The 248,227-nt window shown below is 54.4% G+C and overlaps 14 protein-coding genes and 1 long non-coding RNA gene across 32 annotated transcripts; 9 read left to right on the forward strand and 6 right to left on the reverse strand.

Annotated features, from left to right (window-relative positions):
- Positions 1-312: 312 nt before the first annotated feature.
- On the forward strand, positions 313-14,827 carry GNAI2 (G protein subunit alpha i2). Its single transcript, XM_027727746.2, has 9 exons — positions 313-478; positions 8,593-8,635; positions 8,805-8,946; positions 9,326-9,486; positions 11,915-12,043; positions 13,199-13,328; positions 13,543-13,696; positions 14,096-14,302; positions 14,444-14,827. The coding sequence occupies exons 1-8, from the start codon at positions 361-363 to the stop codon at positions 14,284-14,286; spliced, it is 1,068 nt and encodes a 355-aa protein (XP_027583547.1). The 5' UTR covers positions 313-360; the 3' UTR covers positions 14,287-14,302; positions 14,444-14,827.
- A 1,489-nt stretch (positions 14,828-16,316) lies between these two features.
- Positions 16,317-19,534, reverse strand: GNAT1 (G protein subunit alpha transducin 1). The gene is made up of 8 exons (XM_027727768.2): positions 19,315-19,534; positions 17,960-18,002; positions 17,624-17,765; positions 17,395-17,552; positions 17,180-17,308; positions 16,967-17,096; positions 16,727-16,880; positions 16,317-16,514 (listed from the first exon to the last, which is right to left on the reverse strand). Exons 1-8 carry the CDS (start codon positions 19,418-19,420, stop codon positions 16,324-16,326), a joined length of 1,053 nt encoding a protein of 350 aa, XP_027583569.1. The 5' UTR covers positions 19,421-19,534; the 3' UTR covers positions 16,317-16,323.
- LOC120322689 lies at positions 16,473-17,729 on the forward strand. The gene is made up of 3 exons (XR_005562529.1): positions 16,473-16,500; positions 16,779-16,856; positions 16,988-17,729. It is a non-coding gene; the product is annotated as an uncharacterized LOC120322689 (long non-coding RNA).
- A 2,946-nt stretch (positions 19,535-22,480) lies between the features above and the next one.
- Positions 22,481-44,539, reverse strand: SEMA3F (semaphorin 3F). Of its 3 annotated transcripts, none has more exons than XM_039378845.1 (19): positions 44,474-44,539; positions 41,053-41,216; positions 32,542-32,702; positions 32,292-32,354; positions 31,711-31,830; positions 30,289-30,369; positions 28,151-28,244; positions 27,641-27,760; positions 26,552-26,691; positions 26,344-26,458; positions 26,090-26,159; positions 25,843-25,987; positions 25,526-25,748; positions 24,620-24,708; positions 24,284-24,325; positions 23,963-24,120; positions 23,816-23,883; positions 23,070-23,203; positions 22,481-22,985 (listed from the first exon to the last, which is right to left on the reverse strand). In XM_039378845.1, the coding sequence occupies exons 2-19, from the start codon at positions 41,162-41,164 to the stop codon at positions 22,575-22,577; spliced, it is 2,346 nt and encodes a 781-aa protein (XP_039234779.1). In that variant the 5' UTR covers positions 41,165-41,216; positions 44,474-44,539; the 3' UTR covers positions 22,481-22,574. The 3 variants fall into 3 exon arrangements, with proteins under 3 accessions (XP_039234779.1, XP_027583522.1, XP_027583533.1); XM_027727721.2 differs by lacking the exon at positions 44,474-44,539 and adding an exon at positions 44,188-44,222; XM_027727732.2 differs by lacking the exons at positions 30,289-30,369; positions 44,474-44,539 and adding an exon at positions 44,188-44,222.
- Positions 44,540-63,204: 18,665 nt separating this feature from the next.
- RBM5 (RNA binding motif protein 5) lies at positions 63,205-78,494 on the reverse strand. The gene is made up of 24 exons (XM_027727707.2): positions 78,355-78,494; positions 77,793-78,237; positions 77,411-77,566; positions 75,472-75,541; positions 74,888-74,961; positions 72,491-72,574; positions 71,735-71,795; positions 71,513-71,578; positions 71,176-71,336; positions 70,141-70,238; positions 69,564-69,651; positions 69,293-69,370; positions 69,135-69,204; positions 68,537-68,622; positions 68,126-68,204; positions 67,767-67,858; positions 67,059-67,223; positions 66,439-66,585; positions 66,286-66,357; positions 65,368-65,547; positions 65,099-65,173; positions 64,578-64,675; positions 64,371-64,500; positions 63,205-63,859 (listed from the first exon to the last, which is right to left on the reverse strand). The coding sequence occupies exons 1-24, from the start codon at positions 78,369-78,371 to the stop codon at positions 63,734-63,736; spliced, it is 2,718 nt and encodes a 905-aa protein (XP_027583508.1). The 5' UTR covers positions 78,372-78,494; the 3' UTR covers positions 63,205-63,733.
- Positions 78,495-79,620: 1,126 nt separating this feature from the next.
- PARP3 (poly(ADP-ribose) polymerase family member 3) lies at positions 79,621-84,233 on the forward strand. Of its 5 annotated transcripts, none has more exons than XM_039378852.1 (11): positions 79,621-79,702; positions 80,325-80,551; positions 80,757-80,882; positions 81,298-81,489; positions 81,780-81,987; positions 82,229-82,455; positions 82,612-82,758; positions 82,910-82,987; positions 83,229-83,406; positions 83,636-83,782; positions 83,898-84,233. In XM_039378852.1, exons 2-11 carry the CDS (start codon positions 80,375-80,377, stop codon positions 84,065-84,067), a joined length of 1,650 nt encoding a protein of 549 aa, XP_039234786.1. In that variant the 5' UTR covers positions 79,621-79,702; positions 80,325-80,374; the 3' UTR covers positions 84,068-84,233. The 5 variants fall into 5 exon arrangements, with proteins under 5 accessions (XP_039234786.1, XP_027583379.1, XP_027583395.1 ...); XM_027727578.2 differs by having other exon boundaries at positions 81,852-81,987; XM_027727594.2 differs by lacking the exon at positions 81,298-81,489 and having other exon boundaries at positions 81,852-81,987.
- An 82-nt stretch (positions 84,234-84,315) lies between these two features.
- On the forward strand, positions 84,316-88,023 carry LOC113991385 (probable G-protein coupled receptor). 2 transcript variants are annotated; one of them, XM_027727659.2, is made up of 2 exons: positions 84,316-85,072; positions 85,412-88,023. In XM_027727659.2, the coding sequence occupies exon 2, from the start codon at positions 85,522-85,524 to the stop codon at positions 86,755-86,757; it is 1,236 nt and encodes a 411-aa protein (XP_027583460.1). In that variant the 5' UTR covers positions 84,316-85,072; positions 85,412-85,521; the 3' UTR covers positions 86,758-88,023. The 2 variants fall into 2 exon arrangements, with proteins under 2 accessions (XP_027583460.1, XP_027583469.1); XM_027727668.2 differs by lacking the exon at positions 84,316-85,072 and having other exon boundaries at positions 85,549-85,599; positions 85,695-88,023.
- PCBP4 (poly(rC) binding protein 4) lies at positions 87,979-97,896 on the reverse strand. 5 transcript variants are annotated; one of them, XM_039378874.1, is made up of 13 exons: positions 97,739-97,896; positions 92,425-92,540; positions 92,111-92,134; positions 92,001-92,033; positions 91,628-91,744; positions 91,414-91,542; positions 91,034-91,162; positions 90,707-90,781; positions 90,507-90,551; positions 90,250-90,325; positions 89,814-89,866; positions 89,222-89,391; positions 87,979-88,916 (listed from the first exon to the last, which is right to left on the reverse strand). In XM_039378874.1, the coding sequence occupies exons 2-13, from the start codon at positions 92,518-92,520 to the stop codon at positions 88,601-88,603; spliced, it is 1,263 nt and encodes a 420-aa protein (XP_039234808.1). In that variant the 5' UTR covers positions 92,521-92,540; positions 97,739-97,896; the 3' UTR covers positions 87,979-88,600. The 5 variants fall into 5 exon arrangements, with proteins under 5 accessions (XP_039234808.1, XP_039234810.1, XP_027583423.1 ...); XM_039378876.1 differs by lacking the exon at positions 97,739-97,896 and adding an exon at positions 96,843-96,880; XM_027727622.2 differs by lacking the exon at positions 97,739-97,896 and adding an exon at positions 95,095-95,252.
- On the reverse strand, positions 95,357-96,890 carry LOC113991404 (protein ABHD14B-like). Its single transcript, XM_027727693.2, has 4 exons — positions 96,843-96,890; positions 96,434-96,643; positions 96,023-96,264; positions 95,357-95,702 (listed from the first exon to the last, which is right to left on the reverse strand). The coding sequence occupies exons 2-4, from the start codon at positions 96,639-96,641 to the stop codon at positions 95,520-95,522; spliced, it is 633 nt and encodes a 210-aa protein (XP_027583494.1). The 5' UTR covers positions 96,642-96,643; positions 96,843-96,890; the 3' UTR covers positions 95,357-95,519.
- ABHD14A (abhydrolase domain containing 14A) lies at positions 97,187-99,251 on the forward strand. Its single transcript, XM_027727682.2, has 4 exons — positions 97,187-97,912; positions 98,002-98,117; positions 98,417-98,652; positions 98,872-99,251. Exons 1-4 carry the CDS (start codon positions 97,686-97,688, stop codon positions 99,052-99,054), a joined length of 762 nt encoding a protein of 253 aa, XP_027583483.1. The 5' UTR covers positions 97,187-97,685; the 3' UTR covers positions 99,055-99,251.
- Positions 99,252-99,464: 213 nt separating this feature from the next.
- On the forward strand, positions 99,465-105,268 carry LOC113991360 (aminoacylase-1-like). 2 transcript variants are annotated; one of them, XM_027727641.2, is made up of 15 exons: positions 99,465-99,531; positions 100,671-100,803; positions 101,431-101,495; positions 102,051-102,155; positions 102,270-102,364; positions 102,555-102,631; positions 102,868-102,957; positions 103,180-103,236; positions 103,346-103,419; positions 103,523-103,572; positions 103,753-103,897; positions 103,981-104,049; positions 104,144-104,223; positions 104,509-104,569; positions 104,695-105,268. In XM_027727641.2, the coding sequence occupies exons 2-15, from the start codon at positions 100,695-100,697 to the stop codon at positions 104,857-104,859; spliced, it is 1,242 nt and encodes a 413-aa protein (XP_027583442.1). In that variant the 5' UTR covers positions 99,465-99,531; positions 100,671-100,694; the 3' UTR covers positions 104,860-105,268. The 2 variants fall into 2 exon arrangements, with proteins under 2 accessions (XP_027583442.1, XP_027583449.1); XM_027727648.2 differs by having other exon boundaries at positions 99,510-99,574.
- A 1,400-nt stretch (positions 105,269-106,668) lies between these two features.
- On the forward strand, positions 106,669-118,217 carry SEMA3G (semaphorin 3G). Its single transcript, XM_027729574.2, has 15 exons — positions 106,669-106,762; positions 110,185-110,345; positions 111,143-111,205; positions 112,569-112,688; positions 113,356-113,644; positions 113,880-114,022; positions 114,102-114,216; positions 114,320-114,389; positions 114,580-114,724; positions 114,966-115,197; positions 115,306-115,397; positions 115,660-115,701; positions 115,862-116,087; positions 116,390-116,529; positions 116,623-118,217. The coding sequence occupies exons 1-15, from the start codon at positions 106,669-106,671 to the stop codon at positions 117,085-117,087; spliced, it is 2,397 nt and encodes a 798-aa protein (XP_027585375.2). The 3' UTR covers positions 117,088-118,217.
- A 2,217-nt stretch (positions 118,218-120,434) lies between these two features.
- Positions 120,435-132,955, forward strand: BAP1 (BRCA1 associated protein 1). 4 transcript variants are annotated; one of them, XM_027727526.2, is made up of 17 exons: positions 120,435-120,536; positions 123,502-123,531; positions 123,630-123,684; positions 124,369-124,501; positions 124,868-124,987; positions 125,407-125,468; positions 125,546-125,688; positions 126,366-126,444; positions 127,123-127,246; positions 127,572-127,689; positions 127,873-128,060; positions 128,333-128,466; positions 129,055-129,527; positions 129,648-129,817; positions 130,498-130,590; positions 131,115-131,187; positions 131,458-132,955. In XM_027727526.2, the coding sequence occupies exons 1-17, from the start codon at positions 120,500-120,502 to the stop codon at positions 131,589-131,591; spliced, it is 2,166 nt and encodes a 721-aa protein (XP_027583327.1). In that variant the 5' UTR covers positions 120,435-120,499; the 3' UTR covers positions 131,592-132,955. The 4 variants fall into 4 exon arrangements, with proteins under 4 accessions (XP_027583327.1, XP_027583347.1, XP_027583336.1 ...); XM_027727546.2 differs by having other exon boundaries at positions 129,648-129,763; XM_027727535.2 differs by having other exon boundaries at positions 129,654-129,817.
- A 106-nt stretch (positions 132,956-133,061) lies between these two features.
- On the reverse strand, positions 133,062-206,732 carry DNAH1 (dynein axonemal heavy chain 1). Of its 3 annotated transcripts, none has more exons than XM_027727513.2 (79): positions 206,665-206,732; positions 202,146-202,392; positions 201,496-201,568; positions 198,799-198,973; positions 198,132-198,288; positions 197,473-197,605; positions 195,945-196,106; positions 195,155-195,407; positions 193,749-193,906; positions 192,706-192,917; positions 191,174-191,463; positions 190,024-190,174; positions 189,262-189,455; positions 188,220-188,265; positions 187,278-187,397; positions 186,405-186,487; positions 184,861-185,002; positions 183,606-183,761; positions 182,440-182,638; positions 180,304-180,557; positions 179,193-179,405; positions 177,389-177,553; positions 176,568-176,689; positions 175,890-175,995; positions 174,605-174,784; positions 173,603-173,743; positions 172,817-172,980; positions 172,268-172,381; positions 171,463-171,651; positions 170,303-170,408; positions 169,132-169,245; positions 168,670-168,819; positions 168,087-168,173; positions 167,807-167,993; positions 167,602-167,693; positions 166,968-167,122; positions 165,152-165,329; positions 164,842-165,036; positions 164,049-164,168; positions 163,268-163,426; positions 162,865-162,969; positions 161,582-161,722; positions 160,948-161,108; positions 160,094-160,251; positions 159,787-159,960; positions 159,382-159,420; positions 158,134-158,312; positions 157,110-157,340; positions 155,574-155,770; positions 155,059-155,194; positions 153,692-153,900; positions 152,723-152,894; positions 152,175-152,366; positions 151,541-151,651; positions 150,283-150,468; positions 145,276-145,467; positions 144,656-144,823; positions 143,829-144,020; positions 143,292-143,423; positions 142,953-143,078; positions 142,333-142,452; positions 141,415-141,564; positions 140,869-141,029; positions 140,535-140,760; positions 140,255-140,450; positions 139,637-139,788; positions 138,955-139,151; positions 138,409-138,553; positions 137,802-137,960; positions 137,227-137,358; positions 136,871-137,041; positions 136,252-136,431; positions 135,996-136,172; positions 135,648-135,818; positions 135,335-135,465; positions 134,825-134,969; positions 134,373-134,579; positions 133,720-133,954; positions 133,062-133,350 (listed from the first exon to the last, which is right to left on the reverse strand). In XM_027727513.2, exons 2-79 carry the CDS (start codon positions 202,350-202,352, stop codon positions 133,229-133,231), a joined length of 12,480 nt encoding a protein of 4,159 aa, XP_027583314.2. In that variant the 5' UTR covers positions 202,353-202,392; positions 206,665-206,732; the 3' UTR covers positions 133,062-133,228. The 3 variants fall into 3 exon arrangements, with proteins under 3 accessions (XP_027583314.2, XP_027583267.2, XP_027583296.1); XM_027727466.2 differs by having other exon boundaries at positions 188,040-188,265; XM_027727495.2 differs by lacking the exon at positions 206,665-206,732 and adding an exon at positions 206,479-206,501 and having other exon boundaries at positions 188,040-188,265.
- On the forward strand, positions 145,955-149,352 carry LOC120322759 (HAUS augmin-like complex subunit 3). The gene is made up of 4 exons (XM_039378926.1): positions 145,955-147,208; positions 147,384-147,826; positions 148,471-148,687; positions 149,098-149,352. The coding sequence occupies exons 1-4, from the start codon at positions 145,991-145,993 to the stop codon at positions 149,350-149,352; spliced, it is 2,133 nt and encodes a 710-aa protein (XP_039234860.1). The 5' UTR covers positions 145,955-145,990.
- Positions 206,733-248,227: the final 41,495 nt, after the last annotated feature.

A 248,227-nucleotide genomic window follows, 5' to 3' on the forward strand; every position in this document is an offset into this window, starting at 1 on the left:
CAAAATGCAGCACCCAGACTCCATCACCCCCGCCACGTCTGTCCCGTCGCACGCCGTGGCCGGTGCCCGCCTGTCCCTTCACACACCGTGTCCTGCCCCACTCCTGTCCCTTCACACGCCGTGTCCCTCCTCAATTCCCGTCCCCATGTCCCCCCCGCGCCGTTTCCCGCCATTGCCACGCGGGGGCCCGCGCTCCGGCGGGCAAGAGGCCCCGCCCCCTCGGGCCCGCCCCACCAGCGCCCCGCCCTACTGGCCCCGCCCCCGGCCCCGCCCCGCGGGCGCGCGCAGGGGCGGGGCCTGTCGGGGCGGGCCGGGCCGGCAGAGCCGCGGGCGCGCGCAGCAGCCGCCGCCGCCGCCGCCATGGGCTGCACCGTGAGCGCCGAGGACAAGGCGGCCGCCGAGCGCTCCCGCATGATCGACAAGAACCTGCGGGAGGACGGCGAGAAGGCGGCGCGGGAGGTGAAGCTGCTGCTGCTCGGTGAGACCCCCCCCACCCCGGGGCCCGCCCCCCCGGAGCCCCCCACCTCCCCACTTGGCTTCCCCGCCCGGCCTGGCCCGGCCCGGTCCTGCCGGAACCGAGCGGATCCGCCGCCTCCGCCCCGCGTTGGCCCGGAGCGTTGCCCTGGGTACCAGCGCCGGGGGTGCCCGCCCCGCCCCGCCCCGGGGATCCCCCATGAGTGGGATGCTGGCCCCAGCCCAGGCTGCGGGGTCCCCGCTCAGTGGGCTGTCGGCTTCCTCTCGGGCCCCGGGGATCCCCCAGGGAGCGGGGGACCTGCCCCGCCCCAGGCTTCCGGGTCACCGCCCCCCCCGAGTGGGGTGCTGGCCCCGCAGCAGGCCTTGGGGATCTCCCCCAGGAGTGCGGTGCTGACCCCACAGCAGACCCTGGGGATCCCCTCTGCGGTGGGATGCCTTCCCCACCCCTCTGTAAACAAGATGCCAGCCCCACTTCAGACTTTGGGGATCTCCCTGGGAGTGGAGTGCTTGCCATACAGCAAGCCTTGGGTGTCCCTTGGGAGTGGGTGCTACCCCACCCTGGGCTGGGGGGTTCCCCCCAGAAGTGGCTGCCTCTCCAGTACTGTACTGTTCCCCCAGCCCAGTCCAGCCTGGGCACAACCCTTTGGGACACAGGCAGGGGCATCCTCACCCTCCTGTTGGATGGACTTCCCCCAGCAAAGGCCCTGCAAGCCCAGGCACCCTGTCCTGCCTGCCCAGGACCCCCAGTTGCCCAGCTGTGCTGGGGAGTTCCTCTGTGGGCTCCTCTCACCCTGGCCTCGGGTTAGCTGTGGTGGAGGTAATGGGGTCGACAGGTTGCCCTGTGCTTCCCCCCTCTGGGGCACTGGGAAAGGCCTGAGCCTCTCCATCACCTCCCCTTTCTGTGGGTAGCGGGAGGCTCAAGCCACTGCCTGTGGTGGGCAGGACCCCCACAGCCCAGGGGCTCTCTGCCCCACGGACACTCGATTTTGGTGCTGATAACGGGCCGCTTGCGTTCTTCAAAGCAGCCCAGCGATGCTCTCGTGGGCGTTCACAGCCCTGCCCTGTGCCTGCGGGCAAGGCAGCCACTTCGTTATTTTAATTTATTATTTCTTCTAATGACTCCCAGTTGGGCTGTTTATTCCCTTTACAAAATTCCCAGGGAGAGCCCCGCTCCAGGTGTGAGGTGGGAGCGCGCGGGGCTCCCACGGCACTGTGGGGCTGTGGGATGGGCAGAGGGATCCCTGGCAGAAAACGTCTTTTGGGTTCATCGCCGTCGGCAGAGGAAGCTGCCGGCAGCAGGAAGTCACGCCGAAATCCGGCAGCCCTTTATTTGCTCAGCCCCTGCCTGCCTTGAGAAATACGTAATTAACACCTCGAAACGCTCCTTTATCAGAACGCCTCGCGTGTTTTCGTTTTGTTTAATTCTGATTTTGTTTTTGCCTTGGTGTGAGCTGTGCTGGTAGCAGGACCTGTTGTGGGGGTTTTTGGTGGGGGTCTGTGCTGTTGGGGGGCTCACTGGTTAGGCACACTCTCCGCCCCACTTCTTTTTGGGTGGGGGGGAAGAGTGAGGGGAGTGAAACCCCCCGTGGGGTTTGCGGAATGGTGGGGAAACACGTGGTCCCCCTTTGCCGTGAGCTGCTCCCGTGCTGGCCTCGCTGCTGGCTTGGCTCCTCTCGGACTGCTGCCTGGTGGGGAGTAATGGGGATTGTAGCTGGCCAGGGGGTTTGGAACCTCCTATGGGAGGCTCCTGGGACCGTCTGGGATGGAAAGCATCACTCCAGTGGCACTGAGCGTCACCGAGGGGTGGTTAGGGGCTTGCCAGAGAGCAGGGATCATGGTCTGGGCTGACTGGCTGATGTCCTTTCCTGGGTCTCGATCTGTCCTGAAGGGGAGGCGGGAGGAGAAGGAGGATGTCCACACTCCCTTCTGCTGGGGCCGGCATTTACGAGCGGCATTTCTGAACTCAGTTGGTTTCTAAAGCCAAAAATAGAGCTCAGTGGCTCTTTCTGTACATTTTCTAAGGTTTTTTTTCCCTTCCCCTTGAAGCTGTTGAGGTGTCAATAGCATCAGAGCCTTGGGTCATCAGTGCCCATTTCTGAACCCAACCACAGCTGGTCAGGGAGTGGCTGGGGAGGTGTGGCCAGCACTGCCCTCCCACCCGGGGGGCTGCTGCTTGTAACATACCCCACTTCTGCAAGAACCCCTTTGGTGAGACCACAGTGCCAGGGGGTGCTCTCACTACCCTGCTGCTCACCCTTCCTATGGCTTATTTTTTTCCCCTATGGTCAGGGGTAGCTTTGAGGAGACCCAAGGCCTCACATGAGGCCAGGTGGGCAATTTTTGGTCAACCCCACAGCTCCTGGTTGCATTCAGCAAGGCAGAGCTCCACAGTCCTCCCTGGGGGCTGCAGCCCTCCTGCCTCCTTCAGGAAAAGGGAGGGGCAAAAGCTAAGGAGAAAAACAGCTTTACCCTTTGTGCCGCATCAACCTGCGGCGTGAGGAGGAGATGCCTCTTCCAAGCATGGCATGTTTTTTGCTGGCAACCTGTGCTGTCCCACAACCAAAGCTTGGAGCTGGGACACCGCTGCCGGCAGGACGTGGTGTGAGCAGAGGGTGACGGTCTCGGTGTGCGGCAGTGGCATCGCGACTGTAGGACCATGGAGGGCTTGGGGCTGACTGGTGCAGCTGCCTTGGCTCTGTGCCATGCCCTGTGTGTGGTGAGCCTGCTTCTGCCTTTCCTGTGCTGTGGCAGTGAGCTGGAGAGGGATGGACACACTGTCAGTGCAGGACCCCTCGCAATGGAGTGCGGCTCCGCAGGCGTGGACGCAGCACCATTCCTGCCGTGCCACCTCTCGATGTCTGCAGGTTTTCCTCTGCTGGCAAATCCACTGTGCGCTGGAAAGTTTGAAGCTCCAGTGTCTGACAGGAAGACCCAGACAAAGCGATCCTCCCCAGATGAAGCAATTCCCCACAAACAAAGCAATGTCCCCCTCCCTGCCACTGGAAACCTGCAGTCTCCCAAGGTTTTGGTGCTGGGAGAGGCCAGGAGCCACCACCGACAACTGAAAAGCACCTGGAGCATCTACCTCGTGCAGCAGCATTTCTAGCACCTCCTGGTACCACTGTTGGCTCCTGGGCATCACCAGGACTCAAACCCCTGAAGCCACAACCTCCTTCTGGAGGCTGTGTTCTGACCATCCCACCTCCCTGCCTGTGGGATGCTCTGGGCGGGATGCAGGATTGGCAGCAGGCAAGCGATCACCGTGTTCAAACTCCCTTATCCCTTATCTTAGGAGCATTAGGAAAGCAAAAGGATTTCTCAGCTGCACTAGAGATGGGGAAGGTGCTGGTGGGTTGGTCATGTCGATCCCCAGAGGTTTGCAGTGCTGCAGGTGCAGACCCCAGGACGAGGACGCTGCCCTCGCACCCCCCTGGCGCGGTGGCACCGGAGGACGTCACGCAGGAGCTGCCTGTTCCAGCCGTGGCCAGGGCAAGGGCGGTCAGGGCAGGGCTCGGAAGCCACTTTGTTGGGTTTTTTTTTTTTAGGCTTGCATAAAAATAGAGGAAGGGAGGGACCAGCTGTGACTTTCAGAGGCTGTGTGGCCCCGGCACTGCCCTGAGTTCCGTATGAGCCGCCTGGTTTGTTGTGCTTCATCCTGTCTTGGGGAGTTGTTTCTGTCCTTCCTCCTGCCCCAACCCTGGGTGATGGGCTGTGTTGCCTTCACTGTGACCACGGACCACGAGGTGTCATGGTGAACAGGGAAGAACTCAGTGCTGTTAGATCCAGAGAGGACCCCACATCCAACCCCCTGGAGCTGGTGTATGGACTTGGGATGGGTTAGGGGGGGATGGGATGGGAGGAAGGACCCCAGCACCCAAGCCCTGGGATGAGTCACTCTCATGCCCCCACTGGTGAAATCCCAGAGGCAGGCAGCTGCCCTCTGCTCCAAGATGAGCACTTACGCTTCGCCCAGGGGAAGCAGCAGGCTTATGTGTATATATTTTACATATATTTTCACATACTCATTAGAAATATATTTTCTATTTTAAAATATATATAAATTGCATTTTGTGTATATATATGTATACACACATTGCTCTTTTGTATGGAGCAATATATACATTGATTTATGTATATCAAAAAGTGTATATATATATATATTGCTTTGCCTATATATATATAGCTTTATGGAAGAAGATCTCCCATGGTCTGAGCCCACCCAGGGCTGTGGGTGCCAGTGAGTGCTGTGGGATCACGGTGTCCCCAAGCACTGTTTATAGCCAGGGCTGGCCTGGCCTTTCCGCAGCCACCGGGTTTCCTGCTCCAGGCCCGGAGCGTGGGTTTCCGGGCTGGAGACTGGTTGAATCACCAGAGCGGGGGGAGCTGAGTAATCCTCCATCCCATTGGTGGAAAACTCAGGTGGGGGGATTTGGGTGCCAGCGTGTGAGCCCCCATCCCGTCAGGGCAGCGTGGAGGGGATGGCATGGCTGGCACCCAGGCCTGGGGGCACTCAGCGGAGGGGGAGAGGGACCACTCTGGCTGTGGCAGGGTCAGAAACTGAGCAGCAGAGTTCCAGGATTCCTGGAAAAAGCCCGGCACAAGGGTAGTTTTGTCCAGCTTGCGAACACCGGCAGGCCTTGTTGGCATTTTCCATGCTCCCCCTGGGAAACCATACCCAGCCCACCTCCTCCCTGTGTGCTCCGAGCATCCTTCCTGCTGCCAGTTTATTTCTATTTTATTTACTTTTGTTGGGTTTTTTTTCTGCATCTCCATCGGCTGCCTTGGACAGGGGAGTCTGTGCCTCCCTAGTGCCCCCCAGTTTTTTGAGGTCCTGCCTGGGGACGTGGCATCCACCAGCTGTTGATGCACAGGCTCCTTCTGGGAAGCAGCCAGCCCTGTGCTGGAATGGGACGGCCCTTGGGAAAAACGCCCTATGTCACCGTGGGGTTTTAAAAAAATGTGATTATTTTTACAGCAATTTTCCATCTATTTTGGGTAGGAAGGAAAATGTTGAGGGGAATCTCTTTTTATTGTTAGTTTTTGAGTCTTTAGGGTAACTCTGCTTCTAAGACACCCCTTTGACAGCCCCATTTGATGATGGGGACCCCACAGGTGCTGAGGGGGGGTGGGCTCTGCAGCCATCCCTCTGTTCAGCCATCTGTCTGTCCTGCAGGGAAAGGAATTGGTGTGTTTGTCCAGAACTAAAACCTATCAGTAAATCCATGCTCAAATAATAGCTGCTGCTTGCCAGGCTGGGAAAACTTGCTGGGACAGTGTCTGGGGATGGGGCTTCAGCTGCTGGGGATGGAGATGGCTCTGGACCCACTGGTGGATTGAATTCCAGTTTTTCCCCCGTAATAAGGCAAATTTTCCAGCTGTGCATCGCTTCCATCCATGCCTGGATATTTGAAGGCATAGAACGTGATGGTGCCGTGTGGAAAAATGGAAAATCCGCTCTTGGTGATGCGGGATGAGGTGGATCCTGAAACCTGTGGCCAGCTCCTAAAATATAGGGATTACATATGTGCTGCCCAGAACTATGTGCGTATATTGCATTAAATATCTACTGCCCAGAAAGCGTCATAAATCGTGGGCTGCAAAATATATATGTTGGCTCAATAAACTTTTTGCCAGTCGATCAGCAGGGTGTTCTGGAGCTGGGCAGCTGCTTGCTTATTTTAAGTTTTGAAGATTATTTTTAACAAAAAAAGGAGGAAATGAGCTCTAGAGAGAGCTCTCCTCCTGTTTTGCCAGGCACTGCCCTGGGAACTGCCTGCTCCTGGCAGAGAGGCAGGGCTGGAGAGAGCACAGCTGTGGGGTCAGCCCATGGTGGTAGGGAGGGTCTCTCTGTCCCCCCTGATGCTGCCAGGGGGGTCTGGAGGAGGCAAAGCCCCTCCAGACAGCGCCTCGTCCTGCCTGGGCTGGGCTTGAGGGTGGAAGCCGGCTGTTGGCTTCCGGCCCAGGAATTGTTTTGGGGCTGAATGGGCGGCAGCTGGGGTTTTCCGGGGATTGGAAACCCTTCCCCTCTGCCGCCCTCACCGGGGGGGCCGGGGAGGGTTCCCCACACAGGAGGGAGGGTCTTAATTAAGACCCAAATTCCTGCTCAATGCAAGTACACAGCCTCTTGGGCTAGGTGAGCTCCTGGTGGCAGGCAGAAGTGCTGACTTGAAACAGGGGGAAACAGCATGGCCACCTTCCACATGGAGCAGGGAAGAAGCTGGGAGACGCTGGGGAAGTTTGCGAGGAAATGGTCAGCCTTGGTGATGGTCACCCTGTGACTGTCACTCCTGCAGGCAGGAGGTCCCAGGGGGATTGTTCCCTCCTGGCAGGGAGCAAATGTCAGGATAAGGCAGAGCAGGAGAATGGGAAACAGCTGTCTGGCTGTCTGGCACCTCTCCCCAGGGATGCTGATAAGCAGGGTCCTTGCTTGCCACGTGCCTCAGTTTCCCTGTCCAGGCACCCGTCAGGGAAGGGCAGGGTGAGTGCAGCTGGCTCTAGCTGCCCGACCCAGCCGTACACGGTGTCAGAAACCAGAGGTATTTAATGGAAAAAATGAAGGGATATGCTGAGTCCTTCCCCCCTGCTCCCAGCTCCGGGCAGGAGTTGCCAGCACTGACCACGAGCGCTGGCTGGACTCTGCTGGGTGCCGCGTCAGCATCCTGAGGGCGCCAGAGGAGGATCGGTCGGCAGTGCCGGAGAGCCCCTGCAGTGCCGAATGGTGACCTCTGAGCTGAGCAGAGCCTCTCCCTCGACACATATGGCACGGGAACCATGGAGCAGGGTGCTCATGGCAATGAATACAGGATCTGCATAGCCTCAGTGTGGCCCCGGCATCAGGGTGCTCTGTACCCTGAGCAGTGCTGCCGTGGTGTCCCTGGGGGCGTATGCCCATCACCTGGGTGGCATTCAGGCCGGGGACATGTGCAGAAGGAGTTTACTCCCTGTGCCATGTCCCAGCTGGCATGACGGGCCCTGTTATTGCCAGTTAATTTTAGCATAATCTCCTTTTTTTTTTTTCTAATTTTTTTTTTAACCTCCTTGTAATCTCTCTGCCCCCTCTGCGGCTGTGCTGGCGCAGCCCTTGGGGCCCCCCGTAAGGGCAGCTCCGTGGCCGAGGGCAGTGTTGGGGAGACAGGAATGGACTGAAAATGGACAGGAAGAGGACACAGGAATGGACTTGGCTTGGGGAGATCCCCTGGGACCTGCACCCAGAGGCAAGGACCACACTGGTCCTCAGCCAAAGAGGCTGGTGAGGGTCTCAGGGTGAGACAAGACAGGCACTCATCCATCTCGTGGGGACAAGGGACATGCACCGCCCCTTTCAGCTTCCCCTTTCAGCTTCCCCTTTCTTGCAACCGGGGTGACTTTGCTCCTTCCCTGCTTGCAGCCTGGGGAGAGAGGGCTGGGCCAGGCTGCACGTTGCCTGCGTAGGGATGACATCCCTAAGGGGGACAGGGTGGAGGAGGGGGAACCTTGGGCACCCTGGCTGTCCCTCTGAACTTCTGGAACCCTGCGTTTGGATGCTGAAAAACAGAATGACCCCAAAAGCCATCGACTTTCCCTGCTGGCAGCTGCCTCTGCCGTGAGCTGGGACACAGGACCCGGCAGGTTGGGAAGTGTGTGCTATTTAAGAACCAACCCGGGGGCGGCTGGTCCCGCTGGGATCGCTCGAGCTGGCTGGTGGAGGTGGCAACTTCTTCCTGAGTTCCCTGCCCATACCTGGTGACATGAGCATCCCTGCATCCTGGCCTCTGCCAGCTCCAGCCGTGGGCACGCAGTGAGCATACCCCAAAGCTGGGGTATCCAGTTGACTGTGGTGTGCTGGGATCATGGGGAAATGTTAGTGTGTTGATGCCAATTTCCTGGCCCAGAACAGGTGTCATTTCTCCCCTCAGGAACTATTGCAAGGTCCCCCACAGGTTCCCCTTTTCCTCCCTCTTTCTTGGTCCTGATATTCCTGGTGCCCATCCAAACATCCACTCTCACCAATGCTGGGAGCTCTTCTCTGATGGCTGAGGCACCTGCCGTGTTCCCTCCCTGGGCTGGAGGGGTGTCCCAGTTGGGTGGGGGTCCCTGGCTTTGAGCAGGACCTAATCTTCCCTTCTTATTTCTCCGCAGGTGCCGGCGAGTCTGGGAAGAGCACCATTGTCAAACAGATGAAGTGAGTGGTCCCTGCACTGTCGCTGTGGCCAACACCACTCAGACCTCATACCTTTCCCCTCGTTTGGGGAAGGCTCCCCATCGGTGTTGCCACAGAGCATGGGTGGGGAGCAGCACCCTGCAGTGCCCCCCAAAGGGCTGACCTTGTCTGTGTCTCTCCCCTGCCTCAGGATCATCCACGAGGATGGCTACTCAGAGGAGGAGTGCCGGCAGTACAAAGCTGTGGTCTACAGCAACACCATCCAGTCCATCATGGCCATCATCAAGGCCATGGGGAACCTGCAGATTGACTTTGGAGACTCCTCCAGAGCGGTGGGTACCCTCCTGCTCTCACCACGCCTGGCAGGGATGAGGGTTCTTGGGGGCTAAAGCAGATGTGCCCAAAGCTGGACCAGGATTAAGAGTGGCCCTGCCCAAGCCCTGCTGTTCCCTGGATGACTGTGTCCTCCTGTCTCTGGCACTGAAGATGGGAGGACCCAAAGCATAACCCATGAGTAGCTGCACTGGCACAGCCCCTGATGGGTGCAGGAGTGGGGTTCCTGCTGCTTCCATTGGGTCTCATCCCCATCCACCACAGGAGCTTCCACTGTGCTGTCTGTGTGGGATCCGTTGGGCTGCAGTCAGGTCCTCTGGAGCAGAGTGAACTTTGCTGATCCGGTGCCGGTGCTCAAGCTCTGTTTTTTCCCTGCAGGATGATGCTCGGCAGCTGTTTGCGCTCTCCTGCACCGCTGAGGAGCAGGGCATCATGCCGGAGGACTTGGCCAATGTCATCCGGAGGCTGTGGGCTGACAACGGGGTCCAGGCCTGTTTCAACCGCTCCAGAGAGTACCAGCTGAACGACTCTGCTGCCTAGTGAGTACCCCTGCTCCTCTGCCCCAGCTTGGCTGATCTGGGCCCTGTGGACCGCGGCGCTTTTATCGAGCAGCAGAAAATCCCTCTGGGGGCCTCTGTTCTCCATTGCCAGGCTTGGGGCTGGTGCTGCCACTTCCCACGCGATGCTGGGGCTGAGCTGGAGCAGAACTGGGAAGGCGGATGTTTCGAAAGCAGTTTCCTCCTCTAGTGGGGTGCTGTGTCCCCTGGGAGGGGGGGCACCGGGGCATCTCCCTCCTTCCACTGCTCGGTGCCCACTACCCTTCCCCGGGGGGTGCTTCTCAGTGGCTCCCCCATATGAACACATCTGGGATCCTGCCCACCCTCCTCACTCTTCATGGGCCATGAAGGCAAGAAAAAACCCCAAGGAAAGCACTGGGGACACTTAGGTCTGAAGAGGATGAGTAGAACGTTCAAGAGGCTTTTCTTTTTCTTTTTAGCTGATTTTATATGGAAAGACTCAGCTTTAAACTGGCACATTATCCAGCAAACCAGTGTTTAGGTAGATAAATTGATGCATCTGGTCGGGTTTATCCTTGAAGAGATTAATAAATAAGTTAATCTGCCTAATGTACCGTTGCTGGAGAGGGCAACACAGATGAATCTGCATTTAGCTTGCACAGTGCCCTCATGGTAAAGTGTGGCAGGGGAGCTCATGGTGTGCCAGGAACACCCCGCCAAGCCTGGCTCCACCAGCATGCTTGGGACTCACTGCCAGCCTAGAGCTGTCCAACCCCCAGCTGTCCCCTCCTGCGTGGCACTGCTGGGTCCCTCTTCTGTACTGAGGTTGTTGTGGGGAAGAGGTTGCAGGAAAGCTCCTGGCAAGTGCCAACTCTGGAGAAGCTCCTGGCAGTGCTTTCCCCCAACACCCATGGGTTTCACTTCCTCCTGACCGGCACACACCCGCCCTCCCTGGCTCCTGTCTGCTCAGCCCCATCACTGAGGCATTTCCCCAGCAGTGGGTGAAGGTTTGGGGGCAGGGGACACCTGGCAGGTACCTGGCAGCTCACACACAAAGTTGGAGCAACTGTATTTGCACAGTGTCTAGGAATTGTGTATTGCTGTTAGAGCTGTTATGGAGCATGGCGGGGGCTGGACAACCATTAATTAGGAGTGCCCTCAAGCTGTTGCTCCAGCCCATTTCCAGCCCTGTAGAGATGCTAGTGTGGTGCTTGATGCCCTGCCCATCCCGTGGGAATGATGTTGTGCTCACTGTGCTGCTGGCAGAGAGCAGCCCGGGGATAAGGAGCCCTGTGCTGTGCCTGGCACGCAGCCCACCTGTGCCCCAGCCCTCTGCAGCAGCTGCAGCCTCCTCCTTCACAGTGCCTTAGGATCCCAGGAGCTTGGGGTGCCAGGGTGGTGCTCACCAGCACCCTGGGGCTTGGCGCAAGGTCCGAGAGCCGCTGGCGCAGCGCAGGGCCCTGCCGCGGTGTTTCCTGTTTTTTTGTCAGCCGGAGGCTGTCTGTGTTTCCGGCTGTTTTTGAGCTGCTCTGCAGCGACAACGTGCCGACCCCCTGCCCTCACACACACGGCAGGGTCCTGGTGCACCTCCAGCCCGGCCTTGCCCCAGCATGCTGCAGGGTTTCCCAGGAGCTGGCGAGCGGCCGTGCTGCCGCCAGAGCCAAGGATCCCTATGGCCTTGCGGGCTGTAATCTGGCTTTCACCAGATTATGACTCTGCAAATACCCTAATTAAGACAAGCCTAATTTGCTTAAAGGAGCCCGTTTGCAGTAACCCAATTAAAGCAATGTGAGCTGGAAAAATCAAAACCCGCCTTGATCCCCCCCGGCAGTTCTTGGTTGTCACGGTCACGGTGGGCGCTGCGCCTTGGGGACCCGGCCACCGCCGCTGCTGGGAGCCTGTGTGGGCAGCAGGGCAGGCGATGGCCGGGGATGGCCACAGTTCCCCGCTGTGCTGCTCCCTGTCTCTCCGGCCGCCCGCCTCCCGCTTCCTCCCAGGACGCCGTCCCTTTGTGTTTTTGACTATAAATGGCACGGCGCCATCGATTGTTTCCGCCGGTGCTGCGGCTGGTTGCCATAGCGCTGAATATTTTCCCCTTGCCATTTCCCCCCTGTGCAAACGGCTGGGGGAACAGGGTGAGCCCCTCTGCTCTGGCTGCATCCTCTGCCTGGCTCCCAGCACCAGCACACTGCCCCCCAGTCCCTCGGTCCTGTGTGTCCCGTGCCACTCCTGGTGTCCTGCCCTGCCTGTGTCTGGCAGGGACACGGGGTGACCCCAGGGTGCAGATGGGGCCCCCACTGTGCTGCCCAGCTCGGCACTGCTCACCCTGAATGGACAATACTGGGAGATGACCAGGGGATGTCTGGGATGGTGTGGGGATATCCTGTGGGATTTGGTAGGTTTTGCCCCACAGTCCAGCTCCCACAGCACCTTTCCTCTTACTCCCCAGCTACCTGAACGACCTGGAGAGGATAGCCCGTGCCGATTACATCCCCACCCAGCAGGATGTGCTGCGCACCAGGGTGAAGACCACTGGCATTGTAGAGACCCACTTCACCTTCAAGGACCTGCACTTCAAGTATGTCCAACCCTTTCCCTTTTGCCTTTCCCATGGCAAAAAAAAAACCCCTTCCTCCCCATGCCGGGATGGATCCTGGTTGCATGCTGCATACACCGAGTTCCCCTGCCCCGGGTTTGCTCATGGTGGGAACTGCTGCCTCAGAGAGAGCGGAAACCGCTGAAAGAGCTGGAACAGCCTCAAAAACGCATCGCAGGGCTCAGCCCAGGGGCGGATCCAGGCTCTGGCACGGAGGGGAAGGGGAAAGACATTCATCCTCCGGGTGCAGTGACGCTGCTTCCGTTGTGGGAAGGGCATTGGGGAGGAGCTGGGGTCTTGGGGTCAGGCACTGGCACTGCTGCCTGCTGGCACCCCGTGGTTGCTTTCCACTGAAACCCACGGAAAATAGTCAGGGCTCCAGTTTCTGAGGCAAAAAGCTGGCATTGCGCACATCCCAGGGGATTTAGTCCCATGGCAACAGAGCTGATGTCAGAAGGATCTGCTGGGGTCCTCTCTGAAGGCAGGAGGCTCTCAGGGACCCCTGTGCCACCCTGGTGGGATGGAGATGCTTGGTCACACGTCACCAGGGCAGTGCTTTGGAGGTGGCAGTGATGGGGGTCTTGGGGGGGGCGGGATGCAGCGAGTCCCAGTGGGAAAGCCTTCCTGCCAGCCCCAGTGAACGTGACCATGGTGCTGCTGCTGTGCTTTTCCCTGTGGAGGCAGGGCGTCCTCTGCTGCCTGTGGCAGGAGAGGCACACAGTGCACTGGGGTCATCCTTGAGCCCTTGTGCTCCTGCAGTCCTGCTGAGCCTGCAGCCACTTGGCTTCCCTTGGTCCAAGGTCTCTGGCAAAGCCCAGCAGTGCCCACTCTGGAACAGGTCCCTGGGAAGCATCACAGTGACACCTCCTGGGAAAGGTGGCCTGATCCTGCCCTGGCTCACATCAGGAATCTGCTCCAGTTGGGAAAAGAGCCTGGAGACTGCCCTGTCCCTGAGATAGGCAGCAGGTGCCAGGGCAGATCTTCGGCACTGGCAAAACCCTTGGGCAGAGGCACTGTGCTGTGCCCATGCCTGTGCTGCTCCTGCTCTGGGCAGCTGGGGACACTGAGTCAGGGCATGGGGCAAGGGCTGTGGGGCCAGGAGCTGCTGCCCATCCCCACATCACCTCTCTGCTGCAGGATGTTCGACGTGGGTGGCCAGCGCTCGGAGCGGAAGAAGTGGATCCACTGCTTCGAGGGGGTGACTGCTATCATTTTCTGCGTGGCCCTGAGCGCCTATGACCTGGTCCTGGCTGAAGATGAGGAGATGGTGAGTCACAGAGATGGAATCAGCGCTGTGAGCCATTCCCTCCTTGAGGGACTGGGGGAGCACCCCCTCCTCTGCAGGCTGCCAGTGTGGTCCAAGCCTTGCAGGCCCATTGGCCTGGGCAGGCAGGAACATGGGAGGTGGCAGGGTGGGGAGCAGTGGGGTAGGTGCTGCTTGGGGTTCCCTGTCCAGCTCACACTGCCATCTCCCCTGCCAGAACCGGATGCATGAGAGCATGAAGCTGTTTGACAGCATCTGCAATAACAAGTGGTTCACAGACACGTCCATCATCCTTTTCCTCAACAAGAAGGACCTCTTCGAGGAGAAGATCGTGCACAGCTCCCTCACCATCTGCTTCCCTGAGTACACAGGTACCACTGGGACCTGCAGTACCCCCCTGTTCTCGTCGCCCAACGCAACGGCTAGACCTGTTCTCCTCGCAGGGGTATTGGGCCGAGTAGTAGGAGGTGTTGGGGATGGAGATGGCTCTCCTGTTGAGGAGCAGTGTGTTGGGGCAGCAAGTGGGGTGTGGTGGTGTTTGGAGTGTCCCAGGGGATGGGGGAAGATGTGGGAGGACACAACACGAGGGGCAGCAGCCCTAGGGCATTAGGTGAGGCTCACTCTGCCTTTGGAACATCAGTTTGGCATTGGGGCAGTGGCTGTGGCAGCACGGGGAGCCAAGCCAGGCCCAAAACTCTTTGGTGCCAGTGGCAGTGGGTGCCGGTGGCCGTGGGCGACTGTGGGGCAGCCCAGTGTCTCCTCCTCCCCAGGGGCCAACAAGTATGACGAGGCAGCCAGCTACATCCAGAGCAAGTTTGAGGACCTGAACAAGCGGAAGGACACCAAGGAGATCTACACCCACTTCACCTGCGCCACCGACACCAAGAACGTGCAGTTCGTCTTTGACGCCGTCACCGACGTCATCATCAAAAACAACCTGAAGGACTGTGGGCTCTTCTGAGTGTGGCGCTGCCCAGGTGGGTGATGATCCCAGTGGTGGCCCCCCCAAAATAGTGTGGTCACGAAGCATCCTCTGGGGATGGGCTGGGCACTGCCTGCCACCCGCAGGCTGCCCCCTGTCCCCAGACCCTCCCCTGCTCACCTCTACTCTCTCCTAGGACCCCCAAAGGAAGGACCACGCCACTCCCCACTCCTGCTTCTCTTTGGATTCATCCCTCCGTCCCCACCCCATAAAGAGACTTTTTGGGTGCCAGCACGGTGGCAGGGCTCATGTCCCTCCTGCCACCCGTGCTTGCCCCCCACCATTGTCCTCCTCCTCCTCCTCGCCAGCGTCGCCCTTCCCAGGGAAGACAAGGTTTTAATCTTGGTTTGTAACCCCTGAACCGCTCCAGCCCCCACTTCATTCACTCTGAGCCCTGGTGCTCTTCTCACTGTTTACATTGCAAGTGTTGCTGGCATGGGGGGCACAGGGTCCCCTCGGGGATGCCCACCTGGCCACAAACACGACCGATGACATTCCTTTTAGTAAACCAGAAAAGAAAGAAGAAGAAGAAAAAAAAAAAAAAGGAAAAGAAAAAACAACCCAAACCCAAAACCATGCAAAAAAACCCACACCACACCGGTTGGGGCCAGGTTGCTTTTTAAAGAAACCTTTTTACCAAACTATTTAAAAGCATCAAGTGCTACGTGGTGGCGGCGTCCTCCGTGGCCAGCCCACCCCCCAACCGTGTGCCTTGGGGGGGAGGGTCTGCACCCCACCCCGCCTCACTGCCCCCATCCCAACGGGCAGCCCAGGCAGGAGGGTGGGCAGGGGGTGCTGCCCGCTGCCTCTATTCCCCCCCCCTCTTTCTAAGCCTAGTTTTTAGGTCTAGCCGTTGTGTTGGGCGAGGAGAGCCCGCTGTACAGAGCGGCCCCCGCTGTCCCCCCCAGCCCAAGGGGGACCCTTCAGCCGGTGCCTGCGGCCTCGCTTTTCCCACAGGATGTTTTTCCGAATTGTTCACACGGTTTGAAATAATAAAATGTAGAAAGGAAAAAAAAAAAAAAAGAAAAAGACATGTACTGAAACTGCCTTTGTGACACGGGGGTGGGCAGGGGGGCTTCATCTCTGTGGGTGGAATGGGGGGGGGCCCTGGGGTGGGAGAGGGACACGAGGTGGGCTGGTATCCCACCAGGATCAGCAGAAGCCCCTGGGTATATGGGAGGTGGGAGCAGGGGTGGGGCCCTCGGGGATGGAGCTGGGATGCTGCTTCAGGGCTGAGCCCCACCCTGAGGGGGCTGCAGGGTGGGGACGGACACATGACCACCCCCTGGCTCTGCAGCTAGAGGATGGTGGCAACCAGGAGGCCCTGGTATCACACAGTCCTTGGGGACACTCAGTGCCCTGGAGAACCCAGTGACCTGTAGCCCAGAGGGAGATGTAGCACCCTTTGCACCTAGCAGCCTGCAAGGACCCCCAGATCCAGGGAGCACCCATGGGCACCCCACACCCAAGGGGGTCCCAGCTCCAAGGGGTTCCTGGAGACTTCCAGCATCCCCCAGCTCCGCGGTGCACTCATGGACACCCAGAAACACCCAAGGGACCCCCCCAGCAACCCCCAGCTCCAAAGGATATCTAGGACACCCCAGCACTCAAGGGAACCCCTAGCACCCCTCAGCTGCAAAGGGGTACCAGGGATTCCCAGTACCAAGGGGCACCTGAAGTCCCCCAGTCTCCCCAGTGCCAAGGGTCATCTGGAGACCCCTAGCACCCCTCAGCTCCAAAGGGAACCCAGGGACCCACAGCACCCATGAGTCTCCAGCACCGTGTAGCACCCAGGATCACCCAGGGACCCCCAGTGGCACTGGGTGCCCCACAGTGCTGGCTGGTGGGGGGACTGGTGGGAAGGGGGAGTGAGTTTGTGGCCCCAGCCCAAGAGTGTCTCTGGGGTCACATCCTGAGGCAAATGGAGATGATTGTGGAGGTGGGGTGAGGGTAGCAACAGTGCTGGGTCTCAGAGGAGGGGGAGACTGGACTGGGGACGGGGCACTGGTCTGGGGCTCAGAAGAGCCCGCAGTCCTTGAGGTTCTCCTTGATGATGATGTCAGTGACGGCGTCGAAGACGAACTTGACGTTCTCGGTATCGGTGGCACAGGTCATGTGGGAGTAGATCTCCTTCACATCCCGCCGCATGTTCAGCTCCAGGAACTGCACCTTGATGTAGTTGCCCGCATCGTCGTAAGTGTTGGGACCTGGTGGCATGGCAGTGAGTGGGTTCCCCTCCTGGGCTGGTGTCCCCCTAAGGGTGCTGGCCCAGCATCATCCAACACTCCCTCGGGTGGGCAAGGCTCGTGTGGCATCACTTACACGGGGTACTGAGGACACCTGGTGGGGGACTGCGGCGGGGTGGTGGCACCCAACCCTCCACCAGCACCACACCACCACCAGCTGCTGCTGCACTCACCGTCATAGTCAGGGAAGCAGATGCTGAGATGGGCCTTCTTGATCTTCTCCAGGAAGACATCCTTCTTGTTGAGGAAGAGGACGATGGAGGTGGTGGCGAAGTAGCGGTGGTTGCAGATGCTGTTGAAGAGGTGCAGGCTCTCGTGCATGCGATTCTGTGGAGGGACACAGCCCCATGGTGACCCCCCATGTCATGATGGGGACACAGGAGAGGGGGTGTGATGTGGTAAGCCTTCCTCACCACTTCGTCATCCTCCACCAGGACCATGTCGTAGGCGCTGAGGGCCGCGATGAAGATGATGCAGGTCACCCCCTCGAAGCAGTGGATCCACTTCTTCCGCTCTGAGCGCTGTCCGCCCACATCGAACATCCTGGGCAGGACAAGGAAGAGTCAGTGTCCCCCATCCCCCTGTCCACCCCTGGCACCAGCCTTCATTGGAAGCTTGGCCCCCACCTGAAGTTGAGGTCTTTGAAGGAGAACTGGGTCTCGATGATGCCGGTTGTCTTGACCCGGGAACGCAGCACATCCTGCTCTGTGGGGACGTAGCCGGGGGTCACCAGGCGCTCCAGGTCTGACAGATAGCTGGCCGGGCACGTGGTGGGCATGAGACACAGGTTGGAACCCCCTGCCTGACCCCTCCCCCTGCCCACACCCCCCACCCCACATACTAGCCCGCAGAGTCATTGAGCTGGTACTCGGAGGCACGGTCAAAGCAGGCTTGGATGCCTGAGTCCTTCCAGAGCCGCCCGATGATTTCTGACATCTCCTTGGGCATGGTGCCCTCCTCAATGGTGTCTGAGAGGTGCAGGAGCTTGCGGGCATCATCCTACGAGGGAGAAGGGTTCAGTGGGGCCAGGGGGCTGCAGGGACCCTCTGCCAGCATGGGATGCTCCTCACCTGGCGAGCTGTGTCCCCGTACTGGATGCTGAGGGTGGTCATGGCCCTCACGATGGCCAGCATGGACTGGAGTGTGTTGCTGTAGATGATGGCAATGAACTCCAGGCATTCCTCCAGCGAGTAACCATCCTGGTGGATGATCCTGGCCAGAGAGGGAGGCATGGGGCTGAGCTGGGTGCAATGGGGCTGAGCCACACACTAGGGGGTGGGCACACCCCATGGCTGTGGCATGGGGCAGAGCCAGCCATGGTGGGACAGGGGCACCCTGTGGCTGTGTTGTGGGACAGGCACATGGCACTGTGGGGCATGGCCGAGTGACCCCTCCTTGGCACTTACTTCATTTGCTTGACAATGGTGCTCTTTCCCGACTCTCCTGCTCCTGAAGGGACAGAACACAGGTCATGGCAGTGCCCATGCCATGGACCCCTCAAACTGTGCCTCACGCTGTCCCACTGGGACCCCTGGAGTCTGACACGGCTCGGGGCCCTGTTGGCTGTGCCAGGTCCATGGCTCAGGGCGTGCAGAGGGATTACAGCAGGTGCCAGTGGCATTAAGACTGGGCTGAGCTGCTGTGGCTAATGGGATCTGCAGCAGCTCAGCCGGGAATGCACTCGGGGACCCAAGGGAGGGGTTGGGGACATGGTGGCATGGCAACCCCACCACCCACCACTCAATGCCCCAAGCCTGTTGGCAGGGCAGAGGGGCATGTCCTGGGCCAGGCCATGATTGCAGCCATGGCCTCACCAAATACAAGACATCCCAGTCCTCAGGCACCACCAGGAGGGACTGGGAAGGATCTGCAGTACAAGGGGGCTGCATGGGGATCCTTAGGAGGAGGGGGGGCTGATGGGATGGGGTGCTGTTAGGTGCTTCTGCTGAAGGCTCTTGGGATGGATTGGTTGGGGTTGGGGGGCCTGGGAGTGGGGGGATATTGGGGTAGCTGGTTGGGTTTAGGGGTGTTGACAGGGAGAGGAAAACACTGTGGGGTTTTGGGGTTGGCTGGTTGTGTTTAGTGGTGCTGAGGGTGAGGGAAACGGGAGGTTGTTGGCAAGGGCTGGTTGGGTCTAGGGGTGCTGAGGGTGTGAGGGAAACATGAGGTAGGCTGTTAGGGTGTGCTGGTTGCTTTTAGGGGTGCCAAGCAAGTCAGGGGACTGTTAGGGTGGGCTGGATGGGTTTAGGGTGCTTAGGAGCAGGGGCTGTTGTGTGGACTGTTGGACTGGTTGGGTTTAGCAGGCAGTCAGAGAAACTTTAGTTTGGTTATAGGGGAGGGGTTGGTTGGTTTTAGGTGTGTCTGGGAGTGGGAGGTTGTTAGGGACACTCTTGGGCTGTGCTGGTCTGGTTTAGGGATGCTGGAGGCATCAGGGAAACATTGGATGGGCTGTTGAGATGGGGAGGTTGGGTTTAGGGCTGGCTGGAAATGGGAGTGCTGTTAGAGTGGGCTGCTTGTTTTTAGGAGTGCTGGGGAAGTCAGGGGAATGTTAAGTGAGCTGTGAGGGTGGGTTACGTGGTTTTAGGGGATCCATCTGGGGGCCACGAGAACATTCGGTGGGCTAGTTGGGTTTGGGGGGGGCTGTGGGATGTGCTGGTTGGGTTGAGGGGTGTTGGTAGGTGCTAGAGGAACATTGGGTGGGCTCTTAGGGTGGGATGCACAAAGGATAGGTATGTCCCCCAGGGTGTCGTCTCCCCCTTACCCAGCAGCAGAAGCTTGACAGTCCTGGCATCCTTCTCAGCGTCTTCCTTGAGCTTCTTCTCCAGCTCCCGGGAATGCTTCTCCTCGGCACTGGCCCCGGCGCCCATCCTCGGCCCCGCGGCCCTGCGGCTCACCACCCGCTCCTTGGAGGTCAGCACCAGGATGGGCAACGAGCTCCAGCCCCCCGCCGCCTCCAGCGCTCTCTCCCTGTGCCCGCCGCTGCCGCCGCTGCCCACCCGATGTGGGACAAGGACGGGGCCAAGGTCCCGGGGGGCCGCCTGCAGGGGGCTGTGCTCAGCACCCGGGGCTTAAGCCAGGCCCCCCCGATAAACCCCCTTCAATCTGCAGCAGGCTGAGCTCAGCAATCCTGTAGCTCCCAGTGTCAGCGCTTCTGCCGGGGGGGCAGACCAACCAGCCCCCTGTTTTGCTCCCACCCTGGGGCTGGAGCAGTGATCTGGCCACCCTGGGGGATGTGGGACCCCCACCCAGATGCAGCTCTGCTGTGGATCCCAGGAGTTTGGAACTGGGGGAATGAGAGTGTGTGTCTGCTGGTGTCTAGTCACAGTGTGTGGAAATGTCCCCATTGTCCCCATCTCACCTGGTCATACCCCCGCTCTGGACGAGTGCCCAGAGCCCCTCCCCAGCAAGCCATCCCAGTGTCCCTGGTCCTCTGTGCCCGGTGACTCCAGGGTTACTCTCCCTAGTGATTGAATGGCAGCCCCAGTCACCCCACCCTGGGTCCCCAGGGCCCTTCCAGGACCCTCCACCAATGTGCCCATGACACTGGGTGCCCTCCTTAGCGTCCCCAGCCACCCACCAGCACACTCCCAGTGCCACCAGGTCAACTCAGCATCAACTCCATAGTGTCCCCAGGCCCTCCAGCAACACTTACACAAGTGTCCTCAGGGATGCCCGTGTACCCTCCCCAGGATCTCCAAGGTCCTCTCCAATAACACGTCCCAGTAATCCAAGAAGAAATCTCAGTGTCCCCAAACAATTCCAGTTCCCTGTGTGGTGACCACCCAAAAAAAGTACCCCGCCCAACGTCCACGGGCACCCCAGTGCCACACCTATGATACCCCACAGTGAGTCCCCACAATGTCCTTAGGTTCTTCACTGTCCCTTCCCAGTGCCCACCTCCTGTGTCCCCAGAGCCTCCCATTGCCATCGTGGTCGCCACAGTAATATTGAGTGTTCCCAGAAACACCTCAGTAACTCCCCAGTGTCCCCTCACCTCCGGTGACCCCAGGTCCTGCCAGGATTCCCCCAGTGACCCCAGTACAACCCAGTGCCCCCGTGTCCCCCAAGCTGTTCCCGGCGCTTCCCCGTTCCCAAAGCGGGGGGTTCCTGCAGTGCCGCGTTCGGCTGCCAGAGGGCGGAAGCTCCCAGCGCAGCTCCCAGTGCAGCCCAGCGCCCCCAGTACGGCCCTGCACGCCCCTAGTACAGCCCAGCGCCCCTGCATCACCCCCGGTACAGCCCTGCACCACTCCTAGTACAGCCCAGTGCCCCAGTACAAGCCCTGCACCCAGTCACTGTGCCCAGTACTGCCCCCAGCAGAGCCCCAGCCCCCTCCAGCACTCACACCAAGGCTGCCCAGAGGAGCCCAGTACTGCCTCCATTGCCCCAGTACTGAACAGTGCCCTACTATGGCCCAGTATCACCCACTACAGCCCCCAGTGACCCCTATACAGCCCACTACCACTGCCCAAACAGTGCTCGCAGTACCACCAAGCACCAGTTCCCAGTGCCAAATCCTAATGCCCCAGTATTTCTCCTGGTGCTCCCATTACTGACTCTGAGTGTCCCTAGTGCTTCCAGTATCAGCTTCCAGTGTCCACGTTACTATCCCCAGTACAGCCCAGGACCCTCCAGCACTGACCCCAGTGGCTCCTGGCACAGCTCAGAGGAGCCTGGTACCACCCCAATTGCCTGTCCATACTGATCAAAGTGCTCCCAGTACAGTCCAGTGTCACCAACTACCACCCCCACAATCCTGCAAAGTCTCCATCCTGCCCCATGGCCCCATGACCACCAAATACCAGCTCCCATTACAAAATCCTAAGGCTCCAGTACTTTCCCCAGTGCTCCCAGTAGTAACTCTGAGTGCTCCCAGTGCCTTCAGCAAGACCCAGTACTGGTGCCAGCCAACAGCCCAGCCCAGTGTACCCCAACACCCAGAAGTACTGCCCAGTACTGCCACCTCTCAGTGACCCCTGTGCTGCCCCCTGGCACTCAGTGCCCCAGTGCTCCCCCAGGGAGCTGCAGCCCAGCCCTCTGCACCCCAGCAGGGCTCAGGGGATTACGTGGCGGGGGCCAGGCCCGTCCCCAACAGAGCACATGGAGGCGCCCACGTCTGTCCCAAAGCCACTGTTTATTTGGGGGTGCTCCCAGCTGCAGCACAGGGCACTTGCTCACCCTTGGCTGCCCCTGTGCTTCCCATGTACAACTATTTACAACTCCCCACACCCACTGGGATGCCCCAAGGGGGTGGCTAATGGGCCAGGTGCCCCAAACACTTCTGGGTGCCACTGTCACTGAGCGCCAGTAACTCGAGGTTTTACCCCAGCACGCCCCCTTCTCCTTCCCCTCTCTACCCAATGACCCTGGCAAGCCCCCACCATGGCCTGAACTCCTCAGTCTTGTCTTGAGGGTCCCATCTTCTCCCTGCCAAGCCCCCAAGGAGGGGACAGGGTCCAGTACCCTTCTCCCACAGCCCCCTTCTCCTCAGTTTGCCTGGTGATCTGCAGCATCCCCATGGAAAGCATTTGTTTCTATGTGGGGAAACTGAGGCACAAAGCTACAACAGCCATGTGCAGGTTGCGCTGGGCAGACCTTGTCTGGGCTGCCTCTCCTCCTGCCTCACCTTCCTTGGCTGTGATTTGTCCCCCCTCCCACACCTGGACCTCCATCCCCCAGCACAGTGCTGTGCCCCAGCTGCAGGGAGACAGTGGTTGTGATGACCAGTGGTCCCTGCACAAGAACAGGGGTACTGGGCAGGGGGAAAGGCAGCAATGCTGGCTGTGGGCACCTCAGGGGTCCCTGCTCCTCCCTGGGGCCAGGAGGCAGGGGTCTCATTGCCCCAGTGAGTATGTACAACCTACAAATAAATACCACCTCCCGTGGGAGGGGGGAGTGCATGTGTCTGTGCGTGTGTGTGTGCGTGGATGTATATATATATATATTTATTTATTTATAGATATTTTTAATATTAAAAGGGGGGAAAAATAGACCACTGTGCTAGCAAAGTCCCTGATGATGGTTTCATGTATGCCCATAGGCCTCTGGCTGGTGATTCCGGCGGTTTCGAGGCTTCTTCTGGTCCTGCTGCTCCTTGGCTTTGAGGCCAGCCAGCGGCTGCGGGGGGCTGGCAGCCGTGTGCCGCCAGTAGCCCTGGCAGTACTGGTCCAGGAGTCCCATTTCGGGTTGGGTGAGGAGCTGCAGCAGATCCTGGTAGCGGGGAGTGGGGGCACCCGGCAGGCCAGGAGGGGTCTCCGCCTGGACCAGCACGGCGTGGACGGCGCGGCTGCTGAGGACGCGGAGCTGCACCTTGGTCACCGTGTGCTTGAAGTTGTTCTCGGTGGCGGTGCAGGAGTAGAGGCCGCTGTCACCGAGCTGGAGGGCGCGCAGCAGCAAGCCCTGCTCCGTCCGCAGCACCCGGCCCTCCACCCGCAGCTGGGGGACAGAGGGCACGGCTCAGCTGGCTGGCACATGGCACCCCCTGCACCCCTGCACCCCCGGAGCAGTGCCCTGTCCTACCTCTTTCCGCCGGTCGCTGTTGTCCTTCTGCAGTAGCCACTTGACGCTGGCCTGGGGCGAGCGGGGCTGGCACTCCAGGAAGGCAGTGCTGCCCTCCACCCCGTACTGCACGGCCTCCACCGCATTCTTGTTGGCTGCAGGGGGCAGCCAGGTCATGCATCTCCAGACCCACACCACTCTACACTCCTGCCCTGCCCACTGATCCTCCAAGGGAGAGCTCCCATCCACCTCCAGCCACACACCTGCTGGGTGTCTGTCCATCCATCCATCCATCCCCCCTCATGTTCATCTTCCTCTGAAGTATCCATATACACCCACGCATTCATTTATGCACCCATCATTTGCAGTCATCCTTCTCTCCACTGTATCCATTCATCCATCCATCCACCCATTCAAATCTGTTCAATCTGCTCCCCAGCATATCCATCTATCCATCCATGTTCCACCCCCAATGTATTAATTTATCCATCTATGTTCATTCTACTCCCTAATGTATCCCATCCATCCATCCATCCACCAACACCATCTGTGTTCATCCTCATCCCAATGTATCCCATGTTTGTCTTCCTCCCCAGCATATCTATCCATTCATCCACCCACCCACACAACCATCCATGTATCTTCCCACATATCCACCCACAAAATCATCAACCCACCCCTGTATCCCCTGCCTCCCGCCCTCTGCCCTCAGCCTCCCCTCCCAGCTGCCCCTCATGCCGTGGGGCCATGCCCCACACCTCCCTCACCGTTGGAGTTGTAGCCACGGCACTGCCGGATGGGGTTGCCGTGCCTGATGTCCTGCCGCCGGCTCCGCCTGTGGGGAGGCAGGAAGTGAGAGGGGGAGCCTGGGGCTGGGGGGTCCCTCCCTGCTGCTGCCCCCCGGCCCCCCGTACCTCTTGGAGGAGGCGGAGTAGCGGGTGCAGGCGCTGCCGTCCCAGGCGCAGTAGGGGTCCCGCGCCAGGCAGCAGTCGGCACAGGCCTCCCCGTACACGTCGCAGCGGTGCAGGGCCAGGTGGGTCACGCCTACGGCCGAGGACACATACAGCTGTTGCTGTTGGGGACAGAGAGCACAGAGTGAGATGCTACCTCATCCCCACCCTGCAAGGACCCCTGTGAGTCTCCTGCTCCAGCACAGTGGTGATGCTGGGCAGTGCTGTGGCTGGGCCCGTGATGGGATCTGCCCACCCGGCCCCCTGCCATGTGCTGTGACTCACCCTCTTGGAGGAGATGGTCATCGTCTTGATGGGTGCTGGCACCTGGACAGGGCGGGAGTGAAGAAGATGGAGGGGTGACAGCTTGGACTGAAGCTGCAGCCCTGGGGTGGGTACCTCAGACCCACCACAGGCAGCTGGAGCAGGGGCAGGCAGGAGGAGATGTGAGGGGGCAGCAGGCTGGAGGGCCAATGCTTGGAGTCCCTCCAGAGCTGGCCAAGGGGTGGTTGGTGTCCCATGGGGCTTACTGATGTCCCAGAGGGCTGGCTGGTGTCCCAAGGGGCTGGTTGGCTGGGTCAAAAACACTCATCAGAGGGTGCAGGACAGGTAAGCCCTTACCTTGAACACCTCAATCTCTTCCAGCATTAGCTCCTCTGTCTCCATGTCATCCCGGGGGAGCACGATGACCTTCTGCACGGTGCCCCGATCTGCAAGACACCATGGTGCCCAGGGCCTCAGTGCCACCTCTGGGCACCTGTGCCCTCCCTGCCTGGGAGGGGGGTCCCTGCTGAGACTGGGGGTGGGAAGGATCCCCCAAGCCCATCCCCATCTCTCTCCTGCTGTGGCAGGTGACTGTGCCTGGGGTGCAGTGTACCAGCTCAGGTCACCACCTGTGGCTAGGGACTGCCACCACCCAGGGCAGCATGGGGACAGCAGCCAGGGAAGGACCACGATGGATCATGGGGGCTCTGGGATATGAGTTAAGAGAGGGGGAAGCACTGGGTTGAATGATGATGTGCCCAGGATGGGCACTAGGGTCTGGGAAGGACAGGGCTGGATGCCAGTGCTTCTAGGAGGGGCAAGTGGGCAGGGGAGGCACAAGGTTGGATGATGGTGGGCTTAGCATGGGCAACAGGAAGCATGTAGGATAGATGCTAGGATCAGGAATAGGGTGAGGCTGGATGATGAGGCCCCTCCCTGGGATGGGCACCAGGGCAGGCAGAGGATCAGGTTGGATCCCTAGAATGGGAGATATGCTGGATCGTTGACTTCAAAGATGGGAACTGGGCTAAAGGAAGGACCAAGTTGGGTGGTTCGGTCCATAGGATGGGCACTGGGGCAGGGGAAGGACCAGGCCGGAGCCTTGAGGAGGGGCAGGGATCTCGGGGGGGAGGGTGGTCTCAGCCCCTCACCCCACTCTATCGTGGTGCAGGGCACCGTGCTCTGGCCAGCCCTGGTGGTGCCCGTGCCCTCCGGGGCCGCGCCGGAGCATGCTGCGTTCCCCGCGGTGCGCGGCGTGGGTACCTGTGCCCAGGAAAAGCACCTCATAGCGCCCGTCTGCCGCGTCCACCTGGTCCACGGCCACGGTGGTGAAGCGGTAGTTGACGTTGGTGCGGACCACCAGCGGCTGGCGGTGCGTGGGGTACACGGCGTGGTACATCAGCGGGTGTGAGCGCATGAAGTTGATCACTTCATCAGGGTAGTCCTTGGTCGACTTCATGGATGGGGTGAAGGTCCCCCCAGGGCACTGTGGCACAACCATATTCAGGTACGGGTCCGAGGGTTCCAGCTGCCTGTCAGGCGCCAGCTCACCTCCCCATGGGTGCCCAGGGAGTACTTACGGTGCCCGGACGGGGATAGGGCATTTTGCCTGTGTAGGGCATCCACTGGTAGTTGGGTCCCTCCTTGTGTGCAAAGGGCCCGTTGAAGACCATGCGGATGTCGGCCATGGAGTAGACACACACGGCAGAGCCCTTGAAGACTGACCTGGGAGGAAGGATCTGCTGCCACCCTTTGGCTTGGTGCTGCCTGCCCACCCAGCTGGGACCCCTTCCTCTGCTGCACTGTGCCAGGAGGGTCAGCACTCACCCCGAAGCAGAGAACACGGCGTAGATAACAGGGTTCTTGGTGTCCTGAGTCTGCTGGATGAAGACGTCCTCTTGGGACAGAAAGATGGAGGTGTCACCATGGGGAAGGTGGGCAGGGGCGCCAGGGCATAGGGAGAGCGGCTACCCATGGGAAAATACGGTGAGGGGCAGCAAGGGTGTCCCCAGCCCTCCCCACGGTGATCCCCAAGCCTGCAGGGTTAGAGATGACTCCTGTCTCCCTTCTCGCCCACTCACGGAGCTCGTCGAAGTGCGTTTCAATTCCATCGGGTCCCGGCACGGAGCAGACAAGCCGGGCCTTCAGGAAGGTGCTCCACTTGTTCACAAGGCAGCAGTGGCCCCCATCGTCATTCTGCAACAGCGACACCCCTGCGGTCAGCCCTGTGCATTCCCCTTCCCCCTTCCCTGCCTGCTCCCCTGCCTGCCTGTTGCTTGCTCCACCTACCAGGCAGATGCGCCCAATGCGGGAATAGACCCCAGGGCTCAGCGGGGCATCGGCTGACTTCTCTCGGAAGAAGAAGTAGAGCTTGTCATCGTTCCTCTCGCTGCTGTCAGGGATGAGCTGGGCACGAACGAAGGCTGGGTCTGGAAAGGCACGACACAACATCAACCCAGCAGCACTCCTGCACCATACCATGGCAGGATGTTGAGCCTCGCTCTTCTCCAGCATCATCCTGCTCCTGGCAAAGCACTGTTGTGGTCACAGGGTGAGAGATGAAGAACTGGGTCTCTCTGGTGATCATCAGTGCACCAGGAGGGGCTCGGAGCATCCCTGAGGACCTGGGAGCATTCCCAAGGAACACAGGTTGAAGAGATCCATCAGCTCTACGAGCAGGGTGGTGGGAACCAGTCTTCCCCCCAGAAGGAAACACACAGCATGGAAGCTTCTCAGGAAGCTTCTCCCTGCCATCCATCAGCCAGTGCCCAGCCTGTGCTGACAGCTCCCCTTCTTCGGGTTACCGCCCCGCCGGCTCCCCGGCCTGGCAGGATCATCCCATCTGCTCTGCTCTGTTTACTCAGCTGCCGTCCTGCGGGCAGGGGTGCTCCGAGAGGGGCAGGATGAGCGTTCGGGGTCACCGACTGCAGGCAACATGGTTGACATCTCAGCCCTGCAGAAATCCCTGCACGGACACCGGCAGAGCCAGCCCCACCGGCTGCTACCCAGCAAAGCTCCAGGCATGTCTGTCATTGCCCCACACAGCTATCCCTCTGCTCTTTTGCATCCCTCCATCCATCCATCCATCCATCCACCATCCATTTATCCATCATCCATCCATCATCATCCACCCATCCATCATCCACCCATACATCTTCTGTCCATCCATCCGTCCACCTATCCATCAGTCATCAACTGTCAACCATCCACCCATCCACCCATCCACCCATCCACCCATCCACCCACCCATCCACCTGCCCATGCTGGTTGCTGTCTCTGTCTTGGCAGAAGGATGCAGTATGACACGACAGGTGTCATCTCTAGGGCTGGAGCCATGGGGTCCCCAGGGCACCTAGGTCAGCTGACACCTGAACTCACCGTTGAGCCAGCGGGAATTGTACTGGTCTGTCCTCATGGCCGTCTGCTTGCCCATGGTGCGGAAGATGGCTGCGTCCGTGCCCATGAAGTCAATGTACACACCAGCATAGAGCTCTTCATCTGCAGAGGGCAGAGATCAGCCAGGAATGCCCCCCAGTCCCATCCACCCACCTTCTCCAACTGCCCCAGGCTTCATCCAGCCCCAGACCCAGCTGGTAGTCACTGGGCAACCAAGAGCCACTGCCTGTGGCCATCCCAGAGAGCTCTGGAGGTTGGTACTGGCCTGTAACCAGGAACCCCACCTCTGCTGGGCCAAGTGCCCAAGGACTGGGCATCCTGGGTGCCCAGCCATCACTGCTGGGGCAGTAAGGGGTGGCAGGGGCAGGAATCTGACTTCTGGAGGATATTTGGACAATGCAGAAAGATGGTGGAAGCAGCTGTTCCATCTTGCCTGCATGTTCCCTCTGCCCAGTGCTGGCAGCACTGGCCCCAGGGAGCCACAGGACTCACTTATTAACGCAGAGACGGTGTCTACTTTGGGGTCGTAGGAACACTTCCCCTTGCCTGACTCCAGCCTGTCTGGCTCCAGGTAGAAGATATAATCCTGGAGAGGTAAGCAAATAGAGGAGCTGATTAGACTTTCACCCCTCCATCCCCGTGGCACCTTCCAAAGCCCACCAGGAGAGGCAGCCTCCTCTGGGATAGTGCCTAGCAGTGAGGATGGATGTGGATGGACCACAGAAGGGGTCTGCAGGTCTCCCGGGAAGCTGAAGCCCCTGTGAGCGACTCCTCCAACAATGCTGGGTGCTTCTCCATGCCCTCCGCCACTTGGAGACTTGGTTGAGCCACCAGGCTGAAATAGGACATCCATTCCCCAGATTCGGAAAAACATCCCCCTTTGGCTGCCTCTTCACTCCAGCTGGCTGTGCCGCACATCACTGCTTGGTCAGATCCAGGTCACACAGTTCCAACAGCTTCAGCAAGCAGGGTTTGGCCTGTGGCATAGCTCAGCTGCCAGACCCACCATGCTCCTCTTGCCAGGACCCATTTTCCAGCGGTTTTCTTCACAGGGTGAGATGCTGTGTCTGCTCCATGAGATGTCTCCCCACTGTCACCTCTGCCATGGCCAGCCCTGGCACCATCACACATCCACAGCCAGGGGTGAGACTGACGCTGTCCCCAGAGACCCACACAGAATCCTCCGCCGGTGCCACCTGGGGGCAGGCAGGGCCAGGTTGGCCAGCCAGGTCACCCCTCACCCTGGCATAGGGACCACCTTAAGCTGAGATGAAGCAGCATCACAGGAGCATCCATGGGAAGCCTGGGCCTGGGGGGGGACCTTCAGCAACCAAATCGGGCTGGTGGAGCTGCCTGCTGGCCCTGTGCCCTGACTCTGGTGCAGGGCTGATGGACATGGTGACAGCTGCCCTCCATCGAGAGGCCAGCAGGGTTCTGCAGAGCCCCAGCTCTGGGAAGGGCAGGAGGGGGTGAGGAGCCAGGATCTCACCATGAGCATCTCCCACTGCTCACACCAGCTCCTCCTCCTGGGACACCCAGCCCTGGAGATGGACACAGCCATGTTTCTGCCATCCCCATCGCTGCATTGTGCAGGCTGTGCCACTGTCACCATCACAAATGCCTCTACCCAGTGCTGGCCCTGGTCCTGAGCTGGGCAACCCCCTCACAGGGACAACCTGTCTCTCTCCAGTGCAGCCCTTGCCATGGCTGCACCATGTCACCCTCCCAGTTGGGCAACCCATGAGCCATCATGGTGCCAGCCCTGCTGTTTGGCTTAACATGTCTTGAAATGCACTGGAGTTGCTGGGAAGGTGCCAGCAGCCCCCAGGGAGCTCCTGCTGGGGCACACACCCTGTCCCCAGCATGGAGGGAGGAACTGTGGGGACCCGAGGGGACTGAAATGGCAACGGTGCTTCCCCAAGCTGGCAGCAGGAGCTGCCAGGCAGATGCTCACTGCCAACATCATCCTGTGCCCCCCCAGTCACCCCAGGGGCAGGGGAGCCCCAGGTTGCTGTGGGGTGCCCATGCCCCATGTGCTCCCTGGCCCATGCACTGCCCCATGTTAGTCCGGAGGGGAGAGGCTTGGGGGTGACACTGTCAGGGTGGGCTGGACACTGGGGTGTTCCCAAAAGCCAGGATGCTGTCACCTCCCTGAGCCCACTTGCCTGTGAGGATGACATGAGTCCCTCACAGGGCAAGACAAAGCAGTTGTGATGTTTCTGTAGACCCTACCCAAACACCTTCTCCACATCACATTGGCATCCTCCCCTGAATCATCCTGAGCCCAGTGGCTCTGCCAACACATGGTCCCACTTCTAAGGGACATAGCAAGCTGGAAGCTGGGCAAAACTGGTGGTGGGCAGAGAGCCACCATCCCTGACAGTGTCCCCCGTGGAGGGGATCCTACATGGACTGGGAGAAAGGAGTTAGTGAGAGAAGGAGAGCCGACGCCAGGCCGGTGGCCGGGAGATGCTGTGCTGAGAGGGAAGGGGATGGCAGGGCTGCCCATGGCACAGGGCACCTGGACCGGGGGTTGGAAGCATGCCAGTGGGATGAAGGAGCCCGCGGCTCTGGCGTGCCCCTGGGGACAGGTGGGCACGGCTGCGGCGGGCTCCCAGACCGGTTCCCACCTTGCTTTGTGCTGGTCTCGGGCTGAGGGGGCTGTCGGTGGATCTGCTTTCCCGGCCTCCCGGCTGGCTCGGCGGAAACCCCTGGGGAAAAGGAGCAGGGCAGACAGTTAGCGCTGGCAGGGGGAAGGACCCCCCAGGGCAGGGGCGAGCGAGGGACCCCAAGAGCCGGGGTGATGGATACCCATGGAGCAGCAGCACTGCAGTCCCCCTGGGTGATGCTTGTGGGGGTCCCTGAATGCTTCAGGCTGGGGTGGCCTCTGCTCTCTCCTGCAGAACTGGGGTGCCCTGGCATGGGGCAGGAGAGAGAGGAGAGGCAACTGCCCACAGGCAGCCAGACTGGGCTCACACCTGGGGATGCAAAAATGGCACCTGCCACCCAGTTGGCAGCACCCTGTACCAAGGAGCAATACCCCAGTACCAAAGGTACTGGCACCATGGGGTCACTGGAACCCCCAGTCCTTGCCACACTGCCGCTGGTTCTGCTGAAGGGACACATGCACCAGCACCCTTGGTCCTCCTCAAATGCTGCCACTGCCCAGCCTGGTCCCAGTCCAGTCCCAGTCCAATACCAATTTGGAGTGGCCTGAGCAACATCCACCTCTCTCAGTGCCCATGCCAGGCTTGGGAGCACTGAGGCAGACATCCATCCTTCACATCCAGCGCCGTGATCCTCCCTCGGCTTGGGCTAGTGGCCCTCTCTCCAACCACAGGAAAGGACACAGCCTGAGACCTACCACCCCAGCACAGAGGTGACAGATACCTCACAGGGCTTGGGACTCCTAGAACACCTGTGTTGCTACTTGCAGAGACTGGCTCCCTCCTGGGGCTGAACTGAAAGTGCTCCTCTGTCTGCCGTGCATCCGGTCTGGTGGCATGCAGCTTCAATGCCACCCTCTCACTGCATGTTGTGGTCCTTGGGGCTGGATGACATCCATCAAGGACAACCCTGATATGGCCACATGTGCTGGCACAGCCCCTGCCATGGTTCTTCCTGTACAATGCCAGTGTTGTGGTGTCGGGCATCCTTGGAATCTGCGGTGAGGGGCTCAGCAGCCTGGTAGTGGGTGGCACAGTGGGTTGACATGTTCCTCGTCCTGGTGGAGATTCAGCAGCGGCTTCAGCCAGCAGGGTGGGAGGGCATGTCACGTGGAAGCTGCCATTAGGTTCCAGACAGGGGGGTACAGTTCCAGTGCGAAGAGAAGTCCTCAGTCTGCAGAGATGGCTCGGCCCCACTCAGCAGCACAACACCGTTAGCCACGGTCACTCCCAGCCTGCCACTGCCCACCCAAGCCTCTGCCCCCCTCACCCCAGCACCAGCCGGCAGAGCTGAGCCCTCATGCACCCTGCTGCAGGCCCATGGTGGCTGTGCCAGCACCACCCTGCCCAGCACCAGCTCAGCACCCCATCCCTCCCACCCCTCACCTGGGCTTTGCGCCCGCGGTTGACAAAGGCGCAGATGGGGTTGTAGGCACCAGTGCCACACACGTAGAGGTGTGTTCGGTTCCAGGGCTGGATCAGGCGGATGAAGTTGCCACACTCCCCCTGAGAAGCAGAGTAGAGGGTATCAACCCCAGCAAGGGGCCACAGGTCGGGGTGGGGCCATGGTTGGTGTGGGCATGTGATGGTGTGATGTGGGCCATGGGATGGAATGTCATTGGATGGCATGTGACATGGGACAGCGTGGATCAAGGGTTAGCATGGGCCACAAGGTGTCAAACCAGAGAGCCCAGCCCTGGCTGGAGGGAGGAAGCAGCATGGGGAGCTCAGCCTCCTACTCTCCCGGGAAGCTCTCCTTTACTTGCATGGCTGGGACAGAGGGGGTGGCAGGACACTGTGACACTCTGGAGTGCCAACCCATTCCAGCACAGTTGCAGATGCTGTCACGCTACAGGGGACTCAGGGGATGGCTTTTCCAGGGTAGGACACAAGGACATGAATTTCCCTCCAGTGCCCTCCACCAGCCCTCCTCAGCTACCAGAAGGGGGTTCATGGTGGCCACTCACGTTGCTGTTTTTGCCTGACAGGATGCACTCCTCAATCCTCTGCTGGGACGCAGGCCAGTGGATCTGCAGAGACACCAACTCAGGGGAGACCAGGGCTCCCACCCAGCCCCATCAGCACCCACCACTTCCCCATCAGCACCAGTTGAGCCCATCATGCCCATCAAGCTCTTGCCCTGGCATCGAAAACGCCCCTCAGATGCCTGATTGTCCTTCTTCCACCTGCCCCCCCCGCTCTGTGACAGCAGCTTACGATGAGGGGCTCGCGGTTGATGTCGTGCAGGTCCAGCGACAGGACGTAGTCCTTGCTGCCCACGTACATGCGGTCGTGGTCCTCGTCCTTCAGCAGGATGCGGTAGTCGCTGGAGTTGAGGAGGAAGTTGAAGAAGTGGGCTGTGCCCGTCGCCTTCAGCTCTAGAAGGGGAAAGCACCCCAGGGTCAGCACCCCAGGGACTCCCATCCTCCCCAGTGCCATTCCTGCCCCTGAGTCCAAGCCTGGTCCCAGCTACAGGAGGGTGAGTCTTGTGACAAGAAGTGCCCACCTCCCAGGCCATGGTGCCCACCTTCCAGTCTCATAGTGCCTTCTTTCCCCTCCGTGAGCACCATGATGCTGTCACCTCTGTGCAGGACATGGGACAATGACAGAGATGCTCATGGCCACTTGGGACAACCAAGACTGGCCAGGAGAGAGGGCAGCAGGACCTGGGCTCAGGAGACCCAGCGCACCACAGCAGGGAGTGGAGTTCACCATTAAGATAGGGCAAGAGGTGGGGGCTCCCTGACATGTCAGCCCAGGGACTAAAACCTCTGGCATCATCCTTCTGCCCTGTGACCCCATGCCCAAGCCAAGCCTCTGGCTCTTAGGATGGGGGAGTTGGGACCCCAGGGAGCCAGCTCCTGGGGAGGGGATGAGCCTCTCCCCTACCCTGCACACCCCACCCCCCTTGGAAAGTTATTTTTAGCCTGAGTGTGGGAGCAAGGAGTGAAAGAGGATAATGAGGGTCATGAATATTCACAAGTGCAGTGAGGCAGCCAGATGGAAGGCAGAAGTGCTGCAGATGATGTGGGCCAGTGCCAAGAACCATGAGGCAGGGGCCGGGACACAAGTGAGACAGAGCACGCTACCCTGACAGGACACTACCTGCCCTTGATGCCACTTTTTGGAGGTGTCACCCCCTTTTGATGCTACACCCAGATATCAGATGCCACCTCCATGGGATGACATCTGCTCTGGATGCCTCTCCCTTTGGAGGTGCCATCCCTTTAGATGCCACCAACAACCATCAGATGCCACTCCAAGCCATCAGATGCCATCCCCATAGGACATCATCTTACCCATATGCTTCCCTTTGGAGGTGCCACTCTCTTTAGATTATACCAACAGCCATTGGATGCCACCTCCTTGTGTTGCCATCTCCCTCTGAAGGCAACCCCTCTGGAAATGCCACTCTTTTTGGAGGTATAACCCCCTTTGGATGCCACCTACAGCCATCAGATGACATTCCCATAGTACACTGGTCCAATGAGTATCCTCACCCAGTGGAGTTTGTCCCTTTGTGCAGGCACTGGGAGCTGGGAGCAGCCCTGGGGACCCCCCTTCCTGGGGAGGAACAGAGAAGGTCCTGCAGGTCAGAGTCAGGAAGGAGCCTGCTGGCTTCCAGGCAGGGCTGGGCAGGGCTCCAGTGGCCAGCTGCCATTCCCAGTGGGAGGCCAAGTGCCTGCAGATCTCCCTGACCTCCCAGCCTCGCAGAGGACTGGCAACATCCCACCAGTGTCCCCAGGGTCCCTTCTCATCCTGGGCACCCACTCTGTCCCACGGCTGGCAGTGGTGCTCCCCAGTCCCATGGTGGAGCCCACTCAGCGCCGCTCAGCTGTGGTGGTGAGGCCAATGCACTCCAGGCACCACGGGGTGGGAATGTCCTGGAGCAGGCTGCAGGAAACTGCATCATGGGACAGAAGATCAACCTTCCCCAACCTGAGGGTCTGCCCTTCTGCCAGGGCTGGATGGACAGGACAAGCACAGTGGGTATGAGGAGGGGCTGGCAGTTTGGGCTGCAGGCGGGGGGTCCACGGCAGAGGTGGGATGGAACAGTGCCAAGGATGGAGGGCTGGGGAGCTGCTCAGCCACCCACGGCATGCTCCTCCTCCTGCCTGTCCCATCTGGGCTCCAGATGCTCCCTGTGGCGGGTGCTGGCTCGCCTGCCACCCATGGTGTCCCTGGTCTGTCCTGTAGCCTTCCCTGCCTGTTCCACAGTGTCCCTGCCTGTCCCATGGCACATTGGGTCTGGTGCCTGCCTGTCCCATGTCCTGCAGCTGCCCCACTGTGTGTGTACATGTGTGTGCCCCACAATATGTGTGCGCGCGCGCGCTGGTGCTTCCCCTGGTGGGACACTGATGTTGGTGGGGACTGGAGTTTGGGAGCCAGGAAAGGGCAGGGCAGCTCCAGCAGCGGGTGAGGCAGAGCAGAACAGCTCATCCCCAGCTGCCGATGATGTAACTGCATGCCCAGCTATCCCAGTCAGGACAGAGACACCTGGAGCAGGCAGACAGGAATGGCAGTTAAACAGGGAAGGAGCCCCCATGACAGGACAGACCCCCATCCTCACTGCCTGGCCTGGGGATGCCAAGTTCAACCTCCCAGGAGACATGCTCCCATCCTCGCCCTCCTGGCCAGGACCCTGGGGCTGAGCCAGGCAGCACCAGGACACTGGTGGCAGAGGGTCCCATGACAGTGACAACTGCAAATATCTGACAGCCACTAGGATGGGCGTCCCCAGGACTTGGCAGGTGACAAGGCCAGCAGCACAAAAGGCCCTGGCCCCCCGCCGGGGGCTCCATTCAGCCCCCCACGGCCCAGCGATCAGAGGGGGCACTCCCTAGGCAGGGTGGTGACAGATCCACTGCCCCGTAACGCCCTCTCTAAAGGCGATGGAGGGGCAGGCGAGCCCCTGCCCCAACCTCTGACCTTCCAAACCTCCATCCCCCTGCCCTCCCTGCCTAATCCCCTATCGACACTGTGCTCCCAAACCTGCCCCCAGCAGCTGCGGGGTGTCCTGGGGCTGGAGAAGGGGCACCCCCGGGCTGGAGAAGCCGGCTCATTAGCTGATGCGCCCCGATGAGCATACGCTCTCCTGCACCCCCATTGCCAATCCCGGCACCAGCAGAGCTTCCCTGGCTGGCCGGGAGCCTAATCCCATTTTAATTGCCCAGCACCGGAGCCAGGAGCTGCTCAGGCATCACAGCCAGGGTGGCCTCCCTGGGGATCGTCCCCTCGCAGCATTCCGTGGAGCCCCCAGGCACTCACCTCCCCCAGAATCATTCTGTGGCCTTGGGCGTGGAGATTTAATTACCCTGCACCCTCAAGCAATGCCAGTGGCCAGGAGCCCGAGGGCTGGCAACAACGGAAATGCTTTTCTTTGCCGATGGCACCACCGCCCCACTGCACGATCTGCGAAGCCAAATTCCCCCTGCAATGCCAAACTCGGGCTGCATTCCCAGCCCTGGCAGCTGCCCATGCTGCCATCCTTGCTGGCTGCCACCACTGGCCTGCACGGGCAGGGGTGAGCAGTCCCTACCCATCACCCATTGGCATGGAGACCCAAAGCAAAGGGGAGATTTGGGGAATTCCCAGTAAACCAAACACCCCCAAGGGCTTCTCACCCCACCCTAGCCCTCCAAATCCCCCTCGACCCCCTCCCAGACATCACAAGGGCACCAGCATGAAGAGTTAAATGCCATTAGGACCTGAGCGGGGCACCTCCCCAGGTGCACCATCACTGCATTCCCCAAAACCAATTACAGGCGCTCTCACCTAATTAGATTCTAATTATGGGCTTGTAGCGCATTCAACATAATTAGCATGTAAATTACACGGCGTGTTTATATTCAATAACTGCTCTCCCCCCCCGCGGCTGGCGGAGCCAGCGCCTTTCGGGAGCCCTTTCTTTGCATGAGGGAGAATGAATTCACTCTAAATGCCGATGGAGAAGCCCAGCATTGATCCCAAGGGAGCCTGGCACAGCAGGGATAAATCCCATCTCCATCCTGCAGCGTTTTATCCCACAAATTTAGAAGCATGTCCCAAATTTTGATGATGTTCCCTGCTAATTTTTTCCCTACTTGAAATTTGGGATGTAGTAGATGATGCAGTCAGAGAGGCAGGATAGGGAGCAATGCCAGGAGAGGGATGGGGGGCTGAACATGTCCCCTCGCGTGGTTAAAGCATTTGTTGTTATTGGGGCTGATCAAAGAGCTGGGTGGGTCGTCCGATGAAAGCAGAATTGCTTATTTGTTTGAGCGTCACTCCGCTACCCCTTGATGGGTTATTTATGATGTAATTAAGCTAATTACATGTAATAAGAGAGTTTCCGTGGCCCCCAGCCAAGCTCTTTTCCCATTTAACCGATTCACAGGTGGGAGGAAACCGAAGCTGCCTTGCAGGGGCTTGGGAGATGAAATGACTCTGGCTCCCGCTCGCTGCCTTCCACTCCCGATCATCTCCAGCCTCCCCGGAGCACCACCCCATGCCGGCACTCGTGGCAGGGGACAGGTGCTGCGGCCGCCCGGGTCAAATCCCTTGGGATGAAAGCGGTGCCGGCCGGGTGCTCCGTGCAGCCATCGCCGCCCGGCCGGTTGGGTGCAAGCCAAAAAAAAAAAAAAAAAAAAAAAAAAAAAAAAAAAACCAGATTTTTTCAGCCGAAACCGCTGATTCATCCCCCGGCCAGCCTGCCCCAAGCGCTGGTGGGTGGATGTGCCCCAGCGAGCAGTGCTGGCAGTGGGGAACCCCATCCCTACTGAGCATCACTCCGCAGTGGTTACCCCGAATCCCTGCTGGGAGCTGGGTCAGGGGATGCTCCAGCAGCAAGAAAACCCCTTCAGGAAAGAGCTTGGCTTCAGAAAAAAAGACTTTAATCCCCCCAAAAGCAAAGAGCTGAGCCGAGGTGTCCCCACCCGCCGGCTTTTAGGCTTTTTTTGTTTAACTTTTGGACATTATTTCCTTCCGCAGCCCCTGAGGGCAGGGCACAGTGCCGGGCGGAAAGCGCTGCTGCTCCGGGCCCTCTGCTCTGTGCCCAAGCAGCACCAGAGTAGGGGGAACACCCGTGCCAGGACCCCAAGAAGGGCCATGCTGCTCCATAAGCAGCATTGTTAATTTGAGGGATAACTAGCTTATTAGATACAGGCTTGGGGGGGATGAAATCACACCGGGTTTTTTTTTGGGGGAGGAGGGTTTAAGGAGCTTATGGAGCTTCGCAGCCGGAGCCAGGGAGCTCAGCCCCAGCAGCAGCCGGTCCCAGCGGGTGGGGGAGCCCTGCCACAGCCCCCCACTGTCCCAGCCAAGGAAATCCTCTTAGGGGTCAAAGAGTTCAGCCCCATGTCCCCGCCTCCAGGGCGCGGGAAAGGGGACTGCGACATCCCCCTGACCTTTGTGGGGTCTGAGGAGCAGTGTGGGGATCCAGCACACCCCCAAACTCACGCCAGGGTGGGGACCAACAGTGCCAGCACTGCCTGGCACGTTCCCAGGACTGGCTGTCCCCAAGCCCTTGGCCCTTCCTGCACCCCCGTGCCCCCCCATGTTTATTCCATCCTGCTGTCGCCAAGTGGTGCCCACAGCTGCGGCAGCTTAGGAGGGCGCCTGGGCGGCCCAGGGACACAGTCCCCTGTCCGGGCTCCTCTCCAGCCATCTGCCACCCCCTGGCCTGGATCAAGAATGCTGATATCCCCTGGCCACCGGCAGAGATGCCAGCAGGGTGAGGGGGGAAACTGAGGCACGAGGCAGGCAGGAGAGAGGGCACACAGGCGGCTGGCAGCGAAGCCAAGAGGGGACTCCATGCTTGATTTATTCTTTCTAAAGTGATTTTTTTCCCCTTGCAGGAACTGCCCTGCCTCTCACCCAGCCCCTCCCTGCCAGGGCTGCCCCTGCTGGACGTGGGCCACAGATTTTCCGAGAGGTGCCAGCACGGCTGTTCCCCTCACCGTGGGGAGCGGCTCCTGTTTTGAAGCCCCACGGACAGTCCTGACCTCGACGGCTTCCCACAGCGATGCGGGGTGAGAGCCCACCCTTCCTTCCCGCACGCTTTTCCCACGCCGGACAGGGAGCAGGACATGGAGGGATGAATCACCATCATCATCACCTCCTGCATCCTCGTGGGGAACGGGCCAGCCTCTCCGGTGCCTGAGCCCCCGGCCCGGAGGAAGGCCCAGAGGAGAGGGGGCCGCAGGATGTGTACGGGAATGGGGGGGGGAATTTCTAGCAAGGAGATGATTAAAAATATCCACCCTATTTCTGGCCAGCACTGGGCTGGGATCTGGGAAGAGCTGTTGGCAAAAGGGAGCTGTGCCGGAGCCGCTCCCAGCACTGTTCTTTCCATGCCGGTCACCTTCCTCCTGCCGACACACGGACAGGAAAGCCTTGAGAGGAGGACAGACGTAAGGACAGCATGGGGGTGACGGGATGGGGGGAGGACCGGGGGATGACCCTGCCCAGCCCATCAGGGCACAGGAGCTTGGCTCCCACCCCTTCCCTATCGCTTTGGTATTTTATGTATGTATTTTTTTTAACACACTCGGAGACGCCGGGGCTCCGTGGAGGATGACGCAGGCCCCGGGGAGCTGCGACAAACCTCTGGCGCGCGATAACAAGCAAAGGCAAACAAACCCAGAGACGCTCTCGGGGCTGGCAGGGCTCCAGGCAGCGTGGCTGCTGAGGCACGGCACTGGGGGACACACACGGGGACATGGCGGCCCCTTCCCCAGCACTCTGCCGTGCTTATGGCCACCTTGACCCCACAGCGCAGTGCCTTGGCACAGGGATGCTTTAGCCAAAGGGATGTTGGTGGTGGGGACACTGCACCCCAAACCCAGCAGCATCCCTTCAGCTGTGCCCACACCAATGGCCTCCAGGTTCTCTGTGGCACCACGGCCATGTCCCTGATGGCAAAGTCCAGTCCAGCTCATCACAGCAGTGTCCCCCAGCCCAGACCCATCACAGCCAGCCCCACTGCCTGCATCTGTCCTGGGGGATTTGGGGCCAGGGATATGGGTACCAGCCCTGGCTCCCCAGGCAAGAGGAGGGGCTGGACCCTCCAGGATGTGCCACTGCCATCCCACATCTCATGGTCCCATGACTTTGGGGAGGCTGCGGACAGATTATTAACTCGGGATGCTGCTCACTAACAGTTCAGTGTGTGGAGTCCAGCTGGCCCTTGAGGAAGACCCCAGGATAATTCTCTGCTGCCACCACCGCTGCAAGAATGCAGGCAGGGAAGAGGTGAGTGGCATCCCTTCCCAATTCTGATGTGCTTGGATCCAGCATGCCACTGGCATTTCTTCTCTGTGTGTCAGTGCAAACCAGTCCTTCTCCCACTGCAAATCCCCTCTCTGGGCAGCAAGGGCAAGGGGAGCTTTGCCAGACCTCCTAAGACAGGAAGGAGTGGAGAACCTGACACAGGCACTTGGGTGATGCTCCCAGGTCCCCTGAGTGCAGCCAGGGGCCCTTGCTCCAGCCAACCGGGACGAAAAAATACCAAGTCCAAACCAGCCCCCAACATGCAGCTTAACCATGTCTATCTGGAATTCAGCTTCCTCCTGGGACACACCATGGCAGTGGGCACCAGGTCCAACTGGGGCTTCACTGGAGCCTCCCCTCCCCACAACACAGCTGTGAGGAAGAGATGCTCTGAGCCAGGGTGGGGAGGCATCCCTACAGCAGCCAAAGTGCCCCAGCAGCCCCCAAAATCCTCAGAAAACACCTTTCTGAGAGGAAAACTCTGCCTGCCTCTGGGGAGGAACTGCTCACTGCTTTCCAGCCTGGACTTGTCCCCAGACTCTTCATACCAGCCCTTTTTCCTGCCGAGACCAGCCCGTAACACCCTTGACTAGCCCTGCCCTGCCGTGTTTGCCGCCAGCCCCCCGGCCCCTCCTGCCCTGTGCTCATCCTCGGTTCTGCCACCACATCCTGGGCTCGCCGGTTCGGTTCCTGACTGGAGGGCAAAGGCACGGTGGGACAGCACAGCAGGGGCACAGGCAGCAAAAGCAGCACAGCCCCAGCTCTCCCAAGGACTCGAAGGGGAGGCAGACACGAGACTCCTCGTGTCTGTCACCTCCTGACTCGCATGCAAGCAGACAAACCCCCAGCAGGGACAATTTCCATTCCGCTCCTCGAGGTTTGCAGCCCCCGGACTTGTCTCATCGGCCCCAGCCCACCCCACTCAGCATCCACAAAGCAGGAGCTCACGATAAACCCCTTCACCAATTTGCACCCCAAAGCTGACCTAGGGGTCCCCCCACAGTTCCTGGAGTTTGTGGGTGGGCTGAGCAGCCCCGGCATCAAAGGGTTAAACACCTTCCCCCCACCCGGCACCCTCCCCTCCTGCCTCTCCCGGCTCCCTGCCAGCTCCCAGGCATTAATACCAGCTGGGGGGGTCGGGGCGGCGTCAAGCTGCTGTCTGGAATCGGGGTGCCGCTGGGGGGGGCTTCCTGCACCTCAGCATCCACTTTTGCCAGATGGAGAGAGCTACCCACTCACTAGGGAAAGCATGTTGGGGGAATCAGGCAGGCTACCAGCCCTCCCAGACTGTGTGTGCTGGGGCAGACTGGGAGCTCAGCCACACCTGAATATGGATTCCCATGGAGATTTCTGGGGATGCAGCTTGCTGATGCCCCCCGAGTGAGAAGAGGAGGAGGAGCAGCCTGCACTGGACTGCCCCTGGTTTCCTTCATCTTGGTGTCCCACCCTACCCCCCGACTCCCACCGCCAGGCTCTTACCTTTGAAGGAGAGCTGGACCCTGGGAGTGGCCAAGCTGTGGTCCTTAGGGTGGGCAGCCCGCCAGCCCAGAGTCAGCAGGGTGGCCCAGAGGAGGACGCCGACCACGGGCATGGTGGGCACGCGCCTGGGCGCTGAGATCGAGGGGAGTCCGGGGGGGCTGAGCCTGCCAAGGACGGCACATGGGGGAGGGATGTCAGTTCACTGCACCCACTATCCCCCGGGGGGTACAAGCCCCACATCTCCCCATCCCGCTCTCCATCATCTGCTGGCAGGCAGCATCCTCTGGGGAGGGCTGGAAGTCAGCCCGGGGGGCTGAACTCCACTCTGCAGGCTGGAGGGGTGGGGGGGCAGGAATTGGGAAGGGGGGAGGCCCAGCCTCACCTCCTTGGGTGCCCAGCCAAGCACACAGGGCGAGGCGAGCGCAGCCAGAACTGCTGCAGCACGCTCCTCCACCCAAGCCAGTGAGCCTTGCCCAGGTGAGGAGCATCCCTCCATCCCTCCTCACACCCCCACTCAGCTGCAGCATCCCCCTCCCCAGAGGGGTCCCACTCCTAGCCCTCCCCACCTCTCCTCCCAGCCCCCAGCAAAGCTACAGCAAGCAGAGCTGGGATCAAATCTTTCCAACATGAAGGAAATCTGGACTTCATTATTCCAAGAACGTACAAACAAAAAAAAAAGGGGATTTTTTTTTTTCATAAATAAAAGAGGAAGAAAAAGAAGAGGAAAAAAAAGCCCTGCCTGTGTGCCAGGCAGCTGGACTCCCTGGGGCTCCAGCACTGAGTGGAGTCCGCCAAGCTGCCTCCAGCAAGCCACACATGCACCCCGGCACGGCACGGTGCGCAGTGCCCCCCGCGCACCCCGCTGCCCCTCCTAGAGGGACCATCCCCTAGGCCAGCCCCCTCACCCGAGGCAGTACCTTCCTGGGGGTCCACAGGATGCCCAGGGCAGGATTTGAGAGGAGGCCTGCGGTGGGAAGCCCCCCGTGTCCCCAGGTAGCTGCACGCTTGGGTGGGATGTGCTGTGCCACAGTACCGGGTGGGCTCGGGCATGCGAGGAATGTCCGGCCAGCCCAGCCAAAGGGGCTCTGCGCTGTGGCGATGGGGGGGTCCCCACCACACCACTCCCACAGGGCCATGCCCTCCGGGGATCTGTCACTGCACAGCGCCACGGGGGACAGGCACACCCAAAGCCAGGCGGATGGCTGGGAACCCTCCGGGGCACCCCGGAGAGGGATGCTGGGCTGCAAGAGAGGCAATCCCGCACCCCACCCGGGTGGTCTGGCCGGTGTCTCCTGGAGTGCACAGCACCCGTGCCGCCAGCCAAGAGTGGGACAAGGGCAGAAGCACTGTCACCAGCGGCAGGGCAAGACCCTGAGCGCGGTGGCACTGCCGTTCCCTGGGGCTTCATATTTTTTTTTCTCCTTTTTGCTTTTGGGGTAAGTAAATATTTCAATTTGCTCCTCTGCCCCTGAGCACACCCAGCTCTGTTCCATTGTACTGGCATTCGATTCCCTTTCAGGCTGCCTTCCCCCTTCTCCCACCCATTCCCGGGCTCTGCCCTTCCCATCAGCGCCGGGCTGGGACAGCCTGCACCCCCAGTTCCTCCACCAGCCAAAACTCCAGTTGGTTGCAGTTAAATAACCCCCCTCCATCCAAACCTCCCCCCTCTCCCCGGCAGCTTTAGGAAATAATTCTGGCAAATCCCACTATTGCATTTGGATGGAGCGGCGTACGCGTCAGAGACAGGGAGCGAGATGGCAAACAAAGGAAAAGAGGGAGAGGAGGGGAGCGCAGCAAGCGCAGGGCGAGGAGGGGGGAAAAGGCCGGCGGCGACTGGGGGGCACCCAGGCCCGGCCGGGAAAGGCAAATTCCAAGGAAGCAAAAAGGGAAACGGGCCATTGGAGTGCACCTTGGCCAGGAAATCTCCATTTCCAGGGTCATCTGCACTCCGGGGAAACTGAGAACTCCAGGGGAGAGCGGCCACATTCCTGCCCCCCAGCCCCCGGGCTGTCTGGGCTTGGAGGGGTTTTTTTGGCAATTAAAGTTTGGCCATTGCTGGTGCCGCCGCAGGAAGATCAAAATCCTTCTCGGCTTTATCCCCCCTCCCCAGGCTGGTCAATGCAGCGCCGCCGAGCCCAGGCAATTAGGGAAAGGTTTTCTCGGCTGGAATAGGGGCTCCTTTGGGGGATCGAACCCCCAAAGAGGGCTGAGGGGATGCCTCGGGAATGCCTTCGGGGTGCCCGGGGGGGGGGCTGAGGGGTAGGGCTGCCTGCACGCCTGGTCCCCGCGGGCTCGGGAGAGAGCAGGAAACATTTTGGGAGGGAAAAGCAATAGAGGCAGGATAGGCAGCGGGAGGGGAGCCTGGCCCACCTCCGGCCGCGGCGAGCGATGCCACAAGCGGGAAGGGGGAAAAAATAGATAATAAAACAACGGAATACAGTATAATAACGCTAAATGTCCAGCGCGGCCCCGCGCACCCGGGAAATAACTTTGCTCAACTTCGCGCTCCGGCACGACTGGCCTGTCCTGTTCCCAGGGAGCGCCGACTGTCCCCTGCGCCCCTCGCCCGGGCGCCCTCCGCGCACCCCCAGCCCGCCGGGGCGCGGAGTCCCGCCGGGGCTCGGCGTTCCACCTCGGCGGGCTCCGGCAGCCTGCTCGCCCGTGCCGGCCGTTCTCCGGGGGGTGTGTGTGTCCCGGCACCCCCTCCCGGGCACCCCTCGCCGCCGAGCCCTGCCGCAGCCCCCCTGCCCCGGGGGCTCCCTGCCAGCCCCCATCCTCTTGGACAGTCCCCCCGCTCCGAGCGGGACAGGGGCGCGCTGCCCAGCCGCGGCTGCCGGGAGCGGGGGTACCGGCACGGATCCCCCACCCCGGTACTACCCCTCTGCGAGGTGGGCAGCGCGGGGGCTCCACAGCGCCCGGTGCCGCCGCCAGCGCGGGGCTGGGGTCCCAGCACCACACCGCGGGCACCAGCCCGCGCCCCACCTGCCCACTTCACCGGCAAGTTGCGGCGTGGGGTGGTGGTGGTGGTGGGGTGAGAGACCGACCCACACACGCGCGAGTTCCAAGCGGAGGAAAGTTTCTCCCGGGGCGCCCCCCGCGCCGGGCACCCGCCCCGCCGCCCGGCGAGGCTCTTACCTCCGCGGGGGTCCCGGCGGCGGCTGCGGGGGTGCGGAGGGCGGCGGGGCTCAGCGCCGCGCCGGGGTCCCGCGGCCCCCCGCCATCTCTCGGCCGCGACTGCCGCCGCGGCCCCGGCCCGTGAGCGGCGGGCGGGGCGGGGCGGGCACCGGGCGGGGCTCGGCCCCCACTGGGCCCCGTTGCGGGGCGCCGCGGGGGGCGTCCTTTGCATGGACACGCCCTCCAGTAACGCCCCTCCCTGCCCCGGGCCGCAGGTTCGAGCCCCGGCGCCGCCCCCACCTCTCACCTCTGGCTCCGGCCCTTTGTTGCGGGGTGCAGGCGGTGCCCCCGGTGCCGTGCCAGCCCGCCGGCGGATCGCTGTTACCTCCGCGGCACACCGCCCTCCCGCCGGTCCCGGGAAGGAGGCGGATAAATAAGTGCCGTCCCTCCTTTGTCTGCCGCGGCGGGGGGCGGCCCGGGGCTGCGGGGAGCCGAGCCCCGGCGAGTCGGCGGCTTTGTGAGAGCTCCGGCGAGAAACCGTCTCTCACACACGGTATCTCCAAAGGCTGTGAGTGGGGCGCCGTCCCTGGCCCCACCTTGCTCGTTCTGCTAGCCCGCACTCCGGGTACCCCCACCGGTGACACCCGTCCCACTCTGGTTCCTTGGGTCACAGGCAGGTGACGCCTTCCCTGCTCTGGTCCTCCGGCATCCCACCGCCTCGGGATCTGCTGGCACCTGGGTGATCCCAGCTGTACCCTGGCATCCCTCTACTCCAGGATCTGCTGGCCTCTGGGGTATTCTTCCATGGGACCATTCTCCCCCTGCACTGGCTGATCCCTGCCCAGCACCATTCTCCCTGCACACCACTGTACGCTCCCCTCCAAGGCATCAACTGGCAGATGTCGTGCAGCTAAGCCCCGTAGCTCTGCTCTGTTCTTTCCTGCCCGAGCTGGCCACCTTGGAGCCCCTTGGAGCCCCTAAAATGCCAGACACATGACTCAGTTACCCTGCTCTGCTTCTGCCAGGCTGGGGGCCTCCCCCAGACGGGAGCACAACCCCTGCAAGCACCACAAAGCTTGGCCCAATACCCTCATCTCAGCAGGACCTTCCCCCTTGGCCTCAGAGGTCCCACACACAGGTTTGCTGCCTCTCCTTCTGCTCCCCTGCTCCTAGGTGGGGTAATGAGGTGTTAAGGATGCTTAAAAAGCAGAAAAAGGGGTGCTGGAGGGGAAAGTGCCCTGATCTTAGACTCATCACTTGCCTCTGAGCCAGGCTCCCTGGATAGGAGCAGGGCAGAGGGGAGCCAGGACATCCTGGAACAAGGACCAGGGAACGGAGAGCAGAAGTCACTCAGAAGCAGGAATTGATGCTGGAGCAATTCCTCCCCTGAGTGCAGCTTCCTGCCCTGTCCTGGTGTCCCTCCATCCCCCCCATTTACCCCACAGGAAGAGGGGACAGTCTGGGGGGTAGGATCTCCAGCCAGGCAGGGCCACCTTGTCACCCAAGTACTGTTGGGGATTGAGGAAGGGGCCGAGGGGGTGTCTGCTCCCCACTGCAATCTGACCCTGCTGCCACCTCCTTTCCCAGGGTTGACTCCTCCAAAATAATCTGGCGCCGTCCTTCACCCTCACACATCTCCTCTGTCTTCCTCTGAAAAATGAGGAGTTTGTCGCCGGATTCTCACCACCAGCCACTCTGTGTGCGGGAGGGCAGCCGCAATGGCCCCAGTCAGCAGCACAAATAAATGGCCCGAAACACGATACGCGGGAGCTCCCTGGGATAAAAGAATTTCTAAGGAGAGGTTTTATTTTCCCCTCAGAGCCCCAGTCTCTCGTGATCTGGTCTGAACACAAAGACTGTCCTGAATTTCCAGTCTCACTTTCTCTCCTGGCAGCTGGTGAGCTGGGTGATGCTTTGAGGCACCCTCTCCCTTGTGCTGGTTCCTGTGGTGGTGGCAGGTCATCTGACCCGCCCACAACCCCAGGGCCATCGGGCTCTGGTGCAGCCTCCTGGTTGCAGTTCTGGGGGTGGTGACACACATTTGGCAGCAAATTAAACTGGGGCAGCCACAGCCGGAGGCTGCTCTCAGCCCCCCTTCTCCACTACCTCCCTGGTGCTTGAGGGGGCTGCGGGTGCTCCCTCAGGCTGTGGTGTGTGGACGCCAGGCAGGAGAAGGGGTGTCCAGCCCCGCCCTGGGCCACTTTCCTGGGACTTGGCCCCCAGAAGGGGTGTGGATGTCCCAGAGACCTGCAAAGGAGCAGCTGGCTCCCCACCATCCTTTCCCATCCCCAAGATCCCTGGCTCACTGGCACGGAAAGGGTCCTGGACCTCCCGGTGTATCATTAACCCAGAACTGAGCCATTAACTCTCCCAAGTCCCCATCGTTATAAATCAGCCTTCCTGTAACTTCCTTCTCCCCTGCTGCAGTTTGAGCCTGTGGCTTCCTGTCCTAATTAGCCAGTGAAGTTAATTGGCCCCCAGCCTCTTTACACTTCCAAGCCTTTCTGAGGAGTGGGTCACTGCATCCCCTGTTCGTGCACTGACCCTCGGACCCTTTCCCTCACCATGAGCTCTTCCCCCAGCATCAGGGATGGGAAGTGCTGACGTGACCACATCCATGCCATGGCTGAGGGTGTCTGCCTGCCTGTTCCAGCTCCTGCTAGCCGCCTGCCCCAAGCCTGGGTGGATACTCACCGCCTATCTGGCACCCTACCCGTCTTCATCTCTGTTCCTGTCCCAATTTCCATCCCTATTCCCATCCCCGTCTCTGTCTCCATCCCTACCCCCATTCACATACCTATTCCTATCCCCATTGCTGTTTCTGTCCCTTTTCCTGTCTTCATCACCATTTCTGCCCCCGTTCCCATCCCTGTTCCTCCCCGTAATCAATCCAGCTCCTGTCCCCATTCCCATCAATATCCTTGTCCTCATCCCTGTTTCTGTACCCATTCCTCCCATTCCCAATCTGTCCCCTCTCCTTCCTGGCCCTGCTGTGTGGCAGTGCCAGGGGCCCCTGGCAGCTCCTGGATGCCTTGGCTCAGCCTGTACCAGCTCCATGCTCCGGCCATCTGTCCCCCACCTGCCTGTCGTCTCACGCCTCCTCCTTGGGGCCAGGGGTCTCCGTCTTGCCTGTCCCAGCCTGGGGATGCCAGAGGGACCACAGTGGGTGTCCCCAGGGAGGAGAAGGCAGTCAGTGGGTGTCCCCAGGAAGTACGATGATGCCAAGAGGGAGCTGGGCAATGCTGACAGAAGAGCAGTGCAGGTTTGGTGGCCCATCTGTGCCAGTCTGGGGACCAGCCCACTGCTACCCACCCCAGGGAGCCTGCAAGGACCCCAGGACCTGCTCAGCCCTTTGGGTCATGCCCATGTCCTAAAGTGTCCCCCCAGATGCCCTCAGTGCCAGCTCCTGGGCAGTGCTGCCATCCCCTGCTGGGCTGGCAGGCATTGCCTGCCATGTCCTGCTGCTGGGGAAGCATTCCTTCTTTTTGTAGCCCTGCTGAGGCTCCCCAGCTGTCAGCCCCCTCCAGTCTGTCTGCCCTCCTGCCTGCCTGCTGCCTGCACTACCTTCCTGCCCATCCTGCCTGCTGCCTGCCTGCCCGGGCATGGCCGGGGAGGGGGCGGGGGGGGCCGGGGGCTGCAGGGCCCGTCGGACCTGCACAGCTGCATAGCTTGTCTCCAGCTATTAAACAAACTCCTCCATCTCCCCCCTCCTCCCGGTCCCCTTCCCGCCGCCAGACGCTGCTTAACCCTCTGCTGTCCCGCTCCTCGTCCCGCAGCAGCGGGAAGTGGCGTCTGCCTCTCGCTACCCGCCGCATGTTTGACTCCCAGAAGAGACCCCACCGCACTGCCAGTGCCCCCCGACCTGGCTGGGCAGCGGGAGTGGCCATCCTGATTTTCGGAGGTGCCCGCGGCCTGGCACCATCCTGGGTACTCACCCTGCAGGCAGGGCAGGAGAGCTGGCAGCTGAGGCTGTGAAGGGCAGGGGGATGGAGGGAAGGGGGATGCATGATCTGGGGATGCAAGATCAGGGGAATTTAGGCACGGTGTTGCAGGGAGTGGTGGATGAGGAGAGAGAGGAGTGGTGGGGGAGAGAGAGGAGCTGCAGTGCAGGGCAGGGGGGGTACATGAGCTGGAGGAGAGGCAGAGGGATGCGGCGTGAGGGACTGGACCTCTCCTGACCCATCCCAACCCTCTGCCATTCCCACCCCACAGTAGGAAGTGATGCTGGGGGGTGCCCCAGCCCCCAGGAGAGCTCCAGCTGCAGAACTTCCCTGAAGGGCCAGTAAAGGAGGCAGGAGGGCACAGGGGCCCCTGGGGTTCTCCCCAGGGTGGCTGCTGAGATCTGCACACCTCAGTTTGCAGTGCCACAGATTCCACTTCCAGCCCAGCTTGGCCTGGCAATGCCAGGAGAACAGCTTCCATTCCTCCAGTCCCCACCAGCTGCCTGCCCCCCCCCCACCTCTCACCCCCCTGCAGCTCTCAGAGACACCAGCTTCACACGGAAACCTGAGCAGCTCCCAGCTCAGAAATCGCTGCAGGGGATGGGATGCAAGGAAGGAGCAGAATTTGCCCCTCCAGGCTGAGTTGAGCCTCCGGAAGGGTTGACGTGGTGATGCCACGCTCTGCTGCCACCATCCTAGGACACTGTGGAGAGGACAGACACTGCCCGGCCCCTCCAGGACCTCCCTGATTGCCCTCTGCCTCCCACGCTCCCTCCCACGCTCCCTCCCCCAGATGTTTGGGATATCTGGTCCTTTCCCGCTCCAGCCCAGTGACGAATGCTTGCCTGAGCAGGGTTTATTATTCTAAGAGCCTGGAGTTGCCTCTGGCCAACTTTCTGCCTGGGGCTAAGCCAGCAGCTGCAGGGCACCCTTCGGCACAGCCACCCCAGGGACCAGCTGTCCTCACCCCGGGCACCCTCTGTGTGCCAAGGGGTTGGGGACCGACCCCCTGACGTTGCCCAGCATCCCGTGGGTGTGAGGGGCCCAGGGCAACCCCCCAGCCCCAGGCAGCGGATGAGGGTGAATGCACCCTTCACCCGGCAGCGCTGGGAGAGGGGTGGGGAGGTTTGCCGAGATCCCCTCCGAACTCCCTGATGTTTCTCCCCTGTTCCTCTCCCCGGCTGGGCTGTCGTGGGCTGGAGCGCAGCGGGCTCGGTGATCGATGGCTGAGGCGTGGGCTTGCCAAGCCCTGCGTGTTTGGAAGGCTCCGTGTTTGTCTTGGCAGGAGCAGGGATGTCATCTCCTCTGCCTTGCACCATGACAAGCTGGGAAAGCCAACGGGGGGTTGTGCAGAGCGGGTGCCCAAGTGGGTGCCCTGGCAGCAGCAGAGGGGTCTGCCCCAGATGGGCAGAGTGAGGTGCCAGTGAGGCGAGAGGACAAGCAGAGGCACCCAGTGGGTGCAGCAAGAGTGACGTGGGGACAAACTGAGCCTGTTTCCCCCTGACAGAGCAGGTTGGGCCATCCAGGTGCACCCTGCCCCTGGTAGAGCTGCCCCCAGCCCAGCCTCTGTGCCGGTGTTGCCCCTGGCGTCACCGAGCCTGCACTCTGCTGGAGGGGAAACTGAGGCAGGAGGGCAGCACCAGCTGGCAGGGGGCTGAGGGGTTGGGAGTAGGACAGGCACCAGGCAGAGCAGTCTCTTGAGCAGGGAACAGCCCAGCTGCAGCTCTTCCAGGAAGGGGGTGCAGTGGGGACATAGAAGGTGGTGACGGATCGATGTTCAGCCCAGCACCGACGGCAAAGGCATTTGAAGAGCAGCTCCTGCTACTGATGGTGAGGCGCTTGGCAGATCGATAGTAGCCTGCAAAGGCGAGGTTAGATCCTTCTGGGGGTCCCCAGGCAGAGCAGAAGCTCATGAGGGAGGGGAGATGAGTGCCCTGGTAGTGTCTGCAGTGTGACGTACTGGCAGGCATGGGGCTGAGGAGAGGTCGAGTCTCCTGGAATGGGAATTGCTGGAGTCAGTGCTGCCCCTGGGACTGAGGCATTTCACTTCTCAGCTGCGTTCCAGGAGGCTTGGTGTCACTGTGCCAGCACAAAACCCCTGCCCAGCATCATGGGCAAGGGATAGCTGGTGCTGCCTGCACTGAATCTGACTGGGATTCATCCTGCTCTGCCCCTGTGCTGGTTTCTGAGCCAGGGGGACAAGTAGGATGCCCACCCCTTGCTGCAGTTTGATTGGCAGTGCTGAGGTCCTCCATCCTTGCAGCTCACTACACTCCAGAGAAAGGATCCGTCACCTACCCTTGCATGGGCACAGCCCCATCTTGTCCATCCTTCTCCCTGGACCGCCAAGCTCATCCCCAGGCTCTGCAGCAGTGGGGGCATCCGAGTGGTGTGTCTGACTGGGACTGAGCATTCTTGGTGCCCTCTGGCTCACATGCATGTGGGACTGTGGCCTGGTGTGGGACCACATCTGTTTCACCCCACATGTTGCCATGGAAATGGGCAGAAGCTGTGCTGATGGAACACAGACCTGGGCTGGTGGCCTCAGCTCCCAGTGAGCCAGTCCCAGCACCCCCCACTTTGCCATGGGGTGCTTTGGGCTCCCCATGCAGCTCCCTGTGCCTGAGGAGCTGGTGTAGAGGGACACTGGGGCACAGGGATGTGCACAGGGTGGTAAGAATGTGTCATAGAATGCAGCTATGCCACAGGGTTGGGCTGTGTCCCCTCCAGCGTATCCCCATGCACACCAGATTTAGGAATACCAGTATTTTGGGGGACTACAAGATCCTTTTTCTGTTCTAGGGGGAGGCTGGGGTCATGGCTTGGACTGTGGCTGCAGTGGCCATTCAGGAGGTGGAACCAGGAGCCAAGCCACCAGGCCAGGAGAATTATCAGGGCAAAGGCGGCAATGGTCAATGTCCAGAATCTCTGGGCTGCCCTTCACTGCTGCCTGGAGCCATTTCCAGCCCTCACTAACGCAGGGAGATACCTGATGTTGGCTGTGGGAGAAGGACAATTCAGAGTAACTCAGAAGTTTTAAGATAACTTCCCAATTTTCTGAGGTGCCTAAGGGCTTCCAAGACCTGGGAAGGCAATATGGGCAGAGGGTGGGGGCCAGCAGCTCTGCGGCCCGGCCCTGCCGTGCCGGTGTGCCATGTAAGTGGGTCAGTGGTACAGCCGTGGGCATTGGCGGGCACGGAGGAGCTGGAGAGGACAGAACGGTGGCAGCTGGAATGGCTCAAGGGCTGAAAGAAACTGGGACATCTCCATGCATGTGGGTCTTCCCAAAGAAGTTGGTCTGGGAGCTGGATCAGCACACAGGGATAAAAGAGCACCAGGCAATCGGAGAGGATGTTTGGCTGTGGGACTCGGAGATCACTCAGCTCCAAGGTCCCTCAATGGGATGTGTCCAGGCGTGGCTGCCTCATCCTGGCAAGGACAGATGGATGCTGGTCACAGGCTGGCATGGCCCAGCCAACCCCAGCATCCTTCTGGGGAGGAAGAAGGATGGTTAATCCAGTATGTATCTGGAACCCAGACTGGGTTTGTGGTGGGAATACTAGTGGAAGGGTCCTCCATGGAGACTGGGGGAACTGAGAGAGCCCTGATCCCCCTCCCCTCTCCCAGAAACACAACCTGCCTCTCTCTTTTCCGGCAAAATCCTGTGGAAATGATGCTCCTGCTCCTGGGTCGCCGTGGCAACAGCAAGCGCAACAAGGAGGGGGTGCAGGATCCAAATTCCATCTCTCCCTCCAACCCAGGACCACTGCCCGGCACTTCCACATCTCCATCACCCCAGGGCTGGCTCCATGCTGAAGAGCTGCCCCCTCCCCAAGGCCAGGCTTCAGCCAAGGGGTGAGGGAGGCCCAGGCAGCCGATGCCGACTCGATGCCGGCACGTGCCTCGTGGGAAGCTGTCTCCCTGCCTTGCCCTTCACCATCATCCCTCCCCAGCTGCTGCCTGAACTTCAAAGCCTCCAATGGCCTGGAGCATCTTCTCCGCATCACTTCCAGGGAGGAGAAGATGCTTTGAAACCTCCTGGCCCTTTTCCCCTCCTCTGCAGGGTAATTTCCATTTTTTTCAAAACCCCACAAAAAAAGGAGCCTTTTTCCTCTTTGTTTCTCTTCTCTCTCTCTCTCTCTTTTTTTTTTTCCCCTTGTCTTTGTCAGCTAAAAATATGCAACCCACCAGGGAGGGCGGGTGAGGGGTAGCTGCCACTGTGTTGAAGTTTAACACCAAGCTGGGCTTGAAAAGCCACTCGTGGGGAATGCAGGTGCTCCTCACACTGTTTGGGAGGGGTCCTGCCCCAGAAGAACCCCTATTGCTCAGGCTGGGGGTCAGGGCTTAGCCCCTGACGTCCTGAGGGCGTGCGTGGGAGGCAGCGAAGTTTGGAGGCAGAGCCTGCTCGAGACATGGTGTGACATGACACTCGGTGAAGGGGCCAGACACAGATCCATCTGTGCCGGTTGTTTCCCAGGGAGCTGGGAGATGCCCAGGGATGCCCATCAGCTGTAGTCGGGATGTCCAGGCACCCCGTGGGGGGATGACCCCGCAGGGCAGGGATCAAAGCAGCCGGGGGCAGACAGGCAGCTCCAGGCTGGAGCGTGGGAGGGAGGTGGGCGGCCGTGGCGGAGGAAGGATGTGATTTATCTAATATCCCGCTCCAACCACAGAACGGATGGAGGAGAAAAACAACCCGGGGGCTCGATGTCTTGGGGAGACGCTGACAGGGGCTGAAAGGCACCAAGCGGTGCCAAAGCCAGCTGGGAAATTAAATTGGGATGAATCACCCAGAGCTGGGAGTGTTCACCTGAGCCATAAACCCGCCACGCATCTAGAGAAGACACATTTCCCAGCTCCAAGGTTTGCAATCTTAAGCCTCATCCAACTTTGCAGAAAGGTGACAGACTTCAAAATTGGCTTATTTTTCCTTCCCCCCCTCCCCCTCATCCCCCACCCCACAAGGGCGGGAATGTTGCAGCAGGATGTCTCTGCGTGGAGGTAAATGACCAGCCACAGGCTCCCCTCCGGAGATGGTGACCTGGCAGCGGGATGCTGGAGCCAGGACTCCCAGGCAGGACTGAGCCTTGAGCATCCTGCAGGGCTAAGAGCGGGCTCTGAGAGGGGGTGAGACAGGCAGGAGATGGGCTTGGATGCTGCAGCGTGGCAGGATGAGACTCTGAGAACCAGGGGAATCCACTGTAGAGTCAAACTTGTTGGGAAGGCAGGAGACAGACAGTAGGAAAAAAATCCCAGGGCAGCTGTGTGTCAGGGGATTTACTGGCGCCCTGGGATGGAGGTGTGAGGAGCAGGGAGGTGACAGAGCTGCTGCTGCTGCTGCTAAAGTGGGGAGACCGACACAGGGGGCACCAGATAGTGCTGCTTGAGCTGGGGGTGTTGGCCACCTCCCCATAGTGGCCATCGTGGCTAAGAGGAATACCTTGGCTACTTGAAACAAGCTGGCAGCCCCCAGACCCGCAGTGCAGCTCGGTGGGAGGGGGGAGGGCGGGATTTATGGAGCAGGGAGGAGGAGGCGGCGGCAGCGGGGCACACATGGCAGGCGCTGACAGAGGGGAAAGGGCTGCCGAAGCAGGACGGGGGTGAGTCCCAGGTGGCCAGGCTAGAAATTCCTCAGCCTTCCCCAGAGCTCGGATTTAGCCTCCCGGCGATGGAGATGGCCCCACAGGGCAGTGTGGGGGCTTGGGACATGTCTGCTGTCAGGGAAGCATCCTGGTGCTCAGCTGCAGGGAGAGAGCAGGGTATGTCCCAGGTGGGGGACTGGCAGGACAGATCTCCACCTTCCTCCCATGGCCCAGGTATCCAACCCTCCTTCTCAGAGGAGACATCTGGGAGGAGAGGCATTTGGCAGAGGGTAAACTGAGGCACGGTGGGGGTTGACTCTTCCTGTGTCATGAGCCAGGACTTGGCAGCTATGGGATTCCCAACCACAGCTCAATCTGGGGCCCCAGGAGCTGGTGGACCAGCTCCTCCGCTGCCTGATGGGCACTGAGTGTTTGGAGAGCCCTCACCACCTCTGCCGGATGGCGATCTGCCCGTGGGAGCAAGGACATCCCGGATCCTGCCCACGCACCAGGGCAGGTGGCATCGGGTGTCCGCAGCTGCGAGCCGCCTTTCATCCGCTTCCAGCCCGGGGCTCGCTTTCCGTCACCTGCTGCCCTCCCGGCCCGAGGCCAAGAGCCCGCCGGCAGGGCCGATGTGCGAGACGTGGCTGCTCTGCCCGCACGTCCTCTGGCTGCAGGGGGGGCAGCGACACGTCTGGGGCGGGCCACGGGTGCCAAGGCAGCATCCTGCCCCATGCACCCCACTACCAGATCCCTGGCTCAGGGTGGGCTTGGCTGGGATGGGGCCTGGCAAAGCCCCAGTCCAAAGACAGCAGACATTCCCTGCAAAACTTTCCTCTGCCTTCAGCTTCTGCAATAGGCAGAAAGAGCAGGAGCTGGGGAGCAGGCGGGGATGTGCGTGTGGGTGTTGCTGGAACACATGTGGTCAGCAGTGTGTGCGTGTCTGGGCACACGTGTGTGTGTGTCAGCAACGTGTGTGCTCAGGAGTGAGTGCATCTGTGGGGAGATACACAGACATACAGATCTCCCTGTGCATCTCTAGCGGGTGTTGCACGCCTGTGAGACTGCAGCATCCCTTTGCTGCGGTGTTTCTCAGCGTGTGCAGCCTAATGAGCTGGCACAGCGGAGTTAATTGAAGGGACAGATGAGCAGAGCTTGTCATTAAGGAAAGCGCTGCAGCAGGTACCAGTGACAAGATGCTGCCTGTCCCCCCAGGCTGATGGCAGCCCCCGCAGGGGACAGTGACAAGCCTGAGTCCCAAGGAAAGATGGCTGAAGATGAGCGTCCCACCTGCTGCAGCCCTCACCCAGGGCCAGCTCCATTAGCAAAAGCAGCCAGGGAGCGTGAATTGCTCCTGTCTGCGTGGAGGAATGAATCTGCCAGACCCGTCAGGATGGGCCTGGCAGCAGGTACCAAGCCCTGGACCTGGTGGCTTGTCTACAGCCCTGGCTGCATCCTGCCTGGAGCCCCACTTGCACCTTCCACCAGGAATGTGTCCCTGCTGATGCAACTTGCACAGTGTGAGGATGCCCTGGCTGCCAAAGCTGCCCCCTCAGCTCCCACCATTAGGTTCTAGAGTGAACATGCAGCAGAGGGGACAGAACAGCCGGCTCCCAGCAGCATGGTGAGCCTGTGCCAACAGCCCACAAGGACGGGGAGCCTTGCTCAGGGCTGTCAGATTCTCGCTAGAGAAGCTCAGAGAGCTGGAAAGGAGCCTTCACCGCCTCCGTAGCCAGGAGCTCCCACTCTCCGACTCCCTCCTCTGCTCCCTTGCTGGCCATGCCTCTCCCTGGGAGGCCATGTCCTCACAAGACGTGTCCGAAGTTCCCCCCTTGGAACCTGGCTGTTGCTATGGGCATCCCCATCCCGAGGGCTGGGAAAGTCTTGTTCTATCACTTCCAGTAAGTGTTCACTCTGAAACCTAATGGTGGGGCAAGAGCCTGTCCTGAAGGGAGGAATGGATCCTGCTGGAGCAGAACCCCCCCCTCTGCCTTCTGCCTCCTCCTTGCCTTCTGTCACTGCAGCCCTGCACCCCCTGCCCCAGCCACCAGTGCTGCAGGTGGAATAAAACCTTCCGGAGTGAGAATCCCCCTGGCTGGATTCGCTCTGCTCCCTGACGAGAGGCTCAGTCAGGAGCTGCTGGGCTCCTGTCAGAGGGACCTGAGTGTTTATGAGTTGAGAACCTTATCACAGACACATCCCTAATTAAGCTTGTTAGCTCTTTATGATAAACAACATATGGGCTGGGGCTGGGGGCTCCGTGGGGCCATGCGCTCTTCAACAGCCCATGGGGCAGTGCAGACAGGATAACAAGCAGCCCTGTGTTTGTGCCTGACTCTCCCTTCCCTTCCCTTCCCAAAATGGACCTTCAACCCTGTGGCTTCACTGACCCTCCAACCCTAATATGAGTCCTGGCTTTCTCCTCTGAACTGGGGTGGGCAGGAAGGGGTTTGGATTGGACAAGGCTGCCAAGGCTTTGTTGGTGTTACAGGACCCCTTCCTACTCCTGCAGGGTCTAGGGCAGTACAAGAGAGATCTATAGTGTCTCAAGGGCCAGGAGATGAAGGAATGCTGGAGAACAGCAGTTCTGTACTCTTCATGGAGAGAAATGAAGGGACAGCAGCTCAATCTGCTCTTGAGTGTGTGACCCTCAGGAATTACAAAGGGCCTGCAACCCATCCCAGGACAGCTTCTTCATCCATCAACTGGTTAGTAGCTGGAGTTATCCATCTGTACACCCACACATCCAACTCACCCAGGCATCCATGCCACCATCCATCCCTTCTTCATTCCTTCTTCTCCCCCATCTATCCACCAGACATCATCCCTTGCCTTCACCCCTGCTTCTGCCCCATTAACCCACCTCATCATCCACCCTTGCCTTCATTCCTCTTCCTGCTCCTGTCTTGCTCTTCCCAGGCTCAGGGTGCTGCTCATCACCTTTCCCCCCCACCGTGCTCATTAATTACCAGCCCACGTCTCCGAGGCCAGACCTGCTGTTGGGTTGCAGGGAGGGCACCCGCTCACTCCCCCTTCTCACAGCTCCGCGCTTCTTATCTCCGAGATCCCACCTTGCTGGCGGAGGAGCAAGGCAGGATGACGCTTCCCTGGGGAATGGCAAGCCAAGCGATAACGAAATCGTAGCGTGAGGAGAAATTACCTTGCCTGAATTTTAAAAACTTCTCGTCAAGGTTGCCGTGGTAACTGAAAGGTGCATCACGTTGCTCTGACAACCCTGAAACAGCCAGGTTTTGCCTGGCGGGATCTGAAGCGGCAGGTTTTGGGGAGGGAGGAGCCCAGTAAAGCGGGGAGCCGGGATGTTCAGCCCCGGGCACTCCCCAAGACAGGGACATCTTTCTCTCCATAGCCACCAGCTGCATGACCACTCCACCATTTCCAACCTCTGCCCATCCATCTCTCCTGGGAAGCACTGGAGGAAGAGGACTGACGGGCTTCAAGCCCAACCATGCAGTCCTCTGAGAAGGTGTCAGAGAGGTGGGATGGCCTCCAGATTGGTCCACCCTGCAGTGGGCATCCCTGGTACTGCAGGAGTTGCTGAGAGCCCCAGCAGGCAGCCTGAGGACCCTCTTTGCACCCTGCTCAGGGGGTGGGCTGTGCACCCAGCATGGCTTTGGGCTCCAAGCCCCCAGGCAAGTGCCAAAAGCATTGTCCCAGTCCGTGTAAATCACTGACACGGAAATAGCCCCAGTGGGGTCGAAAAATAGCAGGTGACTCACGCAGAGCAAAGGGTCCAAAATAGCCCCTCCGGAGCACTCCTAAAATTAGTCTCCCTCCTGGGAGGTCCCGACCACTGTGTCCTTGCCAGGGCACAGCCGTGGTGTTGAGCCTGCCTGGCTGCTGCCATCATGGCTGCTTCCCTGTGGGGTGGGGGTTGCGGGGCTCCCTTTTCTGCTCCTACCCCTCCAGTATCTCCTGAAAACCCACCCCTGTGTGTGGCTGAACCGTGCATCTCAGAGTCTCCAGCAGATCCATGTGACTCCTGTGGCTGCAGGCTGCTCTTTGGGGGTTCCCACACGCAACATCCCTGGCCCCCAGCAAGACCCGGGCATCAAAAGCACAGCCTTGAAAGCCATAAACTATCAGGATGCCAAGGGCTTGGCCCTCATCCTGCTCCCTTTGCTTGGATTTCAGTGGAAGAGTTGGCAAGGCAGCAGATCGGGTGTTTTCCAGTGATAGTGAGTCCCCCAGAGATTCGGGTTTCCCTGCTCGCCCACCTCGCCATTCCACCCTGACAGGGCAGCACCAGCCTGCTGCTCCCACCCGCTGCTGGTGCTGGAAGGCAGGCGGGGCTGGGGGGGGATACACGGAGGGGCCCCGGGAGCAGCATCCGCTCTGCTGGCATGGCCGGGAGCGCTCCCCGTGCCGGGCCATCGCTCCTGCGCGGGTGAGCAGTACCCAGTTAATTAGAGGAAGGGATGAATAATTCCTTTTTATAATGCAACGTCGCACGGCAGATGCCGTCTGCCTCGTCTCGGCGCGCCGCGCGCGGGAGCCCGCGTTATTCTGCTCTCAGCAGAGTTATTTATACACTGGGACATTTTTCAAAGCGCCGCTTTGATGGTCTTCCACCAGCTCGGAAAAAAAAGTAGTCCATCCCAAAATAACCCGAGTGAAAGTCACAGCTCTTCATTACGAGCAGCTTCAACCGGGGGGCTCGGAGAACAAAAACCCGTCACATTCCTCCCATCAAATCCGCCCTTTTCAAGTGCATTTCAAATGGGTTCAAGCAGCCGCGGCGGTGACTAGACGAGCGCTAATGATGTTGCGGGCACATCCCGCCGAGGAGAGGGATGGACCTGGGGGGGAGGTGGGTTTCAAGCAGCTTCCAGAGCCCACAGATATTTTGGGGTGCCCAGGACAGGGTCAACATTTCAGCGACCACAGTGGAATAAGCAGGGAGAAACACAGCCCCTTTCTTGCCCGGTTTTTCCTGCTGCAGGAAGCAGTTTCTCTCCCCAAACCAGGCTTCGGAGGAGGGGAACAAGCACCAAATAAATTTTTCTTAGGAACTGTAGCAAAAAGGCCCCAGTCCCCATTTCCCCATCACACCTGCATGCACGCACCCCTCAGGTCTGGTTGCCGCTAAAAGGGAAAAAAAAAAGGGTGGAGGTAAAGTGATTTTTGTAAGTGGTGACAAATTCCTGTGAAAGCGTTTTTGACATGAAATCGTCTCCCATCCAAGTTCCCTCCCGGCAGAGACGGTGAGCGGGCCCCCTGCTCCCACACCTGGCGAAGGATCCGAGCTGCTCACCCCCCTCTCTGCCTTGACACGACCTTGCCCAGCTGCCCGCGGCCCCTCGGTCCCGCCGGCCAGCCCCCCTCGCCCTCTCCCCCCGGGGCTCGCCTCCACTGCCTGCGGCTCTGTACAGCATCCACCCAGCACTCCGCGGCTCCAGGGCTGCCTGGCTGGTGATCGACGGCTCACTGCCCGAGGCAGGGAAGAGTCTCTGCTGGGAAAACCATTTCTTCACCCTCTAAATCAGCCTGTTTCAGCATTTCTGCAAGGCTGGAGCATCTCTCCTGAGAGAGCCAGGCGTTGGAAGGTGTCCAAGTGCCCAGGACGGCGCGAGCTGCCTGGACAAGGGACAACCATGCTGGATGCAGCCGCAGGTCCCAGGCCCCGGGATCCCAGCCCCCATCTGGTTTTGGTTTCTTCCAACAGCAACAGAGCCCCCCCACTCCAACCCCCAAGGCTGCAAACTGTGTCCGTGTTGCTGCAGATGGCGAGTCAATTAAAACCATCTTTTTTCACTCCCCAGCAGGGAAACCTGGACAGTGTAGTCCCCAAGCCAGAACCGGGCTCTTGGTCAAAATAGCCGAGGGATGAGGGACGCATCTTTTTTTCCTCACCCACCCTGGTACTGTGGGACTGTGCAGAGAAGTTGGCCAGGGTGACATGGCCACTTGTCCAGGGCCACAGGGACTCTGTGCCAAGGGGCAGGAGGGGGTGCTGGCACCGTTTGGAGCAGGGTGCCAGCACTCCCCTCAGGGAAGGAGCTGCCTTTTTACCTTTTCACTCTTCCCCTCAGCTGCTCTCTTCTTGTCCTTGGAGCATCCCCCCAGCAAACAGGTGGGCTGCAGGGGGACCACAGCAGTACCCATGATGCGCTGGCAGGATGCCACACTGTGGGCCTGCCCATCCTCCCACCACAGCCCCACAGCTCAGGCCAGAGCCAGATGGTCATGGGACATTTGGGTAAAATAGGAAAAGCTATTCCAGGACAATTTCAAAGTAGTTCAGACACATCTAGTAGCTCAGGAGAGGATGGACTGCCATGAAGGGGAAGGGGAAGCAGCCGTGTTAAATCCCCCATGGCAGGTGGGGAAAGGCACTGGAGGGAAGCATGAGCACATGTGTGCACAGGTGCATAAACACACACACGTGTGTGTGCCTGTGCCCCCCACCTCAGGCTCTCCCATGGCAGCAAACACCACCTCCTGTTCCAGATCATCTTTTGGCATCAGGATACAAACCCCATGGAGCTGTGGGTGCCTGGCTTTGGCTGGCACTTGGCACACAGACAGCCAAGGTGGTCCTGGGTCACAGCTCTCTCCATGCCTGTCCTGCTGGGCACCAGAGGCTTTTTGGCAGAGGGGAAACACACGAGAGCCAACCCAAATTGCACCAACCCCTGAGGCCCAGCCAAGCCCCTGTGAGCACCCCAAGCATGCGTTGCTGCAGTGGGGGCTCCAGACTGGTCACCTGCACCCCGGGTCTCTGGCAGCCCCGACCAGCAGTGCAGGGATGTTTTCCTGTCTGCCAGCAGCATTTCAGTGATTGTGCAAGCGAGCAAGGCAAGCCTGGGGCTGGCCATGCAGAGTGCTGAGCTCTGCCATGGGTTGGTAACTCCAGCAGTTAAGGATTGCTCAGGAGAGAAGCTGTTCACACTAACAATTTGGCCAGTTTCCTTGCCTCAATTAGCACGCAGGAGCTCACAATGCTCCCAAGGCCTCCTGGAAAGCCAGGGCATATCAGGCTCAGGAGTTTTATTATTAATAATGCTGAAAGCCAGCCAGAAAAATCCCAAACCTTAAAACCACACCAACAGGGACCTTGGATTCTGCATATTGTAGTTGCAGTCCTGCTGGAGCCGAGGCCCTGGAAGTCACTCTGCAGCTGCCCCGTGCCTGGAAGGAGCCCCAGGCTGCAATTCTGCTCTCATGTGCCTATTGCCCCTTGCAAAGGGCACAGGGTTCCTTTGGGTGTCCCCAGCTAGTCTGGGGTCTCAGCCTGCTCTGGGGCTTGGTGCCTTTACTCTCCCACTGTCAGCCACAGAGAAGAGACTTTCTGGCTGCTCAGCAATAGGGAAACTGAGGCACAGGAGTGCAACACAGCTCTGCCCAGCCAGGGACTGCTCTGTATCTCCTCCTACCACTGCCCGGCTGCAAAAGCCTTTCTCCAGCACACTATGACCCTCTGCATTCCTAGTGGGACCAGCTTTAGACGCCTGGCATTTCGGCCATGGCACCCTGCATCAGGATCAGGTTTGGCTGCTCAGCCCTGGTGGGAGGCTGTGCCTGAGGGAGCTCCCCTCTGCTCTGGAGGGGATCCTGCCTCCTCACTGTACACTTCTGGGGCTGGCTTCTCCTCCCACCCCCAGAGGTCGGTCCCCAGGGAGGCAGGGACACCACGTCCCTCTGAAGGCAGTGGGCCATGGCACATTCAGTCACGAACAGCCGCGCTGTGCTGCCTAAATTGGAGTGCGGGTGCTGGCAGGCGGCAGTGTCTCCATGCCCTGCTCCAGTGCCTGGCATGGGGCTGCGGAGCATGTCTGGGAGTAGGGGAGTTGCACATCCCCACAGCTTCTCCTGTTCCCTCAGTGCCCAGCAGCAACACCTTCCACCAAGTTAAACCATCCACCAAGTGGGGTCGGCTGTGAGCCCAGGACCCCATTAAAGCCTTGCCCCAGGCAGGGGCCCTGCTTTGGGCACCCTGTTCTAGCAGTTATCCCCAGAGCAGGAAGTGGGGTCCCTGTGCCCCCATGGCACGCTCCTGGCTCCCCACTGCAACTGTTCTGCTGGAGATACTGGCTGGGGCTGGCTCAGCTTCTGGCCCTGGGGCAGCACTTTGCTGCAGCAAAGAGGGAGAGCCTGGCAGGAGCCAGACAGAGCCAGGACAAAGCTGTGCTATATCCACTGCAGGCCCTCTCCTCCCTGTGCCCAGGGTATCACCCCTCATCAGGATGATGTGCTGGGAAGGGGATCGATGGGCTGGCAAGAAGCTGAGCTACATAAATGCACTTTATCGACCCACGGAGCCCACCTGCTGGGAAACAGACTGCCCCATTTACAGCTCAGAGCAGCAAAGCACTCCATCGCTTTGCCAGCCGGGGCATAGAGATGAGAGAGCTGCCACAGCCGTCCTCATTGCAGTGCATCAGGTCTGCCTTCCCTCCCGTGATCCTGGGGGGAAGCTGAGGCAGGGAGCTGGCATTTTGGTTTAAAGCCACCCGGCTTCCTCCGCAGAGCAGAAGGGGGGATGTCGAACGCTGGGACGCAGCCCAGCTGCAATCCCCTGCCCTGGAGCCTCGGCGATGCTTGGCTGCCCTGCACGGAGGGACCGTGCCACGACAGGGCTGTCACAGCCTGGCTGTCACAGCCGGGCCACGCCTGCCACCTGGTGGCACGGCCCAGGCACTCGGGCAGGGACCACAACCGCTCGGGTCCCGGTCCTAAGGCAAGGGTGGAGGGATTCCCAACCTCGGATCACCCCAAGACACCCATCAAAGATCAGGCAGCAGCCTGACAGTGCCACAAGGTGCAGAGGCAGCTGCAGCAGCCGGCAAACCAGGATTCCCATCTCAAACAGCAGCCCCGGGGAGCTGGGCTCAACACACAGAAAGGCCTTGCACCAAGAGCGAGTGCTGAAGCTGCTCCTGCTTCATCCTAACCTGTTCCTGTGCCCATATGGACAGTAGGAAAGACCCCCCCCAGCTTCTGTGTGGAGGCTGAGCAAGACCCACAGCCAACGGCATCGGTAAAGGCAGAGCTCAGGGCTGAGCCTTGCCCTGCTTATCTTGGTTCTTGGGAAGAGGACAGGATGGACAAGGCAGGCACAACACAGGCAGAGGAAGAGGAAGGCAGTAACTGAACAGCTGCAGGACACCTCAGGAAGGACAAGGTTCACTGTCACCCAGCCTGCAGCAGCTCCCCACGCTGTGTCCAGGGAGGCCAGAGGAAGCTGAGGTGGAGCACAGGAACCTCCCCACAGGTGCCACACATTCTGGACCCCCAGCAGAGGCTCCTGGGCAGGACCACAAGCTGCAGACACTGCTGCTGGTTCTCTCCTGCTCCTACAGCTCTGACAGGAAGGGCTACACAGAGATCTGACACTCCACCAGCCACCATCCATGCTGGAGCTGTGAGAAAGACACTGGTAAACAAGGCACAGTGCAGGGATAAAAGGAGGGAGGCGAGCTGAGTGCCATGTGGAGCAGACTCCAGGATGAAGTCTTGTCAAGGAAGAAGTAGAATGACAGAAAGGACAAGCAGCATTGGCAACTTAATTCTTCATTCACCCACCAACAAACAGAAATAGGATAATTTCTGGATGTATTTCTTTTGGAAATGAGCCAAACTGGCAACTAGAATCAAAGTCTTCAAAAAGTCTATACAAAGATGTATCATACAAAATGTACAGGAAAATTTTCCAAAAAAAACAAAGACAGACAATACAACAAAAGGAAAGCAGAGACTGTTTGAAACCACAGCTAACAGGTCCTGCTGCTGCTCCAGAGGGCAGGAGCAGCAGCTGGACAGCACACTAAAACACAGAATACATTACACTATATACACGTACAAAGATCAGTGTCCCCCTTGGTCTAACGAGGAGCTCTCCAGCATGAAGTTGGGTCAGTTCAAACAATCTGCTCATGGAAGTGTTACATGCCGAGCAGGGAACAACGTCCAAGGGAATGAAATGGTCAGCTCTAAACCAAAACCAGAATATAGCCAGGTCACCAAGGCTACAGAGATTAACAGTCAGTTCCTGCTAACAAGGAAGTGCTTCGCAGGCCAGAGGCGTTACTCCATCTCTGTGAAGCGGGCGAACATGGCTTTCCGCACAGCATCTTTGTATGAATCCGCAGTGGAGACGCCGTAGGAACTGCCCTTGGCTCCCAAGCCAGCTCCTCTCATTCGTACTTGGGCCTGCAGGGGAAGAGAGACATGTTTCAGCTCTGCAGTGAGTGGCCACACCACCATGAGGGCACTGCCAAAAAACTCATCAGTTCAGCCAACCTTCCCAAGTTCCCATGTGGATCCCCACAGCCATAAACACAGACACAGGAGACCAGAGTACACACACCACCTCATGTTCACTGCCTTCACGCTACTCTGACCCCACCCCAACAGGAGCAGGAATGAAACTGCACAGAACAGTTCCTAACAGCGTATGCAAGGCCAGGAAAGGCAACAGGACGAAGCCCATTCTGGGGTACCACTGTCACAGACCCTCAGGAGTGAAGTGCCGAAGGAAGGAAGCACAGCCCTGCCTCTGCTTTAGCACCTGATGGGACAAACGGGCGCAAGAGCCAACGTGAACAGCGGCAGCTTTACTGTGAATGGCAGAGCTTATTCCTCCAGAGATCTTGAGCAGCAACTGCTTCTGGTTAAAAAGAAAGAAAAGCACCAAACCTCCTCAAGGAGACATCCCTCTTACCTCAATGGGTGCTGTGATGCCCTGACATTTCCTTCCCAAGCCTGAACCTTCCCTCCAGCCCATGGCCTGCAGCATCTTGTTGCCAATATTACTGTTGTCGAGGCCATCTTTGGTGGGCTGCTCGTAATTCCTGCAGGAAGAAGAGATGAGTAAACCCAACTGCTCACCGTGCACTGAAGCCATGGGTGAGCAGCTTTGGATACATACACTGTGCCAGCGTCATAGACCTTCTTGCGCTTGGGCTCCGGGGGCTCTGGGATGCCGTACTTCTCCCGCCTCTCAGCCGCTCTGTCTCTGTATTTCATCTGCATAAAGCAAACACAGTTACCATGGATTCCAAGACACTTCTGTTCATCTTTGGGCTATGGGAGTCAGCTAAATGCCTGCTGCTGCAGAAAGCTATATATTGTAGCCCACTAAAATTAAAACCACAGGCAGCAGGACCCCAGACCCAAGTCCCTGGACACTGAGGTACGAAGAGGCTCGAAAGTTTTTGGTCCCAGTCTGGCAGCCCTGAGCTGGAGGTGGAATGACCCTTCCCTGCTAAGCAGTAGCTGTGGTTTATGGGACATTTTTTTCCATGTAACAGGGCAGCTCTGAACCTTGACCAGAGAAGGGGTTGGCTTACGAGGATTATTTCGAGTGACGTGTGTCAGGATAAGGAGAGCTCAACAGATCACCTATGCAGGTTTTCCATTAGCTACTCATCTGCTCATCTCAACACTGACCTCTCTCTCACGCAGCTCCAAGGCTTCAAGTTCTTGCTCAGAAAGCTTTGATCTTCTATAGATATCCATGTTTTGCTGAAACAAGAAGAGATTCACTTTAACAACATGAAGTGCACAACAGTTTTTTTAAAGTAGCTGAATTCTGGGAGAGCAACAATCCACTTGCACCTATTTTTAATAGTTTTCCAAACAGCAATATGCATCATGGCTTCGGTTTACACACTGAATTATGGCAACCAAGTACCTTCCTGACCACATAGTGTAAATACCTTGTGCAAGTCAGATAGCTGCTGATGCCTAATCAGAGCATCTTTGTTTGGGAACTGCCTTCTACACAACAGACAAGCCATCTTCTTCCAGTCAGTCAGCTTCTCTTCCTCATTCTCCATTCTTTCCAGTAAGTCCTCATCGTTATCGCTGTCACCGCTGTAGGCAGCCACGAGGCCACGCTGGAAAGGAAGGACAGCATTAAGGGCAGTGCCAACAGCTGGCAGCAGATGTGTGTTTATCACAGGAGGAGCACTGCTCTCCCATAGCTAAGGATGAAATCACAGAACGTGTAAGTTTGGAAGAGACCACTGGAGGCCATCTAGAACAACCTCCCTGCTCAAGCAGGGGTCCCCCAGCACATACTGCTCAGGAGTGTGTTCTGACAATCTTTAAGTATCTCCAGGGAAGGAGACTCCACAAAACCTGTTCCAGTGCTCAGTCACCCTCACAGTGATAGTTCTTGTGTTCTCCTGGGGCAGATTCCAAAGGGCTGGCCGTGGCAGTGAAGACTGAAGCAAAGATAGTGTTCAGTATTTCAGACTTCCCTGCCACCTCTGTTGCAAGGGTCCGTGTTCTATTCAGTAATGGCCCACATTTTTATAGTACTGCAGCTCAAAAGAACCACATGCTACATGGCTGTTAGACTTATTTTCCATTAGCCAAACAATACTTTTAAGTACACCATATTTAGAAACCTCAAAACCTCAGCTGAGTTCTTGAGGCTAGAAGGAATCACAGCCTTTCTCAGCGTATCTCAGTCACTCACCCTATTGCACTTGCACCGTCATCACTGCAACCACCACTTTTTACAGGTGATATCATGGACATGCAGGCTGGAAAGCAAGTATCTGCTAGAGCTCCTCTCCAGTGCTTTACCAGTAACCTTTGGTAACACCTCTGCCAGGTATCACACTCACCTTCAGCGGATTTTCATCATCCCCGTTTTTCAACACCTCTGGCAAGATCTGCTGTCGCTCAGACAGAGCTCCCTGGATGAGACAAGACCATCATGAGAACTGAGCTCTCTGCCACACCACCCCACTGCCACACACCACTGCCAGCACCTTCACCTTTTTCTCAAAGAGTGCAAAGCCTGCATCTGCAGCTGCTGACTCCTTCCGCTCCTCCTCCCTGGTGCTCAGTGGCTGGAAGCTGTTCTTGAAGTTCTCTTTCTGCTTGTTCAAACTCTTTGCCCAGCGCTCCATGTCTTTAGCAATCTGAAATGCCGAGTGGTTTGCTCACACAACTTCCCTCACAGCTATCAATCTCTCATGACACACATTCAATCTCACATGCAGTTTCAGAAGAAGTCAACCCACTACCTTTTATTTTTAAATCCCGGCACACTGGATGTAGTGCAGCTGTTTCCCTGTATACAGTGTTCAAAGATACCGCAGCTTGCTGCTTTTACTGTACAAACCCTTCTTATCAAGCTAATCCTCTAAGTGACGGCTCAGTTATACTCCCACTGGTCCTGGCAGGATTCCATAAGCACTCCTCCTATGCAGAGCTTATTTCTGCACTGAAGCCTTGCCAACTCCACCTCTCCTCAGCCCCCTACAATGCCTACAAATTGCAGGCATGCACCCCCATTTAATAACCTAGGATTTCCTTTGCCATGAAAAAGGAGAACTATTATCACATTCCACAGAACACTTCATCCCCGTTGTGATCCCATTCTGTCGTTTACCTGTTGAGCTGTTTTACTTTTAGGCTTCTCTTTCTTCTCCTTCACTTCTTTGGTAGTGGTTGTGGTAGCTGTCTGTTGGTACGTGACACCTTCTGCAGCAGGCATGTACGTCTCCTTCTCGCCATCCCAGTACAGGTACTGCTGGGTTAAGGCATTGTAGTAATACTGCCAGAGGGAAGGAGAGGTAGACAGTTAAAACAACTCACATGAGCTCGGTGTCCACGGGAGAACCCAAGCAAGCTGATTCAGACTACTGCATCACACAGGAAGGCGTTTTGTAGAGTCCAAACAAGTTCTGCAGACTCCACAGAGGAGTCAAAAGACAGGAAGTGGCTGAAGCCTCTGTCCCCAAACACAGGCGGTGCTGCCCAACAGCACTACGGAGAACCTTTTGCTTCTCCCAAGAGACGACCCACCAGAGCCCAGAGCTGGGTGCACTTTGCTGGGCACTCCGCAACGACATAGCTCAGTTACAGTGGCTGTGACAAGTGCTAATCCTATATGGGCCAAATTTGGAGGAAAATTAAGGAAAGGAAAGAAAAATGAAGGGCTATACCAGGGGGAAGTCAAGTCCCAGCTCTACACACACTGCCGAGAGTTATCTGCAACATTTGGTATGTTGTGCACTTCAAATGTCACTCATATGATGAGAGATAGGAAACTAATGGACCTTAACAGTTAAGACATGTGGGAAGAACTTGTGTTTACCTGGGAATTAGGATCATAGTAGAGCCCTGTTATAGGATCATAATAATATCCTGAAGATTCATCATATTGGTAGGTGGAAGTGTCAGGGACAGCTGTAAAAAAATTAAAGTGTGGGACATGGTCGTTCCAGACGAATTCAGACAGGTATCTTTCTACATTTCAGGTAAAATTCGGAGATTATTTAGCAGCCACGACGGCAGACACGTCTGTAAAGGGCTCTTAAACAACCGTGCAGCGAACGCGTTCCAGGGGCAGCTTCACCACGACACACGGTGACAGAGCACTCGGCCAGAGCCGAGTCCCTCTCTTGCTACACAGTGACAGAAACCTGTCCCCACGAGCAGCTCCCGAGCACTTACCGTACTTGGTTCCAGGCACGACGCCAGTCGGGGGAGCCGCCTGTGCCTGCGCACTAGTGGTAGGTGGTGCTGATTGTGTCTGAAAAAAAACCCCAAGCCGGCAACCTCCATTAGAAAATCTGTCACCAAGGCGCAAGAAAACAAGGACAGCGAGCCAAGGCATGAGTAGCCCACCCCACGCTGCAACAGCCAACTCCTCACCAGGACACCTGGCACTCACCTTCAGCAAAGAGCAAAACGATCACAGAAAACAAATGGCAGGTGACTTGCAAACACAAGCACTGTGACTAACCCATGGACACTCAGCCACTTTCTGTACCACCCACTTTAAAAAAAGCAAAGGCTACAGCTGAGCCTATATCCCACATAACCCTGGCTTTGACAGCAAGGACTCATCAGTGCTGTAATTACCGGAGAGTCAGGTGAGTTTGTCTGCTGATTATACAGCTGAGGACTCTGGGACACAACTGCAGCTGTGGTGGTAGTGACCGGAGCTCCTGCCAACAGAGAGCAGTAATGCGTAAGCCCGCTAATTTGTAAAACAAGACTGCATCCTAGGGCTAAAATTACTTTGTTTATAGTTTCAGCTCCTAATTCCAGTTTGAGCAGCCAAACAAGGCAATAAGCATTCAAAAGGAGACAGTACACAGTGAGTATTTTCTACACAGACAAGGAATAGTTTCCTTTTCGGGAGGAAATATTCTGTTCCCAAAGTCAGCAATTCCTGGCCTCTGACAACGCTAGTGCTGAACACTTGCTAGAGCTGCTCACATTGTTCTCATGAGTTCAAGGCCTTTGCCAACAGTTTGAAACAGAGGTTTCTCTCTCATCTTGCACAAGCAGTTGCATTTCAACATATCTGTTACAGTTCTCTATCAACACAACCTCAGACGCAAAATCGAAAGCAAAATAAGCCAAGTCTCCTTTTACACAGCAAAATAACATAAAGGCTGAGGCAAAATACTATCACTATTTCAAAATTAGCATTACAATTACATATCAGCACTACCTGATATGGTAGCTGTGTCTGTGTCCAACACTCCTTGATTTTGGTAGTACTGCTGATAATCCTGGGAATACTAAAAAGGGAAATGAATGACAACACAAGGTGAGTGGATACTCAACTTACAACAACCTACTGGTTACAGCACAACCTCCACTACTAACCTGAGCATACTGTGAGTAGCCATCCTGTCCTGACTGGAGGTAGCTGTAGTCAAGGGTGCTGCCCTCTCCAGTCTGTGGCTGAAATTCAAGCAAGGTGATTTTTGTCAGGAACAGGTAAGTTACTGCATTTAAGAATTTCAACACTGCTTAGGCTCCAAACTGACTGTCAGAGCAGATGTGTCATAGCCAGATCTGCCACTGGTCAATTCAATCAGGCAAGTGGCCAGCAGGGAAATTATGTGGTCTATGAGCAACAGCCCCCAAGTCATACCTGAGTGGACGACCACTGAGCTGCAGCGATGGCTGTACTTGCCACAGAGAAGGCGCTGACTCTGTTACCGTCTGGGAGAAGCAGGTCTCTGCAATCACAAAAATCAGCCATCTCAGTAAAAGTTGTTTTCGTTCTGAAGTGCCTCCCTTTGCAAGGAGGTCGTCTGCCCCTACACGTGGATTTCTTGGCAGTTATAAAACATTTTGAATGTAATGAATGAGCCAAAGCACTGCTTGGCAAGCAAAGGAACTTCAGGTTCATTGTTGTACAGTCAGTAATAAGTCAGTGGGTCTCCAAGGAAACAAGTGTGCTTTGCACACAAGCAGTTATGCTGTTATCTTCAGAGGACTGGAAAAAGGGGAGGTGGGAAATACTGCTTTCACTCTCCTCGTACACAGTGAAAAGCAGGATGCATGCAACACAAGATACATAAGAGAAACAAAACTCTGGAGTTAAAATAATTTAGAATAATCTTAATAAAAGCCTGGGTGACAACAATAAACCTCCAATATAAATGGGGGGGGGGGAAGTGTGAATAAAAAACCAAAAACCATAATCGACTGCTATTGCAACTCACTTTCTGGCACTCTTTGCAAAGTCAACACCAATTGTTTTGCCGTCAATTTTTAACGGTGGCTGAAGACTTTGTAAAATCTGCAGCAGTTGAGAAGCATCCTACAATGAGAAATACTCATTATTATGAAAGGCAGGTTACTGAGGGGGATTCAGAAGTTCCCAAAGCTCCACCTTTTCATATGCAGCTGCTGAAAAGAGCTAAAGTCATAAGAACACCTCCATCTCTTCATGCTATACACATGCACAGTGCAACCGATCATATACTGAGCTTTTCCATGGGTTGTTCAGTATGAAAAACATTCCAAAATCTTAGCTTTATAAAGCCCCAAATTACTCCAAACGGGAGGCCAGCAAGATTGAGATCAGGCACCCATTTAAGTCCAACAACCTGCTCCACTTTGACTGAAGAAGATCCAAACAGACCATACTGCTGATCAAGTTTGGTATATAGACTCATTATTTAGGTTGGAAAGGACCTTGAAGATCATCGAGTCCAACTGTTAATCCAGCACTGCCAAGTCCACCACTAAACCACATCCCTCAGTGCCACATGTACCTCTAGGAACACAGACTCCAGCACTCTTCAGGGACCCCATGCCAGTACCTAACCTCCCTGAAACTTAAGAGGTTTTCCTTGTACCTCACTGCAATTTCCCATGTTTCAATTTATGACTGTTCCCCATTGTCCTATCTATGTATACTCAACAATATATGTCTGCTGTCCCCACAACCTCCCACTGGATGCTGCAGAGAAGAGCAACATCTGCCTCCTCCTCCTTTCTCAAGGTGGAAGAAGCCTAATTCCATGCACCTTCTCCCACATGATATGCCCCAGATCTTAATTTTTGTGAACAAAAAATCCCAGACCATCTTCGTTCAAACTGCAGCTACTGATGAACAGCTCTGACACACTGAATGTCCATTAACCCTCAGAGATCTGGGGCAGTCCTTCAGACAGCTCAAGACCTCTAAATGCTGCAGCTAGAAAAGCAGGTTAACCTGCTGTTTCTCTTGAGCACATGAGTAAGGCCCTCACCATGGCAGACGACAGCTGCACAAACGCAAAGCCTCTGTTCTGCTGGGTCTGCTTGTCTTTGATAAGACGAATATTGTTGACGGCCAGGGATGCGTACGGAGACAAGGCAGTCATGATGGATTCCACTACCGTGTGAGGAGCAATGTTTCGGAGAATGATGGCTGGGGAGAAGAGGTACAACATCAGTGCACACATTAAGGCTCAGCAGAGTATTTCACGTCCTTCAGCGGGCAGGCTGAGGTATGGGAAGGACTTTTAGTACATTTCACGTTCTACAATACATTTTATATTCACATGTATACATTTCATATTCTACAATAAGTCAAAGATAACTTACTATCACAATAATAATCCACAGACTGAACGGCTTCTGCTGCTCCAGGTGGTACCTCCTGTTCTGAATCTTTGTAAGAAGAGAAAATATTTTAGTCAGGACATGGCTCATTCAGTCAAGCTCGAATTTCACAAGCCAGTCTAGGACCTACAATAAACTTTGCTTCCTACACAGGTCAGGATTTCCCACAAAATCGAACACAATAAAGAGATCGAGGTAACATACCAAATTTGTCCGCTCCACAGCGGAAGCATTTTAGTCTCCTTCTGAAGTTGTAGAGGCAGCACTATGATGAACAAGAGAAGACCAGTAAGAACTTGGATAATTTGTAATAATGCTGCAGTTGCTGTAAAATAACAAAACTCAGACATTCACACAAAATAACACAACAAAGCTAAACCCACCACATTAATCCAGAACATCAAAAGCCACCCTTATCTGTACCACAGCTGCTTTTCAGAACATCCCAGCTACTTTTTCCCTAGTCATCCCAAATCAGTTAGTTATTTTAACCATGTGGTCTTTAACTTACAATCCCAGGCACAGTGACTACTTTCAAACGCACAATGGAACGCAGGCTGGGGAGTAAGTTTACTTTATGGGCAAAAGGTGTAGTTAAAGGCTGACAGAACAGCCTGGTCTTCATCTTACTAAATCATCTCACCTTTGAGAGGTTAAACGAGCAGTGCACAGCAAGTTGTAGCAGAACAGCAGCTTTTTGACACTAGATTAGTCATCATCTAATGACTTCATACTCAGTATCAAGGACAGCTCATGCCCATCTGTGTGTCTCTGGGGGCAACACTGTCTCCATGGCCATCACAGCTACGAATCTTTTTCATTCCCTCATCTCGCTATGCCTACCACATCCTATGGACAGTAGGAGGGCATCTGAATCACGTGTCACTTTGTTCAAACCACTGAGCTAGTGGAGAGCACCGAGTCAGGACAGACTTCCTCCAACAAAAACACACGTTGTACCTTGTTGCAAAGCCAGTCCTCAAATTTAGGTCTGGGGTTGCTGTAGTGCATTGCGATCTGCTTCCCTTGAATCACCAGCTTTTTCTGCAAAAGAAGTGGTTTCAATTATTCCTGTATCGAGACACAAATGTTCATTTTCCCATGGCAGAGCACCCTTCGGAGGAATCAGTGCTCCTGAATTAAATGGACAACATATGGGGAGGATGTGGAGGACAACCACGGCCACCTACACCCTGCCCATCCAATCCTGCAGAGAGGAGGACGAGGGCAGTAAGAAAATGGGATGTGGAGCAAAGATAAACGGAATCAGGGAGTGTTGAAAAAGCTGCCAAACACTAAACGCTGACATGGAACCAGGAAGTGTCTCGAAGGAGACAAAGTCCTAATCTGTTACGTTCAGCATTAACACATTTTTAGGAGTCTCTTTGCCCCCACATTTCTATTCACTGCTGGTATAGCACTGAGCGACTTTTTAAACATGTCCTTAGGTAACTGCTTCACTTCATCCCCTACTCCAAATACCCCAGACCTTTTAACCACCATATTTGGATTACTTTTCCAAGCACACTTCAGAAGTGTCCCTTTGAAAATACAGTAATTCCTCCCAAAGGGACCCTGCTTAGACTTCTTGAAGGCTGGATTACAAGTGGCATCAACTGAAACATAACTCAAGTGGTTTCATTTGACTAATGCCTCGGTTCAATTGGAAGCCTGCACGAGAGGTTTGTGTTCTTCATTCAGGCAGGAGTTCTCCAAAATGAGTAACTAGACTGCATGCGAAGCTTCTCCAGGGGTAGGAAAAGTTCATAACGCTTTCAGCATGTCCTCTCACTCTGACTTCAGAGGAGTTAGGAATTTACAGCTATTTAAGAAGCCTTGACTCTCAGCCTCACGCTTTGCCAAGCATGGGTATGCAGAATGCCCTTTCAAAATATGGCCATCAACATATTTTGGTCAAACAGGTGGAAGCATGTCTGAGGAAGTGCGTGTTAAGAGGCCAAACCCCAGACATTGCAACAGAAAAACCATTTTTTTTGCAGGTTGATTTACTGCAGAGGTACCACAGAGTGTCAGGATCAGTGGCTTTTCTGACAACAGGGTCTGACAGATCTAGCACGTAGCATGAATAAGGCTCTCACATTCTGCACAACTAAATAGGGCAAAGCCATTGCTCCTACCGGCAGGAGGGAGGGTTGGAGGGCCCAGCACTCACTGGATGTGCACACATAGAAACAAGGCTGCTGGCATAGTTGCAATACATCATTCTGTCATGTAAGTCAGCAACCCGGCTGCTGGGGACAGGCTACGTTTTCCCTACTACTGCGGTGGCTGGTTACCGGAGTGAATTTGAATATATTTCAATAAGTTACGGATCAGTACAGCTTTGTATACATTAAAATAATCTCATTTCTGAAAATGTGCTCAGCATTAATTTCTTGATATAAGTCTTTTCACTGCATCCACCGGACCTACTGAGCAGCATGTCAGGAAAACAGAATCCGAAGGCTGCTCTCTGGCTGGAACATCACCCATGGTGTGGGACTTGTGAAACATTATTCCAGCACAAGGCACAAAAGTTCCATCTTCTGGAACTGCCATGAATCCCATTACAGTGCCATTGCTTTATTATAACATAAACAGAGCAGAAAACTATTCATCATGCTGCACCAGGACCTTTGCATCAAATACTCAGGTGCAAGAGAAAACAATGACTTGATAGTTTTCTCATTTTGAGAGTATTTTTAAGGTCTGTTGTTAAAACAGGTTATGAATACTCAAAAGCAGCAAAAGCAAGTGAAACTGCAGTACCACAGGAAAACCTCATGGGAAAACAAACCAGAGGACTCTTACTGTGTTTTGGCTCCTGATGAAGTCACACTAACTAAAAAGCCAAAATACAGAGAATAACAGGTGTGAGAACTCACTCTACCTAATTTAGTTGGATAAACATGCTTTTTCCTCTAGAAGTGCCAGTTCTCCCTCTTTAAGTGGGGGAACAGCCCCTTGTCTTTCAGGGTTAATAACTACGTAACACGGAGATCTGGTGCTTTTTCTGACAGCACAGAAGGAAACACCAAGTGGAAATGAGCTAGGATTTTCTAAGGGCTACTAGCCAAATCTTCACGAGCCAATTAAATCACAACCAAGCCATTTAAAAGAATGACACATTTTACCAGAGAGTGATCAAAATGGTCAATTTTCTCTCCTAATATTTCTCTCCTTATATTTTGTCCTACTGTTACAAATTTTAATATATACAAAGCTTTTAGTCTTTTAAATCACTGTTATGGAACAAACCACTCCTTCCACCTCTATTTTTTTTCCTTTTTTTTTTTTTTTTAACTGTACAGACTTGTTCCATTTTCAGGAATATCTAGACTTGGTGAGTGAAGCAACCTGATTGGCTTCCATCCAGCTGGTAGCATCTTGAAAGTGATAAAACTCCACGAAGGCGAAACCACGGCTTACACCTAGAGACAGCATTCAGATATAGACGGGATACTTGTGTTAGTCAGTTCCTTTAAAACAGGCGAATCTCTCTCCAACTGCTTCATTACTTCATGACAAAGCAGCTTTACAAATGCGACGTCAACTGCTGGGATCTGCTCGTTATTTTGCCATGGCAAGGAACCAAGCTGCCTTAACTGGCTACATTTCACTCGATTCGAATCCACGTTTAAAGGTAACCATGCAACAGACTACATATTATTAAATGGGTTTACACTATTATTACTTACCAATACCTGTTAACAAAACCCCCTGTAGACAGACTTCTTTTAACATGTTGACCAGCTATCTATAAGTCTTCCAAAAAGCCACATTCCTTAGCCATGGCAAACCCTTTTTTTTTTTTTTTTTTTTTTTTTTTTTTTTTTTTTTTTTTGGTAATGCATGTGCTTGCAGTTTGGGGACAATTCTGGATACTCTTTTGGGCTGGGGAAGAGGAAGGTGATGTCAAAAACTGGATTAAGAGCTCTCACCTGTCTTTCTCTTCATCAGCCTCACGTCTGCAGGCTGAGGACCTTCAAAGGACTCAATAAGCTCGCGAATCTGCATAAGATTTTGATCAAACAGTTAAATTTTTCACATCTTGGCAGACAGCTAGAAGTCACAAAAGCAACCTACAGTACATACAAGTGGTACACAAAACATCAACAGCCTCAGCACTGTCACAGAGACAAAGAAAACCTTTATGGAGAACCCAACAGGGTTCTGACGAGCACCAGAGAGCCCACACAGCCCTTTGCTACACTAAACCGTCATCCTCACTCAGGCCACAGAATCATCCAGAATCTGAATCCCTATGATGTTGTGTTCCAAGGTAATTTGTGCTAGATTTGGCTAACACTATGCTTGACCCCGAGTTTTTAAAAGGAACATCCCTCTCTCCCTGCATATCTAAATATCCCTCGCTCCTGGTAATGAAATACAAGCAGCCTACACTGCAGGGCTCCATGGTGAATGTATTGCTAAGTATCATGCTGAAGCTCTCATCCTCTAACAGATCCCCTCCAGTTTTTTAGGAGATAAAGCAGATTTGTGAAGAACGTGTCCTCAAAGAAAACGCTACAGAGACGTCAGTTCTTCAGCTGTAATAAAGCTGCTTAGGCTGGGGCACAGGCAACGTAAACTGCTAGGGGAGACATGGAGGAAAAAGAAACACCAAGTTTTTAATGCCACAGCAGAAGATAAAAGGTCTTTCAGCAGCTTTCACAGAATTCAAACTACATTACGTACAACAAGGTTGCTCAGCAGAATCAAAACTGATCTTAAGCTACTCATTTTTATGCTGACTGTAATTAGTATCTTCAATGCAAGTAGCTTTTTCTCATGAAAAATGTGGAAAAAGCTGAAAATTGCATACACAACCAGAAGTGTTGAAGTAATGTTAACTTAAGAAAACAACTAGCAGTTCTGAGATGCATTGCCTACACTCCCAAGATGAGTCCACAATTAAACATTCATATAAACTATGCTACAGTTACTGCACGACTGTAGAGCTACAATATCAATACCTCAGAAACAAAAAGTGTTCTGAAACACTTGTGAAAATATTAGAGCAGTAAGTGGTGATTAAGACATTCAATATTAGGAGGGCAGCAAGTAATCAGTAAAAAAAAAAAAAGGAAAACAAAACGCCCCAGAAACGGTGCAAAAAGCATTCTCTGTGTTAGCAATCAACACACAAACACCTCAGAGGCAGAGGAGTTGCCTGCCTGAAAACAAACTGGAATAGCTCAGCTTTTACAGGGCTAACCCTCAAATAACAGTTGTGGGTGTACAGCTTGGTAACCAAAATAATCCAGCAAGGAAGGAAAAAAAAAACCAACCTAAAAAAACTACAATCAAAAAACCTAAAGCTTTAACATCTTTCTATTCAAGGAATTAGATAAGCAAGTACCAAGCTCACATATACTTGCTCTGTCAGCTCAGCAGCAGCCATTTTATGACTCCCACAGCTGTGCCTGCACAAAGCAGCTTTGTGTGGGGCTGTGCTTGGCTGAGGAGCTCGGTGTCTGTGTGAGACCCCACCAGGCACAACTTCTGACCTCAATAAAGACCAGAAAAACTGAAGGAAGTGCCGCCTCTGTGTCTCAGTCCCCCTCCCCTCTCGCTGCGGTGGGAAGAAGCAAACGCCTGCCTCTTCCCTCCAATAAAGAAAAGCAGCGCACGTAGCTTAAAATCCACTCTTGCAGAAAGCATTCAAACATGCATGAAAAAACAACTATTCGCGGATTGTTTCATTTGAAAGAAACTCGTTAACGCTGAACTGACCTCTGTCACTCTAACAGTGACAGTTCAAACGCTTTCAGGACTCAAAATGGCAGCTCGGCAGCGCTGGAGAGGGGCCACCATGATGCAGCGTTCAACAAAATGGCAGCAGCCGCCGCTCCCGCACAGCCCTGCCCGGCTACTCACATCGTTCTCCGTAACCGTGATGGGGAGCCCACGCAACATGATGGTCTTGCTTTCTTTCTCATCGTTAATATCGTTCCTGTAGTCGTGCTCTCCGTAATCGCCATCGGAATGGTATCCATCCTCTGACTTGTCGCTGTTCCTGCGCTCCCGCTCCCTCTGGAAGCCAGCGCCCAGGATTAGCCCCCGCGACTGCCCGCAGCGTGTGTCCGCAGTGCCACCGGCCCAGGACAGACATGGACACCGAGCCCCGGCCCGGGGCTGGTCCCCACGGCCTCGGGCATGGCCTCGGGCATCGCCCCGGGTCGCACCCGGCCCCGGCTCCCCCAGCCCCGCACACCCCGCCGTGCCGGCCCCACTCCAGGCTCCCCCCGGCCCCGCTCACCTCGGGGCTATCGTAATCGCGGCTGTCGTAGTCTCTATCGTAGTCTCGGCTATCGCGACTGTCGTAGTCTCGGCAATCCCGGCTGTCGTAGTCCCGGCAATCGTAGTCTCGGCTGTCTCTGCTGTCGTAGTCGCGGCAATCGCGGCTATCGTAGTCGCGGCAATCGCGGCTGTCGCGACTGTCGTAGTCCCGGCAGACCCGGCTGTCTCGGCTGTCGTAGTCCCGGCTGTCGTAGTCGCGGCAGTCTCGGCTATCGCGGCTATCATAGTCTCGGCTGTCGTAGTCCCGGCTGTCGTAGTCGCGGTAGTCATCGTAGCGGTCACCGCGGCGCTCCTCACTAGACCTCTTGTAATCATCCCTGCGCCGGCTGCGGGACTCCCGCTCGTCGCGGTCCTCCCTCTCCACGATGGAGCCGTAGCGGCCGCTCCGCTCCGTCCTGCTCACCCTGCGGCACAACAGCGGGCCGAGCTCAGAGCGTGAAGCGCCCGCCGCGACTCCGCCACTGCTTGCCTGCCCGCCCGCCCCCCTCCCGTCTCCCCCTCGCCCTCCCGTCGCCGCTCACCTCTTGTCCGAGCCCATGCCGCCGCCTAGGATCCGCAGGCAGCCTGCACAGCGCTGTCCGGCACCTCACACCGAGCACACCCGCACAACGCCTCTCGCTGCCTCGCCACAAAATGGCGCCGAGGGGACCGCCCGTCTTCTACCCAGCGGCCACTGCGCGCCACGACTGGAAGCTTCCAGGCGAGCGCATGCGCAAAGGGCGGGCGCGCGCGAGGCACGCCGGGAGATGTAGTTCCGGGCCCGCGCAGGTGCCGTTTAAAGAGTCCTCCGGCCCGGCCCGGCCCGGCCCCCCCACGCGGGACTGGGATACTCAGAGCCCTGTCCAGCCTGGCCTTGGACACTGGCACGGATCGCAGCTGCTCTGGGAAACGTGTGCCAGTGCTTCACCACACTCATCATAAACATTTCTTCCTTATGTCCAATCTAACACTACCCTCTGTCACTTTAAAGCTGTTACCCCTTGTCCTGTCGCTCCACACTCCTGTCCAAAGTCCCTCTCCAGGTCTCCTGAAAGCCCCTTTAGGCACTGGAAGGGGCTCTAAGGTCTCCCTGGAGCCTTCTCTTCTCCAGACAGAACAAACCCAACTCCTCCAGCCTATCAGTAATTAGAAAGCTGCAGCCCTTTGAGGGGACACCATGAAACTAAATCACCCAGGGGAGCACAGGGGGCTGTGCCCCTGCCTGCACAGCTTGGGCTGATGTGGCCAAGCCCAAGAGTTATAAAGCCAGCAAGGCTTTGGCCCCAGCAAGGTTGTTCTCTCCATGTTCCCAGCACGAGGTGCAGCTCTGCCTCCTGCCCATGACAGCGGTCCCCGCTGCCTGTACAGCCACCCTGCCCACACCCACACACCTCAGAGTGGGGCTGCAGGCAGGAGGAGGCACCTATTGTTGAGAACCCCCAAAGCTACATTGAGCTCCCAGGATGTGCTCAAGTTTTCCTCCCCGCCTGACCCTCAGCCGTGCCTGTTTGATGGGGACTCAAGAAAAGATATTTAACATGCAAAATGACACCGGTGTCATTAACTCTTTCAAGACTGTTTTCTTTGTCTCAGAGCATGGCGAGGGGAGGTGGCTGGATGGAAGAGCAGCCACTGTCAGGGTCACCTCTCGTCCAGAGACTGTTTGGCAGTACAGGCAGCAGTGCAGGCAGTACAGGCGGCACTGCAGGCAGTGCAGGCAGCAGGCAGGCCTGCCACAGGGTGCATGCGCTACCCGGAGGCGTGGCAGCTGTGTCTGTTGTCTTCCCTGCCTGTTGCCTAGGGAAAAAGTTTCTCCTCCGGGCAGGCTGCCCGACCAGCCCAAAGGCTGTAGAAGGCTCCTCGACAGGCAACCCCAGGCAGCAGGAGCAGGTAGGACATGGCTGCTCCTCACTCCTCTGCCCCCTTTGCTGCCCTCACCACTACCTGCTTGGCTGGGACCAGGGGGGTGAAGGAGACAGGGGCTACCTGAGACCATCCGTGCCCAATTCAAAGCACTTCACTGGGCTTGGGAGGGACTGGAAGGCATTGCGTGTTTGGGGGGGATTGGCGTTGTATGGTTTCCTCTCCTGCATGGCCCTGGGGGCACAGAGCTGTGGGAGCTGTGAGGGTACACACCTGTGGATTGGGGGTCCCTGGTGAGGGGAGGTTGGGGCCAACAGGGCTTTCCCAGCTCCCCCACCTCTCCAGCAGACCCTCATCCTCTTCCAGCTCTTCTGACATGAGTTTGCTGAGCATGCAGCTGTGCCCCTTCCCCCATGATCCCCCTCAGCTCTGTGTCACTGGGCTGTTTTCATTTTGGGGTCCCGTGGGGGCTGAAAAGTGCTGAGAGGCTCTGTCCCCCATGCCAAACATAGGGACAAGGCTGAGATATTTTGTGGGCAGAGGTCCCATCCCTTCCTCCAACCCGACTGTGGGCTGGAGGATGAGGAAAAGCTGGACTTTCCCAGAAGGACTTGGCATCTCTCACCTCCTGCCCTGACTCTCCCCAAAGGACTTTGCTGGAGGATTAAGGCTGAACTGTCCCCGCGGGGAGGCTGAGTCATGGCTTCCAAGCGCCCTTCGTCCTCCTCGACACAGCACAGGGAAAAGAAAGCGAAAGGGAAAGATGGGGATGATACCTGGAGCTCCACCTTGGCAGCCCTCAAAACTGCCCCCAGGGAGAAGCCCCCTGCCACCATCGATGGGCCGTGCCCCCTGAGCACAGCACCAGGTGCCCAGGTGAAGAGTGGGGCTGAGGTACCCAGAGGGGCTGGGATGGGGGGACATGGGCAGCAGGGCGAACCTCTGGGCAGCCACCTGCTGACACATAGGCAGCTCCAATTTTCTATGCAGACCCCCCTGTATCCCTGCTGGGACATCTCTGCGCCCTCCCCATCCCCAAATGCTGCCCAGGTGCCAGCCCAGGCCATGCCATTCACTGTAGGTCTACGAGGACTATGAGTGCACCCTGAACCAGACCAACATCAGTGCCAACAACAACAAGTTCTACATCATCCAGCTCCTTGAGCACAAGGGTGCCTACAGTGTCTGGAGCCGCTGGGGCCGTGTGGTGAGTCCACCCTGGCACTGCCCGCCCACCCACCCCCAGCTGTCCCCAACCTGCCTTCGGACCCCCAAAGGTTGAGGATGAACCTGGTGGTCCCCATCCCTTTTTCCTGGTCCCGAAGCAAGCAACAAAGTGTCCTGTTATAGCCCTTTGCTTGGGGGGCTTCAAGGACTTTCCCACACACGACACAGTGAGCCTGGCTGGGGCACATGGCACCTGTCACTGCAGTGAATGTGAATGTGACATTACAACAAGGAGTCCTGGGGTCTCTTCCCGTGCTGGTGGCTCAGCACGTCCCTACTCTCTGCCCACCAGCCCTGCCATTGCAGCCCCCCTTGAACCCTGCCTGCTCCCTCCAGCATGGGGCTGGTGGGGCAGGGATGTAGGAGAGGTCCTGAGCACTGCTATCCACTGTCAGGGGGAGGTGGGCCAGTCCAAGCTCATGCCCTGTGCCTCCCTGGAGGCTGCCAAGAAGGACTTTGAGAAGAAGTTTCGGGAGAAGACCAAGAACAGCTGGGCCTCAAAGGAAAACTTTGTTGCCCAGCCGGGGAAGTACACACTCATCGAGGTGCAGCCAGGGGCTGGGCAGGAGGTGGAGGTTGCCCTCAAGGTGAGTACAACGGGCAGCTGGGGTGTCACCACAGTGGGATAGTCCTCATATCCCACTCCTGGGCTACTGGACACCCGTACAGGTATCCTACAGGACGTCCAAGGGGGTCACCAGGATGTGGTGGGTTCTGAGGAGGGTCAGGGTGCGTGCTGAAACAGCCTGCAGGCAGAGATTTGGGGCTAATGGGTTGAAATGGAGTGGGAGGGCATCTGGAATGAGAACTGTGGGCTTCTGGGTGGAATCAGTCATGGAAAATGGAGGCAGCACCTGCCTATTGCTTTGCTGCCCAGGGGCTGGGCTCTCCCCATCAGGCAGCTCCCACAGCCTCTCAGAGGCTCACAGGTGATGCTGGGGATCTGCAGGTGGATGATGTGGATGGGAATAAGGTCTGCAAGCAGCGGGTGCTGCCCTGCACCTTGGACAAGGACACACAGGAGCTGGTGTCCCTCATCTTCAGCAGCGACATGTTCCGAGACGCCATGCAGACCATGAATATTGGTAGGAGGTGATGGATGACATGTGCTGGGTCTGGGGGCTTCAGCTGGGGTGTGCAGGTGGAGGGGTGAGTGGGGCAGAGGTGCTGATAGATTTTAGAGTATCCCCTCTACCATCCCGGCAACTGGTGGTACTGTGGATACCCTGTGCCGAGTGCCTGCATGTGCCCGTGGTGATGCTTGGAGGTTCTTGTGAGGCAAGTGGGGTGGATGGGGTCACCTGTGCCCTCCCCAACACCGTCCAGACGTGAAGAAGATGCCGCTGGGGAAGCTGAGCAAGCAGCAGATCGCGAGGGGCTTTGAGGCACTGGAGGAGCTGGAGGCAGCGCTGCAGGAGCAGCCCCCCCAGGCCTCTTGCCTGGAGGAGCTCTCCTCCCGCTTCTACACCATCGTCCCCCACAACTTTGGGCGGGCACGGCCGCCCCCCATCAACTCCCCTGACCTACTCCGTGCCAAGAAGGACATGCTGTTGGTGAGATGCCAGGGCACGTGGTGGTTGGCATCCGTCCCCAAGGAGGGCTCCTGCATGTGGGGCAGGGAGCTGCTGGCAGGAGTTTGGGCTTGCCCTGGTCCCCCGGTACGGTGCCCGGCACTGGTGGTGAGGATGTCTCTGGTCTGTCCCTGCCAGGTGCTGGCCGACATTGAGGTGGCACAGAGCCTGCAGGCACAGAAAGTGAAGGAGGAGGAGAAAGAAGTCCCGCATCCGCTGGATCAGGATTATGCCCTGCTCTGCTGCCAGCTCTCCCTGCTGGACTCAGCTTCCCGGGAATATCAGGTGCTCCTTGTGCCACAGTGTCTCATAATGGGGAGCAACTGTGCCAGGCCTGTGGGCACACCAAAAGGTCCCCACTGTCCCAGGGGCACCCTGGGCATTGCTGGGATGGCTGCCTGCGGTGACACTGCTTTCCTGCCTCCCTCCCTGGCAGCTGATCCAAAACTACGTGACAAAGACTGGGCACAACCTTTGCATCCTCAACATCTGGCAGGTGGCCCGAGCTGGTGAGGTGAGGTGGAGATGATTTGCCCCATCTTACAGTGTGGAAGCCCTGGTTGCACCCCAGGATTATGTTAGGGCTCTGGGCTTCTTCACCCAGTGGGGGCTTCAACCCAGCTGGCCAGGGTTGCCCGCTTTCCTGCCCCTCCATCTAGGCTCTGGGGTAGGGCTGCGGGAGTGGATGGCAGCCCTCCATGCCTGGGCATCCACATCTCCCTCTGTGGACAGCCCTTAGCTGTGCATCTCTCCAGGATGAGCGCTTCAAAGCCCACGACCTCCTGGAGCACCGGCGCCTGCTTTGGCACGGCACCAACGTGGCGGTGGTGGCGGCCATCCTGAAGAGCGGGCTGCGCATCATGCCACACTCAGGAGGGCGTGTGGGCAAGGGCATCTACTTTGCCTCTGAGAACAGCAAATCAGCCTGCTACGGTGAGGGTCCTGGGACGAGCAAGGCTGCTTGGGATGCCTGCAGGGTCAGTGTGAGCCCGACTGCCTTCGCATGACCCCTGCCAGGCAGCTGTGGGCTGGCAGGCATGTGGACATGCCAAGCCTCTTCCCTGCATGGCAACTGGTCTTTCTGTCCCAGCATTGTCTGGGCACAACAAGATGGGGACACCAAGGATGGTGCTATCATCTCCATCCCTTTCTCCCATGTCAGTGGGCTGCACATCCAAGAATGTTGGCATCATGTTCCTGACGGAGGTGGCCCTGGGCAAGCCCTACCGCATCACCCGTGATGACCCCTCGCTGTGTCAGCCACCTGCTGGCTATGACAGTGTCCTGGCCTGTGGCCAGACAGAGCCAGGTGAGGCTGGGGCAGGAGAGGTGTGGGATTTGTGGGGCAGGAGTGGGCACAGGGCAGGGGGGTGGGAGGCAAGATCTCAGGCTTGACGTGTTGATGGGGCTGACTTCTGGCCCAGACCCTGCACAGGATGAGGAGGTGCTGCTGGATGGCAAGAAGGTGCTGGTGTGCCAAGGCAAGCCCATCCCCATGCCTGCCTACAAGAATTCCTCCTTCAGCCAGAGCGAGTACCTCATCTACCAGGAAAGCCAGTGCCGGATCCGCTACCTTGTCCAGCTCCGCTTCTGAGGGTGCCCAGGAATTCTGTGGCCCTGGCCCAGCACCAGCTGGTGATGCCAACCAGCCCAGAGGATAGTGATCTGTACTCTGGCCACCTCACCTGGGGCTTGGCAAGGAACAGGCTGGTGTGGGGATAGAGCTTGCTTTGAGGCGAATAAAAGCACCCTGCCTTGTACCGAACAGTGCTCGTGCTTTCCTGCCCTCGGCAAGGTGCATGTGGTGTAGGGAAGGGTGGAGGTGGGTCCCTGAAGGGGTGGCAGCGGGTGACTTTGGAGGGGCCACAGCCTTCAGAGATAAAATCTGGTGGCTTTGAGAGCCAGCTGCCCTTGTCACTTTAGCAAGGCACACAGCTCATGCCCATCACCATGGCATCAGAGCTATAAAGGATGAGCAAGATCTGCTTCCCTGCCTGGGCATGGAGGAACATCCTGAAGGTGAGTGCCTGCCCTGACTCTAGTGCCATTCTTGGTGCCGTGCCTGCTGCCCTGCCCCAGCCTGACAGCCGTGCCAAGCCCCTTTCCATGCTCACTTTTGCCAGAGAAGGGCAACTCCCAGCTGTGTTACCCCGATGCCCCATGAGCATCCATGTGCCAGTGGAGAGGAGTTGCTGCAGACCTGCCTGTGGCTCTGACCCTCAAGCCCTGGTGACCCGGAGGCTGAGCTGTTCTTGTGGAAGGACCAGGCTTGGTGCAGTGGGTGGCCATTCTGAGGGGGGCAGGTCTTGGGGACCCAGGTTCCCCCCTTCCCGAGCCCCTGCCGGCTGCTAGGACCCAGCAGCTGTCCCCGTGGGACTGCCACGAGTGCAGGCAGCGCAGGCAGCGCCGGGAGTGACAGCTGGTGCCATCCGCAGCTGGCGGGCTGCAGGCAAACAGGATGACGAGCGGGTGATGGGAGCGGGGAAGGGGGAGCGTGGCCTCACACAGGGCCCACAGCCCCTGTTCTGCTGCGGGAGCGACACCGGCAAGAGGGACCCTGGCAAGGAGAGGAGCATCACCCACCTCTCCAGGAGCAAAGGTGCGCTGAATCCCACCCACCCCAGTGTCCCCTGTGGCTGGAGCAAGAGGATTGGGGCAGGCAGGTTGTGCTGTCCCTCCTGGGAACATGGTGGTGATGTTGGGGCAGGGGGACAGGGTGTTAGCCTGGCATGGGTGCCTGCAGGTCCCAGCAGTGCTGTCTCTGGCCAGCTTTGGGACAGCCTGGGTGCCAGCTTTGGGACAGGCAGGGTGCTGTGATCTCACTGGCTATCTCTCCTTCCTCCAGCACCTTGGAAGTGTACTGGTTGTCTTTATGTTTCTCTGCAGCTCTTCTTCATTTTGTTTTTTCTGCTTCACACCCCACTCCCATTCCCAACAGGCAAGGAGAAGATAAAGGCCATGGTTGTGGTGGAGTTTCCCTCTATGGGATGCAGGAGAAGAACCCTTGCTGCCCAGGCACTGGAGCTGCTGGCTTAGCCCTTGAGGGGGATGGCGAGCCGAACAGGGCCAAACACCACGGACAGCCTAGAGCTGCTCTCCGTCCCCGAGTACTCCGTTGCCCAGGAGGTGGTGGGCCTCTTCTGCATGATCCTGCTCACCCTCACTGCCCTGGTGGCCAACACCGTGGTGTTGGTCGTCATTCTGAAAACCCCCCTTTTCAGGAAGTTCATCTTCGTCTGCCACCTCTGTGTGGTCGATCTCCTCTCTGCCATTTTCCTCATGCCCCTGGGAATCATCTCCAGCTCCTCCTGCTTCAACAGGGTGATCTATAGCATTGCTGAGTGCAAGGCCTTGATATTCCTGAATATCTGTTTCATCAGTGCTTCCATTCTCACCATTGCCATCATCAGTGTGGAGAGGTACTACTACATCGTCCACCCCCTGAGGTATGAGGTCAAGATGACCATCAGGTTGGCGGTGGCTGGAGTGATCTTCATTTGGGTCAAGTCTGCTCTCATCACTATCTTGGCACTGGTGGCGTGGCCTCAAGGCAACGGGGCCACCAGCGCCAGCCGCTGCACAGTCTACTGGAGCCCTGGGGCCCACAAGAAAGTTTTTGTGATCCTCTTCAGCATCACCTGCTTTTTTCTGCCCACCATCATCATCCTTGCTGTCTACAGCAGCATCTACCGTGTGGCCCGAACTGTGTCCCTACAGCAGGCGCCAGTGCCAGTGCCAGCACAGGCAGTTGCACCCAGACACCGATGCGACTCCATCGCCAGCCAAGTGACCATCATCATTGCCAGGATCCTGCCGCTGCCCAAGCTGATCCCAGATCGCCTTTTGGGAAGTAACAAGGCCATCCTCACCTTGGTCCTCATTGTGGGACAGTTCTTGTGCTGCTGGCTGCCCTTCTTTGCTTTCCACTTGCACTCCTCTGTCACTGTTGGCACTCTGGGTGGTGGGCATGGGGAGATGGTGGTCACCTGGATTGCCTACTCCTCCTTTGCCATCAATCCCTTCTTCTATGGGCTGCTGAACCGCCAGATCCGTGAAGAGCTGGCCCGGCTCCGGCGCAGCTGTCTCAACCGGCCGCTGGCTCAGGAGCTCTGTCTTTCCATCTCAGAGGCTTCTGTCCAGGAAAACTTCTTGCAGTTCCTCCAGAGAGCAACTTGCACGCTGGAGACCCACACCAGCTGCATCAGCCCCAGCCCCCGGAACAGGCTCGACCAGACCACAACAGGCTTCCCCCTCCCAGGTCAAGTTCCTGAGCAGAGCAGCTGAGAAGCAGGAGGCTCTGTCCCACTGTGCTGGGCAGGAAACCTACCTGGGACCCACCAGACTTGCTTGGACCCAGCCTCTCGGATTTGGGAGTCCTTGTTTGGGTTTTGCCTCTCTCTGAGCTTATGGTGGAAGATGGTTTCTCTGCTGGGGGAAGGCAGCGGATCTGGTGAAGCCCCAGGTCTCTTCTGCAGGCTGGCTCCACCAGCACAGCCCAGTTGCATGGATGGGCTCTCCTCAGGATGCCAAGGGGCTCCTGAGCAGGGGCAGGAGTCACCTCTATCTCCATGACCCTGCTGGAACCACTCATGGCCAACAGGGAGGGCAGATGTCCCTTGCACTCACTCTACCTGGGAGCAATGTCCCAGCTAACACCACTAACACCAGTAACAGCAGGGCCCCGGGCACTCCACTGAGCCTGGATGGCAGACATGGAAACCTCCATCCTTGGCTGTTAAACCCAAAACTAATGTCTGTGTGGAGGAGCTCCAGCTCCCTGTGCTACTGATCAGGGGCACACACCCATGGGGCTGACTCTGGCCGCGTCACTGTTTGTCCTGCTGGCATGGCAGCACACAGTGCCCGTGGCCATGCCTGGTTGTGCCCTCTGTCCCCCCTGCCTGCCATGGGCCGCCCCTCTTGGGGGGAACTGGTTGCCTGAGGGTCTGTGCCAGGCTGTTTATGGACACAGCTGTCCAGCTGAAGCCCAGCCACGTGCCAGCTGAACTGGGCTGCTGGCCAGGTGGGGGGACATGGTGACACAGGGTGATGGAGGTGGCTGTGTGGGGTGGCACCCCAGGCGGCAGCAGCCAGAGAGAAGCTGCTGTTCCCTTTTGGTCTCATTGCTTCTGCAGGACTTCCCACGGGGTCCTCAATGTCAGAAAGGGGACTGGACCCTTTTGGGGGATGCTGCAAGGGTACATCAACCTCAGCCCACCCACAAAGGTCCCAGGAATGGTGTTGGCATGGTGGGTTGGATACGTCCTTGCCCTGGTAATAGCTGGGGGCCTGAGGGAGAACTGCCCCATGGCCTCTCAAACTGCCCCATGGCAGGGAGGGGGCTCCAGGAAGACCCCCAGAGAGATGAGGCTGAAGACCAGCCCCCTCCCCACCCCAGACACAGGGATGCCCCTCCAGCCACCACCCCATGTCCCTAGGAGCTGGGGCTGCTCCTGCTGTGGGAGAAGTCTCCACCCAGGGTGGGGGATATTATTATTATTATTTTCTTGTAAATTTTATCTTTTTATTAAACCATTGATAAGTTACAAAGGAGGAAAAAATATAGACTTATATATACAGCATTTCCAAGCCAGCAGGGACTGGCTCTTGGATGGGGTTGCTGGGAGGCGACTGCCCCAGGGTGGCCCTGGGAGGACTCCCCACCTGAGCCAAGGGAAGAGGGACTCCTGCAGAGGCCAGGCAGTTCCTCATCCAGTGGGATCTGACTTTTGGGTGCCAGACAAGAGTGTGGGCAGCAGCAGGATGGCAGGGTAGGCAGGGGGAGGAGCAGGAGGCAGGGGTCCCATGCTGGCACAGGGCATTGGGAGAAGGGACCCTAGGCCAGCAGGAACAGCCCCCCCACCCAATACCAGGACATGTGGTCTCTGTGCAGGAAAATCAGGGAGGGGGGCACAGTGCTGCTGGGACTGGCAGCAGGCAATGAAGCAGCCCCTTCCTCCAGTGGGCATTGCCACCAGGAAGACCCTTCCCTTCCCTGGGGTGGGGGGCAAGGAGGTCCACTCTGGGCATGGGGCACCTGGCAGGGGCTGGGGGCCAGAGTGGGTGGCAGGGAGATGTCTCTGGTACCAAGTGGCACCCTGGACACCCTGGCCTGGCCCACCGAGGCTCAGTAGGGCGAGAACTTCTGCCGGTCAGCTTTCTTGGTGCCGTTGGCCGCTGAGATCTTGGTCGTGTAGGTGGCGGTGCCGCCGTTGGGACCCGCCACAGAGGACGGGGACAGTGCCAGGAAGGACACGGGCTTCAGGCCGATGAAGTTGGAGAGGGAGATGGCGTAGGGGGTGCCCAGCAGGGCTGGAGGGGCCGGTGCAACGGCGGGAAGCGCTGCGCCAGAGCCTGGGGCGAGAGGCTGGGAGAAACCCATGCCGAGGTCCATGGAGCCAGGGCCCGGTGGCACCTGGGAGGTAGATTTAGCCGTCTCTAAGCTGGGGAGGCAAGCAAGAAGGATGGGATGGTCACTACCATGGTGACAGAATGAGTTTCCCAAATGCCCCAGCCCTTGTCACAGGTCTCCATGGCACATTCTGAGTAGGATTAAAACCTGGGGCTCAAACCCGGTGGGTCTCAGATCCTGCACCTACCATCTCAGGACCTCAAAGCACCACCCAGCTCATCCTTCCTGTGGATGCTGGGGTGGAGGTGCCCCCTAAAGCTGTCTTGGGGTGCTGGAGAAGTGCCACCCCTCACATGCATCCAGCATGTGTGTGTCCCCCCCCAGGCTGGCACCTACCAGGCTGTGATGAGGTACTGAGCCAGGGTGATGCTGACGGGGGTCCCCGTGATGGTCACGTGCCGCTCGCTGGAGCCCTCAGTCTGGTTCCCAATCTTGATGTGGGCGCCCGACATCTGCCTGATCTCGCTGATCTTGCTGCCGTGCCGGCCGATGATGCAGCCGATGAGCTGAAGGGGCAGGGACCAGGGTGAGCTGGGAGCAGCTGGAGCAGCCACGCCAAGCAGGGAGCTCTCAGGGGCTCACTCAGACACCTGCTATGCCTGGGAGGGTTGTGGAAACTGCAGAATGCAGTGGGAGGGCAGGGCAGGGCAGACCCTGCTTTTTGGTCTCACTCAAGCCTCCCTTGCTAGCATTGCTGGGCTGCCACATGCCAAGGCCCTTCCTCGGCATCGGCCAAGCCCTTTTGCCCCCTCATGTGCCTCAGTTTCCCTTTTCTTCTGCCCCAGCAGCCCCTTCCTGCTCCTGAGCTCTGGCAGAGCCTCCTCTGTGAGGGGCAGTGGTTCCTGGCCCCTGCAAAGTGCCTGCAGCATGGGACACATGGCTGGGGGCAGGTTCTGGTCCCTCTTGCCATCCCCAGACCAATACATACGTCGTTGGGCACCAGGAACTCCTGGGAGCTGCTCTGGGAGCTGGCATCCAGGCCTGGAGAAAGAGACAGGGATGTTAGCAATGAGGAGGTGGGTCTCCTGTAGCCCCATGCCCCCTCCTCAGACCTGTGCCAGGACAGCTAGTGGCCCTGGGGACAAACCTGGAGGATCCCTGGGGAGAGGCAGGGAGGGCAGGACACAGGCACCAGCCATAATTTGGTGCTGGTGCTCTCCCATTGCAGGGTTGGGGAGTACTGGTGGGTCCAGGGACCCCAGGAGATCAACAAAGGGTTGTGCTGGGGGGAGCGGGTAGCCATGCCAGAGGTTGCAGGGGGTTGGGGACCTCCTCCTCACGGTCAGGTGTCTGGGTGTGCCAGGAGGGGCATCCCACACCCCCAGCCTTGGGGCAGACAGGGGAGATGTCCCCTGGTAGCTCACCTGGCATCATGGCAGGTGTATGGCCCAGGGGGGCGAAGGGGAGCGTGTGCCCTGACAGCTGCTGCAGCTTTGTCACCTGCCCGGGCAGCGGGAGGAGGAGGAAAGAGGCATTAGTGGTGATGGCAGAGAGTCCCCTGTGCCCCTGCTGAGGCTGAACATTGGCACCCAGCACCTCCCAGGATAGGAATCCCCAGCAGCACCTGTCCTGGCAGGCATGGACCCAGTGCCCACAGAAGCTGCCACAGGGACAGACTCACCTCTGCAGGGGAGACCCCACTGTACTGGCCTTGCATGGAGAAGCCCTGAGGGGGAGAAAATAGGGTATCAGTTGGGAGCCAGGTGGGGACCACTGTCTCAGCCCCCCACCCCCAGGGCAGAGAGGCCACCATGAGCCCACCAGAGTTGCCTCTTGCTGGCTGAAGCTGCTCTGTGCCCCAGGGGGGCTGTGCCCTCTTACCTGGTTGGCAGAGAGCAGGATGGTGCCCAGGGAGAGGCCAGGGTGGTAGGGTATGGTGGCCCCCTTCGGAGGTGACTGGAGACAGAAGGAAGGAGGTGGAGAGGATGAGAGATGAGGCTGAATGACCCCTACAGCCCCATGGACCCTCTGCCCCCTCATGTCCCCAGCAAGCTGGGCACAGCCCTCAGCACCACTGAGGCAGGGTGCTCCTATAGGCTTCCACGCAGGGGGACCATGGTGTTTGGGTCCAGGTGGGCACAGCAAGCCTTGGGGAGGGGGAGGTGGGTAGCACATGCCCCTGGGCTGGGCATGGGGCTTGGGAGGTACCTCCAGGATGACGGCGCAGATCTGCCTCACGCACTGGATGATGGTGTCTGGCACTCCCGAGACAGTGACGGCCCGTTCCGTGGAGTTGGGCAGCAGGTCGCCGGCCACCTGCACCTGTGCCCCCGTGCTCTGGGGGAAGCAAAGGGAGATGCTGGTATCCCTCAGCCACCCCCTGCAAGGGCTCAGCACCTCACACCTCCCCTGTCCCCCTCCTGAGCTCCCAGGGACCATTGCAGGACCTGCAGGGTGATGCTCTCTGCCCCCGCATCACCTGCATCACTTCCCACAGCCCCTGCGGGACTGTGGCAGCTCCCACACTGAGGGCTCTGTGCTCCCTGGGGGAAAAAAGGATCCCGCGCCCAGGGCATCCTCAGCCTCACCTCCCGGATCTCCCGGATCTTAGATCCTGCCTTGCCGATGAGGGAGCCGCACTGGCTGGCTGGGATGACAAGGCGCAGGGTCACTGGTGCTCTGCCTGCTGCCACTCCATCGCTCCCTACTCCCAGGTCCTGTGAGGGAAGGGGGATTCAGCATCAGACTCCCAGGATTCCGCAGGTGTGGGGGCACCTAGCAGGGTATGGGAGGGCTGCCTACCTCCTCCAGCTTGAAGGCGATCATGGAGACGGCTCGGAAGACGGCATCAGTGGAGCCGGTGATGGTGGTGATGCGCTCGGGGCAGGACCCCTCTGAGATGGTGATGCGTGCGCTGCTCTGGGGACAGTGTCACACCTCGTTAGGGATGTCACAGACCCTGTTCTCCATGACTTCTCCCAGGGATAGGTTATCGGGCGAGATTGATGCCTTCAGATCTGAGCTTCCCCCCTCCCACCTGCCCCAGGCAGCCTTCCCTGCAGTACCACTGTGTTTCCCCTGGATCCCCTTGGGTTTTGGGGCCCAGGCATATGGGAGCCACCAGGCGCAGGCAACACAGGCATCAGGACCTGGCAGTCCCCCAGCATGCCCTTACCTGCTCTCGTATCCTCTTAACAGTCTCTCCTTTCTGCAGGGAGAGGAACAGGGCAGGTGTCAGGTCCAGGGGAGCCCAGGGTTGCCGGTGCCCTGGACCCCAAATCTTACCTTGCCAATGATGCTGCCGATCTCCTGCAAAGCCAGAGACAAGAGTGGCCCCATCAGCAGGCAGCTCCCTGCCTGCCGAATCCCTCCTCTGCCCACTGCTTGGCACACCTGCAATGGGCAGGCCCTGCCCCGGGGCCACTGGGACACTGAGTGGCTTAACTGGTGACACTGGGGCATGGGAACCCCTCCCTGGCTTAGGATGGGCAAAGACATCCTTCTAGGAATGCTGTTCCCAGGGGGGATTGGGGCTCCAGCATGGCCCCTCAGCCCAGGCATTGCCGACCTCCTGGAAGTGCTGAGCCCCCTGCCATTACCTTGCCGTGCATGAGCATGCGGAGGGTCAGGGTGATGCTGAGCTCCGTCTCCTCAGGGCTGCCACCCACGCCGCTGACTCCATCCGGTGATGCCATGGTGGGGGGGCGAGCTGAGCCTGCGGGCATGGCAGCCTTCAGAAAGGGGGCAAGCACCAACTAACCCCCTGCTCCCAGATCTGCAGCTTGAAAATCCTACGGCTGGGAAATGGGGAAACTGAGGCAGGGGCAACACTGTGCCCTCCCCTGGCAGAGGAGGTTTGCAAGGCCCCATGGTACCCCATGGGTGCCCTGCACTCCTGCCTGACACTCCCCAAAAGGCCCGCTGCTATGTGCCTGCCAGAGCTGCCTTCAGGCTGTCCTGCACATAGCCAGGAACTGGACGGACTGAGGGGAAGGGGAAAGGTGTGGGGAACGTGGCAGCGAGGTGAGGTTCAGTTTGCAGACACTTGCTGGGGTGAGGGGAGCAGAGGTGACCTGGGTGGTCTTGCAGGCTGTGTGAGCTTCCCTCTTCCTCCTCCTCCCTTCCTTCTGCCCATGCGCAAAGTCCCTGGGGAAACGGAGGCAAAGCTCCTTGATGGAGATTGCCAGTCTGATATGAACCATGGCGCGATGCCTGATGTTGCTGCACCCTGTTTTCCCCCAGAGCACCCCAGGGCCCTCCCAGACCCTGTGCCTGGGGGCCGGGGGCGGGCAGGGCCCCTGGGAGGAGGACAATCGCCGTGTGTCCAGGGCCGGGTGGGCGGTTGCGGCACCGCTGGCTCCCGGCAAGCCGAGCGATGCCAAGCGGCTTTGAAACAAAGCACCCGTGTTGGGGCTGGGGCCGTGTCTTCGGGCATGGCGGGCGGGGGGGGTGGGCAGCTATTTTAGGTGCTGGCAGGACTCGTCACCGCTATGGCACATCTCCTGCATCAGGGTAACGGGGGGCAGGGAGGGGGCAGGTTGATCCCCTGTGCACCCCGTAAGTGCTTATGGCTCGCACCCCCGGGGTGGTTTAACGCCCCATCTTCACCTGCCTGTTCCTGTGGGCTGGAGAAAGGGGGAAAGACTGAGGAAGGAGAATATTCCTGTTCCCGATGGAGGGGAGCCTGAAGTAGGGTGGAGGGGGTGGGACGTGCCCTTCTATAACTCCCTGCCCGCAGCATCCGGAGCTGTGTGCGGTGCCGGCAGGGACGCGCAGCCCGCCAAGGTCCCCCGTCCCCCCGGGGATGAACGGCAGCGGGAACCCGCCGGGGACAAAAGACCCTGCGGGGCAGAGAATGACGAGGCTGGCAGTGGGACAAGGGGGAGGCAGCAGGGCCACGGTGTGTTCCCCCACTGCCACAGGCTATGTCGGGGGGTCTGCGGGCAGGGTGTGCTCACCTTCAGGTGAGCAAGGCTGGCAGGGACGCCAAAGGCCCCGGTGATGGGCACAGGCCACCTGCCATGGCTGGCATTGGGACAGCCACGAAGCTGGGCACCGCCCGTCCTTCGGGGCGCCTCTGGGTGGCAAAGGGAGGTGTCGGGGGACAGGAGGAAGCCCCCACCCCGTCCCAGGGCGTCGCTGTCTCCGCTCACCCTCCCGGCCGCCCCAAGCCCCCCGGTCCCCGCGGGAGCGGGGCCTGGCGGGTACCTTTCCGTGCGCCTCGTCCCTCCGCCGCCGGCCGCCCCGCTCAGTGCCACATTGTCCCCGGCGGCGCCCAGTGACACCCGGGGCAGGAACAATGAGCCGCTTGACAGGCCAGGGCCAGGCTGGCAGCCCCGGCCCCCACCCCGGTCCACGCCGGGGCCCCCCTCGCTCTTCCCCTCTCCCACATCCCTCCCTCCGGGATCCTATTACAGCGGATAAGAGACACTAAAAGGAACAATGCACCCTGGGTAAGGCCATCTGCCACCGCTGGGGACATTCCTGGCCCCCCCTCCCGGTCCCCCCTCCCTTGGCTCACACATCACCCCTCTTTGTAATTGCGTGGTTTTTTTCCTGGAAGCTGATCAGCTGGCAGGGCTCAAGGGCTCAAGGACACCGGAGCGGGCAGGGATGGGGCAGCTGGCACCCCAGGGCCCATTGGCACTCTGGGCTGCTGCTGGGAGGGAGTGCCTGGAGGGCTGTGGGGCAGGAGGCACTCCTGTATGGGGAAGGCCAGGGCTGTAACAGGGGACCTGAACCAGGTGCGGGGTCAGGGATGCTCCAGACAGGGGTCCTGCCATATCACCAGGGCAGGCACCAGCTCCTGCATCCTTGACACTGCCTTGGTGCCCCCACACGAGCATCCTGCACCCACATAAAAGTGCCCCCCCTCTGTTACCTCCCCCACTAAATCCTCCTGGGCCCTGGCGTAAGCAGCTAAAGCCCAGGCAGGCTTGTGGAAGGGGGGGCATTGGGGGGGCACCCTGCTGCTGGCTCCATCTGTGCCCCTGAGTGCCCAGTGCAGCAGCACTAAAGAGGAAGGAGGCAGGTGGCAGGCAGGGGTCTTGTCCCCCTATCTGTCAGGCCTCCCCACCCGCCCCCTCATCTGTTTATGGCAGCCACTCCTTGGGTAAATCTGCCCCCACCTCCCTGGGGCGCTGGGCTGGCAGTTCCCTTTTAAGCCCCTGTGGATTACCCTGGACTTGGGTGCATGCTAGGAGAGGTGGGAGGAGGAAGAGGAAGCAAGAAGGCTGGGGACACGGCTGTCAGTACCTTGGGGAACCTACCTGTCCCTGAACGCAGCCCCAGGGCTCCCTGGGCACCCTCTGAGGCTCATGGGGGTCCTGCCAGAAGTGGTGGGTGGGCTCCAGTGAGGCTGGCACTTGCCAATCCACAGGGCAACGATCCCCAACTGTACCATCCCTCGGTGGCTGCACCTTCCCTGCTATCACCCCCCAAATTTGCACAGGACAGCAGCCACAGAGGTGGGGACTGGGGAAGGAGGTGGGAAGGGTGGAAAGAAGCAGGATGAAGGTGGCAGGAAAGCAGTGGCAGAGCTTGGGGTTTTATTTGGTCCCAAGGGAGGTGGGTGATGGCGTAGGCCAGTGTGGTGTGGGTGCCAGGCAAGCGGCTGAGCTGGCACGAGGGTGCATGTGCAGGCAGAGGGATGGGTGGGCTGGTCACATCCTCCTGCCTCATGGTCCCATCCTGCTCACACCAGCTGCTGCAGGAAGGCCAGGAGTCCACGGTGCCACTCATTGGGCTTGTCCAGGTAGCAGGGGTGTCCAGCACCCTGCAGCATCAGCACCTGATGCTCAGGGAGGTGCCGCAGGTTGTTCAGGCTGGTCTCCCCCAGCTCCACGTCCTGGTCCCCATACACGATCAGCGTGGGGGTCTGCAGAGGGGGAATGCAGAGGGGCAGCCTGTGAGTGGGATCCAGGCACCCAGGCACTTGTTCCTCCTGGCCAGGAAGACCCTAGAGGGGATACACTTGCCCTTCTATCCCACTCATCAGGACAAGAGGCTCACACTCCTGGGTCTCTTTCCCTTCTGCTATCCCACATCACATTCCTTCATCATGATGTTCTCCTTTTCTAGTGGCAACAGAGTTTCTGGCCTGTTTAGTCTTTCCCCGCTCAACCCCAGTGCCAAGGCCCCCTTTTCACCATCCCCTCCCAGTTCCCTGACCTCCCCCAGTGCCCCTCCAGGCCGTACTTTGATCTGGGCATACTGCTCCGCCGTGAATTTGTCAGTGCAGATGGGTGCCACAGGTACATATGCCTTGACCAGGTGGCTGTGCTCTAGAAGGAAGGGCAGGGAGTACATGCCGCTGAACGATGGGCTGATCACCACAGCTGGACCAAGGCACAGAGCCTCCGAAACCGCCTTCAGGAATTCTGCCGGCGCTGGCTGGCCCACGAGCGCTGGGGCCACGGCATCCTTGGAGCGCCCCAGCCCTGAGCCACGGGAGACACAAGTGGCCCTGTCAGGCTCCCTGCTGCCTCAGTGAGCAGGAGAAGCTGGCACAGCACAGCTGGATGCCGGGGTTACCATCCTAGCACCACAAACCCCGTGGGTGCATCGGCCCCACCTGGCTCCAGGGCTGTGGTCACCGTCACACCTTACCCGGCAGGTCGATGGCCACGGCTCGGTAGCCGTTTTCGGCCAGTGCGGCGAGCGTCCCCACCTGCAGCCAGGTGTCGGAGGAGAACCGGATGCCGTGCAGCAGCAGCACCGTCAGCCTCGGCGCCGCCTGGGCGGGCTCAGCCTGGCGGTAGAACAGGGTCTGTCCTTGCACGGTGACGGTGCTCTCAGTGAGCCGTGGGGTGGCCATGCCTGGGGTTGGGGGGCTGTTAGTGCGGGCGAGTGGTGGGAATGGGAGGGGTGACGTGCCTTGTGCCGCCGTCGAGGCACGGGTGGCCACGGGGGGGCCACACCGGCATCATCCTCACTCCGGGGACACCGGCGGGGCCGCTGATGTGCCAGGCGGGCTCACGGAGCCGCCCCTGCCTCAGTTTCCCCGTCCGGCCCTTACCTGCTGCTCCGTGCCCGGGGCCGGCCGCCGCTCGCCTCCTCCCCGCCCCCCGCCGCACCACCGGGCCGGGAGAGCCGCGTCCCGGGGCCAAAGGCCTGCGGGGCGGGGAAGAGGCGAGCGGCGGCACCGCCTCATGGAGCGCAAGGTCCGGGGCGGCCCCGAGAACGGCTGCGGCCCCGCCGGGCCGGGCCGAGCGGAGCCGAGCCGAGCTTTGCCGAGCTCAACACGAGCCGAGCCGAGCTCCAGCCGAGCTTTGCCGAGCCCAACCCGAGCTTTGCCGAGCCCAACCCGAGCTTTGCCGAGCTCCAGCCGAGCCCTGCCGAGCGCAGCTGAGCCTAACCCGAGCTTTGCCGAGCTCTATCCGAGTCCAACCCAAGCACAGCTGGGCCCAACCCGAGTTTTGCCGAGCCGGACCGAGCCCTTGACGAACTGAGCTGAGTCCAGCCGAGCTCAGCTCAGCCCCTGCCGAGCCCCGCCAAGCCCCACCAAGCCTCTCCGGCCCAGCCGATCCCCCGGCCGTTCTGTCCCGAGAGCTCTGCCGCGGCCCGGCGGGGCAGTGCCGGGGGTCGAGGGGCCGGGGTCGCGGCCGTGCCGGGCAGTGCCCCGCTCCCCGCGCCCGGAGCCTGCACTGCCACGCGGTGCCGCCGGGCGGAGCCCGTGGGCGCGGCGGCGCCGGGCGGAGCGGGCCGGGCCGGGCCGGGCCGGGCCGGGCCGGGCGGGGGGCGCGGGCTGGGCCGGAGCTGAGCGGAGCAGCGGGGACCGGGACCTGCTCCCCGCCCGCAGCAGTGGGGTTGGGGGCCCGCAGCCCCGCGCTGCCGCTCTCCTTTTCCAGCGGGAGCGGAGATGCTGCTGGCCCGCAGCCGCCTGGCGCTGCTGCTCCTCGGGGCGCTCCTCACCTTCCTCCTGTACCTCCTCCTCCTCCCGGCCGCTCGGCACGGGCAGCGCTCCCGGCCTGACGAGGGGAAGCGGGGCCGGCGGGCGGCCAACGGCACGGCGAGGACGGGGATGGCTGCGGGAGAGCCCCCCGTCTTCTACAGGGAGGTTCCCGCAGGAACTGCCGGCCCCGGGAGGTGGGTCAGCCCAGCCTCGGGTCTGTCATCACCAGCTGCAGGCATGGCATCGTCCCTGAACCCTTTCCCGCCTGTCTTCCCCCCCGCAGGCCTGATGTCCTGTTCCTGCACGGCCAGGCGTTCACCTCCAAGACGTGGGAGGCCTTGGGCACGCTGGCACTGCTCGCTGGAGAAGGCTACCGTGCAGTCGCAATAGATCTGCCCGGTAGGACCATGGCACTGTGTTTAGTTGATCCCTCTGGGCAGCTCCAGGCTCTGGAGCTCTTTGGAGAGAGGGCTCTGGATAGCTAGACACGATCCCTGGGGCAGTGTGCTTGGGATTTGGCTCTGCCCTGGGGCGTTGGTCTCCATCACGTGGTGAGGCTGGTGTGAGGCTTGGGCTGTATAGCCACTAGGGCTTGATCAGGTGCCCATTTTTTGCCAAGCCATTGAACTTGGTGGGGAGAGAGCAGTGGAGACTGCACAATGCCCCCTGCCCACCCTGCACCCTCTTCCCCATGCCAGGCTACGGGGATTCGCCCCCATTGGAGATGGTAGTGACAGCACAGGGCAGAGTGGCTTTCCTGGACCATGTTCTCCAGGAGCTGGGCATGCGGAGGCCCGTTCTTGTGAGCCCCTCCATGAGTGGCCGCTTTTCCCTGCCCTTCCTGCTGGAGCATGGGGACTGGCTGTCTGGCTTCGTGCCCATTGCGCCTGTGGGCACCAAGGACTACACTGCTGAGCAGTACCGGCGGGTCCAGGTGAGCTGTGTCATTGGGCTCCTTGGGGGGCTCCCCTGGGTGCTGCTGAGCCTCTGGCTGTAGGGGTGAGTGAGGGGGACCTGTGCTCATGGGGGAGCTGGCACCTACCTCCCCTTGGCTTTGCAGCCCCCTGGTGATGCATGGAGGTGGGCACAGCCCAGGGGAAGCACAGTGGCCATTTACCCCTCTGACAACAGTTCTGCTTTTCTCTCTCCCAAGACGCCCACCCTGATCCTGTACGGTGACCGCGACACAGGCCTGGCTCCCCAGGCCCTGCAGAACCTCCAGCACCTCCCTGAGCACCATGTAGTCATCCTGCCTGGTGCTGGCCATGCCTGCTACCTAGACAAGCCTGAGGACTTCCACCGGGCTCTGCTGGGCTTCCTGCGCCAGCTGAAGTGAGCACCACCTCCTCCCTGCCGAGCAGAAGACAGGGGCTGGGGCATCCGAGGGACTGGGAGGCACACACAGCTGGTGTGAGGGGTGCTGCTCCCTGTTGGGGTGTCCCCAGGGTGGCAGGGGTGGGGACTCGAGGTGTCCCTCGCTGGCAGGACAGAGTGTCGCCTGTCACGAGGCCAATAAACTGATGCTGCTCTGTTTTCTGCGTGTGTCCCCAAGCGCCGCGGGGCTCCCCGGGTTCCAGCCCCATCTCTCTAGCGTGGGGCAGAAGGGTGCCCTGCGCGCTTTGCCTGTACCCCGCCCCTTGCCTGCCCGTCCTGCGCCCCCGCTCCTCCCCTGCCCGCCCCCTGCCCGCTGCCGCCGGCGGGGCGGAGCGGAGCGGGGCCGGGCAGCGCCGGCGGCAGCAGCGCGGAGGTAGGGCCGGGGCGGCGGGAGGCCGAGGAGCGGGGTCGGGCAGCAGGAGCGCCCGGCAGCCCGCGGGTGGGTGCCCCGGTGCCTTCGCCCCCTTCAAGCCCGCGCCACGGTACCCTGCAACCCCCCCTTGCACCCCTCCGCTACGCCCCTGCACCCGCTTACCACGGTGTTGTGCACCCCTCTGCCTTCTTGCCCGTGCTGCCCCTGCACCCCTAACCATGGTGCTCTGCACCTCCCCGCACCCCTAACCATGATACCCTGCCCTCTGCTTCACTCCCCAGCCCCCTTAACCACACTATCCCTGCATCCCTACCCACGGGACCCTGCACTCCCCACAACTCTAACCATGATGTCCCTGCATCCCAACTGCAGTACCCCTGCACCCCACTGTGCCCCCTTCCTGCCATGATATCCCTATACCTCACCTGTGCCCCTTTGCATCCCCAGCCACAGTACCTCCACCCCTAACCAGGGTCTCACTGCAGCTCTCATAGCCTCTCTGCACCCCCTGCTTCCACCCCCCCATGTTCCCCTTCACACCTCCTACTGTACCCCTGTGTGCCCCTAAGCAGCCCACATCCTCCTGCTCCTCCAGCCACCCAGCACTTTTCAAACAGCTCCCCCAGTAGCCTCTCACCCTAATGTGGCCCCCTAGTCCTTCTGTCCTCTGCAAGCACTCGATCCCCTTTCACCACTCCCATTTCCCTGCACCCCCAGCGCCTTTCCTTGCAGTTCTCCTGCACCCCCTAAGCAGCCAGTGTCCCCCTTTCTTACCTGCACCTCCTTACACCAGCATCCTGTCTGCACTCCTCAGCATCCCTGGCTACCCCAAAATACCATGTGCCCCTGCCCTACACACACTTCTTCCCCCCATAACCCTCTTCCCCACCTGGTTGCCCCCTTTTCCTCTCAGCTAGCCCTTTCCTGGATCTCCCCCCAGGCCTGGCCATCACAGGCTGCCCTGGCACTGTGTTTGTGGCAGGAAGATGTGCTTTGGGGGAAGAATGACAGGACAGTTTGGGGGGCACACTCCGTCCTGCCCTGTGGCTGAAGTGGGGGGGATTTCTCCCATGTTGGCAGTGTCCCAGGACTCACATGGGGCAGACCTTTGCCCTGTCTCACTTCAGTTTCTGTGACAACCGAGCTTGCCGGCGGACTTTGGAGGGGCCGGTGGGTGATTAACCATCTTGCCACTCTTCCCCCAGAGCTTTGCAGCCCCGGTCCCAGATATGGCACCTGGGAAGCCTGGGAAGAGCACAGGGGCCTCGGAGAACTCCTCGGTTACGCTTTTCCGGGAGTACCTGAGGATTGACACTGTCCACCCCAAACCTGACTATGGTGAGGATGGGGGAACAGGACAGGGAGCCACGTGGGGATCTGCCAATGTGGCTTTGCAGCTCTGGTCTTTGGACCCAAGTGCCCAAGTCCTGTGCCGGTGCTGTTTTGATCATGGTGTTAAGGAGCAAACTCCTTTGTGTCTTATCTTTGCTCGTGCCTTTGGTTGGGGCAGGGATGTCCCAGGTGCACCCAGAGCTGCTGTTTGCACCCTCCAGCCCTGTGCCCCTTGCTCCCCCTTTCCATGCTGCCCTGGCTCTGGGATGGATGAACTCCTTCCATGCAGATCTCCTTCTGTTAACATTTGTGTCCTCCCACTAAGGCACATTGAGATTTTTTTATTGGTGAGGATCTCACAAAACTCCAATGGAGGACCATTCCCCTTGAACTCACCCCCTTCAATTTTTATTTTTTCGTATTCCCCAAGTCCTCATCCCAAAGGGATGGTAATGAGCTGCTTCTGTCCCTGTTCCTGGCCACCTCTTGTGCCCAGGACCTCCATCACCTGCCCTCTCTGGTCACCTCTTTCCTTGTCCTTAGGAACCCCACAGAGCCTTGGGGACCTGGGGGGCTGCAGTGAGAGGGGAGGGAGACCCCGATGTAACTCCAGGCATCCCCGCTCTTCCCTAGATGCGGCTGTCCGATTTCTGGAGCGTGTTGGCACCGACTTGGGCTTGGCCTGCCAAAAAGTGGAGGTGAGCAAGGCGAGGAGCTGCCTCCAGTCCATCTGTCCATCCATCCATCCACCTGTGCCCAGGTCCTTAGTGACTGGGCTGTTCCCTTGCCTGCACACCAGAGCTGGGCAGGAGTGAATCCCCTCTGCCTGTAATCCTCGGCTGACCTAAGCCCTTCCTTAAGCCAGTATTCCGGCTGCTCCCTGCTGACCTTTGCAGCTGCCTGTGCTATGATTAGCTGGGGACCTGGCAGGGTCACGTTGGCTGGGGCTGTCCTTCCTGCTGGGCACCGGCTGTCCCAGGGGATTCCCGGGCACCAGGGGAAGATCCTGGGTTTGTCTTCCTTCCTTGGAAGTGTAGCCAGGTCTGGCACCTGCAGCCAGACTCTGTCTGGCTGTGGGGAGTGCAGGCATAGTCTGCTTCTGCTGCCTGCCCTCTCCCAGCAGAGAAAGGGGTGACCTGCCAGGTGGCATCCAGAAATTTTTCCCAAGCTGATGCTTTTTGGCTCCAGTCCACCACTCCCAGCACCTCTGTTCCCATCCTGGACCCTGGTGACACCCTACCTTTGCTCCACAGGTGTGCCAGGGCCATGTGGTGCTGATCCTGACCTGGCAGGGCACGAATCCCCGCTTGCGCTCCATCCTCCTCAACTCCCACACCGATGTCGTGCCCGTCTTTGAGGTGCTGGGACAGGGCAAGGGATGGGATGGGCATGGTGGAGAGGATTGGGTGGCAGGAGGATGGGAGCTGGGGCCTGCTGTGCCCCTCTACCATGCTGGCCACTCTCCCCCACAGGAGCACTGGACTTACCCACCCTTCGAGGCTGTTAAGGACTCGCAAGGCAACATCTATGCCCGAGGTGCCCAGGATATGAAGTGTGTCTCCATCCAGTGAGTGGAGGGCTCTGTGCCTGCTGGGTGGGCACGGTGCTGGTGGTGCCTCTGAGTGATGCAGGACAGAATGCAGCCATCCCCAGGGTTGCTGGGTCTGAGGGTGCCACCTCTTGACCCACCCTGAGGTGGCTCAGAGCACACAGGCCCCTCTCCTCCATGATGACCAGACACTACTTTCCCCCTGCAGGTACCTTGAGGCCATCCGGAGGCTGAAGGCAGAGGGAAAGTCTTTTGCCCGCACCATCCACCTCACCTTTGTGCCTGGTGAGTCCCCAGGCTGTCCCCCCTCAGGGGCACAGAAGGGGCAGGCAGCTGGCTGATGCTCTGGAGTCCCCCATGGCATGGCAGCTGCCAGGCTGTCCATATTTTGAGCTCTAGCTCAAGGCTGGAGAGGTTTCCATGTCCAAGGATAGATATCTGATGGCACCCAGGCTGGCATGGAAGGAGGATCAGGAGGTGGTGCCCCAGTTCCTTCCTCCATGCCACGCTCTCCCCTGCAGATGAGGAGGTGGGTGGACACAAGGGCATGGAGATGTTCGTGCAGCGCCCCGAGTTCAAAGCGCTCAACGTGGGCTTTGCCATGGATGAGGGTGAGTGGTGGTAGGGCTGGCACAGGCATGTGTCTCCTCCTGGCACACACCCTGGCATTAGCCCCAGGCATTGGCACCCAGCACACTTTCAGGCATCCCCTTGGGGAATCCTTCTCCTGGACAGTGACCCACATGGTGCCAGCCTGGAGGGGAAATGCTGCCGGGGCAGAGCAGAGGGGGGTACGTTATGGCACACTGACTCCCTGTCTGTGCCCACCACAGGCCTGGCCAGCCCATCTGACACCTTCAGTGTCTTCTATGGCGAGAAGAGCCCGTGGTGTGAGTACCTGCGTGCCCACTACCCCGTCCCTGGCTCTGCTGGGTGCTGGGGCACTGGTGCTATCCCAAGCTTGCTGCACAACATTTCCCTCTATCCCCGCTGCTTCAGGGATAAAGGTGAAGTGCATGGGTAGCCCCGGACACGGGTCCCGCTTCATCAGCAACACGGCGGCCGAGAAGATGGTAAGAGAGGGGGTACACCATGTGCAACCCCTGTGCCTGCCCTGTGCCTACCCAGGCACCTGTCCACAGGGCTGATCCTCACCCGCTGCCCTTCTCCCCCTAGCAAAAAGTCATCAACTCCTTCCTGGCCTTCAGGGAGAGCGAGAAGCAGAGGTAGGAGACAGGCAGTGGTATGGTTGTAGCTTCAGTTTGGTCCATGAAGGGGGTCCTTGGGATCCCAAGTCAGGCTCTGATCCAGTGCTGCCACCCTGTGCCTCCCTTTCCCCATTTGGGATGGGGGGGCACTTATCCTCTCCAAGTGGCACAGAGTGACTCTCCCTTGCATCCCACGAGGCTCAAGACTGACTCAAGCCTGACCCTGGGGGATGTCACCTCGCTCAACATGACCATGCTGGAGGGGGGTGTCTCCTTCAACGTGGTGCCCTCAGAGATGGCTGCCAGCTTTGACATCCGCATCCCACCCACTGTGGACCTAAAGGTGGGCGCCACACTAGCCCCACCAAGGAGGGGAGCAGGACTGGGGATACCCTGCTCACACTCCTCCTCTGGTCTCCGCCTCAGGCCTTCGAGGAGCAGGTGGCCAAGTGGTGCCGTGGTGCTGGGGATGGTGTCACTTATGAGTTTCACCAGGTGAGGGGTCTCAGCCACCCAGGCACATTGCACCCATCCCTCCCCTGCCAAGTGCTCACCCGCTTGCCCCTCACCTGCCCTCTCCCTCCATCAGAAATGCATGGACCAACACATAACCTCCACTGACGAGTCGGACCCATGGTGGAAGGCCTTCAGTGGGGTCTGTAGGGACATGTGAGTAGTGTCCCCAGGAAAAGCAGGATCATCATGGTGGGGACATCCTCTGGTGGGAGCCAGTTGGTCCCCAGGGGTCTCTGGGGTTATGGCAGTGGTTGGGATAGGGTGCTCTGTGCTGTGCCAAAGCATCTCCCTTGTGTCTCACCCTCCAAAGGAATGGGATTGAGTGTCCTGCAGGGCTGAGGGACCTTCCTGTCACAGTCTCTTTGCCCACTGGGTGTCAGGGGGACAGGGGACCTGGCTGCCCTCGTGCCCATGCTGACACGGGGTCTCACTTGTCAGGAAACTGCAGCTCAAGCTTGAGATCTTCCCGGCTGCCACCGACAGCCGCTATATCCGAGCGGTGAGTGCGATGCCCACCTACCTGTGGGTCCCCCATCTGGGGTAAGACCTGCAGCCCCAAGCAGGAGCCTTGTCCAGGTGGAGGGGGGGCAGCTCCAACCTCACCTTGTGCCTCCCCACCTCCAGGCAGGACACCCGGCTATCGGCTTCTCGCCCATGAACCGCACGCCAGTGCTGCTCCACGACCACAACGAGTTCCTCAACGAGCAAGTCTTCCTGCGGGGCATCGAGATCTACGCCCGCCTCCTGAGCGCCCTGGCCTCGGTGCCCCCGCTGCCTGCCGAGGGCTGAGCGCCCGGGCAGGGGCAGGGCAGGGGGTGCCATGCAAAGCTTTAAAAACTGGGCAGGGGGTGGGCACAGTGGATATCTGCCAGTGTACTGGGGATGCAGATGGCATAGTGCCATGTTGGCTGTGTTCAGGGCTGGCCTGCTGGTGATGCCCGAGGGGTTGTGTCCCCCTTGCCCACGTGCCAGCAGAGCCTTGTGTCCAGGTGCCTCCAGCCTTTTCTGGTGTTGGCAGTGCCTCCTGCTGTCCCTGTTCCACCTCTGGCTGCAGGGGCTGGGTGGTGAGGGGCTGGCCAGTCGCCTGCTCTGCCTGCCCACACCTTGTCCTGCCTCCCTGCCTGCTTGCCAGGGGAGCTGGGGCCAAGTGCCACCTGTCCTTCCTGTGCAGGTCAATAAATCTTGGTAAGCACAGCCAGGAGCGGGCTGGTCTGTCTGTCTGTCCATGGTGCTGCCTATGGCACTGCAGATTTCCTTGCTCAGTGGGGCCAGCTGGGGTGCTCCTGCTCCCCTGGGTTCATTGGGCTGGGGGACAGCAGTGCAGGCAGGATCCTGCCTGGGCAGGCTGTGGGGCCTCTGCTCCCAGTCAGCCTCAGGGGACTGGTGCTGGGCTTCATCCTGCTCCTTCCCTCCCTCCCTCCATCAGCTCCTGCTGCCGTAAGCCCTCGGGTCCAGGCAGGCAGTGTGCGGGTCTGGGCAGGCACCTCAGCTTATCTTCCAGAGCTGCCACTGGCTGCATCTCCTCCTTGCTCGTTCCCAGCCCCACGCAGCTCTGCAGCACCCAGGGGTGCCGGATCTGTCCCAGCCATGCTGTTCCTTGGGGAAACCGAGGGCTCACTGAGCGAACTAGGATGGTTTTATGGTGCTTGGGGGGCTTGCAGAGGTGCTCCATTACAAAAGGTTGGGGGTGAGCCAGGGCCCCCCAGCCTCCTGACCTGTGTTGTAATTAAAAAAGATGCTGGAACCCTGAGGGGGCTGGGGATAATGAGGCTGCCCAGTGGCAGGCTGGGAGAAGGGATGAGGCTGGTGGCGATGAAGCACTGAGGGAGAAGCCACCAGCTCCTTGGCTCCTTCCCCTCCATCTAGCACAGGGGGAAATCCAAGGCTTTTGTGTGAGGGACACACCTGCCTGTGCACTGAGGCTCCTGTGGGAAGCCAGTGTAGATTCTCTGATGTCCCTTGACCCTGCAGTCCTGAGGTAGGATGGCATGGGAGTGGGGTGGGTACTATGGGGGCCTTGCTGGCGTGTTCAGGGTGCTGGCACCTTTGCTGGGAGATAGCAGTACATCCCCTGCCCTGTGGGTGCACCAGGGCTGCATGTGGCACCCTGTGCACCCCGCTCGATCCTGCTCAGCCCCTTTCCCCAACCATCCTTCTGTATCCAGCTTGCCTGGCACTGAGATGGGACCTGAGAACTGGATGCTTGCTAGTGCTTGGAGATCACCCCACGCTCAGCATCCTTCCTGGGGAGCAGGTCTGTGTGCCCTCTCCTTCTCCTCCAGGAGGGCAAGGCTGGGAGACCCTAGCTTCCCTCCCTTGCTCCCCATCCTCAGGGATGAGTGGAAGGGGCTGGCAGGGTCAGCTGCGGGAGGGGGCTGTGGTAAACCCTAAAACGCTGGTGGCAGGGGGACACTTTGGGGATGTGCGGAGTTCTCGGGGTCCCCCCAGGGATGGAGCCGTCCCCCCGCGCATCCCCGCCGCCCTTGGGGATGAGGGATGGCGGGGCCGGGCCGGGGCGGGCCGGGGCGGGCCGGGGGCGGTCGGATGTCGGCCCCATAAAACCTCAGTGCCACCGGCGGCCCCGGGCGCGGCGGCGGGATGCGGACGGCGGTGGCCTTGGCGGTGTCGCTGTCGCTGTGCTGGCTGGGGGCGACGGGGCACAGCTTGCCCCGGCTCCGCCTGTCCTACCGCGGTGAGCCGGGCCGGGGGCACCTGCTGCGGGACGGGGGGGCTGCCCCCCGAGGGGTGTCCTCGGGGTCCTCTCTGCGGGGGTTGCGCGGGGGCTTGGGGAGCTGCGGGTGCTGCGCTCGGAGTGCAGGTTTTTTGGGGGGGGGAGGTTTCGTGGGCACCTTGCGCTGGGGGCTCGGGTTGGGCTGGGGTTTTGGTGAGTGGCTGCCCGGCACCCCTCCGTTCCCCACGCGGGACGTGGAGGGCCCCCGGGGAGAAGGGGGAGGAAGTGGGGAGCCGAGTGATGGGGAGAGGAGATGTGCAGCCGGGATCCGCGCCAGCCCCGTCGCTTCCCACGAGGGATCGTCTCCCACGTCGAGTGCGGGGAAACTGAGGCACGGCACTGTCCCGGCCCCGGCACGCTCTGCCGTGTGTGTTGGGGGCGTGCTGCGGTGCGTGGGTGGTCTCCCTGCCTGGGCACCCCCGGGGGTGGGTACTCAGCAACCTCGGCTGGGCGGGGAGTCCCCGGGGTGCGTCCTCTGAGCCCCGCCGTGCTGGGGTGCGGGTGCCAGGGTGCCGGAGCCCCTCGGGGGGCTGCGGGGGTAGTGTTTGGTTTTAATTAAAACTCTCCCTGTGATCCTGCTCTGACTCGCCGCATCCCCCGCTCTGCCAGCCTAATCCACGGGCTGCTCCAGCCAAACTTGACAGAGCCTGGGGCGCCCCAATCTCCTTCTGGCCTCAAAGCAATGAACCTACTCGTAAAAAAATTAACATAAAATAAATTACATAAGGCATATCTTCCCCGTTCCCAGCGAGAGGAAAGGCATGATCAGTCCAGCGCTTGGAGAGCCACGGGAGCTGCAGAGCACCTCCCTGTGCCAGGGAAAAATCTGCTCCTGTGCTGCCTGGGCTGGGGGTTCCCAAAGCTGCCTCTGTCCTGTGGCACAGCAGGCGACACAGGGGCTGCCTCCCTGTGGAAGGGGAAATTGAGGCGCTCAGTGGTCCCTGCTTACCCTGGGAGCCGGCACGCACCCAGGACGGCTCGTTGCTCTCCTCCTTGATGGGATCCGGCATCCTCAGGTTGGGCTTGGCAACAGGGCAAGGGGGTCTGGGGTCACAGCAGGGCTGGGTCGTGGGGCTCAGGGTCTGTGTCTGATCAGGCTCAGGCTTTGTGTCTGATCCACTCCAGCACAAAGTCCGGCCGTGCCGGGCCATTCCCCAGGTGTGAAGGGCTCCTCAGGGCCCGGGCGGGGGGCGCTCCTCAGCTTCTCACGGAGAGGAGCCACCTTTGAAAGCCTTTTTTTTTTTTTTCCGCTTCTTAGGCTGATTATTCCATTCGTCTTCCAAATTGGAAACAGAAACTGAAATTTCCCATGAAACAAATTCTGCCACCGCCTTCTCCCCGAGGGGAAGAAAAAGAAAATGAAAATTTCAATTAAAGCCATTAGAGCCTCCGAAATGAAAGGGGCGAGCCGGAGCTGTTTGCGCACATCTCCTCGGTCTGGGCTCTGCCTGGCGAGCGGCTCTGGGTGCGGGGTGGCATTTGTGGGGTGACAGGGATAGGCTTTGTGCTGCGAGTGCAGAGGTGGCCACGTCCCCAGCTCTCCCTCACACTTCAAGCCACTCTTCTCCTTTTGTTTCGAATTTCAGCAGTGGCTCATGTAAGAGGGGAAAGAGCATTTTGCTGCTATGTGCATTGCAGCACAGCCCAGTGCTCTCTTGCTGTCCCTCCCCCGGGGCTCCCCCCACTGGGGTAAAGGGGTCCCAGGAATGGATGGGCCATGGCAGGGGGCTATTCCCTGGGGAGATAAAGCCGGGGAGGGGGAAGAGGAAGGCGTCCTGGGCTGGTGTAACCCGAGGCGCAGGAGGAATTTGCCAGGTCTGGGGGAGAAGGGGAAGCCTCGCCTGAAACAATAAAAGGAGCCCGACGACTTTGCTGATGTTATTCTGAGCTGGGAAAATATTATTGCTGGGCAAGAATAGAAGGAGACGACAGCATTTTCCTGTGCTGAACCAGACGATACGGGAGGACCTGAGATGCTGTGAGGACACAGGGGGAGGGTACCCCCAGGGAGACGGGGTGGAGGGGCCGCCAGGGCCTGGTGCCAGCTCTGCTGGCAGGCACAGGGGACTTCCCGATGGGGATGGAGCCACTGAGGCTCTATCCTTCTGTGTCGCTGGCATCACCAGTTAGTGCACTGGGACTGCCCTTGAGCAGCCTGGCAGGGATGGGAGCTGTGTGTGATGGGATGGAGGTTGTCATTGTCCCCCACTGGGGATGGACCTTGTCTCCCTTGCAGGCCCCAGAAGACACATTTCTCACCAGGATGGGGGCATGGCATGGCCACCTCCTTGCTGGAGGTGACAAATGGCCCCCCTGGCAAGAGCAGGGCTTGGTACCCCAGTGTCTTGGGCTGCTGGTAACTGGGCTTGTCCCAGCACCGCCTCCCCTCTCATGGGGTCATGTGGGGGGGATGCTCGTGCTGGGGGTTTCCCTGGGGTCAGCAGCAGCAGCTAGCAGTCTTCTGGGCTGGAGGGTGTTTGGGGACATGGCTGTGCTCATCAATGGCGCTTTGTCCTCCTCTTCTGTCTGGAGGTCACAGTGGCCTGGCTTGTGTTCAGGGCAGTTGCTGGGATGGGTTTTCAGAGCCCTGTGAAGCTGAGCCATTCCCTCTTGCTCTCTCCCTCTGTGGCAGCTGTGTGGGCGCCACTGTGCCAGCTTGATGACCCTGAAAGTCATTTCCTGCTGCAAACCAGTCATGCCACTTCCCCCGCGGTGTCGTCACCATGAGGGTCCCCTTGGCATCCCATGAAATTCATGCTTGGACCTGCTTTGGGGGCCTTGATATCAGACCCCGTTTCTTTGGGATGTGATGCCCATCCCAGGGATGCAGAATTCCCATTCCAGTGCCTCTGCCCAAGTGCCATCCCCGTGGTGTGATGTGGAGGAAACCTCCCTGTCAGTGAGGTCTGCTGGTGGTGGCAGCAGCAGACTTTGTGTGCCATGGCACTGGCTGGTTGCCTGCTATTATGTCCTTGGCTGGCACCTGGCAGGGACAGGACCTATTTTCTGCCCACCCCATGTGTGATCTTATCACCCTTCTGGCTGGGGCTGGTGGCATAGCCCAACTCACTGTAGCACAGCCATGGTAGAAGGCTGGAGTGGTTTGGCCAAACCTTGCTGGGGGGCAGCAACCTTGCCTGGTACCCTGTTGCCAATTGACTCTGCAGCTTTTTCCTTGGCTGGCAGGGAGAGCAGCACTTCAGCCAGGCTGAGTCTGGGATGCCCGCACCTCTCGGAAGGGATGGAGAAGGATGATGCTGTCCGGAGAGGCTGGGAGCAACTCTTCTGGCTCCAGGACAGCTCTGTGATACTTAGAAGCAGCAGCTTGTAGGGACCCTTGAGGCCAGGATGGCTCCTCCTGATGTGCCCTCTCTCCCTGGCAGAGCTTTCAGGCAGCAACCGCTCCGTCCTCTTCTTCGGCCACCGAGGCTTCCTGGGCTTCCGCTCCCTCTACTTGGATGAGTACCGGGATCGGCTCTTCATCGGGGGGAAGGATGTGCTCTACTCCCTGCTCCTGGATGGGGCCAGTGCAGATGCCAAGGAGGTGAGCTGGGTGCTGCTGAGCTTCATCCCTATGGACTCCTCGTCCCTCTGAGTGGATGGTGCCCAACTGAGCCAGGCAAAGTCACCCTGAAACAAGACCTGCCCTGGGGGTGTCCCCATCTCAAGTGCCCTGAAGTGATTCTGAAAACTTGTAGTGCCTGGCAGGGGTGATCTAGCAGAGACAAGGAGCTAAAGGCATCTATCATTGCAACAAGCTCTGTCAGGGCTTTCAGAGGCCCCCAGGCCTCTCCTGGATCCTCGGTGGGAGAGGTGACAGACCACAGCAATGGTGCTGGGTGGTCCTTCACCCTCTCCACTTTGGCTTGCTGTTTTTCAAACAAGACTCTGGACTGTTTCTAGCTGAAGAAAGGGGAGGAGGAAATGAAGTGCCCTTAGTGTGTTGGGTCACTGTGATGGGGTCAAGGGCTTGTGTACCCAAGCTGCCCTTGGTCTGAGAGCCGCCAGAATTTGTGGGGGACATGGGCTCCATCACTCATACTGTCCCCTGGCACTCTTTCCCCAGGCTACCCACAAGCCCACCCCCTTCCAGGCCAGCTTCAGCCATCCCCAGCATGACCACCCAAATCCAGTTTGGCTGTGGGCTGTGACCGCTGGGGTGCCTCTCCCCAGGAGGAAGGGTCCTGCCTGAGGTTGCAGGGTGGGAGCCCTGGACTGGGTGGGCTCTGGGGAGCTGTGGTCCTTCTCTCTGTCCCTCTCTCCATGACTGGGGATGTGGATTTGCAAGGCTGAGTTCCTGCTGTCCCCCCTCCCTGCTCCAACAGATCCTTTGTGTTTCAGATCTACTGGCCACCCCTCCCGGGGCAGACAGAGGAGTGTTTTCGGAAGGGGAAGGATCCAGGGGTGAGTGTCTCCCCATGTGTGCTCTGCCCTGAGCTGGGGGTCCCCACAGCTGGGGCTGTGCCATGTCATCCTGCTGGGAGTGACCCCATGGGGCTCACAGGCCAGTTAATGCTGGAGTAGAGCATGAGGGAAACTGAGGCAGGAAGTCAGTGGCCAAGCCTGGCCATGTGAGAGGCTTGCTCCAGGCTCTGGGAATGCTGTCTCAATCACTCTGCTCAGCCCCGTGGCCACAGAGTCGTGGCCAGTGTGTCCCAGAGTGGCTACACCGAGTGGGCAGGGATAGCCAGGCTCTGGGACCTGAGCTTGGAGGGACCACAACCCCCATGCTGTGCTCCAGACCCCAGCAACACCAGCCCATCCTGGCTGTCCCCAGTGATGGGAAATCTGTAAGTCAGTCAGGTTCAGTGACCTTGCTCCCCAAACTTTACCCCTCTTTGCATCACCCTGCCCCAATATGAAGCAGGACTATGGCAGGGATAAAGTCCCCGAGGCTCCCTTGACCCAGACTAATTGCTCCCAGGAGTCCCTGTCCTGCTCTGTGTGTTTATTTTACAAGCTCTCACCGACAGATCCAAGCCAGGGCAGGCTCAACTTTTTATTTTCCTTGAACATATATTTTTTTTCACTTGCTATTTTAGAGGCTCTTTGCAAAGGGAAAATAAACAGCAGGAGGCTGGGAACCCCTAGGGCGGCTCAGGAGCGGTGTTCCCAGCAGATGAGGGGCCTCCTGCTGTGGGGGGAGAGGGGGGGGGGACAGTGGGGGCAGGCAGGGCTGGCGCTGACCAGGGGGAGCTGCCAAGCAAACAGTGGAGAAGGATGGGAGCCCTTTTCCAGTGGGAACTGCCAGGAGAGAATGAGCGAGGTCAGAGGTGGCAGGTCTCCAGCCCTGGGAGTGTCATTGCTACTGTCCACCAAAGAAGAGGACAATTCCAGACAGCAGCAGTCAAAGCTGTTCTAGAGGCAGCTGAGGACGTTTGAGGTTTCTGTCTCTGGTGTTTCCTCCTTTTGTTTCATCCCCGGTGTGTGCAGGAACACGATGGGAAAGGATGTCCCTGCATCTGGTCACGTCCTGGGCGCCAGGGGTTGGGGGCTGAGTTTGGAGCTTGCTGGGCAGGTGACCTTGCTCCCCTGGTGTGGGCTGTGTGACAGGGTGAGTGCACAGGTGCCCAGGGGCAGGAAGACCAGTAAAAAGCATTGTCCTTTTGCAGTGGGCTTGGGACCACCTAGATGAAGTCTGTGCAAGTCCTGTCATTGGGTACAAGCTGCCATCTCACACCCCTGGCACTAGGCTAGAGGCAGGGAGCTGAGAGTGGGCAAAGCACCAATATCCTATGACCCTTCCTCTCCCCTGCTGTCTCCCCAGACTGACTGTGCCAACTATGTCCGTGTGCTGCATCCCTACAACCGGACGCACTTGCTGGCCTGTGGGACGGGCGCCTTCCACCCTGTCTGCACCTTCGTCTATGTGGGGCCCCGTGGCGAGGTAGGGAAGCACTGTGGAGGGTGCCCACCCTGAGCATCTATGGTGGGACACCCCTGGGAAGTAGATCCTCATCACTTGCCTCCCTCCTGAGTGGCCTTGAGACTGTGTGGGGATGCTGGATGTGGTGTTTGCCCCATCCTAAAGACTGAGGGGGGACGGTATCAGGAAGCAGCTCCCTGTTGTCCCTTTGAGCTTCTGCTACCCCCTTCCCCAGCTGACCCATCTGTCTGGGCTGGCATCCCCTTTCCAGACGTGGGAAACACCCAGACAGAGGCTGGTGTCCCGCCAGGGGCTGACGCATGGGTGGCATTTCCTCTTCTCCCAGCTCACTGCTCATAAATCAAGTGGGCTGGGATGGAATGGCAGGGGCCTCTGTTCCCTCATCACAGCCCAGCACCATGTGGGCAGCAGGAGCCCTGCCTGTACCGTGATGACTGACCAGGCTTACAGGCAAGCAGTGGGGCTGGCAGATCCCTCCAACTGCTGTGTGTCCGCATAGGATCAGTCCTGCCTCAAAAAGCATGGATTCCGTTTCCAGACAGTCTCTTTGGGTGGGCTGGTGCTGAGGATGCTTGCAGCGAAGTGCCTGTGAGCTGGGCAGGGACCAGAGCTGGCCCCTGCCTGCCCAGGCACAGCCCAGGGCTCACCTGCCTGCTCTCCCTCCCAGCACACCTTCAGCCTGGACCCCGCCAGCGTGGAGACCGGCCGGGGCAGGTGCCCGCACGAGCCCAGCCGTGCTTTCGCCAGCACTGTCATCGGTGGGTTGTCTTCCTTGGGATCCATGAGCCTCTGGGGTGCTGGCCAGGGATGGTCCCTGTGCAAGCTGGGTGTTTTTGCAGGTGGGGAGCTGTATGCCGGCCTCACCGCGGATTTCCTGGGACGTGATCCCGGCGTGTTCCGCAGTTTGGGGACCCGCTCCGCCCTGCGCACTGAGGTGGACCAGCGCCTACTCCATGGTAAGGGCTTCCCTCTGCCCCTCCTCCTGCCCCCTGGCTTGGCTGGTGCTGGGGATCGTGAGCCTTGCAGTGGCCATGGTGCAGCATCCCTCATGGCCGGTATGAGCAGGGCAAAGCACCAGGAAGCAAGGCCTGGGCGTCCTCCTGGCTGGCATCCAGCCCCAGCGTGGTGTGGGGCTGGAGGTGGTTGCTGTGCCCTCTTACCCCACCTGACATGGCCAGCTCTTGCTTGTAGACCCCAAATTTGTGGCAGCCCACTTGATCCCAGACAATGACGACCGGGACAATGACAAAGCCTACTTCTTCTTCACGGAGAAGGTGGTGGATGCAGACAGCAAGGAGCACGCCATTGTCAGCCGTGTGGGGCGTGTCTGTGTGGTAAGATGCTGGTGGAGACCGTGGGAGACAGGGATGGACAAAGTCACAGCAGTGGCCCTGATGCTTCCTGTCCCTGCAGAATGATGCTGGTGGCCAGAGGGTGCTGGTCAACAAGTGGAGTACCTTCAACAAAGCCCGGCTGGTGTGCTCTGTCCCTGGCCCTGGTGGCATTGACACCTACTTCGATGAGCTGGGTAAGGGGTGTCTGGATCTGTACCTCACCAGGGCTAGTCCCTGAGTTGGTGGCTTCGGGAAATCCCAGGCATTCTAGGAGAAACCCCATGCTCTCATTTTCAGAGGATGTCTTCTTGCTGAGGACAAAGGATGGGAAGAATCCAGAGATATATGCCCTTTTCAGCACTGTCAGGTGGGTGGTCCAGCTCCAGCCTCTGGGGACATCCAGCTGCAGCCACCCATGACCTGCCCTGTCACTGTCACCAAGGCTTGCTGGTCGCTCCCCAGCTCTGCTCTGGTCTGCATAGGGATGTTGGTGCTCCCATGAGCTCCACTGCCACGGGCACCAAGCATGGCTCATCACGTTCTCCATCTCCTTTCAGCCACGTCTTTCAGGGCTCTGCTGTCTGTGTGTACCGCATAGCCGACATCCGGGAGGTCTTCAACGGGCCCTTTGCCCACCGGGAGAGCCCCCACCATCAGTGGGGTGCCTACGAGGGCAAGGTGCCCTACCCACGGCCTGGTGTGGTGAGTGACTCCCTGCAGCTCTGGGCCTTCTTCCCCCCATCTTCTCACCTGCTGGGGTGGGCTCTCTATGGGATCCACCCCTGGTCAGCTGTGGACCAAAGTCTGGCAAAGGGGTGGAGAAGATGGATTCCAAATTGGAAGGCGAGAAGGGGTCCAAACCAGCTTTGAGGGGCGATGGAGGGCGAAGGAGGGGTGGGTGGTGGTGTGGCTGGGCTGAGCTGGGCCCCTCTCATCCCCACAGTGTCCCAGCAAGACCACCAACCAGCCCCGGCGGCAGTACGGCACCACCAAGGACTTCCCTGACGAGGTGCTGCACTTTGCCCGCGCTCACCCCCTCATGTACAGGCCCGTGTACCCCCGGCACCGCCGGCCCCTCCTGGTGAAGACCGACCTGCCCCACCGGCTGCGCCAGATCGTGGTGGACCGGGTGGAGGCCGAGGACGGGCAGCACGACGTCCTCTTCCTCGGGACAGGTGAGCAGCAGGATCAGCACGCAGGAAGCAGCCCCAGTGCTGGGGTTACCACACCTCCGGGCTTTGTGATGGCAGGGTGCTCACACCTCCATCCTCCTTGGCCCCCAGATGCCGGCTCGGTGCTGAAGGTGGTGGTCCTGCAGAAGACAAGCTCAGCCACGACTGAGGAAGTCATCCTGGAGGAGCTGCAGGTTTTTAAGGTAATTTTCTGCCCCACTTGCAAGGGAGGGGGCAGAGGGGTGAGCTCAGGTTGGGGAAACACATGGGGAGGGAGGCTCAGGGTTGTCACCGCAGTGTTGGGCACTGGAAGGTCTCGGGGCTGTGAGGGCAGAGGGTGGCCGGGGGTGTTTCCACCCTCCCCAAAACATTCCTGATGCCCTCCAAAGCCCTGGCAGCTCTGAATGAGCCAGGCTCTCCGTGGTGAGGTTTAGCCAGCCTGACATCCTCTCTCCTCCCCTGCAGGTGCCTGTGCCCATCACCCAGATGGAGATCTCTGTCAAGCGTGTGAGTATAGACATGGCTCAGCCACAGGGCTGGGGACTGAGCTGTGGTCACCGACCTCTCAGAGCCGCATGGTGCTTGCCCTGGGGAGGTGTTGGCTGGCCCCCTGGGTGCTGTGCCCATGGGGCCTGCCAGCATCACCACCTTGGTGCTGTTCCCCCAGCAAACACTCTACGTGGGCTCCAGCCTGGGGGTGGCCCAGGTACGGCTGCACCGGTGCGAGTCCTACGGCTCAGCTTGTGCCGAATGCTGCCTGGCCAGGGATCCCTACTGCGCCTGGGACGGCACTGCCTGCACCCACTACCAGCCCTCTGGCAAGCGCCGCCATCGCCGCCAGGACGCCCGTCATGGTAACCCTGCGCACCAGTGTCTGGACCAGAACCTGACTGGTGAGAGACTGGGGGGCCCACAGGGATGAGGGGTTCCTCTAAGTGCCCCAAGGTGTCCTGACATCCACAGCCCTCAGCACAGAGAAGGGCTTGTCGCCATCGGGATGGGCTGGGGAACCCTCATCTCCCTGTCCCATAGACCAAGGGGTGCCCCAAGAGAAGGTGGGTGCTGCTGGGGCTGGGGTCTGTCCCCAGGGAGAGAAGGGGGCTGAAGCCACACGGTGGCCCAGGGGGGCTGACACACAGGCAGGTGGAAGCCTGGCTCTGCCCTCCTCATGAGCCCGTGCCTGTCTTTGCCCCAGTGGATGATTTTGAGACTGTTGAGGAGAAGGTGCTTTATGGGGCGGAGGACAACAGCACCTTCCTGGAGTGTGTGCCCCGGTCCCCGCAGGCCACTGTGCAGTGGTTTGTCCAGAGGCCCCCCGATGAGCAGCGGGATGAGGTGAGGCTCCCCCTGCACTTTCTTCCCTTGTGGGGACATGGGAGGGATGTAGGGCCAGACCTGGACCCCCTCCACCCTTGTGGTGGCCGGCAGGTGAAGACGGACGATCGGATCCTGCAGACGGAGCACGGGCTGCTCTTCCGCAAGCTGCACCGGCACGACACCGGCACCTACTACTGCAAAACCCTGGAGCACGGCTTCACCCAGACCGTGGCCAAGACGGCCCTGGAGGTGATCCCTGGTGAGCAGCTGGCACACACCCTCCCCAGGGAGCGGGGTGACGAGCCCCCACGCCTGCTCTGCTCCGAGCCCCGGCTGGCACCACAGGCTCCCAAAGCCTGGTTCAAGGACATCATGCACCTGATCAGCTCCCAGAACCTGCGGCGGGTGGAGGAGTACTGTGCCCGCCTCTGGTGCAGTGGCCGCCCCCACCACCGCAAGAGCAAGCTGGCCCAGGCCAAGCTGGCCCTGGCTGGAGTGGACGTGAGCAAGAAGGGACGGGTGGCCAAACCCCACGGTGAGAGGAACCGTGTGCCCCGGCAAGTGCCAGCCACTTAGAGAGGGCAGGGTGACGGACGTGGGGTGGCCGTGGGCGAGCACCAGCTCCCCGTGCTGCTGGCAGCCCCGAGGGTCTCCTGCCCTGGCAGTGCTGCCAGCCTGGTCCCCTCGGACAGGTGGGTGGGCAGGTCCCCATCACCCTCAGTGGCTGCAGGGTCACCTCCGAAATGGACGGTGAGGTGGGATGCATTGTCCCCCCCCTTGCTCTTGCTGGGTGCTGTGGCAGTTGGGGGCCATGGTCCCTGGGTGTGTTGGGGCTTGGCAGGCGTGGTGGCACTGCTGTGCTGTCACCCCAGGAGCTGGCTGGCTTCCTCTGGGAATAAAGGGGCTGAACATGGCACCACGGGGAGCAGCTGATGGCTTTGGGCTCTTTCCATGCCAGCCCAGAGCCTGTGGAAGATGATGCCTGCTCTTATGGGGGGAAAAACTGAGCATTACCCCAGAAAACATCTGTGTCCAGGATGAGCCCTGTCACCTGCTGTGCCTGGGGTGCTGGAGCTGTGCTGTGTCACTCAGGGCATATCCTGGAGGACAGGGCTCCTTCCTACTTTCCCTTGGCACCAGGACTCACTCAGCAGTGCGTGGATGCAGCTCCCCATTTCCCCTCTGTCCCCCTGCCCCCAGCCACAGTTTTAGGGTCAGGGAGAAAAGCAAATGTTTGTGGGCAGGTTAGACCTGTTCCTGGGTAAACATGGGAGAGGCACTGATGCCATCCCTGTCACTGTGCCCAGGTAGGAGCAGGGACAGGTAGAAGGCACAGTTTGGGGGGGCTGCACCACAGCTGGGGTGTGTTTCTGCTGGTTGGTGGCCCTACAGGGCGGGGTGGGACGAGGCCGGTTTGGGTGGGCTCATGGTGGCTGGTGGAGCCAAACCAGCACCTGGGGTCTCCCCCAAATGCAGAGGCTGGGGTAGGTGCATGGTGAGGTGCTCCTTTCTTTCCTCCCCCGACATGAGCTCACTCCTGGTCAGTCCCGGGGTGATAAAGATCTGCCCCTTCCTGAGGCAGGGCAGCCCCACACAATGGTGTGAACCTCAGCCCCGCTGGGATGGGCATTGTTCGGAGCCGGAGGGACGGGAAAGAAAAATAATAATAATAATAATAATTAAAAGGCCCTAAATAGCTCACACAAAGCCAGGTTGTGATATCATCTCTCCTCCCTGCGTGTGCGTTTGTGCTGCAGCACAGCTCGTGGGGAGCAAAGTCCATAGGCAGCACTGCCGTTGCCCAGGGAGAAGGGCTGGGGGTCCTGGCCCCCTTCTCCAGCTCCCTTGCAAGATCCAGGTGCCTGCTCAGGGTGTCTCCTGGGATGGGAGAGCTGTGGTGGGGCTGGCGGGCCAGGACACGTCCTGCAGGGAGGGGAGCGGTGCTGGCAGCACTGACTTGTGGGGCCAGACTGGAGCCAAGCACGTGGATTTGGATAATCACAGGCTTGGGGGCACGGGAGAATGACAACCAACAAGTGGAGACAAGGAGGGACCTGGGTGTAGAGCCAGAAAGGAGAGACAGGAGTCTGATTCCTCAGGGCCTGGATTAAAGGGCTCAGCAGTGCCTGCACTGACCCGTGCTGGAATGCCTGTGCCCTGCTGCCTCTGAGCGACTCTCTGAGCTCCACAGGGCAGGGGATGAGCTGCTTGTCTGGGGGGAGGCAGCAAGAAGGGTCCTGAGGCCACGCTGTGTGTGGGACCCAAACCTGAGCTCCTGTGGGACCCATCTGGAGGTGGCACCGGGGCCAGCAATGCTTCAAACTGAGCAGGAACAGAGACCAGAAGAAAACAGTCCCCCAAAGGGCCTATCCCGCCTCCCAGTAAATCTCTGGGATGGCTGAGCCTGGCCCTCCTGGGTAGATTTACACCACTAAGGCTGGAGCAGGAGGGATTTTGTCAGGACTGCCTGTCTTGGGATCACCAGCAGCTGAGGTGACCTGAGTCCCTGGAAACTTCCATGTGCTGAATGACCACGAACACATCCTCAGGCCTCCAGGGGGTGGAAGGAGACACAATCCATGGGCAGATTCAGCACCTGCAGCATGAGGGGAACAAGCCCTACCTGGGGCTTGGCGCTGTCCCGGGGCAGAGCAGGGTGAGGGGGGCGCCGGGGGACGGGGTGTGTGTGGGAACGGCCACAGAACAAAGCCGTGGAGGTGGGGGAAACAGGCACAGCCATTCCCGCTCCTATTTTTATCTCACTTCCTAAGGAAGTGCAGCGCGGGGGCGCACGCTCGCCCTGGGAGCCTTCTAGCCTCCTGAGGCGGAGAAAGTGGAGCTGCTGGCCAGGGCAGGGCCAGCACGGGTGGCACCTCAACACAGTCACAGGATCACTTAGGTTGGGAAAGACCCCTGAGATCATCGAGTCCGACAGAATACTGGTTCCCAACCCTAAAAAACCCAGCAAACAACCCCACAAACAAACCAAAGAACAACAAACCCCTCAACCCGCCAGGTAGATGCACACACATTATCGTGCCTGCTATTCCTTTCCACCCAACATGCACGTTTTTGGAGATCTTGCTATGAGCACAAGGCAGGGGGTCCCTCCAACGGTCTGGGACGTTGCAAATCCTGGCAGATGCCTATTCTCTCAGCGGTGCTGTTAAGTGTTGCAATAAGCAGATCCTCCTTGAAGGGCACAGGGGCAGAACTAAGAAAGTACTGAAGTATCACAGTGCATAGGGAATCACAGGAATAAAGTTCAGCAACAAGTGCTGCAAACTAAATGCCCTAAAAGAATTAAATTTTAAATTTATTTAAATGAATTTATTAAATAAATTAATTTTTATTACCTATTTATTATAGATAATTCTATATGTCTATTTATAATATAGTATATATAATATAGCATATAAATTTTTATATTGTACATATTATCTTATAGTATATTATTATATATATTATTATCTAAATATGTTAACCATGATATATTATTATATTATCTTATATTGTTATATTATATCTATTATATTAGATATATTACATATAATACAGTAGATTTATTATAATATAATGTTTACTTATTATAGATAATAAATAGAAGTAGCAGCATAGAGTGAGGAAAGGGAGAGAAGAGACGATGTAAATCGGTCGGCAGAAAAGTGAGGAGCGAGTCGTGACAAACCCCATTATTTTAAGCGCAATAAACTCTAAACTCTCCACTGCACGCTGTGGCAGAAAGAAAAACACACTACCATGGTTTAGACAAGCCGTTTTCCCTGGAAACGCCCCGATCCCAATGCCCCCACCGGTCCCTTTGTGCCTCCGCCTCCCCCTCGCGCCCCACGTGGCGTCACTGGGGACACGCGTCGCGCCCGCGTGACGTCACGGCGCGTCGCGTCGCGCTACAATGACGCGGCGGGGCGAGCGACGGAGGGTCCCGTAGAGGGGCTGCACATGGCGGCGCGGCCGGGCCCGCGGGAAGATGAATAAGGGCTGGCTGGAGCTGGAGAGCGACCCCGGTGCGCGGGGGCGGGCTGGGAGGTGGCCGGGGGGGCTCCTGGAGACGGGCCGCGGCGGCCAGGGGGCTCTGAGGGGCGCGCGGGGAGCGGGGCCTGGGCTGGGGGGGTGCGTGGGGGAGAGGCCGGCGGGCCCTGAGGGGCGGGCAGGGCATGTGGGGTGCACAGGTGGGATTTTGGGGGAGTGGGGTGCACAGGTGGAAGTTTGGGGCGTCTCGGGTGCACAGGTGGAAGTTTGGGGGGCTGGGAGCGTGGGATGCGGTTTTGGAGGGTGTGGGGTGCACAGGTGGAGCTTTGGGGGGCTGTGGGTATGGGGAGATGCCTGGGGAGGGTTGTGGGGTGCAGGCCCGAAGTAGGAGGAGCAGGAGTTGTGGGAGGGTGTGGAATGGGAACAAAGGCTGGAAAGGGGTTGCAGGGAGGGAAGAGGTGCCAAGGGGGTGCCTGGGGTGGAGGGTTGGGAAGGCACGTGAGGGTGTAGGGGGTGCGGGGCCTGCAGGGAAAGGGGACTGTGGGGGGTTACAGAGCCCATGGGTGGGTCAGCGAGAGGTTAAGGGGGTGCAGGGCAGACTGGGTATGGGAGTACAGGTGTGTGGAGGGCAGGGATGGGATGGATGGGGCTGCAGGAGCACTATGAAGGGTCAGAGTGGGGCCTGGGCTCAGGGGGCACCCCTACACAGGGTGTGGTGCCCCAGACACTCTGTGTGTGTGTGTGTGGGGTGATAAACCTGGGGGTCTCTGTGGGAAACATCTGCAACACTGTGAGGTGCAGCATGAGGCGTTCCTGTTGTTTGCAAACACACCCTGGAATATCACTGAAACACAGGCGGAGGGGGGTGGGGGGGTGGAATGCCCTGTGCTGCAGGAATGGCCCTGGCTGGAGATTTCAGGGGACTGAGGATACCCCGTGTCACCTGGAGCACATGGGGGGGTGTCCCCATCGTGTGTGTCACACCCTGCCATGGCTGTGCAGAGTCACACCCTCTCCCCCAGAGAGTCCAGGAGAGGTGCTGCAAAGCCCAGAGTGGAGCAGAAGGATCACAGGCATCTCCTTCCTGTGTTGGAGAAGGTGGATTCTGTGATGGAGTCCTGAAATTGTTTCACAGGTTGGGATTTGGGGGCCAGAGCTGGTGTGGGCGGGGGCATTGTCTGAGTATTGTTTTGACACTACTGAGTTGCTGCAGTAGGAGCTGCTCTGTGGGATGGGGTGGTGAGTTTTTGAGGCTGTGAGTGAGGAAATTGGATCTCTGGAATTACACTGGTCTCCTGTGCTCAGTGAAGGATTCTGTTTGTCTGTTCCCAGTCATGCTGGGCTTTGCTGCTGTTTGTCCTCTTTACTGGTGCTTGGGAACTGCTGAAATCATTCCCATCCACTCCATCTTCACCACAGCAAAGCTGAAGACAGGGCATGGTTTGGATTCTTATAGCTGGGAGGGAAGATTTGCTTGGGAGATAACCTGTCGGTGCAGAGGAAGGTTTCCTTTGGGATGTGGCAGTTCTGTTGCAAAGGTGGCAGCTAAGACAGCTGTTAGGAGTGACCAATGTGCTGCTCTCAGCCTTCAGCACATCCCGTGAGCTGCCCAGCCCTCGCCATGGGGCTTGGGATTGGGATCTTTGGGTGCTTTTCTGATCAGGAAGGGTCGGGAGATCCAGGTTTGGGTGGAGAGGGGAGCCTTGGGAACACCCAGGCTGCTGGTGTTTGCTGTGTGTGCTTGTGGATACCAGATCGTGTCCCAGGTGACCCAAATAATTTGAGATGGGGGTTTGGGTGTTCCAGGAGTGATGGCAGCAGCAGGACTGTGCGTTTCAGGGATGCTGAGGTAACGCAATTGGAGAAGAAGGGAGGGTTGGAAGGGACCAGGACGGCGCCGGGATTTGGTGTGATGGTGTGGCATGGGGGGAGCAGGCTCTCTCTGGTTTGAAGCACATTATTTCTGCAATGTATTTCTTCCCATTGACAATTTTGTAAGAAATAAGAAGTTTTCTGCTAAATTAAGGAAGACTTTTTGCTCCCAGAAGTTTTCTCCTTGTTTTAATAATTTTAACTTTGGTGTGGAAGCTTCTTGGGCTCTTCACTTCTTAACTGAGCTACTTACTTCAGGGTCCTTAAATCTGTTGCTTACAGGGATGTTTCTCAGGATTTAATCCTTCTTATTGGTATTCCCTGGACTTCCTCCCAGGCTTTCAACAGCCTTTATGTGGGAGATAAAGAAGCAGTTTTGTTATTCCAGTCTCGAGCTCACTCACTCCATGTGCAGGGTGACTGCCTGGAAATCGGGCTGACTGCTTTGCTGTGGCATCATAGTGGCAGCTGCCACTCAGTTGCTGATGTCTGATAATCCTTTGGTCTCCTTGCTGTTGTCTCTGTGTCCCTGGTTATGTCCTCCTGGACAGGAAATTTTGTAGTCACTGGAGACAGGCTCTTAGATTTGGTCCCCCAAGAAAGAGAGAAATGAAGATGAGCCTTTTGGCCCTTGGACTTCCTTGCAGTCCTGTTGCTGTGAGCTGCTTTCCTTTCACTGCCTGTCTTTCACTAACAAGAACAGAAATTATCTTCCTTTACAATCTCCTATGATCTACTCAACCATTTTTCCCTCTGGTTGAAAGCGTGTGTGCTGTTCAGGTGCTCCCTGCTGCTGCTCACAGTGGGGATTTACTTCTTGGCCAGTCACCTGCAGTGGGTCAGGGTGCCCAAGGTAGGTCTGGGTGCACTGGGCTCTGGCAAGAGAGGGCTAGTTCAGATCCTCTCTAGGAAGAGGGTGATGAATTGGGATGGAGGGATGAAGGTAGTCAGAGCCAGGACTCAACATCCTTGCTGCTAGGACTCAGTGTGATCCTGGTGCTGCTCTGCCGTGGCCTTTCCAGCTGTGCCATCGCCTGGGACCATGTGGGACCTTTGGAGGACGGTAGCAGCTGGTTTCCTTCTGCCTTCTTCAGACAGAAGTAACCTGTAGGTTTTGTTCCTTTCCAGGTCTTTTCACACTCCTGGTGGAAGATTTTGGTGAGTCCAAGAAGCCTTTCTTTGAAGTCAGTTTTATGCCTGACATTACCCCGTCCTTTCTGGTGGGCTTTACACCGGCTTCTGCCCTTTGTCTGCAGGGGTCAAGGGAGTACAGGTTGAAGAGATTTATGATCTGCAGAGCAAATGCCAAGGGTAAGTCAGAGGCCTCAGAGTGTGAGTTTTGTGAAGTGGAATGGTCTGTGGACCTGGGAACTCATCGCTAGGCATTCAGAGGGGCTATGTGAGCTCATCCGAGGTCAGTATGTGAGCTCATGGAGGTCAGTGCTGTATGTGATGGACCAGGAGGGCTTTGTCAGGTTTGGGGCAGGTGTGGGACACACTGCAAGGGATTCGTCTCTCTCTCCCCATGGAGAGGTGCAGTGCCCACCAGTGTTCTTGCAGCATGGGATTTCTCCCTGTCCCAGTGCTGTGAAATGGCTTTGAGGCTGTCGCTTCTTAAAAGCCATTGCTGAACTCCTCCTGAGAAAGAATACAAGGTGGGTGTAAAGGAGGGGTCATTTGGTGGTCAGGCACTGTTCTGCAGGTCAGTCAGTCTCCAGAGAGGAATTTCCCTTTTCTTTGTCTTCAGGCTCTTAAGACTTGTCAAACCCCAAAGTTTTCAAGCTTGATTGTTGGCTGAGCCTGGAGCATCAGTGCAGGAGGTGTCCTCAGTAATGTGGATTGGGCTGAGGGGATTGTGCCAGGGGTGGTGGTTCTGCTTTTCCTCCCTGTCTTTGCTCTGCCTGTGGTTTGAAACAGAAGGTTTCTGGCGCTGGGCAGGGCAGACCCCTGCTGTGGTTGGTCCAAGGTGCCACAGCTGCCGACTTCTCTCCTCAGCCCTGTGTATGGGTTCATCTTCCTGTTCAAGTGGATTGAGGAGCGCAGATCCCGCCGGAAGGTCTCCACGCTGGTGGATGAGACGTCGGTGATCGACGATGACATCGTTAATAACATGTTCTTTGCTCACCAGGTGAGGGAAAAGGGTGTGTGGGGGTGTCTGCTGTGGCACCTCGGGGCAGCAGTGTGGTACTGAGAGGCTGCACTGCTCTTGCTGGTCATGGGGCAGCACCTCTTTCCTGGGAGTGTCTTCCCTGAGCTCCAGGTTGGAGAGAATGCAGTGAGGGCTGGGAGGCTGTGGCCTGAGCTGTGAGCTCATGGGGCACGGTGTGACTCGCTAAGTGAGACTGACCACCCTCCTTCCATCCAGAGCCAAGACTGGGTTGCTGCTCTCACAAGTGGTTCTTGTCGGTACTTTTCAATTGATATCCATGCTGAGGGGTTGTTGAAGGGCTACCTTGTTCCTGCTGGTTAAGCTGGTCCTTGTGTCACCCTCCAGCTGATCCCCAATTCCTGTGCCACCCACGCCCTGCTGAGCGTTCTCCTGAACTGCAACAATGTTGACCTGGGCCCCACGCTGAGCCGCATGAAGGATTTCACCAAAGGCTTTAGCCCTGAGGTAGGGGGTGGGTGGGCAGGGCTGGTGCATGTGATTCTGCCTCTCACTGTCCTCTTGGGGTGATGCTCTATCGAACTGGCTCCTTCCCTGCCCTCCGTAGCTGCACGCTGCAGCAGGATTGCCTCTTCTCTCTCATCACCCTGCTTTGCCTTGCTCAGAGCCTTGGTCCCCAGGCTGGGCACAGCTCTGAGCCATCTGTCATGTTACTCCCTGTGTTCAAAATCCTTTCTCTTCCATTCAGACCTATTATGAAGTCTGTGTTTCTCTCTGAGAGCTGTAATTTCTTCAGTAGAAATTGAGTTTGTGCCTGGAAGTTGTTGTCCTGGTCCTGTGTGTGGATGGACGGAGGGAGGGGGTGAAGCATTTTGTTTGTCTCCTGTCACTTCTCAGCTGTTCTCCTCTCTTGCTGTTGGCTGCAGAGCAAAGGCTATGCCATCGGCAACGCCCCGGAGCTGGCCAAGGCCCACAACAGCCATGCCAGGTGAGTGAGGGGTGGGTGCCTCCAGGTCCCTCTCACTGGAGGAGCAGACTCTCCACTGACCTCTCTTGCCCTCCCAGGCCAGAACCGCGGCACCTGCCGGAGAAGCAGAACGGGATCAGCGCCGTGCGGACCATGGAGGCTTTTCACTTTGTCAGTTACGTCCCCATCAAGGGGCGGCTCTTTGAGCTGGACGGGCTGAAGGTCTATCCCATTGACCACGGTAAGAGCCCGCCTGCCCCTCCCCGTTGACACAGGTGAACAGCACCCTGGTGTGTCCAAATGTATTGCTTTTCATTGCCGCTTAGTGTTAGCTGATGTTAGTGGAGAATCATTCCGATGGCTCCCAGATTTGTCCTGAGTTTTGATAGCTCATTTTGGAGCCTGTGCACGGTGCTGGGAACTGTGCCTAGAAGGCGGTTGTTTCTCAATATGTTGCATTGCTTTTTCAGCCTTGCCATTTTTCTCTCCACTTGCTCAGGGTCACAAGGTACTTCTGCAGCTCTGGAATAATGTGGTATCACAAGGACAATTTCTCTTCCTCACTTTCTCCTTGTGCCAAATAACCATTGTGTGTTGAGGCACCAGGTCCCAACACAGATCCCAGCGAGCTGCCCAGGTTACTCCCTTCTTTTACGACTTGACTGCTTAGTTCTACCTTTCAAATATTTATCCCTCCTAGGACTTAGTTTCTGTGTGTCAGGCCCTTTTGTAAGGTACCACTTCATGTACAGGCTGACACATAGTCCTTCTGCCTCCTGGGCCCCTTGCTGACTTGCCCCCTTGTATGTAAGGGAGCCATGGGATTGCCTCTGGTGGGGAAGGCAGGATCTGCTCTGTGAGTCTGAAGCAGGAGCCTTGGCCTTCTCTGCCAAGTCCAGCTATGTCTTGTTATCACAGGACCATGGGCTGAGGACGAGGAATGGACGGACAAAGCCAGGAGAGTGATCATGGAGCGCATTGGCCTGGCCACTGCAGGGTAATCTCCCGAGCCATGGGGTGGGCACCAGCCCCCTGCCATTTTCCCCTGGATTGTTTCTGCTGTGGTCTCTGAGCAGCAAACTGTGCAAGTAGGGGTGGAGAATGTGCAGGTGCTCTGCCTCGTTGCCTTCTCTTGCCCACAGAGCACACAGAGAAGCTGCATTGTCTGTGCGATGCAGAGTCCCTGCAAATGGCTGCACAGTGTACGAGTGGCCTAATGAGGCCTCTGTTAGCTGGAGTCCATAGGAGAAGGAATGGTGCTTCTGACCATGAGATGGGCCTATGGGATGCTTGGGCATGAGAGTGACTGAACAGTGGCACAGGTTGCCCAGAGATGATGTGGAGTCTCCATCCTTGGAGATACACAAAAGCTTTCTGGTTGTGGTCCTGGTTACAAGCGCTGGGTGAATCCTGCTGGAGCAGATGACTTCCTCAGGTCCCTTTCGACCTTACCCCACCAGTGAGTGTGGGGACGTTTTGTGTGGTGGCTGAAGCAACCTTGCTCTGCTTCATCAGCCAGTGTGTGGTTTGACTTGGTTTTGGGGAGAAGCCTCGGGTGTGTCGGTGTTAGATGCCCGGGCAGGAGGTGGGGGTAGGGCTGGCAGCCTGCTGCCCTGTGCTGGGGGACAGGCTGTCACTGCTGGCCCACGGCTGAGCCCGCTGGCCCTTCCCACAGGGAGCCCTACCACGACATCCGCTTCAACCTGATGGCCGTGGTGCCCGACCGCAGGATGAAGTACGAGTCCAAACTGCACATCCTGAAGATGAACCGCCAGACTGTGCTCGAGGCCTTGCAGCAGGTAGGACAGCCCAGGCCCTGAGGGGGGGCAAGCCTGGAGTGGGAATAGGCTGTTTGTAGAGCATCTCCCTGTGTTACAGGGGCTCTGAATTTTGGGGTTTTGTTTGGCCTTGGGAAATGGCTTGTGGGAAGAGGAGATAACCAGCCTTGCTGCTTGGCCTTTTGCTGCTCATGTGGGAGGTGGCTCACCGTGGCACTGTCGGTTGTGCACCTGGATTCTCAGTGGTTGGCTCCCCCTCACAGGCTCTGCACTGCTGGAATGGGAGGGATGTGGTTTGGGTCACCCCAATCCAGCATTCACTTTCTGTCTGTCATTTGCCTTCAAGCTTATCCGAGTAACTCAGCCTGAGCTGATACAGACCCAGAAGTCTCAAGAGTCTCAACCTCCTGAAGAGGCAAAGCCAGCCAGCAGCAAGACTGTGACTCCAGAGACCACCCACCCAGGTAGGCCCCCATACCAGTGGAGCTTCAAAGTGGGAGGCTTAAGCTTGGGGACACTGGTGACAGCTGGAGATGGGGGTGATGGTGTGATGGAGCATAAGAGCTCTTCTGCGGGGTGGGCAAGAGGACAGGGAGTAGAAGGTGACAGTGCTGGTGATGAAAGGCTGTGCTGTGCTTGTGTGGCAGATGGCACTGATGAGCCCCCCAGCCAGGGCCACCCTGTGGCCACGCAGAGCCCATCCAACAAAGCCAAACTGGGGCCAAAGACATCAGTGTGCGGCATCAACGGGGCACCTCCAGGGAACCCCAACCCCATCGTGCAGAGGCTGCCAGCCTTCCTGGATAACCACAACTACGCCAAGTCCCCCATGCAGGTAGGCTGGAGCTCTGTGGGACTGTGGCTGTCAGCTGACCTAAGCCTGCCTGCCCTGGCACTAACCCAGGCTGGAAGGGGAGAAAGTCAATAAAGACTGACCTGGCAAAGGATGTTAGTGTTAACATGGGTCAACTGAGCGAGCAGGGGGAAGGGTCCCTGTCTCCTCTCAAAAGAGATGAGTCCTGGTGTTGGTCTGGACCAAGGATGTGTCCACTGGGCTCTTCCTTTTGGCCCCACTGCCAGCAGGCCTTCAGCAATGGTGTTTTGCAGGAGGAGGAAGACCTGGCAGCAGGAGTGGGTCGCAACCGCGTCCCAGTCCGACAGCACCAGCAGTACTCGGATGATGAGGATGACTATGATGATGATGAGGAGGAGGAAGTTCGTAACACCAACTCAGCCATCAGGTGAGTAACACCAACTCAGCCTCAGCTTGAGCTGAGGGCAGGGGCCAGAGAGCTGACATTTGCAGAACTGCCAACAGGGACTTCCATATCTCTTTCCTGACCACTGATAGTTGTGTTCTCCTCTTCACCTGCTATTTCACTGCTCACTCACTGGATTTTGTGTAGCCCTTCTGTAGCTCTTCACAACCAACCCTGAATTTCAGCTGCCCTGGGTGAAACTATGTATTAGCATCAGGCTTTGAGGAACAGTTGCCAGTTCATCTCCTGGTGACAGTGTTGGTGTGCTCAGACTGTTCTCAGGCCAGGAAGGTGGGGTCATAGCAAGGGTACTTTTAGGGCTTTGGAAGAAGAGCAGGGGTACGCAGCACCCTGTAACCCCTGGCTGTGTAGGGGTCCCTGGGACTGAGGAGTCAGTGGTGGTGGTGTGCTGCCTGAGAAGCTGGTGGCACTGGGGGTGACCTAGAAATGTTTCAGGCCTTATTTCATCCCAGCAGGCAGCCTAGACTGCTGAATGCAGAGCTGGCAGTGGCTGTGCTGGGCCCCCACCTTCTACCAGCTACTCACCTTCCCTGCTGTGTTCCTGGGCAGGTACAAGAGGAAAGGGCAGGTGAAGCAAGAGCATGTGGCGGGGGCTGCGGATGGCCAGCTCTCTGTCCTTCAGCCCAACACCATCAACGTCCTTGCTGAGAAGCTGAAGGAGTCTCAAAAGGATCTTTCCATTCCCTTGTCCATCAAGACGAGTGGCGGGGGTGCTGCCGTGGCCGTGGTCACCCACTCCCAGCCCTCTCCCACCCCGAGCAACGAGAGCACAGACACCGCCTCCGAGATCGGCAGCGCCTTCAACTCCCCGCTGCGCTCCCCGATCCGCTCCGCCAACCCCACGCGCCCCTCCAGCCCCGTCACCTCCCACATCTCCAAGGTGCTCTTTGGGGAGGAGGATGGGCTGCTGCGTGTCGACTGCCTGCGCTACAACCGGGCCGTCAGGGACCTGGGGCCCATCGTCAGCTCCGGGCTGCTGCACCTCACCGAGGACGGCGTGTTCTGCCCACTGGCTGCTGCAGGTAGGTGCCTGCCAGCTTCTGTGGGGGTGGCATCTCCCCTGCAGTGACAGGAAGGTGTCCTTGGATTTCGGGAGCGGGTGCCAGTCCTTTGTGATGGCTCCTGATGCTTCCTTACCCTCTGTGCAGATGGGGGGAAAGGCTCCTCCCCCTCTTCCATTAAACCCGGTGAAGAGGCCCCGGTCGCGATCAAACTGGAGGAGAAGGAGGGCAGTGAGGCCAGTGACAGCAAAGAGAAGGTGGGACTTGGCAGGACCAGTGATCACCCTGGGGGGGAAAAGTATTCTCCCAAGGTGAGTTTTGTGCTGCGACAGCCCTGGGAGCGTGGAGCTCAGCCGGAGGCGCAGCGGCGCTGGCAGTGACCGAACCGCATGTGCACGCTGTCCCGCTCGCGTGTCGTCGCAGCCGTGCCTCAGGGCACAGGGCAGTGCAGGTTTTCCTTGTCGTCTCGGGGACCTTTGCCTGAGCAGTGGGCACAGCCCCTGTCTCTGCAGCTGAGACGTTCAGCCTGCTGTGCTCTCCTCTGGGCCAGGGGCTGGTGAGAGCCTGCGTCCCCAAATCCCAGCCTGCTGGTGACTTCACGGCCTGTCTGTGCCCTCCAGCCAGGGACAGGACCAGGCTCAGGCAGCAAAAGTTTGCCAGGGGAGGAGAGCTGGCTAGAAACTGCCACTCAAAAGGGAAGTCTATGGATTTTTGTTTTTGAGGGGAAGCAGCGCCTGGGGTGTTACTCGTCCCTTCCCTCTGTCCCAGAACCAGGTACAATGGGGCTGAGGCAGAACCCAGCTCCCCTGGGACCTGCCGTACTGAATTCCCTACAATGAACTGATCTCTCTTTGTTTTCCCTTGGCCTGTGTTTTTCCTTTGTTGAATCCTCCCTTTCCCAGTGCAGAGAGGAACACCTGCCAGCTCACCCTGATGGCTCCTGGGCTGTGGCTGGGTCTGTGCTCACATTTTGTCTGCTTGATACTGGTAGGAGCTGCTGGCGCTGCTGAAGTGTGTGGAGGCAGAGATTGCAAACTACGAGGCCTGCCTGAAGGAGGAGGTGGAGAAGAGGAAGAAATTCAAGGTGTGTTGATGGCTTGTTTGTGTTGCTGATTTTGCTCCCCAAAGGTTTCTGTCTGGGTTGTTTTTATGTAAAAATGGAGGGAGAGTGGTCCAGCTGAGAATGTCCATGGGGAGCATTCAGGGTTCCTTCCTCGCTACCAAACAGCCCAGCGGGGCAGGGCTCCAGCCAGGGCAGACCACAGCCCCGGGGCAGCACTGAGGAGGGTGGTGAAGCGCTGGGCTGTGCCACAGCTGAACATCAGCACTGACAGGAGGAAGGGGGCAGTCTGCCCCAAGGCCTGGCAGGATTCCTGCCCTGCCAACCTTTACCTCTTCCCACCTGCCCTTTATGGAAAAAGCTGGCATCTGAACAGGGATGGAGACAGTCCCAGTTGTGCACTGGCCCAGGCTAGGCTGGGAAGTGGGTCCCTTCCTGCTCTGGTCTCCTTGGCCTGTGGGTTGGGCCAGGCAAGCCAGTTCTTTGTCCTGTTAGGCTTGAACTCTCCTTTCTCCTTGCCACTCACTTGTGGATTTGTCTCTTTGTAGATTGATGACCAGAGGAGAACCCACAACTACGATGAGTTCATCTGTACCTTCATCTCCATGCTGGCCCAGGAAGGTGAGCTGTGCTGTGCAACTGAGGGGATGGGGAGTGGGGTTTGGGTTCAGCTGGGGAGCAGCAGCTGGGAGCCTGGGAAGCTCACCCTGCCTGGCTCCCTGTTTCTGCCCGGCCTGGGGAACACAGGGTAGCACTCACTCCAGGGAGCCAGGTCTCTGCTGTGTGTCTCGATTCATAGTCTCAGGAGGTGCCCACTGCTGGGTTTTGGGTGAGGGAGGGAGGGAGGTAATTCCAACCCTCCAGGCCCATGTCTGTGTGCTGTCCCTGCAGGCATGCTGGCCAGCCTCGTGGAGCAGAACATCTCGGTCCGCAGGCGGCAGGGAGTCAGCATCGGCCGCCTGCACAAGCAGAGGAAGCCGGACCGCCGGAAACGCTCCCGCCCGTACAAAGCCAAGCGCCAGTAGCTGGGAAGCCAGGACTGTGAGAAACAGCAGCTGGGGCTTTGTGCCTTTGGGCAATGACACTTGGATCTACCTTACCCTTTGCCCAAGGAAGAGGGACCACAGTGACAAGCCCTCGGCAGAGGTGGAGCCTGGGGACAAATGGAAATTGGGTTTTCCTCTGCGCCTGAGCAGCGAAGGGCAAGAATATGTCTCGAGGAGTCCCTGCAGCAGATGGCAATCCAGAGTGCCCCAGCTGCCTGACCGTGCCATGGCAGTGCCCAGACGCCGTGGGGCTGTGTCTCAGCGCCGTGGCTGAGGACTGTGATGGGAAGGAAGGAGCCCACCCAGCTGGTGGTGGGTCTGGTGGTGTGGGAATGCTGGCAATGCCCATGTGGGGCTGTGCTGGCCACAGCTGGCTGTGGCTTGTGTCCTCCTGCATCCAGGCCTTCAGCTCTGTGCTTCCTTGGGCCACTCATGTCTGTGTTTTCTATCCTTCTCCCTCCCTTCCCCAAACTCATTTTTGGTCCTAACCCAGGCTTTGGCCATTCTGAGCAAGGTGGCTCTGGGACAGAGCCCCTTCTGCACCCACCCTGCACTGCACTATCCCAGTGCCCAGTGCTGCCCGGGCTCCTGGGGATGGTGATACCATCCCAGTGTAGCTTTTCCCTGGTGGACCATGACAGATCTCTTGCTGGGTGAGCGTGGGCGGGCTCGTCCCTGGAGCTGGGCCTTGTGCCCAGCCCTCTGTGGTGGTGCTGGGGGTGGCCCATGGCTCTGCTGCCATGGCTGCTCCCCTTGGGACCAGCCCCGTGGCCCTGGCAGTGCCTGTAGGTCACGAAGGATTGTTCTAGTCCCTAGAGAAACTCCATGAATTATGTATGAACAGACCAGGTTCTTAGGGTGGCCTGGTGCTGCTGGGCACAGCACCAGGGTGGATGCTGGATGTGGCTCAGTGAAGCCTCTCAGCATGGGGAGAGGCAGCTGGTTGCTGCAGTGGTGGAGGTGGGATGGGGACAGCAGTGAAGGGAGCCTCCAGCTCCTCCTGCCCAAGCCCCTGGCTGGCTGCTAACCAGAGCTTGCTGGTGCAGCCTGGCTGCCTCTTTCCAGTGCTCTACATATGCTCTCCTGCCTGACCCCCCCAGCAGCCTGGCAGAAATCTGAGGTGTCAGAGGTGAGCACTGCCCTCCAGAGATGTCCTGTGGTGGAGGTGCCACAGGAGAGGCCTGAATTTTTTAAAATGTGTACGGATCTTGACCATGAAATGAAAGAGTTCTTTTGGTATTTGTTGAAGGAAAGAAAATCCTTCTGTCTCTTGCTGTGTCTAATATCAAGTGCTGTAAATAATGGATCTGTCTGAAGGAATAAAGCTATCCTGTAACAGCCAACCAAAGGAGAGGTGTGTGAGGGAAGGGAGAGTGCCAGCTCCAGGCCATGTTTCCCCTGCTAGCAGCTCTTCTGAGGTGTAAAGACTTGAGGTGCAACACCACCGGGTGACTGTGCTGCTGGTGGAGTCAGGCTCAATTTATTGACACACCTCAATAGGAGGAGGGCAGGAGTCACCTCAATAGGAAGAGAGCAGGAGGAGAGGGAGCAGTGGCCTGGCTGAGACCCTCAGCTGCAATGGGTTCCTGGGCTGGCTGGGTGGGTGGGACTCCTGGCTAGAAGTCCAGGGCACAGATCAAGGCTGTGCCCCGTTTGATCCAGTGCTTCTGTGGCTTGTCTGTAGGAATCTCCACAGCAATCACGTAGTTGGTGGAGTGGCCCGTTGTTGACAGTGTGCCTGTAGTGGGGGAAGCAAGGGAGTGGTGCTTCTGCACACTGACAGGGGAGTCCTGGACAAGTGACCCCCATCCAGGAGCCCCTGTCCCCCACCCTGAGCCAGGTGACAGGCTGAGCAGGGCTGGGGGAAACAGGCTTGTGAGCTTGTGGGGAGCCTGGCCAGGGGCACTGCTGCATAGCCACAGTGCCTGGCTGCTCCATCTCCACAACCACAGCAGGAGAAATCTTTGTCTCCCTGGATGGCTTCAGTCTACAGTGCCTCACTCTATGCCAGTGTATGGCAGGAGGAACTCCTGTCTCTCCTGGGCTGCCCCTCCTAGCTGTTCCTGCAGCTCCCGTGCTTCTGGAGATGTGTCTTTAGGGCACCTACCTGCGCGGGTGAGAGTCTTGTAGATGGGGCACAGGTAGGAGCCGGACTCTGGAGGTTTCCGGTTGGCGACGGGCAGCAGCCAGATGACGGCCATCTCTGTGTAGAGCTCCTTGGGCCGGGACTCTGCCAGCTGACCCGCCGCGGGGTCCCAGCGGGCGCCTTCCAGGAACAAGCCGTAGATGTAGCAGCCCGTGTCGGGCTGGCGCTTCAGCTCCTTCACCGATTCCTTCATGACCTGCCAAGGGAGCGGGCATGGGACCCTTGGGCAAGGCATGTCCCTGGGGGCTCAGCTCTAAGGAGCCTCATAAGCTGCTCTTAGTTAAGCCAGCACTGCCAAAGGTGAGCCTGCCCCAGCTCTCAGAGGGGCAGGACTGTGTTTTTTGGCTGGTCACATCATGTGGGGCAGCCTGTGACAGAGTTGGTGGAGGGGGACATGAGCAGGTCTGGAGAGGCAGAGAAGCCTCTGCCAGCCTTGAGGAGGTGTCTGGCAGTGTGGGTGGGTGTATCCAAGCCCAAAGGGAGTGATGGGTCCATGGGCAGCTGTGCAGCTTGCGGCTTCACCTCTTGGGCAGGTCAGGGTTAAAACTGCTGCCTTTGTGGCCTTCTAGGAGCAGATTCCAAAAAATTCCAAAGCCTCCACCTGATTTACTGACCTTGAAGCTAAAAGAGATGGTGTCGATGGAGATGACGGACTTCCTGGCGAAGTTCTGCAGTGTCCCTGTGAGGAAGGCCTGAGGGAAGAAGAACCCACTGATCCAGAACACGGAGGGGATCCCGTGGCTGATCCAGTTCTGCAGGAATTCAATGCGCTGCACCAAGTCGTTCACCCAGGATGCCAAGGGCTTCAGCGATGGATAGGCCTGTGGGGGACCCAAAGAGGGAGGTGCTGAATGCAGCCAAGGACAGCCCAGATCTTGTGCCACAGTCACTGACAGCTGCCCAGAGCCCAGGGGCTGGGAAGAACTGTGAGCTGCCCTAAGCAGGAGATATCTCTGTGCCAGGGGAGCAAGCATGTGACACAGCCCAGTACAGTGGTGGTGGCTAGTGACCCATTCCCCTGGTTTGGTCAGCTCTGGTGGGCAGCTGGGCTGGCTGGGGCATGTACCTTGGCATTCCATATCTCAGGAACAGTGTTGTTGTACAAGCTGCTGGCCATCAGCTCCAGTCGAGAGGACATCACGACCAAGCCCTTGAGAGCTTTCAGCAAATCATTCAGACTCTGAGCAACCTCCTCCAGGAGCTTGTTGTACCTACAGGGAAAGAGCAGAGGAAGCAGAGCAACTCTGTGCAGTGATTTATTGCCCATGTCTGCCCAGAGAGGGTATGGACAGCTCTGTACATGAGTGAAGCTCCTCCATGTAACCCCCCAGCCCCATTCCTCTTCAACGGGGTCTCATAGCTGCACCCCCAGTGCTGAACTGCTGACAGTAGCAGATTATGGATCAGTCCCCACAGGACAGGGATCAGCCAAAGGTCCTGGCTTGGACAACACAGTTGTTAGTGTGGCTGCCAACCCCACTGCCGTGCTCAGCACTGAGGTTCCCCAAAGGTGGGTGGGAGCAGGGGTCTGCCCATCTCTGCTGTTCTCCAGGATGTGATCCCACAGGGGTTTTACCTGATCACCTCCTGCACCAGCACTGTGTTCATGGACTCCTCGTAGAGCAGTGGGTATTTGCGGATCACCTCCTGCAGGTTCATGGGGGCGGGCAGCTTTGCCAAGATGTCCTTGGAGGTCTCCTCCACGATCTGGAAGGAAGGCAGCAAGTGGGTGAGCATCTTTCTACTCCAGCTCCATGGCTGCTGAGAAGGGGAAGAGCTAACACCAAGTGCCACTGCTGGCACCCAGCACCTGCTGAGAGCTGGTGTTTGTGGCCACTGCCCGCAATGGCCACTGGCTGCCAGAGCACTGGTGGGATCAGGGCACTCACCTCCTCCCTGCTGCGGCCTCCCAGTGAGATGGTCTTGGGTTGCAGCTGCGCAATGGCCCCCAGCAGGGCAAAGGTCTCGTTCTGAGCGAAGGTGATGTCGGCGTTGTCGTGTAAACCAAACAGCTCTGGGCTGTCATTGAGCGGCAGGCCCTTGACATATTGGAGGTAGCCCTGGAGAGGAATCCACACAGGCTGTGAGGCCAAGAGCAGCTGAAGATCCCAGGTTCTCACAAACTTATATTCCCCCAGAGAACTGGAAGTGCAGGGGGTTTCAGGGAGGAGAGACCCCTGTGCAGTATGATGATCCCCCTTCGTCTATGAGCTGCAATTTGTGACTTGAGTACTTACATTGAGGTCAGAAGAAGTACTGATCTGCTTATAGATGCCTGATTCGGAATAGGCAAAGTCAGGATTTAAAACCTCAGGCTTGTAGAAATCTTCCAAAATGCTCATGATGCAGCGCCGGTCCCAGTCGTCGGTAACACGGCCGCCGTAGTTGATCTCCCCAGCTGTGTACTTGAGAACCTGTGAGGGATCCCACCATGGCTTTCCAACCCCCTCATGCATCACGAGCCTGTTCCCTCACAGGAGGGGCAGCTCTTACCTTGTAGGGGATGTCTGCGTACTCGTTCAAGAACATCTGCAGCTGACTGATGCAGATGCGGAGGTCTCCGTCTGTGAACTCATAGGGGATGTTGAACCCCAGAGGCCCAAACTTTCTCCTCTCCAGCATGTTCCCATGGAAGAAGCAAAGTGACAGCAGCAAGGATTTAAACTCAGTGACCTGTGGGCAGGGAAGCAGGGAGAGGAGTTGCTTAGTTTAGGAGGAGGCATCCTTGGTTGGAGCCAGGATCTGATGGGACCTGGCAGAGGAGATGTGCCAATTCAGTAGTGCCAACTGGGGCTTGGAGAGGGGGAAACCTCAGTCAGGTTGCTGTGCTGGGAAAGGCCATGGCCCACTCCTTGCTTAAAGAGAGCTGCCAGTGCTTTATGCCAGGCCCTCCCAAGCCTGTTGCTTCTGTTTCTCAAAGTAAAACTTCTAAGTGGTTCATGACAGAGTAGATGGGAGTTTATGAGAAATACCTCCAGCCCTTCTCTATCCCATGGGTGCTTTAATGAGGAGGAAGATCTATGCCTGGAGAAGAGCAACATCCAGGTGGAGACCATACACTGGAGCAGGCATGGAGTGGGGACAGCAAACCAAAGCACGACCTGGGTCTCACCTTGGAGCAAGAATTCAAGAAGTCATCACTGAAACTAATGTAGGACTTGAGTAGGTTGGCCTTGACCCCACGGGGAGGCTCAATGGTCATCTTGGAGCCATTCTGGAGGATGGACACAGGGAAGTGGTTACTTGGTAGACTGGTGAGCCAGAGGCGAAAGTCCGGATGCACCTGGAAGTCCAGAAGGCAGCAAGTGCTCAGAGGGTGCAGGCACAGCCCCTGCAGCTGCTCCTGCACTGACCCCCTGGTTCTTTAGAGAACCTGTGGATGGGCCTGAACTAGATCTGGGCTCCTCCCAGGGCTCCAGTCCTGCCTGTTATCCTCAGAGCAGGCACCTGCTCAGTAAAACAGCTCACCTTGGTGGGGTCAATGGCCTCGATGAGTCTCTCCAGTGAGGGCATCCAGCTGGGGGCCAGGTGGCAGTTCTGGAAGAAGACCCAGTTGCCCTGCTCCATGGCACCGTGCAACATGGCTTCAGCACGGGGCCCCTGTGGAGGCAGAGGGAAAGAGCTCAGAGACCCTGGCCCATGGTGGGCTATGCCCTGCTGAGCTGGACAGGGAGGCAGCAGCTGGGTGGAAGGACCACTGTCCAGAGCTAGGGCCTGGCTTTGCCCCCATGGTTCAGCTGGATCTTTGCTGTCTGGTGGCACAGCAAAGATTTTTTACAGTTTTTACAAGCCTGTGAGGAGGGTGGAGGGAATGGAAGAACTGTGGATGGATTCAGAAAGTTCGAGGGCACTATAGTGGGAACTGCTGCAGCCCCCACCCCAAACTGGCTCTTCCTGCTAGCAGAAGGCTGGTGAGTAAGGGCCCAGGGGCAGGGGGATGTTTTCAATGTGCTGCCAACGGTGTGTGACCTACTTGGAGCTTGGTGAGATCACTGGGAGTGCCAGCAGCACACTGTTGCTCCAGGTGTGCACTGGCAGCTCACCTGTCCTTGGCCCAGAGAAATGGCAGAGAGCTTTTGTGTGAACTTCATTTCTTCAGCAAACTTGTAGAGGTCGGCAGCGGGGTCAGTGCCTGGGGACAGCACAAACACCAGTGGGGTGGTGGCAGTGGAGTCCTTGAAGACGACTGAGAGGTCAGTGGTCTGCAAAACAGAGAGTTAGTCAGAGCAGAGGAGCCACAGCAGCCCCACACAGCACCTCGTCACCCCGCCTGGCCTCCAGCTCCCCTCCAAGGCACCAGCGTGTTCCCGGGTGCCAAGGCCAGAAATATGTTTGGTAAGGACCAAGTACATCTCTCCTCTGGATTCAGTAGGGCTAGGGCAGGAACCACTTTCCCATTTGCCATTCAAACTCTTCCCTTGTACATCTGCACTATCTGTCCCCTCCCAGTCTGGTTTAACTGGAGGACGTTAGGAAGGATATCCCTTGTCTAAGACATAGGAGTTTTCCCGGCTGTGGGAAGAACACTGCGGCTGCAGAGAGGCACAAGCACCCTCACTGCAAGTGCAAAATGCTGATGGCCCACTTACCACAAGCTTGAGTCCTCTTGCTCCACCCAGCCCCCAGCAGTGCTTCCTCTTGGCTGGTTACCTGTGGCTCAATGAAGCGCTGGTCCAGGTGCAGCACCACGAAGTCCTGCATGGCATTGGTGATCTTATCTCCCCGCAGACACCGCAGAACCAGCAGCTTCTGGAAGGCATCAAGCCCAGCTTCCCACTTCCCAGGCAGGGGCTCTCTGCAAAGCAATCAGGTGCATTTTGGGGGGATGTGCCAGATCCATCAGCTTCCCAAGAAGTACACAAGTTGTGTGCAGGTAGCCACTGGGGCTTCAGAAAAGACAAGGATCTTCCAGTCCCTTGGTTGAGGTTGTTGTCTGTAGCTCTGAAACCATCATCAGGCAAGCCAGAGCTGCTTCCACTGGGGAAACACCAGATACTCCTGGGTAAGGCACTGTGTGGCCCTTGGGTGGGAAGGGCTACCCCTGAAGAGACAAGGCAGTGCCTCATCCTCTCCCTTGCATGGCACTGCACTGGGAGCAGAGCTGGCACTGTGGCTGTATCGGGTCCTCTTGCTCTCCCAGGACACCATTACAGCCAGGTGCAGTAGACCTAAGCTGACAAAGCAGGGGACACTTGCCTGTGAGGGTTGGGGCTGTCAAAAATGGTCCTGAACTCTTCAAGGTTGGCTGAAAAATCATTGTCGAAGTCAGAGAAATTCTTCAGGCTGCTCAAGGCCAGGATGTCTCCCCACGCTCTCTCGTTCACCCAGGATGGAGCTGGGTTGTCCTTCATTTCCTTTATGGCACCTCCTGACAGCAGGTACCGCCACTCATCCTGGGAACACGATAGGATGTGGTCATGGATTATAGCCCACCTGCCTGAGCCCGAGGCATGTGGCTTTGTGCCATATCCAATTAAAATCCTGTAGTATCTTTCTGGCTGCTCTCCTGCCTGGTGTGGGTGTCAAGGAGTAAGTGAACTGGAGGATCTGGTGAGATCAACATAGTGACTGTTCAGCTGCCACTCTGCTAAACCCTGCCTGCTCCCTCTGAACTCACTAAGCTTTGCAGCAGTCTGGCAGTAAACTGGTAAAAGCTGCAGGTGATTCAGGCTAGGCAGCCCTGCATGTAGACACAGGGAACAGTTTGAGAGCTGAGTGAAGACAGAGGCCCTGTGTTTGCCCACCAGGCTGCCGGGCCTGTCCCCAGGCCTGGGGAACAAGGCTCCTTTTCCACCTAACACATTATTCTAGGGGTTGAACATGCTAGGCTTGAGCTGCCTTGATGGGATCCCATCAAGGACTAAGGTGACTTGCTCACCATGTCAATTTTCCCTTCATTCATCAGAATCCGGGCGCTGACCAGGAAGGCAAACATGAGCTTGTGCTTCTCAAAGAGACTACGGCAGACGTTGCAGTAGAGACTGAAGGTGATGTAGTTGTTGATGTTCATCACCCGCTCCTTCAGTATGTCTGAAAAAAGGCAACAACCAGCCAAGGGTGGTGGGTGCCACGAGTGTTGTGGAGGGTGCTCTCCACATCAGCTATGGGTTCCAGGCCACAGGGGCACACCCACACCCTGCCCAGGAAGAACAGGTGCTGCACTCAAGCACAGACTTGGTGCAGAAACCCCAGTGAAAGCACAAGGCTGTGACTTGGAGCCCTGGTGCTGGGAGGGAGCCAACACTGCTCCATGGCAGCTGCACAGCCACACACACAGCTGACACACACTGCTGGGCAGGGGAGGTGGGAAGAGAATGGACATGTGACCACATCTTCCCTTGCTGTGTGGACACAAACGGGCAGCTCTGGACCATGCTGAGAGCCAATGCAAGTGGCCACGTTTGCCTTCAGTCTGCAGGTGCCTGAGCTTCTACTGCTCAGGATCAGGAGTGTGGGGCGAGGAAGAGGAGACAAAGGGGTTGCTCTGGGCAGGTACCTGCTTTCTCGGAGTTACGGATCCCCATGAGGAAGATGTTGAGGAACCACTCGAGTGAGTACTGGTACATGGGGTCCACATTGGACAGGTCTGAGACACAGAAGTAGAGGATCTGTGAGCGGACGGCTACAGGCACATACTCCAGGCGGGTGATGTTGATGTCCTTCTCTGTCTGCTCTGCCACTGCGACCTTGGCCTGCAGGACAGAAAAGATGTCATGGTTAGTGCAGTGCCAGCAGGGGATGCAGAGCTGCAGGGGCAGAGCACCTCCACTTCTGACCTGGATCTCTCCTGCCTTCAGCTTGGATGCCTCCAACACTTTAATGAGCTCCAAGTCATCTACAGGGTTTCCTTCAGAAGTGCTGAGCCGATAGAGGATCTGGTCTTCTATCTCCTTCAGTTCCTGACGCATCTTGGCATTGCTAACAATCAGCTGGTTTCTGTCTTCTTCCAAGTCAGGCCGCTCTGCAGCCACCACTTCTCCCAACAGTTGGTCTTCCAGGCCACTACAACAAAAGTCATGGAGGTAACAGTGGGGGTAACAGGCCCAAGGGTCTGAGTACTGCAAGGAAAGAGGCTGAGCAGCATAGGCAGATAATGGGGTAAGCAGGTACCTGGGTGAGAGGGTGAAGTTTATGAGGGTGAGCTTCGTGGAGACCTCAGGGCTGTAGTGAGGGTTGGGTAGTTTGGTTGTGATGTACATCTTGAAATCATCATGGTAGGGGATCACTGAATCCCCCAGCTTCAGCACAGTGTTGCCTTGCTGTTTGAAGGTCTGTATAGAGGGGCAAATAGAGGAAGGGATGGCTACCTCTTGTGCCCTGGACTCTGCAGTGAGGAGAGAGTCTGAAGGCTCTCAGAACACAGGAGCTCAAAGCCACTTGGCAGACCTGAAGGCCTGAACCTGAATACAGCAGCTGTATCCCATGGCCTCCCAGGCAAAGATGCCTGCTGGAAGAAGACCAGAGTGTGCAAAAGGCTGTCATTGTATTGGAGCCCTGGCCAAGACATGGGAGCACAGGACAAGTAGCATCCATGTGAGTTCTGCCTGCCCAGGGAGACCTACAAACCCACCACATCCCACAGCACCCTGGCCAGATGCCCCCTTACAGCTCAGCCAGGCACCCACTGCCCCTTCTTGCCAAGGTGGGACATAGGACCTCTTTCAGCAGGACAGGCTCAAGGACTGGATCCAGCTCCTCGCCGACATTCTCCAGCAGGAAGGGCTTCCCAAAGGTAATGGCATTCTCCAGAGTTGTGAGGAAGTCCCGGTCGCTCAGCTTGGCCACCTCCAGGCTGTTTGCCTTCTCCTGAAAGGCAGTATAGTAGGGCAGAGTCTGTGTGATGTCCTGCCCACCTTCACATCCAGCTCTGGTCATTGGTACAACTCTCATTGGGCTGATTTAGCTCCCTAGAGCAGTGGAAATAATCTCTTTTCTTGCTTGGCTACACTTTGGCTATTTTGGCAAGTTTAGCCCATGTCTGCAGGCACTAGAGACAGCTCAGTGGGGCAGCAGAAAAGTTTGGGAACAGGGAGAACCTCCTTCAGAGAGCCATACCCCTCTGTAACCCCACGCTGATAACTCAGAGCTCATTTTCCTGCAAAGTGAGAGCAGCTGGGTGGTAAAAGTCCTCAGGGAGCAAAGCAGGAGCAGCTGCCTGAGCCTCCTGCCTGATCCTTCCAAAGGGCAGCGAGTGCCTCTCTAGAGAAGGGGTGGTGGTCAGTGTTCCCAGCACTTTGGCAGCAGGGAGTGTGTTCACTAGTCAGGTAATGTCTTGCTTCTGTTCTAGGGACCTGAAAGACCATTATGGGAGATGCTGGTGTTCTGAGATTCCCAGAGTGGAAATCTGATGCCTTGCTTGCTTACAGTAGGGCTCCTCCTGCCCTGTGCTGCTTTCCCCAAGAAGGAAAATCCATCTGGGATTAATGTGGATGTGGAACCTGTCTGGTGCAGGGGAGGCTGGGCTGGGACAGTGCAGGGTCTTGCAGTTCTACAGCCCAAAGCCAGAGGTTGCTCCTGATAGAAAGCAGCTTCCCCTATCCTGGCAGACCTGGCTTTCCTCCCCGCAGCTCTTACCAGATTCTTGATCCACTTGTTTGCTTGTCCTTGGGGGTCTATGAAGTGAGTCCAGCGCAGGGAGAACCGGGTTATTACCCCATTCTCCACAGACAGAGCGTCGTTGGGTAAACCAGCAATCTAATGGGGTAGAAAAAGCTGTTGGACACTCAGCAGCACAACACAGGTGACCAGAGAGAAGCCCTTGTTGCCCTGGCCCGAGTGCTCCCAGGGTGTGTACAGGGGATGGTGGTGAGGAAACCTCTGCCAGCAGCTGGGCACAGAGCTGCAGCTCTGCTCACAGTGGCTGAGCCCTGGGATGGAGTTGTGCTGCAGGGTCAGGCTGGGGCAGGCTATGGCCAAGGCTTGGCTCTGGGCCTGTGGTTTGTAAAGGGCAAGCCTTACAGGTCAAGGCTGATGCCTTTGTTGCTGCTGTTTGCTGCTGCCCAGGTCCTGCTCTTTGTGCAAGGAGCCCAACAGCAACTCCAGATCTGCAGTGTGGAGGTGCTTGGTCATTATCCAGTGGTTTGATCTGAGGCCTGTCTTTTGGTACAGGTGATCCTACTGAGTGGTGAGCTGAGTGTTTTAGTCTCTGCTGGAGGTCCCTGCAGCCTCAATTGTTGGGTTTTTCTGGAACTTGCCTGCCAGGAGCGGATTTCCACAGGGTCTCCGAGGGTGCTGATAAGGCTGGCATCTGTGCTGTGAGGGATGTTGTTTTCTGTCAGCTCCCTCATCCACTCCTCGGACAGTGCCATGCGGTAGTCTCCCTGCCACGAGACACACCATCATAGCCTTTCTTTTAGCTGCAGCTAGTCTGCTGCAAACATCTTAACCCTCCTGTTCCCATTCAAATGAGGCCTTGTGCAGCCTCTGGCACAAATGGAAAGCCATCCAGGAGGGATCTTGCACCCTTGTGTCCTTGTTCCTGGCCAGGAAAGCAGAGCTAACCGTGCCCCTTGCAAGGAGCACTGCACACTTACTGTGAATGGGCCCAGGTAGGCCACAAAGCCAGCTGCAACAAGCACGTCCCCACTGCTGTTGTTGATCTTGTCATCCAGGCTCTCCACAGTGTCCTGCCAGCGCACCTTCTCATCAGCCAGGCTGTTTATGAGCTGTGGGATAAGTTGCACACCTGAGAGCTGCTGTGTGGGCTAACCTTGTGTCCCAGACCTGCCACTCTCTGGGTAGTTTTGCAGGTGACTTCAGTGACCACAGGTTGGGGTGGCCCCTGATATATTCTGAATTCTGTTCCCAGCTTTGAGCACTTAATCCTGGGATTACTGGGCTGTTCTCAGCTGTCCTGGAGACCCATTGCTAGCTGAACAAGCTGTGCACAGGAGGACAGCAGCTTTTCACATCAGTGAAAAAGCTTAGCTTGTGCTGCTGAGATCTGGCCAGGCACCTTCAACCTAGGGTTGTCGTGACCTGCAGCCACATGGATATTTTCACCACTGCGCTGCCTGATCTGAAATCAGGTTGCCTCATGCAAGCAGGCAGAACCCAGCTCTGTCCCTTACCACATCGGCACGGGCCAGTCTCTGCAGACACTGCTCACACTTCATCTCCAGCTCCTCCTTGTTGGCTTTGCAGCTGTCGTACTTGGCCTGCAGCAGGGCAATGCCATCTTCAACCTCCTTCAGGCGTTTCTTGGCTTCGTCAAGGACCAGCTGAGTGGCACGCAGGTCCTCTTCTGCCTCTCGCAAGGCTTGCTGGGGACATGCACAAGGAAACAGTGAGGATGTTGGGCATGGGGTCAGGCTCTTCCCCCAAAAGGCAGAGACCTTGGAGCAAGAGTTGGTTTTCCATAAAAGTGCTTGCTGATAAGCGCTAGCTACTGGTATCTCAGTATCTCAGTCAATCCAATCCCTGGATGACAGAGGTTGACCTGCCTAACTCCAGGACTAAAAGTAGGGGCAAAGGGGGCATTTCTGCATAGCTCCAAAAAGCCAAGAGCCTGTGTCAGCTTACACAAGCTCAGGATGTGGCCCATTGGTGAAGGGGAGGAAAGGTTCCTCTGCTTGTTCCAAACTTATAATAAAGAAATAGCTAGGCTTGGAGAGGCTGAAACACTAGTGAGGTGTGGGAAAGTTTCTGTAAGTACAGTTCATGCTGAGTTCCTGACTCAGCACTAAAAACAAGGTATCGCTTCTGTCCCAGTATATTCTAGGCTGATTTCTTCTACTTTATCCTGTTAATGGGTTTTGGGACTTTGGCTCTGCTAAGGCTTGGTCTGAATGTTATGTCCAGACTTGCAGAACATGTTGATTCCCAGCATCTCCTGCAGAAGGGAGCTGTTAGTAGTGTTCCCAAACACCTAAAGCATCTGGGTCACGCGGCCTCTTACCCGCTTGGGCTCCACAACCTTGGCCACAAAGTGGTACTTGTGCATGGCACGCACCCACTGGCAGATGGAGGTACAGGCTTTGGAGACCTTGGCGATGGCAGCTGGCTGAAACTCTTCATTGTCAATGTAGGGCTGGATGGCCTTGATCACATTGTCTGAAATATTGTCCTGCAAGGAAGGGTGTGAGAGAAATCAGTGATGAGCATGCTAAAGGTCGGATTGAGGAAAGTTTCACAGAACTTCCCCCAGTGGCAGCAGCCTGCCCCAGGACCTGACAATGCGGTTAATGCATCACACTGGAGCAAGAGGAATCAAATTGCTGCATGTTCAGGCCTGGGAGGCACAGCTGTGGGATTGGGCACATCCCTTCCCATACCACTTCCATCCAGCTCCTCCACATGAAAGAGCAGAGGGACAGAAGAAGATCCGTGTGTCTAGGTCCCATTGCCCAAGGCAATGAAGTGCAGCCAGCTGACGTGAGCACTTCCAGGCCAAATATGTCCCCCTCCTCAGTGCTGCTGAAGGGTGTTGCCCACAAGGAGCTCTAAGCTTTACTGCATGAGAAGGATGTCTGAGGCAGTATCTGATCCCAGTAGCAGCTTCCTTCTGCCCCTGCTTACCTTATCGTACTCAGTCAGGCTGTTCAGGAACTGCACTGGGTCCTGGAGAAGGGCCCTGCCTGGCTCCCAGTAATCATCCACCTTGGTGCCTATTTTTTCTCCTGCCACCTTTTTGGGCTTTTTTCCTTGCATTATGCAGACAGCTTCAATCACTATCTTCACACCGGGGGGAGGCCGCTGCAGTGCTCGTACCTTCAAAACCCAAATGGAAACAGTGGGTTGACCTGGTTCTCTGGGAGATGGGGTGCTCATCCCTCCCTCAGCTGGACCAGAGGACACTGGGACTAGAGGCAGGACATTTAGAGGATGCAATACAGAGGCAGGAAAGACAGAAATATTTGAAGGCAAAGCTGGTTATCAGAAAGGGCATGGAGCAAACTACAGGTAGGCTGAAAAAGCCTGCCCTGATACTCTGATGGGTGTATTTTACAGGCTGAAAATATCTTGGCAAAGAAGCTAGATCTGTATGGCTGTATGGGAATGGGACACAGGCAGGCTTTCTTCTTTGCTCTATGGGCTCTCATTTGTCTTGTGCCCCACCACAGCAATGCTGTACCCCATGAGCTGGTCTTCAGCACTTGTGGAGGGACTGCTTGAGTCTCCCCTCAAGCAGACACCTAGGAGTGCTGCTGCAGCACCCTCGAGATGGCTGTGAGTGTCAGGACACTTGAGACTGACTCCTGCTTTTTCCTTTCTAGTGCTGACCATTCTTGCCATGTCCAGCTGGAGATACTCCCAGGCCTTCCCACTGGACACTGTCAACAGAGCAGCAGACTTTATGGCAACGCTAAGGCTGATCTACCCCCATGCAGACACCCTCTGTGAGAAGGACTTTGAGTGGCTCTTTGACTGCCCTAAGATAAAGCAGTTCCTCGAGTGGTTCTGCAGCACAGTGGGTGAGGAGAACGTGCTGAGCCCAGCTGAGGTGGAGGCCTATGATGCCCTGCTGGCTGCAGGAAAGCCCATCTTGGAGGGTGATGCCCTTGAGGAGGCATTGCAGATGTGCTGCCAGGTCCCACAGCTCCCGAGCATGATACCAGAGGACAAGGGTCCCTCTCCAGAGGTCCTGCAGCAGGAGCTTCAGGAGCTGAAGGATTATCATGACCTGCAGTTCCGGCGGAACAGCAAGCTGCTGGCTTGGACAGACAAGCTGCAGCAGGAGCAGAGGTACTTGGAGGACGAGGAGAAAGTGGTGAAGCAGGACTTGAGGATGGTTCAGAGGGACTTGGAAATGAAGGTCTTCCAAACCAGAGCTGTCTTGAGCCAGGTCAGCAAGGCTGAAAAGCAGCTGACAGAGTGTCATGGGAACATGGGGAAAGGCCAGCAGCCATCACTGCTGTGCCAGATGGATCTTGGCCCTTACATGGAGCTAGAACAAAAGGCCACTGATGCGTTTGAAAACTTCATTCAGCAGGTCCTACCAGGGAGTATCCAGGCTTCAGATGCTTGGGAAGCAAGGGCACAGGGAGAGAGCAGCCTGAAGGAAGGGCTGGAGGCTGGGACACAGATGGGCTCATACTGGGAAATATCAGAGCGAGGAAGAGGAGCTCCTTATCAAGAATGCGCAAAGACACCATGCAAGGTGGCACCAGCAAGTCAGGGAATGCTGGTCCAAGAATCAAGGGCAGAGCTGCTAGTGGAGGGGAGCAATGAGAGGGAGGTGTTGAGTATGGAGGGTGAGGAGAAAAGAAATGACAGCCAGGAAGTCACAGATAAAATGAACACTAAGAAAACATCGATGCCAGAAAGCCTTAGTAGTGATGAAGATGAGCTACTGGAGGATCAAGATAGCTTCTGGAAGGAGCTGGGCCGAGTAGAGACAGCACATATCTGCGCCCAGAGGGAGGTGATAGTCATGTCAGCAAAAGTGGAAGGCAACCATGCCGCGCTGGAGTGGGCCCAGAGGACTCTGGAAGCTCTTGAGGATAACCAGGTAGGGCCAGTGCCCCCATTCCTCCACCATCCCCTGTGGCAGGGTCTGCCTGTGCTGCAGGAAGTCTCTCCTGCTGAATGCTGGAGCACAGCTGACATGTCAGGAGGGGATGGCAGGGTCAGGCAGCACATTGGTGCACCCTGACACCAGCCTGTCTTGCCTCCCCCCTGCACAGTACGCAGTCGAGGCGAAGCTCCAGGGCCAGGCTGAGGGGCTTCAGAACCAGATTCACATCCTGTGCTTCGACATCACACACACTCTGGCCCACCACCTACCGCCCCTGCTGAAGGCAGAGGGCCACCGTGCTCACCTGCCCGCCCTGCACAGGCACCTCAGCCTGGAAGCTGCCTGGCTGCAGAACACTGCCAGGAGGCAGGAGGAGGCAGCTGCATGGGTGTTGGGCCAGCAGAACCGCATGGATCTGCTGGAGCTCCAGCTGGAACGGGAGAGGCAGGAGCTGGAACACAAGGCTGCTTGGCTGGGGAAGGTTGAAAACGCCATGAGGGAAGAAGCCCAGAGCAGGCTGCAGGAGCAGCAGAACTACTTCAAAGATGCCAGCTCCTCCCAGAAGCATCGTCCACGCAAGTGGATAGACCCCAAAGATGTCACTGCTGCACGGTGAGGGCCTGGGGGGGCTGTGTGCATGAGGAACAAACTACATGTGGAGGAAGTGGCATGGGAATGGCAGAGGCAGGCAGCAGACCCAAGCTACCAGGCAGTCTAGCAGTGCTCTTCTGCCAGTGTAGAGCCACCCTGACTCCACAGTGGTGTGAAATTCCCCAGAAGATGCCACCTGCTTCTTTCCGGCTGGCTAGGGGCGATGCAGCAAAGTATGGGCATGGAGAAGGGAATGAGTAGGGAGAACAGTTCTTCTAGCATGTTAAAGTAGGGAGTCTAGAGGCAAGTCTTCATCCATGTAAAAAGAGAGCTGGGCCCCAAGGAAGCACAAGTTGCTTGGAGCAAGGCCTTTCTCTGGCTACATTGGTTGGGTCTTCTCAGTCTTCCCCACACAGTTCTGTAGCAGCTGGTGCTGGTGTCTGCCAGAAAGGAGTCACAGACTGGCTCTTGAGTTAGCCTGGTCCTTTATGGTGCTCTTCCTAGATCTCCGTGACATGGGCTGCTCACTGGGAGTGGCTATCCTCTCACTGTTGACCCACATCTGCTTGCATCCCACTCTCAGAGTGCACAGTGACCTCTGAGCCCTGTTCTTCCTCAGTGCTGGCACTGCCCTCACACCTGTGGCTGGCTGTTCCACCCTGCAGGCTCTGGGACATGCTGATGCATGAAGATCACGAGAAGCAGCCTTTCCGCAGCTATGAGGCCATAGCAACCAAGTGTTCCCAGTTGGTTGAGAAGAAGAGGGCACTGGAAGCCCAGTTGGTAGCTCCTATGCCCCAGATACCTGCCCTGGAGGCCTCCATAGAGGTGCTCTACCGGCAGCTGTACAACAGCCACAACCAGCTGCAGCTCTCCTCGCCGGTAAGGAAGCACTCCTATTCTCCAGGTCTTGCTGGGTGGAAGAGGGCTGGGTGTAAGAGCCCTCTGCCAATCCTCCCTGGGTGCAGGAGGGAGAACTCACTGCCTCTCAGCCCGCAGAGGGAAAGGAGGTTGAGCTGATCCTTGCCTTATCCCAAAAACTGTGCAGTGAGGTAGTGCGTGGCTGAGGCACAAAGGTGATTCTCACTGGGTCTCACATGTACTGTAAAGTGCCAAGATCAGGGTGCCTCAGCCAAGGTGTTCCAGTAAGCTACTGCTATTCCTTGGACTAGGAGGGTTTGGAGACCACAGCTTGGTGGGTAGTTTGGTTTTGGTGGGCTGAGATGTTCCAGAGGTGTGATGAAATCCCCTTCTTTCTGCATGTTCACATAACTTTGGGCTCTGCCCCTCAGGAGATCACCGAGCTGATGCAGCAACTGAAGATCATGCAGGACAAACTCCACAAAATGCTGGTAGACCTCTGGAGTGACTTGCAGGTCAAGCGCAGGTCTCTGCAGGAGAACCCCACCCTGCAGACAGAGCGCAACCTTTACGTGTATTTTTACTGCAATGAGGATCGGCTGAGAGAAGAGGTGGAGGAGCTCGAGAAGCAGGCAAGAGCTTCCTCCAAGGGACGCCTGATGGAGCTGCCCTATGCAAAGGAGTAGGTTGAAGGGATGTTTGCACCCTGCCATAGTAGTGGTGTCTTCTTTTGGTTGGGCTGGGTCCTTAATCCTGGACCAGGAGAGAATTCTGGCAGTCTCTGCTCCATTGACAGGTTACTTGGGTCATGGTCCAGCAGGGTTTAAAAGAAGCAGGGAGCTTATTCCTTAAATACAGAGTTTCCCAAAACTGGGTTAGATGATGTGTAAGAAATTGATGCATCTTGTGGCATTGGAAGCCTTGGGTAGACAAGACACTTCTCGTGCCAACTCTACAAGAGGATGGGTGCTGCAGGCAAGTGGACTGACACTGTCTGTGTCCCACCTCCTGGGGAAGGGACTTTTGTGTCTTTTGTGGGGAATAAAAATGTGTGTTATTCATAACTGCAGAGCAATAAGCTGTCCCAGTGTGGTGAAATCTTGTACTTAGTGAGTGTACTGTACTCTTGTACAATGGGCTGTGGGCTGTGATGCTTGCCAGGCTCAGAATCACCCTTCTTTCTCTTGCTATCCTATTTCCTTGAATTCAGCCCACTGCCTCTTCTCTGCCTATGTTTGATCCCCTTTCAAAGAGCCTGTGGATTCAGTGTCCTGCTAGCTCTGTCCCTGTGCTGTGCAATCAGTACTTGGGGTTGCATGGTGGTACCTGCTGCCTACCCCCATGGAGAGGCACCATGGGGTAAGCCCTCCTCCATGCCCTCTCCAGAATAAATTGGAAACACCCAGGAGCCACTTATTGCCTCTGTCCTTTAACTTTCACTGAAGGAGTGAAGGTGAAAAGCTGCATGGGCAGCTGCCAAGACTGAGCCCAGGGGGATGGATGGAGGTGCTGGAAAAGGCTGGGGATGTTGCAAACCTATAGAAGGGGAATTGCTGCAAAGTGAGGCTGTCCTTGACCAAACCCAGCTCTATCACCCTCTCCCTTGACACAGTTACCTCTGTAACATCGTTTCTGTTGAGGTTCTTCAGGCTGGCAAGAGCAGCATCCAGGGCTGGGAGGGCTTCAGCCAAGTCCTTCTGAGCATCATCTGCAATGGCTTGGGCTGTCTGAGCTTTCTCATTAGCCTTTGCCTCCTCAGCCTGCACAGCACTTCTTGTCTCTTCAGCCACAGCTGTGTCCACCTGCAACGCCAGAGAAAGCCTCAGAAGCATGCTGGAGGCACAGCACCCCTTGGCTAGGTAAGGATCATAGCTGTCCTGGCAGCTTGTGTGTCTTCTTACAGCAGAGACTGCAGGGACCTAATTGCTGGAGGGGATCCCCTTCCTGCATCATACCAGGAGAAGGTTTTTGTCAGCCTGTATAAACCACCCACAAGCTCCAACTCTGTCTGTGCCTGGAATGGTGTTAGTCTTCCAGGAATTAGCTACTCTACCCATTGGCACAAGGTGAGGATGCATAGGGGTGTAGATTTGTAGGGAGATGGAGGAATAAGAAGATATGCTTAGGTGTTTGTTTTTCAAACTGTCACTTCTGCCTACCCCCAGGGCTAAAACACTACCAGGAGGGGTAAAGTAAATGTGGAATATAGCTAAATCCTTATCAGCTATGTGGGAATTTGGGAAATTTCTCTTTCCCCTTTGCATGCATATGATATTAGTGTCTCTGTTCACTCTGTCCCAGTGTGGTCACTGACAGTAGGAGATGGGCTGGGAGGAACACAAGAAGAGAAGGCAGTGACAGTCAACACAGGACAGTTCCCTCTTCTGCAGTGGCATGAATGCCTGTGTGATGATCTCAGAGGTTTGGGCTAGCAGGGGCAGGCTGCAGCTGGATCAGCTCCCTGGGGACGGGATGTGGGGCAATGATCCTATTCAACAACACCAGTCTGGGCTTTGAGCTGCTCAGGCCACCTGAGGATTGTGTTAGGAGTGTTGCTAGTCTGTGCTTGCAAGAACCAGTGAGGAAAGGGAGCTGGTAGCTTGGCTGGCTGACCCCTGGCTGGTGGTTTCAGACAGGGGCACGTGAGCCACCACTTCTGCCAGCAACTGGCCCCACCAGCAGTAGAGCAGGACCCCAGCAGAAGGCAGTTCTTGCTGGTAATGCTGCTCTGCACAAATACCTGCTGTGCCAACTTGAGGCATTTTTACAATAGATCAAGCAGGACCACACTGCCTGCCAGGCCCCCCAAGCTTTGTGTCCAGTCCAGTCTGAGCAGCCAGAGCTGGAAAGTGCAGGGCTGCCCAGCAGCCGTACCTTCAGCTGCTCGATGGTTGCCTCTGTGTCCTTGGCTGCCTGTGCCAGGAGAGGGCGGGAGGACTCCAGCTCCTCCTGCATCTTTGCTACATCCTCTGCTGTTCGCAGGAGCTGTGGAAGCAAAGCAGAGTGAGAGCTGGGCAGCAGCCACGGAAAACCCCAGGAAAAAGCTGTGCTCCCCTGGGTGCTCCCTGCCCAGTGTCAGGCTGTACAATGCAGGTCTTGCCCTGGTCCCTGCTTAAACAACACTCTGACACTGTGGTGTGCCTATGAACAGTAGTGCCTAATGGTGCCTGCACATACTGGGCATTACTTCATAAGCTCACGGCAATCAGGCAGCAGAACAATGTTTCTGTTATAGGGCTTCCAATTAGAAGGTTAATAAGGAACATCCTGAGAGATGGGCTACACAGAGGTCTGTGGTCCCCAAAGGCTGGGGACCATTATTCTTTTAAAGCTGTTACAGAGTCAGACCTTCAGAAAGATCGGCCCTGGCAGAAGGCATAGTTCTCACTTGCTTTAGCTTTCACACAGGAGATGTGTAGAGCATCTCATTGCATCTCTGCAGCTATAAATACACTGCTCAGAGTGGTTAGGGGTGACCCCACAGCTCTCCTGGGTGTGAGGAACGAACCTTGTCCAGGCCACCTTTCATCCTGTTTTTGGCTGTCTTCAGTTCCTGTTGCTTTCTTCCAATGAGGGAACTGAAGATGCTGAGGAACTCGAGGTAGCTCTTGGGAGTGATATAATTGTGTCTGCCCAGCTCTGCTAGGAACAACTGACACTTCTTTGCCACACTCTGATGGATTGCTACACATACTTGAATCTACACGGAGAAAGGAAAAAAATAATCTTATTCAGTACTGAACATGGGGTAGGCAAGTCTATGTGATGCCCAGAGAGAGCACAAAGGGCTGCCAAAGAGCCAAAGTATACAGTCACAGCAGAGCTTATGTATGTGTGTGGGCTTCAGTGCCACAGAGGGGTGACAAATGGCCATGCCTGTTTCAAGGCATACAAAAGCTATCCAGTTCTGCATTTGAACGACCTTGCCCTGAAACATTTCTGCTGCAGGGTAGGACCTTTCTGCAGTTGTGCCCTGCATCCATTGTCTTGGTGTATCTAGAGACATGGCACTCTGAACATACAGGAACAGTGTATTCTGTTGAGTGTGGCACCTACCATCCCACTGATATCTTCGTTACCAGTACCAAGAAGTGGGACTTCATTCAAGAAGGAGGAGGCAACGCTCTCCAGGGCTTCAGCAGGCCACTGATTGAACCAGTCAATGGTACAGCAGTTCACAAGAGAGGGGAACTGCCTCAAGCGTGCACGGAAGACTTCTCCAAGCGGGCTGAGGGTAAGGCATGCAGAAAATATGTTACAACCAGCTCAAAATACAAGGACAAAACAGCTTTCCTTCTTCCACAGAATCACCCTGAAGTGGGAAGAGAATTGCAGGTAAGAGGGCCAGGAATATACCCAAGGAAGGAGGGAAAAGGGGAATGAAAATTCAGGCAGTGAGCTGCTGGTCTCAGCTCACTCCTTGGAAGTCCTTGGAAGTCCTTGGTATATTCTGGGAGTATTAAGATGGTAGTAGGCTGATATTTTATGGGTCCCTCCTTAGGAAGAAAGACTCTTCAGGTAAATGTGCTCTGAAGTTTATTTCAAGCAGGTGGGTGCAGAGATCACATCACTAGACTAAAATTATGGCCCTGATTTTTCTATTTGTACTTGCACTGAGAGTGCCCTGTACCTTCTGGTATCCCTCCCACAAGCAAGCAAGCTGCTTATGGACTGTGCACTAGATTCATGAGTAAACATGGTGCAACTGAGCCCCAAATTCAAGAAAGATGTTTTTGTAACAAATGGCTCAATGGTGCGTGAAGGAGCAGGAAGCTTGTAATTAATCTGGATCACGTATAATCCTATTCTCAAAATTTTCAAACCTCATCTTGAAACCAGCAATGTGTAGAAAAAAAAAAAAGAAATTATCCAATCTTATGGGAAGGTAAACTATACCCATATGTCTCCTCCTCCTCCAAAGTCTGGGGCTTGGAAATAAAGATCCCATCACAGAATGATGCAAGGCAAAGGAGGGGGAAGGAATAATTAACATGAAAAGCACAGAGTCCTAGGCCTGAACCGTACCTCATGCACAGGACCAGGTGCATATTGCTGCGGACCCGCCCTGTGTATGCAGCCATCAAATTGGCCTTGGTGGGCTGCTGCCCGAGATCTCGAACAACAGGCTTCATAGCTGTCATGATCTGTTCTTGGTCATCAGGGTTGTAAATGTTGGGAACGTCACCGGAGTTGAGCAAGTTGTTGATATCTTCAAGGAAGGATTCATTTTTAATCTAAGTAGATGACAGGTAAAAAAAAAAAAAAGCACTTTCCTAAGTCAGAAGGCAGTCGTGTCTCACATGCCATGGAGATCATTTCTGCATAAATATAGCCCTCAGCCTCTGCTATAAGAAACCATTTATGTGATCACTTGGCTCCAGTAAAGCACACTCTGACTCTTGTGAGAGTTCCAATTGAACAATCGTGTTCATCCATTTCAGGGATGGAGGTATGTGTCTGAGAACAAACCTCCTCATGCCCCTTCACTGCCTCCTTACAGACAAATTGAGCTCAGGTCCTCACTCCCTGCATCACAGTTGACTCTGGAGTCAGACCCCAGATATCTGGTTGCTCCGGGTCTTCGTTCCTCCATCACAGAACACTTCATTATTAAAATAAAGCTTATCAATGTGGGAGACAAAGTAATTGTAGGGATGTGTCACAGTCCGTGGGACGATCTCCCTCCAGTGCTACACTCACCTCTCCACCTTTACTAAATCAGAAATACACAGAATCCATCTCCTTGACTAAATGAACCCTCCCATGCCCCTCTGCTCCCACATATCCTTCTCACTGCAGGGAGAAGGCTGCAAGAACAAGCAGCATTTGACTGATGCTCATCTCACTGCTTAGGGCTGTGCCACATGGGAATGCTTCCTATGGTAATGAAGGCAGCAAAAAAGCCTATGGGGAACATAACTGTGAATTCCAGAAGTTGGCCTAGTCATTAGCAAGTTACAGTTTACAGTTATAAGCCAACATAACCCTGGGGAACCAGCAGGTCCTAAATCTACTGGTATCTTTGAAAAGAAGAAGAATCCTGTTACTTAGGACTTCTAATATCAGTGGCCAACACAGTGCTTAGCTTCAGGCAGCTGGGTCTAAAATCTCTGAACCCACAAAACCCTTGTATGGAGCTGAAAGAAGCTTCCTTGAGCAAGAGAACAATCAGCCCACTCACACACCTCTCTACAGTCCCTCTAGCATAAATGCACCACCTCCAGTTTCCCTGGGGTTTTTTCATAAGATGATGAATGTAGGCTACTGAAGAAATACAAGTTGTGTGTGGTTTGTATCAAACTCCCCAATCCCCTTTAGGAGGATTTACTGAGTTTAGACATGTGTTTCTGACTCCTTTTGAGACGGAATCCACCATGCAAATACTCCTGTACCTGTGTGTCTACAAACAGGAACGTCTTGGGTAGACTTTGAAGGCCTGCCTTCATCATGATCTTCCTCACATCTTCTCGCCATTCGGTCATGCCATAATTTTTGGACAGTTCGATCTGGAAACACTCATACTCTGACCTAAAGGAAAGAGAAGCCTGTGGAGTTACATCCAATTAAAATATCCTCTTCTGTCAATCCTGAGTATGTGTTGTGGACTCAGGGGGGAAAGGACTCAGGCAAGTTGTTTTCCTACAATGAGTCCTGAGCACATTTGTCCTTGTGCATGTTCAGCCACCAACCCAGGAGCATGTTTTACTCAAAGCAGAGATACCCAAGCTAGCTACAAACCCAGTGCAGTGGTGCATGTTACTGAGCACTAGCTCTTGAGTCATTTGAAGAGTCAGCTGCCAGAAAAACGTGCAACTGGTAGTGGGAAGGGCAGAAAAAGAGATTCTCTGAATACAGCCCCAATGGAGCTGCTCCATGATACATACATAGGTGGGAGTGCATTACTTACATGTGAGATGCCAGTCTGGTGAGGGACTGTCTACCACTTCCTCCAACACCCAGGAGAAGAGCATTCCCTGGAGCCTGCCGCAGAATCCGGCTGATTCGGCAGATGTGCTGGATTGCATCCATGAAAAGCACAAGCTTCAGCTCTGGGGTGTTGTTTTGATTGTACTCTTCCAGGTAATCCTCAATCACAACCTTCAGCTGTGGGCAGAAACCCTCAATTGTGGCTACCAGATAAAAGCAATAGTGTGTGTGTGGGGAGGTGATTGCAGGCCAAGCCTGGACTGTGAGAGGGCAGAGCCTGGTGCTCAGCAGGGTCTGGGAGCAACTCTCCTCCATGCTTTTATAGGAAGTGCCATTGGACTGGGCTGAATTTAGATAGTGGTGGTGGCGGCAGCTGCTGAACAGTGACCTTAAACTAACTCAGGCAAGTGACTAAGGTCTGCTGTTCCCAACAGTGCTGTTTGCCTGGAGAAACAGCAGGGTGTAGTTCAAAATAAAATAGCTTATGGCTGCCTGATCCATACTGCTCCAGGGCCTCCCTCTGGGACAGTTTCCTCGCTCTATAACTGCCCATTGCCTGCTGCTGCACCCTGTGGTTAGGATCCTGGCTGGAAAGGGCAGGTGCTGGAAGAAAACAACACTGGCTGTAGATGGGTAGAGGAGCACACTCCTCTCCCAGTCCAGTCATCACATGGAACAGTTGCAGGAGCAGTTTCTCCTGCCCTTTCCAGGGCTCTTTTCAACAGCACCCTCAGGCCAGAGAAGGAGATGAAGCATGAAGATATCTGGGATTTGATCCTATCCCCTCAGCAATCTCACTGTGAACTTGGGCAAGCAACACCAGCTGGAATTCATACAGTGCTGGAATCCCTGCCTAGATGCCAAAGTCCTGTGTGCATCAGTGGACTGTGTGGCAGCCTGTAAGCCTGGCTGTCTCAGCTGTGCTCACCTCAGTGGGGGACAGGCCTACATACTTTGCAAAAGGGATTGGAAAGCTCAGTTAATTACCAGTCCTTGTCACACAGCTATCACAAGAGGAGAGACGACAGGATAATCATCTGTTTCTGATAATGAGTGCAAAACGCGCTGCTCATTGCCTTTGCTTAATTACCACTACCGAAGTACTCGCAGTATCTTCTCCAACAGGGAATCTGGCAGTAACATTAATTACTTGTAAAGGTCAATTGTGAAGTCTTTAATGGCAAAAGTAGTATTGTTTGGGGGTAATGTGCCATTTCTTTCCAGCAAATTTCACTTTGCAGTCCCAAGTGCAGCTCATTTCGGAGATTTGGCATAGCAGGCTGCCTCCAGGATTGAAAAGCAGAGACAGCTTGTTCCACCTCAATTTCCCATTGTGTCAAATACAGCTACTATCCATATATGGGGTAGGAGTTCACAGGAGACCCCTCGGAGGGTTTGTGGTTCCAGACACCTTCAATTACAGCAGCTCCACCATCACTATTAACTGTTTTCCTTTGTTTACAAAAGCCTTGGAAGATATGAACACAGTTCACATCATGATTCCCAGGGTCCTTACCTTTTCCTGGCTGTCGATTGCTTTGTATAGCTTGACATTGGCACCTGGCTCCATGAAGTCCCCAAACAGGACTGGCTGGGAGGGGATGACCTCCTCAAAAGTGGTGCCAAACTCCTCCATCTTCTTCATCATTAGGTTGTCAAACCAGGTCCTGTCTTCCTCATTGACCAAGCGATCACAGAAGACCCGGCAGCTCTCATGGTACCACAGTCTCAGCAGGTCCAATTTGTCCTGGCAGGAAATCCCAGCAAAACAGCCCCCGTGAGAGAAGCAGAGAAGTGTTATGAGCATCACTGTCAGGAAAGCTGGTTCCTGCCCAGCATGTGGCCAACTCCACTCCTGCTAGAAGGCAGCTGGAGCGGAGAATGAACTGGGCGGAGGAAGCTGCTTTCCCTTCTCCTCTCAAAATCAACTCTTGTCAAAACAGCTGCTTTGCAGAGAGCTCATTACAGCTTCAGCTAATTCCCTCCTCTATTTGTCCATATGCCGGGCTTTCTTTGAGAGATTTAAATTTTATGTTCTCTGTTTTTATCTTTCCCCAGTTTGATTTAATTTTTACAGTTTTCTTGTGTTTTTTGGGAAGATCCCTTTATTAGGCTGGTAGCACAGAACTAGGATCCTAAGCACTCCCTGTGATAAGTCAATCTCTACTAGCCAGGCTGAAGCCAGAGTAAGGTCCTCAGGAGGGCTGAAGGGGCAGAAGCCTCCACTGACACAAGCAGGCAGGACAGCACCTCTGCCCCTGTCTGGCCCCCTGTGGCTCCATCCAGCCCTGAATGGATGGGCTGTGTTGTACTGACTCACCTGCTTCCATGCCAAGGAAGGGCTGAGGTGAAAGAGGGGGTTTGTTTCCTATTGGTACCAGACAATAGCCAAAGTGGGGCCCATCACATTCATTGAGCAATTCCAAAATGCAGCTTCAACAGGAAATTGAAGCCTACTTGCAGGCCTGTCGACGAGGCCTCAGCTGGAACATTTCTGGTCTTCCCCTGGGTGGCACAGCTGTGCTGATGGGAGGACTCACCTCGACCTTGCTGGGCTCAGCCATGAGCATGCCCTGGAACACCTTGGACAGGTCTCTCAGGTTGAAGGTGTAATGAGACTTTGCTGGTGTGGGCAGCAGCTGGGATGTGATGGTCATATACACATGGATAGTGGCATCCACCAAGGGCTCATTCAAGTCTTTGACTGCAACTGCTCCAGCTGCAGAGACAGAGGAAGTTGGAGAGGATGCCAGTGAGGTGACTCTGGGCTGAGAAGGTCCCAACAGGGCAGGAAGGCAGCACTGAGAGGCAGAGGTGCTTGGGCAGGAACACACTTTTGTGTGCTTTCTTCTGCAGAGACTGTGAGGCACCTGACCAAGCCCCTGCTCACTGCAGTGGACAGTTTCCAATGAGTTTCTCAACTAATATGAACCAGATTTGGGCATGGAAGAACACATCACAGTCATTCTGTGATGCAAAAACTTTATACCCCGCAGAGACAGGGGAGACACTGCCAGAAAGGCAATCGATGCCTACCTGAAATACTCCAGACAGGTTTTCCTTCTCCTTCCTTATACTCCCACAGTAGAGTCTCAGCTACTTTTAAGCTAGAAGGTGTGAGTGCCCTCTTAGCTAAACCCCCTGCAAATCATTATACTCAGCAAATGCAAAGCCACTGAGGAATAATTTCTTATGCAATAGTCTGGCAAGATTTAAACACAGCTGCCAGTTTCAGAGCATATTTTTTTCTCTCAATGAAGTTTGTTACAAACATTCCTTAAGAAGTAGAGCCCTGTGACATCTCAGCATTTTGAACTTTTTTGCATGATTTCCGAAGTTCTTTAATTTCTCTTTAAATCACAGCTAGATGTTTCAGTGTGCCCCTGAACTCACAGCCAGGTACTGGCACTTGTGAATATTGCAAGCACCCAGAAAGCTCTGCTTTGTTTCTCTCATAGCTGACTATTCTGACTCCTTTCTACTGGCAGATTTGCAGATGAGGGCACATTTACAAAGATGATCCCAAATTCCCACCCTGTCAAATACAGAGGACTCATTTCACTCCAAATGAACCCTTTTTTCTGGGTGGCTGTAGCACCATGCTCAGATCCCTCCTGCTCAGCTGTCCACAGGCTGCAGCAGATGGAGAGTAACAGAAGGCTCTGCTTGCACTGAGGGCTGTTGTCTGGGCAAGTGTCTGTCTGCTGAAAGCACAGGTAAGCTGTGCCATGCTGTGCCCATCAGCTTGTTCTGTTCACTGTCTCTCTCATCTTTCTGCTCTTACTTACGCACTGGAGTTCTGTAACTTCTTTCTCCTAGGAGTCCATCTAGAAAAAGAAAAAAAACCTGAGTTCCAGCTTTACCTGCTGAGGTGAAGTATATCTGCATCATCCATCACAAATGAAATGCTCTTTGAAAGGCCCAGGCTATATGATATCTTATGGAACAGTGAAAGCTAAAGCTGAAGTTTGCTGATTTGCACGAGCAGAGTTTGGTCCTGAGATTAAACAGTGTATGAGCTCTCTACTAAGATTCATACAACACTTTCCCAAAAGCATCTTCAAGTGACTGCAAGTTTCAGCTTCCAACATTTTGATTGGATCATCAGTATTAATCCCTCCCCTTCCAACCTCCATTATCAGCAGGGTGACTTCCAACATGAGGAGAAGGTGGCAGTTTTCTGCAGGACTTACCCATCCAGCTGCCAAGGATGTTGGAGAAGATAGTCTTCTTGCTGCTGTCATCCATCTCGGTGAAGGAGAGGTAGTTGAAATGGCGAGTGAAGCGTGGAGTGACAGGATTCCTTCCCCCTCCAGGAGGTCCCATGGCACAGACAAAATTAATATCTACCAGATTCTTAAAAGTACCTTGAAGAGTGCAAAATCAGGAATGAATGCTAAGTCGTAGCTGAAAACCCTGGCCACAAATTCCCACAGCAGGTACACGTATCTAACAGGCCAACTTTCGCCAAGAGCTCTGGGCTCAGGGTCTGGGTCATACCGATCTGTTTCCGGTCGTACCAGCCCCGGTGGTCCATGTACTGCCGCAGCAGCTCGATGGGTGGCTGAGCACCATATTGCTCCAGCATGGGCATGTTCAAGTCATCGATAAAAAATATGAAGTACCGACCAACTGGAGGCCCGAACACACCTTTCCGCCTGTAAGGAGAGAACCCGTGAAAGGACACAGGACAACTCCTATTGCAAAGGTACTCCTATCTTGATCCAAAAGCACTCTTTTTTATCTCCAGGTGTTTCCTGAATCAACAGTTTCAGCTATTCTTATACTTAATAAACTCCATTATAAGGGCCTTTATATGGAAAAGATCTGGAGCAACGTTTGAGGCACTGGCTTCTTTCCAAACACAAGTGAAATTTTGTCTACTTATGCACAATGTCAGTGAATAAATGGGTGCAAATAAAAGCAAAATTTGAGCCCATGAATCTGTTGGAAACTTCAAACCAGTGGCTGACCGGGGAGGCGAAATGGAAGCTGTTAACTGTGGGGAGTGGGACTGCGGGTGGACAGCCACATTTTCTCCCTTCATCACTTTCTGTAAAGATCCCACACCAGGGTTTGCAAACACCTGTGCTGTGAAATGTAGTATTTCTGGAATAACTAGAATTGGAGCAACTCTTACAGACCCTCACTAATCCTTCTCACTTCCTTGCCGTTCTATTAAGCTTTTACTGGCTCTCACAATCCCAGCTCAGATGTGCTGTGTGTTCTATTTGTTATCCACAGCTGTACATGCTTGCGGCCCCTTCAGGTCTTGGGATGAAATTAAATGGCCAAGTTGACAGAAACACTGAGCTCAGGGATGCTGCTTTTGCACACACAGAAAGGAATCTTGCCTCTTATCCAGTTTGCTGTCAATGAGATCCTGGGTTTGGTTAGCAGAGGTGCGTGCTGAAAACATCAGGAAGTGGGTGATGTATTTGTTAGGCAAGTTCTTCAAAAGCTTGTCCGCAATTGTGAGGGTCTTCCCTGTGCCAGTGGGACCAATGCAGAGAACCTGGAAGCACAATCAGCAATGCAGCATAACACCAGGCAAGCAGTCTGTGTTTCCCAGCACTCTCACATTTGCTGGAGGACATGCAGGTTACTGCTCACTTAGGAATCAAAAGGTTAGGCTTGTTTCTTCAGTAAGGTCAGCTGCCCAACAGATCTCCTGGTGTGGATGGAATCCAACCAGAGAAGCATGAAATCAAACTGTAGGAAACAGGTAAAGAGGGATGGTGATGGGCTATCTAGCAATTGCTGCATTTTGATTAAACAAATGACTCTTGACTCACCTTTGAGGCACTGGCATGGTGCCTGGGGACTGAATGGAGAATTCTTAGGGCTTAAGCACAGATTTTGAGCAGAGAAATACAAATCCATGGGAGTGGGAAATAATCTCAAAGTGTCAGGTAGCTGTTAAGTTCTGACTGCACTGGGAGAGGAAAAGGCTGAATCAAAAATTCAAAGACAAGGTTGGGCACATACTGGCTTATAGTTGGTGAGCAACAGCTCCAGCAGATATGCCATGCGGACTGTGTTCATTGTGGGCACAATAACATCACAGAAGTTGGTATCTGGAACCATGTTGAACTTTGCTGTAGGGTCCAGCCACACCTCCCAGTGCACCTGGAAGATATGAGTCTGCTTAGATGGGGCAGTCACAACTATCCCTTACAGGAAAAGAAAACTATTTCTGCTGTTTTCCCTGTAACCACTCCTTGTGTATTAGCTCAGATTTTGATGAGAAATTCAGGTTTCCAGCCCCTCTGTTAGTCTTGCCACCCTTATCTTTCTGTATGTCAATGCTGTGAGCGTTTGACTCGCTTATTTTGAGTGGGAGAGAGCCCAAGAGTCAGAGGTTATTGCTCCAGCAGCAACACACTTGCCCTCCCTTCTGAGAACTGGGATCAAAGTGGGATGGAGCACTTTTGATATTTGCAAGAATGGGAATTCTGCCCATGGCAGAGGGCCAAAAGGGGTTTATCTGGGATCCTGTCTTCACATTTGGTGCCATCAGTCACATTGCACTCAGAGGCACATGAGGTTCTGTACTTGTACAAGACATGGATGACTTCTGCTAGATTCAAGCTGCAGATGAACCTCCCAGAGGCCACTATACAAGTGAAATAGAGGTTCTGCCAGGGATGTGCTGGAGAACACAGGAGATCTGCATTTCTGACCACATTGGCAGCTTCTGTTAAACATCTGATGCTTATGTAGGGCTCTTTTCTTTGATTTCAGGAAGGGGAAGAGTTTTCCCTCTTTTTTTACTTTCTTTCAGCCCAGAGGCTGTTGACTGTCAGTCAAGATGGCCCTTACACGCCCTACTGCTGTCTCCTGTGAAAAAGATGGCATATTTGTCTTCTTTGCTGCTACTCTATACTCTGCTGCACACAGCTCTTCTGCTGTTGTGCACTGCTTTTTAACACAGGCAGATCTATCCATCCGAGCTTCTCCTTGTCCTTCTCCAGCAGCCACACCTGTAGAGCTCTCTCACTTTCCTGAGCACTGACAGAGGCACTCAAGTCTCAATTGACCAGCCTTTGGCTGGTTTGAGTAGATTTGAAAGATCTACTTCACAATCCTGAAGGCAAGAAGCTGCCTTTTTGATTCAGCAAAAAGCTTAATTTTGATTAAACATTCTTGTTTGGTTCCTATAGGCCTTTCTTATTTGCCCTTGATGAGAAAATCCTACCAAATCCTCCAGGACTTTGCTGCTTCCTGGTCCTTCCCCCTAGATTACCCATTTTGGAGGTGAAATATTTTACCTCTCTAGTGACCTCTTCATCCACATCCTCTTCAGTACTACTAAGCCCAGCATCATCCAGCTTATAGTCATAAACCAGTCCTTCTTTTGGGAAAAGTAACTGGATCTGTGAGAAAAAAAGCTGTGGTGAACCTGGTTGCCACTCAGCTGAATTCATAGGAGGATCTGCACTACTTCAGGGAAAACTTTGCTACTGGGGTGCTGCCCAGGCCAGGGGGGCTCAGAATTCTCCCAGAACTTCCAGCTCCAGTAGTCCCTTTAAGTTTGAGACAGACTTAAAGGGAGTAGCCAAGATGCCAAGAGGAAGTCCATCCAAAGCCTCCAGACATTCAAGAAGCTCTGACCGCCATCCATCATTACTAATTCCTCTATAATGAGAGAGGATCTGCTTTTCCTTTACTCACCTTTTCCTTTGCCATCTTACTTCTGAGCCACGAGCTGAAGGCCATGCGACTTTGGGCATCTCCAGTAGCACCCACACTCCAGATCAAGGCAAATATAAACCAGGGTTCAATCAGCTCTCCCATACGAGCAGCCTTCTCCCGGGGAATGGTCTTAATTCCCTTAGAACCAGAGACAAGCAGAAAAAAAGTTCTCAGCCATGGTTAAGGCACGCAAAACCCAGACTCTTCCTTATTTTTTCGTAATTCTATTCAGCTTCTATGTAGCTTTTCCTAGCCAGCTTTTCACAGGCCTTGTTAATATATTCTGTGGATTAAAATTTGTTGTTTTATTGGTGTACTTGAGAGACTCCCCTTGCTGAACTAACGTCACTCAACAGGAGCTGGGAGAAGAATTTAGTCTTAGGTTTTTAATTTGAAAATTGTCCAGCCTTCTCCAGTACTAATTCTCAGAGGACCTGCAATCTGAAGTGCATCGCTGCTCAGCTCAGATCTCTGCTTTCCACTTATTCTCCAATTCCCTCTGCTATAAATAAAAGTGAACCTCTGCCCTCCAGCCTGGTAGGCATGGAGCTTATCTTTTGTTTCTTCAGTGGGCAGAGCATAATCCTTCCAGGTTTACCTATGCTTTGCAGGATGTCATATTACTTCTGCCCCGTAGATGAGCTACAGCATGACCTTTCTGCACCAACATCTTGTTCTCTGGTGACTAACCCTCTGCATGACTTGGTGTCCTTAAGAGTTACAGGCACAAATAATAGTGAAAGAGGTAGCAAAATCCTACCTTAATGGGAATGAAAGGCTGATACAAACATTCCAAGAGCACGAGGAGGCTCCTTGTGAGGTTACTGTCTGTTGAGGTAATTATCTCCTTCACAGAGTTCCGCACAAAGTCGATGGCATCCTGTAAGGAAAGGCAGGAACAGCTCAGTGTCACCATCCAGCACAGCTGTCTTTGGTTTTACCTTCTCATTCTGGTTTCTCCTTGTCTCCCTCATGCTATGTTTAGCACGTATAGTGACTGAAAATGCTGCCATTTCCAACTGCATCCCAAGTATCACTGTTCTGACTGGAGAAAAGCCAGTCAAACCCCTAGGTTCAGTCTTAGCCCCAAGAAACCACTGAGCCTGCCTTTTGGTTCTGCACAACAGTGATGTGCATCTTGTGGCATCACTGCTGTTAAATGGTTTGCTCCTTTTGGAGCTTTCCTTTGCATCTCCAGGTTACTCATTACAATAATGGCTTAGCAGCAGAGTAGAAATAACAAGACAGGTTCAAACAACTTTCTCCCTGGAGTTACTCCACTGTAAGCAGCAGCGCTGGGATGATTTTGTCCAGAAAATAATTTTAAAATGAAATAAAATAAACTATAATGACCAATAAGACTAAGTCACATCTACAGGGATCAGTGAGTAACACCTATTAAACCCAGAAAATTCACAGAGCAGTTTGTATGCTGGTAGTCTGAACTGTTCCCACAATGGCATTTAAATCCAGGCCTTGATGAGTCTGTGCTGGTTGATATGCAAGCTGACAAGCTTAAACTCTGGGAAGGCTGGAATGGCACAGTAGCTCACCTTGAGGAATTTCTTGAAGAGAGATGCTAGTTTCTGTGAGAAGCGCTGCATGATTTCTGGGATATTTTTCAGCCAGCATTCAACGAAGGGGTCCAGCCCCAAGATGCTGGGTTCCAGGTAAACCATGCCACAGCGGGAGACTGTGGCAGGGGAAGCAACAGCCAGATCCTGGACTTCAAACATCATGGTCATGCTCTGGAAATTGTAAAACAAAAGGAAGGATAAGGACTTGTTCACTTTTGATACATCTTTCAGTGCTGGGAGAGAGGAGTACAGACAGCAAGCAGCAAAAGCGAGAGGGATGAGTTACCTCTGTCATCTTTATGATTTCCCCTGAGCTGAGGCACAGCTTCTTATTGTCATCTAGCACTGTGTTCATGTTTTCAATCCACAAAGCATCAACTGGCCCATCAAACATATACCACTTCTTGGTGGTGTCAGTGGCCACAGTTCCCCGACGGATCAGTGTGGAGAAGATCCCATCTGTCCTGAAAGGTGTGAGGAAGGCAGGGCTTGGCCCATTCTGGTTTTGCTGAAATCAATGGCAAAGTTCCCACCATATAAGGCAACAGAGCCAGAATATTACCCTGGTTTATCTGCCCAAGGATACCTGTGCCTCCCTTTTTGATGAGCTGCATAAAGGTCCACTTCATTCCTTTTTTTACTGAGATAAACATCTCAGCCCGAGTGACACCATGAAACAATTTCTTTGGGCATTAAATCTGGAATTCATATCATTTAACTGTAAAACATCAAGCTTTCCTTTAACATCTCTCTCCTCAATAACAAGTAAAGAGGCCTTGCTAGCATCCAGTTCAGGTCATAGGCAGGTTATCTGCTCTCTTGAGGTGCCTCTTTTTCTCCACCAAGTATAAAGGCAGACTCGGGTTACAAGGATAAATCCAGGCTAAAGGGCACGTCCCTACCCTCTTTATAACTGAAGTTCCCCATCCTCAACTGTCTGTGAACCCAGGTGGTGCTGGAGCTGGTGAACAGGAGAGCAGACACAAGGAATGCTGACTGTTGACAGCAAGAACTTAATGTACACATGGAAACCTGGAGTGCAATTTCCATTCAGACCCTGGATAGACTCCACTCCTGCTATTAAATAATTATTTGTTATTTTTATAATGCTAGTGAATTCCAGGATATTGTTACTGAGATCAAGGGAAAACTGTCTGTTCTAAAGCTCAGCTGATTAAAACAGATGGATTTGTCTGTAAATACATTTTACATGGCTGCTGTATTTTTCTTTCTGTCATGTTGATGTGCCTGTGTGCTGCCCTTGGGTAGACTCACATCATAAATAAAACTGTTGAGCTTAATTGGAACATCCTATAAAATGTCCTTCAGCAAATATACACCAGATTCTAAGTTGGGAAGCTTTGGTCTCAGCATCAGTAATGTTTACTTGCTTGCACTTTTCCTAGAGGTAGTTAGCTTCATATATATTTAGTTTCCCTCATTTTACAGAACACAATTTTTAGCTTTGCCCCTAAGCAAGTGCTAGCTGACAGGGCCAAAGGGAGATTCACACTGCTTCTCACACCTTAGATTCCAGATAAAGTGAGCTGCAAAGTCAACCTCAGGTCACATATGAAAACATAAGCAGTAGGACCTGGCTGCAAAGAGGGCAAATGGGCCATTGGTTCTTGTTTCCAAAACATGCAAGCAAGCAGGAGTCCTGGTAACGGGAATGAAATGCCTCTTTATGCCTGAAAGTCACTCCTCATCATTCAAGGCTACCAGTGCATTTACACAGAACAATTCAAGTGCACAGTACAGAGGTCACTTTTCTTCAGAAGCAAAGCAAGTGTTTTTAAGCTGCTGTATCTTAGAGCAGGGGCATGTGCTCCAAAGCTATTGAATTATTGTTATGCAGTTAACGCTGCGAGCTGAGCTGCAGGAACTGTCTGGGCATGTGCCGGCAGACGGGCCAAGCACACAATAAAAGATGTCAGCTTAAATCTCCGTGACTGGCTATTGTAGCTGGGTGAGGATAAGGACTTGATCGCTTCTGGTTTTGCGCCACCACCCTAAACGGTTCTCAGCCTTGAAGAGAAGACGCTCAAGACCAGAAAAGTGTTTTCTGTCTGGAAGGGAGGAAAGAAGGTTTTGTACTTTACCACTCATGCGTTAGCAAGTTGAACTCTCCATAAAGCTGGCCCATTGTGATGGATTTGGGATTCAGTATAAAGTAGTTGACTGCTTCGTAATTCCCACCACTGGCTGCAGGCTGACCTTTCAGTGATGTCATTGCAGCTGCCAGGACTTCATAACTCTGCAAAAGCAGGACAGCCAGAGAGTTAACTGCCATGGCTCCAGGATGACAAAGCCTCTTGCTCTCACAGCAACTGCATTCAAAAGGCAGTGAGAAAGGAGACAGAGCGGAGGGTAATATCATAGTAAAAAGATGCCTGGTGAAATAAAAGCACAGAAATAAAGCATTCTACATGCAGTTAGATCTCCTGTGCAAGAGGCCTGAAGCACATCGAGATGTCAAAGCATGTCTCAGCCTTAAAAATCTGCAGCAGAGCTAATAAGCCTTGTTCTAATCTCACAACTCACAACCCAAAAAGTGAGCTAGTAATATACTTTCCCATGGCTATAAATCAGTACTAACTGGCAGCGTCTTTGTGCCCAGACTTCTATCTGAGAGAAGCTGGAAATGCCAGAGCGTGAGTCTTCTGTGAAACTTAAACCTCTGCATCACCAGGGGGGTGATGGTTTGCTGGGGCCAGCACAGTGTCTCACCCATACCTTTGTCTTCCCAGAACCCGTTGGTCCCACCAGCATAAGGCCATGACGGACCACAGTGGTCTCATACAGCTGGATGACCTTAGTCACAAAACCTGTAGAGGAAGATGATGCACAGTCGGTCTTGGAGAACATCTCTTTCCTAGGACAGCACACTGGACTGAAAGCCCAGACCCAGAGGGAGCTTGTGGAGAGCCTTTTCTCTCACCATCGACATCCTTCAGATTGGCTTGGATGCAGGATTTGCGGATGGCTTCTTCCAGGATGCCATAATCAACAGGCGTTTCTTTGATGTTTGGAAATAAATCTGAGACAATACCATTGAAGAGCTTGAGGTCATCCTGCAGGAATTTGGGTACATTGGCATCCCTAATAGCCCGCAGGCAGATGAGCTCCTGCAAGGATTAAAGAACTCAGGACTTCAGAGATCATTCCTCTCTTAGAAGGCCACATTAGTCTATGGCAGTGTGAGCTGCAAGCACATTTACCTCATCCATATCAGGATTCTCTCTTTTGAGGTTGCCAGCTGTTGAGATGACAGTCTTCACAGCTCTCATCCCAAAGTCATAGTGGTCCTGGAAAATGCACAGAGGAAACAATGTCATCAGACAGAGAAGCACCACCTAAAAAAGAGAAAACCTATGCATGCACTCAGTTAGCAGGTAAGAAAACAAAATGAGAGAGTTATGCCTTCAGAACAACACCTTCATCCAATTCTGTTCTCAGGATCCTTGAAACAACTAACTAGTCCTCAGCTGTACAGGCTACAAGTGAAGAAGACATGAATAACTGCAGTATGAAAAATCCTAGATGGAAGGAAAAGCAGGCAGGGCTGCTTGGCTGAACTGTCCTGACACTGTAATACTATCTAGGACTTAGGGTGAATGCAAGTCCAGCCACACAGGTGCAGAAATGAGAGTTAGAAAGGAGGGAGGAAGATGAAGAATGGGTATGGTGACCTTTTTGAGATATGCTATCATAAGGCACCAAGAGAACCATCCAGGCACTATGTGCTTAGGCTGAGAAAGCCTCACATTAAGAAAAAACATTCATGGACATTAAGGCATCTACCTGAGAGCTGAGCTGCTCTGACAATAGTTTGAATGTTGTGGTGATCTTCTTTGCAAGGACTTTGGCTTCATTAAACCCAAAGGAGTAGAGTGAGATCTCAGCAATCATGGAGTAATCTGGGACCATCATAGCCACAGGACGAAAGAGAGCCTGAAACATACAGATCCAACACAAGATCAAAAATCTGTCGCTTCTTGCTTTTTTCCCCAGCAAACTGGAAAGGCTGAGTATCTATCCAAGACTGTTTAGAGGTCACAGCCACGAGTGTGCCTGGCACCTGTCAGCAGACTGCAATCCGAGGACTGCCATTTGCTTACATATTGTGTTTCAAATCTCAAAGTCTAGAAACCTCCCAGAAGTGTTGCATCCTAACCCTTGCCATAGACACACTGGTGGGTCCAGGTAGCCTGTAGCACCTGTGTTGCCCCTCTGCTTTCTGTCTATGCAGCCTCCCCTCCTCACCTTCAGGTTATCGGGCAGTTCGGTACGCCCAGCATACCCCGGATTCATTGTGATGAAGACGGCACAGGATGGCACCAGTGGGATCTCTGTGCCCTCAAATATGAAGGACTCCACCTGGAAAATTACAAATATGATTGTCCTCAAAGAACAGAGCCTGACCTACAAATTAAATAACGTAGCAGCATCTTCCATGAAAAGAACAATGGCTTTTAGTAGTTAAATTATCAAGCTGCCCACAACTGTAGTGACTCAATCTGGTCCCACTGCAGGAATCCAGTATTACCAGCAATATTTTCCCCTGCATAAGAAACTGGGATCATGGAAGATTTACTGATAGGATAAATTTTTTTTTTGACTCTTGAACAGACTCCTATGTCTCCAGCTGTAAACAAACATCTTTCCATTTATTTCGCGGTAGAGATCAGACCTGAATTAATTCATGGCAAAAAGGGCAAAGAGAAACCTAAATCCTTTTTAAAGCTGTGTAGGTAGTAATTTCAGATGGGGGATAAAGTAATGCAGAAGAATTTACGGAGAGCAAGTTTCTAATTCCAAGCCAAAGTCAAGGAGATTCAGGTCTTAACCCTTCTGAGCCTCCAGAGAACAAAGCAGAGACTGGCTGCTAGACTGGCTGACAGCTGAGTCTCCATTAAAGCCAACAATTCACTTTCCAATGCAACTCTGTGTGTACATGAATGTGCATTTTTCTGCACATACTGGGTTTTGTGAATCCACCAAAGCTTGGATAACACATTTAGACAAATTGGGTGCTGAGCAACTCATGGCAGAACACTGGCTGCCTTTATCACAGCTCTGATTTTTATCAGCTCAGTGGATCTGCATCAGAGTGTCTCCCACACCAAAGTCTGCTGGCACTGCAGCTCAAGCTGAGATTTACTTCAGCCCGTGAGAGTGTGGGCAACTGTGGCAGCACACACTTGGGTTACAAACCTCTCCCCCCAGCATGCTGGCTGTGTAATGGTCTGATACGATGCAGCACAGCCAGGACATTGTTCAAACCTCTCCAAGCTTAAGGATGTCTGTCCAAGTCACCCCTGAGCACTGAAGTGAAGCAGTCCCCCATGAAGGTTTGCAGGGACAAGGACTTGCCTGAACTAGCTCAAGTGGAGATTTTTTTGTCTGCCTTTGTATCCACATGTTCCTTACATACCCTCTGCTGCTGTGCTTTCTGGATGGTTGTGATCTGCTGGGCCACCACAGAGAGCACCTCGATATCGATGCGGTTGAACTCATCGAAGCAAGCCCACGCGCCAGAGCTGGGCAGGGAAGGAAAGATGGAGGGAGTCAGGAACACCCCACAGGAGCAAACTTGCAGTCCAAAGTTCAGCTAGATCTAGAAATTACAAATCCACATACTGGGTAGGTAAAACAGAGACTAGAAGTGAACCCCAAAGGCCCCTTATGTCCCATGGCAGGCAGTGACACAGCCACAGTGCCCTGGGACGGTGGAAGGGGCTGTAGCCCCTCACCCTGACTTTGCATCCCAGGCCATGTGATGAGTGACCATGGCAATAACTGATCCTATAGCCTGGGACAAATTCTGCATGTTATAGATTTGAGCTTTAAAGAGCTGTCATGTTGAATTCCTGGTTTGTACCTGAGTTGTAAATGTAGCAGATACAATTTAGACAACTCTTAAGTCCATTTTTTAGAATTTGGAAGACTATGTATAAAGCTGGAAGCATGCCTATGAGGAAGGTGATCTTCCCACAAGGCATGGCTTAAGAAAGAAGTTAAATAACTGACAAAGAAAACATCTGAGAAAAGAATATCGCTTTTGTTGGAGTAACTAATTCAGATTCACCAGTGTGCAACAGACTAATTGGACCAGCTCTGTTTGAAACATAGAGAAGAGAGAAGCCTCTCTGAGAGGATCCCTCAGGGCTTAGAGCAGTCTCTCTTGGCTGCTCAATTTTGAATATTCTCAGCAGATTCTCTTCTTCTTAAGATTAAGCAGCTTGTGGGCTGAATCTCAGTTCAACAAGTATGATATTAAAATAAAGGCCAAAGCTGCAAACATTTGCACAGGTGGATTAGTGCACTGTGGATTAGTGCAAAGCATTTTAATTTTGCCTTAAATGAACAGGATCTCCTTTTATCTTTTTTTTTTTTTTTTCTTTAATTGGATCCAGTGTCCCTCCTTTCTGGCTGGAATTTTGTAACCTTGATTATTCTGGAACTCATTAACCCCCTTACTAGGGCTTTGCTTGTTCTTTTGGGCTGCTGTGAAAAATACCCACCAATTCCCAGTGGCCAGCATTCCTGGATCCTGCCTACTCCTCAATAATGACATGCAGCATTTCATTGTACCTGGCTAATCCCTTAAAAAACTTTCCCATTGCCATAAAGTCGAGTTGGTCGGAGCAGTTGAACACTACAGTTTGGATTGCTAGTGCTTTGCCCAGGTCTTTCGTTGTTTCTGTTTTGCCTGTTCCTGCTGGTCCTGCAGGTGCTCCTCCAAATTTCAGGTGCAAAGCTCCTGTAAGTGTCAGATAACACCTACGACAAAGAAGAGACCACATGATGAAAAAAAGCATTTGTACTACTGATTTCAGTAAGGGAGACATGATCTGTCCAGCTGGAGACAAGGAGGAATCCATCATTCATTATTCTGCAAAACTGCTTTGATATGCAGCATTCTGCAAAGGAGTTAGCTATGTGGCCTTGATTAGTATTCACAGGGGCCTGCATGGATAAATCCTTCTGCCACTGGCTACAAATTCACTCTCCAGAAAAAGGACAGTTACTAAAAGGTAAAACTATTATTTCTGCTGCATATCCTAGAGTACTAGATGCTATCTGCTGGCTTCTAGAAGAGCTCCTTAGCTATCAGCTGGGCATTTTATATGAGTCAAAACACTACATTAAGAATTAGGAGAGTGAAAGCAATCAGCCTGAGCGCTGATCACCAGGAATACAGTAGTTACCAATGCCAGGATGTTCCTATGCCCTCATCTCAAGTAGTACTTTACTGTACAAATGGTTTCTATTTACACACAGTAAGCAGTAGGACCCACTTGGTCAGATCCTTGGTTTAATTCTGTTCATCCAGAAGAAAAAAAAAAAACAGAAAAGAGAAAAAAAATACACATTACCCAGAAAACAATCTCCTTACCTGTCAGTGAGGGGTGTGATAACCAGACGTCCAGTGTTCCCCAGATACTCATAGCCATAGATAAATTCAGCATTGACTGCTCTGATGTACAGGTCCTCCCTTGTCCAGTAGTACCTAATGATGAGTGAATATGACAGCAGAAAGATAAACACTGGCTGGCAGACAGAACAGCAGCTCATGAGACCACAGCCTGCAGGTATGGAGACCTGCACTTCAAGGGATTTCCCTCTTGAGAGAAGAAGGAATAAGGTAACACAACAGGGTGGACAGGAGTTCTCACAGGACCTGTACTCCTTGGGCAGGAGGATGTCTTTTCACAATGAAACATCATGGTATGGGTTAGTCTATACTGCCAAAGTGGATGCCATCAAAACCAGGTCTATCTCAGATGCCTTAGAACTAGCATCCTTAACAGACTTTAATACCACTCCTCATGTTAGAGGTAACTCAGGACTACTGCCTACAGATGGTGCAAACTTCTGTTTCTATTTGTCATGGACACAGCTGGCCAGGGAGGCCAGGTGAGGTTCAACAGCAATGCTCTCTAACCTGAGCTGGGAGATCCACTCGAAATCATTCATGCTCGTTACATTCTCCTCAATCAGCTTTGCTGCAACATCCTTGGCATGGACCTCAATCACAATAAGAGCTGACAACACTGCTCGCTGCATCCTGGACAGTTTTCCACGGACCAGGGCAACCAAATCACCCAGCTGGGAGAGGAAAAAAAAGTACTCTGAAGCAATCCATTCAAAAAGCCAGGCTGCACTAACACAATGCATGCTAAAACTCAGATCATAGGCTGTGTCAGGGCCACTTCTGCCTTTTCTCTTGTCAGAGATACAAATGATTGCTCAGAACGCAGATCCTACTCAGGGCTGGCTCAGACCTGACTTTTGCCTACACCATTACCATATTCAGGTGAAAAGAAAGCGTTAGATCCACGATGAGGCCCAGAGCTAATAACTCCCAGGTATTAGGTGTGGTTGGATGCATGGAACAGATATGAAAGATGCAGTTTCATCTTGCACTGTCCATCACTTCCATTCTCCTTCACCTTCAACTTCTTGGGTGAAAGTTACCTTTCACCTTGTTATTGTCTTCAGGTCATGATCATATTATCAGTCCTTATTTGAGGTTTATGATGACAAATATCCTAATGATTAAGAAGACAAGAATCTGTTTTTTCACCTGTTTTGAATTGAACTGTGCTATGCAAAACTGTGTCTCTCTTTCCCCACAGTATGGTTCTGACTGTATTTATAACTTATCAAAGGTCTGATGATTCAAAAGTCACCATCTGGCAAAATCTCACCCTTTCATTCATTTTCATACCTGAGTACTCAGCTGTGGGTAAAGCCTGTCGGACAAATCTCCAGCTTCCAAGGCTTCAGACACTTCCTTTGTCCAGAAAATCTGGCAGCCAGCAATGACCACTTGGCCAGGCCATTGCAAGACCCATGCAGTACGTGGAGTCTTAAAATAGAAAAAAATAGGGAAAAAAGGGTGGAAAATGGTTGTAAGACAATGACTGATTGATAGATTGATTGATTTCTATGTTCTCTTGCTGTTTGAGATGCATGATTAACAAATAAGAACTGAGTTCTTGTGTAAGAGCCTTTTCTTTTTTCCCCTCCTGTTGCTGTCAAAAAATCTTCAGGCACTGGGTACAGCAGGTACCTCCTCTCCACTGTGCCACCTGCAGTAACCTGTTACAAGTAGCCCAGAGCAGGGGAAGAGCAGGAACTTGTAAGACCGAAAAGAATGTTTCCCCTCCTCTGGCCTATTCCAACTTTCCTACTTTCAAATTTTCAGTCTGAACAACAGAAATATCTGAGGCCTTTTTGTTTTTCAGCCTTTCTCCCTGCTTAGACCTAACCAATTAGAAATTCAGACTTTATACCAGCATAGCTTTTACACAGAAACCAGAGCCAAGATGCACTGGTGGAAACCAACAACTGCCTTTGTTACTTTTACCAGCCCCTAACACACTGTGTAAGACATGAGAGCTGAAAGAGAAGATCCTTATAAAGAGGAAGCCATCTGGAGAGACAAATAGATATGGATTCATACAATGTTGTTTTTATGCTAATAGGAAGCATTTTGTGGCTGTGAGGGAGTGAGCAGGATTTGCATTCTTCTGGACCATGAGCTTCTTGCTCAGCTGCACATTCTGCACTTGACCAACACATAACTGGATTAAAGGCTGTATTTTGAAAGTAGAATAGAAGAGAATATTCTAGTAGAATATTCCAAGTTCATCAGCCCCATCACTGGCGACCTCTGTGGCAAGCGTGGAAACATCAGAGACCTGGTGGTCTGTGATAAAACTCTTACCTCTGGATAGACACCAATTGATTTTTCTATGTTGTCCCGTACACTGGCCTTCATAGATTTTTCCACTTCCAGCAGCCAGTCTTCCACATTTTCAGAGGGATGGATGGGAGTAAACAGCTTCACCTCTTCTCCATCAGCAGAGTACATGTGCGTGATCTGTAGGTCCTCCTGGAACTTCAGCTAATGGAAGAAGCACGACATGAGATGTGAGCGGAGGATTTCCGTTCTGTCCCTGCCTTCCTGCCCCTGGGGGACAGCCAGGCTGTACCAGTGTTTGCTCATTATAAACCTGGTGCCAAACTTGGTTGTCAGTGGGGATAAAAAAGCGTGCGACAGACGCGCAAAATGACCTCTCCAAATAATGGAAGATGATTGTATGAAAACAAGAGATTCACATCGCTGGTTTAACTTGAGTGAAGCAAATCAAATTATAGGTAGGATGAACATTTCTCATTGCCTGTCTAGGATTCAAACCCTTGACTCCTGTTCAATTCTGTAGATTCAAATCATTTCCCTTGAGGTCACAGTGCCTGCTTTTAAGACTAAAACTTTAACAGCTTCTCCGGTGCCCCAGCATATCACTGAAAGTCCCCTTATTTATTCCAATGGCTTTGCACCAGGTTTCCAGTTCAATTTCCTTTCTATTTTTCCAAACTAATGACTAGGAGATTGGTTTTACCGTCTGAGTATTGTGGTGGTGCGAGCTGTGACTAGCTATGGAGTCTGAAGTCTATTAGGAATAACAAAGAGGAAAAATAGCCAGGTTAACTCCAGCTCCTAGTAGGGGTGAAGGCAGAAACTAAATTCAGTTCAGGCTTGTTTACTCCTTGTCCCTTCTGAGGCTGTCAGCAAGAGTGGGATTCCATCCTAACAAGGTGCCTGAAAGTAGACAGCTAAGTCAGAGCTATTTCTCTTGGCCTCCATGGTGAGATGGACAGACATCTCCAAAGGGAGTGCCCTCTCTTCCTGAGATGGATATCTAAGTGGATTTCTCCAAGTCGCCCTTGGCAGATGCCTATTTTACTCCCATTTTCTGAAGGACAACCAAGGATGCCCAGTTCACAGGCAGAAGTCTGGCTTTGAAATATCTAAAGTGAGGTTGATTGAATCCCATTCCAAGAGAGGCAGCACCTGGCAATGCCTATGTACAGTTACAGATTCCCAGGAGACACATCTCCAAACAGCAGAATGTGAACACTGCTCCAGACCTCAGAACACCTCCAAGTTCCCGTGACACCAGCACTCCAAAGGTGGGCCAAGCCACTGGCATGCTTGGTTTGCCTACCTGTGCAATGTTCTCGAAGCATTTGTGGAGGTGAGGTTGTACAGCAGTGGGGTCTTTTGTCTGAGACAGTATTTCCAGCAGCTCATCATCCGAAAGGAAGTAGAACCTACAAACACAGAGACAGGCATGACGAGAGGCTCTCTTTACTGCAGCATCAGGGGCTAAGTCCTGGCAAGCTGGGGAACAAGCCTTTTGCTAAAGACACTTTTTCTGACTGCTCGCTGGTCTCCTTGTATTTGTTTAGGAGATGAGCAGCCACAGTCCAGACATCTCCCTTCCTGTAGAGACAGACTTCTCCCTCTGCATAAGTCAGTTATTCCCAAGCAGAGGGTTTAAACAAGTATCAAAGAGGGTTTAAACAAGTATCAAAGAGTAGAAGTATTCCTTCAGGAATAAGAGACAAAGTTACCCAGAGGTGTTCATTTTACTCCCCCTTTTCTACACAAATCGTGAGGCACAGATATGCAGCGGTGCTACCAGACTGCCCTTAACTCACCACATTTGTGTGTGCCTGTTTTCTCCCCATCAGATGGCAGCATTGAAAGGCACAGCCCTGCTTATGTTTTGCAGCCTCATGAATATATCCTAAGCTTAGATGGTTTTGCTTTTTCTTGGCAGAGTGGAGTGAGCCTCTCCTTTCATATTTTCTGAATCCAGCCCACTGAAATTTGGGGTTACCTGGGAAAAGCACCTCTCTTCGTCTCCAGATATTCACTCAGCCCTTTCTGCACGAGTTCGAGTAGTTTGTTAGCGTTTTGCAGCTTCTCTAGTAGCACTGGATCAGGGCACAAAGAAATCACCTATAACAGAATGGAGAACAGAGGAAGCATCAGTATTCTAAGCATGTGGGAGATAAGGCAGTGGAGATAATTGGGTTGCCCACTGATGTTACTGATAGGATTTAAATGACTCACACACAGGAACACTTTCACAGGGGTCTGGAGAGGTGTAAGCTTTGTGGGTAAGGAGGGGAAACAGCTCTTGTGGATGTGACAAGCACATTTCTGGGTTCCCCTAAACACCAACACTTGTAATATGGAGTACAAGTGGTGATGGAGTCCTGGGAAGTGGAGACTGGAGAACAGAAGAGAGCAGAGCACTGCTACCAGGACACAAAAACAATGGTTCTAAAAAACTCACAGAGTCAGTCTTGGGGAGGAATTGAGGGAGTTACCTTATGGCTTACAACCATAGCAGGGCTGGTTACAGGAGTCATAGGAGGCAGGGGGGCTGTGTGTTGAGGAGGAGGAATCTGATGGGGTGCAGAGTTTGGTGCAAGGCATTACAGAGAACGACTCTGTCCATTCTTACACCAGAACAAAAGGTCAAGTTCAAAGAGAAGAAACCCAGCACAATGCCCCGGGCAAGGCTGCACAGTTAATACAGCACTGCTCATGTCCACACCATTACAAAAACAACGACTCAAAGACACAGTCCTTCTGAGAGCACAGCTCCAAGGAGTTTGGGAGACCTGCACTGGCCTTCATCAAGGCACATACCTCAGGGTTTTCATTAGCATTCTTCATGATCTTCCTCCAATCCTTATCCACAGTCTGGTAGCGCTTGCTTTCCACTGGGAGCTGTCTTTTGATGTCCTCTGAGCTAAAGATTGGCTCCAAGTAGAGCCAAGAGCGCTGACAGTTCAGCCATTCCTCTAGGACATCCTAGTGGGAAGCAAGAAGAGCACATCAGAACCCCATGCTATAAACCTGTTCAACAAAACCACTCAAACTGTGTACCAGAATGAGTTTAAAAAAACAAGCAAGAAAAAAAAGAAAAAAGAGGTGATGCTGCATTAGACCTTCCACAATTCTAAAATCTACCTGCAGGGTCAGGAGTTGGAATTTCCCTACCAAATAATTAACAACTTCCTAGCAATCCCCACTGATAACAGTTCTCAGCAGGCATTAGAATTAATACCCACTAGTTTATTGGGGATAGTTTAGAAATATGTGTAAGCCAATACTAAAGTTCAAAGGGACTCTGTGGTGCCAGGTCAAATTTCTGTGACTGGTATTTCTGTTTTTTTTACAGAAGCTGGTACAATGTGAGCACAGAGTAAAATGGGAATTTTATTCTGTGGAAAGAGGTTTTTTTGGGGGAAGAAGAATGACAAATAAAAGATGCCAGACTGCAATTCTGTCATATCCTCTCTCCTGCCTGAGGTACCTCAGCCCCAGCCTTGCCTACAGAATAATCCATCACAAGATCTTCAAACAACTCTCTGAATTAAGAGAATGAATGAAAAGCTAAATATTTAAGTTAAACACCAGGCAGGAAACCCTGTTTGTCAGGCATTCAAAGGAGCAAGAGAATTAGGTTTGAAGAACATCCTCCTTGTCCATTTACAGGAGATTGGACAGCCTGGGGAACTTGCCCAACATTGCAAAGCAACTGAAAAGTGTTTGGCTCCTTTTCAGACTGCCTTAGACACATGGTGCTATCTACAGTCCACCTGACCTAGCAAGAGCTGGAGTTTTCCAGGACTACAGACAACAATGTTTTTCATACTCCATCAGCTAACCCTGGCAAACCCCTTCCCAGAGGTGGATTTATGGGCCTTTAGTGACACAATCAAAAGAAGGGGTAGGAAAGGCAGCGTGAAAACCTGTACACCATCACTGCCAAAACCACACATTAAGTAACTGAATTTCCCCATGTCACCTACTGCCATGGGGCTTGGAGCAGCATGTATCCTCATGAGCACTGCAGCAGTGGCCCAGGCACACACAGATGGTAAGCACCAATCGACAGAATAAGGTAGATATGAATAACAGACAGCAATACAGCTGTGCATCAAACACCAACATTTACACAGTTCTCCAGCCAGACACTTGTACTGGAATTTTTCTCCTGCACCAATACTATTTTGCTGTCAGAGTCCTGCTGGGTGCTGCTGGTTTGAGGAACACACGCTGGCACAGTCTGCCAGATGCTGCTTAAAAGTAGTCTTTCATGTGCTTTCCTACACTGAGATGTGAATGATAGCATGGATTTCACAGAGTTTGTAAGAATCTGTGAGGTCCATTAGTATAGTATGATTAGAGACACCAGTAAGACTATTTACAGCAATGGGAGAGTTCCGGCCCCACCAAACATATTGCAATAGGCAGCAAAAGAGCTGCATTATTTTACTAGAGTCAGAGGGCTTTGAAAGGCCCTATTCCTCCCTAAAGACTGATACTCTCTCAATAGCTGTCCTTCCAGCTCCCCAGCAGCAACTGCACAGTGTCCATGTCCCAGCATGGCAGCAGAGCCCAGCTGCCTGCCTTCACCACATGTGTGTGGGTAAGAAACCAATACCTGTGTCATCTTCAGCTTATTTTCCCATTCATTCATCCTTTCCTCAAAAGGTTTCTTGAAGGGTGAGAAGGACATGCTCTGAACCAGGACAATATGATCATCCAGGAGCTGAGAAATGTCATCGGTGCTTTTCAGAATATAGGTTTTTGTTTCTTTGTAAAGCATCACACCAAACACAACTGATTTCCATTCACTCTCTATCTTGTTGAGTGACTGAAACAGAGGGACAAAGAATTTAATTTTCAGATACAACATGCAATGGTTATCCCAGCTTCCACAACTCTCTTAATGCCCTTCTCTAGGAAATGACAGATTTTCACTCCTGGATTCCACTAGAAACTACAGCTGTGTATTTAATGCATGATACACTCAGCAACAGCACATTTCCTCTGCTTTTCCCATAGATTCAACACCTGTGCTGAAAGGAACATCTTGAGGGAAAAAAATGGCAATTTCACCTTCAGGCTCATTTATGCTATGAGCTGCACAGAGGCTGCCAGCAAAGGGCCTGTTAAAGACTACAGTTAATGATGGCTTTGTCAAAGGGGGAAATATCCATGGGGAACTCACCTGAGATTTCAGGGAACAAGAGCTGCCACAAGGTCATGACTTTTAATCAAGACCATCTTAGATCGCGTATGAACTGGTGAACTGATAGACTTTCAGACTATTTAACTTGTGAGTCTCCAGAGCCAGCAAGTTTTTCCTGCACTGGTTTACTGGTTTAAAGGATTAGCCATCTCTGTTTCCAGTCCTAGCTAATCCCCTTGACATAACATTTGAATGGTAGAATGCAGACAGTCAATTTATTTTAACATAACCAGTCACTAATCCCAAAGTGAGGAGTGAGACCTGAGCAGTGGATCAGCATAACCATCAGGCAGTGCTGTTATGCTACAACTGAAATTCTACACAAGGTGGAATATGTTCGTCTAGTGTGTGAACTCAGTTGTGTGGCCATTGCTTCCCTCTGTAAGGGCAGCAACCTTTTCACTTGTGCTGCAGAATGTGTCTCTGGGACAACAGGAACACCACCCAAGACAACAACTGCCTGCTCAGCAGAAGCATATTTGAGAAGCAACCAAAGATACAGCAAGTCCTCTCTGCTCACATTTTCGATGGCGTATTCCTTGCTGGCTGTCTCAGCCACTTTGAGAATGTTCTCAATGTGGTCCGGCAGGTTCAGCTCCAAGCAGCGACCAAGAGTCAGAGTGGGTTCCAGCTTGACATCGGGGCTAATTTTGTTCGACAGCATCTCCCAGTGCCGCTCTCTCATACCAGGATTGCGCAGCCCTTGAATTAAGGGGACGTATTGTTTGAATTCTTCAATCTTGTCTCGAAAGCTCATTGCGACACCCTGGCAGTCTTGCAGGGGGGAAAAGAGAACAACATCAGCAAAGTCTTGCAGGGGGAAAAAGAGAACAACATCAGCAAAAACACTGGGTGAGGAAGTTGCCTTAAGGAATTTCTAGAAGTTGTCTAAAGCCTGATGTGCGTGTAGTCACATGGTATGGGGTAGATAAGCAGCAGGAGAGAGCACTGGAAAATGCAGGTCGAAGTAATGAGGATATGAAGGATCTCTCTATATGGCCACTAAGGCAGGATTCAAGTCCACTCCCAGAAGCAGATCTGCCTATCAGCCAAAAGCCATGCTAAGCAGAAGTGTGACTTAGGCTTGAGCTCACCAGAGGACAAGAAGTAAACAAATTAACTCCTTGATATGGGCTCAATCCTGATGAAGCCTCATCTGCCAGAAGGTATTTTAGAAGCTTTGGTCATCATTCCAAGACATTTACTTCTTAACAAGGCTACATTGTAAGTTATCTCACACCCCAGCTCAGTCCCTCCTCCATAGAAGATGGACACTGTATCTAGGAGCTAGAGGCAGGCTGGGATCCCAGCCAGCTCTGGAAATGGGAAGCATGCAGGAGAGACCCTGCCTGCCTATAGCCATGCTAGGGACAAATGTACTTCTGCCTCATAGGAAGGACAAAGTGAAGGAATAGGCTTTTCTCTTCGGGGGCATCCTGGAAAACCCTGTCTCCTCAGTGTTCATATCCTGCCCTTTTTCCAGCTCATGCTACTGTGAGTAAAGCAACAGGTAGGCAAAGCACACGGGACTGGCTTCCCTTTCAAAATGTGGCTACAGCATGTGCCTCCTTTGACTGAGCCCTGAGTGGCTGCACTGCACACTCACAGCAAGGATGTGACTGCCACACACTCTCTGATGGGTGTATCCAAAGTCGAGGCAGATTCAAGGACAAAACATATATATTTCCAGGTGCCAGGGGATATTGCAATGAATACGAGCAGGTATTCTTAGTATTTCTGTTTATCATAATGATTCATAGTTACTCATGCATCCACTCATCACCTCCTCCATTGGGGCTGATTCATGGCATTGTTTAAGAGCAAGTTCAAGTTAAAAAGGATGAATCAAAAATCACCCACAGCAAAGTATATTTCAATCTAAGCCATCTGGCAGGAGATTTTTAGAATCAGCTCTAAAGAATGACCAACATATCTCTGAGAATCAGGGAATGGGAAGTTAAGCTACAACTGAAGTCTCAATTCCAGCTTTATTAGGAGAAATGGTTAAAAGACCTTCATGTGAATTGCAAGGGCTGGGTGCAATCATCTAAACCTCATACACGTTCAGGCAAGAAGGAAAATTTTTATTATATTCCACAGATCATTTCCAGATTCTGCAATTTCGTTTTATTCATAACAAAATCAAGACCTCTTCTGGCTTTCCATTAAATTCATTGGCCATAGAGAAATTAGGATTGGCCAAGAAAACAGCACCTGGAAGACGCAGATTCAAGTTCCCTCGCTGCCTGACTTGCGTAAGGGCTTAAACCCACATGTCTAGCCAGTGGGCTATATAGTAATTCTCTGTGACTAGCCAGGATTATTTCTCTTTATATATATGAGTAAATACTAACTGCAACATCAGAGGGTGGCTTTTATTTCAGTATCGTCTTGGGAATTAGGTATAAAAGGGATTTGCAGCCTGGTAGTTTCCACGCCAAATTGGTACTTCAAGCAGCTAACTAGCATCTAGATGTGAATCATCACTATTTCAGGGAAAAAAAAGTGGAAAATAACTTTGCTAGCATCATTTTCTCAGCTGTCTCTAATACACACATGTGACATCTTGACAATCCCTGTTCAGAGCACTCCATGACATGCCTCACCTCAAAATGCCATTATGCACCAACTTCCTTTCCCCAGACTGTGTGTCTACCTGGTGAATCCTTGAACTGCTTCACGCATCTCTGCATTGTCTTAAGAGAGTCATTGACATTCTTTTCTAGCTCCTCAGCCTCAATTTTAACAAGAGAATCATTCATCCAGCTCTCGTTCCAATTCATCCAGTCTGACACTGTAGTCCAGAGATCATAATATGGCTGGAATTCCTTAGTCATCTTGGACACCACACCATACTTTGGAAAGAGAGAAAGAAAAGGCATAAGCAACAAGTATATACACCTCTAGATGACAGATTTTGTGTCAAAAGGCCAAAAAAAGCCCAACTCTTTTTTTGAATCTGAAGCCAACACTGTACTTCAAGAGGATATATCAGACTACCTTCTCCTGGGACAACAATATATATTCCAAGGGAGAGCAACCAGCAGAGCTGGGCTTGACAAAATCAGGACAAAATGCATCCAGTGGAGCTGTGCCTGCACAATGTATGTGGCATGGAAAGCACTCCCTCCACTTGCCTCTACAAATATTCTCCTGCAGAATGAAGATATTTTGATGGGCAGGCCATACACAGTCAGTGAAAGCACACACTGCACAACCATATCAAAACTTGTCTCCTTACAGTGAAGGAGAAGTAACCACAGACTGAGGGGTAGGAAAAGATCACGTGAACTCCACTTTTGGTCTGTAGCCAGACTAGGCTGGATGTGGATGACAATGACTCATTGGCAGCTGAGCAGCTACAAGCAAAATTGAGTGTTTGCAACTATATAAACTGTTGCCTTAAGAGAACACCACGCTCCGAGCCCAGCCAGCTGCCAGCACCCACCGTGCAACCACTCGCATTCACACCCATAGACCTGAAGCAACAGCCTTACAGAAATGGATGCATCTTAACTGCTGCTTCAAGACCTTCCCCAACCAATTCCTCCTCATCACCATCCCTCAGATCTCAGTGTGGGCACCCAAGTCTCTCACAGAAGTGGTAATATCAGGCCCTGAGCAGCCTTCCACATTCTCCTGGGATCAGCACTTCTGCAGCACAGCATGGTCATTCTACAGGACTGAGAAGCAGGTCACCAGATAAACCAAACCAGCATGAAGGATTCCTTCCTGAGGAACTACGTCTCATTATTTGCTCTACCTACCACCTAAAATGCCAACAAAGACTGGAGTCCTGCAGGTACAGGACCTGACACTTACATCGGTAACTTTGATGCCAAAGAGTCTTTCCCTGTTGTTGTACAGAACTGCCAAATCCTGAAGCTCCTTCAGCTGCTTCCGGACATCCCTTGCATATTCAGCAAACTCATGAGCTTGGTTAACATCTGACTGGATGGAAAATCCACCTACAGTCAGCTGGAAGAGAAAAGGCAGGCATAAGATGGGGCTCTGAAGCTGAGTGCTGCCTCTAGAGATCTCAGCTTCCTGGTGTCTCTTTGTTTCATTCAAAGGCAAGATTTTTATGCTCAAAATTTCACCTCCACCAAACCAATTCCAATTCTGTTTAGACCATGATGAAAGTGGTCTAAACACCACTGGTCAGGTGGATGAAAGTGTAAATGTGGTGACCAGCTGCTTTTCGTCTTTGTGACAACAGATGATCCCCAAGGAATAGGAGCAATAAGTCTGTGCCAAATTTCTTGATATTGAATTTATACTGTTATTAGCTATCTGTCATCAGAATCAGTAAAGTGCAAATGATAGCTCTACTGGTCACTCAGTTTCTATTCAAGAATTGTTTAACAACATATGTCTAGAACTTCCCTAATAATTTTTGTTTTGTTTTGGTGGGTTGGATTTGTTTGTTTGGTTTAGATTTTGCTTCAGTGTTTTGTGTGGGTTTGGTTTCTTCTTTCTTTGGATTTTGTTTGTTTGTTGGATTGGGGTTTTTTTTAATCCAGTGTTGGGGTATTATCATTTTGGGAATCTATTTCCAAGATATTCTAGCTCAGTGATTACAATCTTTCTAAGATGGCTTTTTTTTCCTGTATTTAATGCTTCCTGGTGAAAAAATAAAATTCAGACCGTTTAAGAGACACCAGAGGTATCTCAGCTCCAAAACTCTGCAATTATTTCAGGTTTTTTTCCCACAAGATGAGTTCCATGGCTGAATGCTGGATTTCCCCCTTTGTAGGAGATGCTCTGCAGGGAACTGAGTACACAAGTAGGAAAAAGGAGGTGCATGTGTTGCCCGAGCACCAAGAACTGGAACATTGTATCTCGATGAGTACCTTCCCACTGAAAAATGAGTATTTCTGCATATTATTGTCTTTCACACAAAAATGAAACTCTTAATCAAAAGCCAACAAAAAAACCCAAACAAACAGGGAGGGTGTGATAATTTTTGGTCCAACAGTACATTGACCTAAAAACTCATCTGAAAGTTTCCCACTTGCCTGACCACAAGAGCTTCAAGGCCCTCTTTTACGGACAGTTCATGTCAGGGGCTTAATACCTGCATTTCATCCAGTTTGCCTTGAAATGAATTCTGATCCTGGATCTGCGCTTTGCGAAATTTCTCTTCATCCTCCACGTGCTGGAGCCGAATGGCCTCTGTTTCCATAGACATTTTCACTGGCCAGTAACTTGCAGCCCACCTGCACTCACGTGATATAAGAAAATAAACAGAAAAAGGAAAAAAAAAAGAAAAAAAAGAGGAGAAAGAGAAACTTTTTGAGCATATGTTTGAAATGCTGAAAATAACAGAATGAGAAAGCCAAATCCCACCAAACAAGGAAGCTTTACAACAACAGAAACACATGTGTTTTCAACAAAACATTTTTTTCCAGCTTGTCTTGTTGATATGCAGTCCTTGTGACTAGGCTATTCAGCTGGAGAGGGCTGGGGAGAAGTGGAGGGCCCTTTTAAAAGGAACAAATCCACTACATTGCTGAAAAGCTAGGAGACAGCAAAATAACAGTTGGCATCCAGAGGGAATGTCTGTCTTTGAATGTTTTCACAAGGAACTGAAGAAAATGGGGTCAGAGTCTTGGCTTATGGCTTTTCAGGGCTACTGAAAAAGCCAGTCTCCTGTTAAGCAGGGCAGTGAGGGGCCAGGGTAACCCAGATACAGGGAAGCCCTGGATAGCAAGGCTTTTGCAGAGTGCCCTGAGGAGAGTGTTGTAGATCCAGGAAAGGCTGTATAAAGTGGCTGCTTAGCCATGGTAGGTTTTGCTCAGCCTCAGCACACCCATTACTGACTCCATTTGGATTCCTCAGCCTGCGTGCAATGCCAGGTGCAACTTTTGCAGCACTACACTCGGGGTCACACCCCTCCCAGAACCTGGGGATCAGCCATCTCCTAGGTCTCCTCTTTTTTTTATTACTCAGAATGGGTCTTGACTGTGCCTCAGTAGCAGAGTCAGCTCACAAACACAGCCACGAGGCTTCTAAAGTCTGCTCAGCCCTGGAAGTACTTCTCATATGACATGTACTTGGTCCAGTGTGTCTACAACCTGAGTGAGTTTCTGCAGAGTGCTCCTGAAACTAGAAACATGGGGTGCAAAGGCCAAAAACCCCACAGAAGCTGCAGGAAAAGCAGCTCAGCCCTAGGACAGCTTGGCACAGGTTCTAAAAACATCTTACAGAGAAGAAGTGCAGTAATAATAAGGGTACAAGTTCCTTTCTACTCTTAAGAAAACTATGGGAGTGTTCCTATCTTGGAAGTGTTCATTTAGTTTCAGACACAGACTAAAATGTGCACTTTGAGACCTTGCAAATGTCTCAAAAAAACCCTCTAAAAGAACCCCACCAAGAGAAAGGGGCTTTACTATGCTAAACAGGTTAATAGCTACCGGTTTGCCTTGCCCCAGGCCAGAAGGCAACATGAACTCACACTTCTTGTCTACGAACTTCATTTCAAGAATTCAGTGCTCATATAGCCTGAGAGACACTTAAAAGTTCTGCAGGAGCCCTTGATAGACACATGGCCCCTGAAGCACTGAGAATGGTAATTGCTGCAGTCCCACTTCGACAGTGGGAGAAATGCCTTGTGCTCACTTGTCACTGAAATCTTCTTCAGTGAGATTGTAAAGGAATTCCTCCATGACCTTGTAATCTTCCATGACTTCATGAATCAGTTGCTGCACAGGGTGAGAGAAAGAGACAAAAAGTATACACCTTTAGACCATGCTGATTCCAACTCTAGTGTGCACCTCATTTCCATGAGGTGCCTTTGAAGAGCATTAGTCACACAAGCTTAATGTGATGTGGGCTGCTTCTGTGCTATGTGAACAGTGGGAATGGATTTAAACCCCTTGTTCTGCGAATGATCACACCATCATCACCCTCTGTTCTATGTGAATGAAAAGACGTGTGACTTAGTGGATAAAGTGCTGGACAGAAATTGAGCGTTTTGGGTTATCCTCCAGGTTCTCTCCTTGGCATAGACAAGTCAGCTTACAGCTTGATGCCTTTGTTCCCCATTTGTTCAGCTGGGAAAAGACCTATGCTTCAAATAACTTTGAAATAACTCAGTACTAGAATGTCCTATTAGAAGAAATACACTAACAGCAATATAAACATTGGGTAACAGAAAGATTTTCTTGAAAATAGCATTCATTTTTAAACGACAGCTATTCAGTACACAAATGCAGAATGGATCATGAAGGCAGCAAAATGTACACATAGGTATTTTAAGCAAGATTTTTAACTGCTATTTTGTTTTGCAAAGATATTTAAATTCATGACGTGTATTTAAAAATACAAGTCTTAGGAATTATAAAAATACAAAGCCAGGAATCTCGTGGCATTACACGCAAAGACATTCAAGTAAAAAAACTGAAGTTCTGCTTTTGAGACACCACACATTGCAATGACAAACTTCCTCCTCACTTCCCTTGGTATCCAAGTCCAAATGAGAGCGTGTCCTACCTCCTGCACAGCCAGCTGCTCAGGGATTCCCTTCATCCAGTCACGCAGCTCCGTCAGCTCCTCGATAGTCTTTGGTTTCTCATGAATTTTCCTGCTGACGGTCTCATATGCATCACAGATCTGCAGGAGGACACAGTGGAGAAAAGACCACCAAAAAGTCACTAATGGCTAATAAACAAACTGGAAAACCTGCCGTGACCCACCCACTTCCCATATTGCAGGTGGTCTAAGTGCATAGTACATAGCCCTGCTCTGTCTTTTTCTTTTTCACAGTCTTTCTCCATCCATCTCATTTGAGCTCAAATGGAATGAAACTGTCAAAAAAAGAGGAAGAGGAACTGCAGGTGTATAGTGGAAATGATGACAATAACAGATTTAGACAACTGGCTGGCAGATGCAATTGTCTATATTCCAGTTATCCTCAGAGCAAGCAGAAGGACCTTCCAGTTGTCTACTAGACAGACCTTTTCAATCTACCAGCACATTTTATAAGATGGCAAGGTCTTGAAGAATTTCTTCTCAAGAGCTACAGGTTTCAGGCACGTAATCTACTGAGTATATTTAATACTTGATTTGGTTGAGTATGCATATCTCCCCTCTAGTTTTAATTTTAAATATTCACTCCAATGTGATCTTTAAAATATCCTCATTAATGTGGCCTTCGGTGCTGTCTTTTGTCCATTTCACAAAAACACAGCGACTTCAAAAGCAGAAGGACAAGACAAGACGCAGACAGATAATCTGCTGAACCAAGTAACTTACACTCTGCACCTTCAAATGGAGGTTTTTAGCCAGCATGTCCAACACAGCAGTGGCAAGCACTTTGTATTTTCCAGACAGATTTTGCCTAATATATCCTATCCTGACATGGAAGGGACCAATGATAACAGAACTAGGGAGAACGTTGTCCATGTTCTCCTTTTCAGACAAGTACTTGCTTACTATTCTCATCACCTCCTGAGCAGGTGGAAATTGCTCTTCATAGTCTCTGTAAATAAAAACATCAATAAAAAAAATGATAATGTACACCTTAACAATATTTGAGCATCCAGACTGTTTGTAGGATGTCCAGATGTGTCTACACAAAGGATCAAGGCATTAAATTAATCTACTTGAATTTTTACAACCATCTGCAAGCATAGACTGAGAAGGTGCCAATGTCTTCTGAGGAACATTATTGGGGAGCAAGGGAAGGGACAGACTCAAATCTGTAATGAGTTTTAGAGCACAATAGCTGTGGAATGGAATAACAACACAAAATATTTTAGCTGTAGAAAGGGAGTAAAAGAAAGAGACAAAAGAGGAAGTAGGGCAAGAAGAGAGGGAGAAACAAAATAAAAGCACTGGTGTAAACAGGGCAAGATCAGGAAGCACCTCAGGGGAGGGTAGGTACTTCAGCATGTTCTGGGAAGAGACAGAAATTTGTCAGATAGGATTTGTAAATTGATTAAGCTGGAACAACAAAAGAAAAAGGGCTTCATTCCCACTGTTTGGAGAAAACGTGACACCCAAATAGAAGTCCTTTAAAGTAACAGAGGCTAAAGGACAGCATAGGTGCAAAGAGTTTTGGCAGTGAAAACAATGGGTTGAAACAAAAGAAAACATTACTGTCTACAGAAAGCTATCAGCCTGAACAGACACTATATGAAGGAGGTCAGGGTCAGGTATGCTAACTGGATTCTCAAGCAGGATGATTCATTTTTAGGGCCATTAATATCTCCAGTTACACTGACAAACATGACAGGAATGTGACTGCTGTCAGAGGCAGGAAGAAATTCTCACTGCCACCACCAATGTCCTCTAAAAGCATGGACCATCACCCATGGCTGGAATCTGCCTCTGATGGATGCCTGATCTCACATATGAGGCACGCGGTCTCAGAACAGGTCCCATGTCTCACACAACACACAACAACCCATCCACACAACAGCTTCTGCAAAGGCTTGCCATTTGGGGCAGAGGTGCTTTGTCAGAAGCCACTTACTTTAGGAAGTACTGGATATCATTGTTATTTATCTCTAAGAACTTCTCATATCTCTTGCCGTAGGCTTGGAGAGGGATCTGTGTCTTTTGGATGGCAGTCTGCAGAGCCTCACGTAGCTCTTCCACTTCTGGTTCATGCAAACCCACTGATTCCAGCAAGGGTGTGCCTGTGATATCCATGTTCTCCAACACACACTGGAAGAGGAAGGATAGAGGTCTTTCAGAACTAGCAGAGCTAACTGTGCCTCCTCAGCAGAGGGGCATGACAAACACTGGTGGCCCCCTTGGGAACTCCTGCAATCCTGCATTGTGTCAGGAATTGTTTTATGACTTTTATGTTGCCCCCACTCCCCAAAGAAGGAGAATCTAGGGAGACAGTAACAGGCAGAAGAATAAATATGCAGAAGAGACCTGCATTAAACTGACAGCATTGAAAACAGTGGCATTTCCTTTACAAATCTGCTTTTCTCAGCTGCCATGCACTCAGGGGAACCAGGTTGCTTAGGACATGTGCCCACAGAACCTGCAGCACCAAAGCAGAGATAGCAACTAGACAGAAGAGCTATAAGGTTGGGGAGATTAAAGAAATCCTGTCAGAATTGAACTGCATTAGCACAGTGATGTGCCCAAATTGATTTAACTGCATTCCCAGCTACCTACTTCTGCGCCTCTCTCCCTCACTACAAGCTCAGGGGTGTCTCTGCTGAGCTGCAATGCACTGAGACATTCACAGCTGTATCACTGTTGATGCAGAAGAGTTCACCTGCTCCAGCTGTGGGACACTGTGAGTTGCCAGGATTCCCTTGTCGAACAGAGAACTGAGGGACATCTCAAAGGTCTCCACAGAGGGGCTGAAGACAATGCCACTGCTGTCTAGCACAAGGTCAGTTGTAAAGAGTGGATTCCTTTGAGGCCTACAGTGGGAAGAGATAAGAAAGAACAGGAATGCTTTTTGAGACAATGGCATACAACTGTATTGCTCTGGTGCTGCTATTAAAATGCCTTCTGGACAGGAAGGAAAAGCAGAGGAGAGGAGGACTGTCTCATGCAGATGAAGGTATGAAACACTGCATTCTAAATTTAAGACATTGAGAACACTTTTCTATCAAAAGTGAAGGAAGCATCAATCATGACATATCAGATTCCCCAGAAGTCAAAACCTTATCTTGCGAATTGGTGCTGCTTTACAGAAAAATTACTGATGCTCTTCAAACCAGACATTCAGTATCTCCAATACACTCCTAAAGTGCACCTTCTGGAAGTTATATTAGTATCACCCAATCTTGTATGTGACCAGCATGACTCAGGATCAGCTGAAGTCAGTGTCAAGACTTCCACTGATTTAAGGGTAAAAGGCCTCATATGAGTGGCAGGGTTTTGTTGTTGTTTTTTTTCTTCTGTTTTTCCATTTCTAAATGTTCCTTTTTTAATACCATGAAGGACAAAAATCCTCAAATCAATACCCAAAGGAATAAAATTCTATGCACTGTGATAACCTAAATTTGGTATTCTTTGGAGATCCCAAGCCAGATCCTACTTCTGAGGTTTTATCCAAGAATGAAATACCTCCTGGTATTCTTTTTCCTGGCATCCAGTAAAAACCTAGCAGTAATAATTTGCTCCCCCAAGAATGCTGGAGGTGGCTGATCTTTAGAGCAGTACATCAAAGCAGCAGACCTTGGTTCTGATGGGCTGTCCCATATCACTAACAGCAGCCTTAAAGCTGTACCAACAGAGCAGCTCTGTGTCATTCTTCCATACTCAAACAAATGTGTCAGGTGGAGGACTGGGAGAAAGAGCTCAGCCTAAAGCCCTCATACAGAGCAAAGTGCACTTGTGGAACAGTAGATAGAAAGACAATAGCACTAGGCTGTTTTGTTCTTTCCACCCCTTCTTTTTTCCTGCTTTCTTACATGTTGGCAAGGTCATCTCCCCATTCCATGTCCTTTGAACAATGCAGGACACTCTGGCAAGCATCCAGCAAAAGCTGGGTGAAGCTGCTCAGTGAGTTCTGGACCAGAGACCGCAGAGAGTCCTGAAGCATGAATTTGATGAGTTCCATCAGCTTATACAGTTTGGATCTCTGGTAGGCATCCCAGTCACTCTGCTCCAAGTTGAACCAGTCTTTGTCTGCATCTCTAAGGTTGCTCTTTATTGCAGTCGTTATGTTATCAATCCAAGTATCCTTGAGAAATGTCTCAACCTAGGGCAAAGAAAAAAAAACCAAGATGAGTAACCCTCCAAGGGCTGATGGGAAAGCAGTATGGCAAGGTGAGTTACTAGCTGGGGCTGCTGGGCCTCTCTGGCATGAAAGAAAACTGTTCTCTCAGAGCTGTGGCAGCTAAATAGTACCTCTCAAACCCATGCACACACACGTGGCATCTGAACCTGGTCATACATCTCCTTCATTGACAAAAGACCCACAAAAAGAAAGCCTGGTATTAAAAAGTGGGAGTGCTCTATTCTTTCTTTTTATACATCGATCCTTTTTTGTTCTCTTTTCTATTGAACAGTATCCCTGGAGCTGCCTGTGTCAGGGTCCCTTACAAAAAGTTGTGTAGACAGTATGATGAGCAAATAAAGGACAGAATGTTGTCTTCTCTTGACAAGTGAGGAGAAAGAGCAGAAGAAGCCAAGGGCAGTAGCAGCAGTCTGCAGTGTTTTAATTTATTAAAATACCACCAAGTGTCACTTCTGCTCCACAGGCAGCTGCTGTTTGTGTGTAATAAAAGAACCTTAGTCACCAAGTGGATGACAACAGTGCCTGGCTGAAACAGCATGGGACTGGGAAGGACCAGCACATGTTCTCTGCCACTGATTTAGTGTGCAACCCTGTGCAACCTGCTTGTGTTGCCACAGCCAGGGTACAATGTGCTGCCCTCAATTAGAGGACACAAAGATCTTCTGGTGAGAGTTACCACGGAGTTGCAAATTTTTGTCCTACTCTGTCTGCTGGCATTGCAAGCAGAGCAATTTGATTAAGTACATAAAGAACATAGAGTGTAGAAAAGCACTACCCCCATGAGTGCTTCAGGAGGAATCAAGGATCTTGTGCCTTGCAGCTGGATGGATGAGGAAATAAAGAAAAAGAAATAAAAAGAAAGGAAACATTTGAGTGCCAACCAGGACTGTTATCTGCATGGAAACCAGGTGGAGGAGAGAGAGGCTGCAGCCTTATATGGCTACTTGCTCAACACATGACTAAGAGCATGGTCAGCATTGGCTGATCCTAACTAGGGGGCTAGGGCCCTTTCAGCCCATTCTCCCCACATACCAATCAATTTGACAGGCATATGCAAATTCCCCCCTGTCCCAGCCACAATGTCCCCTTTGACAGTTCATCAGACTTCAAGGAACAGATCTGCAGCTGCTGCATCTGCCTAATACACACTGACAGCACTGATGGCTGCTCCATGTGTTCACCCCTCATGCTTCCTCTGCTCACCTGAGTGAAGGTCTGGGTCTGGATCTCCTCAAACTCCTCCAAAGAGACAAGTTTGGTTATGGATGAGTTAAAGAGAGACATGGCAACCACCTTGTTGCACTCATCCTTCACCTGTGCCAGGAGAAGGATGACTTCTGGCCTGCTCAGGAGTGAGATAGAGCTGAAACGCGTTTGTCGTTTACCAAAAGGGTAGTCTGGGATCCAGATGAGCCCTAGCACCAAAGAAAAGAATGTCATTGCCTGCAACAGCCATTCCAGCTCCTGTTTTTAGAGTAAGTACAGCTCCCTTTGGGACAGCATTTGTGAAAAGGGCTCTGCACTGATGTACAGGCCATTGTCACGTAGCAGCTTCAGCAGAGAGCTAGATAAAAAAAGAGAGTCTCTGCTCTGCAGTAGAGATTTTCTGCAGCCTCCCATTAGGGGTTGAGGGGCTGTCTTAGTGCTTGACCTTCCCAAGGCTTTGGCTCATGAAGTTTCCATGAGAAACAATACTGGAATTGAAGAATCTTCCCACTGAGGCTTCAAGGCACAGCTGAGTCACCTCATCTGTAAGCTGCCACTTGTGAACCACCTCAAGGCCTTCCAGCCTTTGAAGTGCACAAAATACGGCACCCCATCTTTTACTGTTGCCTTTTTTCCTCCAGTTTGGGACTATAAAAGAGCCCGAGCCCTCTTTCACAGCTGAGGTGTGCCCCAGCTGAGCACAGCAGATGCAAGGCAGTCAGCTTCAGCACAGTGCAAAGCAGAAGGCAGTTGATCTAATCACACTGCCAAGCATTTGGTGCCACTAAAGGTACACTCGCAGAGTTACTGCAGCTTAGCTGATGGGTGGTAATGTGTTATACTGAGGTAACATGAAGATGCAAATATATCCTAAAAAACAGGAGATACACTCAAAAGTCTCACAATCTCCTGCTGCTGCCCCTTATGAGCCCTAATCATTACCCTGAACCTGAGAGTTCCTACAGCAAACTACGACTGCTGTTAAAGACAGGAGGTCCCATAACCACACTGAATTCAAACTGCTTCACTGTGTCCCCTACCTTTCTCTGGTATTTCCTTCTCCTCTTTGTCTGGCAGGGTGACATAAGAAAACATCTCAGGTTTGGAACTGACAACTTTGTCAAAGCTGATCCTGTTCATGGTGTGTTTATACTCTAATCTCACTTCTTCCTCCAGGTTGCACATGCAGTCTGACATGCTGTTACAAGACACAGAAACACTGATAATCCATGGTGTTTGAGCAAAGTATGTAGCTTTACTGCAAACTCCACCCATCATTATCTCCCTTCTGAATCTGCTAATCCAGAAGCTCCCCTACTACCGACCAAATCAGGAGAGCTGTGCAGACAATCAAGCAGCCAGCAAAGCTTTCAACTGGACTTTTAATGACAGCGGCAAGAGGGGATCAAGGACTAGGACAGCAGCCTTCTCAAGTGTCTTTTCACGTCAAAGCAAAATCTCCACTGGGGAGAAGCATTACAGAAGGGAGGAGAATTAACCAAAAACTGAGGAAGCTAGCTGGCAGTTCTGGAAAAGTTGGGCTATCCAAGCTGGCCTCTCATTTGCCTCCTGCTGAACACCTCTTGACATCAGTTTGCTCAGGCAGAACATGTGCATAAGTGCTGAAACCCCGCTCTGTTTGCCTTGGGAAATCATCATCCTTCACCTCAAGCAGGCAGAGTACTTTCTTTATCCCTATATTTCTGCTCACAAACAGAGACTAATTACTCTCCTACTCTCTAGTTCAGGCTGGCAGACCATGCAGCCCTTCACACCTTCCTGTCTCTGAGCAGGGCAATCAGTCACGGCTGACTCCGAGCAACACCACCAATGGCTCATGATTCATCAGCCCAGGGACATTAAAATGCCTTCCTGTTATGAACTGCATCTCAAAGAGATACTTGATTATATCCAGGTGGAGATCTCCTGTTCTGTTTGCTTCTCCCCGTGCATATCTTATTTTGATTTGTTTTAGCAATAGGTTAATAGGTACAAGAGTCACCAGCAGGCATCAGTCAGGTCTCTGGAGACAACTGGCGGTCTGCAGATCAATACAGCAATGACTGATCTGTTCTTTGAAAGCACAGGGAGACATCAAGGTCAGCCATGCCATTTTTACCAACCTTCCTGCTGTTGAAGGCCACTTAACTGCAGGTGTAAGCATGGTTTGGTGGATCTGCACATGAAATCTACTTCATCTGGGGACACTGACAGACCACCCACCCTGTACATGTGTCCCTGGGGCTCTTGTCCTACCTACTTCTGATGACACTCTGGGCAACAGAGTGGTGTGCACGTGCACAGGCTGGAAGGCAGATGAGATCCATGCTCTGCGAGTTGGATGCTCAAGATCTGCCTCCAGTGACACTTGTTTTGTAGCCCTATGAAGTCCTACAGTGTTTATGGACTGAAGGCGGAGCCCCCAGACATGGACGTGACGCTTTACCTCTTCTCATCCTTCAGTTTGGGTGTTTGCATAGCCAACAGCTTCATCCTCTGCAGGCTGTTCTCGCTGATGTTGTGCAGTCCCTCTGTGGGCATGCAGTCCACATACAAGTGATACATGAGCAGCCCCTGCGTCTTCTTGCGCAGCCTTTCGGCCGCGGCCACGCGCTCCGCGAACACCTGGGGATCCTCGGCCAGGAACATCAGGCAAACTCGTGGCACCCAGTACTGACACGGCAACAACGGAGCTCTTCCTGGGGAATGAAAGGAAAGCTTACAAGAGTCTGCAGGCAAAACGAAACTCAGAATGGTCTGCAGTGCTACAGCAGCTTTTTGATAGACAGTATAATTGGGCTGGCTTACTGGAGATCAAAATGAGGGACCAGAGCTGAGGACAGCAAGAGATAAGTAGCATGGAGTTAGCAGTATCTTCAAACCTTTCAAAGAGAGGGGTGCTTCATCTTAATCTGTCCACATTCCCCTTCAAAATGGCATTGGGACCAGAAAGACCAACATTTTACTTTTCTAGAAGGGAGGAAAGATGGGAGATGGATTAAAAAGAAAGGTATCTCCAAAGGGAAAACCTCGAATAGAGTGTGAAATTAAGGTGTGGAGTTCTCTTCCCTGGAGATTTTTCAGACAGGTTAAACAGACACATGTCAAGAGCGATAACAAGGAAAGGATTAAATGACTTCCTGATGTCCTTCCCATCTCCACCTAGGACAAGCGTGGGTAATGAACTGGCTCTCAAACCATATGTGAGGTACCAAAAGGCCTTATTCAAAACACACCTTCTGCAGTTATTCCTCCATTGAGGATGGGTCTCCCTTCTTCATCCCGCACCAGACCATTGTCATCTGTTTTATGGACCAAGTAGAGATCTGTCTCCTTGTCATAATCCAGAACACCAACATTAATCCACTCATAGATCAAATCCTGGCTTTTGGGGTCCTCTGAGAAAATCAAGGATTAAAACAGAGTTAGTTCATTCTTCTGGACTCTAAAGCAAATGGACTTTACTGATCAGAGCAGTGATGCTACAGTCAAAACCATCTGCTAGTTTGAATCTCAGTCAATCTCACATAATTTCTGCTGTGATCAATTAAATAATTAACTTAGGTTTCACAGATTAGAATTTCCAACTTTTCTTTCTTTTACCTCCGTGGGTTCCCTGTGGATGATCCACAATTCCTCCCAATTCCTTCATCTCTTGATCCAGGACTCCTCAATGTCCATGTGGGCACTGTGGGGATCCCATTCTCCTTTCCCATGTGTGGCTCTAGCCCTGTGTCACCCTCCACATGGGTCCTCATTCTTATAACTCAGAGTGGCCATAAAACCCTGCACCTTCTCCTCCAGTCTATTATTTTTCTGAGTCACTCCCAGGGCATCTAATTCTTAAATGTTCAGATCCTCTCAAATGCTGGGAGGTGCTAACTAGAGAGATATGTATTTATACTGATATCAGTATGGATACACGTCAGGGGAGCATTATGCTGAAGTTGAGAACGGGCCTGAACTGCAAGAATTTGCAAGAGTGCTGACTTTATACACCTGTCAGTGGTCTCACCTTCCCCAGGGCCCAGAGGGTCTGACTACCTGTGTGCAGAACAGTCCACTCAACCTGGGGAGTGATCAGGTGCAGCGTTTCCCAAGACAGCTGCAAGCAGAACTAACCATCATGTGCTGGTTGCCTGAGGACACACACAGCTTACATTTTATGCTTTGGTTTTGCAGACAGCCAAGCCTCTGGAGGTTGCCCCAGAGCTGCAGGCAGCATGCCTGCCAGTTCCTATCCTTAAAACTACTGCAGATGTGTTGATATGAGCTGCAACCACGACAGGACATCAGTACAACTGTACCTATGATGCCTTCTCATTAAGAAGGCTCCAAGTAATAGGAAAACAATGTTCACACATTATTTGGCCCACTTTCTACTTGTGTGTTCATTGTAGTCCGAATTTGTCTTCGGATCCTGCATTTGCAGTGAAATCCAGGCAGAACATACCATGTGCAAGCTAACTAACTCCATGAAGATAGCTACGTATCCATATAGAGAAATTTTGACTGTACTGACTTCTAGGCACAAAAACAGAAAGGTAAAAGGCAGAGGCTACTTCTAAAACAGTGGGCAGGGCAGGACTGATAGTTGGTGAACCCCTGGTCTCTTGCTCTCACTGCCTGAACCTGGTCAAAATAAGATAAGGCTTTTCTGCTATTCAGAGCTACATTCATCAGACTCTACATGCTCCCTTCTGCTGAATGGGCCAGTAACTGTTAGTGTTGCCTTGCTTGAGCAGTAACTCATTCAAGCTTTACCGTGTCCAAGTACATCATCTGTAGGTAAAAGTGCTTTTCCAGGCACTGGCTTTCTATCGGAAGATCCTGGCTCCAGTCCTAGTGAGATCCACTCTTCTGGAGTTCGACAGTCGTACTCATCATTGTCAAATACCTAAAAAGCCAGGACATGAGTGAAATGTAGACTTACTTCAGAAAGAAGAAAACACCCAACGCAAAATTTCATGAGAAGAAAATTAACATTCAGCTCCTAAATGGGCTACAACAATGGAAACCAGTCCAGGTTCAAAAGCTGTGCTGATCTTTGGTCAACAATCTTCTCCCAGAAAGCAGTTATCTGTACCTCCAGTCCTTTTCTAGGGAGCACAGACCACCACCTGGAGAGGTCTCAATGCAGTAATACTGCTGAGTACTGCCTTCAGAAGGAAACGTGAGATGCCTTTCCTTTGGACACAAAAACGACAGTGAGGAGCATTCTCAAGGACTATCAGTTCTGATGGAAATTGTAGGAACCCTGCAGAAGATGCTCAGCATCTTGTAGAGACCATTCAGGGCCCAAACTGGCTTTAAAGCACCTCCTTGTTTTATTGCTTGTTGTGTCAACACTGGCAAAGTGTCCTGCCACCCTCAGAAACCTGCTGTGGTATAAGCAATCACAAGCACCAAACGTGCTCTCTTACCTTTAATGGGAGGTAGATAGGAAAGACAGAATCTTTTGTCTCCTCAATAGGTGGGATATTGTCAGGGTCATAGTGCCTTGGCATCAGCTCATTGGAGTCTATCCCCTTCCTGGATAAGAGCTCAGCAATATCAAAGGTGAGATACAGCCGCCTCCTCCTGTTTTAAATCAGAAGAGGAAATAATCACCTCATGTACCTGTAAGCATTCCCATGCCTACAACTCCACTCTTGACCCTGCACACCTACCAGTAAAAACATTTTTGAGCACATGTTGCATACATGTCTATTTCTTCATTTTTAGCATAAAACAGTTCAGTTGGAAGGGACATGGAATGATCGCTTACTCCAATTTATAAATTAAATACATGTACCACTGTACCAATACATTATGCAAGCTTTAGAGCATACACAAAAGCAGAAATTAAAAAAGAATGAGAAAAAGATGACATAAACACTATTTAAAACCAGTATTTTCTTCCTGCATCCCAGTGAATTGTCTTTTGCACCCCCTGCAATGCGTGCACACCTCACTTTGGAGACCACTGCCTTGCAACATAGTATTTTCTTAAGGATATTTGACATGTTATGTCTTGAAAGCAAAAATTGACACCCTAATCTGCTGTGTCCATTCCATAATGATGCCTCTACCCACTTTCTAGTTACTTACCTCTCTACTTCAACCTTCCTAGGAGATTGCCCTGGAAGCCTTTCAAAAGGAATCTGCACTTTGGGCTTAAATGATTGTACTGGGAAATCTGACTCACTGAAGGTCTCAGTGGATGGTCCAACCACTTGCTTATCCAAGACACTTTTGAAGTCCTCAGGCATCTTGAATTGTGTGACTAAGAGACAAAGAGAAACACATGTCTGAAACCACCAGCCATCACTCTGCTTTACATTCTCACCCAAAAAAGGACTCTGCTGTCTACTGGGTTGTCTGCAGAAGTCACTTCACTAGGATTTGTGAGAGAAATCAAATTAGAAACAGAAAGAAAGACCTTTTTTTTCCTGCTACAGTATGTCATTATGGTTTTCCAGTATCAAAATGATGGCATGGAAGAAGCCTCCACTGAGAATTACTGTCACGCAGCTTTTTAGGAGACAAGGCACTGACCTGGATCTAAGGAGCTCTGTTTTGTTCCCAGCTTTGCTACAGACCCTCTACATGATAGTGGACATGTTGCTGTCTCTAGTGCACAGCTTCCCTCACCCTCAGGAAGGGGTGGGATTTCCCTGCCTCCCTGAGGGGGCCCTGAGACCAAGAGTCAGTTGTATCTGGGAGGAACTTGGTCAAGGTGGTGATAAAGGGCTTATGAATATTGCAGGGGAGAAGAAGCTGCTCAGGTCATCTTTGTCTTCTGAAGTTCCTATTCACACCTTGGGACAAATCTCTCTCTCTTCAGCTTTTGCTCAAGCAAACCTCCCACTCACATCAGTGGTGGTGTGAGAAAAAAACCTGAGTCAAACTGCTAACAATCTCACCATTTGGCCAAATGTTTTCAATGGAAATTTGGACTAAGCAAAAAGTATACATTTCCAAGAATTGGCAGAAATTAAACCATGTCATTTACCCCATAAATAAACCAAACTGTTTATATTGCTAAACAAGTCGCAAATAATAGAACAGCAGCAAACTGGGAATTTGAAGCTTAACCTAAATTAAGTAATTGCATGCAAGCTTTAAAAAGCACTATTCCCTAGACAGAGCTAAGCATTGAACTAAAAATAGATTTTAGTGGAGTGAGAGCTTTTCCTTTGATGAACTTTCACACTCTATCAAGGAGAAACTTAAGGTTCTGGCTTGTAATTGGGTATTTTGAACATCAAGCTTTGAACCCAATCATTCACCCCGCTCCAAGTGCTTCTTGAGTCATGGATGTGACCCTTGATTTCAAAGCAATTGTGCAGAGCAGCCAATAATGCTGAAGCCAGACATGTCTCAGGATGGTGAGGTACAGGAAGGATCCTCTAAGAAGTCATTCCCTTGTCCTTCTTAAATGGTCCCTGACTCAACCCTTGTAGCTGTATGTTGTCTGCTTAGAGACTAAAGGAAATGGCCACTGAACTGGCTCCTCTCTCTCTATTCCCCTCCCTTAGGAAGGGCAGCGAGCCTGGCATGAATGTGATCTTAAACACTTGCATGGTCCATGCCAACATGCAGGCTTATTATGATTTCAAGGAATCCCTAAAATGCAGCTCTTTAGCCCTGTGCACATCTCTTGCTTGGGGTCTTAATAGAATGGCCCTGATTTATATTTGTTGTCAGGGAGCACAGCTGTTCCATTTTTGTCACTTCATTGTTGCCAAATCCGTGGCACCATCCATTATGGCACTTTGTGCACTATCAACTATTTATGTCAATACTTAGTGTTTCATTTGCATTTACATTTCCAGCCTGATAGCTTCTTCCCCCTTGAAGAAGCAGCAGATCATAAATAGAGTTCTGTCTCCACTTGTTAAGGATGAGTCTAGCTTGTCAAGATTCACTCGAGGAAGCAATCATTTGTCCTCACTCATGAAAATAAATGTCACTTCTAAGCACAGGAAGGTGGTATGTACAGTTCCCATCTTTCTTTAAGACTAAAATCCTCTCACACACACACTTTCTTCCCACCTGCTGCCAGCCTATGATCCATATCCCCAGGAGTGCTCTAGGGGCCAGGAGAGTGTTGGCAAACCTTTCACCATGCTCTGTTCCTATATTTGAGCATCCATGATACAAGTTCTTGTAAGCAGGAGGAACCAGCAGCTCTGTACACACAGAGACCTCTTGCATCCTGGGAGAACAAACTGCTCTGGGGTGCAGCTGGATGCAGAATGAATAAATGAGAGAGAACCATGATTTTGGGTATAGGTACCTAAACCCATATAGCTCTCTCATCTTAGGCAGGTCCCATTTTTGGAATTGTCACGTGCAGGGCCAGGAGTTGAACTTGCTGATCCTTGTGGGTCCTTTCTAAATCAGGATATTCTCTGATTCTATGGTTTTCACAGGAAAGGGCCATTGCTGGCTCCATATGCAATAAAAACACATGCAAATTCAGTGTTGTCCTGGCAGCAGGACCAGAACTCCCATAGGCAGCAGCACAGTCCACCTTGAACCCTGCAAGGAGTGGATATATCCAGGAGAAAAGAGAGCATGGTTTTACCACCCAGTCAGTTCATTTTGCTTCACTTCTAAATGAAATTCACTTTTCACAGGATATTCAAGCAGCTCAGCACCATTCCTGAGCACTGAGAGGAGAATGAAAACTGAGCACTAACCCAGTGTCAGCAGCCTAATTCCCAGCATGTCCACTATAGGCAACCTTAACAGTTATGGCCCCATTTCCTGCCCCACCACATTTCCTGCCAGTGTATTTACCTTTAGGGGTGTGGTGCTCGAGGTCCGACTGCCTCAGCAAAGACCGGTACATGTGGGGACCAGCAGAAACACTCTGGAATGCAGCATTTGAGGGAAATGTCAGAGATAACAGAGCACAGCTGCAGCACAGTGCAAGCAGAGGTCATAGAGTCCAGATAGAAAGTGAGACTGTAAGACTGACCTTACCAGATCTTCAGGGGCAACTGAGACCTTGAGTAATGGTCAGAAAAGGCTGAGAGACACAAATATCTGGTAACACCAGCCCAGCGCACAGAGATAGGGGATCTGTCAGCAGAGTGCAGTCTGATGTCAGCTTAAGATGTAGATTGGGGGCTGATTAGGCAGCCAGTCATTTGGGTTTTACTAACAAATATCACCTGCACTCACAACCAACATGCCTGCCCTGCCATGCTGGCATCCTAAACCCAGGGAATCATGACAATGCTATCTGGCTACTGAGGAAGGCAGCACAACTATGACCAGGATGAGCCTTATGGCTTCACTTTTTAAGGGTCAAGATCTTGCACAAAGGCCTCTGACCAAAAGGAAGGGCTAGGACCTGGGTGAACCTATATATGTCCATACCAGGTGTACCATGGGTCTTTTCATTTTAGGTCAGTAGTAGAAAATGAATTGCTCTTTGCACTTACCCCTGAGCTACTGGAGGCTTCTCGAGTGAGGACATCAGAAGAAAATGTTCTTTCTCTAGAGGCCGAATATTTTCTTGGCCCCTGGCTGGAGCTTTCAGAATGCAACGGGCTGGTTCCTGGACTGCAGTCCCTGCCTGAAGCCTCGTTGCTTGTACTGGGACGGCTCCTACCCACAAAATTAATCAACTCCTTCCTTGCTTTCTCCATCTTCTTAGGAGAAAAATGCTGTGAAGCAACTCCGGGCTTGCTGCAAGTGGAAAGACACCGAGCCTGTCACATACTGTATATTTGGCACCCCTCCACACCCTCCTCCATGCTGGATATCCTTGACTTGCTATGATGAGTGGGTAACAAGGTGGGTTCAATCCCCTGATTTGATACCAAGCGCTGACTTCGTGGGCTGGGAGCCATTGGTCTTATGTGGCTGACTCAATAGCTCACTAACCCTGGGATAAGAGATCGCTTTATTTTTCCAGATGGATTTTGGAGGGGGAAAACCAGCAATACACGCACGAAAAGCTGCTTTCCTTAAGCAGCAGGGGCTTCCCGGATCTGTGGCAGCGTTCAAAAAGGCTGCCAGGAGAATTCGAATAAACTGGGACTACAAGAGAAGTACTACTTTTGCTGCACCCAAATCCCTTAAAAACCTTGTCACACTTTGCCCTAGCGGGAGTAGGATACCAACACAGCTATTCCCAGGTGTAAGTCTGACTCTTTCATTTAAATAATTCACGACAGATGTTTAAGCATCGCCTAACGCATATTAAAATATAGCCAGAAGCTCCCCTCTCTCTCCTCCTGCAGGGGCTATTTTTGCTGGTGATCTCAGCTCACAAATAACTTCTACGCTTCCACCTTGGGAGACACAAGTCCAGACAAATAGCCCAGCCGTACAGCTTTATTTTATAAAAACCTTTGTGCACTGAGAGATACCAATTAAGAGCAGCCCTCAGACTTCTGGCATGAGGATAATGCAACCCTTGATTTTAGTCTTGTCTAAACACAGAGATGACTACTGTAACTAATTAGAACAGCTAACAGTGACACAAACCCCTCCAGCCTGCACACACATGCGCTGATATAATGATGTACACATACCCGTGTAGCTGATTCCTATAAATTACGAGTCAAAGCTCTCCACAGTGTCTCTCAAAGATATTCCGAGGGCAATACAGTTTATCGATCCATTCCTGCTCAGGGCCAGACCCAGACTTCTCATCCAGCCCTACCTGACTAATGGTTTGTGTCCTGCACCCTTCTTAGGATCTTGCTTACTTCTGGAAGCCAAGCCTCTGCAGTAGGAGTCTTCCAGCTTCCCAAAGCTAAGTGCTGGAAAGACCTTGCCTGGTCTTGCAGGCCACAGCTGGCACAGTACTTGCCTGGAATCTCAACCTGACCTGGAGACAACACCACAGCACCCCTTCCTGCCATGCCCTCTCTGCTGTGCTCTTGAATGGAGTGAAAACTCTGCCTGTCCTATACACTTGATGAGAGAGGGCAATCTTTTCTAAATTTCACCTTGCTGCCTGTCTGTGAGAATGAATTGGGTACAGGCAGCAGAGAAAGCATTACATGCATGCCGGAGATAAGAGGGAATAACTGTGCTGGTTTATTACTGCAGGTTCAAGCCAGTGCACAATTTTGAGAGGTTGAATCAAAAAAGAAATCAGATAATAAATCAAGGTTACCACGATGCGAATCTTTTAAGCGAAATGGAGTAAACGAACAGATTGGAAAGACCTGGGAGACGAGATCAATAATACCCCCTCCTTTCCTTCAAGCTAGAAAATATCAAATCTTCCTCCTCTCAGCTTCGCTTTGGCATGGCAACTGGAACCTCACACCCTGAAGAATGAATTTTCCATGGAGGATTTTGTTTTTATTAGCTATTTTATGCTCTGGCCATATCTATTTTAGCAGCCCAGCAGGATTGATTGGTATCAGCCAAGATCCAAGGATTCCTGATGAATCACTGCTGGACTCTTTCGTGCCTGCTGCACCAGCACAGAGAACAGCAGCAAAGCGGAACGACCCTGTGGTGCCTCCCCTGATATGTCACCTGAGCATCCTCAGCCTGGAAGCAGGGCCAATGTGGCAACATCACTTGCTGTGCTTTTATGTCTTAGAACCAGAATCCCAAACTCACCCAATTCAAAAAAGCCAGCTCCAGGATGCCAGGTTCACCTAAACTTTTAGTAGGGTGAGTGACTGAGCCCACTCCCAGTTTAGCAGGACTGGCAACCTCTGCTTAAAACCAAAATAATGTGGCTGCTGCTGCTGACAGCCGAGTTCCCATGATGGGGGAAGTGTGTACCAAGCCAGCCCACAGCAGGCCTAATTCTTTGCCACTTTTCTCCCCATGTACTCACACTTCTGTAAAGTCCTTCCCGAGCACTTATGTCAAAATAAAACAAACCCCTACTCAGTGTCCAGCTCAAAAACATCCATCATGCTCTCTCAGCTGCACAGAGGGAAGGTCTGGTGTTTGCAACTGCAAAAAAACCCTGACACACACCACCCAAAATAAAGAACAAAACCAGGCTCCAAAGTGTTCCCAGTAATTCCCCAAACAAATTAGTAAAACAGCTTCTCTGAGTGCCCTAAAGCTGATATAGATATGGGAGAACCGCTAAGCACAAAGGGAATCCTACTCCCCGGCCACCTCAGCTGCTGGAATATGGCTAGCTTTTCCAGTAAGGAGGTTTCCCCGAGTATGGTGGGGAGCTCGCTCCAGTGCCAGCTAGCAGGTGTTTTGGTGCTCCCATCCAGCTCTCAGGAACAGTCTCCAGGCTGGTTTAAAAGAGGAGAAGAGAGACCCCCTCTCTTTTATTCAGCCTAGCTGCTGAGCCAAGGGCCTTATTGCAGAGCAGTTCACTCCTTCCCAGGCTCCAACTCCACCAACAGCACTGCCTGCCTTCCCACACCCCCAAAAGAATGAGCAGTGTGTAGACCTAGGGCTGTCCTCCCCTCCCTCCATCTGAGGGTGACCCCAGATCCTCATCCCTGGGCAGCAGACCTCGACATGGATTGCCCAGGCTTCATCCTGCTGCGAGCACCTGAAAGCAGCTCCTCTGTCCACCTCAATAACCCTTCGCTCCCCCCTGCCCCTGCACATCTGGGAGCATCTCCCTGCTCTTCAACAGCAAACATCTGCCTGGCACCCAGCTGTCCCAGCTTTAGCTACAATGAGCTTGGAAAAATCTTTTCCTGACTGCTGAAGCACGTATCTTTGCAGCAGTTCAGTCATGCCCTCTCACATCTGAAAAGCAAGTTTCCTAGATATACCAAGTACAATGTATTATGCTAAACTGTTCAAAATGAGAGCATATTCTTATGGCACTGCTGACACAACACTAGCTACAGCGTCTGTGTGTCATTGTGGCAAAACTATAATTACAATTTCTCTGTAAATCCAGGCTTTACACATCCGAGAAGTCAAACTCCCACGTGTCTTGCTCAACGTCTGGTATGAGCTTTTTGATCTGTTGCCTCTACTTCAATTCTTTGATCCAAAGCTTTGACAAAATGGGACTCTTTTCTTTCAAATAAGGTTCAAAATGGCTAAAAATTGCAACAGAAAAAGAGAATAGTACTTTAAATATCATCTAACCCCTAAGCAAAACCACAGATTGAAATCTAGTATTTATCTGAAATCTATTTATCTGTGGACAGCCAGAACCCCAGCTACTACACCATCTGGACACCAACAAGTAGAAATTCCTTCTTCCTATAATTTAAGCCATACAATATAAGCTCCAACAAGGTGATGCGCCCTCAACAAACCGCTTTAAACATCACCCCGTACTTCAAATCCCTTCTACTCTAAAAAGAGAGTCGAAAGTAATTTCGAGTTTTATAGCAGCCCATTCCCTCCAACGATTTGCAGGGTTTTAAAATTGATTTTCCTCTGGGTTTTTAAATGCATTCTTTTCTCCACGGGAAAGCACCACATAACCAACCAGCTGAACGGGAGGGCGCGGGGAGGGGGAGCGGCAGGACGGGCGGCGACCGGTGCTGCCCGTTACTGCTGCCCGGTGCTGCCCCTGCACCTTTTGGGGCGACAGGCGTGGTGGGTGCTGAGAGACACCCTGCCGACCACCGGGACCGAGACTCCAGCAACGCCGGTTTCGTTTACGAAGCACAACACAAATGAAACAAGTGCTGCTGTTTGTTTCATCCATGAAACGAACCAGGGTGCGGGAGGAGCAGCCCAGGGGCTGCTGAACGCGCGACGTGAGGAGACGGGGCAGCGCCAGGGGAGCAGCTCCCCGTGCCCACCCTGTGCACCAGCCGCGGGGGACACCCTATTTCCAGTGCTCCGAGGAATCCTCACCCTGCCCGGCGTTTCCACTGCCTTCAAAACACGCGGGGGCTCCCTCACCACCCACACCTGCGTGCCCGCCCGCCGGCCCGGGGCACCCTCCCTTCCGCCAGGCCCGACCCCCGAGCCCTCCTCGGAGCCTTCAGCCCCGGGCCCGCTCCGGGGGCGGCGGGGGCCCTGCCTGCGGGCGGTACGCACCGGCCGGACCGAGTCCGCCCCGACGCCGGACTCGTTGCCACGGGAGAAAGGGGCGGGCACAAGGCTCGGACTGGAGATAGCGGCTTGTCGTCCCCCCCGCGGGTCATTGGGCTGGTCCGGAGGAGACGCCGGGCAGCGCGGGCCGGGCAGCACCACGCCGGGGGCGGGGGGGGAGCGCCCTGCTGGGGCGGCGGCGGCTGCCACGGCCCGCTGGTGCCAGCGCGGGGCCGTGCAGGGCCCCCAGTGCCACCTCAGAGCCACCATCACCTCAGCTGCCACCGCAGCGACACCGTAAAACCTCCGGTGCCACCTCAGAGCCATCAACACCTCAGCCGACACCTCAAAGCCCCCGATGCCAACTCAGAGCCGCCACCACCGAGCTGCCGCTGGCGCTCCTGAGCTGCCACCGCGGGGACACCACAGTGCCCCCCTTGCTACCTCAGAGTCACCGCTGAGTCACCACCCCAGGGCCACCGCAGAGCTACCACCAGAGGCCACTGCAGTGTGGCACCAAGTCACCCCCAGCCGTACCTTCCAGGACTGCCAGCCCCAGGGTGCAGGTGGCACCCCTCAAGGAGCCACTGAGTTCCACTGGGGACAGCCCCCATTCCCTGTGCAAGGGCGGTGAGGGGCTGGGTGCCTGCTGCCCCAGTGTCACCTTCCATGCCAGCTGGCTGCCAACCCCACCGGCCGCTGTCCAGGAAGGTCCAGCAGATCCCTCCTCCATCCCATCCCTAAAACCGTTGCAGGCAGGCAGACTGCTGATGCAGAGCTGCGCCGTGGCTTGTCTATGACCAACCTTATGCACCCACGAAAGTCTTGAGCTAAGAGGTCACGTTGGGTGGGAATGGGAGGCTACTGGCCCTTGAGAACATGTCATGCCCTACAGAAGGAAAAGTGGCACTGAGTCCTGTTGGGAAGGCCCCAACAAGCTGGTCTGCCAGGGAGGAGATGGTGGGGAAGGGACAAGCAGTGACAGCCCTGTGGGGGAGTGAGGGAGAACAGGTTTGGATTATTTTGGGGGAGAGGAAGGAGGTGGAAAAGCAGAGAGAAAAAGATTTAAAGCAAAAAAACCCAAGCCAAAAAAGTAAGAGATCTAGTGTGAGGGAGTACAAAGGGCAGAGGAGGAGGAGGAAAGGATGAAGCAGGAGGCGAGTAGAGGCTTCTGCAGGATGAGAACTGTGGGCAGGCGGATGGGCAGGGGCTGCTTCACAGCTCCTTTGAGACCCCTTAGGCCTGTCCAGTCTGGCAAAGTGCTGACAGCAAGTCCTGCTTCTGTCCAGCTCTGCACCTGGGGAGGGGTGCAAGTCCTAGAAAGCAGGGCCAGAGAAGCAGAGCTCTGCGGGGCTTCCTGAGGATAACACAGCAGGCAGGCTGGCCCAAGGGATGCCCGTGTGGCCTTGCATGGGGGCAGAGGGTCAGGCAAAGTGGCATCAGGACGGGGGGCGTGCCATGGGGAGGCAGCAGAGCCCAGGACATGACCACTGGCTCCTCTCCCTGCCTGAGCACCTGCCAGGTGCAAAGGGCTTGGGAGTCAAGGGTGGAAAAGGCATTTGTACCGTCCAAAAATTTGCAAATAAGGGGATGTGAGGTTCAGGCAGAGAAAGGTGGAGGCTGTGGCAGGCAGAGCCTCAGAGAAGAAAACCAGGCTCCTCTAGATAAGCAAGCTCCCTCCCAGAAATGCTCAGCTGCTACCTGATGCATTACATCCAGTAAGGTGTTCATTGGATCAGTCCCATGCAGCAAGGAGGTCTCTGGGTGGATTTGCACTCCATGTTGAACTGCTCCTGGCCCCACTGAAAGCAGCAGATGCTGCAGAAGCTCCCAAGTGTAGGTCCTTTGTCATATTGCTGGCCTCATCGCTTTACTTAAGTAAGGAGTGCTGCTGGCTTGCCTCAATTACGTTTGATATAATTACAGCTCTTGCTGGAGTTCCCTGGAGTCGGATCCCAGATGGCTTCTCTGACTGGAAGGAAACAATGGTGGAGCCCTTTGCATGGGAAAAATACCTGTCTGTCCCATCCTGGCTTCATCCGCCCTGCGGCAGGTTGGGATTCACAGCAGGTCTTGCTGTCCCTGTGATTAGCTTGGCTTCTTTTTTGACTAGGCTTTCAAAGTTTGCCACAAAATGCTTCAGCGAGTCAGGAGATGAAAGCTGAGCTGATTCGAGTGGCTGGGCCTTCACAAACCCACCAGGCCAGAACAGAAAGCAGACAGGTGTGTGAGCCACCTGCTCTCCATCCATGTGCTGCCAGGACAGATTCATTCCCTGACCTGCCTTCAGAAGGGCCTTTTTGTTCCCTAGAGACTCATTCCAGGTGTTGCAGCAGGATGTGCTGGCACTGTATTTTGCTTCAATGGGTTCTCCTTTAGGCCAGGAAGATCAGGCAGGGGAACATGATGCCCACCCACTTGCAAAGGGCAGGTTCAAAGTGGCAGTGGTGGTGGTTGGCACAGCTGAGTGTTTCTGTGCTTTCACCTTCTCATATCAGTCCAAGCTGAGATGCTGTTCTCAGCAGGGTCAGCACAAAAGGTTTAGTGTTGTCTTTCTTCTGACAGTTCTTTCTGTTCCTTTCCTACCACGGGCTCTTTCGAGGCCACAGATCCATCCATAATTACAGATGATGCTGAGTTCCCAAGAAAACAGTTCTCCAAGAAGAGGTTCCCAAGTCCCTGCTGAAACAGGCTGATCAGTGACTTACCCAGTGTTTTCCTTAGTGCAAGGCTGATTTGGGAGAAGAGAAACACTTCTCTCCCTGTCCAGACAGCCACACTACTGGCATGAAAGCATGAGCAGGGTTTAGCAGAGTCTGAACTCATAGGAAGGGAGAGAGCTCTCATCCCTCTCAGCTACCAGACACAAGAATCAAACCAGTTTCAACAGTTGTTAGGATGTGAGCTGACACTGGGAAGGAGAAATATGTAAAATGTGCTAATAGTTTATTTTGCCTCTGAGGCTCTTTCCTGGCTGTCCCAGCTTCTCTCTTACATGGTCTGTGAGCTGTTGGAGCCACTTTTCCTGACCTCCACTTTCACCCCTTTGACTCTCATGCTCTCTCCCGAGCCAATAGCTCAGAACACACCATTGCCAGGACTGGATATCACACTAAACTCACTTCTACGGAGAACAGCCTTCCCTTAGTTATGGGATGAATAATAAAATATCAAAAATCTCCACTTCTGTGGACCTCAGAGATGATGTACTGGTTGTTTTGTTTCATCACTTGCACCTACCCCCTACCGTGGGTGGCAGGCCCCTTCAGATTTAGCAGTTTTTCCATACCCACCCCACACACATTTTGCTGAAAGTGTAAATGATCCTCAAAGCACAAGGCCACTGGAGAATAAGGCCCTAGATTTCTCTGTCTCCACACCTACATGTGTTCCCACACACAAGATACAGCACTAATCTAGAGTAAAACAGCCCATGTTGACAATGCTAACAGTACATTTGACAGAAAGTCCTCAGATTGAATGTCAAAAACACAAAGCCATGAAAAAGTCATAAAACAGGGAGAATCAGGACAAGGTTTGGCTTCTTGTTTCCTGAGCACATCTCCTGAAGGGGCAGGTTGATTCTGGGAAGGCAACATCAAGCCAGGTTCTCTTTATATTCCTGCTGCTTTCAACAGCCCTCTCAATGCAAGGCTGTTAACCTTGAATTCAGGCAGACTGGGACCAGGGAGTGGTTTGTAGCAGTCAGCTGAAAGTTCTCTACTTTCCAGCCAGATTTCACTGAAGCCTCAAAAAGCAAATGAGCCTTTGACTCGGTTAGTAACGCTCTTGTTAGCCAACTTCATCTCTCATCTCCACCACTGTACCACTGCACATCATCTCCCCGGGGGTGTGTTCTCTCACACTGGGGATCACACCATTAACCCAGCCAGGAGGTTTCCCCCGGGAATTTTCAGGCAGAGGCTACTTCCTCAAGGAAGGCATGCAAAAATATAGGGCTGTCTGGAAGCAGGGAGATGACAGTGAGGATTGCCAGGGCCAAGCCTGAGCACACAGGGAGTGGTGGTGATTGAGAAGCTAAATAAGCCTCGATGGTGAGGTCTCAGCAGTGATGGGCAGAGAAGCTTGCAGAAAGCATTTTTACACAACTGGTTCAGCTGAATTGGCCAGAACTGCCTCAAACACAGTGCTGCCATCTTCTCCATGGGGCTGCAGGTAGAAAGAGCTTGTCAGCCAGCAGTATTCTGGGAGATTTTTCCAAGAGCCTATATGTATTTTATAGGTCCCTTCATTTCAGAGCATATTATTAGCAGAGGTGCTCTCAAGTATCCCTCTGGCTTCCAAATCTGCTGGGGTTAGACCCTCAAATTCCTCAGAAGCCTCAAGCAGATCAATGGGCAGATTTCCTGCAGCCCCAGATGACAGATCATCTGTCAGAACATACACAGGAGACTGGGACTTGCTCCTCCAGCAAATATGGTGCAGGCACTTCCCTGCAACTTGACTGCTTTTAGAAAGGCTAGAAATTTTCCCTGTAGCTTTCAGAGGAACATCAAGCTTTTCATGAGAGACAGAGGCATCTTTGCTCCCTACCATGAGGGCACTTACTGGGAAGTGTGGAGAGTTCTGGTTCTTTGTGGTCTAGACCAGACCCATCAGGTTTAATGTGATATCTGCTCTCAGCAGGCAAGCATCAAATCACCTAGCTTTGAGCAAAAATTCCAGCCTTTGCTGACAAACAGTAACAGACTCCTGTGAAAAGCCTTTCTCTCAACCAACTGGCATCTGATCAAGGAATCCCGAATCTGTTCAGATTTTTTCCACTGGAAAGCATGTACCAAAAGCTGGGATAGATCCTCACCTGAACACCATTTCAACAGGTGAACAGAGCAGGGCCTGAGTCAATGGGCCGAACAGAGAAGCACAACCAATGCACTTCTTTGCACCACGAGAGTACAAACTAACATTTTTGGATTTAGAATGGCTTCAAAACATACTTTCTTGAACTTGTTCATCAGCTGTTTTATTGAACCAGGTGCCAGCCTGACTTCCTGCCGTCATTGGCACAGTGCTGTCAGTAGCTGGACGTTCATATCATTTATCTGGCTGGTCCATCTACTCTTGAAGTACTTTCTCACTTGGCTGGGAATATTCTCCATAAATAGCCCTCTGAAACTAATAAAAACATTTGGTGGAAAGCAACAACAACAACAACAACAAACAAAAAACCCACAAAAAACAAACAAACAAACCCCCACCTAAACAAAAGCAAATGATCAACCCAAGAGAAAACAAACAAAACCCACAAAAAACCCAAACAAGTTTTTTGTTTTGGGCTTTTTTTTTTGCTGTTTTCCATCAGATTTTTGTATGCAACTGATAATTGTAGCAATGTAAATATTAATACAGATGTGAAACCCAGAGGAGAATGGAAGCAGAATTTGGAGGTGACCTTTTGTTGCCTGTCAGCCTGCCTGCCCCACATGCAGTGTAAGGGGAATTACTGGTGTGTCCATCCTGCAGAGCAGGACAACATTTCTGGGGATCTCAGTGGGGAGGAGATTCCTGAAGCTTAAGGTTGAGCCTCTTCTGCCCAAAGAAGTGTCACCCACTTAGTGAGTGCCGATCGTTTGCCTCGGTACTGGGAGCAGAGCTCAGAGCAGGCAAAATCCGAAGGAAGCTGTGGTTGTGGCATTGCTGGGAGAAACTGGGCAGTCAAGTGAGAAGAATTATAGCTTCCAAATGTGTACCGACATCCTGCTAATTCCCAGATCTCCCCCTACTCCTCCTCTGCTGATGCTCCAGTCCCCACTTCAATACCTGCCAGGTCCTTTTAGAGAGCTGACATTTCCATTCCCTGACATTTTCTGCAGCTCCATCTGGGAATTAATGTCCGGATATTAGCAGCGATGGGGCCGTTTATCATAATTAGTCTCATGAAGCTACTAAGCATCCAACTATTTTTCATCAGCGCCGAGGAAATAAACTGCAGAATCCAGTAGACGAGACGGACAATTTATTTATTGATTGATTTATTTTGGTCTGTCAGGATGCAGCTTTAAAGTTTGTCGAGATGAGCAATGCTTCACGGAGGCGATGACGACAGTGGGGCTGGCTCGCCTTGGGTGCGCAAGCTGCAGAGAATAGGTCCCCAAACCCCCTGAGACACTGAGGAGGCATTTGTTATCCTGTTATTATTATCCTGTTATCCTAGGCTCTAGCTTCCTGCACATATAAAATGACAAGTTGTGACAGGTTGAGCCCTGGCTGGACAAGCTCAGGAGGAGCCAGCCACTAGTCCCATGATGGCATCATGAATGAAAGCCATCTCCAGGCAAGCTGTTTCTTCCCCATCAGGAGCAAACCAAAGGTGCTGTTTACCCTACAGGAGGTGGCACAGGGATGAGTGGATCCAAGACTGTCATTTGGCTGGGTGTGCCTGGTTGTCCTTGGACTTTAATGCTAAATGAAAGGTGCTGCAGGCAGCACATGTGTCTGTCACCTTCCAGAGGTGCCTGGGAACTGATAAAGCTGTTTTCTCACTTGTCATCCCAGCTGGAGCAGGGTGACATCCTAGTTTGTTGGTTTCCTTCCCCAAAGGATCAGGATGGAAGGACAGAGATGCAAAGTCTCGTACACAAGAGGTATCAGACTGGGTCCACTCTGAGCAGGAGAAGGCCCTTTGGAAGGGCTCACCATCAAACACCTTGTCTGGCAGACATAAGATCCAACCTGCTGTGGTCTCAGTCTTACCTTTTAGGGGCCAGTGCAATAGATTGTCCATGTTTCTGTGGCCTTGGGAACTCAAGGAACATGCCAGAGCCCGCACTGCTCTCCAGGCATAGCTGCTCCCTGAGCTGCTGAGACCTAACAGGCGTTGTTATCCATCCTTGTGGCTACTATGCTGGGCAAGGAGCTGTGCTGATTTCAGGAGCTCTTCTGCCATCTTGCAAGCTTTCAAGACCATGTACTGAAAGGGAGGAGATGGGAGATCCCTGCCAGGGTCAGCTGCCTCGCACCACACCACTCTGCATGGCTCGTAGCCCATGGATGGAGCTCCTCTGCCTAAGCAAGAAATGAGGAGCTGTGTGGAGCTTCTACCCAGAGCAAGGCATGAAGGGCTCCTGGACTCAGTGTTGCTTCTTCTCTCTATCCCCATAAAGCCCCACAAAGTCTTGCTACAACCCACACATCTCAGTACTCACCTGCAGCAAGCCCACCTCCTCCCTGCAGGCTGATTATCAAGAGCTTTCCATCCTGAGGTTTGCTATGCAAACATCAAACATTTGTGTTTAAATATTACACTCTTCTGCTGATGTGAAGCTAGTAATTACAGCCAGATGGGACCTGGCTCACAGGCAGACACAGGGCCCACATGCTGCTGGGTGGCAGCTTTTTTTTTTTTTTTTTTTTTTTGCAAAACCATGTGGCCGACCACTGGCAGAAATATCAGAAAAGCTGAATGTAATTAAAAACAATGAAGAAATAAAGAACCCAGTTTCTAAATATATCGTGCAATGTATTCCAGGTGAGCACTGAGTGTTCTGGCTGCAGTGCCTGGCAGTCCTAGTACTATGCATGGGACATGATCCAAGCCAGCGTGCTCAACCCATACATCGCTCCAGGCACAACCTGATGATGACATGCACTGATTTGGTGTCAGCACCTCCTGCAGCACCATCAGGTCTGATCCTGCAAAACCTTCCTGAGCTGAGGAAGAGTTCTTTTGGCACAAGGGCCTGATTCAGCCCACACTCTAGTCCATCAAAGTGGCCCCTGTGAGTGTGTCACAGTCCCAGGCCCACCACACTGCTGGCCTGAGCTTACAGCTGCTGCTGCCTCCTCACCTGCTGAGTGGAGGGATCATCTTTGCTTCACGTGCCTGCACACATTTCTGCCTTGCACAAGGTGTCCAGGGTAGGAAATACTTCATTTTCTACCACCTCCAGCATTTCAGGTCTGATTCTGTTCAAGGCAAAACAAAAGCATTTCCGTGCACGGTGGATATTTTCCCCCTGGATCATAGCCCATAGTCCATATTCACGTTCAGCACCTGATTGTGTTTTTAATAGATAATCCTCTCTCCATTGCCTCTTCCCTGCACATCACCCAAAAGGTGAGTGGGGAGATAACAGTTTAAGCAAAATGTCTCACTGTTTGTCCTACCCCACACCTGTGTTGTATATACACACCACCAAGTGCCCAGGAAGCAATCCCATTTCTTGTCCCACAGACCTGATTGAGTTCCAGAAGGAACAGTGATGCAGGTAACAGCCACCACCATTGCCTGGAAGAGGAGCTAGAGCCAGCCCATCACGCACAATATAAATAGCCCTGGTAAAGAAACCACTGCAGGTGATGCCACTGCAGGGAAAACAAGCTATAAAGGCTACAGCCCTTCCTCTGCAAATTGATCCAGCTCTGTGGCTCTCCCTCTTTCTAACAAATACTTTCAGGATACTCCCAAGCCAAGTAGTGCAAAGCCAGGGCCTGGTTTCCTGTCCAAACAGCCAGGGATGTTTAATTCCCTGGGACAGCTGCTGGTGTATGTTCTCCATGTTGTTAACAGTCAGCACTGCACAGGTACCTCCTCACCCATCCAGCTGTAAATGGTGTCCTGTAGCCAACCTGCCAGACAGGAGCCAGTGGCTATGGTTGCAAGGGGAACAATGAGAGAAAGGAGAAAACAAGAGGAGGAGGGTGGGGGGGAGGGAAGAAAAGAAATCATTGTTTTGTAGAAACTGCAGAGCCATGGCAAACACGTGCTGTCATTTGAGACAAGTGCCAAGCCCTGATAGGTTTACCTATCGAGGAAATCAGGATCAACCTTGGTGAGAGGCAGAGAACCTTGATCTCACTTGTCTGCCATCTCTCTGGGGTCTGCTCTGTGGGCTTCTAACTTCTCAAATCTTCCTCAAAGGACCACGAATAGAGCTTTCCAAGGAAGCTTATTTCTGCTGTCTTATACCCCAGGAGAGTGTTATCTGTCGGGAAGGGAAGGGAAAAGAAGGGAAAAGGAAGGACTCAATGCCTCTCTTCTTCCTGCACCCAAGAAGCAGAGCTTTGGCATACCATTACCATCCCTTGTTTCTGCAGTAACCTTATCCGACGCTGCGTGGGTCTGTGGAAGCTCTGTTGTACTACTGTTGCCTTCATGAATAATGGATCCCCCTCCACCTTCCCTCTCCTCTTCCCTGTTAGATCTCATTTCATATTGTATGAAGTGGTGTGGTTGCTGCTTCCCTGGGGTTGATCTGAACATTCTGATTCCCAGCTCCAGTTCCCCCTCTTCCCAGGATGCAAGTGTTACACAAGAGGTCCCTGACTAGTAAGGGCAGTGCCTTTATTGGGGTCATCTTTGGCTCCTGGCTTGCCTTCTATTAGGAAACAGTTGATCCTTGATGTTCCTAGAAACCTGTAAGTTCTCTTCTACAATTTCCTATTTGAAAGACTAAAAGTAAAGTTCCATAAAAAAAAAAAGCCCACCATTCTGGTTCTAAAAAGTCAAATCTCTATGGCTAAAAGAACCATATTTACAGTTCTACATGGTTTTGGGCCACAGAACTTTTGGAGTCACTTCTACAATGCAGCCTGGAGAATGTAATTTCCTTTGTTCCTGCAAGTACCCAGCTTTAGTCAGCTTTATCTGGTAAAGACCAGTATTTTAGCTTTATTCCTCTTTAATAACCCTGGTTTTAGCAGGAAATATACTGTGGCATTTAGCAGCATCATGGGTGCACTAGCACCACAATCAGAGATGAGGACTTGGTTAAATTCAGACAAATTTGTTTTGAGTGGCTTTGTAGGTTTGTAGGCATGAAGGTCTGTCAAAGCTGTGTGCTGACTCCACTTTCCCAGTCTTTCTCTTTTAGTCTTATCACTCCAGATTACAAGAAGCACCAAGTTCACATGCCCTTCTCTGGGGCTGTACCTTATTACTGTGTCTTCTTCCAGTCCCACCAGCCCAGTCTTTAATCTCTGCTACCCTCACTTTGTGTTTCTGCCCCCACAGATCCACCTGCTTTGGGGATTTCCACGAGGAGAGCCCGTGCTGGCTGATATTTCAACAAAGAACTGCAAGGATCTGAAAATCAAAGGCAAGGCACAGCAAAAAACCTGCAACCAGGAGAGTGGAGTTTGTGCAATTTAGGTCAAAGTGTTATGCTTACATAGGGAAGAGAAGAAAACAGGGTCCTCAGTGAGAAACCCCACTGCCAGAGGCCCTTGGAAAGACACAAAATCAGTTGCCTGGAAACTAATGCTGCCCCTCATTATTGTCAGCACCAGGAAAAACTCACAAATGCCATAATTCAGGCCACCACCACTGTCTTTTTCTTTTGGCTGAATAGAAGAAGCAGAGAGGACAGGCTTTTCATGCTCTATGGGTAGCAGGGTGTCTCCTTGCCCTCAGCTCAAGGGATTGCAGGCTCAGTGCTGTTGCATCTGAATGGTCATTTCCTCTGTCAGACCTCAGGCCCTGAAAGTTAGAGGCTAAAGCATCCTCTCCCAACCCAGCAGCATCCTAAACTGCTGGTAGACAGGAGCATGAGGGAAGGGTCACACCTCATTTCTCCTCCAAACACCCACCTGTGATTGCCAGTGGGAGGCGAGTCTTCAGTTTGACTCAATATTATTAATAAAACCCAATTAAGATATTCTGAAAAAGGATTAGAAAACCTAGTTTCTCAACATCTCCAGTCAAAATTCAAGCTTCTGTTGCTGTGCCAATCTTGTTATAGCAGATAGCAGCTCCAAACACTTGAAGCAGCCTTAGAGCTTGCAGAAGATAATTAAAGCAGGAGAGACAACCCCACTGTCAGCAGGGTCAGGAGTATCAGTCAGGGCTGCTCAACATTTGCCACTGTAAGACCAATTCTTCAGTAGTTTAGAATTTTGCCCAACTTAATTATTTTCACTGAGTTTTCTCTATAGGGCATCTACTTGTTAAGTTTGGAGGAACTATATGCATATATTTACTCTAACATCTTCTATAGCTAATTAAAAAATATAAAACAGTTGAAGTTGGCAGGAGCCTGTGAAGACCATGTAGTCCAACTGCCTGGCTCAAAGAAGAGTCAGCTCGAGCAGGTTGATTGGCACCACATCTCATCAGATTTGGAGCACCTCCAAGGATGGAGACCCCACAGTTTCCCTGGGCAGACAGTTCCAATGTTCAGTGACCCTCATGGCAAAGTTTTTTGGTTAAAGTTTAACCCAAAAACTCTTTGACAAAAAGGACTGTATTGCTGACTGTTATAGAACAAAACATGCATAATACACATGAAATTGCCCAAACCAATCTGGTTGCAGCAGATTTAATGCTAATTCCAGAGGTGAGCTGTTTTCCAGAGGACCCTTTTTCATCCCACATGCAGGACCAGCGTTGCACAGTTAGCAAAAAGTCTCCCAGGACTTTTCTACCGTGTTGTTCTGTGCATGAAGCCTGAGGCAGGATTTACTGCACATTATTCAATCTCTGCTAGGGAGCTAAGATTATTAGTCTCCTAAAAAGCTTTTCAATTGAGTTCACTAAAATAGCTGAATGCTTCGAAACTGTTAATGATTTTAGCTTTGCAACTCCCCTGCCAGAGGATGAGTCTATGCTATGGCTGTTTTACAGAGGACAAAGCTTGAGCCCAGAACGGCTAAAGGGATGGGGTGCTGCATGGACATACCACATGACAGAGCACTTAAAAAGGTGCAGCAGCTTCCCTTCAGTCAGGAGGCTTTAAAAAAGCCAGCTCCCCATGGCAGACCGAGCTGTTGAATGAAGAGCAGCTCCATGCCCGGGTGGCAGTGGCAGGGTCTGTGCTCACCCCATACCCAGGCATTGCACTGCCTTAGTGTGCTCACCACCACCAAGTCATTTCCTACAGCCCAGAACCAAAGAGAGATTGGGCTCTCTCAGTAGGAGAGAGGGGGTCAGTCATTTCAAATTAAAAGAGGCTAAGATTGTCCAAACCTGGGTTTAGGCAAGTTTGGCTCATCCTAGCCTAGGCACTTTGCATTTGGTGGGGCAAGTTGAAAGTAAAGATAACACCTTTGGAGTCAAGCTCAGGCAGACAGGTAGCACAAAGCATCTGCCACGTGTTCTCTTGGCCCTGGGACTGGAGACACGTAGCCTTCGTCACACAGGTGGTGGCTAATCCTTGCTGTCCACAGCTGTTTCCATAATCCATGGCGGCACTAACCCGCTTGTCTATAGTCCAAGGAACCTTTTGTCTTCAACCTAGAGACCACTGCAGGGACCCCTTTTCCTGATTGCCCCCAGGAGGGGGATTTGGCTTTTGTTTGGGTGAATGCTTTCCTGATTCAGCATGGCAGCGGGGAATAGGACACACGTTTCAGGAATTAAATCCATTGCAGGAACTGAAAAAATCCTAGTCCCTCAAATGCTGATCCACAGTGTCAAGCTGGGGGGGAAAAAAGGAAGGAAGGTGGACAGAAAAAGATTTTGTAAGGAGCAGACCAAAGGCAGGTCTGAGTTTCACCAGCTGTGGAGGAGAGTAGAGCCTCCCCCCTACCTCCCTCCATCTCCCAGCCCTTCCCTCTTACAAGCTGCAAGTCCCTGGGAGGCCCCTAATCTTCTTTGCTGTACAAAAGACCCAGTCTACTGGCTTTCCTTTTCTTTTTCCCTATTTAAAGTTGAAGTGGGGATCAGTTTCCAGGCATGAAGGCAGGGAGGGGGAAGGAGCAGGATGCAAGCGGTCACTCTGAGAAAGAGGTCCTGTGGAGGGCAAGAGCTCAGGTGGTTTCAGGTGGGCTGGAAACACAGGGACACAGGGTCTCTGGGGTTGTCAAGATCCTTGCTTTCTAATTACTGAGCTTTTCTGGTGTGCTTGAGTATCACTAGCAAACCAATGGAGAAGATAACTCCTTCCAGCCTTTGTTTTGCTTGTGAAACAGGATCTCCAGTCTCTTGATCATATTCTGAGAATTTTTCTGCACTGCTTCTGGCGTGAATTCAGCCTACCTGTCCAGGACTCCTACCCGATGCTAGATGAGGTCTTGTCAGTACTTTGCAAATGCTATTAATAATTTCCTGCTTCTACTGGCAATATCCCAAGCCCCTCGGGTCTTGTTCGCCTTTTTGTGCCTTTAGCTCATTGGTGGTTCATAATCACCCATGACTGCTACAACGAAGTTCACCTCCTCCTCAGTCATGTCCAACTGACACACTCCCTGTCTAGCACAAAAAGCCCCAACCCTGTGATTAGTCTTGCATTTCGTGCTCTTGAATTTCAACTCGTTCCTGTGTCTCTGTGCTCAAGGTTGTCTGCTGCTTTCTGTTTGATCTCCCGTCTCTTCTGCATTCACAATGCCTCCCCCTTCTGCGTCATCAGCTGGCTTAACCTAAGCGCTTCCACTTCTTATGACAACATCATTCATGGAGAGAATAAACAAGATCAATCCCAGGATCGATTCCAGAGAAACTCCAGTGGTGAACTCTGTCTAGCCTGCTACTGCCTCTGTCCAGAGGCACAGCTTCTGTACCTGACTTCTGTTTCTTCCACTAATCCCATCGTCTCCAGTTTAATTAGTAATTCCCCTGTCACTCCATTGAGCACAGCTTGCTGCATTTGTCTAGAAATTTGTCTAGATGAATTGAGATGAGCAGGCTGTCTCGGCCGAATGCTTTCCATGGCACGCCGAGCTGGTTCTGCTCCAGCCGTTTAACCATGCTGGCCTGCAAGTTTTCTTCCAGGTCTTGGCATGCTACTGACCCATCCTGCAAACTCCCCAAGCCCTGCAGTAAAAAACATCACACAAATGAGGAGTGGGTATTACATTCACAACATTCAGTGTGGTTCTTTCTCTTGTGTGAGAGGTTCTGCCTCTGGAAACAGTGCCATCACACCTGCATTTTGGCATATGAGTTTGTTTGGAAACCACAAATACCTGCTTCTCCTGGCTGCAGGGCATCAAAAGAGACTTTTGTCTCTTATCTTGTTATACCATTCAGGCTTCATTCTGTCATTCTCTGTGTTACATGTTGACCCTACACCCAGCATTATCATCTCCTTCAGACTGGCCAGGGGCCACATCATGAACATCTTTGCCACCCAATAGAGCCACTATGGTGAGTGGACACCTAAATGATATTTTCCCCAGTGTCATAACACCCTTTGTAAGATTTATCTCAGCTAGGCTTGCCATGTTGTCCTTACTGCTTCCAGGTCCCTAGAGCACCCTCTCTCTTGTCGCCAAAACTGGTAGGGAAGGACATTCATCTAGTTGGAACTGAATTTGCTATAGCCGAAATCCTCCCTGTTGATGTGAGGCCAACACATCCCAGACCCTGTCCTCAGTGGCTCAGGGAGCTTTAATGTTTTGCATTAGCATTGCTAAATGCCATGCTGGGGGGACCTGGCAGTGCCACTTCTTCTGACCCTTTAGGCACTGGATTCCAGATGTTCCTACTGCAATTCAGGCCTGTCAGAGGCAACTTTGATGCTCTCTAGTGCAGATAGCACTAGACCTAGAAGTCACCAACCTTCATCTGGAAAGAAAATAACAAAGCATATCTGGATTAGATTGTAAAATGCTCTCTGTCGAGCTACTGAAAAACAGTTTTCCCCAATTTAATCCAACCTGACAAGGCACTGAGATCCCCAAGCAGGGTGAAAGTGGTAAATCCACCCTCAGTGAAGGGAGATGAATGGACTCTGAACAGAGGGATGAGTGGACTCCTTGTGTTGCAGAGGAGGCTGGAACAGAGCCCACGTCCTGTAAGTAGCAAGTTGGACAGACCCGCCAGAGGGTCACCACCCTGTGTAAACCTTTGCAGGAGATGCCCTGGGCTTCACTTTGCTCCCTGTGCCACCTGAGGTGCTGCTGACTGTCTGGGTACCCGGCTTCCCCAGAGACCATGCCGGTTGTCCCACCTCACCTGCCCTGCTGTGAACACCAAAAGCGAAGCCGGAGCCTCACCATGCTGCCCTCGAAAGCCTCTGTCTTGCGGTGGAAATAAATTGCCTCAGATTCCCGTAACTCAGGCAGAAAACCCAGGCCCCTTGCTGATAAAACCAGGCGGCCTGGACAGCGTTGCCCTGGCAACCTGCACTTTCTTCCCCATCCTTTTGTTCGGCCTCGGACCCAGACTTTTGTACCCAGCCATAATGGGGCCAGACTCTTGGGATGTTTACGGGGTGAGGTGAGAGGAATTTCATTCAGCCGTGTCTTGCCTGGCCCGTCTCCTTCCGCAGGGTGAGGGAGGAATGTTATTGACCAAGGCCCCATGCAGGGACCAAGGCACTAAAGAAAGGCACTTTAGACTTTCCGACAAAGAAAAGAAATTCCTGCCCTCCCCCATGCAAACATACTCCTCCTGCCCAAACGTGCCTTTTGTTTCCTTATTTCTCTTTTGGTAACTTCCCCACTCACCCACTCCTGCCCACAGCTGCTCTCACCAGGCACAAACAAAACCCTTCAGCGTGCCCTGTGTGCCTGCCAGCTCCAAGCTGCAAGGCATTCAATAATCCTCCTGAACTCCTGTCCTCCGAGGCGCCTTGACAATAAAACAAAGCTGGATGTGCACTGAGTTTGCAGGAGCAGGAGTGCTGTGCAGCTGAGGCCAGGGCATGGAGCAGCCAAGCACAGCAGGGAGCTGGAGCCCACTCTGAGACCCTGCTTTGCTCAGTCCCTTACCTTCTGGTTCGAGCTGGAAAGAGTTAAGCACATCAGGTCCAACTGCCTGCTGAGAAGACAAAAGTCTGCCTTGACATCCAATATTGAAGCTCCCAGGGACACCACTGAGGAATTCCCATTAGCTGGTGTTTGTGGAAAGCCCTATATCAAATGCTGAGGACAGCCAGTTTGCTTTCCTCGTGCCAGTCCACTGGGAGAGCAGCAACACCTTCCCAGCACAGCATTTCAGGGAAGAAGTGATGTGGGCACAGACCAAGTGGTGCCTTTGCAGAGGAAAGGCAAGAAGTCGTTCCCCTTGCTCCCCCGTGCTGCTGGCAGCTCCAGCAGCAGCCAGACCCACCTGGAGAAACTCTAGTCTGACTTGACTGGACCTGTGCCTGGGTTCAGGTAGCTCATTTCAGAGGTGGACCTCATAGCTTCACTCTCTTCCTGGCCTTCACACTGTCTTAGGAGAAGGCAGGTCTACAGTTTGGGCAGAAGACTTGAGGACCCTTCTTGGCAAGGCAGTGCTGTTTCCCATGCACCCTGCCCCACGCTGCTCTGCTTGTAGGGCAACTGTGCAAAGCAAAAGGCATCTAGAGATGGAATGTTGGGAAGGATGGGCATTGGGTTTTCTTCAGTTCTGCTAGGGGCATAAACAGAACATGAAGCCCAAGCTGGTGTTGTTTGACTGGGCAAGGACCCATTGAGAAGTGAGTGGCTCCTGCTGTGGGCAGCGTCCCATGGCTGTCCTTCTCCCAGTGCTCGGCCATCCTGGGAGACCCTGTCCAGTAGAGAAGAACCTGCAACACTTGGCAGAGACACTGAGTCTCTTATGGATAGTGGGAGGCACTGGTGGAAGCTTTTCTTTAGTCCTGAATGGATTGGTATAGTACTGCTCTCTCCCAGATGGATTACCTGATTAAAGGTGTGCTCATACTTCATAGCCTTTCGCTTCGGTTGGTGCTGCAAGAATATGGAAGAAAAAGACCTGAACACGTGTTTTCCTAACACTTATCTTTGAGACTCCTACTCTTCCATCATGTCTGTTTAAAAAAAAAATCAGCTAATAGATTTAAAACATGATTAGTGAGTTGGACAGGGGAGGGGAGAGGAGAGGCGACACAGGCAATGGAGGACTATAAGACACCTTCTCCTGGGACTATTGCCAATGAAAACTAAAGCCCAGGGTATGCCCAGTTGGCTCTTGGCAAATGACTATCACTCTGGCACTGTTTCTGTGCTCTTTGCCTCAAAGGCATGCAAACCCAGTGAAAAAGTAGGCTGGGAACCAAGAGGAAGCAAAATGTACACCAGCCAATGAATAATGGGGCAAATGTGTCAATGCCAACAGAAACACATGGCAACTCTTCCTTCCCATTGTCAAACCTTGGCAAGGTTTTTCCAAAAGCTGCTGCTGAGGTGAGCCCTCCTGGAACAAACAGAACGTTCCCGCAGGCATGATCCCCGAGCTAGGTTTGATTTATGTGTTTAGGGGTTAGTGATTCAATGAGGGATCACGTGCTAGAGGCTCCTATACCTAAAAACACAGCAGGGGGGTTGATCCTGGATCTTCCAGCCCCAGGTTCCAGCTCCAGGCCACTCTGGGAAAGAGTGACCACTGCTCTTGGGACCTTCAGCATCAAGGCAAACCCATGCCAGCCCTGTGGAAAAGACCTACTCCAGACACAATCCCAGCCATTTCATACAACTTGTGGACTGCTTCTTCCCTTCACAATGAGGTGGGATGACCAGCTTTATTTCTGAGAGGTCTGTGGAGCAGAGGTGCCCCAGGGAGGAGGGGCCCTGTGCATGTAGGAACTTGGGCAGCAAGAAGCCAAATGCCCAGAGCAGCAGAACAGGCAGCAGATCTCTGCTTGGATGTCCCTGCTCCCTCACTCTGCCTTGGTCGCTCACTGCATCAACCTTGAAGAAACCAGTTTTGTTTCTACCTAGTTCACAGCAATCTTCAGAGGGATACGAGGTTCCTTTGAGGTCTCAGTGAGGAGATGTGGTGCAACAACTTCAAATGATGCCTTCAACAGCAGCTAATCAGGGACATTGAAACTGTGGGAGTGGGAATTGTGGCAGGCTGGCACAGGAGAAATTCTGCCACTAATGTCTCATCAAGCCAACGCGGGCTTAACCTGCCAGGCAAAACAAGAAGTGGTAGAGACAGAGTACCAGTTAATAGGCTTTAGGACATACAAAGCAGCAGGAAACCCATTTTTCTCCAACCACCCACATCCCATACGGATGTAGCTTTGAGGGGTTTTTTTCAGCTTTGTGTTGGTGGAAACAAAAGCAAGTCCCTTCTGCAACCCATTTGAGCAAGAAAAATGAGACAGAGTCTCCTGGGGAGGCTTGTTATATCTGAGATGCTGGTGTTGAAGGGGTAGTATAGGGACCAATGAAGTATGAATGGTGCACTAAATTTGGGGCTATCGGGGATGTCTCAGATTGGACAGTGACAGCATCACATTCCCCTTTGCCTCTGTCCAGTTGGGTTTGTCCTGTCAGTACCACAGAGCGTTGACAAGGGCTTAGCTGTAATGCTGCCCCCCACTTTTCAGAGGGGAAATTAGGGCCAGTTTGTCCCAGCAGCCACTTCTCTGCATCCAGCCGTGCTCAGGGATCCCCAGGAGAGATTTAGCAGAGGTATAAGACAGTTCTTCTCTATGGGGCTTGTGGCAGACATTCAGTGCAGCCAAAGCTAACTTGTTTGTAAATCTGATGAAGTCAAATTGGGTTTTTCTTCTGTTTCAAATATTAGGTACTTTGATGTGCATAAAACCTCTTGGATGACCTGTAAGCCGGAAACTTTGGCATGGAAATATTTCTTTGGGATCACTTCTAGCAGAGAGACAGAAAGAGAAGGAGAAGGAGAGAGAGATTTTATCTGAAGTTCCCTTTTAAAAAACAATCCATAACTTCAATTTTCAGATCAATGTGTAAAAAAAAAAAAAAGCTAAAAAAATCTATCGAATTATTCTCTTCCTGCATTCTTCTGACACTGCTTTCTCAGCCCTCTCCTCCTCCCAGGCTGTTAGCTGGAGGAGCATTACAGGGTGCTCAAGGAGACAGAAGACTATTTGATTACAACAGCACCGAGCTCCAAATGCCATCAATTCCTGCCTTAATCTGCTGTTTTGGGGGACCACAGCAGCTGTGTGTCCTGCCAAAGGTGGGGTTCCATTGCTCTGGTGGGTGGCAGGAGATGGAGGTGCTTCTGCTTTAAAAGGCAAACCATCGGTGTCATTATTAACGAACTTGTGTCAGTGCAGCAACAGAAAAAAATTGGGAAGGAAAGAGGGAGCAGCTGAAGAATTCCTAGGTTTGCTTTTTCTGTCTGAAGAACAGAGATAAAAATGTAAAAGGGATCAAACAAATGGAAAATGCATCAAGACGAAGCAGAAATGGTGTCAACTTTCCAGCAAATTACACACTCAGTGTTTAGAGACCACAACTCTGATTTCCAGTCCTCTGGGATATTCCAGCGCATTGTCTTCAAGCTGGCTTTCTCACTCAGCTGTGCTTGGGTCTGACGGCTGGTGTGGGCTCTAAAATCATGAGAGATTAGTGTTAATAAAGGCAACAGCCCCCCCACCTCCTTGCTTTATTTTAAGAATGGCCTTGTGCTGGAGATGGCACATTGTTTCCCTTCCACAACCATCCATCAAGGACAGTTCATCTCAGCCTCCGATAAATCCTATTATTTCAGCTGCACATTTCCACTGCCTCCAAATCAGCAGCTGATGATACGCAGAGTTGTTGCAATAAATGTTTATGGCTCTGCTTCTCCTCAGCCTTTAATTTCAGTGGTTTGATGTTGATCAGCCCGTTGAGCGGCAGCCCGTTCACATCATTACTGGTGTGTGCAAACAGCCTGCGCTGGGGACCAGCGCCAGCTCAGCCGCCGCACTGATCTTGGCTTGTTAGAGGTGTTTCCAGATATGATCTTATAACTCATGGAAGCAAATGGTTTCCTCCAGCCCTGAGCTACCATCCTCCACTGTACAACGAGCGTACGCCACAGATGTATTTATGCACGGATGAATGCCCTGGGTGTATACATAGCTGGGGATTTTATTAAAACCTATACCCACCTCGGTGCTTCTGGGCAAATTCATAGCCAAGGCACACCATCAGTTTAGGAGCTACACGCTGGCTGTGAAAGCCAGCAATTAAACGTTCCCCCAAACCAGCGAGCAGCCGTTTCCCTGCCAGCCTCCTGCCTTTGCCCACGGAGCAGACAGATGCAGGGGAGGAGGATGCTGCTCTCCCCTGCCTGAGGCATTCCGAAGGCCACAGAATGCTGCTGTGGGGGTCAGGTCCTGCTGGTGTGAGCTGCTGTGCAAACATCTATATTTGGCCATGTTTGGGACCCAGCAAGTCCAGCTCTGAAGTGTTGGTGCAGATTTTGGGCAAACAGCCTGTGCAGGGAGTCTGAGGTAGAGCTGAGCCTGCATCCCTCAAGTCCTTATCCAAGGCAACCATCCTTCTACAGATCCCAGTGTGGGCTGAGATCCCAGTACTGACCATGTCTTGCGCCTCATTATGGACAAGGTCAGGCTTTCTCAGTCACACATCCTACCAAGATACACAGGACAAACTCCTAGTTTGTACTAGGTAGTACTAAAAACATGGTAGCCAAGTTGAAGAACAGCATTTCACAGCTCTGTGGAGACAACAGCTCAGAAGCCCAGAGCAACAAAACCTGTGGGACCTGCACTGAAGTTTTGACACTGCTCAGGGCCTTGGTAGTGCTTATGGGGAAGAGGAGACAAAAGGCACATAATCAAGTTTGAAGATGACACCAAAGAGGGATGTGTTTGAGGGAGGAACACTGGTTCCAGCTCCTAGCAGGGTGACCCCCATGTGACTAAGGTGTATAGTTTCTTGAAAGATGATTCAATTCTGGCAAAACATGAGGTGTCATGGCTGGAGGTCTTGCTTGAGGATGGCGCATGCTACAGGAGGTGAGTGGAGTTAAACCTGTTCTCTAGACCAGATTCAAGGCTATGGGTGATGGACAAGGAAGATGGGAAACAGTGGTTCCTCCATCCTGTAGCTCTTTGCAGGTGTTCCTGCAGGAGAAGACTCAGGTCCATGGAGCTCAGTTGTGCTGGGATTCATTTGACATGAGCCCAGCAGAGACCCTGGTGCCTGCAGGGGCACGTGGTGTCAGGTGACTTCAGCTGGGGGACCACGTGTGTCCCACATCCCCACCGTGGGATACAGACTTGCACCTGCAGCTGTGGCAAAGCTGATGCTGGGAGGCTCAGGCACAGCAGGAGGACACAAGGAAGGATCAGGAGCCAGGGATGGGTGACACCTGCAGATGGTGCTACCCAGCTGTTGACACCACCATGGGTGTGGAGTGAAGCCCTTGAGGAGCAAGAGGAAGGCTCAGGACAGGTATACCTGCTGAGCCAAGCCTGTGCAAGGGGGGCCGGGAAGATGAGCTCGGGATCTGCTTGCCAGAAAAAATGAAGTTCACAGCTCGCTTGTCAACATGGAAAGGGAAAGGGGGGGCTTCCTGGGAGAGGGATGGAGCCAGGGAACGCGGGTCGTTAGCCTTCTGCTCACATCGTCGGAAAGCAGTTTCATTTGCTGGCCTGATTGGACTGATGAGATTTCCATATTCTTCATTAAGGGGCTGCCAGCAAGCGCGGCTGGGCTGCCATTTCCCATTACTCACAGCCTATCCATTATGCAAAAGGCAAAAGGGAGAGGGACGAGCCCCGTGAGCCCAGATAGCGGCTGTAATGATCCTGTCAGCCTCGCGCCCGGCACCGAGGAGAGGGCAGCCAAGGGTGCTGCAGAGCCGCCCTGGAGATTGGTCTGCCTGCTCCCCTGCCTGCTCCCCTGCCTGCTTCCCTGCCTGCTTCCCTGCCTGCTTCCCTACCTGCTTCCCTGCCTGGGCATGTGCTTGCTCCCACAGGTGCCAAGTTGGTGGCATCACCCTCCAGGTCTCATCCTGGCCTCTCCACACCCAACATGCAGCTTTCCTGCCCTGCCCCATTCCCATCACTGGAGCAGGGTGAGCAAAATCCCGCTGCAGCGAGCTCAGTGCAGAGGGAGGGAGGGATGAATTACCAGCCCCAGGACGTGCCCACCAGCTTCCTGGCCACCCCCAGGACACCCTCTCCTCTGCCCCTTCCCCATAGCAGATGAAGTGGGGCTGCCTGATGCTCTATGCATGCCTGGTGCATCAGGATGGGGTGGCAGGGAGCAGGGAGAGGAAGATCTGTGCCCCAGGTGGGCACTGCTCCTGCTTGAGTGCTCCCACCACACCCCATGGGAGCTCCAGGGCTTCAGGCTTGGTACCCTACTACCCTCTATCCCTGCCTAGGGATCACAACCTGTGTGCGGGGCTGTTTGATGGGGCTGTGTGCGCTTTGAAGGCAGGAACGATGGAAGGATCATCGCCTGAACCCAGATCCACCCAGAGAGAGCCTTCACTGGGGAAGATTGGGAAAATTACCTCTCAACACCAGTATGGAACTGGGTTGCTGCAGGGAGGTCTTGGAGCCGGGAGCTCCTCCCAAGATATCTGTCATGCCTGACCTCAGCTGTCACCGGCAGGCAATTATCTTGGCACTGAAAGATCACGGTGGGGATGCAAGGACCCAGCTCTCTTCCTGCCTCCCCTTCAGCCCCCTTCTCCCTATCCCACTTGCCACAGGGATGCAGGCAGCAGTAACTTTCCACTGGATAGGGCTAGGCAGCCCCCCAGAATGCTGGCTGTGCTCCCCAGCATCCATCCCAGGTTATGGATGGAGCTCTCTGCCCAGCTCCCACCTCAGTGGGGGCTGATTCATGGCATGGGGAGAGGGATGGGGAAAAGCTGCCAGTGCCTGTGCAGCCTCTCCATCCCCTCACGGGCTGTCAGCTGTATGTCACGGAATTGTTTATGAGTCTTGCCTCTCCGGAGGGAGCGTGGGTCAGCTCTGACTGAGGCTCCTACCAGCAGGGATGCGCCTGGAGGAGGATGCCAAATACCCAGACGCTGGAAGGAGCAGGAACACGTGTCAAGGGACAGTTTCCATTTATTAGTGACAGTAACCTCAGCAAAAAATAGCCTGGTCTTTGTCACATCTTCATCCCTCCAGCGTCTCCGCGGGGCACAGGCAGAATAGCTCTAATTGCTCCCGGGTGCGGAAAGCAGAGATCAGAGCCTGGCATCTGTCTCCTCACCTTCTCATGCTTTCTTCTCGCCTTTCTCTCTTCCTCCCCACCGTTTTCTCCACCATTCCTCTTTCATTTGCCAGCACAAACATGACCAGTATACTCAGCTGTCTTTGCTGCTTCATCCCTGCCCATATTTGCCTTCATACACCCTCAGAGGTCTCAGTCTTGGTGCTGAGTCCTGGGGAGGTGAAGCCCGTGGGTGTCCCCTGCCTTCATGGCTGCTTTTGGGGACGAGGCTCTCATGTGCAGGCAGGAGGAGCACACCAAGAGGGATGGGCAAGGGCAGCAAATGCTGCCCCACAGCCAGACCCTGGCTGGAAGAGCTGCCCGGGGAGGGGCCACGGGGAGAGAAGGGTTAACTGCTCCTGGTGCGGTGCCATCGCTGGGTGCCCATCAGCCACCCTGTGTTGCACCAACAGCGGGCACTGAATCCCTTCCTTGTTGGCTGCGCTCCAGCCTGGCGAAGGAAGCTGCTGAGAAAATGCAATTACAGCAAACAACAGCCACACGCGCAAGCGCTGCAATCCACACCTGGCACTAATTAACTTAATTAGCCCTTAATGAGCTACACTGGTCGGAAGGCCTATTTTTACTTAATTATCCCCTAATGTGCTTGGCACAAAGTGGGGGCCCTGATGGATGGAGAGGTTTACCTGGCTTCCTCTGCTCTGGCAGGATACTCTATCATCCCGGCATCCCTAAGGAGCTGAGCTACCCATGAGCGGAGCAGGAATGAGCCTGGGATGGGTGGGAGCCTGGCATGGGTGGGAGCCTGGCACCCAGTGGCACCTGCCTGGCAGATGGCAGGGCTATACTTGTGGAGGACTTGTGGCTTGTCACTGTGTCCCACCTCCTTCAGGTCTGGATGACATTTAGGAGTGCCTGTAGTGGTGCATAGGGTGGGTGAAGTTCTGGTGCTGGTGCAAAAGGCTTTCCTGGGACATGGTGGCCTGGAGCTGCCAGGCTGTGCCATGCAGTGCCCAGTGGGATGGCTGGGTCCAGCCCCTCAGGTGGCTGGAGCAGAAGTGGTGGCCCAGATCCAAAGGATTGTCTCCTGTTCCAGGGATCCCTGTGCAAGGAAACACCCCGTGTGTGACATAGGGAGAGTGGGATGGGGTAACCACATCAGTCCCTGGGTAAGATGGGACTGGAGTGGGATGGGGATGGGAACAGCCCAATGCCACCGGAACAATTCTCCTGCAGCCTATGCTCTCCAGCTGCAAACTAGGTGAGATGAGCTAGTCCTGGGTGCAGGGAGGATGTTGTGGTCCCTGAATCCGGCCCTGCTGTTTCCACAGCAACCAGCATCATCCAGCCTGGCCCTGATAGCTGCAGCATCTCTGGGGGCTTCCTAAGAAAGCATGTCCCGAACATCTGAGTTAAAGATGCAGGAGCCAGCACCTCCGAACCATGTCCTGGAAAAGTTAAAACAGGGTGCAAGGACCTGCTGTGACAAGCCAGGGAGGTGACAGTGACAGGGTAGGGAGGGGATGGCACCTGTCACTAGCCCTTATTCATACCATCCCTTGATGTAAAGATTTTTTTTAAATTAAATGAAGAGCACAAGCCAGGAGGGCAGCACTGTTCTCCCAGACTTGCAAAGCTGCTCCCCAGATGGATCTTCCTGTAAATTATGGATTGAATCTGCTGTGCTTTCCAGCAGCAGTGGAGCAGTGAGCTGATGATGTGCTTGTGAAGGGAGTGTCTGTTCTCCCGTGGCATGGCTGGACATGGTGGGGTTGGTGCTCTTCTCTCACCTGCCCTGCGATGCCACCAACGTCACCACTTGCCAGCCAGCGGTACCAGGCTGTGCCAAGGCAGTTAGGCACTCCTTCCTCCTCTCTCTCCTCCTCCTCCCCCTAGCAGATTCAATGGATGGTGCCATGTCTGCTATTACCTTCCTTTGAGTTTGATCCCTCCACCTTCCATCGCTCCTCATCCCATTGCTTCAGTGGGATGATTTCCTATGGCTATTTCAGTAAAGTTTCTCTTCCTAATTTCCTCCTCATTAAGTTTCACAGCCCAAATCTCAGCAAAACACTGGCCTGTTGCTTTCCCAGGGCAGGCTGCAGTGCAGAGCCGTGGTGTCTGTGGGGCCACTGTCCCTACACCCCATCCCCTGGGATACACCTGCTGCCTTCCTCAAGCCTCTCTGGGCTGACAGATCTTTTTGCATCTCTGACTCATTTGCTTAATGGATTTGGGACTTATAAATGGGTCTTTATTGCCTTTCTTGGGTCTTAGAGGATTTTGCTGGGTGCAGGAAAGGTGTGCAGGCTTTTGATAGATTTCTTCTGCTCTGAAAGTTGGTTAATTGACTCCACTCTCCCCAGTGACTCGAATCAGAAGTGCAAAACCCTTTATTCACACATTGAAGTGTGTTGAGTGTTTAAAGAAGGGTTTAGAAGCAGGTAATGGGAGTGGAGGGGGGTTCTTGATGGTCCTTGCTGCTGCTGCCCTGGCAGCAAAGGGGCTGGCCTGTCTCCAGGTGGCATCCTATCCCTGAGGGGATTCCTGTCCCCTGGGGGCATCACATCCTCGAAGGGAATCTTGTCCCAAAGGGGTGTTCCTTTCCTGGAAAGGCGGATCCTGTCCCTGAGGGCTGTCCTGGACAGGGGTCCTATCCCCAAGTAACATCCTATCCTGAATTGGGTCCTGTGCTAAAGAAATATCCTGTCCCCAAGGGTTATCCTCACATGGATGCATTTCCTCTCTCCAAAAGGTTTTCTGTTCCCATGGAACATCTCATCCCCATGGGGTATTCTTTCCCCATGAGGTGTCCTGTCCCAGTGGATGTCCTGTCCCTACAGATGTCCCATCTTAGGTGGAGCTCCTGGATCTCCAGCCCCACTCCATGGGATGTTTTCCACCCTGCTCACACCACGGCACAGCTGGGTACCCACGAACCACCTGTCACCCCAACCTTCCCTGAGGGACTGCTGCTCACCCGGCCTTGCCCTCACTACACCCCCCCCCCTCCATGGGCAGGTCTCCAGGTGCAGCTCACGGCACAATTATAGCAACGTTTTGATATAGGAAAAGCGGTCTTGGGTCACTCAGGGGAGCCCTGCTGGGGCGGCCGGCAGCCATTCCCAAAACTGGGACTGTTAATTTGTTGTTGTGGAGAGAAAATAGGGCACCAAAGTGCATTTGAAGGTGAGCTGATACAGATTTATTGGTGGTTGGGTCTCTTTGGGAGAGGCATTTAAGTAGTGCTAAGAGGATGCTGTAAAAGCGTTTCCAGCAGTGAAATCTGTCATTTGTCCCTAAAGGAGAGCAGGGGGCTCCAGCCATGCAGCCCACCCGAAATACACCTGCCACTGCAGCAACCTGGCTGTTTTAACCACGGGCTGAAGCCCCCAGCCATGTTCTCATCCCCTCCTGCTCACCATCAGGATCCCTGCCTTTGACCCCCACCTTCCCCTCCAAGCAGCATTTTGACGTCTAAATTCAACAGAAAGAAGCTTTTTTTTTTTTCCCCCCAAAGGCACTTTGCTCCTGCCGACCCAAGAGTGCACCCTGGGAACAGCATCCACCTCACCTGGACACCGCCACCTCCCTGGGGAGGGAAAACCCCACGGCAGGGCTCAGGCATCGCCCCTGCTTGGGCTTTATCATTGTTATTTTATTAATCTCTCATTTGAAATGGATACAAGGCGGGTGAGAGATAAATTAGTCCCATTCTTCTGGGAAGAATGAAGTGACCCTGTGAGGCGAGGGACGGTGGTGGTGCCAGCCCCACCGGCCCAGGCAGAAATGCTAATTTCTCCTTTCCTCCACCAAACGCCGGAGCAAAAAATGCTAATGGGGCTGACGGCGGGCTGCAGATAAAAGTCTGTGTCTGCTCCCGCGCACACAGATGGGTTTGAGCGCCGCGATAAGCTGGCAAACAAGGTAATTAAAATAATTAAAATGCTAAACAAAGGGGAGGATGGAGAAAAGCGGTACAAAGGGCTGGGAGGGACTAGCTGCTCCTGGGAAATGGCAGCTGGGTGTAGGCGAGGAAGAGGAGGGCAGAGGGATGGAGGTGGGTGGGCTGGGTCTCCCGTGAAGGTTGAGGGCCTGTGGAGTGCCTCAGGTAACCATCCCATCGTGAAGCCCCATCCCTGGGTTGTAGCTGGACCCGGCCTTGGGGACATCTGCCTCTTTTCCATCCCCTGCCTGCCCCAGTGTCCCCTGCAAAGGTGATTTGGGGGCAACCTGGGAGCCCAGGAAAATTCCTATTGCCTTGGTAAATTTCTCCAGTTTAAAACAAACTGCCCCCAAAACAGGCATGTTCTGCTGCTGGAAATTACTATCTCAAAGTCTCCCTTTTATTAACAACATCCATTAAAATATAAAAAAAGTGAGCTTGAAATTAAAATTATTTTTGTTTCAGGCCAAGAGAAACATTTGATTTGAGTGAAGCGAAGTTTTATTTAAAGCTAAGTCCTCAGGTGCCAGGCAGCCTTCCCCTGCAAGGAGAGCTGGGGGCTGGAGCCAATCTAGAGACCTCTGTGCCATGCCGAGGCCAAATCCCAGCGTCACCAGCTGCAAATCCACACCGGCTCAGTGTTTGGCAGGGATGTCCCTGATGGACTGCCACCACCCTGCAAGGTGCAACACGCGATTGGGATGTCCCTGCCAGGCCGTGCTGCCCCATGCCAGGTTCAGGATGCCCCGAAGGACCGTGCTGCTCCTTCCCCATGGCTGTGCATCCATCCCGGGTGTTTGCCTGGTGGCCATGCCCCATGGAGCTGGAGGAAGGAGCCCACCAGACAGTTTTAGCAGGAGCCACTGAGGGTGAGGAACAAGCAGATGCCCCGTGAGATGCAGTGGGGGGGTCAGGGCTCAGATCCCCCCTCCAAGCTTCCTGCTGCGGAGGAGCTGCAGCCAAAAAGCAGGCCAGCGGCTGGCAGCCTGCCCGCAGTGAGCTGAATCTCCGGCTGCAGTTTGAAGCTCGCAGACAGCTATTTAACACAAACAGCCAAGCTGTTATCTTTTCCCTTAGGGCCACCATCCCTTTCGCTTCTCAAATGCCAAATTACAGCCTACATTTAATTTCAATGCCACGGGGAGATGCATGTCAAGGGAGGGCAGCTTCATTTAAAATTAGCCACATTAGATTAGCGGTGATGCAGCCGGGGAAGAGGGTTCGGAGAGAGGAGGTGCATCCCCATGAACTTTGGGGGAATTCCTCTAGGAATGTTGAGGATTCAGGGTCCAGTGGAGCCAGGTCTGCCCCATCTGCTGAATCCCTGGCTCTGCAGGGGTGCTGGTTCTGGCTGGGGCTGTCCCACACTGCACGGGGCCAGGGAAGGGACTTATGGCGTGCGAGGCACAACGCGGAGGTGCCGCGGACAGATGCAGGGCACGAAGTGTGTTTTTATCCATCAGCTGTTAATTATTTGACCAAGGGAAATTTATAAGGATCTTCAGTGAAAACAGCATATTTTTCCCTAGCAGCACTTACGGGAGCAGGTTGTGAGGTGGTTTTGGCTTCCCAACCACAGCGCTGGCATCGGTGGGATTCCTGTGAGCTTTTTGCCTGGATACGGCTCGAGCAAGCAAGAAGGCAAGGACCAATGAGCCTCTTCTAGTGCACAGCTGCATCCTGCTCTGGTCTGAGCCCCCAGAATGATGAGGGTTTTTTTGGGGGGGTGGAAACAATCAGAGGATTTTGAAACCAGCCGTGTGCACATGGAAAGTGTCAGCCCAAATCTTAAAAAAATTTTTTCTTTACATTGAAATGCAGAAATGCTAAAACTGTGGGCAATGCTTTCATGGGGAATAGTAGTGACAGCCAGAAAAAAAAAGAGAGAGAGCCCGTAATTGCAGGCTTTCACTGACAGCAAAACAACCCTTTAATAATAACTAAATACAAGGAGCACGCAGAGAGCAATCTTCCCTGAAAGAAACAAACACTGATTTCTTTTTTTTTCCCTCCTCACCAGAAGCATCTTTGCTACAAAAGGGCTGGCTGGCATCACTCACATCTCCTCCTGCCCCGGGGTCCCAGTTTGTCCCACTAAGGATTTCCAGGCTCACTGGTGTGCGGCAGGGGAGGATGAACCCCAGTGATGCTCGCAGGGTGTGCAATGGGTTCATGGCAGGGTCCAGCATCCCTGTGCTCTGAGAGCTAACCCAAATAGTAAAACTAGTGCAGCCTCAAAACCCCATGGGACAGGGCTACAGGGTGTGGACATGGAGAGGCACAGGACACAGGGAAGCAAAAGAAATATGGAGGTCCCTGATGGGGTGGGAGCCGTGGTGCCATGCAGCAGTGCCACCCCTGCTCCAGCTCCGTGCTTAGGGCAGAGTCCTTCAGGAAGCCACAGGGGGAATGGGGCAGCCCCACAGGGCTGCTGCACATCCCTGTCATGGGGTGCTCCTGCATGTCCTCATTGCAGAGGTCCTTCTGCATGTCCTTATCTCAGGCCTGCTTGTCCCCATCGTGGGGATGCTCCTGCACAACACTGGTGCTGACTGGCTGCGTTCACCCCAGCTCACCCCAGGTGACACAGGGACCAGCGTGGTTCCAGCAGGGGCAGAGGAGATGCTGATGGGTCCCATGGGGAATTCAGCATCTGTCTCTCACAGCATGCCAGGACCTTCCTGCAGCATTCCCAGTTTCAATGGACCACGTTGTCCTGCTCTGCTTCACAGGACCCTCTGCCCCACACAGCAAATCCAACACCCTTATTGTGGGCATCTCTTCCTCACCCCAAGACCAGCCAAAATAGTCTGCCTTCCCACGCTACCAGCTGGCTATTTTTACAGGGGGTGAGGAAGCAGCAGTGGAGGAAGGGGGAGCACGGCCAGGCAGAGCAGTGCTGAGCAGCAGGGATGCTCCATCAACATGCAGAACCACGTGCCAGCTCGACGGTGGCCGGACAGCATCTAGCTCATCCAGACAAACTGCTGCAGGGAAAGGTGGCAAATTCATCCCCAGAAATAACGGTGGAGAAGGAATCCTCTCACCACAAGCTGGGGACAACAGGCTGAATCCCACCCATGGGAGTCACCAGCAGGAGCTCCTCGTGGCCCTGTCTGTAATTAGGCTGTAATTCAGGTGGTAGCTCCAGTTAGAGGAGTGAGGCCACATCTTCAGCTTGTACAAATCAGTGGCATAAACCCAGTGCCATCCCCTGCCTGTCCCCTCCTGCTCCCTGGTGGGTGGCATTTGGAGTGGGAAGCTGGTGTGCCAGGTCTGGACTGGCCAAGCTGCTGGTACTCGGGAATCTGCCGCCTCGTGGGGCTCCAACTAATGTGACTTGCATCTGTAATTTACTTTTAAAAGGGGATTCTTGCTTTCTCTCTCTCCACACTGCCTGCTGGCTGCTCCTGGATTTTCCAAGCAAAGGGAAGGGGAAGAGGGGTATGAATAAAATATCATCGTGACAGCTTTTATATATATATACATGAACCCGCTCCGTCAGGCTGCGAGCTTCATTTTTAAATAAGAAGCTCGGCTCCATTCCCAAGAGGCCGGGAGAACGCAGTGGGCTTTTAAGAGAAGGGACCAAAACAGAAGAGCATTTTCCTCTTCCATCACATCAGACTGGAGCTGGGTTAATTACGCTTCTCTGTCCTGATTTAAGCACGGGAGCTTACTCAGTACAACTGTTCCTTTATTAATGAATTGCAACCCAATTTTAACTGGAGGAAGCTGGCAAGGAGGAAAAAAAAAAATTGGAAACCCTTTTGCCAGCATGCTGTTTGCTGCTGCCTTTAATTTACATAACTTCAAAGTGATGCATTTTTTAAACCAACCTATTTTCAGGTCTGGCTGGACTGCATGGGTGCAGGGACATCCGTGCGGATCTGGCATCTCTCCGTGTACACCCGTTGCTGCTGCAGGGAGCAGCAGCTCCTGGGCACAGCTGGGATCTACCACGCTGCTGGGCTGGGATGTGGCTTTCCAGCAGCCCTGCTGCTGCCTGAGATGCTGCTCACTCGCTCAGGTGCACGTCACCATGAGCTATGACCTGGTGCCAGCCGGTCCCTACAAGAGCATCCCGGGGCCCTTATCCTGCCCTGGCCCATCTTCCCGGGGATGGACCAAGGGGCTCATGGAGGATGGCCCAGGGAGCAGGAGGACATGCTGCCCTGGTCCCGTGCTGGTCCTGCAGGGCATCACTGGCACCTTGGGGTCCCTCTCTGCCTCCCCACAGCATGGGGGGGAGTCACGGGCATTGCCGCCCGCCGCCACACGCCAGGGAACCGGGGACATATGCTGCTTTTTCACGCCGCAGAAACACCACCTGCTCGGCTTCTGCTCAGCCCCAGGCGGGCAGGAGGGGAGCCCATCGCCCCAGTGCCCCATAGCATGTCCCCACAGCCCCCTGCACCCAGCAGGGCTCCGCCTCCGCCTTCCAGCCGTGGGCAGCCATGAGTGGTCTGAGCTCTGGAGTGCCATGGGATGGTACAGCTGATCCCCAACGCCGTGGAAGGAGGGAGACCTGAGAGCAGCTTCCCAGCCCTGCAGTGTGCCAGGACACAGCCCTGTGCTGGCACCCACCATTGGCACCCTCCATCCTCTCACTCCTCACACGGGAGAGGTGCTGGGATAGAGGAGAGCCTCATGGATATTCATGAGCAGAGAGTTCACTGATCAAAAGGCGCAATCCTGTTTTCCTTTATAATATATCTGGTTAATACAGACTTAATGAACAAATGAATAATAAATTAGACCAATTTTGTTTTCTTTCTTCTTGGAAAGGCGGGCTCGAAGGGGGACTCTGTGCGGGTTTGATTGATAGCAGGGGCTTGCTGGGAGATCTGCTCCTCAAGCCCTTATTAAATATGAAACAAATAACGGTGCAATTGGTTTAATCTTGTTGTAGCAGCGGATGCCGACTGGGCAGGGGGAGAGGAGAAGGAGGATGTGGAGGAAGAGGGATCCTCGGTTGCCTTCGCCCACACCGAGGCAGGGCTCAGGCCCCCAGGCAGGGTGCTGGGCAGCTCGGTGTGGCTGCACTGTTAACCAGAGCAGGGTGTGAGCATGCACTGCAGGGAGCAGCCAGCACTGTCATGCACGTGGCCTGGGGTGGTGCAAAGGCATCATCAGAGGATGGATGGAGCCTGTGCTACCACACCACTGCACCAGCTGGATCAATGGAGGGTCTCCCAGGCTCAGCAGGGTGATGTCTGAGGAGCTGCCACCAGAAGAAGGACCAGATGACAGGCTCCATCAGGGAGAGGAGTTGTGGCCATCTTGTCACAGCCACAACCCCAGTGTGGCGAGGGGCCACGGGTCCCTGCATGGCAGCACAGCTCACTGAGCTGGCACTGCCTGTGCCAGCACGGCTCATTGCAGCCTCTGGGGTCGTGTCACACCCCACCTGCTGATGCAGTGCTGGGAGAAGGTGTTCAGCCATGAGCCACTGGTGCATCCTCCACTCAGCCAGACTGCAGGAAGGCAGCTGCCCAGGGCAAAGCCCACCTGGCCCAGGGTATGTCCCTAGGGAGGACTGGGGCTGGCATACAGGTCTCCAGGAACATAGATCCCTTTGAAAATACCCTCCTGGTCTCCAATAGGCTCCAGGGTCTGAGCTTCATCCTTGGTCCATCCCCAAAATGTCCCACCGAGATGCCTGAGCCACACGGGCTCCCTGCAGAGCCAGCGATGGGAGCGTCCTCCTGCCACAGGGCCACAGCACCCAACTCTCCCTACACAGGGGTGCTGGGCTGCTTGGGAGTGAGGGATACAAGTGTCTTGGTTGATTTCCCACTCCCACCACCCCTCTGCCCAGCCAGGAGGGGCCAGGTAGCAGGTGACTCCAGGGGGATGCCAGCACCCTGAACCACCCAACGATGCCTTACAGCACCCAGACTCCAGCAGCGCAGCAGGTGCTTGCTGTGGAAGCCACTCATCTCCAGGTAGCTTCCCACTGCCATCACTTCAGTCAAAAAAAAGAAGGAATTCCCAGCTGCTGTGAGCTTAGCGCTGCTCCAGCTGCCTTGGCCCAGCCTCTCTCCTTCGCTTTTAGGCTCAAAGCCCCTCACTGGAGTCCTGGCCGTGGTGGGAAGCCAGGCTGGGGATGAAAGTGCCGCTTACCTGCTTACTTATGCTCCAGCGCCCAACGAGCAGCAACACGCGGATTAACAAAAATAATTCCCCCTAGAAAAAGAGGGGAGAAAGAGAGAAAGAAAAAAAAAAAAAGAAGGAAAAAAGAAAAGAAAGCCTCTGCTGTGGGAACAGCCGGCTAACCTCGAAAGCCTCTTACCTGGTTAGATTTAACTGCCTTTGTTGCTGCATCAGCCTGAAAAATCCCCTCATGCATCGTGTCAGTGCTGCTGGCAGCTCCGAGCCGCTTCCCGGCCCTTTGTAATGAAAGACGGCTCTGTGCAGCGCAGCGGCCGGGGCTCCGCTGCTCCCCACTCCGGCTTTTCTCCTGGGAAACCCAGCTCATCTATCGCGCTGTTTTTCTTTGTGGGCCTGTCCTCGGTCTGCATGGGGCTCCAGAAGCGACCTGGGGTGGAATTGCCTGTATTCAACACTGGCCCTGGCATTAACGTATCTTCTGCCTCCTTTTGAACCTGCTTATCACTGTGATCTGAATTGCGGCACTTCCAGCTTGCTTGCAAAGTGGCATTTCTGAGCCATCTCTCCAATCTATTAATTAATGGCTTTATTAATGCTAGAGAAATGGTAGTGCCTGGGGCTGTGGGCACTAGAGGCAGGGGAGCCTGGGTGAACCCAGGGTGTGAAGGTGTGAAGTTGGGCTGCCGGATTGATGCTGGTAACACACAGCTGCCACACGCTCCAGTCCCTATCCTCTTCCAGGGCAAGCTCCAGGGCTACTTCTGCCATCAAGGCTCAAAGCCTGGCACCTGTGCCATGCTCCAGCCAGCAGCACCATGGGGCTGGTAGTGAGCAGCACACCAAGAACAGGACCAAGCCTGGGTGCCATCTGTGACTGATTTTTCCATCACCTTGGGCTCAGTCGTCAGATGAAGGGGGAGGCAAATTGGTCGTGAGGCATCAAAGGGGGAGGTGTGTATGTGGATGGGGTGCAATACCAGCCCCAGTGTCCTTTCTGAGTTGGCATTACCTGGAAGGGTGGCAAACAGCCACCTTGCCTGGGAGCATCCAGCAGAGGTGGCAGTACCCAGCTGGGGGACATGGAGGGGAGTTCAGATGAGTGAGGTTTGGGGGACATGAGTGCACCCCAGCTCCCAGGGCTGCCTCACCAGTGCGGGATGCACCTGCAGCACCCCTCTGCCATGTGTGTGGGGACAGTCACAGCCCCCTCCCTGGCCCTGCCACTACTCAGCTGGCAGTGAGCAGGAAAGAGGCTGGTGACGATGCCCCATCCTGGCTGAGATGCTTTGGTCCGTCTCCCAGGGCGGGCATCCCTGTCCCAGGCTGTGCTCCCCCTGTGTCCCTCCACACCGGGCTGTGCCCCCATCCCGGGCTGGGCTCCCCCTGTGCCTACAGCAGCCTCGGGAGTGAGGGGTTCCGGGGGGGGGGATGTCGGACTGTGCGGAGGGGACGAGGGGGCCGGGGGGAGGCTGCGGAGGGGGCGGGGAGCCCCGGCCGGGCTGGGGGCCGGTGCCGGGCAGGGCCGGGGGCGGGGAGGGGGCGCTCGCCCCCCCCTTCCCGCTGCCCGCCCCCGCGGCAGCGCGAGTCGGCGGCGGCTGCAGACGGGGACGGCGGCGCCGCGCAGGTAGGACCGACACCGGCAGCGCGGCCGGTCGATGGGAGCGCGGTGTGGGGCAGGAGCAGGCGGCGGGGCGGGTGCGCCCGGCTCGGCTCGGCTGGACCGGCGGGGAGCGGGGCCGGGTCCTGCCCGGTACCGGCCCCGGGGATGGGAGCGGCGGAGCCCGGCGCGGAGGTGGCCCCACTCCCCGCCGCTGGCCGGTGGCGCTGGGCCGGAGCCGGGGTTAAATCCTGCCAGGAGCAGCGGGGAGGGAGGCGGCTGCCTGGCCGGCCCGGGTGGAATGGCTCCGAGATGGAGGATCGGTGGTCCTGGGGACGGCTCGGGGTGACGGGGTTTCTCGGGTGCCCCCGGAGAGCGAGGTCGGGGGATGCCGAGGGCTGGCGTGGGCGTGGGTCGGGAGCCGGGTGCCTGGCGGCAGGTGGATCCTGGAGAGCAAAACCTTGGGGGTCCCCTCGGCCGCTCGCTGTGGCCCCCCATGTCCCCAGCGATCACTGCTCTGGCCACCGTGATGGGGACGAGGGGACCTGGGGGAGATCCCACTCGAGTGGGAGACACCCTGGGAGGCAGGAGTCATGTCCTGGGGGACCGAGTCCTTGTCTTCCCTACACGCCCCTGTCCTCGCACAGCCCCGGCCCACAAGAGATTGACTCTCTGTGGGGTCACTGCATCGTCCCGGGTGGCCTCGGAGGGCTGTCGGGGTGGCCAGTGGCTCCCCGGGGGTGCGATACATGTGACACGGCTGAGCTCCCCACTCCGCTCCCGGCTGCCGCCTCTTCCCTCTGCAATTTTTCACCCTCCCATCTCCACGTCTACCTCTGCAGCCTCCGGTTTCTTTTTTATCCTTCCCTCTTGTTTCAAGATCCGTGGGTTTGTGTGGGCTTTTTTTTTCCAGCCCACTCTCCCCCCGCCCCCCCTCGCCTGTTTTCTCATCCGTGCTCTTGCTCGCTCGAGCCCTCGTCTTTGTTTCAGCTGGGGGAAAAAAAAAAAAAAAGAAATAATTGCTTCCCTTGTAAAGTTGGCCCTGGCAGAGCGAGCCCCTGGAGAGCGATGCTGCCCGGGTGGCGCGGGAGCCAATGGCAGCCCCAGCCGCCCTCCAGCCGCTGTCCCCAGCGCGGGGGGACAGCCGCGAGCCCCAATAAATACCTGTCACCTCCCAGGCAGGGCGGTGTTGGGATGGCCACGGTTGGGGTGCACTGGCGGTCTGGCACAGGTACCTCCCCGGCGCTGCTTTCCCCAGGGTGGGTTTTTCTCCTGGTTTTCATCATGGGCCCCGTGTCTCGGTTTGGGCATCTCTGTCACTCAAGTCTGTGCATGGCGCTGGTCCCCGGGGGTCCCATGGGGCCGGAGGGCTCTCAGCTGGCCTGGGGTCTCAGGGGGCTTGTGTTTCACGTGTGCACTGCTATGCCCAGGTTTGCCTTTGTTTGCAGCAGGGACGGGGACGAGGGACGGGGTGGGGGGGGGGAGTCGGTCTTTTATTTTCCCTTTTGCATGTGCCTTTGATACTGGCCCCAGGAGGGGATCCCATTTCCCCGAGCCGCCTTTGCTCCGCGTCGCTCCTCCTGCGCTGCCGGGGTTCACACCGGCCCCAGGTAAAAGGAGAAGCCGGGGCTGATCTGTGCTCCCCGCTCCCCGTACCGCGGGCAGGCTGCCGGATGCTGGTGGCGATCGGAGCTGCTTTGTGGCTGCGTTTGGCCTCGCTGGCTCGGGTATCGCCTGCCGGATGCTGGCGGCAGAATCTGGCCCCTTGTTTATGAGCGAGGGAGTAGTTTTGTCCTTATCTCCATCTGCTACGGAGGCCGGAGCTAGAATTTCAGTGGGATGCTGTGGATCACCCCGGGCGGCAGCCGGCGTGGGTGCTGCCCCCAGGGGATGGGGTGCCCAGGGGAAGGTGTGGGCACCCCGGGGGTGGCAGAGCAGTGATGGGGTCTGCCGAGCCCAGAGCTGGGCTGTCGAGGACCATGGGTTTGGCCATGGATTTATTGTCTTGTGTCTCCATCTCCACTTTGCTCTGCCTGGTTTCTTCTCCATCTCTAGGCTGGCTCTAAAAGGCAGGACAGAGGTGATGCTGGCACGCAGAGGGCACGCGGAGTGTTTTGGGGGGTGTGCACAGACCGGGGTTTACAAAACGCTCAGATGCCTTGTCCCCAGGAAGTTTTTTTTAGAGGATGCTGTTGTGGCTTCGAGCACCTGATGGTTTTGATCAACTAAACAAACCCGGGCGGAGCGGGAGCAGAATGTGAGGGCACCGAGCCCCCTGGGGTGCGCTGGCCGGGCCCCCCCGGCTCACCGGCGTTGGCACCGGCGCGCCAGATCCATGGGCTGTGTTTGGAGGAATGACGTGTGCGGTGACGGGAGGGACGGAGGGCGAGCAGGGGACCATCAGGAGCCAGAGCCTGGCCGCATCCTGGGGCTGGCGTGGGCATCCACAGCAGCGACAGAGTCGGGGACGGGGATGCACAAGGGATGGCGTCCTCCTCCGCTCTGCCCTCCGCCTGCCTCTGCGCTGCTGAGCGTCAGCACAAGTGCTGCGAGCCCCTGCCTGCCCTCTCGAAGCCGTTTGAACTCGGCCACGGGGAAAGAAGGCCGGGCATAGGGTTTCCTCCCACCTCCCCTTTTCGTGTATGTGTGTGTGTGTGTATGTGTGTGTGTGTGTGCTTTTAGACATACGACATTCCTGAGCGGATATTCGTTGCCGGGGCTGGGACACCTCCTGCTAGAAAAAACTCATGGGAAATGGGGGAATTGGTTTGGGATTTTTCCTCCCATGTCTTGACCCTGTGAGTTATTGAAAGGCCAGCTGCAGCTCAGCCCTGTACAGTGATTCCCACGTGTTTCCAGCCAGTCATTTCAGGTTTGTAGGTGGCTTGCAAAGAATTCATTGTGAGTACGGGAGCAGCAGCTCACACTGTTGTGGTTACTGTGGTGGGTTACATGGTTTTGTCTCTATTTCCTCCCCTCCCTGCATCAGATGTGTAATTACCAGAATACTCAAAGTGTAAATTATCAAGCAAAAAGCTGCCGTGATAGTCATAACTCTGCCCTCAGTGAGGTCAGCCTTTGGAGCTGGGAGGCCGAGAGGGAGCACTCTGCTACCATCCCATCTCCTGGCCACCATCCCATCACCGGCCTGTCCAGTGGCAGGGGAAGGAGAGATGTAGTTAGGCAGGCAGGGACAGGGTGACCTTGTGAGGTCCCCTTCGTCCTGCTCTGCTCCACCACCTCTCGTTTTTGTCCAGGCACTCACTGTAGACATCTCTGAAAGCTGTAATCTGCAAAGCCCTGGGGGGCTCCACACTGCGCTGGCTGCTATTATCCCCGAGACAAAGAGGGACAGGCAGGCAGATTACCTTGGCCTTTATTTTTTCAGCTGGGAGCAAAGAAAAGCCTTAAATGAGCTTGCTGTGGGGAGGGATTGACTGGGCAGAGCCCCAAACGCCCTGTGTTCCTTCCCTTCCCCAGGAGCCACGGGACCCCGCTCCTCATCCCTTGTGCTGCCCTGTCATTCCCTGCCCTGCTGCAAAGCCCCAGGGAGAGACAATGTTTTGCCTCGGGGCTGAGTCTTCACCGGAGCTCCCCTGCAGCACCCTCACCTTCTCAGGACATATAGCACCTGGGGCTGGAGTGGCCAGGAACAACGTGACACTCGTACCCACCCTGTACCCATCACCTCTGTGCCTGGCAGTTGCGTTTCCAGGCTGGAGTGGTGATGGGTTCGCATGGCCCCATCCCGCATGGCTCAGGGGCTCCTCTACATGCCAAGGGCTGCTTCTTCGTCCAGACTGGCCCCATGCCGAGACGGCACCGCTACAGCGAGGGGCAAGTCCCCTCCATATGGTGCTCCTGGCCGGCTCCCAGCGCCAGGGCAGGTGCTCTTGTCTGGTCTACACAAAACCCTATTGTCGGCACCCGCAGGGTTTCCCTCCCTCGGCACGAACCCGCTCCAGCCCCCACCGCCCTCCTTGCTCCGGCACCACCGGGAAAATGGCTTAGCCTGGCTGGACATGGCCGCATCCTCCTCAGAGTGCAGGATGCTTTCCATGCGGCCGGTGTCCCCCCGCGGTCCCCTCCACCTCGAGCCCTCTCTCGCTGCTGACAGCCACACTGGGTGGGGTTTGTCACCTGGCCGCTAAAGCGCTGATGGTTTTATGCCCGGCACTTAATTATTTCCCCGATTGCCACCGCCATGTGCTGGCGAGTGGCGCTGGCTGTGACCCCGCCGAGCCTGACGCTGCTGCTGCAGCCCGGGGAGCCGATGGCAGAAGCACGCCCCACGTGGAGTTTAATTATTGGCTTTCTTCCTTAACAGAGTACATTGGCTGACCTTAATGCAATTAATTAGGGCTTAATCAACTTCTGGTGGCTCAGCACAGCACACAGTGACTCCTGCCTTTCCAGGAGGGTTTATAAGAGGTTAAAGCGTCTGAGGGGAGGGTGTGGTGTGTAGTTTGTATGTTCGGTGGGTAAAGCTCAGTTAGTCAAGCGTTGGGGTAAGACTTGTGTTCTCCTAGACTGGGCATGTTGCTGGAGATGCTGGTAAAGGCAAGTGGGATGTGAGCTGCACTCAAGAGCTGTGCCCGAGGTGAGCTGCACAGAATTGCTGGTGTTCCTTGCTTTTGGTATCACCCTGAGCTCTGGCTTTCCACAGGGATTTTCCTGCAGCTCTGCTGGGCCAGGGTTTTCCCGCTCTTTGGATGCTCTCTGCTAGTGATGGGCTGTGTCTGGGTTGTGCATCCAGCAGCTGCTGGGCTCTGAGGGTGCTAGAGGTGATGTCTGGGAAGCTCCTTCACTCCCTTGAGCAGGCATTAGCCTTGGAGACAAGAAGCTGGTCAATGGCTGTTCCTGGGTGAGAGGGAAGCTCCTTCCCCTCTCTGCCTAGCAGCGTTTAATAACTAATAGTGCTCACTAATACTGCAGAAAGTCCTCAGCACCCCTGACATGGGGCCCTGGCTCCGCACCTCTGTGGCTCCTCTGGGCTTGACTGCTGGGTGTAAGGACTTATTTACACACCTTGTGTCTCCAGCTGCTGGATTTTAGGTATTTAAGCCAGCAGACACCTGTTGGCATAGCTGGTGATGCAGTGCCCCATCCCTGGGCTGCAGAGCATGAAGTGACTCAGCCTTGGCCTTGCAGAAAGCCCTGGAGAGGTGAGCGGCCCTGTGCCAGTGGTGGCATCTCCTGGTGTCAGCTGTGGTGATGGTGACCAGAACTGTGGCATGTCCTGCTGTGTGCCCTCACATCCTGGATGCTTTGCATCCTCCCAATGCCATTGTCCCGAGGCAGTTTCTGTCACCACCTCTCCTACCCCATTTCTTTGGGTCCCCGTGTTGGGATGGGCTGTTCCCCACCCCAGGGGCTGTGCCACCAAGCCCCCTTGTGTGGATAGCCCAGTGCCAGGACTGGGAGGTAGCAGCAGGAGCTGTGCCAGCCACCGTTGCTGGCTTGTTTGCTTCAGTGCCAATTCATTAATATCAAAAAGCTAATTAGGATTCCACAGCCCTTCCCACCTGGCCCTCTCCTTTGGAGGCTGGAGGATACTCGTCTGCAAGATTTCCATGCAGCCCTGTCTTAAAAGGACTCAGCTCTGGTCTGTCCCAGCCCGGTGGTTTGTGTCCCTCTCTCTGCTCCCAGCTAATTCACGTGGCTAAAGCCCCTCGAAGCCTGGCAAATGGGAAGTGATATTTGCCAATAATCCCTCTGCTCTCCCGGGCAGGCTTCTCATATTACAGGTTATTAAAAAAACTAAAACCCAGGCAGCAATAACTGTGGCCCCTGGGAGAGCCCGAGCACAGATTGTTCCTGGTCAAACCCCACCCAACAGGAGAGCCCCAGGCAGAGGCAGCACAGCAAGGCCCAGCTGGACCTCATGGAGCATCTCTAGGCAGAGCCCAGCCCCTCTTGCAAGCAGAAAAGCGACGAGCCACAACACTCTTTTCCCCCTGGGGAACAAGTGGGATTCCCACGAGTCACAGACTAAATCCAATTTCTCCCCACAGAGGCTGTGGAATAAACCCTGCTATTGCTTATCAGGGCTCCCCACCCTGATGCCAGCACCCCTTGGCCTCAGCATCTTCCTCACCACTGGGCTGGGCAGGAGCAGCTCCTGTGTTGGCATCTTGCAGGGACAGGACAGAGCCAGCACCACCTGGTAGGACAAACCCAGCCTCTACAGCCAATTTTTTGCTTTGCGGGGTTTTTGAGAAAACTTGCCCAGAACTGGGGATGCTGTTTCCTCTGGAACAGGGCAATGATGCCGCTCCATCCTTTTCCTTGAGGGTGGATTTGTCCCATGGGAAATTCAATCCACTAAATATGTGTAGTTGTATTTTTCTTCCTGCAAAAATACCGATTTCCCTGCAAGGAGTTTCACTGCAGCTCGAAACATTTCATTGCATGGGTTGGGGGTTTCCTTCTGGTTTTAAGTCAACATTTCCCCTTAAAATGTCACTCAGGGAATGATGCCTTTTTTTACAGCAAAAGTCTGTGATGACATTTTAAGTGGAGAAGAAAATTGCTGCTTCGTTTCAAAATGTCAACTTTGAGTGGGGTGGGTTTAGAGTATTTTTTTTATTCCAGTGTTTCCCAGGAGAAAAGCGAAATGGTTTCATTAGACTCAAGTAACTCTTGCCCCCATGACCCCCAAAATAAATCTTTATTTATTTATTTTTTTAACCTCTTTGCACTTTTGTGGCAGGGAAACTTTTGCCAAGAGAAGTCATGCTCTAGTGGGATGCTGCCTTGGGAAGGGACAACCCTGTCTCAGCCAAACCTGAGCCTTCTGGGGCAAATCCTCCGGCACCAAACTCCAGCGGGGACCTGTGGGAGAGACTCCATTGCTGCCAGCTGGTTTTGGTTGCCACGGGAGGGATTAAGAGCAGGTTGAAACCAGGTTTTGAAGCTCTCCTCTTCCTGCTTTCCCTCTGCCTCGTGCTCCTGGTTTTCCTTCACACAGCTCTCCTCGAAAATCGCTTGTTCTAGATTAGGCTACAGACTGGAGTTATCTTCCTTTTATTTATTAGGGTAATTATACCTAATGATTCACATGCTCGGGGAGAGTAATTGCTCCCAAATACAGCACCGGCAGTGTTCTTACCCAGCCGGGGTGCAATGATTCACAAACGCATCTTTTCGTACCATTTATCAAG

The sequence above is a fragment of the Pipra filicauda genome, unplaced genomic scaffold, assembly GCF_003945595.2.
Source record: "Pipra filicauda isolate LSUMZ 115617 unplaced genomic scaffold, ASM394559v2 scaffold103_size3290846_pilon, whole genome shotgun sequence".
Classification (NCBI taxonomy): Eukaryota; Metazoa; Chordata; class Aves; order Passeriformes; family Pipridae; genus Pipra; species Pipra filicauda.

Coding starts and splice junctions, on each gene's coding strand:
- LOC120322759 (XM_039378926.1), top strand. CDS start 145,991: ATGTCCAGCTGGAGATACTCCCAGGCCTTCCCACTGGACACTGTCAAC. Junction 147,827..148,470: donor AAAGATGTCACTGCTGCACG/GTGAGGGCCTGG, acceptor TCCACCCTGCAG/GCTCTGGGACATGCTGATGC. Junction 148,688..149,097: donor AGCTGCAGCTCTCCTCGCCG/GTAAGGAAGCAC, acceptor TCTGCCCCTCAG/GAGATCACCGAGCTGATGCA.
- GNAT1 (XM_027727768.2), bottom strand. CDS start 19,420: ATGGGCGCCGGGGCCAGTGCCGAGGAGAAGCATTCCCGGGAGCTGGAG. Junction 17,309..17,394: donor CTCAATGACTCTGCGGGCTA/GTATGTGGGGTG, acceptor GTGCCCGGCCAG/CTATCTGTCAGACCTGGAGC. Junction 16,515..16,726: donor CTGCTTCCCTGACTATGACG/GTGAGTGCAGCA, acceptor CCATGCCACCAG/GTCCCAACACTTACGACGAT.
- LOC113991404 (XM_027727693.2), bottom strand. CDS start 96,641: ATGGCCACCCCACGGCTCACTGAGAGCACCGTCACCGTGCAAGGACAG. Junction 96,265..96,433: donor CGTGGCCATCGACCTGCCGG/GTAAGGTGTGAC, acceptor CCCGTGGCTCAG/GGCTGGGGCGCTCCAAGGAT. Junction 95,703..96,022: donor AGCAGTATGCCCAGATCAAA/GTACGGCCTGGA, acceptor CCCCCTCTGCAG/ACCCCCACGCTGATCGTGTA.
- PCBP4 (XM_027727608.2), bottom strand. CDS start 92,550: ATGCCCGCAGGCTCAGCTCGCCCCCCCACCATGGCATCACCGGATGGA. Junction 92,034..92,110: donor TCGGCAGCATCATTGGCAAG/GTAAGATTTGGG, acceptor CTCTCCCTGCAG/AAAGGAGAGACTGTTAAGAG. Junction 91,745..92,000: donor TTAAGAGGATACGAGAGCAG/GTAAGGGCATGC, acceptor CACTGTCCCCAG/AGCAGCGCACGCATCACCAT.
- LOC113991360 (XM_027727641.2), top strand. CDS start 100,695: ATGGCACCTGGGAAGCCTGGGAAGAGCACAGGGGCCTCGGAGAACTCC. Junction 102,958..103,179: donor GGGCTTTGCCATGGATGAGG/GTGAGTGGTGGT, acceptor TGCCCACCACAG/GCCTGGCCAGCCCATCTGAC. Junction 103,237..103,345: donor TGGCGAGAAGAGCCCGTGGT/GTGAGTACCTGC, acceptor CCGCTGCTTCAG/GGATAAAGGTGAAGTGCATG.
- RBM5 (XM_027727707.2), bottom strand. Junction 66,358..66,438: donor TTGCACTCTTTGAGAAAAAG/GTGAAGGTGCTG, acceptor TGTCTCATCCAG/GGAGCTCTGTCTGAGCGACA. Junction 64,501..64,577: donor GTCTATGACGCTGGCACAGT/GTATGTATCCAA, acceptor TTCTTCCTGCAG/GAATTACGAGCAGCCCACCA.
- BAP1 (XM_027727526.2), top strand. CDS start 120,500: ATGAATAAGGGCTGGCTGGAGCTGGAGAGCGACCCCG. Junction 123,685..124,368: donor CTGCAGAGCAAATGCCAAGG/GTAAGTCAGAGG, acceptor TTCTCTCCTCAG/CCCTGTGTATGGGTTCATCT. Junction 128,061..128,332: donor ACGCCAAGTCCCCCATGCAG/GTAGGCTGGAGC, acceptor GGTGTTTTGCAG/GAGGAGGAAGACCTGGCAGC.
- GNAI2 (XM_027727746.2), top strand. CDS start 361: ATGGGCTGCACCGTGAGCGCCGAGGACAAGGCGGCCGCCGAGCGCTCC. Junction 8,636..8,804: donor ACCATTGTCAAACAGATGAA/GTGAGTGGTCCC, acceptor CCCCTGCCTCAG/GATCATCCACGAGGATGGCT. Junction 13,697..14,095: donor CTGCTTCCCTGAGTACACAG/GTACCACTGGGA, acceptor CCTCCTCCCCAG/GGGCCAACAAGTATGACGAG.
- ABHD14A (XM_027727682.2), top strand. CDS start 97,686: ATGCTGCTGGCCCGCAGCCGCCTGGCGCTGCTGCTCCTCGGGGCGCTC. Junction 98,118..98,416: donor AGTCGCAATAGATCTGCCCG/GTAGGACCATGG, acceptor TCCCCATGCCAG/GCTACGGGGATTCGCCCCCA. Junction 98,653..98,871: donor AGCAGTACCGGCGGGTCCAG/GTGAGCTGTGTC, acceptor CTCTCTCCCAAG/ACGCCCACCCTGATCCTGTA.
- SEMA3F (XM_039378845.1), bottom strand. CDS start 41,164: ATGCCCGTGGTCGGCGTCCTCCTCTGGGCCACCCTGCTGACTCTGGGC. Junction 32,703..41,052: donor GGTCCAGCTCTCCTTCAAAG/GTAAGAGCCTGG, acceptor TTCCCCTTCTAG/AGCTGAAGGCGACGGGCACA. Junction 26,459..26,551: donor GCATTGGGCGCATCTGCCTG/GTAGGTGGAGCA, acceptor TCGCTGTTGCAG/AATGACGATGGGGGCCACTG.
- LOC113991385 (XM_027727659.2), top strand. CDS start 85,522: ATGGCGAGCCGAACAGGGCCAAACACCACGGACAGCCTAGAGCTGCTC.
- DNAH1 (XM_027727466.2), bottom strand. CDS start 202,352: ATGGAGAAAGCAAGGAAGGAGTTGATTAATTTTGTGGGTAGGAGCCGT. Junction 139,152..139,636: donor ATGAAGGGAAAATTGACATG/GTGAGCAAGTCA, acceptor TCGTGTTCCCAG/GATGAGTGGCGGTACCTGCT. Junction 133,351..133,719: donor CAAGACTCTCACCCGCGCAG/GTAGGTGCCCTA, acceptor CCCCCACTACAG/GCACACTGTCAACAACGGGC.
- SEMA3G (XM_027729574.2), top strand. CDS start 106,669: ATGCGGACGGCGGTGGCCTTGGCGGTGTCGCTGTCGCTGTGCTGGCTG. Junction 114,023..114,101: donor GTGTGGGGCGTGTCTGTGTG/GTAAGATGCTGG, acceptor CTGTCCCTGCAG/AATGATGCTGGTGGCCAGAG. Junction 116,088..116,389: donor TCTGGACCAGAACCTGACTG/GTGAGAGACTGG, acceptor TCTTTGCCCCAG/TGGATGATTTTGAGACTGTT.
- PARP3 (XM_039378852.1), top strand. CDS start 80,375: ATGGCTTCCAAGCGCCCTTCGTCCTCCTCGACACAGCACAGGGAAAAG. Junction 81,988..82,228: donor CATGCAGACCATGAATATTG/GTAGGAGGTGAT, acceptor AACACCGTCCAG/ACGTGAAGAAGATGCCGCTG. Junction 82,456..82,611: donor CCAAGAAGGACATGCTGTTG/GTGAGATGCCAG, acceptor TGTCCCTGCCAG/GTGCTGGCCGACATTGAGGT.